At 43.0% G+C, this 219,775-nt stretch overlaps 6 protein-coding genes, 2 long non-coding RNA genes and 1 pseudogene across 19 annotated transcripts; 2 read left to right on the top strand and 7 right to left on the bottom strand.

The window, feature by feature from the left end:
- Positions 1 to 11,915: 11,915 nt before the first annotated feature.
- Positions 11,916 to 15,617, bottom strand: LOC138116470 (uncharacterized). 2 transcript variants are annotated; one of them, XR_011154159.1, is made up of 3 exons: positions 15,406 to 15,617; positions 13,991 to 14,120; positions 11,916 to 13,074 (listed from the first exon to the last, which is right to left on the bottom strand). It is a non-coding gene; the product is annotated as an uncharacterized lncRNA (long non-coding RNA). The 2 variants fall into 2 exon arrangements; XR_011154160.1 differs by having other exon boundaries at positions 13,991 to 14,154.
- A 6,710-nt stretch (positions 15,618 to 22,327) lies between these two features.
- CFAP161 (cilia and flagella associated protein 161) lies at positions 22,328 to 26,688 on the bottom strand. Of its 2 annotated transcripts, XM_069025617.1 has the most exons (7): positions 26,615 to 26,688; positions 26,414 to 26,503; positions 26,020 to 26,255; positions 25,281 to 25,365; positions 24,270 to 24,428; positions 23,535 to 23,608; positions 22,328 to 22,604 (listed from the first exon to the last, which is right to left on the bottom strand). In XM_069025617.1, the coding sequence occupies exons 1-7, from the start codon at positions 26,675 to 26,677 to the stop codon at positions 22,436 to 22,438; spliced, it is 876 nt and encodes a 291-aa protein (XP_068881718.1). In that variant the 5' UTR covers positions 26,678 to 26,688; the 3' UTR covers positions 22,328 to 22,435. The 2 variants fall into 2 exon arrangements, with proteins under 2 accessions (XP_068881718.1, XP_068881719.1); XM_069025618.1 differs by lacking the exon at positions 24,270 to 24,428.
- A 34,056-nt stretch (positions 26,689 to 60,744) lies between these two features.
- LOC138116426 (uncharacterized) lies at positions 60,745 to 69,331 on the top strand. The gene is made up of 3 exons (XR_011154138.1): positions 60,745 to 60,848; positions 66,995 to 67,129; positions 68,526 to 69,331. It is a non-coding gene; the product is annotated as an uncharacterized lncRNA (long non-coding RNA).
- Positions 69,332 to 85,438: 16,107 nt separating this feature from the next.
- TLNRD1 (talin rod domain containing 1) lies at positions 85,439 to 87,573 on the bottom strand. Its single transcript, XM_069025884.1, has one exon. The coding sequence runs from the start codon at positions 87,276 to 87,278 to the stop codon at positions 86,211 to 86,213; it is 1,068 nt and encodes a 355-aa protein (XP_068881985.1). The 5' UTR covers positions 87,279 to 87,573; the 3' UTR covers positions 85,439 to 86,210.
- Positions 87,574 to 97,476: 9,903 nt separating this feature from the next.
- Positions 97,477 to 98,358, bottom strand: LOC138116606 (uncharacterized). The gene has a single exon (XM_069026082.1). The coding sequence runs from the start codon at positions 98,356 to 98,358 to the stop codon at positions 97,477 to 97,479; it is 882 nt and encodes a 293-aa protein (XP_068882183.1).
- On the top strand, positions 98,320 to 106,926 carry MESD (mesoderm development LRP chaperone). The gene is made up of 3 exons (XM_069025885.1): positions 98,320 to 98,560; positions 102,661 to 102,893; positions 103,593 to 106,926. Exons 1-3 carry the CDS (start codon positions 98,357 to 98,359, stop codon positions 103,855 to 103,857), a joined length of 702 nt encoding a protein of 233 aa, XP_068881986.1. The 5' UTR covers positions 98,320 to 98,356; the 3' UTR covers positions 103,858 to 106,926.
- Positions 106,927 to 111,902: 4,976 nt separating this feature from the next.
- On the bottom strand, positions 111,903 to 162,697 carry CEMIP (cell migration inducing hyaluronidase 1). Of its 2 annotated transcripts, none has more exons than XM_069026161.1 (28): positions 162,620 to 162,697; positions 159,701 to 159,853; positions 158,892 to 159,030; positions 157,878 to 158,114; positions 157,319 to 157,498; positions 153,223 to 153,293; positions 152,373 to 152,468; positions 151,622 to 151,743; positions 149,318 to 149,459; positions 148,304 to 148,495; positions 140,331 to 140,506; positions 139,539 to 139,748; positions 134,055 to 134,260; positions 132,125 to 132,194; positions 131,223 to 131,351; positions 130,431 to 130,516; positions 127,602 to 127,733; positions 125,658 to 125,693; positions 125,413 to 125,568; positions 123,133 to 123,313; positions 121,660 to 121,875; positions 120,541 to 120,752; positions 119,901 to 120,086; positions 119,001 to 119,205; positions 118,168 to 118,254; positions 117,691 to 117,848; positions 116,161 to 116,261; positions 111,903 to 115,539 (listed from the first exon to the last, which is right to left on the bottom strand). In XM_069026161.1, exons 1-28 carry the CDS (start codon positions 162,693 to 162,695, stop codon positions 115,412 to 115,414), a joined length of 4,083 nt encoding a protein of 1,360 aa, XP_068882262.1. In that variant the 5' UTR covers positions 162,696 to 162,697; the 3' UTR covers positions 111,903 to 115,411. The 2 variants fall into 2 exon arrangements, with proteins under 2 accessions (XP_068882262.1, XP_068882263.1); XM_069026162.1 differs by having other exon boundaries at positions 159,701 to 159,850; positions 162,620 to 162,695.
- LOC138116653 (cell surface hyaluronidase-like) lies at positions 162,655 to 212,041 on the bottom strand. 9 transcript variants are annotated; one of them, XM_069026163.1, is made up of 13 exons: positions 211,917 to 212,041; positions 210,889 to 211,064; positions 206,578 to 206,647; positions 205,825 to 205,950; positions 204,718 to 204,803; positions 203,115 to 203,150; positions 202,503 to 202,652; positions 201,077 to 201,254; positions 189,354 to 189,561; positions 173,299 to 173,455; positions 172,396 to 172,467; positions 170,270 to 170,331; positions 162,655 to 162,727 (listed from the first exon to the last, which is right to left on the bottom strand). In XM_069026163.1, exons 2-13 carry the CDS (start codon positions 211,035 to 211,037, stop codon positions 162,708 to 162,710), a joined length of 1,314 nt encoding a protein of 437 aa, XP_068882264.1. In that variant the 5' UTR covers positions 211,038 to 211,064; positions 211,917 to 212,041; the 3' UTR covers positions 162,655 to 162,707. The 9 variants fall into 9 exon arrangements, with proteins under 9 accessions (XP_068882264.1, XP_068882265.1, XP_068882269.1 ...); XM_069026164.1 differs by having other exon boundaries at positions 210,855 to 211,064; XM_069026168.1 differs by lacking the exon at positions 210,889 to 211,064.
- Positions 212,042 to 212,524: 483 nt separating this feature from the next.
- LOC138116655 (inactive cell surface hyaluronidase CEMIP2-like) lies at positions 212,525 to 214,869 on the bottom strand (annotated as a pseudogene).
- Between the last annotated feature and the right edge of the window lie 4,906 nt (positions 214,870 to 219,775).

Here is a 219,775-nt window from a genome sequence, read left to right on the forward strand (position 1 = left end):
CTTGGGGCAACAGCAGAGTCTGTGCTAATCCAGTGAGGGTTTTCTGTTGGAGGCTGAGATGGAAAGCATGTTCCTTGTATTTTTCAGCAGATATTTTAATATTAAGCTAGGAGGAGTTTCACAAATTCCGCTCCAGGAGCAAAACATATTAGGTGCCATTTTTGAATGCCAGACCCCTGTATTGTTCACCATGAACACAATCTCTTTAACCTACAAGTTCTTAAATACTTTCCCTTTTATGGGCTAGACTGCAACTTTGTGATCCCACCTGATCAAGGAGTCAGAAAATTGTTGTTTATCACACAGATCATGTCAGTCCCCACCTGTCAACCCTCAGTTGTGCTCAGACAGGCAAAAAACAATCTTGCTGCAGAAAACTGCTTGCTCTCGATAAATTTATGTGATAAGATTCATAGGGAGCTCGTAAAAAACAAACAAACAAAAAAAAAACCTCCATAAAAGAAAAAATTGTATCTGAAACAGTTAATATTAGTTTATTGAAATAATCAGGCTTCTTTAGAGTGTTCTCATAAACTATAAATCTCATGCTTTTCAGGAAAATGTAAGCATAAACCTGGCCCTGTCTGGTCATGGAAACAGTCAACATGAGAGTGCTTAAACACCTGCTGCCCTCTGTGTTCTGTGTCTTAAAGGTCCTGGTTTTATTGCTCTGTCACTAACCTTGCAAAAGAGGGAGAGGAATTATAAAATAGGTTTAAAATATTGCACAGGTAGGGTCTCATGCTTAGTGGTCCTATGACTTCTAGGTAAAACACAGGCTGTAAGGACAAACATCTGTTCCATGAGAATGATTCCCATCCTGGGACAAAAAGGGAAGATGAACTCTCTGCCCTGTACCATGTCTACAGGAGCCCTGGGAAACTCTGTCCTTGACAACACAGTTGTGGGCATTCTGTATTTTAAATGTTCTTCAAGAGAATTTGATGTTATTTTCCTAACATCTAAGTTATATATAAGATATATAAGATATTAGTTCCCCAAAGGGAATCTTCTCTAAAGGACACAGTTTTTACATGACTCACTGGTTAACAAATGATGTGGAACATTACCCAACTCCTTCAGAAGAACCAAGACTTGGTGCTGAGTAGGGACCAACAGTTACGAGGTAGCTTTCCTGGAAAGGAGGAGAAATAGGGAGCTGACTTTGTATTTTGGGGAAGAGTTTGTCCCTGTATTTGAAGAGAAAAGGCAGTGGCCCTGTACATAAAATGGGGTTTTATATGTGGTGCTAGCACTGTAAAAACGAAATATCAACAAGGAAGCAAAGCCACATACTGTTTACCACTTCACTGTCTTTCACTACAACACACACATGTTTTTGTTTAGCAATAGAGAACTCATTCACACAAAATCTCAACAGTCCCTGAGTTCTGATCCAAGCTGATTGAGCTGGAAGCTCCAAAGCATTGGAAAGCTTGCTTTATTTCTTCCCATTGTCACATGCTTTTGCATTTCCTGACTATGGACTGAATAATGTCATCCCTAAGCCACTGGGAGTTTTGCTCATTCCAAGTCTGGACTTCTGCCAGGGCCAGCAGCAGAAACATAAATATCACAAGGAGGGGCTGTTTTTTCATGTTGCTTTACTCTAACCTTTTGCAGTTTTTTCCATCTTCTCTGTACAGTAATTGTTCAGTGCCCAGTGGTGAACAGAAAAGCAGGTTTTTAGAAGCCATAAGGAAAAGGAGAGAGAGAGAGAACTTCTACTGTGCCTGCCTTGTTGCACTAATGGTATGCTTTGATATTGGATACTGTGGTCAATCCTCATTACTTAGCTCAAAGGTAGTGTAGCAGGAAAAAGGCATTGAACACTGATCAGAGGCTGGAATTTTGTATTAAAAGATTGAAACTATGTGGACTTTCCTCTGCAGAAAGGAACTGCATTGATAAAAGTTTGTGAGATAATAGGAAATATAAGGCAAATCAGCGTGGTTTCTTTACTTCCTTCTCATGTGAGGAACAGGAAAAGAATGTGGTAAAAATAAAGAGTGTTAAAACAAATAAAAGGAAATACTTAAAATCTAAAGCATAATGAATCTGTGAAACAAGAAGGCAGCAGATATCATGGGCACTTTGAAGTTAGCTGTTTTGTCTTTGATTTCAGTCAGAGATTTCACCCCAAGAGGGTGCAGCAGCTCCTGCTCCAGAATGAAAGTCAAACAATGCAGTTCACAGATAGAGTGATGCTCCTGCCATGGGATAGTTACCATAAAATGGAGTAACTTGCTGATGTCTGGGGTTAGTGTCTTTTGGCAGTGGGTAAAGGAAAGAGAGGAGCCACTGCATTTAATACTTATGGCAATTCTTCTCTCTTGCATGACTAAAATCAGGATGTGTCTGGAACCATAGCAGATACAGGAGTTGATCCCTCTTTTCTCCAAATTATTTTCCATATACACAGGTTTGGATTCTAGAGGACAAATATGCAGACTATTCAGTACCAAATATTTTGCCTGTTGCTACTGGTGATAACCTTTTCCAAAAAGGAAGATATAAATTTAAACAGGACATTAGTACTGGGCAAAGCAGATCTAAGTAATGATGGAACAGCCTCAGTCCTGATCTCCACCCGACTCCAAATACTGCTTGTGTTAACATGAAAGAAAGCCAATAGTTTGGAGTGTTCAAGTTTTGTCCTGTCCTTACATTGTTCAGCAAACTGATCAATTACTTTTGCCTTAAACACAGTCACAGTTTTCACATTTGCCATATTCCAGACTACAGTTATGGACAATCCATCCCCTCATTGCTGCTAAGGCAGGCTGGAGCAGTCATCTCTGTCTTGGGTTTCATCCATGAGAACATAGCAATATGGCATGCTGAGTCACTCTGAAAGCCCAGCTAATCCAGTATCCTCCAGAAATAACTGATAGCAATTGTTTCAAAGGGATTAACTTGTTAAAAAAAAAAAAAAAAAGATAGAGTTTGCTTTCAGGAAGAGTTCCTGAGTACCTTGTTGGTAGAGTGGACTGGCACTCGGAGGTTTTGTATATTATTCCAAAATTCTTGGACATATCATGTTATAATATGACAGTTTTGTTTTACCAGAAGTTACAGCCCCATCATAGATAAGTATTGCATTGTGTCAAATTAGGTGAATCTCTTTCTAATTCCTTTGTTACTTGGTACCTAACTTTTGCCAGGCAGCACAAAGATTTTTTTTTTTTTTTTGCTTGTACACATGAAATGAATCCTGTGTAACAGAACTGTAATTTATCCATTTCTGGCTCCCATTAAGCTTTTGATTTCAAGAGTATCCACAGGCAATGAGTTTCATGTGTTACATATAAATGTATTTCCTTGTAATTGTTTTAAATTTGTTGCCTCTAAGATTTGTTCGGTTCTTGTACTAGGAAAAATATTCTGATCTTCACATCTCCATGGAATCCTTTTCTCATTGATCTTTGTACTGATGTCATCTTCTATCTTCTATATACTTTTATCTTTTTTACTTCTGCCCCTCCTTCCAGCTTCACGCTGCTTTCATATGCTTGGAACTCCTCCTTTTGCTTCAGATCCTTTTTGAAAAAATTCACTTCCTTTTGTGAACTTTATTACCTGACCATTTCATGATGGTATCCTCCAGCTCTGCAACCCCCTAGACTATTTTCATGTGAATTGCTTTCCTGTGAATTAATAAAAGTTCCTAGACCTTGTCTTGCCAGAAACATTCGTGTTTCATGACTTGCACTCCCACTCTGTGATTACGAACCTTTCTTGTTGCAGTGCCCCAGAGATGAGCAGTAAAATACTGCTTACATACTTCCATGCAAGAGGGTCTAACACTAAGTGTACACCCATAAAAAGCATTTTTACCTCATCTTGGGAACATACCCTGGAACTCCATGAAGAATATGTTACTTTATGCATACAATGCTTTGTTTACAGAAAAAGTAGCCCATGTGATTTACGTCAGTGATTGTGCTGAGAGTGTGTGATTGAAAAAGTGCAGCACTGTGAGTGTAGAGGGTGTTGGCTGTAGCCATGCTGGGGTGCATGAGGCAAGGCAAGACTGGTACCCTTTCAACTGAGTGCTGTGGGCTGTATTGTTATTTTAATATTTTTATGGTGTGTGTATAGACTATGTGTATGACATTATGTTGGCCTTTGAGAAACACTAAATATTTATGTCAGCTGTGAAGTTGCTAAATATCTGGTACTGAAGGAAAGGCCCATTTTTTTAAAAAACCACTGACTAATGCACAGTTTATAACTTAATGCAGCACCAGAGTAGTAAAAGCATTATGTGAGCTCTCCTGTATGGTGTCAGTCAAATTTAAACAAATATTTTTAAAAGTTATGACTTTACCTCTTCTTTCCACATTTCCAGTCACATAATGCTCCTTTTTCATCTGACTCAGTATTCCCTCTAATTTATAGTTCCCTAAACTGTAGGCAGACATAAAGGGCCCTTTAGGTTGAATGAAAGGAGAATTATCAATAGCAAAAACTATGATTTATAAGGGAAAAAAACATAAAGGGCAAAAGAAAACTGAATTTATTCTACCTGCAAAAATGATATGAAAATTTTGTCTATATTTTTCATGAGTTCAGTTAAAAGGTGTATTTAGACCTGCCTTTCTTTTAACCTTTTATTGTGAATCCATGTTGGATTCTGTCATATTTGTTGCTACTACCTTCTTTACTCCTTAAAGAGCCAGATGTGAATGGATGGAAGTACTGAAAAGGTGAATGTACTCAGTCCACCTGAGAAACAGTGGCAGAATTTGCTCTGTATTTCACACTCTGGTCCGGGCATCACTTGCTCCAGCAGCCTGATCTCAGGCTTAACAAAGTCAGGGGCTTGTTATACTTTAGCATTTCACAGATAACATGTGTGGTCCTGTCTGGGTTGCTGGGTTTGTTGGTTTGGGTTGAGTTGTTTGTGGGGTTTTTTTGAAGGGGAGAAGGTATTGCTGAGTGTTTTAGGGTGTTGTTATGGTTTAGTTTGGGCTTTTTCGTTTGTTTCTTTGGTTTTTTTCAGCTAGCATTGTCAGGGATTGGTGATGAATTAAGCAACCTCTTCTCTTGGATATCTGTGTCTGAATAAAATGACTTTACCACATTTGTACCGTTGTCATTTCAGGCACAAGGTTTAAGCAGTAGCTATTTCTGAGTATTTGTCATTCCTGGAGCTTGGCAGAGGCAAAGCTACTTAACACAGGCTGCTTCTTAAGGCTGCATTAGAAAAGTCTTGAGGGCTCTTCACGTTTCTGCTGCTGCACCTTATCTCTAAGGCTGTGACACTCAGAATGAAGCTGAGCAGACAGTTTTCATTTGTGGTGTTGAAGATAACAGTATAAAGTTCCAATGGCAGCTCTCTTGTTCTTTGGCAACGCTGTAGCTTTTAACTCTGACTTTAGTGGCAGTGCACACCACACATGTCACTCCACCAGCATTATTGTTGACAGAAAAATGAGGTTATTTTACAGGTTTCCCATGAGGGAAACAGTATGATCTGTCACATAAAAGGTCCCTGGTGAGGCACAAAACACAATGCTTCTGGTGCTTCATGAGATCTGATGATACCTTGGTCATAGGTGTGATAAAGGGTGCTGGGGTCAGCTGTAGGATCCCAAACAGTCAGGATTTAGTGTCTGTGGGAGATTACTTTTCTTCCACATTTTGAAATCAGCCTACACCTCCAGAGCAGCATCTAATGTTAAGTAGTTTAGAGCTAGTGGCTGAGAGATCTCAGCTGAGGATTCCTGATCTTGGGTTTTGATTTTTCTGCAGAATCAGTTTTCAAGCCCAGAAGAAGTTGTTCTAATTAGCTAGTATAATTAACCTGTCGAACAGAAAATATTAACCTGTAATTCCTGCGCTGATGAAAATAACTGCTACTCCAGCTAAAGCTTATCTTTTAAAATAAGCACCAAATCTGAATGTAAAGACATTATTACACTGATCTTGGAAACTTGCTATACACTCAGATTGTTACACTGCTTAGTTACCATGTCTTTTAAACATCACTGTGTCCTCATTTGCCTTTCTCCCCGTGCTGGCCCAAAAGAGCTTGACTATTGCTTTTATGGCCCAGTAAAAGCCTGTGATCCCTTCCCCTGCACTTTTTATGAATATCAGTAGGAGGACCATGGAGTGAGAGGAGTCATGGAAGAGCAGCTATAAACTGGATTGTGGAACAGACTTTCTGCCTCCAGACATGGGGCTGACTTGTGAACAGTCTCTGGATGCACACAGAAAGCTGGTGTGAAACAGCGTGCTGAGGCTCACACAATGCCATCTACTACAGCAGGCTTGGTGTGCTTGGCCACTGAATGACCCTGACCCCACAGCAGAGATGTGCTCAGGGAAGTCAAATTTTCCAGTGTCCTTTTCTTATGTGTGCTCATTTTTGATCCAGAGAATACCAGATAATGATTTCCATAAGAGCTAATGCTATATCCTTTGTCTCAGTTTGGATTTCCCAAAAGAAGCAGCTCTTCTGGGATTTAACTCCCAAGTAATTGTCCAAAATTGTGTTCAAAGACAAAAATATGACCAGCAATATTACCCAGGATTTTCTTTTTCTGGTTCTTTCCTTTTTATTTCAACACCTTTTAAACTGATTATAAATTTTGTCTTTTTATTCACAGACTGAATCTTTAAAGAGTCAACTCAAACATTTAGGAATACCCAGACCTTTGGGAGTTGCGTATGTTGAGGGGTTTTTTTCTTATTTCTGGCTAAAAGAAAGGACCCTAGATGCATAAAATTGGTATCAGGAAAATGATAAGACTTTGACAATATCAGTTTAGGCTTTGTATTAATCTTGGGCAAAGAAGTAAACTACCCATAACTGAACCTTACCAACCATATCTAATGCACTGTAAAGCAGTGAAAATCTGCCCCAGCTCATTTTTGTCTGAACACTCTAATTGAGTCTGGAGAGCTCCTTCCAGCTCTGATGGCAACTTGCTGGTTTGACCCAAGGTTTGCTTTCCCTCCCTCTGAATCCTTGTCCTCATCAAAGAAAGAGGTTTATGGCTTTGTGGTCACCTTCTTTCTTGGGTGTGTGGGGTGAGAATTTCTCTGATGAAAAGTACTGGAAGATAATTAAATGTTTGTTGCTTGTTTTTTTTTAATGGGACAATGGACAAAATAATTAACAACTGGTCTTAGAACACAACAAGAATTTGCTGGTGTCAAGTAATGCTATCCTACAGCAACCCATCTCCTCTTAAGCAGAATCTATTGCATACAAAGCTTATTCCATATGGTAGGGCATGGAAGCTATCTGACAGGGTGCAGTATGTGCCACGCTGTAATAGAGAGAGCAGAAATGGTGTAACAGCAGGAGGCAAATAAAGCAGCAGATCACACCCCTGGTGTTCTCTGACAGCAAGGAGCTGTAGAAGCGATGAGGAGCCTGTCAGGGCAGTCCTTCAGCACAAACCGAGGCAATTTGACAGCCCCACAGCTTTAAGTCATCCCTGGCACAGGCTGCTACAGAAGGGGAGCAGGGGAGTGTTTTGTCCCCACCTCCACCCTGGGAGCAATCCCCCTGCAGAGGAGCAGCAGGGGCTGCTCCAAAGCCCCTGCAGTGACTGCGTGTCCCAAGGCACTGCCCAGCAGGAGCCGTGTGCCCAGCTCAGGGCACACCAGCTCCACCAAACCAGCCTGCCCTGGCAGTATGGAGAGCACAGCATCAGTATCCGTGTGCTACACCAGCCTGCACCTTCTTCTGTGGGCTCATCCTGTTTGAATCAGTTACTAATGAGGCACATGATAAAGGGCACTATTAAGTGAACACTGCATTAATAATGCTGGCAAGGTTTCAAGTCTACAGATGTTATTTATAATGCATGACTAAACAAATATGTATCCCCTTTGAGACTGAGACTCAGGAGCAATTTACTGATTTCCTGTATAGGCTAGTTCATACAGAGATTTGAGTAAATACTGCTTTTGAATGTCTTGCTTGGATCTATGCTCTGGAACTGTAGTAGGCAATTCTATTAATGTTTAATTTTAAAATAGTTTGAATATGTGTTTTCAGATTATTAGATACTGCCCCTTTCTAGTTCTCATCGAGGAATACATTTTTTCTGTATTGCTTCTTTAAAGAAAAATAAAATATTCAAAGAATGTAGCCTTCAGTTACACAGCACAGTGGAAATGAGTAGAAAGGTTAGAGAAAATTCTGGGAAAAAAATGGGCTTAGCAAAAGCTAAAATAAATCTATTAAAACCCTATATCCTCTCCTTTCCATCAGTTTTTGAAATTAATTAACCTTATTTGTGAAATTTAGTTGCCGGTAAGATACTTTGTAGATTTAAAATGTTTCTGAGGAATGAATCATTTGATCTGTGGTTTTGTTTCTTTTCTGACTCTTATAATATTGCAGGCATCCAGAGGCCTTCAAAACTGAAGAAAGCTGTGAACTCACAAAAGTCTCTGGTCCATCCTGCAGGCTTTTATATACATCAAGAGAAATAGGAGAAATATTTTACAGCAAACTAGAAGTGTCCTAAATTAAGGCACTTCCATGTAGAGCATCTCTGTTTAATTAATAATGCTGATCATTGAACAATAATAGTTTGCTTCAGATTTCTCAGATAATTTAAAAACAAAGCAGTGATAAGGGTGTATAGACAGACAAAAACTTCATTTGTGAAATACCTCTTATCTGCTCATTCTTCTCTTTCAAATTCTGAAATTAAAGCAGTTGAAAATAATACATACTGACATGTAATAAGAGCTGACTGCACGATGCCCAAATAATTTGCTATAAAAATATCACTTACCATTGCCAAGTATCTTCTTATTTAAATCTGCTATTATCATTTCTTCTTGGATTTGAAATACGCAGCAGAGTCCATTCCCAGTGTGCTAAATACTTGAGAAAATAATAAATGCGGTGTAACTCCACAGTGTTTGGATGTTTGACTGTAATTCCTAAGCATTCAAAGTGACTACTCAATGTAACAACTTTTCCTCTGCAGAAAATGCCTCGCTATTTGCCAGCAAATCTTTAGTGCTTTAGATTGGGTATTTCCAACTACCGCCCTACTTGCTAGGCAGATGTGTATAAAAGAGATGTTATTTCACTGAATCAACCACTGAGATCGTAACCCTTTTCCTGTACCACAAACAGAAATATAAAACCTCAGACTTTCCTTTTGGACTTTTACTGACTTGTGTCTGTTGTAAGAAAGCAAAACACAACTAGTCCAAGCACTAATCTATGGAAAATGTGTTAAAACGTTTTAGATCGTCTCATTGCTTCTCATTCCTGCAATTCACTGGTTAACTGGCTCCTTCTGTGTTTATGTAGTTGCATGGTACAAATACAACACCTAAACTTCTCGCCCAAAGTTGAAATGATTCATTTATTACTTTTTACACCACCCCCAGGAAAAAAAAAAAAAGGAAGAAAGAAAACACACAGTGCTCATTTAACCCAAGTGAGTGAAAACGTCTTTCATAAGGTCTGTAAGGGCTTTAAGGAGGTTTTCCTTTGGTGAATAAAGTCTGTGTAGTGGAGGGAAGAGCTTTGTCTGAGGATGGCAGAATTCAGGCTACAGCAAACAGACGAACTAGGATCCTTTTGCTGTCTGAAAATAAGGTAAAAAAGGAGGTGCAAGTGTAATTTATTCATATGAGATCTGTTGAGATGGAGTCATTGTTCTGAGTGGAGGCAGGACGAGAGAGGAGGTATTTTTGTGAGGGTAGTGTCTTGCCCTCTGGAATTATATCAACATTTATTTAGGTCCTTTTGTGAGGTGATTATCTATCTAGATAATACATAGGCTTTCCATCTTCTGGGTGCTTATAAATATTAGTTAACCACATTAATTATAACCACAGTGGGGAAAGCACGAGCAGAACAATAAATGAGGCCCATACTAAGCAGTGAAAAACAGGATTAAATGAAGACATTTCCTCTGCTTCTTTTTCTGTAGTGCAGGGCTGTGTGATAAGGCACCATTCCATAGGATGCACCACCCTGATCTCTGATACTGCCTGTGGGTCCAGTCACTGTTAAACAGAGGGGATTACAACCCTTGTTCTCCCAACAGCTCTGATGGGACAGTTGCTCTGCCTGGATTCATCCTCCCTCCAGATGGACACTAGACTTAATCAGCTTCTAGCCCTAACAGCTTGTTTCAGGACCACAGCTGGAATCAGCATGTCTAGACTAGCACTGATTTATTCTTGGCTCTCAGACCTATGTGCATGCTACTATTCCATATGCTTCCTGTTAGAGAGGTAATAATGCCATTTCACAGCATAACTTCAGTTTTTCTTTCTTCCTCCCCCTTTTATTGTAATTAGACATTATTTTGTTTATGTAGGAAAATGTCCTGCCCCTGCTCTGAAACAGATCAAACTTCCAGAAAAACAAAATAAAGTTCACAAAGGAAACAGTTAAATTTTCTGACTGCCTTCACTGTCAGAGAAAATGCTCAACATACTTGTAAGTTATATAAAACTGCATAAGTTCATATTTTCCTCTCCTGATTTCACAGTCCAGAACAGCAAAAGGACCTTGTGACATCTCTAGGCTCTCAAGAGTTTAGTAATAAAAATAAAAATAATCCTCGGCAGAAAACAACACTCCACACCCTGCTACTGCTGAGCAAATGAGTTTCCCATTTTCCTCACTTATCCTCAGACTAAACAATGTTAAATTTACAATTCTGACATCTATTTATAGCAGGCACTCTACCCTAAGAACCACAGAGGTTGGCGTGTATCATTGTCCTTAATCCCCAGGCCAGCTTTCAACCTGGCATGTCAAGCAATTAGGAGAGAAACCTCCTGCCTTAATTAATATCTAAACAGTTTAAGCACTGAGGCACGATAAAGCCCCAAGGTGGGTGGTGTGGGGGGGGTGGAAGGGGGTGTTCATCTGCTGTAAATTAACCTCTGATGTTAGTTTTCCATGTTTACTCTGAATAGTCATTGATAACGTTAACAGCATCGTGGGCTTCTTGTCGGGGGCCTGCCAAGCCTGGGAAGAAGCTGTAGGTGCTGCAGGGCAGGGAATTCCTGGGGCTCCAACTGTGCTGATAATCCTGACAGCACACACTGAGGGAAGAAAGCTGGGAATGTGCCTGCAGGAGAGGCAAGTGGGCTAAAGAGCCACGTGGGGAGCAGGGGGGTAACTGGTGTGAGACTGTGGAAGCAGCAGAGGGTTGTTTGGGAATGGAAGTGCAGGGGTTGAGGGGAGGGAAGGGATTAAAGGAGGAAAGAATTCAGGTTGGGTGCTGGGCTGGATTGAGCAAGTGGGTAAAGGCTGAACACAAGGTGCTGGGTATAGGCATCAGCTGAGCCTAAGCTGGGTAAGACCCAGCACTGGACTGGGCTCTGCAGACTGGGCTTGGGAGAGCAGGGAGGTTCAGTGAGGAACTGAGCCTTTCCATTTTTCTCTAGAGCAGCACAGAAATTACATTCAGGCCTCGTGCTCAAAAGGAGTTCATCCACAGTCTGATTGTCACTTGTCTCAGTAGACATGACAAAGGGACAGATACCCTCCTGCTAACCCTATTTGCAAACTCAACAGCTGAGGAACAGAGAAGCTGTTTAGAAAAAAACCCTTAATTTGAAGGATGTCATCATTCTGATACCCTTTAAATATCTTTCACTTTGTTTATCGATGCCCCTAAATACCATTTAATTTCTTTTTCCCTGTGATTCCCATTTCTTTTCACATAAAGAAAGCAAGATACCCTGATCTTAAGATGAAGAATACTTTGTCGACGTATTTGGTGATATTGTTGTTCTTTCCAGTATTATTCTTCCATCCATCTTTAATATAGCCTGACATTTTGTTTGCTTTTTTTGACCACTACTGTGCCCTGAGTAGAAGTTTCCATTAAGCTGTCTGCAGTAACGCCTAGATCTTTTTCTTGAGTGATTTTGCAAACCATCAAGTGTATGTGAGTAGTTCAAATTGTTCTTTTTAGTACACATTACCTCACGCTTGCCTACACTAAATTTCAGCTGCCATCTTTTTCCGTCCTTTCTTTTAGGCTTTCGTTTTGTCTAGTTTGCTGTTGGGGTTTTTTTTAAGTCATGGCTTTTCTAAATAATCACATAATTCCCAGTTATGCTGTCTCTGCTACTGTATGCTTGCTTTCCAGATGAGTAACAAAGAGATTAAATTAACCCCAGTTTTGGTGTAGGTCGTAGGATCTCCACTTGTTAATATCCTTCCCAGCTCAAAATAACCATTGACTTGTGTTTTTTTTATTCAGACTTCACAACTTTCTGAGTCATAATATATTTCTTAGCCCTCTGCTATTCTTTACCCTTAGAAACTTGATGACATTTAAAATAAACATCTAGGTTATATTCCCGAAATTATACTTTTATCCATTGTTCTAATGTCTTTATTAAAGAATTTAATAACAATTGACTGTTAAAACTTACTCTACAGGGACAAGTTCAGCCAGAGTAGCTATAGGCAAAGCTGGAATTTACCTAGAGGAGCAGAATGGCAGGACAGAGAGAATCAAAGTCTCCATTCAGCAGAAGAGTCTCTTTCAACCTCTCCAGAGCTGCGTGGAATAATCCTCTCACAGCTGAATTCAGAAAAGCAGCTCTCAGGTGCTCTTAGTATAACTACAGAGCCCAAGCACGTTCTTCTGTGCAACAAATGTCACTTCTCCATCTTCCCCTCCCTGCTTCCTCGGCCCCAGTGGAACAGCTTGTGCTGCTCTCAAAGTGCTCAAGCAAAGAGAAATGAGAACAGGAGTGGGGTTTGAGGATGCAACTCTTTTCTCCAGCCAGGCCACCCACCCTCACTGAGATCTTGGATGCAGCCTTGAAAATGAGTGCATGTGCCAAAAAGCATCAAGGAAGAACGGGATCCTTACTACTGAACAAAGCATTGAATGAGCACTCCATGTCCAATTCTGGCACCCGCTCATTTTAGCACAGCTGGTAACAAGGTGGGAAGAGTTCAGAAAACCATTATAAGAAGTCCAAGGAGTGCGTTTTGCAGTAAGAGACGAAAGAATTTGTTTCATTTTCTTCCAGCAGATTGCTGCAATGTGATGTCTTTGCTGTCTGTGTACATACTGTCATGAGACAGAATTCAGAGCCCTGGAATGTGAAGGCAGATGCATTTGAATCAGAAATGTGGTCACATAAAGTTCATCATGAAGGTAATTAGAACTTCCTGGAATGTTTATTCTGCTCTATGCAATTTGCCACAGCAGGAATATACTGGTTTTGGCAAAGTGGCTGATCTCATCTCAACGTTTAGTACTCTCATGATCAATTTTGGGAGCTACGTTTCTGTTTAGCACATTTTCCAAAAGCCTGCTTGGTCATTCATATTTTGCATTTATGTTCTGGACTGGAAGACTGCAATGTAGTAATTGGCAAGATCAGGTGAAAGGAATTCACCTCAATAATGGTTTGTTTTCACTACCTAAGTGAAGCTATTAATTGTAAGTTACTGTGTGTTGTCCTGATTGTACTCAACAAGCAAATGTTACATAGCTTAATGAAATGTGAGACTCAAACCCAATACACTTTTTGTTCCATAACCAGTGGCTTATCATGCTAGTATATTTTTTGCAGTAACAGGAACTGTATGAGACAAACTGTTTTTAACTGTGGCAAAGGTGAATTCTCTTTGATCTCTAAAATGCTCTTTCAAGGAAACTTTTTAACTTCAGTGAGCAAGGGAGAAATGTATCAACACAAAACTTAACAGACTTTTATTGAAGAATATAACTGTGGCTATATTTGTCTCCTAAATTGTAATGATCATTGTTTATTTCTGTGGGGAAAATAACCTAGGTTCACCTGCAGAAGCTTAATATCATACTGGATTCTCCGCAGGGAGAGGTAGTTCTGCAAGTTTAAATATATTTTGAAGAGCTTTAGTTTGTGTTCTTCTCTCTCTCTGTAAATTTGGTTTCATGGATGTATTTTCTGAACTCTTTAAGAACTCCTTTCATTGCTTATAATTTCAGTTTCAACTTCATTGTCCCACCCTCAGGAAACTTACCATAGCCAAGCATGGTGTTATGTTGAAGCACACAGAATTCCAGGTGACAAATACTCTCTTCATGACAGTTACACAGGAGGATTGTTCTCACTTAATTACACTGCTCATTGGCAAAAATTGCTGACCTACCCTGGCACAATAATAAGTTTTCTTTTGTAGAATACCTTCAAATATATTTGAAAAATTACTGTTGTGCATTTATACCAATTCTGACATCTTTCTTTATAACAACCACCTGATATTATTGCTGAAAACGTAAGATTGTTATAGGTTACATGGGCTGACCAAAAAACCTTCACCACTTTTTGGATTATATGTAATGCTTAACTTCTAAAACCAAACAGCAAATGGTTGTGTCATGTGTCAGGCCAAATGCGTGGTATAAATTGACTTTGCCTCAATTCTATCCGTGATGAATGAACATTCTGTTCTCAGAAATAATTGCTTGGATGAAAAGGTCGCACACATCAACCATAGAGTGCAAATGGTTACTCCCCAAATCCTTGTTAAGCTAATTTCATAGGAAGCAGGAATTTGTGTTGGTGTTTCTGAATGCTGTATGAAGCCCAGTGTTCAGAGGAAACCATTCAGTAGTCCCAAACCGTGGCACTGTTTAAAATCAGTTGGCACTTACTGACAAAATTCCATAACCACCCAGCACGGCACGATCAGTTGATTTATAGTTAGATATTAATTAGCAAGGGACAGATAAAAATGTTGAATTTCAAGTACTTCTGGAAGCACTAAGATTTTCAATAAGCAATGGGAACAATAAGCTATGTTGTATCAAAGGTCATACATGTGATGCCATACAAAAGTCGTGTAATTATTGAGATAGCTGCGTGCACTCATTTTAAACAAACTGTAATTTGTTTCTGAAAAAGGAATGTGGAGAAAAGACATGAGAGCCAGGGAACTTGTGTCTGGATAAACTGATAACTTAATCAAAATTATTAATTTGATTCATTCAACCCGTGGAATTTGGTGCCATTTGAGAGCAAGCATACGCAGGCAAATTTTATGGAAAACTTTGGAGTGCCAACCTATTTAAGAACAATGAAAATATTTGCTTTGTAATGTTTCTTTGTTTTTCTCATTAGCACCTAATAAACATCCACAATCTACTTCTTACTACCTTTATGAAAGAGCTATGCCCAGTAGGGATGCACAGATATAGAGAATGAGGGGAGAGGGCACATGGTACATGCATGAGGGAGTGCAGAGCAGAATACCATTACCTGTGTTAGACAGGGAAATGGAAATGGGTTTGTCTTCCTTTGAAACAGTGACCAGAGACACAAAACTCAAACAGAGGGGATTTTTGGCTTGCCTGGTCTGTTTTTTACCTCTACTACGATCACTGAGTTCCAGTGTTGCCATGAAAACAAAAGACAAAGTTTACTAATGCTCCTTACCTGAGCTACAGCAATTAACCACCTATGTAAGAAATTAGCCCAGCCCCCATCTTTGTAATTATGATCTATTAGACATTCTACTTCACAGTAGGGATGATTTAATTTGTACTGCCGTGCAGCTGTGGGTGGCTGCCTCGTCCCATGATGCTTGTCTCGGTGATTACCATGGCTGACTGCTTTCTTCAAGGGCTTGCCAGGCCAGAGTTAACTGCCCTAAGTCTCTGAGATTTGCAGTTTCATACTCAGCCCTTCCCTTTTATCCTGATTGGCTTCCCCTCCCAAGACAACAAAGCAGGAGGCACTCTTTAGTTGCCTTTCAAGCTGCCTCTTCTGTCTAAGAGCTTGAATGCTGATGATCTCAACTCTGCCTGCTTGGGACTCCCGAAATGCATTCAGCTAATACCACAGCAACCTGCTTAAATTATTAATGCAAGTTAGTTTGACTCAAGAACTAAAAACGTTTTATTGGTCATAAATATTTCTTACAATAGGGTGACTTCTGGCAGAATTCCTGGTTTGATCCAAAGCTGGTGTTTCAATAAGAAAGCCTTAAAAGTAAAGTTCAACTGCCATTTTGGCATCAAATTCACAAAACACAGTAAAATAAATTAGGAATTTATCACAGAACTTATGCCAACAAGGTTAAAAGTTGCTTTTGTTGTAATTATGAATTATTGACCACAAAGTAATCTAGGTCCTCCACTCAATATGCTCTGGAGAGAATTATCACCCTGACTGGCTTAGGAGCAGCTAAGAGCACAGCTCATAAGTTGGGCCATCTTTAAGCAAATTTCTAGTTTCTCTGTACGACTTGTGACTAGAACCCGAGGTCAGCTGGATTTGAGGACATGTGCAGAAAGCAGAAAGGGGAATGAAGACAGATAAGAGAAAAGGGTGCATGGTGGAGCAGTAAGTATAGCTAGAGTGTTATTCTGGATCACCATGTGGTGCTGTGGAGCCATTTATAACCAGACCTGAATATGTCCCTGACCCCTACAGATTACACTGAAAGAACTAATTACTTCAGGTAGTTTAAAAAGAAACCAGTTAATACTCTTACATGAGGAAAGATTGTTCTCCTGCATATGCTGAACTGGATGTGATTTGTGTGTCAGCATTAAAGTTCCCAGTGTGTGTATGTGTATATAGCAGCAATTCATTTATATTTCTCTGTATGTGTTTATTTTCATGGCAGAGTTGAATTCTCTGGTTATTTTTGAGACTATAATACATCTTGGGTGTTCTGGCTATACTGATGCTGCCAAAATTGTCAGCAAAAAGACCGGAAAAGCTGATGAACCTTAAACTTTTCCCCAAACAACTGCTCAGTTGTTTCTTCAGGATGTAGAAGAAGCAGAAAGCCCAAGGAAGAAGAGTGGTAGGAAACCAGGGAGGAAGGACAGAAATTTCTGTCTGACATGGATTTCAAAACACTCTGTGTTTGATCTTTTTGTGACCCTAAAGCAATAATCCACAGTAATCAGCATTTTAGGAGTTTTAAGATGTTTGAATATAAAGCAAAGGTAGTTCAAACTTCAGTGCTTTGTTTATTCACTAGTTTCTTGCTTTCATCTTGCTTAGGGATTTAATATCTTTATAAATCGTACAGATAATGTTTTCAGAAACATCTAAATACGATTTTTGAAAATTATCCTCTTAGACTAAGATCTCCAAAGGTATGTACAGCATAATTCCTGACAGTTTTAACATGAACAAACTGAAGAAGCAGATCTTCAGTTTCTCAGGACTGGTGTCTCTTTCGCGAATGGGACTTGTGCTAAGGGTTGGTTAGGTATTTTTGACTAGTATGCCATATAATTAAAAAACTAAATAGATGTATAAAAATAAATACTACCATGGATAATTCTTACTCCCCTCTGTGGGTTTGTCAGGCCCACAAGGACAGCACTGTGGTTTGTGGGATCTTCTCCTAGCAACTCCTATTAACGTCAGAATTACTTGGCCAGCTGAATCTTCATACCCCACACTAAGAGTTTACTATTTGGCATTGCTTTATGTGTAGATTTCATATGCCCATATCTCTGGCTATTTGCACCAGGTTTACTTCAGTTTCTTGTCATCTTACAAACACTTTTAATAACAGCTTTATGCTATTGCTTACTGAGCTTCTCTGCTGTAGTTCTATGTGCTTGGAAAAAAACGATGAAGATGAAGATATGGTCCCTGCCCCAAGGAGGTTATAATTAAAACAAGACCAGCATTATAGAAACATATATTCTAGCTGGCCTCTAACTGGATGGTCTGTTTAGTTTTGTTTTGACGTATTGTATGAAGCAGCATTTAACAGATGTTGGGAAATGAGCTCTCTGAGCTTCTCATATAAACTTAGAGATTCATGTGTATGAATTAATTTCACCACTGAATTTGGGTATTAATGTCATCAGACATTTTTAAATGTTTGTGCCTATTGTGCTGTACTTTGAATCCTCCTTGCCAGAACATGAAGAAACTTCTCCAGAGAAAGTGCCTCTGTTGTAATAATACTTTCTAGCACCATACTGACTATTCTCTTCTGTTGATTGTACAAGCCCAGCAGTGGGAAAAATAAAAAGAAGAAAAGTGTCAATTGTTTCACTAAATACACTCTACACACAGTGTCAACCAAAAAAAACCCCCCAAAACCCCAAAGTGGAGGGGTTTCCCTATGTCTTTATGCCAAGTCGTCCCTCTTAATGCTTATTTATCATGCAAATCCTGTAGGTGATACCCTTATGGCTGCTGAAACAGCACACATCCAGCAAGGTGACAGATTTTCCCACTTCTCCTCTTTGCCAGGAGACTCAAGTGTGGAGGATTAGATTCCCTTTTACAGCTTCCAGGGCAAAGACAAACCAGCATGAAGGGGGGAGCTGACAAAGCAAGGCTTGCCCCTCTATGTGGGCAAGGAAATAAGGCAGGTCAGGCAGAGAATGGAGGCAAGACCCGGGACAAAGCCTAAAACAGAGCAGAATTAGAAGGGAAGTGTAGCTGATAAAATGACACAGAGATTTCATAATTTCCACTTGTATTTAATGTATTTTGCATTTCACATCTGTATTCTTTTTATTTTGTGGCCTCCTTAGTTTAATTTTCATACATTGAAGTCTTAAGTGTTTCTAAAACAACAGCTATGGTTTTAAAAGATCATTTCACACCCACCCCACTCAAATTACAACATATGTGCAATATTAATTTAGGATGATTTGGCACAGATGTTATCAAAATCACCCTCTTACCTGCCAACTCCACCAAATTTTCCAGTGCTTGGAAATTTTCTTCCCCTGATGTGTGGAATTTTATTGTAATGTTCTCTGTGCCTTTTTTCCCTCAGATGTTTTATCCAGTTACTAATCCTGCATATGGCTTCTTCCTCTATCAACTATCTGAGCTAAAAGAATACTTCATGACAATCACTGAGAGAAAAGCAGCCTCTGAAGATACTGATGTGATTAGGTGTGAGCCCAAGAACTTGTGCTGAGTGCTACAAGAGCACTTTATAACCACAGTAAATCAGTAAGTTTGGGCTAGACAACATGGCAGAGAAGTGATGTGAAATATGAGTTGGGGAAGAATGCAAAAGAGGGAAGTGAAAAGGCGTATTTAAAACTGGATTTTCATTTTCCAGTGTTGCCAAAGTGTGAGTTAACCAGACACCTTTTCTTTTCTGACTCTGAATTTTCTCCCTTACTTCAATATTGTGCTGCTAACACACAACTGCAGAGCAAAACGTGCAGATATGAGCACTCTCTGTGCCTCAGGCCTGTGAAAAGCCATTGTAACACAGCACTAAATTTGAACTAATGCACCCTGTCCCTCAGCAAGGGCTAATAGCTCAGGATTGGCTTCATGCTAACAGCTTTTGAGCTGTCTGGAATGGAGGCAAAGTCAGTTTTATCTTCCCACAATGTACTTTGTGGAGCTATCCATATTGGGTCTAATTTGGAAGAAGCATTGAAAGCTTTCTTAATACGACTGTGCCACACACCAACAAAAAGCAAAGTGCATTGCAAAGGAGGGAAGCATCACTGCCCATATTTCATGATATGCAGTATTAGGACAAGAAAAAGCAACCCAGTGGTCAGGTCTGGAGTATGATTCAGGTCTCCATTGCCTTATCCATGAGAAATATTGTGATTCTAACTGGAAACTGCAGGATTGTTCGTATTCTCCACTAATATTCAATCCTCTAATTCTTTATATTAAATCCTGTGTTTATCAACAAATGGATAAGTTACAAACCCTACAGTGAGCTCTCCACAGCCTGATTTTTTCCTAGTTTAATACCAACAGAATCAAAGCAGAATTATGTCAATCTGTTGTGAAAATGTGCATAATTTTTATTTCTGTAAATTGGAGTAAGCAATAGCAGTGCCCCAATAAAAATATGCATTGGTCATCACACATCAAGTTTCATATCTTTACATAGAAAGTGAAGGAAAATCTCCCAGTTTCCTCTAAATATGCGTTGGTTACAAATTAATTAATGTTCCAATTAATTGAAAGAAGTTGATTGTACCCAATTCACAATGTCCTGCGTTGCTCTGTCTACCTTTGTGCTTAACTTTATTTTCCAAAAACATGATTTAACATTAATGACACATCGTAGCCCAGAATTCAAGTCTGTTTTCGCTTGTTTTCCTTCTGTGGCATTGTATTAGTTTGGATTTGCACGTTTCAGGTTGCTTCACAGATGGAGCAATAATTCTGCTGTTTAGAAAGATGTGCTGCCATCGGGTGGCCCACATTAAGAAGTGCAAAAAAGCAAAACAGCTTTTAAAAGAAAAACTGGGAAACAGGTAAGTATCTGTATTTGTTATCATGAATTAGATGAATTATAAATATCTATTATATATGCACAAATCTGTGGGGTTAACAGTGCTAATGGAATCAGTTATATTGATTCAATCCTGTTCATTTTCAGCTCAAGAAGTCCTTTCCAACAAGCACAAAGGGATGAAAACACACAAGTCTCCAAGCCACTTTTGATCAGCCCCCAATTCCAACATTATCTGCTTTTGTACTCATTTCTGTATCTGTTTATCTCTTTGTTTTTCCTCTAAATCTTTACAAAAGTTGTTTTTGTACAGGCTGCATTGCTCTCCTTCCCCACAAACACACACACAAACACTCCTACCCAAAACATCAGCCAGCCCAGGCACTCTGCCCACACAGCTCTCACTCCTGCAGGAGTTCACACGAAGCTTCGTTTCAGAAATGGGTTTGGTTTAAAGCCTCTTCTTTTTTATTCCTACATTTGACCCAGAGGAAAGAGACTTAGAGTTGAAATAGCTGCATCTAACACCAGCAGAAGTCCACAATGGCCAAGTTAGAAACACTGCAGTGCATTCATGCAGTTTAAGTTTCACTAGTTTAATATCTACAAAATAAGCAGATTCATGTCAATCCATTGTGAAAATGTGCAAATTTTCACCTCTGAATGTTGAAATATTAACAGACCCTCTACAAACACATCACACATCATGTTACACATCCTTACACAGAAAATGAAAGGAAAAGCAGAAGCAAAAGAAAAGGTTCCTAAAGATCATTTCCTGTATAACAGCCCATCTATAATAGATCATTTCCTGTATTACAGCCCATCTATAATAGATCTGTAAATCCTTGCACACAAGGAGTGTGATTCAAAAGCTGTCCTCTGCAGTGCACGCCCTCAAAGCAAACCTGCATGTCACAGCACCATGAGCTGTCTGCTGCTCTGAGATCCTGTGTGCCAAGTGCCAGTTAGGTGATGCTGCAGTCTGCTACTTTATATTGAATAAAGGCAAGAACTTTGTAAGCCTTGCCTGTGGGCTTCAACAGACTATTTGGGAATAGAGCTTAAAGATATGTTTGGACCGATCCCTTCTTTGGTGAAAGTTTAGTGGGTTTGTTTTGGGAAAACTTAGAAAGTTTTAATTGACTTTTATAATCATTGAAGACCTTTGGAATCTTTTATGAATGGAAATCTGTGTAGTATTTTACTCAGGTACTCACTTCCTTTGTGCAGAAAGAGCCTGCTCCTGTGGTACAGTAAGAGATGAAATAAATATACATTTAACTAAATGGATATAATGGAATGTCATACATTAAAAGATTCTCTGTGATGCTTTTTCAGCTTCCATATAAAGAAAGGTAAATCTATGAAGTAATGATATCTGTTTTCTAAGTCTTTGCATTTTATGCTTGGTTGATTTTGTTTTTTAAGAAAATGTGAGTTTCGGCTGAAATTTTTACCCTTCAAAGGCCTTTCTTTGTTTAATTTCATGTGGACTTTCTGTTGTCTAATTAGGTAAGAACATAGACTACAATCTTTTTCTTACTGGGATAAACTTACAGCATCTCATATTTATTTTCTGTTTGGCATTTACTGTCATGAAACTTGTGGGTGCCTAATTTTCTTTGACAATTTTACCTTACTCTCGAACTTGTTAGAAATGACCATGTATTGGAAAATGCTGTGGGTGAGAGGTAAATGGAACAGGGTGATGCATGGAAAAGGCTGTTGTAAGTCTCTAGTGTGTATCACTGTGCTCAAGTTCTTGGTTACTTGATATTTAAGTGTTTAGAATACGTGGACAAACATAAAAAGCTCAATTTATATCCACGAATTAGAAGACAATTTCAAGATAAAAAAATCTCATTTGTGATTTAATAATTGGCAATGTTGTGCTAGATGGAGGGTGGAATAAGCTCAACAACCAGCTTTCATTCAGATGAACTTTAAATGTCAAAATATCCCATGATAAATTTGCATGTGCTTGGTTTTCAGTGTTTTGGAAACTGTCCACTGACCTTTTTAAAAATTGTGACACTGGTTTGCCTTTGGAAGAATTGGTTAAATATACTCCAAGAGCCAGCAATTCAATGAAAATCTATATGCAATTATTGCTAATGGCAGACTTTCATTTCTATTTTTAAAATAAACATCACTCAAACTAAAATCTAAACAGAAAGAAACAAGAATCAGAGTCTCATCAACCTCTACTGGCTGTAGTCTTGTGCTTTTATATTCTCTGTCTTTTCATGAAACTCATTCATTCTTGTACCCTTCTGGGAGAGCTTCGGGTCTCTCAAGCATTGTACCATCTTCAGGACCAGGATTTCCTGTAATTATCTCCCAGTGGTTCTGATCTTCTTCAACTTTGTGGGAGTCCAGATAATTGTGACAAATTACTTCAAATTCTCTTCCAAAATAAGACCTGCAAAGTCAAAAGAGAGGGGATAGGCAGGGAGAATTAATATATGTACCAATTCAGCAAATCTTCATTACTTGTGAATTGTTCAAGATTTTCTCATTTTTCTCTTGGCTTGCTCAGAATCATCACCATGCACTTTCAAATAACAGATCCTTACAAGAAACACAATAACCCACTTTGTTTCCTATGAATAATTTAGGAACTTGAAATCCAAGACAAATGCCACCTTTCTCACCTCAGAGCTAAAAGGAGCCCCAGCAGAAAAAGGCCCTGATACACCAACTCAATATGTACAAGCTGGTTAAGCCCTCATCCTCACTTCTCTCTGACTGAGGAAGACTCTGGCTACTCAACTTTTTTAGCCTCAAACTTTCAGACCTTTCAGCCTCAAAAATCTTATACAAATCTGCAGTCTTGCTAAGAAGTTAATGGGAAACATTGGTATACTCTTAGCAGTGTTTAATCAATATTAATTTAATGCATGTGTATTAACTGGAATTGTTGGATTAACTTCAATTTGTAGAGACATTGATTCAGATGGACATAAGCACACAGAGTTTTAAGCAGTGTGGTTTTATTCAGTTCCCTTGTTCCTTACACTTCGTAATATATCATTTTTTTCCTTCAAAAGTAACATAAACAACTGACATTGCCCAAGATATTCAAAGGGAGAACCACCAAGAAACTAGAGAAAACTAAAAGCATGATATGATAATAGAAAAGGAAAAAAAAAAAATCCAAACAACTAAGACTGAGCCAACTGTCAGCGGCAACACAGTGGCCAAAATGTAACATAAGGGAAAGAAGAATGGCATTCTGCATTCCTCTCCATTTCCTCAGTGTGTTCCTAAAGCACCTCTACTGCTCCTTACAGTAATTCTTGATGTTGGCACATCCCTGTGCACAGCCCTGCCAGCTGTAAGTTATCCTTACCACACACAGAAGGTCCTTGGAATGGCGAGGTTGCGATTGGTATAGCAATGAGTAATAATAATTTTAGTTTCTGTCTGGAAAAAAAAGAACAAGGGAAGACACTTGACAAACGTTTTTAAACAAATATTGTGAATAAAGACTGTCTTTAACAATTAGATAAATTTGACTTTGTTTATTAGTGAGCTGATTTCATGTAAATGAGTCTCAGTTCACGGCTGTAGAGGAACAGTTGTATTTGTGATACTCTGCTGTACACCAGCACTTCAGGAAGTCTAGCAGTTATGTGGTACAGGAAAATGCTGTATTTGCAAAAGGTTAAAAATATTTGGAAAATCATCCACTTATGGAGATGCCTTGAGAATTTTATTAGACATTTAATCTACTGGAGCTGTTATTTAATCACATCTCCAAATATTGGAAATGGAATCTAGTGTCTCAAAAGGCCTGAAAAACAGGTAAGTACTGCACCCTCACATGATAAATGTCAACCTTTTAAAATTTCTGATGAGAAAAACTGAACAAGTCAACCTCAAAATGAACACCAGAAACAAGTATTTGTATAAGCAGATTCCCTAATTAAAGAGATTGTTCCTTCCCTCTCCCCCTTCCTAAACATCAAGGTCAGAACTGGCATAAAGGAAATATGTGAATAAAATGGATAACTTTTTTTTTTCTCAATAATCCACCTGTTTCAATGAAATTTTCATAACATTTCCTACAGTTTTAATTTCTTACAGGAACTGGACATCCCTCATATTCAAGACGCAGCTGTGGATCCAAGGGCTTAGCTTGCCAGAAAGTCAAATAGGAAAGCTCAGCTGTCAAAAAGACTTTCTGAAGGCGAGATTTTTTAGCAAATTCTCGAAATGTTTTGTGGTCACTTGCTAGATAAAACTGTAAATAAAAATATGTATTAATGATGGTGTTAATGTCAAAGAAACAAGATACGTCATTTTAAAACATATTTTTGAACAAAAAACTTTTCTCTTGGCTCCTGACAGAGCAGTCTTCCCAGCTAAAATTATGCAGGCAAAACCCATAGGATAGATTCTATGCTGTTGATAAACTCATTAAGTAGTTATTCTATATGCAGATTAGTGAATACTAACTTAAAATTGAATTTACATTCCAAATATTTTTTATATCACCAGAGTGACTGCTGAGAAGGAAAAATTTTTCAAAGTTGTGTTGATTTATTTTGCATGCATACATACAGGTAATACTTTATTTGCTTTTAATTTGCAGAGGGAAAGAATGTTACCATTTAATAGAAATCTGCTCCCTTGGAATGATAGAATAGCGCCTGACTTTGTATTCCTGCTATAGATTATCTTCATAAGAAAGGAAATCTCATCCTGGAGTTTCACAGAACATTCTGAGTTGGAAGGACCCACAGGAATCAAGTCCAACTCTTAAGTGAATTGTTCAAAGTAAAAAAAACCCTAAAATCTCCTTGATGAATTCTTTAATGATTCACAGTCTAACCGTGATTTCTTTTTCTTTCCTTTTTTAGATCTCCTTTATTCAGTTGTTCTGGCTAACAGCCCCCTTGGTCTGCACACCTGATCTCAGGCAAGTAGCATAAACTTTCTAATTAGGTAATTGATCTATGCATGATTCTGAGCCTGTTGTGTGAAGTTAAGATGTTGAACCACTGTACAGCTTTATCTATCTATACTTAGATAAGGATTCAATGCATGTTATCAGTATATGCTACCACTGCCATTTGCAATTTTATTGCCTTACCATTTTGTCAGAAATCCCTCCTTTTGTCCCAATAAGGAAGTTTTGCCCATATCTAAGTGGTTCGCCCACTGCACTTCCATCAACACTGTTAAAATAGCAAAAAGGAAAAAAGATACATTCAAATAATCAGTTTTACTATTATTTAGGGGTTTTTTGTCCGTTTTGGTCTACAGTTAGATGTTGTTTTGTGAACAATATTTTGTATTGTTTACTTTCTAAAATAGGTTAAATATCTTAACCTAGGGCAGAGGCTTTGACTATTGAGCAGGACTCTGTTCTTCTCTTTCTTCTCCAACAAACAGCAGCAATTAAATATATATTTGAGAGAGAGAATATGCTGGGTTTTTAGGACAACAGAACCATGTCCACTTCATGGAAAGCAAAAGCAATGACACATATTTCTGCTTGCAGGAGAGTGAATATTAATAGTAGTGGTATTTGGACATGTTTTGTCTGCAACTGGAATATGAGCATAATAAAAACAGCTGCAGAATTTACCAAATGATACAGTGAACTGGATTCTGTTATCACACCTAAGCTGATTTAGAGGTCCTTGAAATTAATCAGAGTATTATGCAGCATAGAATCAAGCATAATGCATGACTGAATACTCCTTCTTAAGTAAATTAAATTTACTCAAATTCCTTTGTATATTAGCAAACATCGCTGCCTATTTCCCAAAACAAGGTAGCTAAAGCTAAAATAATAGCTGAAAACAAGTCAGAATAAAGTACCAGACCTTACAATACAGAAAGCATTTCGACCCATAGGGTCCACGCTCTTGACTGCACTAAGTCCATGTGAGATCTGCAGGGGTTCATCTGAGTACAGGGATACTTCATCCATGTCAACAGCCAGAGTCACATCACCAGAGATTTCGGGCTCCCTCTCCTTCGAGGATTCCTTGTCTGGGTTCATAAGCAACACAGTGTCTCCAAAGTGAACAAATCCATCAGAAGATACCGACAGCTCTACCTAAATTAAAATTTACACAGTATTTTACAGCATTAGCTGAACCTCATATCAGAAGTATTTTAGCACATAAATTCTGTAGCATTCTTAGTGCACAATAAGAGCTATGCCATTCCATGGGGGGTCATGGGGGGATGAACACAACCCTCTTTAAAAATTACCTTCTTGAAAACACTCTCTTGAAGTCTGGCCAATCTCTGTCCTAAAAGTTGTCCTTGTTCCCTCTTACGGATAAAATCCCTCAGGCGCTCCTGTTGGCAAAGGAGAGAGGAGCAGACGTGTTAGCCAGCACCCAAAATCTCGCGTCTGAAGTGGATTTAGAGAGCAGGGGGGCAGCCTGGCGAGGCCTGGGGTGGCGGTACCTCCTCCGCCAGTTCCTCCTCCAGCCAGTTCCCCACGCGGACCCCGAGCCTGTAGGAGGCCATGGCCGGGCCGGGCCGCGTCCCGCGTCGCCATGGCGACCGCGCTGCGCCGCGATTGGCCAGCCGGGGCGGAGGGGCGGGGCCGCGATTGGCCAGCCCAGGGCGGGAGGGGCTGCGATTGGCCAGCCCGGGGCGGGAGGGGCTGCGATTGGCCAGCCCGGGGAGGGCGGGGCAAGGGGCGGGGCCTGAGCGGCGCCGGGGACGAGGGGCCGTGAGGGGCCGGGAATCGCGGAGTGCCTGAGGGGGGAAAAGGTGTTTCGCATCATCCCGTCCCACCGTGAATCGAACACTGTCAGGTCCGCGCTCAACCGTGTCCCCCAAGTGCCACATCTGCACATCTTTTAAATGCCTCCGGGGTGGTGACTCCACCACTGCCCTGGGCAGCTTGTTCCAGTGCCTGAGAGCCCTTTTCGGTGTATCGGTTTCCGGTCTGAACTTCAGCGGAGCGGTCTGAACTTCAGCGGAGCAACCTGGGGCTGTTTCCTCTTGTTGTACCACTTAACATTTCGGTCTCTTCTCGCCAGTAGTAAGAACAGCTCAGTCCAGTGCTCCTCCTCGGGCTCTTGCCTTTTACAGTCCATGTTAGACAAAGAGGTGCATCAGCTTAACACAGCGAAGGAGTTCGCTCCCTTATCACTGCACTGCTGGTGAATACTGTGAATCATAGAGTAATTTGCGTGGAAAGGGACCCTTAGAATCATCTCTTTTCAGCCCTCCCCTGCTGTTGACAGGGCCACCTTCACCAGACCTGGTTTCTCAAAGCCCCGTCCGACCTGGCCTTGAACCCTTCCAGGGATGGGGCAGCCACAGCTTCTCTGAGCAACCTGTGCCAGTGTTTTACCACCCTCATTGTAAAAAACTTCTTTGTTATGCTTAGTGCGAGCGAATGCATCAGGTGAATGTTTTGGTTGCAAATGTTTTGGTTTGTTATTATCTTTGTTTGGAATCTACATGGCAAGTTAAGCTAAGTGACTATGCCGTGTGTTTATTTATTTTCCAGGTAGGCTAAGCCAATGATCTTCAGAGATGGTGTAGATCCTTGCACAACACATTTAATCCCGTTACAACTGTCACAGTTTTCTTGTAAGCTTGCTGTTGTATGGTTTCAATGCTGGACAACTTACAAAGATTAAAAGAGAATGGTTTTTTTGCATGGGCAGCTGGGCTACATGTTATCATCAGGCAATTTTGACAGCAATTCACATGAAACTTGGCTCTTGTCTGTTTGTTTTTTAACCCAAATGTTATTACTCAGAAAGTTACCTAGCACATCCCAAACCTTTTAAGGACCAGATGCAATCCATTTTTGTTCAAATAGCACCACTCAGTGTTCAGTTCTGGTAAGTGACATTTTCCTGCACCCCGCTCTGTTGGCAGCAAAGCTGAAACTGTTCAATTAAAATAAGGAAGAAACTTTGTTCATCTTAGCTGAATGCCAAAAGCCAAACACCTTTTTCTTGTTTCAGAATGAAGCCACTTAAATCAATATTCAGTAATGTATCATTGTTATAAAACCATCTATTATACTTAGCCGTGTCATTAAGAGCACGTGCACTGTCTTGCTGTGCATGTAGCTAATATACAGAATTCACAGCAAGCTTCCATCGTTTTGTAGCCTTATGCACTGTGTGTACTTGGTTACATATACATTCTGATGCAGAGAGAAGTATTTGTACTAAAACACAGTTGTGCACAGAAATATCTCCAAGCATCTCTTAGCAGGACTATCCTTGTCACCTGGAAGGATTTAATTTCTCATTACATAGCATTTCCTGAAAACAAACAAGAAGAGCTCCCTATAAACATGTTCGAAAATTGAACATCTTCCCTGCAGGAAAGGTTACAGGCCTATTCAGCTCAGCTCAGTTTCCTTTTGAGCAGATAAAATCTGTGTTTACTCCTAACAGTTGTTTGCTGTATTAAATGGTGTGAAGAAAAGCTGTGCTTGTGGAAGAATTGATCGATGTTTTGTGTGTAAAGTTATGGCAGAATACAAATTGACCAGAATTAAAGGTCTATGTGATTTATTGAAAACAATAGTATTACCCCTTTTGGTTTTTTTAAGTCACTGTTAGGTAAAATTATAGCAATCTGCTTTCAGAGACTCTTCTCCTACTGTCTGGAGTTACAGATCTTTTACCCTTTTTATCTTCTCTTTCTGTTTTTTTTTAATGAAAGGGAACTAGATGGTTGAGAAAACCCCAAAAAGCACATAGAGTTGCCTAAGCCATTAGTTTACATAAAAGGCTGGCCTGGTTGGACTTTTAATTGCCTTAAGCTTGTCAGAAATATGTGAGCTAGAGCATGTTTTAAATACTTTAAATTATACAAGCACTGGAATATAGCAGAAGTACAAATTATCATGTTTGGTCCAATCAGGCTAAAAGGACAAGGTCTGAACGGGTGTGAACATATATTAAGTCCATGAAAGATGAATGCAATCTTATTTAGAGAAAGTGGCAGAGCAAAAAATACTAAAAATAAGTCATCAAATGACACATGTGTTGGATGAGAATGTTTTTAATACCTGCCTTTTCTGCCTTGGGAGCGTGTCTATGAATTTTTTTCCTGTTTTCTTTTCTTTTTCCTTTTGAAAATTGTGGGTATGCCAAGCTTGATTAACAGTACAGACTAAATAATACTGCACAGGAGGAAAATGTTCTCTGGAACAATTTGTCTCCTTTCATCTTATTATTTTACACTAGCATTATTCTGACACATGCTATGAATCAGTTTTCTTCACTGTTATTAGGTTTCTGGCTATTAAAGTGATTCATCTGCTTGGTAATAATACAACTACAGTTTCTTATTCTAACCTAGTCTCCAAACACTCCTCTGTTCACAAAAAAAAGGGAATTAAGTTGTTTATGTGATATGATTTAAGGATTGTTGTTTTGCCACTTGTGGAGATGCCTTCAGTTTTGGCTGTGAATTCAGTGTGGAGTTTTCCTGTAATGCTTGCTGCTGAGAAGCAATAAACCTGTTCATGGTACATTATTTTCTGAACTGTAGCAATCTATTAAACAGATCTTTCAGTCTACCTTTTACAAGAAAGGGGAGCAGGATTCCCGTGGGTCATATTGGCGGTAAGTTTGCTGATAAAGTGATGAGTGGAAAGTTACCCTATATGGAATCTGGTTAAAGACATCCAAAATGGCTATTATTGCTCATTTAGTGTTTTATAACCAAAAGATTCTGTTGGAGAAGGAGGGAAGGGGAAAGAGAATAATTTGCAATGTGTCTAAGACCACCAAATGCTTGCCAATTAGTTTGGATTGAGTTATCCACATCTCCATGGTGTTTTCTACTGGTTTCTAATTTAGACTTGTACAGAGCATTCCCTTTAGAGAAATTGTATAATGAATATTTTCTCTTCAAATTGAGCTGTTCCATCATGACTGACTGTGCCAGCTATTTGAAGATTTTCTCCTCTGCCTGGCTGAATTTCGTTCAGCAGATGAACTTGAAAAACCACTAGAGTTCTGTATCTCTCAGAAAAATATTGTCATTTCAGAATTAGTAATTTATGAAAAGAATATAGAAATTTTAAAGTATGATTCCAAGAAATAACACTGTATTTTTTCAGAGTTCTGTATTAACTCTGAATAAGCTAAAATACTTTCATCAGCAAGAAATAATTCAGCTGAGAACTCTGGTGATTGTTAGTGTGAGCAGACACACAATTAACAAAGGTCTTCTATTCTTATAAGAAGAATATTATATTTATCTCTTCACAGAACTGTGCACTGTGTATGTCTACCCTTAGGCAATTTAAAAATGCTTATTTTCCAAGCTGTGGAGTATTTCTCCAAGGTATCATGACCAGAACACTGAGACTGGCCATGTCATTGGCTAAGGAAATGTCTCAGCTGACTTCTTTTAAGAACTGCTCACCAGGGATCTACTTGAAGAGACTTATGATGTTCACCCACTTGCAAAGTATTGAGTGCATTGCATGTGCTGAACTGCAGAGTTCTGTCATCAGCCACAGGCACTGACACAAAATCATTGTGCCTGAGGCGTGGTCCTGTTTATAATGGGTGGAAATCAGGTCACTGTCTCTCTTGGTTACTGATCTGTTTAAACTTCAGTTTCCATGAATACTCACACTCGAGATTTTGAAATTTGCTTTTTGTTAACAATTTTTGTATGTAAAAAGCAATAGTGTGATTGTCTGTAGAGAAAAAAAAAAATAGCCCTAAACTCCATGACTTAAGCTGACTTTGACTGTGTGGGTTGTTCAGGCATAAAGTCCTGCCAATGTGAACATACTGCTCCTGAAGCTGGAAGGCAGCATTTCTGCATGACCTCTTGTGACCCAGATCATTCTGTTTGTTCCCACTTCGGGGCTATCTATAGACAGTGCTCAGGGTTGGTGTTTGCTTCCCATTTTAGCCTTGCCTGCAGCATGATCCCTCTCCTTTATTGTGAATTGCCCGTTGGATCAATCATTGCCCCGTGATGTCACTTTCCTCCTTTTGGATTTTGCATCCCTGTGAGGATAGTGTTAAGATAGAAACCAGTCTGTTCACTTCATTTCCCATGGTGCAGATATATGCTCCAGTCTTGAAGCAGAGTAATGATGTACACAAGTAACACCAGAGATACATGTCAGTCTATCTTCAAACCTTCCCTATATTTGTTTGTTAGAAGCTGTGTCCCACTGGCCCCCTTCAGAAGCTTGTTTGTGGTAGTTAAGGTTTAGAGATAAGGAAATTAGAGAGATCAGAGTATTTAGGTTTGCATGAATCTGTGTTACATAAAATGAACTGTGGAGAAACAGGAACAGAAACTGATTTATGTATTTATACCACAAAACATGAATCAGTTAAATATTTCTGGCATAGCAAAAAGGAACGTGATGAGAATCTTTTGTCCTAAGGGGGAAAGAACATGTGTACTGTAATTGTTTTTAACATTTTCTGCCACCATTCTGCTATTTAAGGGGTTGAGCTGGCTGACCCTACTCTGGCAGTGTATTTATGTCAGACATCACGGCCTACAGAAAATATTTTATATGTCTGAAGACCCTGGCAACTGTTCTAATTTGAGGCTTGGAACATTTTGGTATTTCTATGTCACAATGGGTTTGTAAATTAGCACTGCTCAGTTGGTGGCTTTTCTTTGAGCTGTGGGACCACAATGCTGCTGCAATGTGATGCTGAGGATGCAACGGATGGAACACCAATAATGTAATAAATAAGAAATTTGCTAAAATGGCCACTGCAGTGTACAATATACAGAGCTTTTCAGTTTGCCAGTCTGAACTGAAAAGCTGGACCATTCATTCCATGGACACCTGTTCTGCAGAGAAACAACTTTCTTGCTGAAGTAACTTTTAAGTATTGGAAAGAGTCCTTTTGTTTGTACTTTTCAGTGGAATGGCCATTTCTTCTCTGAGTTTTAGCTGAAGCCTCCTAGAAACAAACTAACAAATAAAATGGGTTAGTGTAAAAGCAAGGGCTGAGCTCTTTAGAAAGGAGGCAGGGTATCTGATCTGTCTGCAGGAATAGTATTTTTGTGCTGCTCTCCTGGGTCTCTAATGATCACACAGAGCCCTCAGCAGCTTCTACAAGGTGGGTCTGTGCTCCCCTCTTAGTCAGGAGAGCTCCTGGAAGCAGCTCAGAAATGCACTGGTGTCTCATATGCAAAGGGAACTCTTGCTTAAAGTTCAGAATAAAATGTGTTTGAAATGTGTTATTTATGTTCACTGAGGTAATCAAAGAGCAGCTTTCCCTTCTCCCAGCTTCTGACAGCAGAAAGTATTTTCAATAATATCTCAGAACTGATGGGAAGGTAAGGACACATTATGAAGGTCACCAGGCCATAGGCATTGCCATTACTTACACTTTTGAGAATCCATCTTGGAGGGAGGAAGCAGATACACAAAAGAATGTACAGTTGTCCTAATCCATACAATCTGTTCACATCTTACTCGGTCCCTAAGAAAGTTTGTTCCTTTTTGACAAATTTCAAGGTTATTTAGCTTTTTAACCAGGACTTTCACATGGAAAGAGAAACCCCAAATACATTTGAACAATCTTAAGCAGTAGTAGCTATGACAAACAGGAAATTAAAGAAAAAAATTAATGATTAAAAACTAATGAGTTATATTCAATAAGAGAAAAGCTGTTAGATTTTCTTCTTGCTGTGGGGTACACAACTGATGTCAGTGGACTGATATTTGCATAAGATGATTATCAAAGAGGAAATACATTTGCATTTATCTCCATTTTATGTAGTCTTTTGGCATCAAAAACTCTTTTCTCTCTTAAAAATTTAATGTGGTGATAGAGTTCTCTGTGGAGAACAATCACTAAATCCACAAAGAACTTTTTAATCTCTGTTGATCCTGGCAGCAGTCTTTGGCAAAACTTAAAGAAGCAATGGTGTCTTACAGAAGACTTGCTTGATTTCCCATGATGTAACAGGGTATGTAAATGATTCAGTAGAGTCAGATTTGAGATAAAAAAATTCTCAATGGCGATGGTCATACAGGGATGCAAGTTCCAAGGCTTAAGAGTACAAATATGCAATTAGGGTGACAAGGCCTTTTTTTGTCAAAATATTAGTGAAAATGCAAAATAAGAAACATCAGAAAACTGGTTACATTAACAAAGAAATTTCATGTGGAAATCTAGGCTACTTGCATGATATGACTTAGGAAAACAGAGAATAAATTCAGAAAGGAGAAAGGTGAATTAATCTTGGAAGACAAGCTAGATCTGAACACTAGCTGTAAGGAGAGAGAAAAGTTTACCTCTTAATGGCTGCATGGAGGAATAGGTGGCCTTCTCCTGATTCTTTCAGACCTGGAGCATGAAGAAACAATCAGATCTGACCATGGGGTTCTGGTTGATATGGAATGCAATAGTGACATCATGACAGAGAAGGAATCATGAAACCAGAATATCTTTTACACTATCCCAGTTGGAAGGGATCCACTGGGATCGTTGAGTCCAGCTCCTGGCCCTGCACAGGACCACTCCAAAATCACACCATGTGCCCAGGAATGTTGTCCTAGTGCTTCTTGAGCTCTGTCAGGCTTGGTGCTGTGATCTCTTCCCTGGGTAGGCTGTTCCAGAGCCCAGCCACCCTCTGGGTGAAGAACCTTTTCCCTTATATTCAGCCTAAGCCTCCCCTGACTCAGCCTCACGCTGTTCCCTTGGCTCCTGTCACTGTCACCAGAGACAAGAACAGTGTCTGCCCCTCTGCCCCTTGTGAGGGAGTTGTACACAGCTGCATTCTAAAGGAAGCTTCAGAATGAACATATTTTTTTTTCCTCCTCCCATTCTCTTATCTTTCATGGTCCTGCACCTCTCAAATTCCATGTACTTCTGCTATCTTTCAATTTGTTTTCTTCATTCATTTTGGTTTGGTTTTTTTTTCCCAATCTTCTATTTCATATAACCTGTCAGGGCTGCTTGGTCCTTTGGGAATTCACAGGCACTTCAGATGAGGTGCTACTGTTACAGGTATTTTTGCTGATATGAATTCCTGTATCATAGATATTATATGCTATTTTACCCATTATTTTTTGTAACCACCTCTCTCTTTTCCTCTCTTGTGCTTTTTTGTTAAATCCTATGTAAAATGTAGACCACAATAGAATTGAAGGGCAGTGCCTTGATCTGTTATGAAAGTTATATCAAAAATCCTGTTGCTCCTTACATATTTTTTAAAAGTGTATCTTATTTGGGAGTGCCTTTATAACACTATTTCTGTAGCAAGCATCTTCTGTTGTCTGCATCTTCCATATTATGGCATATGAAAGAGACTAAAAGCAGCAATGATTTGTGGAAATTAGATGTGGCCTTTCCCAAATTGCAGGTACATGTCATGGTTGTGTGAAGTTTGGCTAGTTTTATTCATAACAAGATTATATGCTTTCCTACTTTCAGTAAAAGTCTTTCTATTACACAGTCTGCATTGGCCTATAATAATGATTTTTAAATCTGTGTTTCTTCCTCAGAAATGTTTGTGAAGTCTTGCCAAGGGGAAAAAAAAATTGAGAAAGCAAACAAACTGAATAAACATGCATCAGAAAGAAGAAATGGTTGCAACTGAGCATGGCTGATTCTTCTCTCTGTGTACTCCTAGGAAATGCCAAACCAAGTCCTGCAAAACAAATTGTTAGAAATAGTCCTGGCTATTGCAAACTGATAGCCTAAGCTGATCAAAATAATGAGTTTCAGTCTGTAAAATCATGAGGGATGATTCTGTTCCAAACAGGAGGAAGATATGCTGGAAACCAGGCAGTATCTGGTGCTTCTTAATTTTTTTTTTGTATGACATCTTTTGTGCTGTTATGAATCCTGCACGATTCTAGTTAAATTTGGAAATCTGGAGGACAGCTTTGCTGCTTTCATAACTTCTGCTGCTCCTGTAAGAGGTTCATATTTGCATGCCAGTTTAGCATACTTAATTTGCTACTAAGGTTCCTTGTTCTCATTGTTTCATATCCTGGCATGAACTCATTTAATTTATTCCTTTGTTAACCTGTGTCCAGCTGATGAACTGCTAGTCCTTGCAAAGGTTATCAAATGTAACAAAAATTAAACTAGATTTTTTTTCAGGAAGTAGTAAAGGAGATATTTGACTATGATATCCTTCTCACTTTAATGGCAGATAAATGCAACCACAATCTGCTTATAGTGCATAGCTGTGTTTACTTCAAAGAACTGAAATTACAAAATATCATCTTTATGGTCATTTCTGTTGTCCAGAATGCATCTCTACCAAATTCCAGTGAGTGTTCTCTTAGCCTTCACCCAGGAGAGGACGAAGCACCTGTCCTATGAGGAAAGGCTGAGAGAATTGGGACTGTTCAGCCTGGAAAAGAGAAGCCTTTCAGGATCCACTTGCAACCCAAACCATTCTATGCTTCTATGATTTTGATGCTTTCAAACTGAGATTGGGCAGCATAGAGGACCAATTCTGGATTGTCATCTGTGCCTCTCTTAGAGCTGTAAAAACTTCCAGCTTATGCTTCAGCTTTCCTCCCATCTCAGACAAAACCAGGGTGATGGGTACACTGGATAATGCATGATATCCCTAGGAGGCATGAAAATATTCACTTTTGTTGGCAGTTATTACAATGGTTTTTGAGACAGGCCAGTAAAATTTTCATTTTTTGGCCAGGTATAATAAATTAACTTCTTCTATGTTGCCATTTTCAGCACTAGGATTACTTGCAGTTTTGGAAAGAGAAATGAACTTCTGAGAAAAAGAAGATTTTAAGGACAGTTTTCTTTGAGTAGCATTCATAATCACTGAATTATTTGAGACAGGCATTTTAGTGCAGTATGGATAGCTGACATGCAAAGCTGTCCAGATTTTTTTCTGTTCTGACTGGACTGACATTGCTTATATGCTTATACCAGTCACTAGTGCAAAAAGGAAAAAAGGCAATTCAAAGCACTGAAATTAAAAACATCCTTGAGGTATTTTTTGTTGTCCAGGCTCTTATCAGTTGTGTTTCAATGCTTGTTTCTAGAAGAAGCTTGTTGGTAGCAGATGGAATCTTGTAGTGGCCTTACCATTCTTTCCAGCAGCAAGTTATTCTCGTGTATTTCTGTGTTGTCCTAATCCTCAGGCTTTGCCACAGCAGTATCCTGAATGATGCTTTTTGTATATTTTCTAAAAGCAGTACTGAGGTGCAGTTTTTACCTCAGCTGTGAGCAGCACAAGCATTTAGAGTCAGAGCAGGCACTGGAGGCGAGGTTGTGTCGACATGAAGGGTAAAGACAAGAAGTTTGGAGAGGGAGGTTGCAATCTGTAAATGAGATTCAAGGAGGGAATGAAACGTGATGAGTGTCAAGCAAAGCAAATGATGATTCCAGCAACCTTGTGGATACAATGGAGAACAAGGCTGGAACTTCAGGAAGGAAGAGGAGGCAGTGACACAGAAGGATTTTTCTCAATGTGGTCAAGAGCAAATAATACCTTAGTGCTTTTTTGTTTCTAGCAGTAGATATTCCAAAGCACTGTGATCCTTGGAAATTGATTTGTTCTGCTTGTTACACTGATTATGTCTAGAAATTTGCTGAAGACAGGAACAGGAAAATGTTTTTCAGTGGCAGTCAGTCCTGCAGGTAAGTGTTATGGCACCACAATGCAAAATGTGTCATCATGCCTTAGTCTGAAAGGAATTTAGGATGGATGCCTGTTTTCTCAGTGAATAAAATACCATTTCACCCTAATTAGACTCGTTTTTTACTGAGGACAGTGGTTAAAATATTAACTATACCTCTCTCTTCAATATTACTGTAAGCCCTGATGGGGACCTTGCAGTTTGTACCCGTGACTGATCCTGTGGCTGATGTAAAACTGTACATGTGGGAGACATTTAATCTGGGGACAGGACCAAATCTAGTCCAAAGAGAAACCCTAGAAAAGTACATTGTGTAAGCATAAAGGCCTGAGAATAAATTGTTTTGATGTACTAGTCCATTCCTATTGTGCCCAAATTACTAATGCAGACCTGACTTACGTTGATGAACTGGCAATTATTCAAATCTATTTTTATCTTTTATTAGGAGAATTACTCCAAACCTGTGGTTTAATACTTTCTAGTAGAAAAGAAACTACTTTTGTTTTTGCAAACTGGATTTGTTCTTCAGCAGGAAATCTCCAGTAGAAAGATTTCTGAACCCTCACCCAACCATAGATTCAGGGAAGGACATACCAAACCTGCCCTAAAATCCTGAAGTGTTTTGTAACCTTACAGCTGGAAAGATTTACACTGCAAAGACACAGTGGAACTGTGTCATCCTTGAGATTCCCATACACATCACTCATTCCCCTCCTCATCATTTTCCCTCACATTTTATGCTGTAAAGGTGATTCATTTATACAGACAGAAGAGAACAAATACCACTAGGCAGAAATCAATCTGTCTACACAGAAGCTATTTTTAATGCTGTTTAGAACAGCACACACTTTTTCCTGAAATGTGTTCAAAGATCATCATTCATGTGACAGAATTGTGTGTTTGCTCATGTAATTTCTGTTGGATATTTTGGATTTCAGAGAAAACAGGAGCTGCTTGAGAGCAAAGAATTGCTAAAATTATAAACATGCTACCATATGAACTCTTGAAAATGCCCATAAAAACTGACACATCAGTAGTGGATTAACATTAAAAGCTCTGGTATATAGGAGGAAGCAGGGCTTAAATCTGGGGAAAACAATAGGCAGTAAGAGCCTTTGTATCTGGGAAGGATTTCCTTGGTTTATATTTGCTTGTAAACATGGCATGGATTCTGCTGAAACATGTGGGGCAGTTTTAGTGATTTACATGTCTGAGAACTTTCCCTGGTGACAAAAATAGCAGGAATTTTATTTTTAAAACTTAAATAAAATGCTCCCTAATCTGATTGCAGGGGGCACAAAAGGTTCTATTTCTACCCACTGCATTCAGAGCTGTTAAACTGTAATATTCCTAATCAGATGTGTAACAATGCTTCTGGTTTTCAAAGCCAGATGAATCATACAGAGATGCCACACCAACCAGGTCTTATTCTTTCTTACTTCTAATGAAAATTAATTATTATTTTAAACCTTATTCCCAATTTTTCTGGGTGTTTAATCTGTCAGAACAAAACCAGCATCCTGAGCAAAGTTCTGATTCTTAAATCTTAATTCCCTGATTTTCTGCTCCACGTTAATATTTGTAAAAAGAAAACTGACCTGATGTTTTAAATTTTTCAGAATTGCTGTTTTGTTACCAGTGGCACAAGCACTTCTAGCCTTTTAAACCTTTGCTTTGTGCTTCTAAACTAGTTTCAAGAAAGTGATTTACTTACTAAAGATTGAAGATATTTAATAATGCAGGATTTCTTTGAGTTTTTCTAGCTTGGATCCTATCACCTCATTTAGCAAGATGTTATATAATATGAAGAAATAATGCTTTGCAACAAGTGCTTGAAGTGAATTAATAATCTGAATTTCAAGGTCAATGGTACTTTTTGGGCCAAGATGGCTCTTGTTGCTCGGCACTGCTGGTCTCTGCAGGCCAGAAAATGGCTTTAAAAAGACAGCAAGCTAAGAAACCAAAGTATTGCTTAATGACATACATATGGTGACTGAAGACATGGTGCTACTGGGAAATTAATCAATTTCTGTAGTTGTCTCATAATTAGGTTTACAGCCTTTAGGGAAGAGCTATGCTTAGGAAGATAGAGAACAAATGTTTCTAGAAGGAGGTGGGGGGAAGCCAGCCTTGAAACTCTTTCCAAAATATGGACAAATGAAAAATAGTCATTTATATGTCAACTGAATTATTATCTAAATCTAAATGCCAGCCTGGCCTGTCTCTGCAGTCTAAATATTCATTTTACTGTATTTTTTCTTCAAATAAAAACTGGAGGCCATGGAGGCAGCTGCTAGACAGGCATTTTCATGCCACGATTTCCTAGTGAGTGCTAGTTTGTCTAACAGAACCCTAAAGGTCCAAAAAAAGCCTGCTTCCATGTTGTACTTTCACATGGGAGTTTAAAAGCTCAGAAAAAAATCACATCAAATGCCAAATTTATACCCCTAAAGCTGGACATAAAATGATGAGAGAAGTGGTGGATCTATTACACAGATTCCTCTTCACACAGACCAGTTTAAAAGGATTTGTGCAAGCCAAAGAAAGACTGATTAGCTCAGGATGCAGCACAGAGCAGTGTGATTTGCCTTGTTCCAGCAGACCAGGGTCAGCAGCCTTGCAAGCTTGCCAGACAATATTTTCTTTTCCCAAATTAGAAGTCGTGTGTGCCAATAGTAGGTTTCCTGGTTAATTCTAAACTGTAAATTGAGGGAGAGCCAGGTGCCCTGGCCTCATCCAGAGTCAGGATAGAGCTAATCAGGGAGTCCAGAGGATCCCTCTGCTGTGAAACCCAACAGGAGCTGTGAGCCCCTGGTTGCCATACAAGGGGTATTTTGGCCAGTCATTGGTGGCAATAGCCTAGAAGGCAACTCCTCTATTGCAGCATCCTGGTATAAGAAGAAAGTTATGATTGTCAAAAATCTAGCAGATTTAAATAAAATGGAAAAACAAACCATCACTGTGGGGATGTGCAATATCAAGACAGGAAAACATGTGCCATAGTTACAAGTATTTTCTCACTTTGAGACCTTACTTCAATTATGAAAAAAGCAGCAAATTAATTCTGACACTCCTCTACCATCGGATTGAAACATCAATAAAGTTTCTTTTTCAGTTCTTGATAGTCTTCCAGTGCTGATGTGGCAGATGTTCCTCAGCCCAATCACTGTCAGACACTCGTTGGTTTTGTACGTGCATAAAATGATGGCTGACAGCCCTGGGGGTATGGAGTGAGTGTTCCATGTTGCATTGGTGCAGGCTGCTGCTAATATTAGAACAGAATGAAAGCTCACTTCCTGGAGGCAGCAGCAAGCTTTATTTGCAAATTTTTTTCAGTTGCATCAGACATGTGGAATAAATTATCATAAACTGCTTGTGATTAAATGTAAAGTACCAGGAGGATTTGCAATAGTTAATCCCTTTATTTCTGGAGTCTGTGAAGAGCAAATTAAGCTGAAGACTGATACATAACTGGTTTTCATTAAACTAATGCTCTTATATTATAGTATTGTTTGGTTTAATTATGGAACATAATTTCAGAAATTATAAGCTTTAGAAATAAGGCAGTCAGTAATGTGTACTAGTCTATAAATGATGTTATATATAAGTTTATACTGTGATACTTTAAAAGTGACATTAGACGTATTAAAACTTGCTCCAACCTTTCATAATAAACTAGATCTTACCTTGTACCGATATATTACATGGCTATGGCTAAAAGCAGATTTTTCCCCTAAATTCTGCTGAAAGAAAATTCTCTATCTCCATATATTTTGATTTCAACAAACTTTTTGGAGGCAGTTTTGCTTTCCATTTAACTAAAATAGATCAGTTTCTGACATCTGAAAGGATTTACCCCAGCAAATGTGAGTCTCTGTTAAAAAAAAAACAAAAAAACCAAAAAACACCTCAAACGATGAAGTCAAATTTTGTTAGCATGCAATAGGAATTAATCTCTGGTCTGGAAGAGTGTGTGAATAAAAGAGAAAGCAAGCAGGGAACAGTAAATGCCCTCAGTTTCTCATTTGGTTCCTTCTCTCTTTCTCCTCCTTTTCCCTTTACATGTCTACCAAAGGAGCAGCCCCACTGATGTTCGTGGTGTAACTGCAGCCATGTGTGGAGCTCTGGGCGAGAGGTGCTAGGAAGAAGGTGTTCTCCTCCTTCAGTGGCAGAAAAGGAGCTCTGGATTGCAGGTGAGTTCTCTGGGTCCAGAGGGCGGTAAAATCCTGTTGGCTGAGCACGTTCTTTCCCCAGAGTCCCAGCAAAGACGCCGGGTTAAGTGGATTTTCTGCGTGGCTCCAGGTGTTGAGGAAAACCTCTAAGCCTGTGGTTTCATGAGGCAAGGTGAGCTGATCTAGTAGTTTACCACTGCTGAAGGGATAATCTTGTTCCTTTGCTCCCGGCTAACACACTCAGCACTTGGTGTGTTTTCTAGCCCTTGAGAGAGTCCACTTTAACCTGTTCACCCAGCAAGAAAAGGGCAGGATTTTCTTGAGTGAATAAACCCAATTGATTCATGAAAATAGGTGATTAATGCCGTAGTTTGGGCAAGTAGCGAGGGTGGGACCACAGCAAGGAAGGGAGGAATGGCATAAAAGAGAATGGAAACAGAATCTTACCTCTTTTGTTTGTTTGTTTTTCTCAGATTCTTGAGAAACTTCGCCATGAGATACGTCTCTGATTTGAGGAGATAAATAGAAGCATTTATTCAGGTAACTGGAAAATACTTCATTGTTAAAGGCAAAGCAATAGGTAGTGGAAGAGCATGGAGAGATGCTTTGTTTTGGTATATGTGCTTCTTGTTTGCCATATTTGTAGCAAACATTCTTTTTAAATACTTGCTGAGTTAATTAGGCAAGGTCTTTTCTTCAACTAAATGGCATTTTTGTGTGCATCACATGATACCTTTGAAACACTGACTTCTCCACTGAAGGATCAGGAGACTGGAATAGAAAAAGGGGAGACTGTGTGCACACATCCTTCTTGACAAGGGAAAGCACTGGCATTGCAAGGCATCTCTGAATTAGGGTCTGCTTGGTCTGATTTCCTTGTGCATGTCTTCTTTTCCCATCAGGAAATTTGTTTGTTGGAGGAATTTGAGCCTTTCTACATTTGTCCAGGATTTATGGATGTTAGTAGCTCAGGCAGAGACACTGTGCAGTTTGGAGATTCCACATATGTTGATGTTACATTTTCAGGACAGACACAGAGTGCATTTGCAGTAAGTGAGATGGTTTTTTTGGGCAGTATCACAGAAGACTTGTGTAGAGATAATATGAGTATTCTCAATAATTCCAACATGAACCAGAAATGCTGAAGTATTTTATAAAAAGCACATAGTTTTCACTGTCTGTGAAATCTTGCAAAGTATGACAGCCAAACCCTGCTGTAGGGAACTGTGGGACTGTAGCATGCAGGAATAGAAAAGAATGGAAACAAAAGTGTAATATCAGTATGTGCAGTGACCCTGGCCAAAACACAAAACAAGCCACCTTTTGTAAATAGAACTTGCCAGGGGTATATTGAAGCCTGTGAACATCAATTCACAGAATGCAACTTTTCCTGGAGAGTAGGATGTTTTTTTCTAATTTTCTTCAAATTTTGCCCAATTGGATGTCCCCTCTGTTCAGCAGGTGTGCCACATTCTCAAGCACTGACATGCAGTTCAGTGAGCTTAAACCCTGGGGAACAATATTGCTTAAAGTCTTGGCTGCAGGGCTTCTGTTCCAAGGCACTTCAAACATCCTTCCCCCCAGGACCCACCCTGACTTACTGCTGGAGGTGGTACACAATCAGTAGCAGTCTCCTTCAGTCAGATGGGTGTGCTAATAAGCTAAAGACAACAGGCAAAGGAAATACTATTCAGAGGTCTTGAGGTCCCAAGGGCTATGACTCAGATTTGGGACAGGGTGCGAGGAATTGCTTTATTTGGTATCTGTTGCCTTCTCCAGCGCCGTGTCATTGTTAAAAGTGAAAGGCTCCCGTACCCAGCACTTTTCTCCTTGTTTATAAGGGGGAGGTATGTGGATCATACTCCTGTTAAACAAACAGAGTCATACAAGGTTTTCCATGTTCTAGATGTAAGTTGGTGAAGGCTGAGGAATCCAGAGCTAAGAGTGCTGCTGCAGACATAATTAACTCCAGCACCATTACGTGTAATGCAGCTATGCAGCTCCATGTGGGCCATCCAGTGCCTACCCAGTTCCACAGAGCAGGCTCAGGGTACTCGTTCAAGTGCTCTGATTTAGCATGGGACTATATAAATACCTCAAAACATCTGAAAAATTTCTAAGAATGTGGCGTTTACAAGATAAGAAAGTACAAGTGGGTGCCCTATTGGCAACTGTAGCAGCAATTACCAGTGTAATGTGGCATGAGAGGAATAATCATAGTAAAACGATAATTACAATCCTCTGACCTGGCATGGATTTGCATAAGTGCTGTGGCTGTAGTTTCTGAATGCTTGGCAGAGAATTCTGAGCATCCTAAAACCATTCCTTCAATCAAATACCACATGCTTTAAGTTTTAGGTTATTTTAAAAACTACTTTATTTGATTCAGCCTTGGGTTAATTTTATAATGAAGGAGACAAGACCTCCTTAACAAACAACCTGATGCTTTTATACGCTGTGGTTTTGCAGCTAGTGGCTGTTATGTGAGTTAAATCACTTACATGAATGTTCTAATATCCACCATTGAGCTTGTAACTCACAGCAAGTTTTGGTACTAAATAAACTTTATCTTTCCTCTGACTGCAGTCAGGACTGAGGTTTGCTCGTGTCAGCAACCACATGTGTTGCTGTACTGCTGGTAATTGTGAGGAGTTACTGAAAAAACTCAAGGCAAGGACTGTGCATTCAGTTTCTTATACTGCTCTCATGTCCTAATGGTCAAAATGGAATACTGGGAATGCTGCATTTAAACCAAGTCTGACAGGAAGGACTAACTGGGACAAGCACTGATTTGAACTTGACCGTGAATGTTTCTGACATATTCAAGTAGGAAGAGGTAAATATTGAATGTGAGGGACATCCTGATCCTTTTATCTGAGCTCACTATTTAGTAGGGAGTGGGAGAAGTTACTTTCTCGTTTTATGAATGCTTAAGGATCTGAGCATGCTCTGTCAAGCAGGATACAGAGCAGACTGCAGCTCTGTTCTGTGTCTGTTAAGGAAATGAGCCCCACCTCTGCTAAAATGGGCAAAACATCCTTGGTAAACAGAGCATTGGGCAGAGCTTACACAATTAGCAATTACTCCATGAAGCCCAGGCTGGCCACTGCCCAACTTCTACTGAACTTTTATCCTCCTACGACATTTTATTTAGAAACTATTTTTATTTTTAAACAATAATACTCTCTAGCAACACCCATCCTAGAGGACATCAACTGCTCTGACAGTCATCTCAACTCCTGCTTAAGTTGGGAACAGCAGATGCCATCTCTTCTAACAGAAATGGTGAAAAGTCAGTGACCAGAACTTCATGTCCTATACATCTTCATTAATGAAAAGGAAACAAATTACTTCCACAATGCTGTATTGTTACACTCAGTCCTGCACAAAGGCTTCTTCAGAGTCATTGTGACAGCGTGTTCTTCATGACAGAAAGTGAATATGTTGGAAAGCTGTCAGTCAGGGGACCAGCTGAAGCCCTGAAATCATCTCTGCCCTCAGTTTGTGTGCCAAAGAGTATTTTGCTGATTACAGTTTATTCAAGCAAGATTATGCCTTAGTTTCCTTTCAAAAATTTGACAAAAAATTTGAATCTTTAGTCCTCTGCTACTTCCAGTAATGTCTTAGAGTACCTCCTGGAAAGTGTTGGCAAAATCACCATTGCTCTGCGACAATTTTTGAGTTCTAATAGATGGGTACTTGCCCAGAAATACTTGAAACAGTATTAACCACTAATGCTTTCCCAAATCAAGTATCTCCTTCCTTTCCTACCAGCATATTCAGCTCTTCACAGCCCACAGCTTCCCAGCACTATTAACTGGCTGGTTGCACTCTAAGCATAGTTATATTGCAGCCATGCTCTCTTTTTGAAAATAGAATTGAAAGTAGCACATTATGAAGAGGAAGTGATGTAGAGAAAACAGGAGGACAGAATTTACTTTTGTTTCATAATCCAATTACTTTGGATACACTGAATCAATGGGGCTATTCCAGCTCTGAGAATAAGGCCTGCTCATGTGACTACGTGCTTGGAATCCCAAGCTCTGCCAATTCATGCTGGCATAACTAAAGAGATTCCTGCTTCCAGCTCTCTGCCTGTTCTCCTGGATGCTGTCAGGCCAGTGGGAGGGGTGGCAGCTGGGCAGTGTTCCTGCCCTGAGACACCACCGTCGGGGTAGCAGAGCAAGCAGCCATAAAGCTCAGTCTTTACTGAGCAGCAGCTGATGAAGGCTCCAATTCACAGTCCTTCATGGATTTTGACTTCAGCAGCTGAAAAGGTCACTGTCCTGCTGGCTCATAACTCCAGCAGAAATTGTAATCAGAGCCCCCAAACTCATTGCAGAGGGTTAAACCCTGTTCTTCAGAGCTGTCACCAGTATGGATCTGTCAAAATCATTGCTTGCATCCGAGGTCAGTGAAGTCAACTAGCCAATGTGTATTTAGATGCATGTACACACATACTTTTAAATACACTTCTGCCTGTTAATTCCGATCTCCTGGTGAGCATTTGATTCCTCCATGGTTCTAAAATGAAGCTGGTTTTGTCAGCAGTTTGTCAAATCATATACTGTGAGTTTTTCCCACCAAGAGGAGTAGTAGCAGAGCAGCACTGTGGGAAAAGTGATTTATTGCACACATGTTATAAGGGAAGTTGCTCTGAAGAATATTTATATTTATGATTTAAATGAGATCATCTGGGGATTTTTCTCAAGAAAGGAATAAAACAATTTTAAATGGATGCAGCTCTGTGTCGCTGTGAGCAGTGACCATGATTTTTTGTAGGAATATATGAATAAAACCCCAAAACTCTTGCTCTCATTTTGAAAAATAGTGTAAGAGTTATTTTGGGAGTATAGCCTCCAAATTCCTATCCTTTGGGTGTAAAGCAGGCAAATGTCTGGATTTTCAGAATAAAAAACGATGCCAGTAGATAAATGTTTGGAATTATTTTGACTGCAGCCAGCAAATATATCTCATCACTATGGTTGCAAAAACAAACACCCACCAAAGAACTGTATCTGACACAGGGAAAATAATTAAGGGAAATGGAACAATTTGCAGCTTGTATTAAATTCTTTGCATTCCCTCACACAAATCAGTATTTAGAGGGGTGAACTGTGACCTCCATGTGAATATTCTGTTTGAGTTCTTGCCATTCTGACAGTAGCAAATAGGGCAAACAGTACATAAAAATAGAAAGGAACTTGAGATGTATCCTCTTACTCTGAACCATTTTCCATCCCACATTTTTGATGATCGATGCGAATTCGAGAGTATAGTTTTGCTTTTGAGTCCAAATAGAAAATAATTTGATTTTTTTCACCTCTTCTTTGGATGTAGTTAAAGACAATAGAAGTTCCCAGTTCTTACTGTTAGGAGTTCTGCCAGCTCAGTTTCAATGGGACCAATCCATAGTTAAGCAAGCAATGCAGATCTGTACCACTAACAAAAACATTTCTGAAAGATGGTGCACAGCTGTGGGACATGCATCCCATTCTCTGCTAAGAAGGTGCAATGATTAAATAATACACAGAAAACTTCAAAACCCTTGTAAATTCTTCCTTCAAAAAAAAGTGAACGTTCCTTTGCTACACCCCTTCATTTTTTTTTTGAGAATCAGGAAGGCTTAAAGATGTGAATCCCAACCAGTGAAATAGTTAACCCTAATAAATTCTTGATAATATGCTTATTATTTCAGACTATCCCATACAAAGAGAAACACTATCTCACAGATAGTACAAACAAAGCTTGCACTGAAATGCTATCTGCATACTTACAAAGGTACTGTAGAATTAATACAATGATTCACTTCCAAAATCTTTTTGACATCACCTTATTTAAAAGTAAACTTCCATACTTAAATTGCTGTTCATGGATACCCACAAACTTTACAGCAAGCAATTCCAAGCTAGGAAAGGAGGGAGGATGTTCTACCTTACCTCATCTTATGTATTTTGCCTCAGAAAATATACCAAAATGTACTGAAATTAGGAATTTTCAATTAGTTTATGTCATTTGCCTATAAATTTTAGAAAAGTAAGTCATAAATCCGTTCACCTCCCCAGCCCCCACACCCCCCCCCCCCCAGACAGCAGTAGGGTGACATCATATAAAGGGAATGAACACAGTGCTGAAAGTGTCCTGCTGGTTTGTATTAGCCTCCCTGATCAGGCACATCCTGTGTAGCACCAGTTCAGCTTTACCAGTTTGAAAATAGACAGTCTATGTGAACAAAGAGTGAACCAAGAGTTCACTGTGTGGAGAAGCTTCCCTGCACCCAGCAAATAGAGAGCAAAGCTGTTGGGAACTTTTGAAAGGTGAATGCACAGTCATTCCTCTTCAGACACAGTACATTTTCTGTACAAATTTAACACATCCTCCTCCTTCAAAACAGTAACACAGGAATGAGCAGGATGAGAGATAAAAGAGGTTAAAATTATGATAAATAATCTTTCTAAGTGACACCTTTCATCCTGACAAATGTCTACACACTTGCCAAAACAGATGGAGCAACTAAGCTGGAAACTAAGGAAGGGAAAAATAGATCCTTTTGTATGTTTAGAACAATGGGGTACCGTGTTCATACCTGATAGCAGAGACTGCTCACAAAGTTTGGTTTTGTGGGACTTTAATGGGGGTTTTCTGTGGCTACTGCTACACATGTAAACAACAAACTCACCTATACCTTGTTAAGAGTTGGGAAAATTTCATTTTGTGAGGATGGATTTGAAAACCTCTGTGCTGAGAAGGGAGGATGGGGTGGCATTTCTTCCCTCGATATAAATTCAGGCTCTGATACTGTTCATAGCAGCTGTGTGTGTAACTGTGGAGCTCCCACAGGTGAAATGAAAGGCAACTTAAATATTTTTTCCTTCCTGAGTCCAACACCTATACAACCCCTTTTGTCTATCCATTGTGTGTGTGTGTGAAATATATGGATGCTCCGTAGTAGCTAAGTTACTTTTGAATGCTGGACACAGCCAAAAGAAATTTCTGTTGTCCCTTATAGAATCCCTTCTTGAATCCTTTGATAGATTAGCTGTGTGAAAACATAATCTTATCCTTAATTTATAATTCTTTTGTCAAAAACTTGAGTAACACAGTTTTTATGTGTCTATGAGAGATGAAGGCAACAGCAATTTAATAGTAACTCATTAAGTGTGTGTGTGTTACTTATATCTCTACCTTAATCAACTAAAATGGACGTGCTGTTCAGCTGCTGGTGATAATAAAGGCAGTTGTGTCACTGTAGTTAATCAATGGATGCTTTGAAAATTGAGGTCCTAGGGAAGAGTAGGAAGAAAAGGAGAAGCAAAAGGAAGGAAAACACGAAACAACCTTGTGCTTGAACTGGGTATTTGCTGAAAGATCTCAGCCCACTGGTAGGAAGTATATTGAGCAGGTGGGCTGGCAGAAGTGCACAGACAGCTGGTTTTGTCTGGCACACAGGTGTCTATCTTGGCTGCCTGCAGGTCACCTGTGAGAAGCCAGATTTTTTGAGGGGATCACCTTGTTTAAGAAGAAGTGAATCTGGTCCATTCCCATAATGAGCTCAGTGAATGAGGCTGTGAGGATGTTTTCACTTCCTCTCTGCTCGCCTCTTTGACACAGTCCAAAAACCCCATTTACCTTCTCTTGGATTTAGATGGGAGAGAAAACAGGCTTTGCAGATGTGGCATGGTATGGTGGTTTTACCTTTTCTTGTATTGGAAACAGAAGATGTAACAAAAACAGATGTTGCTGATGTTTAATATTGAAACTATTGCTAATGTTATGCGATTGTTGAGAGAATTCTTTTTGGTTTGATTCTGATAGACTAACAAACATTAGCTGAGCTCTGTGTGCTTTTAGTTGAAATAATGTTTTTCAGTAGTTCCCAGATGAGCTAGTACTTGATTGTAAGTATTTTGGGATTTGGTGCTGTGAAAGTTTTGGGGTTTGTCCAAAGTTAAACTGCAGAAATAGCTGTATAACATCAGCAAAGCCAGTTTGCTCTTTTCCAAGTCGTAATAAGCCATAAAGTAAATGTAATGCACTGGTAATAGATGTCAACTGAGAATCCTCATGAACAGTGTCAGATACACATGATTAATATGCTGTCTGCTAGAACAGAGTGTCAAATACAGACCTGTGTAAGTAGGTTAAATAAGTTTGCCCCAAGCATAATATTGCCATCAGTGTACTTTTCCTCTGATGCGAAGTGTGATTGCAGCCTGATTGATCTGGGACTGCTGTTGAAGGCAAAGTTCTGGTGCATTTTTGTTTCGTGACCTGACTGCCCTGTCAAGCAATCATTTGATTCCTCTTGCAGCTTTTATGTTTCCTGTATGGAATCAGATCTGTAAGAGTCTGGGCAACCTCTCTTAAATTCAGACATAAATTTCTGACCGTTGTAAAAGGACAATAGTCGAATGGTGATCTGACTTTGTTATCTTTAATCGAGAAATATGAATATATGCAGAGTAAAATATTTTGTTCTTGCTCCACAATAAAAGCTGCATTTCATTACTTTAACTTATAAACCCTCAAAATGCTATTAAAAAGCACTAATACTGTTCTTTATGAATGCAGGTTGTGCAGTCAACCTCCTGAACAGTGCACTGAAAATGTAATTCCCACCCTCAAGATGCACTTGGTCTGAAGAACTTGCAGCAACATCTGTATTTTGTGCTAAAGAAAGCTGTGTGGAGATTCTGAGCTTGTCAACTGAATTTTTTAACATTCATTTTTGTTAGCACAGGACTGCAGCAGCAGTTATAGTCAGTTAACAAGTAGCTCCTAAAACATGTGTGTCTTTTTGTGTGTGTATGATTAAATAAATAAACTCTTGAATGACCATTCTGTATACACAGAATGAGGTAGTTTTGTTGTCAAGTTTTCAAAAATTAGAATTTAAAATAAAGCTAGTGGCCCACAGAGACAGCCATTCTTAAGTACTCTACGTGCATAATTGGTTTTTTAAGGATTTCTTTTTTAGACAAGAGGAAGGTATCAAATAACTGTAGAAAAAGGAATGTGTCTGTGTTTGAGATGCACAATCCTGTCATGATATTTCCAAGACTCCTTTAATGCAGCATGTTTTCATTAAGTTTCAGAGAGATTAAAAGAAAAAACAAGACAAAATAAAATAAAATCAATGAAAATGCAGGCAGAGCCAAGTAAGAGGGAAATAAAAAATGAATCAAGAGAAGTCTGTGTGTAAAGAAGCAAACTGGGAAAATGAAAATTTTAATGCAGATGAGTATCTGTGCCAGTCTACTTTTCAGAGACTGTTTTTTTCAATGGAAGTTCAGCTGGTAGAAAACCAGGATTATTGAAACTAAGAAAAGGGAGCAATTATTTGAAAGTAATATGGATTTAACTGATGGAGCTCAGTGGATTTCTCCTAAAACCAAAATGCTGATTTTTTTTTAAGTGTTGTGCACATTCCTATTTGTTCTCATGGACTAAAACCTTACATGCAATAGTGTGTCTCAAGAAATGTTGTGGAATCTCTTGACCTATTATGCAACAGTCCCAGTAGCATTAGCTTATTTAGCCAGGATGTATCTGAGGTATTTCAGCACCTGCCTTAGATGCTGTAGCTGTAGCTGTAATTGAAATACAGTGTTTGGGTTGCACTTTAGACATCCACAGTGCTTTATCTTACCTAATCAGTCTGCTAATATGAAATGCTTAGTTACAGCCATATCACTGGTTTTCACAGGTGTGGTTGTGCAAAGCTATTAAGGCATGGCCTGCAAATCCAGGTCAGCCACTGGAATACCATAGGAGACCTGGATGGAGTGGGAAAGGTATTACACAAACAAATTGGGAATTTTGGGGGTAGATGTATTGATTTTTGTTGAGTGGGTGGCTATCAGGAGTGAAATTTAGAAAATGATGCTGTGGGTCTGAACAAATGACCTCCCAAGTGAGCAGTGCTCTTGTTAGGACAGTGACCTGCCCCCAGCCTGAACGGGTATGGGTGCCCAGGGCCAGCAAACCAGGGGCTCAGAAGAATCAAAGGGTAATTGGAATTGGAAAGACAAATTGAAAATGATTGGTACCTTCTTTTCATAGCTGGTGCTGCAGATTGATCCCACTGAAGTTCCTCAGAAGATAGGTATGCTGGAAAATGTACAGTTCTGGGAGAGGGTAAGGAGAACCAGCTTCTCACCACAGTCCAGCACCACGGAAAGTTTGCAAGAGTCCATCACAGCTGGAGCTTGTACTCTCAGCCTGAGGTAACCCATGAAATCTTGCTCCTGAACAGTCATTTTGCTGAGTGCCTCCAAATCAGTTTTTGCAGTCATGCCAGAGAACAAGCTGCCAGTCAATCAGCTTAACTGAAAAGAGAGGGTGCAAGCTTTGCTGTCCTCAGTCCTGTGAGGCTGGTCTGGAAGAGATGGTGTCTGCTCCAGCCTCCCTCCCTGGGGTGCTGCAGCTCCCCACAGATGCCAGCTGATGGCTGAGCAGCACAAGTGACACGTCTGATTGTGTCATTACTGGTGTTTTACTGTAGTGCCTGCTTTATTATGCAAGTCTGTGGTTGCACTGTAATCAAAAATCCATATGGCTTGGGGAATACAGGATAGGATAACAATCATTGGTGTAGGGTCAGCTTGAACCCTTAGGTGTTGAGTTGTCACCAAAAATATTTGTTTTCCCTTTAATATACTACACAGCAGATTGTCTTCTTATTCTAAGTGAAAAACTGATCTTGAATTAGAAGACCCTGCTGTATGTGAAAGAAACTCAAAATACTTAAAAGAGGGGAACATAAGGGCAGTTATATAGAATGTGATATCTGGAACAAGAGCCAAGTTTAAAAAAATTATTAGCTTTATACCAGCCAAAGAAAATAAGTCTCTGTGAGACCTAACCTGCCTACTCCTCTCCTTAGGCTCATATACCAACTCATGGGAGCTCTGCAGTGGAAATGTACATTTAATTCTGATTTGTTTTACTTGGCACTTGTATTCCTCCAACCTTACTGATTTCAGCATTCAATATTTTAATGATACATCTCAATAAAAAATACCTAAGATCTTAGTCAATCTGTCCTGAGAAATAATACAAATATCACTTCCATTTAATGACACGTGGCATTATTCCCAGTGATTGATTCAGAAGAAAAGGGACCAGAGCTGCACATAGTACTATAGGATGTAGGTAAATAATGTGTTTACATGGTGGCAAAAAGATATTTCTTGTTTTGTTCTCTATTCATTCCTGATTATTCTTAGACTTTTCTGTGTGAATTTATTCTAAGAGATGTTGAGTGATTTGGAAAGAAAAAAATTAGGAAAACTGGTCAGTGTTTTGGGTCTGCTTTGAAAACCCTGGAGCACAGTAAGACTTAGATACCCTTACTGTTCTTCAGAAACCACATAGATTTCATTTTGGACTATATCATTTAGAATGGTGGGTCCAGTTTTTAGACAGGCATCTCTACTTCAATTCCTGTGTATTTCCAAGGACTGTGCATTGATACATAAAAATCTTTTAACAAAATGCTCATCACTTTCAACTGGGTGGGTTTCTCCTTTAGAGAAATGCCATCTACATTTCAAAATGTAAAAATAAAAAAATAACATAAAAAAAAATATAATGTAGACTGTAGACTTTATGCTTGCAAAGTCTGTGTACTTAATACTGTCTTACATGTGGCTTATGAAGCTCTTTTAACTCCTTCATTTAATGGGAAGAAAAAAATATACATTTTTTTCTTTTAGCATGTTCATCAAATTACACAAGATGTTTTAGGAATAGAAAAATTATGTACAATTGTAATCAATTCTATAGATTTTCTTCCATAATTGGCTTGTTGTTACTGAGTCCACTTGGTGAAATCATGTCTGCTATCACTTTCTATGTCTTTTTATCTTTTTTCTTGTCCCTGTCCCTGTTTCTCTCAGACAAACCCAATTTTTATCATGTTGTTTGCTCAAATTAGATTATCTTCAATTATATCTTCAGAGCATAAACAATCAAACTAGGTTTACCTAGTTAGTGTATTTAAAAGTACTAGTTTAGAGAGCAGGTAATTTACTGAATTTCACCAGCAAATCACAGATTTGACTAGTCCTTGAACAATCCTTAGCAGGCAAATTTAGGATGGGTTTGAGGTATGTCTACATAAAGCTATGAATATATTTGGATAGCTTTTTCCATAGCTCTTTGAAAGTCTGGCCTCTGCTTTATAAAGTTTGTAATTTTTTCAGTTGTGAAAACAGAAGAAAATGATCTGGTGTTTACCTTGCTCCTTCACTTGCCAAACATCTCAAATTGAAGTAATTTCTGTATTGTAGTGACTCATTCAGTCAGAGAAACTTAATGCATTTTACTCACATGAATGTTTTCACCATCATAATACTTTTGTGAACTAGTTAAGTGTTATAACCCCATTTTACAGCTGAAAAACACAGAGATAAGAGAGATGAGAAACCACACTTTCGAAAGTGACCTCTGAAAAACATAAGTGCAAAAATTCAGGAGCCCCTTTTGAATGCAGGTATCAGTCATTTTGCCAGTGTCTCCTAAGAAATTTAGCAATTTTGGCAACGTGTCTTCTGACTCTTACTTTTTAATTTTTTTTGCATCTTAACGGTATTATTTCAAAATGAAAATAAATGTATACTTTATTCATTCACCATCAGATCTACTAAGAATAAATAGTGCAATACTGACTTCATGGTGCTGGTGAGTGCTATGCTCCAGCTGTTTATTTAGTAGTGGTGCTATTTATAGAAAGCTCCTCCATGTGATGGTGTTGCCAGTAACACAGATGTCCCTTGAATGCACTCTGTTTTAAATAGAGGTGAAAAGCTAAGGAAAATATAAAAGAACCCACCTTTAATATTTCAATTTAACAATAACAAGCAGGGTGTGGCCACCCTGAAACTGCAGCTTGTTGAATGCTTGGGAGAAGGGAAGGGTGGGAAAGCTCTCTGCTCACCAGTTCCACAGTCTCGTTAGTAAAAACACATCTGACACCAGTGATTGTGGCCTGAGAGATACAGTGAGAATGGGTGGTGCTTTCAGTAATTGCTGTGAATAAACAGTCTTTCTAATATGTGGAATATAGCTGTGGAATAAGCAGTTTTATGAGTGTTAATGTACTTATATTTTAGAAGCTGTGAATGAAAACTCAGGAATTCTTGGCTGTAAAAAAAAAAAAAAGTTATTTCTTTGAAATACTTTTTGGCCCCCAAGGACACGGTGAGGCTCTGCACATAAAGCTTATCCTGAAAGTTTCTTCTTCATGCTCAATTTGCTGTCCTTAAGCTGGACACTGTCATATGTTCAGTGTTTAAAATGAGACTTACTGGCTGCAAGTTACAGAAAATGCTGTCGTTCCTATTTGACAGTGGTTTAAGAGTAAGTGAAATTCACAGGAATGTGGGAAGGTCAAAGACAGAAAAAATGCACATTTTACACATGGATAATCCTCCCTGGAATAACATGGACTTCATATTCATTTGGGTTTGGGGGGTTCTTTTGTGTGTGTGTATGGTGTTGTTCGTCAGGGGGAGTGTTGGACTTTTTGTTGTGTGTTTGTGGTTTGGTTTTGTTTGTTTGTTTTTAATTAGAGAGTGGCAATTTGAACTTTCTGTGACCTGAAAATTTAAGGCTTAAATAATACGTATTTACCTGAAATCAGCTTAGTAGAAGCTAAGCTAGCTTCATCCTAGCCCTGGAGAAAAAAATCACATATATTTCCAGCCAGAATAGACTTCCAGTAACCCACAGTCACCCAGAACTTGCTCTCCAACATATGAGGTCACCTGGAACAAGAGCTCGATTTTTTGAATTCTCCTTTTATTGGGATTTATTCATTTAGTTCTGATTCAAGAGGAGTTAGAAATGAAGAAAAAAATATGAGTGCTGTATAGAATCACAGCTAATGTGTTCTGCTTTTCCAGAAGGCTCTACCAAATAACTTCCATTCTGTTTTATCTAGCTATGAAGGAATTTTATTCTGAGAAAAGGGAGTATTTTTCAGAGTGTGTAGCATGGTTGAGTGTCTGCCATAAAATAGACTGTTCATTCCTCCAAAAATGCTACAAGAAGGTTGTAGTGAGTCTAGTATCTAGACAGATTTTGTCTGGGCTCGTTCAGCACATGGAAAAAGTATTTAATCTCATTTCTTCACAAACTGACACCACAAAGCCATTTCATTTATTTTTCCTGACATGTTGTTGTGTTGTTCAATACTGGATGTAGTCTCCCCTGTCTTTGGAACAAGCTGGTAGGATTGAGCAAACCTCTTTCCATTTCACAGTTAGAAGGAGAAAGGAGATCATAAAAGAGAAAGTTAACTAAGGAGCAATGATTGGGCTCCCCGTACAGAAATGTCAAGCACACCTGAAGTAAATGACTCTGGTAAGGCTTGCTAGCCACATACTATACAGCTATTTTTGTTGCTTTATATACCTTGAGGCCTCCTACAGTAAATTCTCACCTACTGAGAGTCTAGTGGGCTGTCAACTTGAACAAATTAGTAATGCAGCTGATGGCACAAAGTAACAGTAACTTCCCATCTGGGTCATCTTCTAATCAAAGCAGGAAAAGATCAAACCCCTTCCAGAGATAAGCAGCACTAAAAAATTTGCAGGGAAACTAAATATCACAACTTTTTGCTCCTGCAACTTCCAGTTGGGTGGGGGAGGAAGGAAGATCTGCAGCCAGCTCAGAGAAGGCTATAGTGTTTCTGGAATGAGTGGGAAGTGCAGGGCTGTAAAACTTACTGCTATCTTACATAGGAGTCAGGCTTTACTTGAGCAAGGGAGATCTATTTCAGAGTTCACTATGGAACTGTGATGATAAAAGAAGAATAAGATGCATTACAAAGATGTTCAAAAGGTGTAAAAAGCTTGATTGACCACTATTCTTTTGTCTCTGTGATTCTCCTCAATCTGGTACCCATGTTAGCACCTACCTATTTTTACACTGGTCCAGTTTGCTTAACAGTTTGCTCAAATCTCTGCATAAGCAGCACCTGAGAAAAGAAGTAGGAATAGATCTAAACGAAAAAGTAAATCATGACGGGAAAATTCAGGAAATGCAATGATGGCAGAGGATCCTGATAAAATGAGAGCAGAAAACCTGCAAGCAGAAGCAAGCCCATCATAAATGTGGGACCACCAGAGCTTCCCCCCTCCTAGAGAGTCTACTTGGAAGGAGTTAGCAAATAATTTATTCTAGGACTGTAATTCTTATTCTTGTCAAGGGCTACTGCAAAGAGATCACAGTTTCCCCAAATTCACGACTGACAAATCAAAGGTCTTTTCGTGTATACCTTATCAGAACTGGGACTGCTGCTTGCTCACAGTGGCTCAGATGAGTGGCAGGGAATTATCAGTCTTCTCTCATGTCTTTTATCATCTTTTATGAACCAAGATGTCTGCAGATGTTTCGATATCTGGGCCTCAAAAGTAAGTTCTACAAAAAAGAGTGCTGGTAAAATATGACCACTTAAGCGGTCCTAGAAAATATAAAGGGCAGAGGAGATGGGTGATCCCTCATAACTGAAATCCTAATTATCATTAATCAACCATGAGTTAACTGTGGTGCAACCATGGGCCTCAGGAGACCTGAGCTTAGTTTCCTGCTTTATGGCAGATCTCGCTCTCTGAAGCTGGACAAGTAATTTAGTCACTGTTGGCCATCTCCAACACGGGTGATCAGCTCCGACCTTTTGCCTCTGTTGCCTCTGCAGACTAAAGGCTCCCAAAATGTGGCAGCCTGTCACTACAGTGCCTAAGCTCTGTACAGCCTGATTAGACATGGGGCCCCTTGCACAGTCATCTGGCAAACACCATAACACAGTTCATAAATAATAATATTTTACAATAGCCCTTTTCTCCAGTTCCCAAGGAGAAGACATAACACATTTTGTTAAAGGAACAACTCTCATCTGGTAATATTAAAAATGTTCTGAACTGCTCTCTAGTCACCCAAGAAGTCAGATGAAGTTGTAAAATCCCTTTCAACAAGTTGGTGTGATTTTAACCTCTCTTCAAGTCTGAGCTTGGAAATTCTTCCTTTGAAGAGAGTTCCTTTGAACAACTAAGGTAAGAAATTAATTTCTCAAAATATTCACGGTCTTTCAGGGTTTCAGGTTTTGTCCTGATATTTATCAATGCCTTTTGGCTTGCCAGAGCCTTTCTGGCTTGAATTCATAATTTAAGAGGGGAGGACAACGTCAGCTATTCCACGTACCTTTAATGTGAGGTGATTTGTTGTATGTGCACTGCAAAATGACAGCAATGGCTGTCTGAACTGTCTGGGCACAGAGAGCTGTTTCTGTCAAATACTTATGGTATGACTGAACACATGCTCAAAGTAAGATCTTTGTTTAGTAAATATTGAATATTCCCTAGTCCTTTATATCCTGTCGTCATTTCCTTTGTACAGCTTGCAGCTGTAGTTTCAAGCCAATGTACAAAAGTAATTGGTTAGGCAGAGCTCATAAGTGTGTTTAACTGTGTAACACAGATATTTTTGATGTTTTTTCCTCTGAACAAAATTCTTGGAGTTCTATATCCAAACTGTATCCTGCATCCAAACTGGCCTACACTGACATCTTCTGTGTATGTCAGTAGATTCATTCGTTATGCATTTAGTGAGTATAAATATACTGTAATGCACATACAAATCTATAAATATATACACATATACATAAATATATATAAAAAAGTAGGGAACCTGGCTGCCATGTGGTCAGTTTGTGGTTTTGGAAAACCACAGGCTCTAGGCTGGAGATAGCTGTTGCATTAGATTAGCTATTTTCTCACAGTTTAAGAAGCATCAGCTCGGAACACTTTGGTCCAGGCAGTAAAACACCCAACAGGAAAGCAGCTCCTCCATGTAGACCCACATGTTTCATCCTCTGAAAAGAGGTGGGTGGAAGGGGATGTTGGCTAGTTCATAGGTGGTCACAGGTTCCTGTGAGCTGGGCAGGAATGGGGAAAGAGGAAAATGGTGTAGTGGTGAAGCCTTGTGAGAAGGAACATACCCCGAGCTGTGTAAGACATGTGGAGGCCAAGGAGGACTGTGCACCCTCGGTCTTCACAGGACTCACTCCACAGTAATGCCTCTGTGTGTGTTGGGTTTCAGAACAAACATGGAAACCACAATATTGCAGGGTGGTTTTGTCAGTTTTGATTTGTGGGCAGAGCACATGGGTTTTGGATCGAAATTTTCATTTTATTTTCTGCCCAATTAATATTGAAATGGATTCATTTTCTTGTGATTTTTTTTTCCTGTTATGTTGTCCCCCTCCTGCACGCTTCCGTTCTCTGCCTTGAGTGTGCCAGTGACTAACACTGACAGAGTTAATTAATTGAATAGTAAACATCTGTGTTAGGGCTGCTGCCTCTCTCAATTCTCACTCTCTTTTTAAGTTCTGCCAGAGGACTTGGGCTGTGTAGGGTTAGACAGAAGAGGAGTTTGGATGTTGTTAACGACTCTAAGTTAGGAAATGTATTGAAGGTATAAGCATCACTCGAGTATGCTGCTGAACAATTCTTACAAGGCAGCAGGATTCAGCTCAGTGGCTTACAGGTGGGAGGCAAACCATTATTTTCATTTGTCTGCCTTGTAGAATTCGTATGTGCTTCAAAGTCAGGGGATGAAACCTGCAAATTCTGAAAATATTTAAATTCATTACTTCCTGGGAGTTGTTCTATAGATGATACCAGAAAAGTCACAGAAAAAAAATAAGTAATAAAAAAAAAAACCAAACAAACTGACCAGCAACTTAGATGAGGTGGAATTCATGCTCAGTTCTCTGGAAAGACTCCCAGCCTATGCACAGCAATCCTGAAAGGGTAGTGTTCAGCAAACAGCATCCTATTTTCCATCCTTACCAACTCCAATTGTTGTGATTCATCCAGAGATGGTTTTTTCCAGTGTTAAGATAATGGAACAGCACAATCTTCCATGAATATGAAAGTCAGAGCCTCTGACTGAAATTGAAATTATTCTTTTGACAGAGTAGCAAAAGAAAGATGATAAGTAACATTATCACACCAAGGGAAGCAATACATTTGCGGTGTCAAGGGTTTCAAACCAATGATTAGCATATCCAGTTTCAAATTAACCTCATTATAAATTGTAACTGTAAAATCTCTTTTGAAAAATTACTTCAAAACTGAACTTTACTCCAGACAAATGGCTGAAATTTGACCTCTTTGTAATAGCTTTATTTTTTCCCCTTTTACTATAATTCATTATTATGTCACCCATAAATACAATAATCTATGTCTTCTGCCAAAATACTTCACAAAATATTATCTGTCTTCCAGGAGGAGTAGGGAGGGGAGTTCTATTTGTTTGGGGTTTTTTTTTAAAGTGAATTAAAAAAAGAAAATAAATGTTATGTAGAATATGTATTTTATGATTCAACAGTCTGAAGCCATGTTAAGAATTAAGAATTGTTATTGGTGCTTCAGTGCCAGTTTGTTTATGTCACAAATTATGTTGCTTCATGAAGGTTCAGACCCTGGATCACAGCCCAGAGCTTCACAGTTGAATCTCCTCATGGGAATTTTAACACAGGATTCCCCCAGGTGCTACAATTGGGTCAGCAGCTCCCCTGGGAGCTCGGGCGTAGACGGGGCTCTGTGGGAGTTGGACAGCTTTAGCACTGCTCACAGACACCATCCAGGGTACAGGAAGGGAATATCTATTTATTTTCTTCAGGCAGAGTACAGAGTAGGAGCAGATCTGTATAATGGCTTTTCTGCTGCACAGTTCCCCAAGGCTATTGCTCAGCTGGAAGCAAGGGTGGGTGAGTCAGCAGTCTGTCTCTGTCCTTAAGGTGTCCTTATCCTGTGCACTATTTAGGCAATAAAACTGTGAGATTTTTCATTCAGATCCATGATATGTGGTGGTGAACATACTGCACTGCTATTTCCAGAATAAAAAGTTGTCAGTGCAGCAAGAAGGGTAGCTCTAGCAGCACAGATTTTGAGGAGTAATTTTTTCTTTCTTTTCTTAAGACTCTGGATTAAGCTCTTTCAGTGTTATCTGGCTCTCTCACCTGTTCCAGCTGCACTAGCAGGGCTGTATTTAGTTTGCAAGGTTCAAGGTTACCTTGAGGTTGGGCTCCGACCATGGTCAAGGAATGTAAACATGTGAAAGGCATGTGAACACGTTTGGGAAATGCCATATGGTGTTATTCCTCCTCCCCATCCTTGCTAGTGAAAGCCCACTGACATTTTTGCAGTGACTTCTCTCGGGAAGAACAGATAAACACCAAGACAAAAGTGCAGCATAGCCAGGCTCAATCTCGGATGAGAGGTTTATCCCTCCTCTGAAAACCTTAATCAGGCCGAGCTTACATGGGACTGGTGTTTGCTGACCTATTGTTTCTGCCTGTCCTTTGTGAATCATGGAAAGAAACATATCCCAGTGCTGTCAGAGATGCATTCAGGCTGCTTTAACCTGTTTATGGTGGCTCTGGGGGTATGTCTGCATTGCACAGTAGAGATACCTGGTTTGGCTACAAACAAGTTTCCTCCAGAGCCCGAAGCAGGACAGCTGTGCCAGTGGGGCTTTGCATAAGGCTAGTTGTCATGTGCTGCTGCCTCAGTGTGGCCACGCTCTGGGCAGTACAGTCCTGCTGCCTTGTGCAGGAGAATGGAGGTAGCTCTCAAACAGTTCTGTCTCATGGGCCACAAAGCTTTGCTGTCTTCATACGTGCCTAGGATTTCTTCTAATTTCAGGCTTTGTAGTTTCTGTAAATGCTTCAGCTTATTGTGGCCTTTCATTTTGACAGGAGACAAACTTACATCCTTCCCACCAGAGAAATCAGCCCTCACTGTTGCTAGCAGTGCTTAACTATGGTTGTGTAATGGAAGAGTTGGGGATCTCCCAATATTTCGGTCTCCAGTAAAAGAGACTGACATCCAACAGTCAGGTATGACACAATGCTCCTGTTCTTGCTCTAGAGATCCTATTCTGAGAGCCCAAAAAGCCCAGCATCGTGCAGGATTGCCCTGGAAGCCCCACTGCTTACAGGGAATGGCTGCTCTCAGTCCTTTTCTCCCCAGCTCCCCTGCTAGACCAGAACCTTCTCCTTTCTGCCCCACCACTTTCCAGACAGCACCTGCTGCCCACCAAACCTGTGTTGTATGGGCTCTGAAGAGGGCAAGAGATACACGTTTCAAATCTAATAGAAGTGCATAATTCACAGGACTACTGCTTTGTGCATCTCCAGGGAATTCAGAGTAGTATTGAAATGCCCAGTTTCCATAGCTAATTGGCCAGTTTAAAGGACTCAGTTCCACAACCAAGTCTCCTGTGCAGCATGTGACTGGCTGGATGGTACCCCACACGTCGATTTTACTTTGAGGAACTGGGCAGCCATCTGCAACTTCTAAAAGTTTAAATTTAGTTTGCTATTATTTGGTTTCTCATCTGAAAATTCCCCTGGTAAAAATATTGTGCTAGCTTTTATCTCCTTTCCTGCTTCCTCAGCTGCCTCCAGCCCATTTTAGCTGTACCTCTTGCCACCCTGGTTCATGTGAGTAAGTCACAGAGGTGACCCAGAATCACCTAAGTCAAGGTTAAAATTTCTATTTGTACCCACATTTTCTAAGGTAAAGCTCATCTACTTCTTTTCCTTCATTCTTATCCCTGCTTCTTTTTTCACACTTTTGGGCACAACTCTATGAAAGCTGGTTTCAGTGTTGATGTAAAACTTTAACAGTTGGCATTTGGTCTCCCTCCCACTCTGCGTTTCTTTATTTCTTTAGCTGTGATCCTACAGCTGTGTGTGGGCTTGTGTTAGAAACTGGATCACTGAAATGGTACAACATTTATCGAGGGAGGGAGGGGGGAAGGGAGGCAGGGAAGGAGGAAGGAAGGACAAGCTTGTTAAATTGACTTCACCAAAGTCTCTTAGAGAATGCAGCTTCCTTCTCTCCTTGCATGGCTTTCTCTCTCCCCTTCTCTATCTTTGCCCACCTGAGCAGTCCCACCTGCCACTTGTAGATCACATTTCTTGCAATCAGCTCCTCACACCCTGTGTGCACAGATGTATAACATCACGTTAACAAAGTCTTCTGCCTTTGTCTTGTGCACTTTTTCACCAATACAGAGAGAAGTGTACTTGTACTACTGGGGCACGTAGCACACAGAAAACAAGCAGCACATCAGGTTAAACCAGTTGTGGTTGTGTGTTGTAAGGACAATGTGCTAATGGGGCTTTTCAGGCAAGTCTGTGAGCCTCTGAGTGCTCATGGGGGATGCTGGGTGGTATAAAGACAGAATTTTCACATGACCAGAATTTCATTACATCATTTGTTAGCATATGGAGTACCACAAGGGAGTTCTACTTTATTTAACATAGTAACAATGAACAGCTGGCTGCATTACAGACCTCTGTGTCAGAGAGGATACAGTCAAAATATATTAGTCTAGTTTAAAACATTCAAATTACTTTTTTGTAGGCTGGCCAGTATGCCCCGTGAGTGAGCAAAAACAAGGAAAAGACAACTCAATAGTGGAAATAAAATGTCAAACATAATGAGAGCCTGAGCGCTAAGCAGAAGAAATGTTGCCATGAAAGGTGTTAGAGGGATTTAACCTATTTAAGGGACATGGATTTTAAAAGTATCTAGTTTCCAGGACTGCTCTGTTGTCTACCAGGACTTTTAAGCCCACAGTTATATATGATACAGTGTTGATATCACTATTCTGATAAAATTATGATTTTACTTGCCTGAAAATTCCAGTGTTAAAAATGTCAGCTATTTGCTCCTTTTGTAGCTCTGTGAGTTTAGCAGGGACATTTGATCATTCCCAGCTACTGGCATTGCCTCGTCTATCAGAGTTGTTCTGCAGCACCTCTGCTCCCTGCCCCTCCAGCCATATCAGACAGCATCATTGCTGCTGCAGTGAGGGCACTAGACATCTCTGACAATTTTGATACGTATTATACAGAGAAGTCTGGAACTTTCTGCACCCTAGCACTGTGTGATGTGTCCCAAAAGCTGGCATGTGCAGTTGCAGCCCCTGTAATGGCTAACAGACTGTGAGCTTCTTCGTTCTCTCTGCAGCCTCTACCAAGTTTCCTACTTTTTCCAAGTCTCAACTAGAGAATTAGGATTAAGCATAATTTTCTCACGTGTTTTGACAGATGGACAGGGTTCTGTGATCTATTCCATAGCAAAACAGAAATATCCTGCACAAACTCCCATTCTTGTAGGATTTTTAGTGTTTACTCGAGTATGTACAGTATAATACAAGTTAATAATTGGAAGACAGGGACTTAGATGTCACTTCTGGACAGTTTGTGGTATTACCCACAGACCTTTTCAAAGTGCTTTGCAAATGTAGTTTTATAAGCTGAAAAGGACATTGTGCTCCCACAGTCGCTATAAAAGATCTTGTAATAGTATTAAAACGTGGGATTGACAGGAAGCTCTCTCTCATGATTGACCTGATTTTTTGTTTTTTTAAGTATGCATGGTTATACCTTGGCATTGTATTTTTCTAATAGCCCATAGAATAACACTGCCATTAGCTTTTCTTGCCATTAGGCACAGTTAGACATAGTCAGCATGTCCAGTCTCACAGGAGCTGGTGTCTTTGAGCATTGGTGTTTGCACTCCTTTTTCCCCAGCTCACCTGCCATTCTGCTTTGGAGGCAGATGGCCAGAACAAAGAAAGGGTTTCCAGATTTGGCCTTACAAACTGCTGAATGAACAACCACTTGAGGTTTTGTTACACATTTAAATGTAACTTAGTCATACTTAAATGCCCAGATGAAAGGGGATTCAAAATTGGGAAGGGAAAGAAAGAAGAGAAAAATGCAGCAATAGTCTTGAGGTATCACCTTCAAAGGACGTTCTCAACAAGATGTTTAAGGTTGAACAACTGGAAAAAGGACTGAATGATGCCTTACAGATTTTTTTTCCCCTTCAGAAACACTTTTCTGATCTGTGGAAGACGCTGAGACACAAATGCTTTCCTCAGCTCCAAATCAAGTGAAACAAAATTCATCTTTATAGCTCCTCTGAAGCAAATACAAAGAGACTGACATTGTCTCACATCTTACAGTCACTGATGGGGAAAGTGAGGACTGAAGGTGGTCAGGGTGGGTGAAATCTGCCTAGTGCATTGACTTTCAGCTGCTTGGGCCCATAACTGACAAATGCACTTTTGGAAATGGACTGGAAAACACAGAATGCAAAGGTTCTGCCACTCTGCAGCAAGAAAATGGCATTCCGGCCTTTCAAGCAAGAGATGTTGAAACACAAAGCTGCTGCTCTTAAACACAGCTCCTTGTGCAGAGGTGTTAAATCAGTTTATTTACCCAACACAAACATGACTAGAATCTGTGAGAAGGAAGGTGCCTGCCTCCTGCAGCATCCCAGCTGAGGAGACAAGCAGTTGGAATGCTGGTTAAAGGAGGGGTGAAAACAGTGACGACTCAGCTCAGGCTTTTGATGGGAACAAGTGAGTTAGACTAAGAGATGTAGCATTTCATGTTGGCTTGAACATTTCAAATTACAGAGAGGACACAAATGTAATAAAAATTGTCTTGTCTTCAGAATAATGGAGAGATTTATAATGGCTTTTGTGTGACAGCAAATGCTGTAATTAAGACGGCACTATAAAAACAAGTGTGACAAGCTATTTTTAAGGTTCTCAAACTCTTTGATAAATTCTCCTTTCAAGCTTTCTTGCTTCCCCTAACAGTGGAAAAAAAATCATATCGTGTAAAAAAATCATAATCATAAGTCCTTATGAAGCTTGCTTAAAAAGAAAAAGTAGAAAATAAAATACAGATTCTGATTCCAGTTTGCATAATTTTACAAAAATAAGTTTAGAAGCACCACAGTAGGGCTCAATGGGAAAAAGCAGCTCCTATAAAGAATTTTCTATGCCAACATTTTTAGATAAAGAATAGTTTAACACAGTTGTTGCCTAAAATTATGCATTCTAAATACTTCAGCACTGAAGAGCTAACATGTATTGCTTGATAGTCCCCTTTCTGCAATTTAGCACTGCCATTATAATAAGGCTTTGATGTATCACTTTGAAAAGTCAGTCACTCTTCACTAATTGCTCAGTGCATGTTTTGCTATATAGGGATGAAACGAAGCATGTGCAGCAATTGATGATTCAGTCCATCCATCTGCAGTATTTCTGTGAATGCTGTGCCACAATGGGCATTTCGGCCTGGGACGTTCTGGTGCTCAGCAAGAGCTGATCCCAGGTGGGCTCTCCTACCTGCTGGGAGGATACTCAGTAGTTGGAGTTGTAGTGCTAAATAGCCTGCAACTAAAACATTTCATAAACCAGACTGTATTTAGCCTCTGTGTTTTCATTATTGCTATTTTCCAGACACCAAATGTTGAGTTTATTTTTTGAAGGAGACTCCAAAAGTACAAACTAGAGCATAAATTTTTATTATTTGTAAACGTTACATGTTTTATTGCTGAAGAGCAGTATCAAAACTTTACACAGGACATTGAATTCAGTGCTGGTAGGGGAAAATGATCCATCCTCCCTATGTAGAAAGGATTACGTCATGAAGGGATGGAAACAAAGAGTTCTGAGGGACTGGGACAGGCAAATTTCCCTCCATTCACAGGAAATGGGTGAAGCCTTGCTTGAAATTATTATTCAGACGTTTTGTGCTGTGAAGGAAATGTCTCCTGATAGCACAAGCTATTGGTTTCCTGTTGTGAACTAACAGTTTTGGCATTACCAAGAATGGACAGGAAGGGCAAATGATTGGGGTTCATTGGAAGAACTAATTTTAATGAAAAGACCAGACCAAGTAAGTGGGAAGAAATTTGGCCGGAAAAAAACCCTGAAATTAAAATGGGGGTGGGGGAAGGGAGAAGAAAAGTGCTCAGATGCTGATTGCTACAGTGGAAATAAATCTTTGTGGAAATAAATAATAATAAAAAAAAATGACCCCCATGAAATGTTCACAGGGTTAGCAGGGGGAACACTGTTGTTGGGCAGGAAGTATCACAGGGGCAGAAAGCCCTTTGTGTCCTACCTAATTAAGAGCCTGATTCAACAAATATATATCCGGCTTCTACACTGAGGAAAGCAATTTTTGGAAGTTTTCACAGATGTGGAATTGCTGGGGGGTTTTTTTTACAACTAGGACCTTACAACAGAGGCACTTTCAAGTGCTTTTTTTCAGGCAGGGTGTAAAATTAGCAGTGCCAGCAGGTCCCTGCACTGCCCGAGCACTGGGCCAGCCGAGTGTGCACCTTCCAGGCAAAGGGAAAGGCTCGCAGGACATGCTCCTGCCCCGGGCCTCCTTCCCAGCCTGCTGCCAGAGCAGAGAGGAGGAGGCTTCCCTTGTCTCTCCTGAGGTCTTTGGGGATCTGTGGCACCTTCACAGGCTTGCTGGTGCCGTGCCAGGACTGCCCTCCCACGTGCACCATTGTCTGTCACTCTGGCTCTTCTCTCGAGGGGACAGCGCGGAACTGGTCACAGCTCCAGAGGCCACGGAGCCTTCCTCTGGCACATCCCAGGGGCTGGAGGGTGGCAGGGCATGGCAGGGAGCTGAGCTCTGTCCTGTCACTCACAGGGTTTCACTGTTAGCAGCAAAAAGTAAATCTAAAAATCTCTGCAGTGTGGCAGACTGTTCTTTTGAAGATGGCCGCCTAAGTTTCACTTCAAGCATTCGAAGTGCTTAAAGGCTATTTCTAAACATCAATGAAATCTTCTTGGGCATCTGTGTTATGTACTTTTGGAGCAAGCATTTTCACCCTTGCAAAGATTATTTTGATTGTATGGAAATTCAGGTTGTAGAAAATGGCTGCCTGGTTCAGAAAAAACATGAAAAGAGTCCCTTTAGTTTTTGCTGATTCTTAAAATGCCACCCCTAAAGAGTCTTTTATGATGCCAAACCCACAAGAGTTTGGAAAAATGTGCCTGAATTTGTTTTTGGATTTAATTTATAGAGAATTTTTAAACCCACATACAACATTTCTGCTTTCTACTCTTAGAAAAATACAAACTTCAGTCACACTGGAACCATGCTTTTTTTTTTAACATCTCCTTTTAAATATTTTTGTTTCCATTTAGGACTGCCAGCATTACCATGGAAACCCCCAAAAATAAAGACTTTCCCAGCCTTGTGAGAGTACACCTGCAAGAGCAAGAGTTACCTATCAAAAGTGACTTCTTCACTACGGGTGTCACCTGAGGACATTTTGTGTGGTCAGTATGACTTTTTCTCTCAAACTATACTGAAATTATATTCTTAGCATTGATATGATTTGGTATCTTGCCATGGACCAGTAACAAATGTCTGTTGCTATCCAATAGGGCTCTCTTTAATATACTATCTCATCTTCAAGAGAAAAACCAGCTCTTGACAAACTTTGGAAGCCCTGAAATAACAAGATGAAATAAGCACTCATCTCAGTGAGACAAACACGTAAAAGGAAGATCTAATAAGCTGTTTTAATATAAATCATTCCACTGGCTTCAGAAGGACTTGGACCAGAGTTATAAAGAGAATTGCAAGAATTCATCTGCTGCTTCCTAGTAGAGAGGTGGAGCATATTTACTAGTGAGCAGTTGGCTACTATCAAAATGGATCTGTTTAGACTTTCCAACATTGCTAATTTTATTTTTTTGTTGTTGTTACAGAATTTAACAGTTTGATCTGAAATTTTACAATTGCAACTAGTTCTGTGCAGTTTCAAATTAACAACAAAAAATTCTTAGTTAACTACAATGGCTTAGCATGTATTTTTTCCAAGCAGAAGGCAGCTATGGTGGTAGGACTGAATTCAGATAATCTGGCAGTATCTATGAATAATATTTCAAGTCAATGTTCTTGTAATAACAAGCCCTCAAACCAACAAGATATTTTCATTCTTTTGGTGCCTACTCTCTGTTCTTAACTATATGAATTGTACATTCTGCTTGCCAAATTGTTAAAATTCCCAGTATATGAAGGCTTTTGATTTGTGTACCTTTTTGCAGTGTAGTGGCAATTTGACAAGTCTGCATCTGTAATGAGCACCAGTGGGAAAACAGAGATTTTTTTGTTTGTTTTTCTGTATTAAGGACTTTCCATCATTCCAAAACCAATGAAAAACTGAACTTTAAATAATGCTAGAAATACACATTTGTGGTATTACCAATAGCACAGGAAAATCACCTATGTATTTTTTGTTGTTATTTAAGTGTACTGGAAAACCTAACTTAAATGCATTCAGGTGTCACCAAGATTTGCTTTTCAGTGCTGCTTTAATGAGCAAAGTCCTTGGCAGTCCTGTTTTTTAGCATAGGCAAACCTCAGAAATGCTAACTGTAACATCTCCATGGTATATCTAATACCAAATGATCCTGTTCAAATCAATAGACACCTTGGGAAATTAGATGCTCTTCCACGTGAACAGGAACATCAGACCTCAGCTCTCTGGGAATATGGAAGTACTAAAGAACAAATTCAGCCCTCAAACCAAGTGTTTGCAGTACAGAGCTGAGTCCAAAGAGGGAGAGATTCATTCAAGGATAACATGTAGCTGTATGTGAAAAATTAGTGTCATGACTGTTGCACCATCTCCAACTATAATCTCACCAGAATATTATATTTTTGCAGGACTGGAGCTTCCTGTTGTACAAACGACAAATCTTCCCAAAGAAGTTTGTAAGAACAAAGGTGTAAGAAGAAATCTTTCCAAAAGTACATGGGTACTAACAACAAGGTACAAGAGTATTGAAGTAATTTTTGCTGAATTTACCCATTTTAGGTACTGCACTATCAAAGTTCTGGATGTTTGCAGTCAATAAGGTTTCTGTGTCACAAAAGAAATGTTTCCCCAACAAACCCTGATTCAAATGTTGTACATTTCCACTGCTTCAAGTTTTGCTCTAGGCTAAGTAGATGATTATTTAGTGTTGCTACAAGCTGTCATATTACTTGTGCTGCTCCCAAAGAGGTGGCTGTGTTTCAGCATTAGGCAGGGAGTGTTCCTGTGTGTGCATTTGTGCCCAAAAGGACCATCTCAAAAGCTTTGTTGCCTATGTTCATTGATACCCTTTAAGGTTGATTGTTGTTGCAGATGGCAGCAGAAGTTGAATTTCCCTGTGAAGGTGGGTAGGAGTGGCAATCAGATGAAACTGGGAAAGGATTATAAGTGTTTTAAATTCGTATGCAGCAGAAAGTGTGGAAACTGTGGATAGATTAAATGTGTGAGGGGTTACCATGCAGGGTTAATTTTTCAGGAATGAAGTGGAGAAATGAAAATGAAATTATTTGTAGTGGAATTTGTAAACTACCATAGAATTGAGGTCAGTCATTGTAAAATTATTCCTCTTCCTCTGGCTGGATGCTCTGTGCAAGCTGCTATTCCCCCTCCTACAGTGTTAAAATCACTTCTTTTCATTTGTGCATGCTTTCTGGAACTGATGAGATTAAAACAACATAATACCACTTCAGCTCAATAGGGAATGATTGCAACTGAAAAGCATTTATTTATTTGATGTGAATCATTCTGTAGCATATTTCAGTTCCATACTGGAGAGGAGTTTTTTTGTCTCTTCAACATTTACATAAATGGGAGAAGTGAGATGTCCCTGCCCCTGGCACCTTTACTTTGCTAACACAGATGACACACACCTCACTTCATAGTGCTGATATATTGCAAGAGGACACCTAGTATAGTTTCAACTATTCTAGTGCTCATTGTTACCACATCAAGTCTTTGCAGTTGTTTATGAGGATGCTGGTCAGTGCAAAAAAGAAAACATAATGTAATATTAGTATCATAGAAAAGGTTACAAGCAAAGAAAAGTGAGTGGGTTTTGTTGTAATGTCACTGTCTGTTGGCTCTACCTCGCTAGTAGTTTTTAAAATGAGCTAGACATTAAGTAGTCACAGCTTTGTCTAAAAATAAAGTAGATGCTTTATGGGGAAAGTTTTCTCCTAATTAAGAGGACAGGTGAATTGTGGGAATAACTTAATATTATGGTAACCATAATATTTGATTTGTAACTGTATCAAAGAACACTGCCCCTTTAATGACAGCTTTCTTACACTAATGCACACTTTGCTTTTATTTTTTTTTCAACTTAGTTAACAGTTCAGATCAGATCCTTTTATTCCAATTTACATACATGCCAATCATTTCAGGATGGAACTAACAATTGTATTGTAGCAAGAGCGAAACAGAATTTGTAGAAAAAGAACATACACCAAAAATTCTTTTTTTAGGCCAATTAATATAATTGGAAAGAACAGGCAGGCTTTTGGGCTCAAAGTCCTTTCTCTGGGTCTGAAAAGGAGTTGCAGAATCTGAGACAGAGATGAGATTAGGCCCAATTCCTCTTAGTTTAATCTAATTATGTTAGTTAGGCCACTTGAGAGACAAGGGTACTTAGCAAGCGTAGAGCAAAACTCCCTTCCATTGTCACAGCAATCGCACTCCGCTGGGAAAAGCTGTGCTGCAAGGAGAGCTGCACAAGCCTGTACCTCAGTCTCCAGAGACCTCTTGGGGTCCCTAACTGCTGGCATGCACCCAGCCATGCTGGCAGCACACACAGCACTCAGGCCCAGGCACTGCAATTCAGGATCTGGAGTGTCCCCATACAAGGCAAGTCAGCATCACAGCCCGAGGTTTGCATTCCGGGCTCCCCTGGACCTGCGGCTTCCTCGACTGTGTGACTGCTGAGGAGCCCGAGTCCTCCTCAGAGACTGGGGGCAGCTCAGTGCCCATGATTCTGGGAGCCCCTGAGCTAGTGGGTGGACAAGATTCCAACCAGGCAAATGGATGGATTACCAATATTCCTTGGATTCCTTGGCCATCTGGATGTACTGCTACCACCAGGCTCGTTTCTCAGCTTGATGAATCTAATGATTTTGGCAATGGTTGTGGCTGCTCCCAGTCATTCTTTTAACAATTTCCATTACCCTGGCCAGTTATTTTCAGGGTCTTGGCCTTTTCCTTCAGAGCTATGTGTTTTTACGTTTCAAGATCTCTAAATAGGAACTTGTACAAGTATGTCCCTTTGTGTCTGCTCCTCATCTTGGAGCAGTTTACATACAGCAAATGCCTTTTGAATGGGCTTGTGACAAAGTGATTCAGGCCCTGCTGCTCTAAATGACCTGTCCACAGACAGTGAGAAAAAGGAGACAAACATCAGCTCTCCATTTTGCTGGACAGGGCATGCACACTAAACATACAGTCAGGTAGAAAGTGATGTGGGTTCCAGAATGGTGTCAGTAGCAGACCCCAGCTGTTCCCTCTGATATGACACACATAGGGACTCCTCAGACAGGGCTGGTTTCAGCTCCATTTTACTCTACAGTTTTGTCTATCTTTAGGTTTTTTCAGCCCCAACAGGCATCTTCTTGTGTATTTTAAGCTGAAAGAAAAGTCAGCAAGCAAAAACTGAGTCTACACAGGCACCCAGGAACAAAGCTGTCATTATAGGATATGCAACTGCTTTTTCTGAAGCATTGCTAAGTCTTATTCTCTCAGATCTGTACACACTGTCCAGTTCATGTCTTAGACTACTGGGGGAAGAAAAAGTTCCCAAACGTGCTTGAAATACTAAACTAGTCCCAGGAGGAAAAACCTAAACAAACATTATCCCCCTCACTGAACACACCCCATCCTTCCCTAACCTAGGCAACCACTGACACTCTTATCACTTTCTGCCAGCAGCTCTGACTGTTCTGTTCTTCACAAGGAAGGCTTACACTGCTTGTACAGTTTTTTGTCACCCCTGTACGTTGGTTGCCTGAGTTACTGAGCCAGCTGTTCTTCTGATTCCTAGAAGGGCTTTCACAGAGAGCAATTCTATATAAAAATGCTGCTGCCCTGAGACTAGGTGGTGACTAGTGGTGACTGGTCATTAGGTCAGCCCCGGTGACTTGTGGTGACTGGCACCATTCGTTGCACAAGGGGCCAAACAGCAGACAGAGATTTTGGCAGAATGGCTTCTGAGTGACAAGTTTCCTATTATCAGTCTTTACCAGTGTATGTACATACCACAGTAAAATAGACCAGGCATCTCTAATTACCACTGCTAACTCACAAAAGTAGGGTTGGCTAGTCTTAGCCTCTTGACAGAAGAAGTTATAATAAGAATTGGAAGCTGCACTTGGTGAAAATTATCAGTTACCACCAGAAATAAAGACATTTCAGATGCCATTTCCCTGAATATATGGTTAATAGTTTCAAATCTTAGAAAGCATGTGCCAGCTCCTCCCCATCATACAGCTGCACCGACTCCACAGTCTTTGGATTCAGTTCAAATCTTGTTTTCAGTTTGACAAGAACTTCTGCCAGCACTGTAGTTAAGCAACAAGAATAATTCCAGTAATAAGACAGACAAATAAAAATACCTTAGCAAGCAGGTAAGGATCTAAAGCCTTGGGAAAGGCTGGGTAAGTTTGCAGCACAAATAGAACCATAGCAAATTAAGCAGGTTTGCTTAAATTGTACCTGAGATGGGCACTCCTAGAAACAGGTCTTGAGCCACAACCTAACTTCTCCTTTCCAGATGGCCCTTGCAGACAGCCTGAATCAAGACTGTCTAAAAGTGCCATGTGCTCACTTCAGGCCACATCAGCCCTTATCAGAAAGGCCAGGAACATCTTGTCTGGCTGGCCTCAAACTTATGGTCTCATCACAAGGACAGATGGGATGTGGGGAGGTGACAGGGACAGGTAATGCTCAGAGCTTGCAGCACTGCAGGATAAGGGTCAGATGCTGGGAGTGAACTCGAGTTTTTCTCCAAGTGTACTGGTTAGTTCAGCCATCCCAGATGTGATCCTGGGACCTGATCAGGAGTTTAATTCAAAGCAGTAAATTTCTGCTTTAGGCTGTACTCAACTCATGGAGCCTCTTTATCCACTGGATCAAGGAAAGCCCCAAAAATTACACATTAGGTATGCACAGTTTCATAGCAAATGAAAATACACACTTTAAATGTCATATGAATGCAGTGGATTGCATTGACAGCATGCTGGCAGCCTCCTTAAATACTAGCATTTTCTTCTCTTCAATGCATATGTAATTTATAACAGCTAATATCAGGAAGCTCTTGGTGCTCCAAGGCTGAAATATTTGTATGTTATACCTGTATACTGTACAACCCCCAAACACTAATAGTGAAACAAAATAGGAAAATTCGCTCACCAGAGGGAAGACTCCTCTAGGCTTTAAGGATACGTAACTTCCAATTAAAGCCTTACAAAGAGGTGATATGTGCAGTGTGACTAAGGCTCAAGACTACCCCAATGTATGTCTGTCTGATGAGGTGCCTATGGCACTGCTGTAGCATTACAAACATGTACCAGTAAATCCACCTCTGAGTGCAGTTCATCTCTCTTGGGAATGAAGTTCATCTTTCACAATCAAACATGGTGTTCTAAAAGAAGGAGAAAGAAAAAAACATTCATCATGCTTGTGCCAGGCAGAGTTCAACTTGAAAGAAACCGGATGAAATGTGTATCATTCATCTAAGGAACAAATTCACACTACAGATTTGTCTGAGAGACAAGTGAATGCGATCCAGAAAAGCTATCCATTTCAGAATGGGAGGCTTGAATGCAGTCCAACCAGAAAATGCATGCTGAGTAGCATCCATTTATTCAGAGTAGTAATGGCTTCTTCTAAGAGCCCGTTGCCTTGATCATTGTGTTAAACATAGTATATATAACCAACACAAATTCCCATCTTTGCAAATGCAGGCTATCTGCCAGTTCCACAAAGGGATTTTTTTTCTAAATAGCTACTGCATAAGGGCTGTTGCCTGCAGAGCAGGTTTTGTGTGCTCAGCCTACTGCGATCATCAGGTCTGAGTGCACAGTAAATGGAATTCACAAGCCTTTCCAAGTCACCTCCTGCGTAAAGCCCTGAACAGACAGTCCCAGAAGTGAAGTAAGGAACAACTTCCCTCTCCGCCCCTTTGGGCAGCTCACAGACATGCTTTTAGCAATACCTAAAACAAGAAAAACACCTACAGCCACTTCAGTGGGACTGACAGAAACAGAACGGAAATGACAAACTGATTAAGTGGAGAGCCAGCTTCACATGCAGAGAAACTTCCAACTTTCGTTCCTAATGACTTTTTAAAAAGTGCTTCACTTTTCCTTGTGTTCCCTTTGAAAAAAATAAAAAATCTTGGCCCATGAGCTCTCAGTGCCTACACAGATGAAAGCCGTGAGAGGCCTTAAATGACTTCAGCAGGAAACTACTGGGAAGGGGAGGGGTCTGTTTTCTGACAGTCCCATTACACATTTCTAGGAAAAATCTTTCCAAGTTCTGTGGACGAAACCGAAACAGAATTACAGCACTGCCTCTCTTTTGGAGACAATCAAAACAACACTTTTCCTGCTCCCATGCTGGAGTGCTCCAAAGTAATTCCCTTCTTTTTTAATCTCCCCTTCTCTCTTTCTCAGGATCTTGGGGTCAGGAATAGCACTTCAGACTGAAGAAATTGTTAGAATCAATGCATGCAAAGTCTGCTCCAACAGGATCCATGTTGGTTTCAGGTAAACTTGAGGAATACTTTGTTCTGCAGTTGCATTCATAAATCCTTCTGCCATTTCCCAAACCCCTCACAAACTGTTTAGTGAGCTCAGGAGTTTTCTACTCTGCAGTGATGACAAAGCACTCGACTACTGCAAAACCACAGCAGGGAAGCTGAGCAGTAACAGACGTCAGCCAACGTCACCCCCAGATCACTGGGGTGGAAGGTCATCCTCAAACAGTATTTCCATTTTTCCCCTCTTGGTAAGTTGCTCTGGGAAAAATCCTCTGTTTTAGTGTAATGTAGTTACAAACTAGAAAGTCACCACCACTTACACAAAGCTGCAATTTCTGGCCGTGTTGGGAATTTTAACTGATGTCTCCACCCAAGCAGCGTGTGGAACCAATGTAATGGCTAATACAATTCAGAGCTTAAAATGGAGTGATGTTGCAGCTCCAGCTGTTTTTTTTAAGTCAGTACAAGGGATCTTTGGAAGCATTAGAGAGGAAATAGAGAGAGAGGTGAATTATGGCTCCTAGTCTGATGATGGGCACTATGGAATACGTGAGCAACAGTGTAAAAAGCAAGACAAAAGTAAAGCATCACTGGACAGTATGGCATAGTGCCATGCTCTGGACCAAAACAGCCACAAAAAAGTGATGACTGTTGGGACATACCTCATAGGAAACAGGTGCACTGTTTTTTATCTGTGCTTTTAGAAAAGGCACAGTCCTCAAAGGTGAAGATGCACGACAGCCTGGGATAGACAATACAGCTTTTGTTCTGATGAAGAAGAAAGGTTCACTGTGAGCAGACTTGGCCCAACTGCCCTTAGCAGCTACTGTGACTCGATGTGCTCTACAAATCCCTCAGTTATCAGCAAGCTACAGCTCCCTATTTATCAGCTCATCCAAGCTAACTCTGCAAGGGCTTTTTAATTCCCTGAGAACTGAGCTGTACTGTTTGACCAAACAAGTTTCCACCTCTTTTCCCAGTCCTAACATGCAGAGACCCAAAACCACTGGCAGGGCACAATGATCTCAAGCATTTACCTTTTACCAAATGTAATTCCATGGAGGTCCCAACTTATAAGCAGAAGATCTCAACTAGCTGCTGGTTCTGATGCAGATTTGTAGGAATTTAATAATTACTTAGTATTTAATGAGTATTTAGTAGTCATTTGGTAGATCTGCCATCTATCTGGAGATGTTAGAGACAAAGAATTTATCCAGTGAAGATAATCATGGTATCAACTCTGTCCCCACTGAAGACAGAAGCTGATTTGCTACCAACATCAATGCTTCATATTTGCACAGGCTACTGTGCTGGGTATTTAAAAAATAATTAAATAAATAGATAAGCAATGGAACTATTTGACAAGAACTAATGAGGGGTGAGATAATCATAAAACACTTCTGGGGCTTTCATCTCTAAAAACAAATTTAAAAGGTTGCTTATAAATAATAAAAAATTCTGTGTTTCTTTGAAAAGTCAAAATACCCAAACCTCAGCTAATGCAGTTCTTAACTAACATTACATCAACCTCTCTCAGAACATGTTAAAGCTGTACATCCCAGTTTCATATCTGCACGCAGGATTCACTCTGCAAACTAGACCTAATAGGAACATTTTTGCTAAGCACATTCTAAAAGGCTATAATTCCCCCCCAAAAAATGGTCTGAGGGAGAGAATTCTTTACTTTCTGGAGTGGTAAAATTAAACAGTTTGAAAATAGTTTGCTTCAGGCTCACAAGAGTCCTCAAACACTACTACAAATACAGCAGCATTTAAAATTACTAGGTTGAAATTATCATCAATCTGACTTCAGCACACTGCTAGCTTTTTCCCTTAGAAATAAATTTACTGTCATTTCACTCTGTCACTAACCAGGATTATTTGATTCTGAGGACAAATTCATATAGTTGATATCACTGAAGCACATAAACAAGCTGAGCACTTTTCTAAAATAAAACTGTAGGACGTCAATGCAAATCAACTGTAAAAATGTATTTTAGAACTATGTAAGAAGTAGAATAACTTAGTTACAGAGCATCTTAATGAGTAAAAGAAAGGCTGTTTTGCAGCCCACTCTTAAAAACTAAAGCAGTTTCCTTTTTCCCCATTGCTAAAAAAACCCTGCTATTTTTTGCCCTAAACCCCCCAACATTTAACCTGTTATTTTTTGATAAAATAGACTTTGAAAAGAGCAACACATGAAGGAAGGCTTTTGTGAATCATGTAGGTTATAAATTTTTTTGGCAGCTGAAATTCTTTAATTTTTGGAATTAATAGCCTTGAGGAAGAGGGGCTAGTTCAGAGTTATTGAAAGAGGAGTGCCCATCATACAGCATTTTCCTACAGCTGTACCGTGAACATTCTTTATGCTCTATTCTCTTGACAGGAGTGATTTTCCTTGGACATCAGCAACTCATGGGAACTCCAGATCACTTCAGTAAAATGCAGTCTAACAAGGAAGAACCTGCAACATCTCAGAGATCACAGCCTTAAAAGGATCCAAACCCAGTCAGCAACTGCATCTTCCGTAAGTGAAACCCGTCCGTCTTCTAAAATCATCTCATAGGGAAGGACATGTCCAGTAACTGAATGTAACAGCAACCCAGGTAAAACTATGGCTAAGGCAATACTTTTGGGAAAAGCTTTAAAGAAGTACTTTGACTCTTTTTTTATCATGTTTCTATCAGCTAGATTTACTAGATTTTAGAAGTCTGTTTTACTCAAGCTTCTTTCCGATCACCACTGTACATTTGCAAAGCGTATTTATCATCCAGGGAAAGTCTTCTACAGACCACCATCATTTTCAAAGGAAAAGGGAAAAATACAGCAAAGGCTTCAAAGATGTGAGTGAATTATTTCACTCACAAGTGCAGCATGGACTCTCTCTTCTGTAATGACACAGTACAGAAAACAAGACGTAATTAATGCAATTCCTTTGCCAAATGAGTGGGATCCTATAAAGAAGTGGCACATAATTCTGACTTGAGCTTTCTTGCTTTACACAAAACCAAACCTAATACAGAGCAATATAATGTACTAACACAGTCCTTCACCACGTTTTTCTTTTTCCCCTAACAGGAGTGTCTGTAAAGTGCTGGGCCTGTAATCAAAGGACACTCAGTGTCCAAAGTAGCACTACTGACACAGCCAGACATTTCTGTGTACTATGGTACAGTCATCAAAGTGAACCAAAGAAGAACATTTGGTCTTTTGTTGTCTTACATACCAAGACAGAAGAGCATGGATCTTCCTCTGTTCTACCCAGTGAACAGATGTGGGTTTAATCACATACAAAAGAAAATGCTCACAAGTTTCAGACTGTGACTTTGATATTTAGGAGTAAAATTACTTTTTCAAAGAAAGTGATTTTCATCTAGTTATCTTGAAACTGTCCATAAAAGGAAGATAGGTAGGGAATTGGATAAATACATCAAATAGGGTTTCCTCTGGAGTTATTTTCTTCGGTTGGAGAGAAAACTAAGGTAATTTTCATAAACAAAAAACTTGTTGCAAAATAAAAAAAGAAGCCTCAGGATCCAATATAGGAAAGTTACAGGAGATTCTTCAATAAATAGATATTACAGAGCAGTGTAAATTCAGATGCCTCCTCTGTCTTGCTGAACTCAAAGCTGCAGATGAACTCAATACACAAGGTTAGCAAACAGCAGTTAAGTAAAATAGAGGCAGAAAATGCCACACAAAAGCCCTAAAGGACACCTTAAGGGCTGTAACTTTAAGCTGGCCACTAACCTGCATCTCCCAGTACCCAGCTCCCCCGCCACCCCCTCAACTCAAATCACCTCATAAATACCTAAGTCAGATTACCCTTCCTTCTGAGGAGCATTAGAGCTCTGACAATGTGTGTGTGAAACGCAGATCCAGGGGATGTGGATCACAGGCAACTCTTCAGGACATGTTTTGAGAGGACGTACATGGCATGGAGGTGGCTGGAATTTGCATCCAGAAAGAACAGGAATGTTTGCAATGCCACCTGGCCTGTGCTCAGCAGGATCTATCTTCACGTACCCGGCCTCTGCAGGGATAGTGTGTACAAAGGGATCTCTTTTCTACATCTGGGTGTTGCACCAGGAGCACAGGATGGAGAGACAGAGATGAAATCTGTGATTCCAATGTGAAAGGAAGATGCACAATGCTGGCATCTGGCAACCATAAAAGACACATGAGGCAGAGCTGGGCCTCTGGCCTCTTGCCAGCCAGGGCGCCTGCAAGGATAACAAGAGCTTGTAACCCATACAGAAGAGTCAGGATGGCAGGAACACAATTATGGCCCATGCTGGTACTTCAGCTGCAAATTCCCTACCTTCCTAGAGTTTCAGTAAGAGTCTACCCAACATCCTAAATTAATTTTAAAACCACAGGCATTCAAAGCTCATCACAAATGACCAGGCCCACAAAAGATCTAGATGTACACCTCCCACTGAAAATCAGTGGGAGCTAAAATATACTCCTACAGTTCTGACCAAATATTTTCCTTCTTCCCCTCCCCTTAAAAACTCCAAGTTGAGCCCTCCCTTTGAGCCTCTCTTGCTCATAGCTTTTTTCAGTCCTGTATTTCACTCTAACTTCTCGAGAGCATCACAGCCCACAGTGCCCAGCCAGCAGCAGCTATCTCTGGAGTTCCAGAGATAGTGCTGGTGTCTCTGGAGCTTGCAGTGCTCACTTCAACAACTGCTCCTCAGCCTACTCACGTTACCAGCTCCATTTACAGGCTGTTGGGACAAACTCCTCTAATGCCAGTTGCAATAAAAGACAAGATTACAGATCCTGAATGAATCCATGTCTAAACTCAGTATTAAGGAAATTCCTTGCAGACAGTTTCCTCTTACAGTCTTTCTTGCAATGCCTATCTGAGTTTCTAAAAAGTGAGTTTTTAATTATGAGCAGAGAAACAATAGCTCGGTTCAGCATGAAAAAGAATACACCCACTATTTTTCCATGGCCTGTAATTTAAAAATAGGTCAACTCATTAGCTTTAAAGCTTTCAAAAATACTAAAACTGAAATATAGAGCTCAATTTCTTTTTGTTTTTTAAGCTAGACCCAGAGACTGAGGAGTTTTAGACCAATGACTACTTTAAGATGATGAAAGAGGATAAAGTTTTTGAACTATGAATCTAATATAGCCAGAACAGATTGATTCCATAGTAAATTTTTAAACAGAAAGTAAATTTTTAAACATTGACTAAATTTGAAGCATTTAAATAAGACCAGAGCATTAACTGCATACCAATTCAGAAGTGCTGCAGGGCCTGTAATTTGTCACACTGCACATATAGATCGAGCTGACTTTTCTCACTCCTTTCCATCGTGTGCATGTTCAGAATGCAAACAGGGGCCAAAGTACACCTGAACAGCCAACTGAGAGACTTCCTATATGTAATGTGAACCAGACAGAATCAATACCTACTGAAAAAAAATTGACTAGAAAAGAGCAATTTCTTTCTCTGTACCTAAAAGCATAACCCTGGGGGCCAAGATTGCTCTCTTGACATTTTGTAAGTTGACAACAACAGAGTTATGATTAGTGGGACATTGACTCCCAGTGCTTCCCAAGCACCTTCTGCATGACCTGGGGGAACACCTTGTGTGCATGCAGTATGAAACAGAGGTCCCTCAGTTCATCAGCACCCATGCCCAACAGGATTCGGGGCTGTGTTCTCCATCCCCAGACTAAAGCTCAGGTTCCTGCTGCCCACACAAAACTGGTGAAAAACTGCTGGTTTAAGATCTTGGTAGGTAAGTCAAGCCCTACTAAAATCTGACTACTCTGAGCGATCTCATACTTGCAGTATCACTTCACCTCAAAATAATTTGATTTTAAAACTGAATTTAAGCAAGTTGTTAGTAATCACTTTTCAAGTATTTATTTATTTTGTTGAGGGAGGGAGGAGAGGAAAAATCAAGCTTTCCAAGTATTTAACATAAAACCCAGAAGAGCTCCATCTGGCAACCAGCAGGATTTCTAAATAATCTAAATAGTATCTACATAAGAACCAGGCTGTCTATGAAGTGAGACAACTTCAACTTTTACAGCCACAAGAAGTCTTTATTAACATAAAAGGAAATTATAAAAAATTAAGTTAGAACAGGAACAAGAGCCTGGCAAGCTGACAAAAGACCCCAGGAATCTCTGCATTAATCCTGAAATGCTGCTTTTGACTTTGTTGGAATATAGCATCATACTCTGCATGCTTTTAAAAAAACAAAATAAAAAACCCTCTTAGGTTCAAAAGACTCCAGTACAATAAAACCAGCTCTAGGAAAATATTCAGATTAATGAAAATCAATATATAATTCCTTACTTTGCCACAGAAAAAACAACCCTTAACATTTAAGCATAGCTTGGAAAACATTAGTATTTAATTACAGTCATGGACAAGGCCCTTCACGTTCATAAATGTCTGTCTTCATTAAGAAGATGGTTCTGAGTACTGCTGTTAATTATGTTAAATAAATATACTTTTAAACTAGTCTTACATATAAAAAATATGATAATTCTAATTCCCAGGTGAATAAACACCTCAGAGCACACAGTATTTAATTTTCTGAGTTATTCATATGAAGGATCTGGCCTTGCACTTCACACCTAGCCCATCTACTTTTTGGATCATTTGTGAGTGATCCAAACCTGGTGGTGGTTTGGTGTCATATGGGAAATATTTAACTGGTCTTCAATGCCCCTGTCAAGTTGCCATTGGGATTTTCTGTCAGTTTCTTGGCAAAAAATCAAAGAGTGGAACAGTGGGCCCAAAAAAAACCATGTTCTGGTGATCCTGTGAGGATAGGGCAGCCTTGAAGCCCTGCGTTTTCCGCTATCCCTGGGCTACAGGAAGAGAATTTCTATCTTTATCATTGCCCATCTGGCACCTTTCACAGGCAGCAAGAACAAAGAAGTAAAATGTACTGGCCCCTACCATCTGCTCCTGCTTGTGAAGTCTGAAAAGAGCCCGATAGGGAAGAAAGCAAAGAAAGATAAAACCCAACCCCTTTGTTTCCCACCAAACTGTTCTGGCAGGTACACGTTGTGCCTGTGCTTCTTACAAATCTTAGGGCCACCCTAGAGACCTCTGGTTCCCTACAGCAACACAGCTGCTGAGCACAGAGCATCCCAAATGCTTGCAGCCCCACGTCCTCACTCACAGCCTTCTAACAGCCCAAAAGAAAGGTTGTGTTGTCTGAGATTTGCTGTATTGGATCAGCCACTGTTTTATCTAGAATAGGAAAATTCCTGTGGGTTTAATAAGAGGTATTACCCTACAGATTTTCCCTGGTCCCACCTCCTTTCCCATCAGCCACATCCCCTCTTGCTGCAAGGCTGCATACACCATGTGTTGGCTCGACCCCTTCTGTCTCTGACAGAAGTTTGGCCAAAAAGAGCAGATTTTCTGCTACTTTGATCATTTCCTGTGGTAAAAAGTGAAGGGAATTATCTGACCCAGGGTCTTTTTTTTTTCTTTCTTAGTTTTGAAAAATAACATGGCTTTACATTTGCAAGTTCCCTTAAATAGTGTACTTGCTTTCCAATAGCATTTTGCTGCTGGTTTACTGGTTGCCTTACAGAACTTACTTTTTTTAGAATCAGAAAACACATTGCTCTGATCTCAAACTCGAATTCAGCTGCTGTATTACATCAATAATGACCTTCCCTACGCTGAAGCAGCAACCACAAGATAGTATCAAATTTACAGACAATACAAAGGTGGCAACTTCTTTGTTAAAAAATTACTACATTGAAAAAACAAGCTTACTTCTCTTGTGGTGGGGATAGCATTGGTTTTGGCTACAACTGTGCATTGCATAATGTCTTTAGAAATAAGTTAACTATTTTATTAAATGCACTATTAGAGTAGTCTATGACGTATGTGATACAAGCACCCTAAAACGGTTGGTTTTTGGTTTTTTTCCATCAAAATCATCAAGATTCCAGATCAGAAAACATCTCATGCTTGTGTAAGCCCACGTTGAAATAGTGACAGTACCTGCTGACTCAACTGGTGTGGAAGCATTTGGGAACAGGGGCCTAGGCACAGTGCCAAGTGATAATCAGTGACCTCAAGGGGCCCTGCAAGTGCACCCTGAAAACTCATCCATTTTGTATTTTTTCTGTCCCAGAGGGTACAAAGTAAACAAACAACATGAATCTACCTACTAAACTAATGTCTTGTATCAGCATTAATATTCTATAGGAATAAACTCCAAATAAATTATCACAATATACCTTAAACCTTTATAAACGTGGCACTACAGCATTTAAAATAGATATATATTCACACTTAGTCGTGGGACTCCACTCTTCTCAGCTCAGAAAAATGCTACGATGTGCAAGTTGTGCTTGTTGGCATCAAAACCCTTTTTTTTTTAACTTTGCTGTGCTAATTAGATGAGTAGCACAGATTTTGACAGATAGAGTGTTGAGCTGAGGCCAGGGAGCAGTGTGTGCCTCCCTTTGTGCGAGCTGTACTCTCAAAAGAAATGATTGAACATTTTGAACTGTTAAAATTACTATTCTTTTAAAATGTTACAGGAAGTTACTTTGGTGAATTTACTATTTGTGTATATGTGTTTTTTTTAATCAGCCTGTTAAAAAATCATGGCCTGGCTACGTGTCCTAATTTATTTATAAAACTCAATCCTTCCAAAACTCACACAGCTCAAAAGCAAAGGGAGACCTAGAGCAGTCCGTTTTCTTTCAGTATTAAAAGAAGATACATACTTATTTATATAGGTATGCATGTACCTCACTTAAAAATATAATAAGAAAGGGGAGGAAGAATCTACAGTAACCTTGTTAAAACAAAAATTGCACTAAACCACTTCAAACAAGATCTTGCCACAACAAAAAATCAGCATTATCGTTGTTAATAATACAGTGCCTTTCATATGCAGAGGTACTAAGGAGGCTGTACTGTGATCCATATAACCTCAATGATGTATAAATGAATCAAAAAGGATCTAATTAGTTCAGCAGCACCAAAAATTATTAAGTAGAAACATCAAAAGAGCCAGTGGGACATTACTTTCTTTTCGTCAGAGCTGCCCTTCAGAATTCTCTGGTTTGTACCTGGAAGGAGGAGGCTCCACCAATGTAGGTCACAGTAACTGAACAGACCTGGAGCTAAAGGATGCTCCCTGTACCTGTGCCCTGCCCTGCAGCTCCCCAGCACCATCCCTGCACGTCCCACACGGAGCCCTGCCCCATCCAGGATCTCTGCAGAGGAAGGGTGGAGCGGGTTCCTCACCTCCTGTCTGCGGAGATAGCACATCCTGAACGCGCTCCGCCTGCTGCTGCCCCTTTTCCTCCTTCCCACAGAGCCCCTGCAGAAAAGGAGGAAGGGTCGCCTGGGAGGTGCCTCAGCTCCCATGGAGACAGCCTCGATGGAGGGAGATACAAGGGACAGCTGAGCAGACACTGGAACCAGCACAGAGCCACAGGACCTCCCTGGAGATGGCCTTGGCCTCCTACGAGTCCCTCCGGACTCCTACAGCTGCTCCTGCCATACCATTCCCATTTCCAGATGGGAAAACGTTTGTGTGTGCACACGTGAGAGCTTCTGAGGAAATACCTGTGGAGGCATCTCAGTCAAAGCTGGAACACTGTGTGCATATAGTTATTTATTATAAATCGGCGAGAGGACTTCTATACTTCACCACATAGCTGTGTGCACCCATGCCCCTGCAGCACACACAGCGTGGTGAGAAAATCACACCCTGCAGCAGCGTAGCCTGGGCTGATTGTGGCAAAGAAAAGCCTTGTTCATACAATTCACTGAAGTCAGAAAAGCTCCATTTAAATATGAACAAAACCTAACACACAGGTCCACTGTACTTAAGTCAAGGAATTACTTTTCTCTAACCTTGGAGACACGGATATAGCTTGTATCTCCTCCAACAGATGTATTTGTCCACTACTCAGTAACGTTTCACTTCACTTAAGTAAAAGCATCATATGCAAGAGAAACAATAATGATATAAAACAAAGACCTCTCACTATGCCAGGTCCATTCCATACCCAAAGCCCAAGGTTTCCTTCTTCAAAGAAATAAATAGGACAGTATTTGTTAAGGTTTAAGCCACGGTAACATTTTTAAGGTGCTTCCTCCAACAGCTTTCAACATTGTTCAATCTGCAGACTATAAAAAGAGCCCACAATTATGCAATGGAGCAGGACAGACAAACAAAACCTCCCTGCCAGAAGACCTGCTCTTCTATTTACCTTTAACAGAACATATAGAAAGCAACAGATCTCACAGAGCCACAAAGACCAGGGTGACAACATTCAGCATTGCAACTATGGGAACTACTGCAGCGTGCACTAAGCTCTGCTCACAGCTCCCAAGGAATTCAACTGGAGGTCAGCTGTGCCTCAGAGGTTAGCCATCTTCTCCTGTAACCTACAACATCAAACTCAAACGGCTTTGGTAGAAATCTCTGAGGAGCTCCAACACAAACCTCTGAGGAATTAAGGCACCCACTCCGGCAAACCTTCACAATCCCAAGCAGACGTATGGAACACGCCCAGCTAACCAGCAGAGTTAAGTTTTTCATGAAATAATACTGAAACTCATAGATTTTTAACACACAGATGGCCCACAACATCTGCAAGAATTGAAATACAAAACCTTCTCAAAAGGTAACACCGAATGCTGATGACAAACAAAGCCAGGCTGTGCCCTGCTGCAGCCACCACCAGTGCTCTGGAGAGCAGTCCCAGTGCAGAGCAATCCCAATGCCAAGCAATCCCAGTGCACAGCACTCCCAGTGTATCCTGGCCCAGCTGTCCACAGATACAACTGGAGTAGCTCTGTCAGAGGCTCCTGGGGAGGAGGGGTAGTACTGTGAAAGGGACAGTATGTATGAAAGAACTGAAGACTTTATGCTGCTGTCTAGAACTTACAGTTACATTTGTACCACCCATTCCCTGGGGGAAATGACATACAATACAAACAGGCCTAGTTGTTCAATTATTCAAGTATTAAGAGATTCACAGAAAGGCATCTGAGAAACATAACATTTTAATAGATGAAATAAATACTCCAGTACATGCAAGATAAAAACTGACATTGGAAAAAAATTAAAAATCACTTTTGTTATAGTGTAATTTTGTTTGTTTGTTTAAACACTCACAGTAGCTTTTCCCCCAGTTTGGAAATCAACACATGGAAAACATAATCACAACCTCCAGTCCTTCCACTCCTACACACCAAATGCACTTCTAACCTAACACTTGATGCAAAATAAAAAAAGTCATACAAAACAAAAACAAACAAAATAGTAGCTACATCCATCATCTATGTGTTGTTGGGTTTTTTCATTTTTTTAAATGAGTAAGAACTGAGGTAACCTTTTTCCTGCACAACCGAACAGCAAAATTTAGAAGGGAAATTTCGGAAGACAAGACAAGACAAACTTTAAAAACCGCACCCAGCGCGATTAAAGCTCTTTTTTTTTTTTTCTCCTTTTTCTAAGATACCCCCACCTCCCCAAATATAAAAAACTTTGAAACAGTTTTACCATTTGTGTGAAGACCTTGTTGAATAAAGGAAAATTTATCTGCGGATACTTGCTTAACTTTAAAGTAAAATATAAAGAAGCCCAAACTGGCTACCTTTATTAGTACATATAGTTTGAATATGTTCTGCTTCTTCACCACATGAAATCAGAGGATTGGGCTCATCCAAGCAAATTCTTTGGTATACAAAAAAAGGGCGAGGAGGTGGGATATTATTTTCCTTTAGCAATGACTGGGATCTAAACAGAAGATGTGGGGGTTAATTCACAGAATTAGAGTTCACTGGCGGTAAAGTCCTGGGTGAAGATCTTTCTCTTAGTGCCTGAGATAGCAGGTTGCAACCATCGGAGACGGCGCAAGCTGAGTTCCTCAACCTTTCCCTGTAATCACTCATTTTGGTGCTACTTTCGGGGTGTTGGGCTATATCCCTGAGGCATTGGGTCAGGAGCACACAAGCAGATACCACACTCATGGCTCCTCCTAGGATGGCAGTTTGCACAGCTTTGCCCTCTGGATTAATGGTGGCAGCTTTACCCAAAAACTGGGGCTCAGTGGCAAAGCCCACCAGAGCATAGACAGACTGCACCAAAGGTCCACTGAACAAGACGCACCGATTCCTGGTCAGCTCGCTGGGTGAGGTCTTCACCTCCTTGACACAGGCCAAGAGGGCAGAGGCGCTGGTGCTCATACATTTGACACTGAGTTTGAACTGCTCCTTAGCAAATTTATCCTTGGATTTCTCACTGGCCAGCACGCAGGCGTCTGTCAGGAATTTCAAGTTCTTGGACATGTTCTGAGAAACCTCCAGCAGGAGCTGAGGGCTCATATCTGCCAAAGGGGTGGTCTTCAAGACCCCGCAGCCGTGCTCCACCTCATGCCTACATCGGGTCACCTTGTAGCGATCCACCAAGCCAGGCATAGCAGGCTGGGCCCCCGGAGTCTCCACTGCAGCCAGGTAGGCAGCGTGGGCAGAGCACTCGGTCAGGGAGACCACCAGCTCCCCCATCTCCATCAGGCTTTCCCCCACCTCTCCGAAGCGTCCCATGTTGAGCTGGCTCTGGACGTCATGGGTCAAGATGGAGAGTCCTTTGGTCCTGGCAATGATCGTGTCCCTGCACTTCTCAAAGGACTCACCGAAGACAGACAGACTCTCGGTGTTCACCGGCCTGGTCTCGCTCGACAGCAGAAGCAGATCGGCCACCAGTTGCATCTTGATCTTGCAGTGGTCGCAGATAGAGATGAGCTTCTTCCTCTGCAGGGAGCTGCTGCTGGGGATGCCGCCGCCGGAGACCTCGCTGCTGGACTTGCCGGAGCCACCGCTAGCCATAGCGCCGGGGGGGCACTCGCATGCCGCTCGCTACCCCGCTGCCGCTGCCGCCGCCTCCGCCCGAGCAGTCCCGACTGAGCCCGGCAGGATCGCTCTGCCTTTTCCGCAACATCATTCCATTAATCGCCGGGAGGCAAGAAAAGGCTCTGGGCGCCGGGGCTGCCGCCGCTGCGGGGACCGAGCTCGGCCGGGGCGCCCGCCCCGCTCCGGCGCCAGCCTCCGCTCCTACGGCGCTCCCGCGGCGGGGCGGCGCTCGCCGGGCGCCCCCGGGCACCGGTCTGGCATCCTTTAGCTAAAAATATGTAATTTTTTTTTTTTTTTCCCTTCCTTTCCTTTTCGCACGCTGGCTCCCTTCTCTTCCACCGCCTCGTCCGGCTTGCCGGCTGCGGGATCCTGCGCGAAGTTCCCTTTACCAGACGCAATACCTCAGGGACGCGCCGCCGCCGCGCGGAGTTGGGGCAGGGGCGCAGCCCTCCAAGTTGCTACCGCGCCCCCGGCGCCTCCGGTCGGGGAGCGCCCGCCGGGCGCAGCTCGCAGGGGCCGGAGGGGCGGCGGCTGCGCACCATGTGCCGCCCCCGGCGCCCGCCGCGGCCCCGGCTCGCAGGAAGCGCCGCGGAGGGTGTGGCCCGCCCGCCCCGCACGGCCCCGCCGCGCACCCGGGAGGGGAGAGGGGCACGGCGGGGAGCCGGGACGCGGGGGACCGCGGGGGGAAGGAAAAAAAAAAAAAAAAAAAAGAAGAAAGAGAGGAGGGGGGGGAAAAAAAAAAAAAAGCTCCACCGGATCCGGGTGCTGGGGCGGGCGGGCGGATCCGTTCCCCTTCCTTTGCCGCTGCCTCACTCCTTCCTGCCGCGATCATTCACGCGGCCGCTGCGCGCTCTCTCGCCGCCGCCGCGGTCCATCCCCTGCGCCCCGGGCCCTCCTCGCCGGCTCCCGCGGTGGCCGCCGCCGCACCAACTTAGGCTCTTCCCGCAAACAAGGGTGGTGGCCGCGGGCTGCAGCCGCGGATGCTGCGACCCGCCCGGCCTTGCGCTCCTCCTGCCATCTTCCCTGGCTGAGCCGCCAACTCCCAGGGGGAAAAAAAAAAAAAAAAAGAAAAAAAAGAAAAATAAAAAGAGGGGGAAAAAAGAGGGGGAGGAAATCTTCGTTTAAATTCCCTTTCTCAGGCTTTCAGACAAACTACTGGGAAGAGGCGGCTGCGACGGCGCTGCCAGCCAGACGCTGCACGGCTCTGGGGGAGCTCCCCCGCCCCGCTGCCTTTGCTGTAACCTCACTTGAGCCTATCGAAATCTTTTGTGCGGTGTCACCGCCCTTCGTTTAAATCCTGCCCTCCCCCCGCCGCCGCTCCGCGCCCGCTGCCGCTCGCTCCTCCCAGGCGGAGGGGGCAGCAGCGCCGGCACCGCCCGCCCGCCGCCGCTGCCCTGTCCCTGCCGCGCGGGGCTCCGGAGGGGCTCCGGGGATGAATAAACAACGGGGGGTGCCGGAGACAGAGGCCGGTAGCAGGAAGGTGAGGGGCAGCCGGAGAGCGGCCGCCGGGAGAGCACGGCCCGGGTGCGCGGCGGCGCATCGAGCAGTCGGATACCGGAGAGCGAGGAGCCGTGCCCGCCCCAGCGCCGGGGCAGAGGCGGCCCGGGTGCCGCTCCCCGCCCGGCCCCTGCCCCGGGCAGCCCGCCAGGTGAGTGCGGCGTTCCGCTCGGAGCTCCCGGCCTGCAGGGCAGCGCCCGTGTCGGGCTGTCCCGGTCCGGGCGGCAGAACCCGTTCCTGTGCCGGCCGGCACCGGGGGACAGAGCCCGAGCCAGCGCGGCTCGGAGCGCGGGGCCCGCCGCTCCTCATCCCTCGGGGCTCCGGCTGCCCCGGGTCCGCTCACAGGGGTGCTGTGAGCACGGGATGGGGGATTGCTGCAGCTTTATTTACACAGAAATAGTGCCCTCAGCTCCGGCCCTGACCCAGATTTTACACCAATGAAGACGAATTTGGTCTGTTGCTCTCCCGTTTCTGTCGCTCCTTTTGAACACTGGTTACTGTTAGACTTTAGCAGGGAAAATGTAAACCTACTGACACTGCTGTGTACTGAAAGCTCTACGAAGACTTTCGCTGATCTCCTTCCATTCTGCAGCACACCAAGAACTTTCTGAGACGATCCTTGTCAAAAGCAAGATGTTACGCTCAGTAAACCTGAGGCACAGTCCTGTTGCACAGTATCTGCATTAATAATTCTGATTAATCAAAGTCCATGTTGAAACCACATCTTACATTTCTTATATATTTTGCTGTAGCTTAAGCTGCACCTAAATAATAACAACATTCTTTTGCTCCTTTCAATCAGAATTCTCTTTTTAAGTTAGCCTCCTAATTCTAGGCACTTACAATGCATTTGGCAGGTTACAGAACTCCAGAAGTACATTTGTCCCAATTCACAGTTAACATCCTGCTACAGTCCTACTACTGCAGGGGTATAAGTGACCTTGAAATAAATGGAAATTGGACCAGACTCCTCACTTGAAGTTGCAGGTCAGATCCAATGATGTCCTGGCACAAATAGAGCCCACCTAATGGATTTCATACATTTAAAGAGCTTCAGACAAGTTTATTTGCACATATTCTTAGCCATTAGCTTGAAGAACCTTTGGCCTTCTACTTGTAGAGCAGCATGTGAGCAGGATGAACACAGATATGAAAGTGGGGGGTTAATAGGATGTATGTGTTTGGGGGGTAGGGGAATCCCCTGCCATAAAGCCAGGCCTGAGGAAAGGTGCAGATACTGGTCTATGGGTGTGTCGAAAATAGGGCAGTTCTCCACCCAACCCTCCTCACAAAAACAGTGTGAGGGAAGTTCTGTTTACTTGAGTCAGATTATAGCAGTTTCAAGGAAGGTCATGATTTGGGCCTAAACAATTTTGGCTTACTGCCAGCAACTTGTTTTCAAAAGTATAAATAGGAATGACTTCAGAAATATAAAAATAAAAATCAATGGGCAGAAGAGGCCAGCTGAACTGTATTTCAGAGTATTTCCAGATTTGTCCTTAAATGAGGTGAGATGGTATGCCACAGAAGGAACTTCTCTCATAAATATTAACCTAGTTTATCTTTAATGAGGATTGACTGCATTTAATTAGGGTTTGAAAGATTTCATTTTAGAAAACGTAGGTCTCATCTCTGGCTGGAAGAGGTGTTATGTGGCCTAATAATCTTTTCCATTTTTAGATGCTGCCGCCTGCCATGATGCTCTGTGTGATTTGCACCATTCCCCAAGGACAAAGCAGAGAGATCCTTGGTTTGGACAGGTCCTGCAGTGTCCTCCACCAGCCTTCCTCCACAGAGACCCAGCTGGGCCTTACCCGTGGCAGTTCCTACAAGCTGACAGGGCCACCAAAGCTCTTAGTAACTGCTACAATATAAAGCAAATATTTTTCTAGCTCTTTTAATCCATCCACAAGACTGATCCAGTGCTTATCTGCCTCAGTCTTAGCAAGGGGGAAAACTATTAATTTTTGTCCTGTAGTAAGTGTTGCATGGGGACAGTGTCCAAGGAAGTCTTGCCAAATGCCATTCTCCTCCCATAGTAGCCCTGGGTGTTCAGCTTTTCTGTATATTAAATGTCTGGGGCTGAGTGACCTGGCTTTTGCTTTTTGAAAAAATAATGTAGAAAATACCACCTTCATTAGTCATTTTTAGCATGGAAGTGGCATTTCCTGGAGCAGCTCCCTGTTAGATCCTTCCTACAGACTGCAGGGTTGCTGCCTAAGTACGCCTGGCCTGGCTGGATTCCCTCATAGTTTGTGTTCTCCATGAACATACAGTCTCGTTCTAAAAAGCAGCCTTGGAAATGGATTCTCTTGGGCTGGTACCCTGAGCAGAGCTGAGGGTCAGCAAGGTACGTGCTTTAAAGTGCCAGTACATGCATCGCTGGGATTTAGGAGGAAACTTGGACCCAGTGATGTTTGAGGTGCATATCTCCTTCATAAGTCTTCTGCACATCTCTTTCAAGGAGAATGTGTTCATACCCATTTATTTCATGGCTGCTAAGTGCAGAGGTGATCCACAGGACTTGGGCAGCTCACTGAATTGGTATAAAGACTTGGAAGATGTAAAAATCAGGTGGCCATGCTTGGCTTTAAAAAGATTTCACTGACAGAGTCTGAATGAAATAACTCTCCGGGGTTCAAACCAGCAGGCATTGTCAGATACAAGGGATTAAAAGGCTTCTTAATGTGGCTTAGTAGTGTACAGAAGATTGGCTTACTTGTATGAGCTCTTCTTTTGTCACATTGATCTTTATTTTGCATTGTGCTTAGTACAACAGAAACTGGAGGCTGAAGTCGTCTTTTCTGAATCATCTGACAGGACTTGGCCCTTTTATTGCTTAGTAAAATATTTTTTTGTGAAGGAGGAATTGATTTTTGCCAGTGTAGCCACTGTTGAGTAATAGCTGAAGAATACCAAGTTGTAATAATTTCATGAGCACTGTATGGGGCCAGGTTGGTGAGAGGAAGTTACTATACAGTGGGTTGTACTTCTTTATATTACTTTCCTGTATAGATGTATCGATCTAACCTAATAGGGAGCTAGCTGATGAAGGAATAAAAGGCAATTCAGTGGTTCCCCTGTGTCAGCTCTATGTGACTAAACCCATGAGGTGGTAATTACAGGAATGATAGCTCCAGTTCTGAGGGATGCAGCTGGTTTGTCAGGCTGCAAAGTAAAAATCATAGGAGGATAAAGTTGGCAAGGACTCATGGAAGAAATACTTTAACACCAAGGCAGCCTTTGTAGAAGAGGCTGGATGAAGCTGGGCCTTCCTCTCTGCAGCAGTGTAAGTCACACAGAAGGAAGGGCAAGTGTGTTGACCGGCTTATTGTTCTTAAGATCTGTTTTGTCTTAAATGTTTTGGTGCTGAGTAAGTGTTTTGTGGTCAGTGCTTACAGCCATTACTTCACGAGAGACTAAAACCGTGAGGTCTGGATCTGTCTTGGGTCTGCAGAGGTAGCCATGGTTGATGCACTGGGGGTGCAACCTGAGAACTGGTCTGATTGCAGCCAAAAACACAGATCTGGAGGAATGGTTAACTGGGCACTTGAGACAGCGAAGTGCAAACACAGTCACAAGTTTTGTTTCTTCTTTCGTCTCTAAATAAATAGCTTTTAGAATAGTGCGTGGGCTTTCACATACATGTTTAATTAACCTTGGTGTTCTGACATGGTGGTTTGTGTTTGTTCTTTTTTTAATATGGCATAGTCAAAACCACAGTATCAAAGGTAAGAACAAATTTATTACATAGACACCATTAATGTAAATACCCCAGTTGTGGGATACTGGCCAGCTCCTGTTTCTCAACTGAAAGATAATACAGCAAAAGAGGTTTTTTCTTTTATTGTCCTTTTATTCACCATTTATTGCACTGTTTTCACCACTTGCTGTATATAATCGATTGGTTGTCCCCTGCTGTTACCATGGATATTTAATACATCGACATGGAAAGGAGACACATTTTCATGAAAGGGAAAATGCAGCTACAAAACTCCTCTTGCACTGAATGGATAGCTGTGCCATATTTTACATGAACACAGCCGATAATGGCTTTTTGTTTCTTGTTCTTGCCTGCCAGCTACACACACAGATACCCCTCCTGCACCTCGTGTCCCTTCTCCCTCCCTGGAGCAGGTGAGAAAGGCCAGAGGCAGGTTTGTAGCTCAGTTGCCTTGAAACTCAGAAACACGTAAGGGAAGGATGGCAAACGCTGTTGGTTAGTGTGGTCCAGCACAAACAGGAATCCAAGACCCTCCCTTAGACTCTTACGTCTGGGTTTTCTTGAGATCAAAGGGGAACATGGTATTTTGAACAAAATGTGCAAGGGCCCACCCTTCCTGAATTGCACTTTTGGTGGTATGTTTTGTCCTGCAGCTGTAATGCTCTACAGGAGGGTTTGGGTTTTCCCCCTCCCTGCCTTCTTTTAATATGTATCATGAGAGAAATTTAATGGATGTTTTCACAGGAGTCTCTGATCCTACACTGCTCTCATTGTGCCTGTGTGTTCTGTGAGCAGGGCTGCTGATCATTAACAGTTTAAGCCTAGCACCTCTAATTCATCAGAAGTTCATGTAATGTATTACTTACATTAGATGTAGGTGCCAAAACTGACCTGTAAACCTAAAATGAAATTGGGACTACAAAATTAACTTCATTTAGATTGTGAAAATTAGACTATAAATGGAATTCCTGTGGGAACTGTGTAAATCTTCTTTGACATTGATTTAATGTAATTCTTTTCTTAATAGGCTAACTTTAAATTGTGTAACCAGTACATAGTCTTAACCAGCACAGATTTGTAGCAAATCTTGCAGTAAGATGAGTACTAACAGGAACATTCTGTGGTGTTTCTGGATTTAGAGATCACACTGTATAGCTTCAATGCAGATGACTAGACAGTCAGGCATCATACCCCCTCCCAAACCCAGAGCAGATAGGTGATGACACAAAGCTGTCATGTCATCTCCATCCCATCAATAAATTTTAATTTATAAAATGCACATGCACAGGATAACACAAATTCAGGGTGAAGATTTATTTTATGTTCAAAACTGAAGTCGGAATCTGAATTTCAAGGTTAGTACCTGAATCAGAATTTCATGTCCGAATCACAATAGTTAATCTCTAATCTGGGAAAAATTTGAATTAAAGACTTAATTTTTCAAATTGGATCCAGGAATTCAAGGTCTGACTAGCTCTGGAACAGAAATTTGCATTCTCTTAATCGATGGCAAGTAAGTGTGCTTGTTTTATGCATGAAATTAAATTGAGGACTGAAATTATTCTGAATCATTCAAATGTTCATGCTCTAGATGACATCATATTCTGCTTGCTACGCTGCTTTTTTTCTTGGGATTTAGACATGTTCTTGTTGTTTTTAAAGATAACATGTTCAGGTCTGATTCTTCAAGTTTTACTCTGCCTGTGAGTAAATTCAGAGGGTTGGATTAACACAGCACTCTCTGTGCATGAGAGCTCGGGCATTAGCTTCTCTCTGCAGGGGAACATTTGAGGTGCTTGAGATAATTTGACCTATGAAAACAATAATTTTGAATGTTTTTCTGCAAATAACTCATAATATCCTGACATTCTGTAAAATGTGTGACAGTGCTTTTAAACAGGGAAGAATATGCTGGATGCTGGGACATCTCAAAACTTGCTTGATTTTTCTGGGTCTCTTACTCAGCAAGTCTTCTGTACTGTTTAAAACAATATTGTCCTGGTCCTGCTCTAAGCCAGTAGGTGCAAAAGCAGTTCCAGTGCCTGTCAGGTTGTGTAAGAGTCAGATCTCAATCATTTTTGATACCCAAAATTACCACTGCAAGGCTGCCTTGCACCACACTTGATTCATCTGGGCCTCTATTAAACATCCTTTTGTGTCAGTAGAGTTCTTGAAATGAATTGATTCTTCCAGACACAGTGAGTGCTGAGAGCAGGTAGCCCTTGCATGTTCATTGCCCCTTCTGCACGCTTAGGGCTGATCTTCTGTCTTAATTGTCCATATGTCCTTCCAAGAAGGCAGGCACTGCCTTAATGAAGTCAAGTTCTTTGTTCTTTCTAAGGTTTCATTCCAAGAAATGTCAAGGAACAAGATTTAAGACTCTACTGTACTGTATTTGCAAAGAAAAGTAAAATGTGACAAATAGGAATCCACTTCAAAATAGAAAATTGCATACAAAACTCCACCACCAGCAAAGACCTGAGAGAGCTTTCGGCAGTTAAAAATTCACATTCTTTTCCCAACTCATAAGAAAGATGAAAGACCGGTATGGGAAATGCATTTTACACAAATATAGCTCCAAAAATGGGGGAAAAAAAAAAAAAAAGAGAATCTTAAAGTTCATTTACAGAAATTCAGAACATCCTGAATCCTCTCATGGCTTTCTGATAAGGTATAACTTTATAATTAAAGGTACTACTAATAAAACTTGAGTGTTGCAGAAGCAAAAATGACAGTCACAGCTTGAGACCTTCCCTGGCATGACTAGATGGGACTTTAGCTACAAGGTAAAGCATTTAAGACCTTACTCTTGCAATCTACAATGAAAGTAGCCATCTATTATCAGATACATTCTGTACTGCAATCGTAATAGTGTTAGCTGCTACGACTATAGAAACGATGAGGAAATGTGACAACGCTTAAGCTATAAAAAGCATATTGGCATGATTCAATAGATGCTCTGATCACAACACAACGTGCTCCAATAAAAAGAAAATGCAATTTGATGTGCCTCTGTCAGTGGTATGTGCTGCCTTGCGTTTGTTTCTTGCATGGGAAAGAGGAACAGCAGAGAACAGGGGCTGAACAGGTGTTTGTCCTACAGCTGACCCCGCAAGCAGCAGACTTGAACAAGTCTTCCCAGACAACAGAATTTTGCCTGAACAGAGGCTGTTGCAAAGTCAGACCCAAGCATGAAAACTACCTCCTTTTCAAAGTTTTAATTGGCGCGAAAAAGAAATGTATAGTGTTGTTTGGTGCAGTGCTGGGTATACTGAACAACTTGCTCACCTACCAAAGGGAATCGGGTTACTTTTGAGATCTGTATTTGAACATAGTATCAGATATTAAAGAAAGTAAGTTGACTTGGTTTGTTCTAGCACAAAAAAACAGAACTGAAGAAAATATTTCTTAGTGGAAATTCAGTGAAAATATTTTATGCTGCACGTCCAGCATTCCAAGATAGAATCTTTATTTTTTTTTTCCAGTGAATGTATGCACAATCCAGTAATAACAAAAGTTAGCAGAAACCTATTTTAGTAAAACCTCATTAATCATGGCAATCTGATATAGTATACCTGATATTCATTATATTTAATGAGAAATCACCAAGCAAATGTGCTCATTAGTGACTCTGGTATTGGACAGCTCTGTGAGAGGTACTTGTCTAAACCCTGTTTCAGTTATGTACATTTAACAAGCTCCACGAATAGCTCTGGGCTGCTTCCTGTTCCTCAGGCACTGGCAGCGTGTCTGAACTGTTATAAAACGCATGGAGGCTGGTTGTTTATGGGGGTGCTGAAATCTTGGATCCCACATCCTCCTCTGCTGTTTCTCACGGTATGTGTGCTTGGCAAGGTGCTGCTTCATGTGCCGTGTCTCCCTGGTGTTCACCAGCTACGTGGCCCTGCAGTGTCTGATCACTTCAAGAGTTAGTCCAGGCTTTGGAGAGCCTCCCCAAACCCAAACCCACGCCCCTGCCTCATGTCTGCTTTTGTTTTGTGTTTGCACACCTTGCCCATAAAGGCATTGGGCTCCTGGTTCGTTGCACAGTCGGAACTGGACCAGCTGGGGCTGGAACTAAATGGTCTTTAAAGTCCCTTCCAACCCAAACTGTTCTATGGTTACAGGATTCTGTGATACAGTGACAGAATTGGAGTTGGAGAATTCTCTCAACAGCATTAGTTCCTCTGCTCTGAACCTGGTCTTCCTTTCAATGCTGGAATGAAAAAGCAGCCTGTTCAGTAATCAGCCTGACTGCAATTAATATCTACCAGCAGCAGTAACAGTGATGCTTCCTTGAATTCCCAAGTTTAAACTTATTGGAATCCAAGGTGAAAGGTAGAAGGGAAGATTGTGCTATTTGTAATTAAAACGCTACCATGAGGAAAAAATGAAGACTGGAGTGAGATAAGGCTGTGCAGACATCCATGCATGTAATTTGGTTTAGATAATGGAAAAACAGCCCGTACAAAGAAAAACCCATTTCTCTCATTTTTTTTTGTGGTGGTCAGATGTTCTGGAGTTGTGTTTTAGTAACAAACAGCAATAATTTTAATAGTTTTCTTTTAGAAACCTAATGTTGCTGAGACAGTAGTCAAAATCAGAAGACTCATGGAATGGGCCCAGTTCCCATCACACGGATTAGCAAACCCGGATACTTTTCATCCTGCCTTTAAAAAAAAAAAACAACAAGAAGCAACCACATAGTTTAGATCCCAGGCCATCCCTGCGCCATCATTTATTTACTCATTTTTACCTCTCCGTGCCCAGCGTTCACGCCCTGCCCGGGCCCTACAGGACCGCACCGGGGCTGCACCGCCTGGAGCGGGGCTTCGTGCGGGGACAGCGGCACCCGGGCAGCCGGCAAAGCCCGTCAGCGGGGCCGCGCCCAGCCCGCCCCGTCCCGCTGCCCTTCCAGCTCCGCCTCCCGATCCGCCCCGTCCCGCTGCCCTTCTAGCTCCGCCTCCTGACCGCCCCGTCCCGCTGCCCTCCCAGCTCCGCCTCCTGACCGCCCCGTCCCTCCGCCCTTCCAGCTCCGCCTCCTGACCGCCCCGTCCCGCTGCCCTTCCAGCTCCGCCTCCTGACCGCCCCGTCCCGCTGCCCTTCCAGCTCCGCCTCCCGATCCGCCCCGTCCCGCTGCCCTTCCAGCTCCGCCTCCTGACCGCCCCGTCCCTCCGCCCTTCCAGCTCCGCCTCCTGACCGCCCCGTCCCTCCGCCCTTCCAGCTCCTCCTCCCGATCCGCCCCGTCCCGCTGCCCTTCCAGCTCCGCCTCCTGACCGCCCCGTCCCGCTGCCCTCCCAGCTCCTCCTCCCGATCCGCCCCGTCCCGCTGCCCTCCCAGCTCCGCCTCCTGACCGCCCCGTCCCTCCGCCCTTCCAGCTCCGCCTCCTGACCGCCCCGTCCCTCCGCCCTTCCAGCTCCTCCTCCCGATCCGCCCCGTCCCGCTGCCCTCCCAGCTCCTCCTCCCGATCCGCCCCGTCCCGCTGCCCTTCCAGCTCCGCCTCCCGATCCGCCCCGTCCCGCTGCCCTTCCAGCTCCGCCTCCCGATCCGCCTCGTCCCTCTGCCCTTCCAGCCCCGTCCCTCTGCCCTTCCAGCTCCTCCTCCCGATCCGCCCCGTCCCTCCGTCCTTCCAGCCCCGTCCCTCCGCCCTCCCAGCTCCGCCTCCCGACCGCCCCGTCCCTCCGCCCTCCCAGCTCCTCCTCCCGATCCGCCCCGTCCCTCCGCCCTCCCAGCCCCGTCCCTCCGCCCTTCCAGCCCCGTCCCTCCGCCCTTCCAGCCCCGTCCCTCCGCCCTCCCAGCTCCGCCTCCCGGGCCGGCGGCGCTGCTCCCGCCCATGAGGCGGCCGGGGCCGCCTTCCCGTGAGCGGCAGAAGATGGCGGCGGCCGCGGGCTGGGCGCTGCTGGCCCTGGCGCTGTGTCTGAGCGTGACGGCCGCGGCCGGCGGCACCGAGGGGAAGCGGCGGGACGGGCCGCCCAAGAAGAAGGACATTCGGGACTACAACGACGCGGACATGGCCCGGCTGCTGGAGCAGTGGGAGGTGCAGGAGGGGTCGGGGCCGCGGGGTTCGCCCGCACCACGCGGAGGGAACGCCGCGGCTGCCGAGGGCGGCAGGGCCAGGCCGGGCTGGGGCAGCTCCGCGGGGCAGCGGCCGCTCTGCCCGGTCCCGGGAAGGCGAGGATCCCCGGGCCTGGCCGGGACCGGACGAGAGGGATCCCCGAGCCCGGTGGAGGGTGGCCGGTGCCGGGTTTCTTCCTCTGAGGCTCTGTGTCCGTGTGTGTGGGTTTCAAAGTCGGCGTGAGCGGCCCTCAGCCTGCCCTGCCTGGCTGCCCTGTCCCGCCTTCGCAGCACCGAGCCGGGCGCTCGGTGCCTGCCAGCAGCCTCGTCTGGCTGAAAAGTCTTTTTTTCGAAGTATTGAGAGAGAAACATTTTGTGACCGAGGGGTGGATACCTAGGAGGAATGTTTATTTCACATTTACCAAGTAGATACGTTGTTGTTTTGGTTTGGTGTTTCTTTCCTATCTTCCCTAATAGTAACAACTTCTAGTTCCAGCTCTCTCTCGTCGCCTTCATCCTTATCAGCCCGCTGCCTTAACTTTCCTTGGCGGTTTCCCATCACTCTCTTCTCCATGTGGGTGTCATGCCACTGTTAGGTTCTTTTCACTAAGTTGTGTTCCATCATCTTCTGATAAATGCCAGAGCATTCCTCACTGTCATTTACTCTTTCCCGTGAGGTTTTTCCCTGGAATATTTTGCAAAAAACCCTGAAGGAAACAACAAAGAGAAAGCTTCTGTTTCATATAACACCAGTTGCAGCAGTAAGTCAAGGTGGAGAAGTGTGTTTTATATTTGAGTTATAGATAAAGTAATGAGAAACATGGATGCCTGCCTTGGTCCTGTTTGGCAGATTATGGACTTGTTCATCCTATGGATTGTTAGCGCATATATCCCTTTAGGAAGAGACATTCTTAGAAAATAGAGTTAAAATTTTAAATAAGAATTAGTAAAAAGTTCAAAGTTCACTTTTCTGTTAGTGGTGTCAGTCAAGGACCCAGTAGGCCCAGCTGCTAAAAAGTCAAGGCTTCGTATTGCCCAGCTTAAACCAAATGTGGCCTTGTAGGAAAAAAAAATCTTGGAAGGTGAGCATTTCTTTTTAATGAGACGGCTGAAAGAAAGACTCAAGTTAATGCTATTGTAGCTCTTGGCTGTATATTCTGCCCCAGCCCTGGTGGGTGGGTCAGGAGGCTGTTTAGGGTTTTTCCTTTTCAGCTGGAGCAGGTCCGTGATCCAGGTCAGGTCGCGGTGTGCTGCACAAATGCAGTTGTGTGCAGATGTGGCAGAGCAGCTGGGGAGTCACTGCTCGGGCTGGTGGTGTCCCTGAGGAGAGGCACACAGCAGAACAGGGACTGAGGAAGGGCTCAGCAATCAGGGGTAGTTTGGTCTCTGGGATGGTCAGCTGCAGGGCATTTTGCCTGGTGGGAGTCAGGACACATATAGGGAATATGAAAGGCTTGAGGGGGTGGTGGCTGGAGAGTGGAGGAGAAAGGGCGTGAGTGTACTTGATGGAGTGGGATGAGAAACAAAGGGGCCACTGTGAATTTGGGTAAGAGCAGAAATTACGCTCGGGAATGAGGAGCACAGGGCATAGATCTGTACAGAATCAAATGTCATTGCTTTCAAGTGATTTCAATTGCCCAGTATTTTTTATTTCCATGGCAATTAGTCTAAAACCATTGGAGGATGGTGGCTTTGACATGCTTGGGTTCAGCCACAAGCCTGGCAAGGCTAAGTCTGTGGCTCCAGCCAGGATCTCGTGCTGCCCCTTGCACCATGTGCATGACTGCCTGGTGATCCGGGAGAGTGATCTGGTGGAAAACAAGGATGGGCAATGGGGAAAAGAGGCAGAGGTACTTCAGTTGCACAGCTAGAGCTTGGAGGAAGCCACCAAAGGATTTTCCTCATGGAAAGGGGCTCTCCAGAAGCTTTGAGTCCTGGGGAGCTTGGACACAGAACTGAGATTCTGGGCTGGAGGTCTCTTTGTCAGGTGCTTTAAATAGTTCATTACTGTTACAAGCTCAGGGTTTCCCAGGCTTGCATTGAACAGGCAAAGGAATTAAGTGGCATATGTTACTAATGTTTTTAAAAATCAAAATGTGGGAAATTTATTAGAAATTTCTGAGAAAGGGAGCTGAAGGGAGGAGCAAGGGAAGGAATATGTAGTTTTTCCTGTGTCTGTGTAATGCTTTCCCTCTGGACCCTCATGTTACTGTTTAAGTGAGTGAGTCTGCTTGACTTTTCAAAGCAAAAACTTCCACTTTTCCTTCTGCTTTTTACCTTTTAGATAGCTTTAAACACTGCTGCATGATAGTTTGTACATGATCAAGAAAAGAAATGCCCTGTAGGGGAGCTCTTGGCATCTTCTGGTAAAACTCCCGTTCAGAATGTAAGAATACAACTTCAGGAGCATTTCGTTAAATAGTTAAGGGAAAAATAGGTAATACATGTTAGTAGCTTGTGTTGTCACTAAATCCAAAGTTAGTTTTTATATTTCATACAGAGTATTTGGAAATTTTTATTTTTGCCTTTTCTCTTTCAAAACTCTGAAATAAACTGGCTCTGCTCTAGTCAATCCAGATTAAATTCAGGTTCAATTTGCTTTTAATTCTGGAGAACGTTTTTCATTCAGTCGCATAAGATTTTGTATTTTCACTGTGCTTTACCAATTTGAGCATTCTCCAGCTTCCTCTAAGTAATGTTCCCACTTGGTGAGGGCAGGGACTTTCCTTGGGCTCTCCTTTCCTCCCAGTTCACTCATTTCAAAAATTTCAAGGCGTCTGAATTACTTGAAAGCATGTTTCAGACTTGCAAAATTGAAACAAGGGCATAATCAGTAAGGAAAGAAAGGATGAAATCTAAGGCTCTGACAGCTTTTGTTCTGTGGTCTCTGAACTTTAAACTCTTGTCAGAAAGACAACAAACTGCAGGAATGAGATGGGGAAAGAACACGGGTCACCTGTATGAAACCATAGCCTTTGAGGGGCATGGGATGCTCCGTGGGTGTTGTAGGAGGATGCTGTTGGGTTTGTGTGTAAGCAAGCATGTGCAGAGATGTGAGGGTAATGCACTCTGAGATCTGGAAATCGAGCTCTGCTCCTGATCTTTGAGGCCTCTGAAGGAGACTGTGTACTGCTACAGTTCATGTTCTTAGTGGAGTGATGCCTTTTGAAGTCACGACAGCACCTCAAATTTCTGCCTTAATTCCTGCTCATTCAGTAGTGCTTGGGTGGATGCCAGTATAAGACTTCTGGGGTTTTTTTGTTCTGTTTCTTACACTGTTTCAGAAATCAGGTTCTGGCTTAATGTAAGTTGTCACCATATTCACCTCACGCTTGTGAGCTGTTTTAAGGGGCAGCAGTTTGAATTGTGCCTTTCCAAATATTTAAATGGCTGTCAGCCTCAGCAGAGGCATCAAGAGGGTTTTTTTTTCTTTTTTGTAGGAGTGATTTTCTCTGGGTGATTATGTTGTCAGACTGAGCTGCATCTGTGCATTAGAAAAGTCATGAAACCTTTAATCAAAGTCTTTCTGTGGCATAAGCATTGAAAATCCGAATTCTTGTGGGTTACATTGTTTAAAGACACAAAGTAAGGAAACTTAAATTCTCAAGCAATCACATGATTCCCAGAAGTGAGTTTTGACCTCTGAAAGCAAGATCAGATGAATGTTTTTTTCATATATGTGTGTATGAGGCTTTTTATTGCAACTTTCCCATTTCATCTCGCATGCATAATAAATTTCTGTGAAACTGTGAAGAAAGTAAAAGTATTATTTTATGAGTTTCCTAGGTGGAATTGTATTGAATTAGCCTTAAGGCTGAAATACTTCTCAGTATGTGATAAAATGAGATTCCACCTGTCAGTATGAAAATGTGCATCATTTTGAGGGGAGGGTTATAAATTGAAAGAGCACTCTTAGTGAAGTATCTTGAAATAACAGTCACTATTTCTTTTGGTTTCACAATCTCCATCATTCAGCTAAAAATATTTTATCAAAGCACAGTTATTCTCTAAACAAGGAAAAATTTAAAATAAAAAATTTGTGAAACAGCTGAGTTTAAAGCTTTCTTGTCCTTTTCAAAACAGAAAGATGATGACATTGAAGAGGGAGATCTCCCTGAACACAAGAGGCCTCCAGCACCAATAGATTTCTCAAAAATAGATCCAGGCAAACCTGAAAGCATCCTGAAACTGACAAAGAAGGGGAAGACTTTGATGATGTTTGTCACAGTGTCAGGAAATCCCACAGAAAAGGAGACAGAGGAAATCACCAGCTTGTGGCAGGGCAGTCTCTTCAACGCAAACTACGACGTGCAAAGGTGAGCTCTTGTGCTCCAGGATAAAGTTCTTGCCTTTGCAGAACCCTTTCTTCCTGAAAACCTTTTCAACTGTTCATCCTCTGCTGTTCCCCACCTCCATCATCCATTACTGTTTCTGTGTCAGTTGTGACAAAACTTGTGGTGTGGTGCAGAAACCTCTTCAGTGTTTATGCACCATGTATGTATGTATAGCCCAGATTCTTTTTATCTCACTGTGGTTCAGCTGTTTATCAGTTCTAGCTGCACTAGTGTGCCTTTATATGCTTGATGGAAAACATCACACTCTGAAGACTTCTCACCACAAAAGGCTTTTTGTTCCCCTGCTAAAAAATGTGACTCTTTCTCTCAGAGAGAGAGCATAATTTTGAAACAGAGGAATGTTGCACTCTTGTATTGAGGCTGAGAAGGGTTGCAGTAAATGTATAAAGCAAATTTAATGCTCGTTAGTGGATTTTATGTAGTCCCAAATTAGTTCTAAATTTGTTTCCTTGTTCTTACTTCATTGGTTATTTATTTATATACTTCATACATTTTATTCTTAAATGTCCTAGAAGATTGTTCTCTTGTGCCCATTCCCAGGCAACAAGACCAGCTTCTTGCTCTTAAACATATGCCTCAGTCATGGAGGCTCTCTGAGCAAATGCTGGAGTGTTTGAAAAGCACAGAGTTAACTGAAAAAAATATGGATTTTTCCTCTAGGTTTATTGTTGGCTCCAATCGGGCCATCTTCATGCTGCGGGATGGTGGCTACGCCTGGGAGATCAAAGACTTCCTGATAAATCAGGAAAGGTGTGCAGATGTTACTCTGGAAGGTCAGGTTTATCCTGGCAAAGGAGCAGACGGAAATGAGAAAGTGAAAAACAAAACAAAACCTGAAAAATCAAAGAAGAAAAAAGACGCAGAGAAGAAATCTAACGGCGTCAAAGAGGACAACCGAGCGACCAACCAGCGAGAGGAGCTATGACAGCCCCGGCACCCAGACTGAATCCTGCTCTGCTGCTCCTCGAAGGGAATCTCCTGATGGGTCCTGGGCTTTCTGGGGGTGGGGAGGAAGGAAACAGAGACTACTGAGGTTTAAATTTGTGTTGAACTTCACCAGTTTACTCATTGCTGTTGGCCATTTGTTTAGTTACAGGAAAGGTAGCGCTTCATGCCAGCAATTGACTGCTTTAGTTTGCAATTTTTTCATGCTTTTGTTGTTGTTTAAAACTAGCATACAAATCTGTGTGTCTAACTTCACAAACTTAAGTGGAAAAGAAGAATTATGGTCTCAATACACTGATGTTCATCTGTAGTAGCTGTGTCCATCTTGGGTGTGCAAATCATGGGTTCACAGCTGCTGTCAGAGAACCAAGTGCAGTGTGAAAAGATTCTCTTGGAAGATGGTTTGATAGACACAGTTGACACAAAACTGCCCAAAGTTGCAAAGAATAGTGGCCAGAGATGCCTGAAATTACAGGGTTTAGGACACGTTTGGTTAGACTGCCTGTTGCTTTAAAATGAACTCAACCCGTTGTGTCCCAGTAAATCTGTGGAAGTGCTTAGGAGTGTGATGGAAGCTAGGTAGGAACTCTGCTAATGCACTCCAGATCTGTATGGGAAGGACACTCTGTGTCCTTCAGAAGTGAATGGAATTATAGCACCTGCATGAGCAGTGTCAGGGTGAAAAGAGAGGATGAGTCCAGGGCATTCAGGTTGCTCCTGCTGCTAAAGGACCGTGCCTATGGAAGCAGATGTTCTGTGTGTCCCAGGCTGTGATGTCCCAGTTACCCAGGCAGTGAGCTGGAAGAAATAGCTTTAACTCTGAAGTTAATTTGGTTTACTGATTTAATGGTTTGTTTAAGTATTTGAAAAAGTAGCAGTTACAGCACAGAGTTAAACTTTGAGTTAGACATATCACTGATGCTTAATAACCAGATTTTGGTGGGGTTTTTTTTCTTGGTACAGATTCCTGACTGACGTGGTTGATTGTAAATGATCACTTGATCCAAATACTCTGAAGTTGGATGCATGGGAGCCAATACTTTGTATAATTGGGGAGGTTTTATTATTATTCAGATTGTATTTAGTCAAATGCTTTGCTTAGAATTGTTTCCCTTCTGCCTTACTACCAGTTAGGGACTAAAGGCACCAAGTAGTGTGGTCCACATCATTTTGCAGAGGATGAGCACAGTATCAACTGTCTTCATTCAATACTAGTAAGGTGTTACTTTTTCTTTAAGGTGCTAAAATCCAAGTGTTTTGGATAAAAGTTCCTAATTGAACCATAATGGTTGATCTTGTGGAATACTTCAGTATCAAAAATATGAAACTGTGACTGAGTCCTTGTTCTGAAATAAAAGATGTCACTAAACGTACTGTTTTGCAGAGTAGTAAAACCTTTTAAATAGATCTGCATTTGGTTATGTATTCAAGAGGCAGACTAACTCATCTTTGGTTTCTGTATTTAAGGACTAAATTTTGTTCATGAAGGTTCCAGTTGATTCATTTTGTTTAATTTTAATCATATTTGTATGAATTTAGGATTAAAGAAACCTTTGCAGCTGCACTTCATTAAACAGGCCTGTACCTGTTTGAGTGGAAAATTAAAATTTGTTTCTTCAGGATTAACTATTACTTTTTATACTCTGGTACTAATCCAGATGTGCAGTGGAGTTGAGAAGAGTCTCAGTAGATATTTGGATAGTTGAGATGTGCAGTCCAGTTCTTGTCCATAACTAATTGATCATTTGGTCACATATTCTGGGTTTGCACCACCCTTTGTAAACAATATTGCTTCTCATCTCAAGGGAAGAACAGAGGTCAGATGACACTACAAAAATGAAATATTAATGAGTTTTTGCTTTCTGAAGTTATGGTATAGAGATCACAATTCAGATTTTGATGAGAAACACGTGGAAGTGCAGTTTTGTACTTCTCCTAATGTTATTATTTCTTTTTTGATCAAATTGGGTTTGAGACTGTTGGAGAAACAATTATTGCATTATAGCTATAGCCCAGCTTTTGAGTATAGATACTTCAGTCATTCATAAATCTACATTTCCAGTAGGTTGGGTCTTTCCCCTTTGTAGTTAAAAGGAGTTTTGTTGAAATTCACCAGCCAATTGACCAGGTTTTTATTTGTTTGGTTGTTTCTGAGTCAGTTGCCCATGTCAGGTGTACGTATGGTTTGTGCCATGTCAAATTTCAAAGTGTTTGGGGTTTTTGTTTGTTTCTTTTTAGGTTTTTAATCTGTGTAATGACTTGGCAGTTGTTTTTTGACATAAACCAAAAAATGCTGCTTTCACGTAGGTTTCTTTTATTGTCTTTCATTTCTCTTCTCCCTTTTTCATGCTTTACACTCAACAAATAGTGAAATATACCAGTCAGTGTAATGTGGCAGTCTGGCAGGAGCTGCTTCACCCCAGCCAGTCTTTCTCTGCTGTCACAGTTCATTATTCAAGAATAACCTGAATTGCCTTTTAAAACTGGTAAAATCTTTGAGACAGTTGCACTTGTCCTGGGACAGTGCTACATAACCAAATGGCTGGTGATGATTTAAGAAGCCCAAACCCTATCACACACATAAATATGTGTATATATCAAAGTAAGTATCCTCAGAAAGTTACCTAAGGTCACTAATGTTCTATGAGCACCTCGGATGATGGATTCTCCATTGGAGACTTATCAGTAACAGTTTTTGGCTCCACATACAGGACATTCAGATACCTCCTTTAAATCTAATTTCAGCAAGTAGGGTGGTAATTATAGCTCTTACTATTTCCTTTTTTTTTCCAGTTCTATACAGAGGTACGTGGAAAATCATCTGTTTTCATGACAGCAAAACATCTGCTGCCTTTCTCCTCTCAGCGTAGTGGTTTCTCTGTTCTAGTGCTGTAACTAACTTTTCTGAGCTACTGTTAAATTTTTAACCCAGCTGTCCTACTCAGAAAAAAACAGTTTGTCAGTGATACTACACAGGATGTGGTTGCACTTTGTGAAAAATTTCCAATGGACAATCAACTTTTTATGTAATAAAATATTGGAAAAAGTATTCTGGCTTTTGTTGATTTGGGGTTTTCCTGTAAACTGTTGTGACACAAACTACAACAGGATTTCTGATCTTAACTTAGAGTGGTGAAAGCATTTCTCTGAACAATCAGGTCAGCCTTGACTTCCAAGAGAATCTACTTTCTTGTCACTGTTCCTGAACTCTTGCAATTTTGTCCCAAAAATGAAATCATAAATTAAAGCACCATTTTGTAAAGATAAGGAACAACCTATTTTTATCTGATATTTGGCCACTGTTCTCGATGGGTTTATGGTAAGGCTTAGAAATTATTTCCATTCTTTTATCTGTGGCTCATTTCCTTTTTTGTTCAAGGAGTAACACTGCTTTTTCCAGAGGTTTTTACTTTTAATTGCATCAGATATTTATAGAAATTCAAAGAACCTGTGCCTGAATAGAGAGGATGCCTCTGTTTTTGAAATGCCTTATTCATTGGTACTGTCATGTTTTTCTTTATTAAGATTGCAATGCTGCTAGGTCCATTGATACCCTTCTATTTGATAATTCTTATTCTGGGTTAAAATGACCTATTTGTGAACATCCCCATTTTCTGCTTATATCACTACTGAATGTCACTGTTTTGTGTTTATGCTGTACCCTTTTAACAGGACAAACCCCACTGAATTCAGGTAGTATCAAATTGCCAGGAAGACTAGAACTGCTTGGATCCAAGAAGGAAAATCACTCCACTAGGATTTTTGGACTATGGTATTTTTTCTCCTGTAGTAGTCAGGTGGCGGAAGGGTTTGGCCACACCGTGGCTCTGGAGCAGAAGAGCTCTGTGCAGAGCAGTTTTTGATTAGCATTTAAAAAGCTGCTGTAACACACAACAATCAGGCATTGCACAGTGCCAGACCTTAGCCAAGGGCAGCTGGGAAATGCTTTGTTCCTTCCCCGTGTGCTGCTACTTAACAGAGCAGTGTTGATGCTGGCTGAGTTGTCAGTGGCATTACATCAATTGTTTCTGTGATAGGAAAACCAGATCTGCTAACCATCATTTAAATTAACTAATAATTTAAATGTTTTTTAAAAATTGGTGTTATATATTTTTTTTATTATTATTATTTTATACACATTGGTATTTTGGGAGGGGAAAATGGAACAGTTAAAGGACCTTCAGCCTCTTTCCCATCTTGTTGGCAAAGGCTTCAAATTCTCAGAAACAGAACATTTCTTTCTCACTCCAGAATTGCTGTGTCTCTGTTGCAGTGGGACAGAAGACACCCTTGTTTTTTTTACAGAAGAGAGACTGGAATGCTCTAATTCATGAAGTTTATAACCAAAGCTTTTTTTTTTTCCCTTAGGTAATTTATTGATACCTCCAAAAAAACCTGTGGGCCCATCTTTACTGCTTGTAACATCTGCTGCTTTTAAAGGTAATTAAATGTTGTGTCTAAAACAGAGGCTGGACTTCTGTTTTGGCACCCTGCCCACTAATTCTGTGGGAAGCACTGACCAGAGCATTGAGTACTCATTAAATCATTAATATTTAAATCGGTTTGGCTGCCTTAATTGGTGTCAGAGTTACATGTCATCAGGGCTCTCTGTGCATTGGAAGGAGGTGAACAGCAAGGCCCTGGATTTGCTTGGAAGGTGCAAGGATTGAACAGCACCATCAAGTGACCTGGATCTTGCTGTAACTTTATATAAAGTTTTCTCTGTAGTGAGGAAGACTGAATTATACAGGAATAATTGTAGTGCAAAGGTGTATTGGAAACAAGATCATGGGTGAGCACTTGCTGAGTCAATAAAGAAATAAGCAAAAAGGTTTAATAGGTGTATTTATGTGACCATTGCTGTTGTTTCTGAGATTCATGCCTGCAGGCCTGGGGTTTATTTTTAACTTGTCCTTAGTGCAACTCCATTTCATTCAACTTCTTTTTGCAAAAAAATTAGAAACGAGTCAGTTTTTATCCCCTCAGCTAAAATATTTCAGAAGTGTCCAAAATAGTGCATATTTGAAATTACACAAGACTTTTATATGAGTATTTTATTATTCATCCTGCCAGTTGTATCCACAGCCATACCCTGTGCCTTGCCAGCCCTTGATAGTCAGCTGCTGTCTTTCAGGTGCTGTATAGCATGTTAATCACTGTGTGGACTTTAGATAATTGCACTTATAACAGGATGGAGTTGCCAGGAGCTTAGTGGATGCACAGATATGCAAATGCTTTGGCATTTAAGACAGCAGTTGAGCACAAGATTTTGAAAAAACAACTTTTCTTGCCTTTAATGTGGGTACCAGGTAGTTTGTTGCGAACTAATGAGCTGTGTAACCTAATGAGGGAAAGACCACTTTCCATTTTAACACCACTCTTCCCAACCTCTGTTCCCACATAACATCACCATTAGAGCCATATTGCTCAGTTCTCAGATAACCCAACTAAGGCCTGAAATGTGTTTCAGCCAGGTTGTTATTTCTGTCAGTAGTGATGAGCCAGGACAGGCTTGCTTTCTGGGATGAGAAAATCAGCTTTGGATTTGTAATCAGAGTAGACCATGTTCAAGAGATGTAGCTGTACCACCTGAATACTGGAGCTGGTCTACAGGAAAGCCGAAATAAAAGTCAAATGAGCTGCATTATTTTCCTTAAGGGTTGCTATCAACTGTCAGGCCCTTTGCTTTCAGGTGAGGTATCTGTGCTTTAAGAATCATCATCCTGTACTACTCATCCTACACTAACACAGTAGGAGAGGAGATGGGGTTATGGTGCTGCTGGTAATTTCACTGTGATCTCACATTACACCCTCTGACAAAGGAAGAGAGACACTTATGTGTAGGGGACTTCCTCCCGAGCAATTTCCTCTCGAGTCCTGTCACTATTCCCTTATCACAGGCCTCTTACCATGTCCTGACAGTGCCGAGACACCCCAGCTGAGGCTTACACTCAGAAATCACAAACCGATCTGTTTGCAGTGTGCTGGAGCTCTCCCTGGTGCTCTGTTTTTAAGGTTGTACAGCGAGTGTACGTGCTGGGTTCTGTCCCATGGAGAGGGGTCACCAGAGGGAGGAGTTTCCGAAGGTGCTTCGTGAGGAAGCCATGCAAGAAGAAGGAAGGGTGTGGCTGCAGCGGTGGTTTGTGCACATCCCTCCCCATCCTTCGGTCCGAAGGCGGCGTGGCAGAAGAGCCCCTGACACAGCTGCTGGCATCGCCCTTCCAGCGCCATCCGGCCCTTGCAGGGGGAGAGAGCCGGGACACCTCCCGGCGGGTCAGCTGCTGGCGGCGGTGATGGACCGGCTGCTCTGCCAGTCGGCGAGGGCGGCACAAAAAGCAGTCCGGGGACACGGACACGCAGCGTTTCCTGCGGTCCAGAGGCCTGGCGGGAGGCCAAGCTCCGTGAAGCAGCGGCGGGAGCATCCCTGCACCTCGTAGGTGGGAGCAGGAGCTGTCTCAGCTCCGTTTGGCGCTCGGTGCCCGGGAGAGGCTCAGCAGGAATGACCCTGCCGGGAGCGGAGCCCAGGCGCGGCCACGGGAGGGCGCGCGCGGACCGGGAACGGCCTGGTCCAGCTTGATAATTATAATATAATATAATATAATATAATATAATATAATATAATATAATATAATATAATATAATATAATATAATATAATATAATATAATATAATATAATATAATATAATATAATATAATATAATATAATATAATATATATATAACACATATAACATGTAACATGTCATGTAATATGTTATATGTAACATGTAACATATAACATAAACATATATATTATATATAATATATGTGATATATATGATATGTATATATAATATAATTATTATATTACATTACATTACATTACATTATATTATATTATTATATATAAAACATATAACATATAACATGTATATGTATATATAATATATCATATAATATGTAATATGTATAATATTATATGATCTATGATATAGTATATATTATATATAATATAATATAATATAATATATATTATATATACTATATTACATATATGATTTACATATATTATGTATTATATATTATATATTATTACATATTATATATTATATATTATATGTTATATATATAACACATATAACATGTAACATGTAATATGTAACATATAACATATAACATATATATGTTATATTATAATATATATGATATATATCATATGTATATATAATATAATTATTATATTATATTATATTATATTATATTATAATTATATTATAATTATATTATATTATATTATATTATATTATATTATATTATATTATAATATATTACGATGATATTATTATATTATATTTACTTTATTGTATTATAACCTTTTTGTTATATTTATTATATCATAAATATAAAATAAATCATAATATATTATAATGTAGCATTTCTGGACATGGCTTTATTGGTGGACTTGGGAGTGCTTGGTTATGACTGTTGGACTCAATGACCTTAGAGGTCTTTTCCAAGCAAAACGATTCCATTCTCTTCTGGTCTATAACACCCTTTTAAAAAATTTATATTATCATTATAATATAAAACATAAATATTAAACTATATTTTATTAAACATATTAGAATATGTTATATTTTTATGCTTTTCAATCTTAGGTGCCAGATCCACTCCCCCTCTCTAGTCCCAGATACACAGACACACGTGCTCACTCACACACACAGAGCAGCAGTGGCACAGCAGCGATGCCTGCCTGCACGCTGGCAGGAGCTGAGGTGTGGGGGACCCCTCTTCACATCCCCTTTGAGCCCCTCAAGCAGGCAGGGTGCATTCCAGTTTCCTGGCCTGTCATCCACTAGTGTCCCACCTGCCCCAAGCACAGGCCTTTCCCATAGCTGTAATATCCCCATTCCCATCTCCTTCCCTTCGCTCTCTCAGATCCTGCAGCTGTGACCAGGCAGTGAAATGTGCTGTGGCCAACAAACTCACCCAGGGGCTGCCTGGCCCCTTGGGTTTTGTCTTTTGAAATAAGCAGGGAGACAAAAATAAAATAAGAAATTTGCACTGAATATTTATTTTGATAAACATTGTGTACTCCAAACAACTACGTGTTATTTCAGTTGTAAGCCACAATCTTTTGGAAACAACGTCCCAAGAGCTCTTGTCATCATAAACCCGACAGTCAATGCACCACCATGGTCTGTGGACATAGAGAGCTTTCAAGTGCAAAGCAGATTATCAGAAAAGACACATTGCCGACCTCCTTAACAACCTGGACAATGCTCAACTCCAGTAAAAATGCTTCATATGTCTGCAATTTAGTTGTCTTAGTGCTATTGTAATAAATTAATAGAAAATATATCTTTTTTCATTGGAAAGTCTATAAGAAAATGTACAAACATCTAACTCCGAAAAAGGACCAGCTGTTTCGGCGACAGGTAAAACAAGCATTTGAACAGAGGCAATAAAACCCAAACATCCAAACAAACAAAGAGACAAACAAACAAAATGCAATCAAAAAACCCCCACTCCACCAATGGCAACTGTGTAGGCAAACATGGGAACATCTGCAGTAACAGGACCTTACAGAGAGGCTCACTGCAGCTTGTGCAGGGACTCTACAGGGTGGGCAGAGGACAAGCACTCAGGGAATTCACCAACCACAGTGGGCACGTGCAGGTTCTAGAGCAAAGATTAAACAGGAATCCTGTGGCACAAAGCTCGTGCTGCCTGGCGATGGCACCAGGCTCCGTTCTCTCTCCAGAGCACACACTGATGACTCCAGGCCGTGCAGGTTGGCAGGAGCCCTGGGCATTTCCCCGGCACACGGCCACGGTGCTCTGCTCTCCCTCGGGCTGACAGACTGCAGTGAGTCCCTGCTCCATATTCACAGTGGGAGACCCTCCCCAGCTCCAAAACAGGCCCCATGTGACAAGCTCAGCATGACAGGACAAGCTGCTTAGAAGTTTTCGTCTCTTAATAAGGTGAGATTTTTTTAGGAAAGGAAAAGGAAAAGGGTTTTCCTAGAGCCAAGTCTTATGATTTCACCCTGAGAAGTCCCAAAACAGTAAAATCAGAAGCTGCACTTCAGCACGGAGGCGGCATGCTGCTAGAAGCTGAACAAAGCAGTCTAGGGAATAGACCTACCTGGTGGGTTGTTCCCGGGAATTTTCACACTTACAGGGAGCAGGAGAGGGGAAATGGCCATGGCCAGTGGAGTACTGCAGAGCGCAAGCCTGGCACTGAGGCTTGTACAAAGCCAAATCCCACTCCAGGCACATTCCAAGCCCAGCTTTCCTGCCCACCACCTGCTAAGTGCTCATGAAGGAAATATTCCTGCTTTGGCAGCAAGTGTGTTCCACCAACATTGCTGCAATGGCATCAACAGCACTGGCTCAGGGCAGGGAAAAGGTTCAGACAACCCAAACTGACAGACCCAAGGGAATTCCTGTCACACTCTTCCCCTGATTTCATGGATCTGGCCCTGTTTTGGCTATCATGGGACATCAGATAAACGTTTTGGATGATCATGGTTGAACCACCAGTGAGACTGACTCTTTCTTGGAATAATTTGTGAAATCCCCAAACTATCATAAGAATTTGGGGGGAAAACCCCCCCCCTTACTTGCCTTTTACAAAGGTTGCCCATTCACTCTGTAAGTGGCACAAATGCCTAAGGAGCATTCATTAACAGACTCTTGTTGGGAAGCTGGGAGGGAAAGCTTGGCTCTTCTCTTTTTTTTTAATACAATACACATGACATTCAGTGAATTCAAAACGATTATGTAGTAAGCCTGAAAAGAACATTTCCAGTTTCAAAACCCAGGAGAGGCTTGAGGGGAATGTAACCTACAGTACTATCTCATTTTTGCTCATGCTTACTTTGACTTTCAGAGCAACTGATCTAAACCAGTATCTGCCCAGCCTTTGGAATAACACACAGAATCCTTACTTTTGAGCCTACCTTGCCACTTCAAGGTAGCATTTTTGATACTGTGGGGAAAAAAAACTTAATTACCTAAACAAAGTAGCCATCAGCAATTAGAATAATTTATGTGGCAATGAGGACAGGCAGAGATAAAGTGGGGAAACAAACCCGAGTCCTACTGGCAAGACTGACATTCCTGGAAAAGCTTGTCATGATGTCTTTTACACTTCCCCCTGCCCCTAGATTTCTTAGAACAGCCACAGCCTCCAGAAACGCCTTTGTGGTATTTCTGGGCAACAGATAGAAATATCTCCGAATGCTAGAAATGCTTTCAGTGCTTTACAAGATAATGTTTAATTTCCCAGCTCCAAGAGATGCCCCTGTAAAGTCCTGTTTCACTCTGATCTGCCTTCATTACCCAGGTACTGGTTTGCAGCAGGGGGAAAGGAGATACAAGACATCCAACGAGTGCATTGGGATTCCCACTTTAGTTCTTCAGCCACCTGGAAAGACTTCATCCATGTCTCATGTAACTCTTACAGGAGGACTAAGACATAATGTCTTAAGCTTGAGGACAGGATCAGAAAGCAACACATAGCAGAGCAGTCTGATCCTGTTCCCTCTGGTGTCCTGGGAAAGGTGAGGACAGCTCACACTCTTGGATGCTGAACAAGGTAAGTCCCAGGATTCCTACTTAAAAATTGGAAGCCTTGAATTGGGATGGCTTTAACTGACAACCATAAACTGATCCCGAGCGTTGCTATACAGAGGGAAAGGCTGTGGGGGAAAGGCTGAGAAAATGCATGTGCTAATTGACATTGCTCTCCTTCTAGCCTGCAGCTGCTTGTTGAAGGAAAAATTTCCTATTTGCACAACCACATTAAAAATCCTTGATCCATATGAAAAACACAGTTTTCTGATGAAGCAGAAATAGGTGGTTTCATCAGTCTCTGCTGGCATGTTTTGTCCACTCCTTCTGTCATCTCTTCCCCAACTATGTGCCATGGGTTTGCATGTACAACATACACCCCAAAGAGCTTGATCAAACCTCACAGAAGCTTTAGGAGAAATGCTTACTGTCCAGTTACGCTTCCCAGCATCCAGGTAATCACTGAAACACACTCTTTCTACCCCAGATTGTCAACCAGTCTTTGAACTGGCATCCCATGTCTATGTGAGCAGCTAGTTACACTATGGAAAAGAAAAAGTCTTCAGACAACTTAGAGGCTGGTAAAAGCAATAATCCTCGATGGTCTTCAGACCAAGAACTCCCCTTTAAGAGGCAGCACTAAAGTCAGTCTGTCCCAGGGGTGCTGATAAAACCAGCACCTGGTGAAACAGCTCAGACCTTGCTCAGCACTGCGAGAGTCGGCCTCGGTGCCCGAGCCAGCCTGAGCTGGCGAGCACAGAACACACGCTGGTCACAGAGGAAGGCTTTTCTGTCACATGTGGCCACGCTAGCTACTTACAGTGAGATTTCTTTTTGAACAGCAACAACAACAACAAAATGCTACACTGGCGGCGCAGGCGGGCGAGGCCCACGCAGAGCGGTCAGTAGTCCGTCCGTCCGTCCGTCCGTCCGTCCCACAGGGCAGTGCTGGCGGCCAGGAAGCACAGCAGGGTGTCCTCACAACTTCATTTTCTTCACCACAGGAATTGGCAGCGCTTGGTAGATCTTAGCCGACTCCTCGTTAGTGACCAGCTTCACCCAGACGGGGCGGAAGCTGCCTTTGAAGCCGACAAAAGCCATTTTCTCTGCAAATCGGAGCAAATGCATTCAGAGTGTGCCAGGACTGCAGCAGAAACCCCCCTGTGTGTGTGGCTACAGCCCATGGCTGGAGGGGTGCGGGTGCACAAGAGCCAGTACAGCACACACACCCCCAGATGGAACCACGCCAAAAGCTCAGGGAGCTGAGGGCAGCGATGTGCACGTGGAGCTGCATTCTAATGCAATGTGTGATGCTCTGAAATCAGTATGTTTTGTGCCATCCAGTCAGAATGTTTCAAGAGAAAACCAGCTGAAAACAAGTTCAGACAAGTAAAATATCCTGGTTTAGGGCATTTAGTGGGGGAAAAGGCTCAATATTCCTATTATTAAAAGGTGTTTCTAGTTAAAATTAATCTGGAAAATCAACCCCCCTGAATTATTTACTTCTAAGAACAACTGCCAGAGTTCTTTTTCTATTTACAGTTTCAAACTGAGGTTGTTACCCAGAGCTCCAGTGGACACAACCTTCCTGAATAAATAAATTACTGGTCCCAGGATGTTTGAGCACATGCTGATAGAAACAAGCAAGGCAAAGTTTAGAAGCAGAAAAAAGGCCCCTTTACTGGAATCATGGGAGGTTAGAACTGAGTTTTTTAAAAAGTGGTTACCTTTTAACCTAAAACCCTCTCCTGCTCCAAGTTTCTCCAGTATTTTAGTCCATGGTCCTCTTGAAATGAATCTTCCTTTAGATGTCACCAGCACTATGGAGCTGAAGGAAACAGAGATGAGTAAATGGATGGAGTCAGAACACATTCCTCATTTGTTTGTCCTGAGCACTGGTAACTCCTGCCTGTCTGTTCAGACACCCATGAACTACAGCAGCTTCAGCTTTAATAGCTTTCAATGCTTTCCAACAGTTTGGTCATAGATTATTTTTCCAGTCATGCAAAACACATTAGAAAGCAGACAGAAGCCACACTTTTTATTTTTAAACATGGTTTTCTAGGATGATTTAAATGTTTCCAACCTGCAGTTCCATCCTGCTTTGCTCAGAAAGACCCATCCTCTCCCTGGGATGCCCTTAGCAACTCTCAAATGATTTCTTGTTCTTTCATTAGCAGGTTAATCCTGAAGTAATTCACTTCTCTGAGACTTCTGTTGGCCTGATGCTTTTCCTTTCAGTGTGCTTCTCTTTAAAAAGTGTATTAGTATTGTACACTATTCCTGACCAGGACTGGATGTAGCCTGGATTGAGATTGGGATTTTTGTAAAGCAGGATGATGGTCTCTCTGAAAAGACTTCTCATTTTTTGGATGAAAGAAAAGTGAGCAATTACCATGCTTCTCTGAAGTAACTACTGTAGTGTGATTTTTGGAACGTCTAGAATTATTTAAGACAATAGAAACACATCTGACTGCACCTGCATGTCTCTAGAGCAAATGCCAGAACAATATTGATCTGCCCAGAGCTATTTCCAGATGATTCATCAACAAAGCACTCATATTTGCATTAAATGTTACATATCAGATTTCAAATCCAAACAGATTTAATAACAATTAAATGTATTCACTGCCCACGAGCACTCCACAGGCTAATGTGGGAACAACCCCTTTGGTTCTTGGGTTTCTGATGTGGTTCCAATTCTCCTTCCAGCAGAAGAAGCCATTGTCCTCCAGGATGCAGGAACATTTTTTGGCTACTTACCACCCATTTCCAAAACTCTGCATTCCTGGCTGCCCATACTTAAAATATAAAAGAATCCAGCCTTTAGGTCTGTGCAGGGGAATGTGCAAAGGGGAATGTATTTTATTAGTGGAATTATCTGCAGTTTGAGAGGACATACAGGCAGTAAAAATGTGCAAGCTGTGCACATCTGTATGGATCTGTGCTTTGTGAATTTAAGTCTGCAGTTTGTCTATAACCCACAACATAAATGTAGCTCTGCAGTTTATTAATCACATGCAGCTCTGCAAATTATCGGGGGCTCAATCAGTCTCTAAATCAAAGAGCTTGCATCCTGCTGCTGCCTGCATGTCCTGCTCACATTTGGGCTATTTTGAACTGATGAATACATCAAAATACACAAAAATACATTTTTGGGTTTCTGGCCTATGTTGAGTGATAAAATCCAGGAAGAAGATGAGTGTTATGCAGCATTTTGTACATTGCACCTGAGTGACAACAGATTATTTACTCACTGATCTTTGATGTTGTTGACATAATTTTCTATCTGTGCTGGGATTCCTTGTAGAATGGAGTTTTTGAATGTTACTCGATCAACAACTTTTCCATGGTGTCCATCAATCACAACCAGCTGGATACCCTCATCAGTGAGGAAAAACCTGACACCATCAACCTGTGCAGGGGCAAAAATATTCTTGATCTCTCACAGTAACACAATTGCAAACAACCACCTGGAAGAAGCACTGATAGTCCTGGGTCATGGGACTGCTCTTTCCATCAAAGGGCAGAGCTCCAGGTCTCTGAGGTCCAGCAGTCCTGCCTAACAGGAGAAGTTACAGACTCTTCTTTTTTTTTTCTTTTCCCCCAAAATACAAAGCAGAAATGACCTGAATTTGACTCTCCATGGTAACTTTGTAAAGAAGCTTTCTATGAAGATGAAGCAAGTGTCTTAAAATTGCACCCTATTAAGGTTGTTGAGAGGATTTGCTCACCTCAATGTATGCAAAGTCATCCTTCAGGTGGAAGTACTGTTTCTTATAAGTTTCTATTTTCACTTCTATTAGGTGGTCCTTGGTCTTCTGCTTGCAAAACGAAAAAAACAGATTTTCTAGTGAGAATGTCCATTACCTGAATGCTGCATTTTCAATGAAAACATTTCAAACCTTGAAATTCAATCAACAAGGAAGCAACCTAATAAGCACTGACTTGCCAAATTAAATTGCTGATGAAACTGGGCACAATGGTAACCTCTCTGCTCATCCTGTCACCAGTTAAATTGTTTCACCAAATGGCAGTGATTCTTACTTTGCAGAACTGACACATAGCTCTCCAAGGCTTTGCTGTGCATTCCTGTTTCAAGGGTGGTGAGTGAAAAAACCCAAATCACAGATTTGCTGCTTCCCCCCCCAAACCAGACTGGCTACAGGAGACTGTGCTGTGCATTATACAAATGAGAAAAGTTCAACTCAGCTATGCAGTCCCCTGTCTGTCACTGCTGTTCTTGCAGCCTGGAGGAGCTGGAGGCTCCAGAGTCACATTCCCTGGACCAACTTGTCTTCCAGATCAGTTTTCACCCTGTGCTTTCAAGCACAGCACATCACATCAGAGCCCCAGAAGACCAAGTATCCAGCTTCAACCCAAGCCTCGTGTGGCTCTCTGCACATTGCAAGAATATGTTTCATATTATTTCACATGCCTGAACCATTTCAGAACATCAGGCACAGCATATACTGACCCTGGCCCAAAGTTTTTCTATGTCTGTGGGCACAATATGTGCCAGATTTACAGGAGCAATGATTCTGTCATAAGAAATCAGCTGCTTTACCAGTTGTGCACTCGAGAGCTTCTTTGGCATTGGCACTTCCACTATTGGTGTCTCAATGTACTTGGGATAGGCCGTGGCTTCACAGTCGCTGACACCAGCTGTCTTTGGGATCACAGCTTTGATTCTTATTCGTTCACAGCCCTTTACAGAGCAGAAAGCAAATTTCTCCTTCTCATTTTGAGCTTTGAGCTTCAGGAACAGCAGCCTGCAGGCAGGAGAAAAAAAACAAACAGCATGCTTCAAACCTTTTGTGCAAAAGAATGCTGACCCCCAGTTTTGGTGGACTCCCTCTTAAGCTTTGCAGTAATTTTCATTGCAGCCCTTGGCAAAATGTTTTACAGTGCCCAACATCCCACATGCAAATAAAAGGGAACACTCATCTCAGAAATGCTCCAGGGAGCTCAGGGAAAGTAAAACAGAGAAATCAGATAGCACCTGAACACCCTGGGAGCTCTATTCTATAGTGATACGTATATGTAGAAATACATGCATTGTGTTTTAGGTCTTTCTTTCTTTCCCATTATTTTAATCCTTTAAAGTAACAGGCTTTACACTTAGTTCCTGTGCATCCCCCTCATGGTGTTTATAAATAGTTGCTGCTCAAAACAACGAGGGCTGTGCATGTCTTCAGTTAAGTTTCGTGGTCTGCACTTTGCTTTTGTCTTTCTTTTTTTCTTTTCTAATTTGTATTCACTTGGCAAAGCATTTCCCAGAGTAATTGGCAGTGCAGCAGAGGCTGTGAATGACTGGCAGCCATGGGAGTCCCAGGAAAATTAAACACTGGTCACATTCCCAGAAAACCTTTCTGGTTTTGTTGCGATCCCTTCATTAGCCAAGTGGCTCACAATTCCAGCAGCATTCCCAAAGCACTGTCCAAATCAGCAAGGCCTGCTAGCTTACCCAGTGTCCTCATCCCAGTAGTAGTATCCTTTGGTGGGATATCTGTGCTCCAGTTTCTCCATTTGGGAGGTTCTGTAGAAAGTTCCAGTTTTGTATGTTTTCTTCAAGAGACGGTTGTGGATGTCTGAGAGAATGGAAAATGTCGTCCCTTTAGGATAGCAAAACCCTACTTGGATCCAGTCATTCCTAAAAATAGCAAAGACCTGCATTGTAACAAGCTATAACATAACTATTATTTTCCCGGGCATGCTAGAAGCCAAACTAAATAATTCACAATAAGTTTTTTTCCTGTCCAGTTAAAATTTTCATGGTTTAGAATGGATCCACATAAATTAGACATAACAACCATGGGTTAGTTAAGCAATGCAGGGGCAGATCTGCTCCTGACTTCTACACCTGTGACTCCCATGTCACCAGGAATGAATCAGCTCTGAACTTCGAAAAATGAACTGTGTTATCTTACAGGGCTTCCCAGGGGAGGAAACAGGAATCTGAGATGTCTCCTGAAAAGATGGTGAACTCAATGGACTTCCTGTAACAAGAATGTTCATTCTGGAAGAGCTCATGAGGTGATGACCTCACCCATTAAAAATGTGCAGTTACATTACTGGGCTGGAATGCTGGAACTCAGATCACTCACTTGTTGAAGTTGATGAGCCATATGGCCAGCTCTTCAGGGGCTGTCTTGTCCCAGTGGATGGTGTAGCCTTTCCTCAGAGTTATAACTGGCTGATACTGCTGGTAATGAGTGCTTTTGCTCAAAGCCCCTTCCAAGTAGAGTGGGTGATTGTGGTAGTCATTTTTTATTATTTTCATTTTCAGGTTGGCTGGCTTGTAGGCTTGGATGTATATCTAGATGGAAAAAAAAAAAGAAACAATCACCAAGGGTTTGATGAACTACACTGAAAGGTTCAGATACTCAATAGATGTGAGCTGGTGCAAGCCCTGTGTGCTGGGCAGGGACCTGTGTGCTGTGAACTTATGTTCAATTCCTTAGGCTTCTGTTTCAACAAAGCAAACTGTTTTCAGAAAAAAAAAAAAGGCTCATTTCCTCATCCACTGAGTTCAAGTGCATGTGCCAGAGGCTGCAGCAGGGCAGCAGATATTCCACAGCATCCTGCAGCCCTCAGCAGCAGGACAGTATCTACCTCAGACATCTGACTTGTGCTGAACAAGGACCCTTCTGTCTGGATTTCAGAAGGCTGAAACCCAGCTCAGTGGTTAGAAATTGGCTGTAGTGGCACTACACAGAAAAAACCCCAACTGTTGCAACACCCAAGACAAAACCAGGCACTCTCAGCAGAGGAAAGTGAGGGCTCTCATGGCAGTGGCACTCAGTGCTCCTGTGGTGGGAAGAATGGTTTGGTGGTCACACACGGGATGAAAGACCAGGAAAGCTGAAGTTTAATTTCGACTGATCAGCACATTTCCCATAACACTGTGGGCAACACTTCCCTCCATAAATCAGGGAAAAATAACTAGCTGACAGCCTGTGGATTTATGAATATTAATCTGTGAATGCCCATGGAGCTCTCAGGAGGCTTCAGGCAGAAGCTGTTGGAGCTGTCAGCAGCCAAGGCCAAAGTTTCTGAAAATATACCACAGTATTTCTCATGTTCAAAGCCACCTGTGCAGACATGCTGATAAATAAACACTGAGCACCCTAAAGAAAGTCCATTTCTAAAGGTCCAGCTTTAAAGTGCCAAGAAATTTAAAATAAGCCAAAGTGATAATGATACTGCAAGGTAAGCAGCCTTACCTGAGCAAAGTGCCCACTGCAGATGGAACCTCTCCAGTCAGGCACATCAATGCAGTCAGGGTGCTTGATCAACCAGTTATCTTCTTTGATCAGGTATGACCCTGGATATTCTGACACAGAACCATCTACATCATGAAAAACTGATGTTTTGTCACCATCCATGTCCAGATCATTGAACCAGGGGCCAGGTTCTCCAAAGAAGACTCTTGAGGTAATCTAAACAAAGCAGTGAAACACATTTACATCTCCAGAAAGGAATTAATCACTTAGAGTACAAGCAAAGGATGCCTTTGGCCACTACAGTGGCTCAAATCACCATTTTCTGACTTAAAAGGTGTGTTTGACTTGTCAGGCAGAGCAGACACACATTTCCCTGCTGACCATGGGGGAAAGGCTAAAACAACCAGAATTTCAGCCTCGGCAGTGGGAAGGTTTGTTTTAAAATTCTGGAGGAGGGTTCAAGAGACGGGACGATTTCACGAGAGCCACTTCACTCATTGTTGGCTAACACAGTTCTAAGGTTCCAAAGCCACATGAAGTCACACCAGTGTGGGGAATAGTCAGCGACCTCCTCTGGGAAACGGCTGCTCAGGCAACTTCTGACTGATATTTTTATCCAGCATAAATAAACATCATGTCACCAGCCTGCCTCGTGCAATGTGAGAGTGACCAACCAACACTTTTAGGGGAATTTTGCCTTTCCCATCATGTTTGGCACCTAGTCAGCACTTTTCCTGACGTGTGAGCAAGTCTGCTAGTTTTTTTGCAAATTAGGCAACACAAATAATTTCAGCCCAACCACTTTATTTATTTATTTGTTTGCAATGTTTGGCAGTTGCATTCAACAGCTGCTAAAGGTGAACCTCAGCAAAGCAGTTAGCACGTATTTGTGCAGGCAAATACAAAAATAACTCAAAAGAACAGGCCCTAGGACGGGTTCAGACCAGCACCCAGAGGTTCATACTGTAATTCAAAATTTAGCAAAGCCTTTTTGGCTGGACTCTGCTCTCATTTATGTCTGCAGAGCTGGAGTCTGGAATTACCCTGGTGTGCAGGGCTGCAGAATTACCCTGTATCAGCTCAGTTTCACTGGCTGTTCCCCAAAATCAGTATTTTCTGCTTCTAGGTCAGTCAGGCCTTTCAGAACAGACTTCCTTCTGCTGTTGCTTTTATATTATACCACTGTTGAAAATAAAGGGGGGCTGATTCCTCAGTTTCTGAGTTGTACAGAAAAGGAAATTATTCACTCCATTGTCACTACTTTCGGTTGGTTTTTTTTTAACTGACACCTGCATCTCTTTTGCTGCAAACCTGACAGAGAATTGCATTTTCTTGTTATTGCACCCATCCAATTCCCTTGTTCTTGTTGTTAAACTTCTGGCAAAGACAAACGCCAAGACCTTACGTTTTTCCCCTTTTTGCCCACAACCCCATTTCCAAGGCTGAAAGGGCTTTCTGGGAAGGGTGACTCACGGGGACATCTTCGAAGTGGATGCCGGTGACGTTGTTGTTGGGGCAGCTCTGCCAGGCGTTGTTGAGGCGGAAGGCCAGGGCGCTCGTGTGCCGCCCGTCCAGCGCCGCGAACTTGCGGAACGTGCAGTTCTGGACGTTGATGGGTCCGTCGTAGAACTGAATCCCCCGGATGGGAAAATCCCTAAAATACATTTGGAGGAAACAGAGAGACTTGGTCATGACACGTTAGCATCAGCAGGAGATGTGTTCTAGACACGCACAGTCCCACAGTGCTTGTGTCCCGGGTTGAGGTGTATTCTATTCCCATCCTCATGAGCAGTGGAAATCAGGTGGGGCAGTGTTTCCTTGCCTCCTCCCCCCAGACTATCTTTCTGTTAATGGCCCATCATTGTCCTGCCCCATGACTCAGAGATAACTCCCTCCGGACTATCTTCTGTCAATGACTCCCAGATAACTCCCTCTGGACTATCTTCTGTTAACGAGCCTAATCAACACCTGGCCTCATGACTCATTACCCCATTGTGAGATGCTCCACCCAGAGGGAGGAACCAGGCATCCCATCGTGGATATAATCTGGGACTCTGAACACCAGAGACATCCCTTCTCCACTGGATTTCCAGAGGACAGGAGCTACACAGCCACCACTGGACTTTCTGAGGAAGAGCAGACCCCTTCTACCACAGGATCACCCCTTCAGAGGATTGCAGTCACCATTCCACCAGACTGCTACCACCACCCTGCCTAACAGGGACTCAGGTTGTATCTTGACTCTGTCAGTGTTTTCTTTTACTTTCTTTTCCTTTCCTTTAATTTCCATTAAATTGTTATTCTGACTTGGTGCCTCCCACTGGCTTGTTTTCAAACTAGCACAGCTTGTTTCTCAGCTGCTTTCATTTCTCGCAGCCCATAGGATGCCTCTGAAGTTCCTGCTTTGGAAGACAAGGGATTTCCCTCCTTTTCAGCTCTGTGAAGTCCTCTTATCCTTGCAAGTTCAGCTCAAGTTCTCTTGTGTTGAACAGATCATCTTTATTTAGTCTGTGCTCCTCCAGGGAAGGAACTTACAGCAATGCCAAAGCACTGACCTAAAGATGAATAAATTCGTGTTTGCCATCAGAAATGAGTTCTGCAGCAGTGAAACCCGAAACTCAGCAGAGCTGTGCAGACTCCTTGGGCTGAGTAATTGCTGGGCTAAAAGAAGGCCCACCACATCTTTCAAAGGGATTTGGAGAGAAGCATTGCAAATCAACTGCAATAAAAAAAGTGGTTTTGAAAACAAGGAAAGGTCCTACAATCTATAAAGCTAAGAAGAGTTGAAGGGGCAGATTAATTAATCTTTATCAGCCTTTTCTGATAGCATCTACAAGGTAAAGACGAGACCATTTTCACACCAATTAAATGATCAAGATGCTTAAGCTCTTTAAGAGGCTAATATAAGACATTTCAAATTTCACTTATGATAAATAAATTTGATCCCTTCCTCATATGATCCCTTAGAGAATTCCTGCCTGCTCCAGTGCATTTGTTCTGTCTGAGTTTCTGCATACAACATCCAAGATGAGATATGTCTATATATATGTGTGTTTGTGTAAAGGATGTTAGGAGAGTCATAGCAGATTGGGTTTTCATGATTGCTATAGTTTATAATAAGCCCCCAGCATCACTGCTGACAGCAAAATTGAGGCCTGCAATGTGGCAGAAAAGCATCAGCTGAGCTGTTTGCTCACTGCGGGGCTACTGTTAGGATAACTGTGTTTTTAGGAAGCTTAAGCATTGCACTTCCAAACCAATCTGTAGGACTAAGGTCTAGGAAGAGGCCACACATGAAGTTCACTGGCCATTTCAAAACTACTTAACAAAGGCATCAAAGTCCTTTGCAGGAGCAACTGTAACAGCAGCACTGAGCACATCCATGACCACAGTCCAAGCCTAGGAAAGGGCTTCTAGGAGCCTTCCTGGCAGCTATGGAGATTGTTACATAGCTCAGCACTGCTGATCACACATACAGAGGTGCCCTGCTAGCACAGAGTCCTCTTGCTGTCCTCTCAAATCCTCTTACAAAGGGGAGGGGGAAGGAAAAAGGAGCTTGATCTGTCTTGGCAGCCTGCAAGGATGTACCTGCCAGCAGCAGCTGCACAGAGGACTCTGGGAGTGGGAGACATGAAATGAAATCCTTTCTGTGAATGGTTATTAAACTGAGCAGCGCTGAGGAAACCACACTGGGCTGGAGTTTGTGCTGGGAGCAGGAACAGTGAGTGCTTTGATGTGCTGAGCTCAACTTACGGGCCGATGGGCAGGGTCCTTCCCCGGTGATCCAGACCTCCAGGCCCCCAGATCTCGTTGTCGATTGTCTCGGTGCCCAGGTTTCCACTCTCGCCAACAAACAGGCTGTTCTTGATTTCTTGCTTCGAGCCATCATCGTGAGGGAAGGTCCCACCACTAAGAAGAAAGGGCTGGAGGTGAAAGGGCTGCTCACACCCAGCCCCACCACTGTGCCCAGGCTGCCACACAGCCTGTGCCACACTCACCTCGCCAAGGTCAGGCCAATGCCGTTGTCAGCAAACCTGCAACGAGAAGAGAGATGCTTCAGAAGAGATTCGGGTTTGCTTTGGTTTATCATGTCAAACTACAACAAGCAAGCCAGTGGAGGACAGCAGGGATTAATTACTATACAGTGCTCAGAGGGAACTTGGGTTATTCCAGACTTGCTCCCTGTCCAGTTTTAGAAGATCTCTTTCGGCCCCTCTTGCAGTGTTTGCAGATCACATGAAGCAGCAGACATGCACCTGATTGCTCCAGCTGGGGTTAAGATGGTGATTATTAGCCACAGTTTACTATGATAAACTTTATCAGTGGCCTGATACAGCTTTATCCCTTTGTCTATGATCACACACTTTTCCCTGTTAGACAAAAAAAAATCATGCTTATTTCCCACTCCAACTAGCTTTTATTATTTAATGGTGCTTTGCCTTACACACTGTGCTTCCCTTTCTTCATGTTTCAAAAGCTGCTTCCATAAAAGAGCTTTGCAAGGAGATAAAAAGAGAGAAGCTTGGCTCCTCTTTCATCAACAGGAATACAGCGATCAGAGCTTCCTCATTAAAAATAAAAGCAAAAATTAGAACATCATTCTATTTTGTTGAAATTTCAAGATAAGATAAACCAAAGTTGTTGTTCCATGACTCCTGCTTAGAGAAAGGCTACAGAGAATTGATAGTTTGAGTCAGTCTTGATGGTGTCTTCACACCAGAGTCACTTCCCACGTCTGTCACTGATGCTGGCAGTGGTTTGGGAGCAGATCCCCTCACTGTGCTGCTGTCTGTAGGTGGCAGCCCTTCCCATCCTATCGCCTCCTTTCTTCCCTTCAGACTACATTAACGCTGGCCTTGTTAATGGGATACATAAGTCTTTTTGTGGCAATAGAAATGGAAATGACTCTGGCTATAAAGACAATTACAGTTTGATGGCTGCTTCCTCCAATTCACACACACTCGGAGATTTGCTGCTGGAAACTCATAAAGCACTCGGTGTTTTAGCACCCTCCACACGCTGCCTTTGCTCCATCAGCAATGCAGATGCCCCAGTGACCTGAGTGGGATCTGTGAGGACAACACTTGCTGGTCACAGAGCGGGCTGGATACTTGTGAGGCATAAGAAACACAAAATGTATTGCCCAATAAGATATTTCTGACTGTCCTGCTACAGACCCATTCTCACCAGGTCCCTATTGCCAGCTTATCCCACTGGTTGCTTTAAGAGGTTTGGGTCACATGAAGGTAAGGCAGCTCTGGGTGGGGATTGGACACCAGATATCAGCGTGGCAGCCGTTCCCACCAGGATTATCACAATATACCTCGTAAAGGGCCTTTTTCCTTTTTCTCCTCCTCGCTGGGATTGATATCACAAGCCTGGCTCAGAAACAGAAACTGCAGCAGATCATCTGTTTTCAAGTGCAAAACAAATATCTGCTCTGGCCAGCACAGGAAATGGCCTTCAAAGAGCACAACACACACTTGCCCAGACTCTCTCCCTTGCTGCTGTGATGCATAGTTTTATGTCTGCTTCATCAGTACCTGCTTATTCAGCATAACACTGAACCACATAAAACTGATCTGTGACCAGGCTGAGCCAGGAAAGGTGGTGCATTTCGCTGTTTTCTTTGTAAAGCATCTCATTTTTCATGTAAGAAAAAAATCAGGTTTTATTTTTAGTTTTTTGCATCTGTGTGTGGGTATTGTGACCATTTCTGAATGCTGGTCAGCATCACACAGAGAAACAATCTGAGGGATCCTCAGCTCAGACAAAGCAGGCTTTGTTTGTGTAAAATAATGCCTGCGCTGGCTTAACATTTCACCTTTATTCCAATCTTGGCCATGTGAAAGGTGCAAAGCGATATAAATAGTCTGAACCACAGCTATGCTTGCCATAAACACCAGGCTGAACTCTGAGAGTTGAAATAAGGCAAAACTCACTGGCAGTTGTCCAGCCACACATCTCCACCTCGCAGCCAGGCCCCGTGATCCTGATTCTTGTAGGCAATAAAGCGCTCGATTATTGCAGGTTCCCTGGGCTTCAAAGGATCAGCGTCCTTGTGTGGGCTGTACCTGCAAGCAGGAGGAGAGAGGAAAGGTTGGCAAGGGAAAGTGGCCTTGCTCGCTGCATGGCCCTGCTAAACATCTGGTTTATGGTAACTCAGGAACAGCTTTGGGACCACAGTCCATCCACGTAGCGTGTCTACTCAAGCTGTGATGGCCAGACCCAGCTGCCAAGGGAAGGAAGGTCCAGGCAAAGCAGTTGTAAAGACCTGCTCCAAGTTTCCTTTCACCTTTCCGGTATTGTATTGCTGATATATTGCTGAAAGCATGGAAAGTTTATTATTGCTCCCAAAAGTTTGAGATTTTTTTTTTTATCCCTTACTGCTATCCTTTAGCATATTCCTGTTATTTAGATAAATATCCTTTTGTTTTCCCTCTTGAGCATTCTTATCTCCTAACTCTGGCTATACTGTGGCCATGAGTACCACTGCCAAATTTTTCTTGCTGTGGAAAGAAATTAAAAAATCTTGGAGAGGGGCTGAGAGTATGTCCTTCACTACTCCCACTACACAGGACACACGTACAAGATTTATTAACCCTGAAGTTCTCAGTGTGATGAAATATTGGCCTGATGTAGCAAGAAAAGCTGAAGTGGAAACTGCAGCGATGTGTGCCCTCAGCTGCTCCCTGACAGCCACTGCTTGGGCCACAGGATCTGAGCAGGGTGATGCTGAGCTTGGCTGTCATTTACCCCATCCCAAGGCACCACTCTCCTTTCTGCTGTTGGAGGAGCATCCTCCATCACACTACACAGCTTAGAAAACCTGACAGATGAGTATCCCACTCTGTGCCAGCAACGGATGGTCCAGAGATTAAAATTCATTCCTCACCAATGGATAGCGAGGCCAAGCTGTCAAATTGCTAACAGATATTCAATAGCACTTTGCTTTGCTTAATAAGCCATCATATCAATCTAAAACTGAGCATCGGGCTGATAGGGTTCCAGTAAATGAATATTGCTTTGGCAGTTTCATCACTGTGAATTTACGTTCAGAGAGAGATTTAGTATCAGCTCTTGTGAATTCCCCAGGCATTGTTAAGTACAGATATCTTGAGATGGATTCCAATTTCATTCACATTCATGATAACTGGAGGAACACTACAGGGTCCAGAATTTGACTTGGACATTTTATGCTGTAACTGAAGGCAGAATAATCTCTCCAACTCTGTCACTATCTAGCCCAGCTCACAGTTTGCCCCAGCCAGCCCAACTTTAGTCATTTATTCAGCGGCTCAGTCTTGACAGGTGAAAAGTGGAAAATGGAATAAATAACCTGAGCTGCAGCCTATGCTGGTGGGTAATCCCTGAGCACAACCATGACTTCATTATGAATTGTTTGGCTTCCAGGGGCCATTCCTGCCCTTGTATGGCAAGGGAGAAATTGCCTTTTGTAACCACTAACTGCGCCTGCGGCAGCAGGCAGCTCCCCAAGGCACGTGTGCATGGAAAAGCAGCATCAGGCTCCCAAGAGCAGGCTGCTCTTATTTTTTTAGCAGCTACTTTTACCATTGAATTAATCGATTAAATTAAGTGAACATTAAAATAATGTAAATAACATTCACTTTTGAACATCTTTTAGCACCAGCTGCTAGCCAGGGCACCGGGGTGGTGTGGATAACTGATATCTGAGCTCCTGGCTGGGCTCCCCTGGGGAGGAAGACTGATCTCACCCCTGTCATGCTTGCCCAGTGCATGACTACAGTAGTCTGGGTAACCCACACACCAGAGATGGGAAGGAGAAAAGGATAAAGTTGTCATTCTCCCCTGCTGAGCAGAGGCTTTCAGCAGGTTTCTCTTCCTTACATGGTTTCTTCTGTCAAGAAATGCATTCGTGGGGGAATGTAGGTTAGGGTGCAACTGGAGGCAATTGGTCTGTCAGGAAAGAAAACGATGAAATTTGAGAATATTTAAGTCCTTTTACATGTCTGGGGGTTGGTAACTAAGTTAAGAGCCAGACTCAGCCTCTAATGAGATACAAGGGTGCAAGTGCAGTCCTTTCATCAGCCTCCTCCGGGGCCAGCTCTGGGGAAAGAGTGGGAATTCTCAGAAGCCACCAGACCACCAGCCACCAGCAGTAGGTCTGCTGATATGATACAGTCTAGAGAGAGGTTTCCAGTATTTCTAAATTACACCACACAGGGGCTGTGCACAGCAGCAGAAAGGAAGGATTGCTCTGCATGTTTAATTGTGAATATTATTGCAGTGTCAGACCTGGAACTAGACTGAAATCCGAAATCAAAGCGTGAACCTATGACATAAGCCCTTCCTGTTCAAGTGGGTTCTAAAAGAATGAACAAAAGCAATAGCATTCCCAAGAAATACTGATTTCTTATTCCTGAGAAACTCTTGCAGCAGGTTCTGCCCAGAGGGACTGCTGACCAGGCAGTGAATTTTCTTGCTTATCTAAAAAATTCAAAAGTCAATGGAACACCCTAGAGCAGATGTAACATCCACACCAGCTCAGCTCAGAGCTAAAGAACAAGCATGACTCCAGAGGGGTGTGGGTGTTGAGGGTCCCTTATAAAGGAGAATGGAGAGCTGAAGTTAGAAATGGCAAAATGTATCTAAGTGAAGACCTTTCCTCAAAAAGAGCCACCCCAAAGGCATTGCAATGATTCTTGTGAGCTTCCTTGGGGCAATTTCATAGCTTTCAGTCAGTGTTTTAGAGAAGTCTTTTCCAAACCAAACCATGCAAAACACTTTACCTCCCAGAAATCAGCGTCAGGATAGGTCTTTTGTCCTTGGCAGAGGCTGGGGTGGTTTTAACGCCATTATCAATGATCATTCCAGCCTAAAGGGAAACAAATGCAATTATCTCAGTATATTTATAAATTTTACAGCTCTTTCCATCTCCAGACTCTACCTCCAATGGTTCTAAGCCAAAGTCACTCACATGATGCTAAGAACAGCTTCTGTTAATAGCCTCTGAAACAGAGGGCTGCCAGGACTATCCAGACCTGCATATACCCCCCAAAATTGTGGCACATTTCAAAAGCTGCACTTTTCTCATAATTGCATGTATTGCCATACACATAAACCCTCTGCTGCAGTCTAAAGCCCTCAGCAACACACAGCCCCACACCATGGCACGCCAAGGGAGTAAACACGCAGAGAAGGCGATTAGACACAGCGGCCGTATTTATCCCTCTAGAAGCTGTTCAGTTAATTGCCAGCATTGGCAGTGGAGGTGTATAATTAGACAATCTGCCAACAGATGCTCCTGGAGGCAGTATTTTGGGAGCTCAGAGGCAGGGAAGCTGCCTGAGCAGAGGGGAGAGCCGCTCTGGATGCCCAAGAGGCAAAGCGGAGCCGGTGCTGGCGGGCTCCGAGCGCTCCCACGCCAGCCCGCGAGCTGCCTTATCTGCAGCCACAAACAAGCGTGCAGGAGCTCTGAGTGAAATGAAAGCACAGGCACTGACAGCTTGCAGGCCCCGGGAGCTGGAGCGAGGGGAGGGTGTTTGTTCCCAGGGCAGCGTTCCCGTTGCGCGCAGACTCACGCGGTAGTTGGAATGCGCGCGGTTGTTGGAGAACCTCCCCATCGGCATGTGCTCCGAGTAGCCGGGGGAATACATGCCCGCCGAGGGGCCTGTGGGCACGTGGTGCAGGACAAACCAAAAGCCTGTTTCCTGAGAGAGAGAAGGGACATCTGAGACTTTGCTGGTCTGCACTAGGCCCAGGAGAGCTCAGCAAAGCCACAAGGCGTAAGCCAGAAGATTTCAGGGGAAATCACAGCCTTTGACCCATGTAACGCTCTGCAGCAAAGTTTAATGCACATGAACACTGACATTCACCCTTCTGATCTTCAGGGTGCCTTAAGTTAAGTTTTGGCATCCGTATTGAAGCATAAGTGAGACTTTTGAAACTTAAAAGTCAAATAATTTTTATTTAGTTACCTAAAGATTTATCAAGGAGCCCTAATCTAGGTACTCGAGATTTGGAAGCTTTGGAAAGACCACATCTCTCTGGTTTAGGCTTGGTTATCTTGTTTTTATGTCTTCTCAGGACAATAAGGGCTCCTGATGTGACCAAAAATGCCTGTGGAATTAGCATTAGGGCTGCCTGAAATTTCAGAGCACCATTATTATACTGCAATCAACAATATCATTGCCAAAGGCTTCTCTGTGTCTCCATAGTCACATTTATTTAATTTATTCAGGCTGCACGCTGTGAAATTTTGTTAAATCCAGCTCTAGAAACGGCAAGTGACAAGAAGTGTGGAGTGAAAGGGAAAACATTATTTTTATTGGTGGCACCAGCCACATTAATGCCTGTCTCAATCAAGAAGCTTCAAAAATATCTGTGTCACAAAAGCAGGTTTTATCCCAGTGAGAGCCTCCCTCAGCCTTGCAGGGCTGTCACTGGCCTGAGCTGTTACCAAATAAGAAACTTGTGCACTCACTTCAGATCCAGCAGCTGCACAGTTTATAAGGTTGTTGTGTGGGTTGGCTATCCAGAAGGTGGATACGGCACTGCAGGTCAGGAAAACAAAGAATAATGTGAAAATGACACTTTTGAGCACACACCAGAGTCACCCATCAACTGCCCCAGCACAGGCAGGGCAGATACCTCCCCAGATAAGGGGTCCTGCCTAGGGGCAAAAGGAATGTGGTTTTTCTTTCTTTTCTCATACCTTGTGTCCTCTGTGGTTTGACAGAGAATATGGCCTTATCTTTTAAAACACCAAGTATTAAATGAGGAATTTCGACTGCAATTCCAAGCCTGCTATGAAGCTGTCAGATGTCAGTCATGTTTTATGATAAGGTAAATATGTTGTTGCACAATTCACAGAAAAGAACTTTGCTCCCACATAAGCCCTCAGGTTCATTAGAGACTTGTTTAATCAAGGGACCCAATGAATTGCCTCTTAAGGGCTTTCCAAGTGTACCCCAGTGCCTTTCCCAGGAGCTGCTGTGATTCATTAACTTAATTTGCTCCCACCCTCCTGCACATTTCTTTTAGGACAAAAGCATTTCATTTGTTTCATGCACATAAAAGACTCTTAATTGAAAGATTCCCATCAAGGAGGACAGATCAATCCATCACTGTCCATCCTGTGACATTCAGCATTCATTAACCAACAGGCAAGGGAAGCAAGCAGTACTCAGTCAGCAGACTGGCCCCTAAATTTGCTGGGTGAGATTTGCCCTTCTGCAGCATATGAACCTATGGGACCCTTATTTTAATCTTGCCATGAGGGACTTCACAGGGGCTTTAGGCCAATGGATTTTGCTGATGCATTTCTGTTTTCCTGACTTTATCATGAAAACATAGCAAAATTTTTCTATCTTGGGTGTGGGACTGGCCCAGAAATAAACAAATTTGGATTATTTATAGACCACCTCCTGCTGTGTAGGCAAGGGCAAGGACAGTGTATCTCCACAGTGACCTGTCTTCCAGCCTGATCCCATTCCTCAGAGCCACATGGATTGGGCAGGTTATGGTGTCATTTGGCACAATCCTGTTGTTTTCATTCCTAGCAGCAACTCCCTGCCTGTCTCTCTGTGATGGAGCCACAGCTAGTGCTCATTCCCTGTCCCTGCACTGGCACTAGTGTTGGTGTACCCGTGCACTTCCAGGCTGGATGAGCCCAGTGCAAAACAAGCTGTTTTTCTGATCAGACCTTGAATTCTTTTATAAAGGAAGACAGGGCAGATCAGAGTACCAAAACACCTTTCCATCAGAAAACACTCGTTCATGTAACAGTCTTCAAAATGACACACAAAACATGTTCCTATGACTATTGAATTATCAGTGGAAAATGAGCACAATGGCTGATTAACCCTTATTTTAAGAATGGGGACATTAGGTGTATTTTATAAACACACACAGATGTGAAAAACAGCCTTGCATGAATCCCTCTCTTTCCCTTGCCAAACTAAAGAGTTAAAAATACCTTAGTTTGAACAAAACTGCAGTTTATTCTGAGGACAAAATGGATTATACTGAAATCTTTTGAAAATCAGCTGCCAGCTGAAATGAGCACGAATTAAGAACACAGCCCATTCTCAACTCAGCGACTTTTTGCTGAGCCACTGGGTTCAAGACTGCACGAGGCACAAGGCAGGGCTGCACACTTTGAAAGAAAGGTTTTCAATATTTTAGGTGGGAACCATCTCAGTGGACTTTATGCAAAAAATTTAAAGTACACCCTAGGTCCTTAGGCATTTGAACAGCACAGGGATAAAGACCCCAAGGAAACTGCTCCCCCCAGCTTTGGGGCAAACAGCCCAGACCCCTACAGACAACTACATAATCACATACACAGAATGGTGTCTGTTATGGCCAAGTCCTGCAAGGAGAAGGAAGAGAAAAGGAAGGCTCCCACTCACCTGCAGTCCTGCCTGGGCTTAGGGATGTACCCCGGGTAAGCTCCCTCTGTGATCAGCTTGCACATCCTGCTGTCACGGTCCGAGGGGAGCAGAGTGCTGGGTTTGACCAGCAGCCCAAGGCAGTGGTCAAACGTGTTGCGCTCTTCTGGTCCATCCTCCGTGAAAAAGCAATGGCCCAGAGCATCATACCCCACCACGTCCTTCACCTGCATGCACACAACAAAGCTCAGTGCTCAGGTTTTGTGCTTCAGCCACTGCATAATCAGAACAAGCTTTGCAGCGATGGCACATAGGAGCCTCAGTACCCTTTTGAACTCAGGGTCTATAACCAAAGCCAAAGCAAGATCCCTCTCAGCCCTTAAGAGCTTATAGTCTAAGCAATAACTCTAACACTTAATTAGAATTTGTCATCACCTAGGAAATGCTCATTCCATTCTTTTGTTTGCCTGTGAAATCAGAGACTGTCTTAGCATGAGGCTGGAAAAAACACAGGGTGGGGGATGAAGAGAGGAATTAGATGTTCAGATCACATCTGGGCTCATTCATCTTCATGTGGAGTTACATGAGCAGCTACATAAAATGCAACTCAAAAATGCAGCTGAGATGAAAAAATATTTTTCCAGGCTATCAGAGAGGCAGAAAGTTGTTTTCCAGACAGGCTGGCTTGTTTTAGGTTTGACCTGATCTTTTTTTTCAAGTTGTTGACAGAAGCTTTACGTGACCCTGAGACAAATCAGCTGGTGCTAATCAATGCTGCTCTGGTTTTGGTTTGGATGTTGTTAACATCGGGACACTGCTGGTTGGACACAACCACACCCCTCACACCACTGGAAGATCTGAGAGCAGGAATGTGAGTTTGAAGCCTAAAAATAGGGCTGGGTGGGAAGCAACAGCCCTTGGACACACAGCAAGTGTGTCCAGAAAGTCAGTTGTCAGTGGATGTATCTGGGATATGGAAAATTATTTCAGGCGTCCATTGAAGGTCTGGATCTCCTGGGCTCTTTCCTTGCTGTTCCCATCAGCCATCATCCATCAATCACCTTGGGCTCAGAAACATCCCTAGCGAAGGTTAACCTGCCACTGATGTGTTCCTCTAAATGCTTCTGATGAAACAGGAATGGTCTGGGCACAAAGGACTCTACTGACCTGGACAGAAGACCTGCTCATCTCATGTCACTGAGACACCTGGGCATTCAAGTGCTTGAAGCATCTTTGTCACCTCAATGCCTCATTCCCAAGGCAAGGAGCACCAATTTCAAATAAAATCCCAGGATTAGTGTTGAAATGATTACAAATATGTTTTCACATGAGAAAACACACGTTGCTTGCCAAATCTATTGCCAGCTTACAACCGCACAGGCTTCTATTACGTAGCATCCGTGCTCCAGTGCAAACACTCAAATCTCTGAGCACAAGTCATCACAGTAAATTAAACACTGCTAAAATGACCTGCAAAATGCATTCCTTTAAGCTACCTCACTGAAATTTACTGCTGACTTCCCTGGTCTAATAAAATGATAGATTTTGCAGGTTTAGGCTTCTTTATTTACCGTAAAACATGCGTACTAAATTGTCCCCCCTTGCAAGCATGAACTATCCCAGCCTTGTTCTGCTAAAGGTTTACAGGACAGAACATTTCAGGAGAGCGAGCAACTTTCAGAAGAAGGTTTCCAACAGGTAGAGGAAGTCTTTTAACCACAGAGATGTCCGAATTCCACAGAAACTGCTGCCAAATCCTATTAGCTTTCTCTCACAAGACAGTAATACCAAAAAGACACACAAGCAATGGTGTTGGGACATTTAGATGATGGAAGCAGTTTCCCTAGAGAAATGTTAGCCACTCTGGCCATTTCTCTTTCCAGCCAGCACAGCCCTGCTCCAGGACAGGCACATGGAAACCTGCAGTGACCAGACTCAGCTGGGGAAAAGCAGGGGAGTGCCATCCCAGGGGATCACATCTCCCAGAACAGTGAGAGAGGACAGCAGCAGGGTGAGAGAGGCCTGTGCTCTGGCAGAGAGGCTCAGAGCCAGCAAACACCCCTTGTTCTCCTAACTCATCCTTGAAAGCCCACAGAACAGCCGGGAGGCATCAGCCAGGAATCTGGTCCCTAAGGCATTTATCACCCTCTCTTTGATTAATTATTTCCCCATAAGCCATCTGTCAGTCACCTCTGAACTTGTCTCCTGTGTGTGTTTTCATGCACAAGCCCACTACTGAAATGCTTGGATAGCAAACGAGATGCTTGTTCCAAAATCACTTTTCTAATGTATTTAATTTTTTCTTTGATTAAAACCTTGCTAATAGTCCATAATCTTACATTAACCACGAGTAATTTAGAGCCAGATAATGCCCTTCCTGGCAAAACAACTGCTGTGAAGTATAGCTGGATTAATAAAAGCAGATAGCACTGAAGCTGTTAGACAGCACAACCTCTTATTCCATGAAGTGCAGGTCTCCCCTGGATCCTGCCAGACTATTTACTGACCCCCATTTAATTTCCTTCCCCAGTGGCTGTTTCTATTTTAGCTTGCACACTGGGATCCAAAGGAAAGAGTGAGAATCAGAGCAAAGTTTAATCCCTGGGATTGCAGTGGTGTGACTAGGTGGTTTTTTGGCCAATATAGTACAGAAAACATTGGGTAACTATTGCACTTTAAAACAATATTTGCGGTGAGAAACTAATTTCTACAGATTACTTTCAGCTAATATGAATTTACAGACAAGAGCAGAATAACCCACCAATGAGGTGAGCTAATGTTGAGACAGCTACCTCTAACAGACTCTGCAGACCCACAGAAAAATACCTGTCATCAGAAACAACTGGATACTCTTGTCTCCTAGACTTTTCACCATCTATGATTATCCCTGAAGTGATATGAGAAAAGTGACAGCAAAGCAAGCAGGAGAGCCTGTATGTGAATTACCAGCCTGCTTTAATGGCAGTAAAAAACAACTGATGCCCCTCTCCCATTTATTAAAACATTTGCACAGGTACTCTACAACACTGGTGCAAGAAGCAACTCTGAAATCAACAGCTTAATGTTAAGGACATCCTTAAGTGCTGTGCAATTTTGAGGTTTAATAGTCCAGCTAGAATTTTTATGGCTATTCTCAGAGTTGGTTTGTGCACACCATTAAGGCAAATTTCCCTCAGCTAAGTACACTTTGGATCCACGTGATATCAGAGGGAATGAATGTTACCTGGGGAAAGACAGAGCTCACCTCTGTTTGCACAAATGGTGTTCTTGCATGTAGGAACAGGTGATGCTGCCCAAGTAAAAAGATAATAGGCAGCTGGGAAATGTATGTAATAACTACTGGAGTCATCAGAGACCCATGTGGGTGTCTGTGAATGTATCCGGCAGAGAAGGAAGACAAAAGGAAGGAAATTAGGGTCAGAAAGCAGATGAGGAGATTGTGGTGGGATCACCTGCTGAATCAAGGCATGGAGCTGCTGACTGCAGATGTGTATCAGAGCCATGAAACAACACCTAAGTGATGCAATGTTTGGAGCATGTTTGCTGTGATGCAACTGAACAAACTTGATCAGATTTCTTTAAGTCACTGGGGCTTTGTTTTCAGCCATCAGCAATAATGATGAGGTTAAAAAAAAAACAACAAGTATAAATAGAAATTCATATTCACACATTTTGATAAACTAAAATCAACAGGGATTATATTGGCTAACTAATGTCCTAAATTACAAGATTTCTCTTGAGTGCTTCGTCATGGAGGCAAAGTAAGGTCATTTAGGGAATTGTGGCTGTTCAATAACAGCAGCAGAATCAAGTTGCTTTCATCAGCTACATCAGCCTGTCTAAATTTCACCATGCCATCTTGGCTGGAAAATCCTGAACACAAGGATTCCTGTGCCATGGATCCCCCATGGCACAGCTGTTGCCCAGAGAAAGCACGAGAGACAAAACTATTTCCAAGTGGTCTGCATGAACCCATCCATCCGACTGATAAGAAAAAATGCCAGGCTCTGGGTTATTTGGTTTGGCAACAGGGAATGAAGATCTCACATCAGATCCAGAAGCAGCTGCAGCTCATCAGCAGCTGTGCAGCCTCTGTGCAGCCAGAGGATGTGCTCACAGTGCCACTGGTGACAGCCCATCACAGTGTGACAAATGAAACCTGCAATGCTGCCCTGCCACCCTGCACATTAATTGTGTTAGTACCCCTGTACTGGCAGCTGCAGATTGGGCAGACACCACATGACCCTGAGGGATTTATATAATTTGTACAGTAGAATGTCTCTTTAACTCAGAAGCCATGTTCACTTGGTAGGTTTTCAAGGTCTTGTCATAAACTTAGAAGGACAGAGGTCAAACCCAAAACCTCGGATTCATAAATAGCAGATAAAAGCTGCTCTGCTTCTGGAACTGCAATTTTAGTGCCTTTTGTTCAACTTCTGTGCATTTTAATTATGCCTGGGACTCTCCCTTCCAACACTGGCACTTCTGGAGGTATGAACTCCTAATGCACAGTGACCATCCAGGTTACAACTGCCAATGATATGTTTCCACTTAAAACTCTTATATATAGTAGCAGGGCTCTTGACAGTACAAATTCTCCTCTTCAGAGCTTGGATACACTTTTTTCCTTTTGGAATACACTGCCACTTCACTGAATGAGTGAGAGAGAGTCCTTTGCCTAGAGAAATCCCACACCTTTGAGATTGCCTTCTTGAAGATCAGCCAGTCCCCCTGGACTCTTCTGCCCTCCAGGAACTGCCTCCCAAGGGACTCTGTCAACCAGGCTCCCAAACAGGCCAAAGTCTGCCCTCTGGAAGCCTAGGGCAGCTGTTCTGCTGACCCCACTCCTTACTTCTCCAAGAATAGAAAACTGCTGTAATTTTGTGATCACTATGCCCAAGACAGCCTCTAACCATCACATCACCCACAAGTCCTCCTCTGTTCACAAACAACAGGTCCAGAATCCCTACCCCAAAAACAAAGGCATCCCTAGATCTGGGAAGATTCTGAACATGTTCTTGACATCTCTGGTGTGCTGTAACTTGTCTGGTAATCATCAGTCATTCTAGAGATTTATCCTAAAGGATTTCTTGTTATGGAGAGCAGCTCTAGCAAATCACAGCTCTGTGAGTGCTTAATGTTATGACTGGCACTGCAAACCCAAACTTTCATTACAGGAAAGATGAGGCACACTTAAAGCTTCTGATTACCCTCTTTAAATAGCAAGCTCTGTGTCTATAGAAAGATCCAACCACTCATTAGAGATGGGCTGGTCTGCAGACACTGCAGTACCCAGGCAAATGCTCTGTCTGCTCCGAGTCACACACAGCCCCCAGTGCCACCCTGGCAGGTTGAGATACTCCTTGTACATGCAGGGTGGGAAGAGTCAGGCATTGGTTTTAACAATAAAACACATAATTCTGCAATAATTAAGCTGTATTCATGCTATGAGGAAGATTTTTTGCTGCTGCCTTTATCTCTAAGGCAGGCACTGGGACTTCTTACCAGTAAACCATTGGATCCATGGACAGTGACGCAGCGGGAGAAGGTGTTGTGGATGGAGGTATCCTTCACATACGTTGGAGGGTTGTAGCCTCCTTTCTCATCCACATCTCCAGCCATATGGAAATGAATTGGGTAATGCCCCATTGTCTGCTGGCCCATGTATTTCAGTTCTAGACCTTCAATGTGGGTGGCCTTAAAATCAAGACCAATCTGGAGAACAAAAGAACATCAGTGAAGAAACACAAAAGTCTGTTGAGGGCAAGGAGAGGGAATGCAGGCAGAGGAAGGGTTGCACTGTATCTGCTGGAAGGATTTACTGTGTGGAGGGGAGTGTGTGGCTGCGGGGTGAGGGAGAGAGGGGCATGGTGGCTGAGGAGACCAAAGTCACTCTTTGATTTCTCCACTCCTGCCACAGATACATTTAACTTAATTTTAGAAGGAGAGCAATTTATATTTATTGTTTTCCACGAGTTTCAGCCATCTGGGTTCAAATCAAATTTCCTGGGCGAAGCACCACCAAAATCTAGGGAAAACTGGGATTGGGGTGTGGAGACTGTGTCTCAGGTGTGTTGATCACCAGCCTTATTGGCTGAGCAATGCCTGCAGGGGCATGACAAGCACTTCAAAGCCGAAGGACAGGCAGCAGCAGGGGCATGGGTCTGCTGTTCTGTGGGGAGAGGTTGTTTGCTCAACGGCTGATGAGGAATTTTTCCCTCCCTGTGTCTTGGCTTCCTCAGCATGTGAAGGTGTAGCTGGAAGAAGGAAGGGGCAAGCAAAGGGCTTTGGCCTTACCTTGATGTGTCCCCCAAAGGTGTCGAAATCAAAGAAGGAGCACAGCTTGCTGCTGTACTCGTAGCACTGCTGCTCCATCTCGCCCATGACCACGATGTTGCGGCTCAGCAGCCCCACTTCCGCCCGCATGTCGATGCCGTCGACCACCTCGCCCATGTGCAGGTATTTGGCTTTCCCTAAAGGAACAAGATCCACTTTCAGGATTACCCTGCCAGTGCTGCTGGTCTCCCGTGGGCTTCCTGTGGTGGGGTTGGCGTGGTAATGAAAGGAGAAACCAAGTCAGCACAAACTGTTGGCTGACACCTCAGAGGAGGGAAGGCTGGAGCACAGGTGATACCCAAGGTCTTGGTGAGATATTTGCAACAAAGGAAGTGGGATTTTTGGTCTTAGGCTGCTTCATTTAACCAGGGAGTTAAACCAACAGTCTGTTAGACAAAACATATTTCCTACCTTGGAAAGGAACTGCGTACTTTGGATTACAAATGGCTGTGTATGAACATCTGATGCAAAAAAAAAACCCTGATGATGCAGCTACTGAAAAGCCTAATCACCAAGGTTAGCACAGCATTTCCTGTAGTAAAACACTGGGAGCTACCCAGACCCTACAGCACTACCCCCAGGTGAACAGCAGTCAGGTCCTGCTAACACCGTGGCTGTTGATGTGAGCAAGGAGCAGAGTGGGCAGAAAGCCTCGCAGGAATTGTGGCTTGGGACAATCACAGCCCCTCACCAAGTGGGCTGTAAAACCTCCCACTCCCTGTCCTCCCAAACCTCTTCCTTTTAGATCTACCCTCACATCTCCAATTTGCTCCCAAGGCTTCCTCCTGCCCTGGTGCAGTTGGATCAATGGGATCTTCCACCTATCCCATGCCACACCTCCCTTTGCCAAGCCAAGTTAACTCACAACATCTTCCACACACACCCTCCTCCATGGAGGGGTTAAAAGCACAGAAAACTTTCCCTGGCCTGACCAGAAAAGGGGGAAATCCAGGCAGTGGGGATCTCTAGAAAGCAAACCATCTCTTTGTTGTAATTTCATTCAAACATATTCCTATTACCTCCTTCCTTCCGCAGGTTTTTGCAGAGAAAAGTCAGTAGGGAAAAGGTTCATCTTACTGACTCCATTCTGTATTATTCCAGTAAAAATAAGTAATAAACTCTTTAAGTAAACACTGAACTTTAAGGAATGCTACACTTGCATGTATTTAATTTCCATGGAATCATTCAAATCCTTAATTAGAAACAAATGGCAAGCCTGAAGCCTGGCTATTGCTGCAAAGCACTTCATGCTTAAGCAGAGGTGCCAAGTCAAGGGGAGGATTTTGAACACTGAAACAGTATTATTTTTCACCAAAACATGATGCTTTGAGTGTACAAAAAAGGTAAGCAAACACCATTCACTCCCCCTTCTGAAGGTAGAAGCAGTGCAGTTTGGGGGTAACACTGGGATTTGGGAAGGGTGAGTGCTCCTCCTTGCTCTGAGACTGATGTGTTGTGGGACGGGGTTCACGCCACAGCATGTGCCTTCTACCTTGGCACCTCTGCCTTCAAAATAATCTGATCTTGTGAAAAACACTCTCTGTTAACTAGAGGAGTGGTGATTGCCAAAGAGCTGCATGCTTATCTCAGAAATGAGGGGCTGCAAGGGACCCTAGATTTTCACCTCACCCACTTTTGCTATTGTCTCCCTAGAAAGTCCTGGGCTTATCCATGCCCATGTTGTTGCCCTGCAGCCAGTGAGCCTCATCAGGTGTGTGGCCAAAACCAGACCCAATCCATCCAAAAAACAGCAGCTTTGCTTCCCTTATTCATATGCATGAAAAAAGCCACTGCAGTGGCATGGCTCCACATGAGGATACTCCGTGCTGGAGCCTTGAGTGAGTCTGTAAAGGAGCACAGCTTCTCCTTATGGAACTGTTTTTAAGCTGTTATTTTTCAGTTTTCCCCAGAGCTGACCTCTCCTTGATTTACTGAAATGCAGGAAGAATTTCAGATAATCACAAGAACATCCTATTTGAAGCCACATCTCCAGGATTTGTGGCACTGAAATTAGATAGGCAGTTTTGTTATTCCTGTGCTGAGCTCTAGAATAATAAATGTCATGCTTGCATGTATTTAATTTAATTTAACACCAGTCCAGACATGCAAAACAGGCTAAACACTGACAGGAATGTTAAATATGGACTAACCAGTTTCTAAATATAACTTCTTGGGTGCATGTTTTTCACTCTATGCTTTTGCTGATTTGACATGTCTGGAGATAAAAGGAGAGACGGAAAGCAATCCCCTTCCAAAGTAAAAGCGGATTTTGAATAATAGCTCCTTTAATAGAGTTTTGAAAAACAAGCCACTTCTCAAGGCAGACAGAAATTCAAGCTCCCTGCAAGCAACGAGGCTGAAAGAAGCTTGTGGGAGACAGAGCCTGGCCCGGGAGCCCTCGTGTGCTGTAAATGACTGCTGGACACCAGCACTCCAACACCAGCACTTCCCATGGGACCAGGAGCACTGAGAGGGGCATTTACAGACACGTGGCACTGCCAGGGAGATGCCTGGGGCATGTTTGGTGGTGGGCATGAAGAAAACCCACAAGAGTCTGCTCTGTGGCAAGTTCAGGGAGTTCACACAAGGACGGGAGGGTCTCACTCTGCAAGTTTCAAGTTTGGCTGCTGCTCACTGCTGGCACACAGAGACTTCCCAGAGAGCAGCCAGGATATCTGAGACCCTGAGCTCTGACCATGGGCAAACCCCAGCCAGGGGTTTGCAAATGGGCACTGAAGTGGTTTGATACTAAAAAGGCTGTGCTTTGAAAGTGGGAGGAATTTGCTGCTGCTTCAGCATCAAAGCCGGTGGCTGTGATTTCCCAACCACTAACAAGCCCTGGGGCCACTGATTCACCTTCTCCTCCTTTGGGTTTGGGTTTGCTGCATCCCTCATGGATAGAGAGGACCCTGCCAGTAAGCCAGGCTTGTGCCATGTTATAATCTAAACCAAGCACAGCCTCCCAGTGATGTGGACCACGTCTCCCCACAACAGACCCGTGTGATGGACTGGGAAAAGCTCCTGGGCTTTGCTGCTGTGTGTGTCACACCAGTGCCTCCAGTTAGCACAGAGTAAATTCACAGGGAAAACTTCCTTAATGTGTGGGCTTGCCTGGTGGAAGCCTCGATTCAGCAAAATATGAGCATATTTCCTTGCTTATTACTCTAGACAGTGAGTATTGAAGTCACCTGTTGTGGGTAAGAACAAGGTAATTATTAAAAGGAAATATACATTAAAATAAACATAGATGATCCACTAGTCAAGGGCATGCTTATGTCAACAAAGCAATTCAAAGCAGAGTTTCTCCAAATGGTACAAAGCTCCAGGAAAATCTGCCACTTGTGAACCCAGCCATAAAACCTGGGTCTTGGGCCTTATCAAACCTGGGAAGGGTGGGATTTTAAAACTATTTCAGCTGCTGCAGATGTGCTCAGCTCTGGTGACTTAAACAGGTCTCTTGGAAAACCCTCCCAGGTACACTCATGCATTCCTAAATCCCTTGGCTCTAAATGGCCCAAACTCCTAAATCTCCCTTTGAGAAGTGAAACAGGCACTGGAAGGTCTGGGTTTGGTGAAGATAAAGTGAAGTTGAGATTCTCCTGAAATATTTTTTTTCTCTAAAGAGTCTTTTCTTCTCCTTTGGGCTCTCTAGGGATAAGACAGTGTCTCATGGTCTTTTGATGTTTCCTAATCAAGTTTTTAAGTGAAATGCTAAACACAATTTGTCTGCTCAGCCCACATGACCCAGTGACAGGGAATCCTTCAGGGCATCTTCTTTAAAGTCAGTGCAACTCATCGCAGATGCCAGCCCAGATCTGACAGATTTATCATTTTTGCCAAGCACTTGTCATCACTGGTGGTAATGCCCCTATCACTTACATTTAATAACAAACAAATGTTCACACTGGCATCTTTCAAGTCCTCATTATTCTGAATTATCTTGATGGGCTTTGCTGTTGCATCCCTAAGCCACAGGCCTGTAACACAGCGTGGGCTGGGTGAGCTGGCCAGCTCCTTGAGTCACACAGTACAACCTGATGTCTTAATCAACAAATAATCCACTTTTACATGGAAAATTAAGTTTCTGGCAAATAGACATACAGCAATCAGGCACAAACTCTACCCTTACAAACTTCTGTGTAAACCTGAGTATGATTCTGTCAGCTCAGCTTCCAGGCAATGCCCAAAGGTAGAAGGAGCTCTGAAAGATTGCTAGAAAGGGCCATTTCACAAGTTCTCCTGCCCTGCCCTCAAGCACCAGGGTTACCTTAAAAAAAGAACTTTTGGCAAGTTCCAGCCAAAATGATGCCAGCTTCTAAACAGAACACCCTAAACCTCTAAAAATATCTTAATTTTGATAGTGGAGTAAATTCTCCCATCCTTACAGCACCACATGAATGCTGGCACAGGCTGTGAATTCGTGGGACAACTACATATTTATACTTTTAATTCAAAGTTCTCTGCATGAACAAGGTCCCAGTAAACTCCTTATCTCTCTAATATTCGCAACCCAATAAGCAGGATTTAAGAGATGTGTGCTTGTAATCATAGATTCACCAGTATGTGGGATAATTGGAGCAATTATGCCAGGCACGAATAGTTTTTTTCATCCTTTATCAAGAGCATATAGGAGCACAAAGAGCATTTCATCATTTCTGTTCCACGGTGAAACTTATCAGCATCAGTAGAAACTTCATACAGAGCAACCAAGATGCAGATAAGACTTGTTTCCCAGGGGAACTAGACAAAACACTTGATCTTTCCTACTATCCAGTTCTATCATAACAACACAACCCTTCCTTCCTTCCTTCCTCCCTCCCTTTGCCCTGCACTGTCATCCCTCCTCAAACCTTGTGAAGTTGGAAGATCAAACGGTTTTAATCTGTTCCCACAGTGAAAATAATCTAGGCACAGAAATGACAAGCGAGAAAAAGAGCTAAACAAAGAAAGCAAGTGGGGGGAAAAGTTCCATTTAAGTGAGTGACCATTTGACTGGAGCAGGACCTGCAGATCTGGGTCCTCATGCAAACCACACTTACCCATGGGAGCCACAGTTTTTACATTAGTGCAGTAAAGGAGTGCAAAAGATCAGAGCCTGTGTCCTCCCTCACTTTCTACCCTGAGATTTGCAGATGTCCATTCCATAGTTAAATAACTAAATCCTCCTAAAACCTGATGGCAATTGAGTATTAACTTCATTAAGTTCTTTTGAAAAGCCCTAATCAACCCATTTCAAGCAAGCAAAGAAAGTATGAGTTTCAGCAGGAAGTATCAAATATAAATAGGACATGAGCTAACTAATGAGTTTGACTTATTTGGCACAATATGCTAAACCATGTCTATTAAAATACTATTAAACTATGAGAGCATAAATTATATTAAACCTTGGTATGCCAAGTTGCTGCCACGCCAAACTGGCTGTCCACAAAGCAGAGGTTTTCTGCCTTTTTTATAACAAAGAGACTCTTAAGTAGTTCAGATCTGACATTTAGGTTTCTTTTTAAAAATAAATAGAAAGGAAAAAAAATAAAGATTAAAAGGGAAATAAATCATCACGGGTAGGAATGGTTTTATCATTTGTCTTTCAAAGGGCAAACTTTTGGAGTTCTCAGCTGCTAAACTAAACCTCTTAGGAAAATTAAGCCTTTTCACTTATTACAAATGACATCCCTCTGAGACCCTGTATATAAATGTATGTGTGGAAGGCTTCTCTCAGAAGGAGCAAAGCAATCTCACCTATCTCCATAGCAAAAGGCAGGCAGACATTTATGATGAATGTTCTTCTGCACCCAATTACAAGCCTGGCCCAGGCACACAAGGCCAGGCTGTGCCAGGGCTGCTCACCTGTGCTAAGACCAGGGGCGATTAATGATCCTTATTCTGGCTAATTACATGTCATGGCACAGGGCAGTGGATGGAGTTACACCATGGCCAGGCACAGAGCAGCTCAGGGACCTCCTGGCTCCTAAAGACCAGGGACATCTCAGCCTTGCCCAGGTTTCATTTCATCTAGACTGAACTTAGATTCAGGCAGATTATTTTATTTTCTAGTGCAAATGTGTTTTTGTTACAAGAAAGTTGGATGTGATTTTTATAACTGGACTAAATTCTGCCTTGATTTATATAATCAGTGAAATCCCATTGACGTCAATAGAGTTGCCTGGATATAAGAAAGGAGAGACTTTGGCCCTGGTGTTCATGTCATTTGTGGTAATAAAAGGAATGTCCTAATTCTCCTAAACAGCAATCGGAGACCAGGAGCACAATTACTTTAACAAGTGTTTCCACTGCTTCTTTACTTGAAATTCACATGAATTTTTTTATTGCTTTTAACCCATTATTTGTTTCCTTAAACTAACCTAGCTGTCATTGTTGCAGAAGATGAACATAACTACATGAATTCCACAGATCCATTTGATTATGGGAAGCCCAAATTCCTACTCTTTTTTTACTGGCAATCTTCCAAGACCATCTTCAGGATGTGACTTGTATCACACCAGTCTGAGTCCAACAGCTCAAAAGTTGCTCAAGAAAAATATTCAGCTTGGAAATGTGTCTTCTTTGAAAGCACTAGACATCTGAAGTCATAAGACTGATACGTTCAAACTGTGAATAACATTTTTTTTGGCCTGATGCACACCTCCAACAATGAATGGCTGCAGCTCTGTGGGGAGGCAGCTGCCAAAGGAAGTATATTGGTACCTTCCAGAAAAAGTTGCATCAGAGATAATGTTGAAGTGGCTCATTTCAGAGAACCGAGAGAACTCCCTGGTGCATTGGAGGTTCCAAGTGCCCTCATGGTTTCTCAGAAAGAACTTACTGTAAATACAGACAAAACCTCTGCCTAGAGCAACAGCCAGGGTGGAAGCAAAGATAATGTCACATGCATGATTTACCACCAGGCAGATGCTGCCACTGAAACAGAGCCTCAGCTTTTACGGACTTCTACACTGTAAAACAATGTTTGCTTTTGTAAATTACAGAAACAAAAAAATCCTCATCTATTCAGATAAGGGGCAGTTCATGTGCTATTTCCACGCTCTGCTTATCAGTGTGCCAAAACAAGGTTCTAGAAGGGAAAGACGACTTCACAGACTCAAGGGAAGATTAAATCTCCCACTCTGGATTTCAGTTTTATGCTCATGCTGGTAATAGTCTGTGCTTCATCACCGTTATGCTACTTAATTGGACTCAGTGTCCAGGGGCCACTCTACAATCATTGGACTACAAAATCTATTAATCAAAAGCAATTTGTTTTGCATTTGAGCTGGTCACCCACAAGAGAAAAATGCTGGGGCTCTGCAAAGGCTCTCATTCCCCCTTCTCAAACTCACCCTGGCAACACCCTGCCACTCCATCTCCCCAGTGCAGAGGCTCAGGACAACTCACTGGCCACCAGAAATGTTTGGTTAATACATCACCTCTAAGCAATGCCCTCTGGAGACACAGTAAACGGGAAACAGTAGCTTCAGTAGTACAAAACAGTATTTCTAAAATGTAAGATTACAGTTCTTGTTAACTAAAACTGAGGAAAGCAGCCAGCTGGACATTACTTCATAGCCTTACAGTCTCTCACAGTCTGCTCCTGCCCCAGCTCCCTCTTCACATCAGCTGTGCTCATCTGCTTTCTAGGTAGTGGTTTTGAACATTTCAAATGCATAACCTGCATCTGTTCCTGTTAAGTAAATACACCCACTCAATAGCATGCTTGGGGACAAAAATGGAGCCAGGTATGAAAAGGGAAGGCAGGAAGGAACCAAAATCAAGCTAGATTGTTTTCAAACACAAAAGTTATGTATCCCAAAAGCATCTAACAACCAGCCATCAAATTCAGGAGTCTTTCAACATTTTTCAATTATTTTTGGAATCACCTCAGTGCAAATTGACAGAATTTGTGAACTGCAACGCTGGAGTGATAAGATGTAGCACCTCACCTGCTACCTTGACCTGGGTGGGTCTGCAGGTTCTGCATGGCAGCACTTGGAACTCCTCTGCCTGGTACATGGAGTAGTCAGTGCTCGCCACCACCAGCCTGTCTCCAGGCTTCCACGAGCTCACATCATCCACCAGATTCAGGATCGTGCTGTTCACATTGGTGTCAATGGTTACTGTGAGCTTTGGTTTCACTGAAAAGCCAAAATGCAAGGGTGGAGAATTCAGTCAATCTTATCAGAAAAAGCTTGCTCCTTCTTTTTTCTTCCCCCCACCCCCGCCTTGGAGAGCCAACAAAAATTACGATTTTCTCATGCTAAAAAGAAAAAAAGTTAACTCTTCCCAACATGTTTTTTACTGGCTTTGGCTTGGCAAGCAAGAAAACAGGAAAGTATTTTCCTTTAGCTGCAAGCAGGTGGATTTTCCACTAGCCCCAGGATAAATTTAAACGTAGCTCTTAGTGGCTCATTCTCACCACACCCACTTAGCAGCAGCCCTTGTGGACGCTGGATGCTGTTGTTTACAGCAGCCAAGTGGTCTTTAATGTAATGACTGTTTTTTCCAGCAAAACAACAGTCTTCCACCCTTCTTTTCCTGCCAGCACCAAAAATCTTAATAACCTGTCTAATGAGCAGGTTAGGGGCAGAGGTGTTGGAATTAATAACTGCAAAATGAAGTATTAGTTTCAAACCCCGTTGCCTTCACACGTTCTGATTGACTAATCCTATGTCATTCCAAAATGTTTTTGCAGAAGACAAGGAATTTACAGGAAAGAACTTGCCAAATATTTCCCACAGCCTTACTGGGTATTTGAAAAACCACCCTGCTTCTTCTGCTAGTGCTCAGGAATGTTTCCTGAGATCAATCTGCAGCCATTCTATCTGAGTTTGCATCCATAGCCCAGCCAAAGCTTTAGCTTGGAGAAATTACTGAAGTTGTTCTGACACCAAGAAAGAGCCAGTCATGGGAGGATTTCTGCTGCTCTCTGTTCTGGCTTTCAAAGGTGGGGCACATACCAGATTTGCCACACAGGAACCTCACTCTGTAGTTGTGGCAGCCCTCGCCTGTCTGGTCCTTGCCGTGGCACAGAAATTGGTAATCGTGGCCGCTCTTGTAGAAAACCTCAGTGGTTAAATTCACTCCATCCAGCGTCATTGCCTGGAATGAGGGTGGAAATACAACACAGGTGTTGCTGTGAGGTGAAGGGCTTTCACCAAAACGTCTGTGCCATCAGAAGAGGCCTTTGCTTTGTTTTGGGTGATGGCCCAACCTCTGCATGATGAACCCCCGTGACTGTGCTCTCCAGCCGGCATTCCCAGCTGGTGCTCACACGCAGCTACTGCTTAGGTGCAAGCCTTTCTCCTGTGTCTCTACTGTGGGCTCTTTTGGGAGGAGTTTGTGAGCTTCACAGACATCTGCCTTGGTGCCCTAGATTTTCTCTTGCCACTGATCTGAGGGCAGATGGAAACACTGAACACGGATGCTTGCACCCAGATGAACTCATGGCTTCTGCACTGTACTCATTCCATTGCTTGTGGCTAGGCTCTGTCTGAACCTTGCAGAACGAAGGAGGTGGGGGTTTTATTTCTCCATTACATGGATAAGTCTCTCAAAAAAAACCCCGAGGCTGCTGCAACACTGCTGCCTGTTCCAAAAGAAACAAGAAATGGCCTTTTCTCACAGGCAAGTACCAGCCTGTAGAGCTGCCTTGAGAAAAAAAGGCTGTATCATGCCAAGAAGCAGTGAGATGTAACCTCTCTGGTGTTCCTGCTGGGGCAACATCTCAGGGTCATGTCAAATTTCACATTCTGTCTCTATAGCTTGCATTTCTCTTGACCCTTTCACAAAAATGTGGTGCATGGCATTGGGCAATCCAAATACTGTGTGCATTTTGGCAAGGCACCAGGAGAAAAACCATCTTTCATTGAGGAGTCTGATCCTGATTCACTCGTGCAGGCTTCCCTTATTAATGCATCCATCCCGCTGCCATGTGTGGGATTAGCACCATCAGCTGGAGGAATGTGCCCCTGGCTGTGCTGTGCTTCTGTTATTATCATCATATCTTCAATTTTCTCCCATGTACCAGAGCTGGGGCAGGCCAGCTGCTATAAATCAGTGTAGCTTTATGAAAGCAGTGAGCAGTACCAGATTACACTACCTCAGGATTTGCCCTAAGATCTGCAGGATAAACTGAAAAATGTCTTGCTTTTAATATACATGGGAAAAAACCCAAAAGTAACTTATTTTGCAGAAGAGGAAAAAAAAGCCTTGTTTCTAGGACAGAAGAATATCTTCTTTCTCTTTTAACATGCATTCTAGAAGGGGATGTATCATAACAAACATCTGACCCCTGTTTTGAACACAGTTGTCACTTCTAATACACATATATGGAAGCAGAAATGAATGTGGATTTGGTAAGACCTGGCAGAAGATATTAGGGCAGTTTTTTCCTTTCTGTTCAAGAGAGATTTTTTATAACATCTAGCCTTGGAAACTTTCACTCATACTGTCGGCATTCCCGTTTACTTCAATAGCCACATTCTTGTGAATAAGAACAACTCCACTGGCTCAGAGCATGCAGGAACCTTAGGCTCAGCCTCACACAGATGTGGAAGATTTTATAGTCTTTTTCTAGGCAATGCTTCTGCTATAGTATTTTTCCCAGGTAGACATATAAAGTATATGGTGAACGGATACAAAAAAAATACCCTTGTTTCTTGCTGGGGACTTTTTGTCCTGAAAGAGGTTTTTGCAGTGAAAAGGCATCTGACTGCTCCTCAGCATGCTGGCCTGATGGCATAAATGTAATGCTTAGCTCCAAATAGAATTCAAGAATTCAGAATTCTTACACAGAGATTAAACAATTGACTCCAAGAAATGGCTGAAAGCTCACCAATATTTTTGACAACCTGCTACAGCTGGTAGTTGTGCTATCTCATTACATTTTGTGATTAATTTTTTAGGTAGGGTCCATTCCAGGACCATTTAAAACCTTTGAAATTTTCATGTGCTTGCTCCTTTTAATCTTCCAGCAGGGAACCACATATTTCATGATAGCATCTGTGCTGTCCAATGACCCCATCTGTACACTTTTTCATGCCAGGAGCCAGAATTTACTGAAAGGAGCTCAATTCTATCAAATTTGTCTCAGAACAACACGAAGCTGTACACAAGATCTTGTTGGTTATGTATTAGAGTGGTAAAATAATTGGTGTATTTTATTTAGAAACAAAAATTACTGACAAGCACAATTATTTGGGGGATTCAGTGTCAGTCCAAAGAAGACTTGCCCTTCTAAGGTGAGTGGTAAACCTGCCTACCTGGATGTCAATGGGCTGCCTGCAGATTTTATCAGGATGAGCAGCTTTGAAGTCAGACAGCTTCTCCATGTCCTTAGATCTCGCTTTGTCAGGCTTCTCAAACCACTCTGTCCATTCTACATCTGGAGACAAGTGCAAACAAGAATAGTCATTTGAAAGTCAAGCTTAATGAGTGCAGCAAAAATGCATGAAGCATAATATGATCTCAGATATCATTCACAAGTTCCTTCACTGATGATCTGATTCCTGCCTCTTCCTGCCAGTCTGTCAGCCACTTTTAATGATGCTGTGAAGAGCAACCAGCCAAGGGAGAGCAGAGTTATTAAAAGCTACATAATTGGCATGTGCACTGTAAGCATTATTAATAGACAGGGATTTTGGATCTGTGGCTGCCTTCGCTGCCTTCTCTGATCTTCAGATCAAGTTGCACCAGTTACTGTGCGTTGTCTGAAACATGGACATGATGACTGTGCAGGGAAAAGAAGTAAGAGGTTGTGTGTGATCTCTGAGACCGCAGGAGATGGAATTTCATAGCCAGGGCAGAAAAGGGAAAAGGATCCCAGTTATTCAGAGGGTCCTGGAGACAACTGGGGCAAGAATCTGTGGACGTTCATTAATAGGGTTAGTGACGACATAATTAGCAGCTAGCAAGTCCACTCTTCCCAAATGGAAAAGGACTGCAGTAAAAAGGATGATTCACCCTATTTGTCAGCTGTCTACCACCAAGTGCCATAGCCCACAGACCTCTTACCTTGAACCCACTCGCTCGTTGAAGAGACGTTAAAATGTTCTCCATTCTCAGCTTTGAATAGTTTGAATACTTTGGCCACAGCTGACCCTTTGTGACCTGTTAAAAAAACCCAAACTTTGGTAAAGTCATTGAAATCAATTGGCAAAATCATTGAATGCAATTGATAAGAGTAAGAACTGGAAATGTAATGGTCTGTGAGCTTATTTGCATATTTTGACTGTATTATTCAAAATTAGCCCAGCACAACTTCCACAAAAATTTACTGATCTTGCAATGAGGCTTCAGGCACTTTTGTAACTGCATGGACAATCAGGAAGAAAAATCTTCAAAGATCAGAGAGGATAAAGCCCACAATTTTTTTGTCATATATTGCTATTTTTATTTAATGTTTTAGCAAGTCGTGTTGTTCATGTCATGGGAAGACGGAGACTCTGAAGTGTTCAGCTTGCAAGAAAATGGTTTCACAGGAGGATTTGAGGCTACTAATTCAGGATACACTGATTAAATTTTCAGCTGGTGTGAACTGGGTCTGTTCCACAGATTTGTGTCTCAAGAGAGGCAGTGTCTGAGCTCAGTGAAGTTACACGGATTTACGCTGGTGCAGGATCTCACCTTTTATCTGAGGGTTTGGATAACCTAAGCTATCCCCCACTCAGCTACTTCAGAGGCATTAGGGGGAAGAAGCAATACATAGAGAGAGCAATTCAGTCAAATGTGTCAAACCATAAATTGCTCATAGCTTCGATGCAATGCAGTGGGAAGTAAAAACTCCAGTGGCCAAATTAATCTCAGCTATAAGTCCAGTACCTTTCAGAGATCAAGTCAAGACAGCATTTTGTGCATTAAATACCTTGATATTCAATGTGGTCCTCAACAGAAGAGGAAGGATTTCCTTTAATGGTAATAAAACTCCATGGATGCCTGAAAAATGAAAATGAGAGATGATCACGTTATGTCAAGTATGAGAGGCATATTTCTTACAGCCCAATGTTCTTAAATTTCTCAGAGTCACCACATTCAAAACAGTCTGATTAGTGTCACAGGCAGCTTAGTTAAAATTAAAATTATCTTAACACTCTTTATTTCTTCAGTAAATAAATCAGAAGAGAAGGAAGTTTGAAGACAAATCCCCACTTAAAACATGCCTGTAACAAGTGTATTTCTTTTTAAAATGAGTGTTTAAAGAAACTTGTGTATGACAAACCCAGGAGACACTGGCAACTCCTTGGGGAGCCTGAAAATAAATCTTGTGTATGTACATGTGTACACTGAAGAATATGAAAAGAAACCACTTCTGCTTAAATAAATTTCGCTCCTACTGAAACCTTGTGTATGACAATAGTCTTTGGAATGACCCATGAGAATTTCTAATAGACTGGCTAGGAAATGACAATAAAAATGCTTAGATAGTCTCTTCATATCTAGTTTCCTTCTTTTGAACATTGAACAAGGGTAAAGGTTTATGGCTCTGAATTATCTATTCAAAACTGATCCCATGTCAGAAGCCAGTTCATTACCATCTGATGGTTATTGATCAAGTAGGTTCAATAGCTATCAGCCACGCTGGAGAATGACCACATGGATGAGAAATCAGTGGAGACAGGGACTCAAGTACCTCCCAGCCTTGGAGGTGAACCCAATTAGTAGAGATCAGGGGGGATTTTTACCTTCAAAGTAGAAGTAGTTCAGCCATATCTGCCCTTAATGACCAAGAGAATAAAAAATATGCTTTCAGGGTGGTAGGGAGGCTGTCCTGAATTAGCAAACACTCACAGAGTTTAGGTCATGTCTCTATAGTTATAAATATCTGGTCATTTCAATTGCACCAAGACTATTGCAGGTCACCTTACATTAATGTAAACAAAGCTCCAAACCACTCTGGGACTCCAGAAGGAAACACATACAGACATTGACAGCCACTAAAACACACCCAAATCACGGCTGCTGTGGGCTGGGGTTGGCTGGGATTTGCTGCTCTGGGGGCAGCAGGGCAGGCTCTGGGTGAGCACTGGTGCAGCCCACACTGTGCCATGGCCCCACCAGACACTGCTGCTCAAGGGGACAGTCCCAGCAGTGTGTCCTCAGCACTGGCCAGGCACAGGGGAAGCTGCCAACACCACTGCCTCAGGAGCCTGCCAGCGAGCCAGATGCTCCTGCTGGAAAATTTGCCTGCGTGCCAATTGCCAAAGGCACTGATGGGCTGTGATCTCCATCCAGGGAGAGAGGGGGGATGGGAGCAGGAAGGACACTTTATCACTCAGCAGTCTAGATAGATTTATTATTATTATTATTATTGTTATTATTATTATTATTATTATTGTTGTTATTATTATTATTCTTTTGGTAAACCAATTCGAAACAAATGACAAAGAATTATGGCACCTCAAAAATAATTAAAAACTGATTTAAAGAATAAGGATTTATTCACTTCTGCAACTCAATGCTTGGCCCCATTTCATGTGTTAAAATACTTGTTTCTCCCAGCTGTTTTACCACTAAAAATAGTTTTAAAGTAGTTGAACCCTGACACATAAGGACACATGCTATCTGTTTGGGCTATATGAAATTATGTGACCAGTAAGTCCAGAGCCAAACTGGAGATATTTGTGTGGAATTCCAAAGAGAACAACTATGTCATCAAGTGCAAAAAGGCTTTCTCTTCATTTATTAGTAAAAGGGAGAAAAAGAAACGGCTCACACTGAAAGAGTAAACACACTTTTCAAAAGGAAAACAATAGAGGAGGAATGCAAGATTTTCCTTTCATTCCTGATGTTCTGGACTCAGCAAATAGGCAATTAAAAGAAATTCCAGGAGCACAGAAACATTGCTGAATAAATCAGCACTGCTCATCGGCGCTGCTACAGCAAGGGGGAGTTGCACAACTTTACAATCTGGCTGAATATGGAGCACCTGGAGGTGGACAGGAGTTTGTCCATATAACCCCTGCCAGCACCCCAGCCAGAAACCAACACAATCTACGACTGAATAGCCTGACTCAAGTGGCACCTCACACAATGTGAAATAGAAATTTCCTAAGCCTGGAGCTTACACTCTTATCCTCTCAGGGATGCCCATGGCCAGCCCCAGCCATCATCAGGAGCTGAGAAGGTTTGACAGCCAGGATTCAGCAGGACCAGCCAGAAAACCCCAGTGCTGGGCTGTGAGTGGTGACAGGCGTGTTAGAAAGAAAAATCCATCTGCTCTCCTCAGCCAGAGCCTGCCTTGGCCACAGAGGGTAAAATGTGTGTAATTTTCTCATTCTGAACATTTTTTTCTAAGATACTTCAAAGAAATTTCAAAAAGCACCTGTCAAGTGCATACATCCTTTCTCATAGTTATAGCTGTGTCTGAAATGTAAACCCCTAGGTCTAAATCTTGTTAACCCGAAGTTCAATTTGCTTAAGAGGAAAAGCTTGGAAACACCTAAAGCTGCCTGTGCTCCACTGTGCTCAAACTGCCTTTCTAAGTCTGGTCCCAGCTGCCATCCAGACAAGGTGGTTTTTTGAGAGCTGATGAACTCAAACTCTGAAAACACTCCGAAAAGTACGTTATTTTAAATAATGCACCAGATATTTTTCCACACACCAATATGCTGGTGGAAGACAGTGTTGGCCAATTACTACCTCATTATTTATCCACGTCTCTGTAGTTCATGGAATTCAATTTTGGGGTATTTCAGATAACAGCATGGCAAGGATTAGCTTTTGACTGCAAACAATAGCAACTCTGAAAGTCACACTTCCATGGATTAATTTCTGTGGTATTTTCATTATAAACATTGATGGCAAAGTGATGAGAAGCTTGCATTAAAACACCACAGGAGCCTAAAAAATTCAAGTGCCATTTACTTTTATAAACATATGCAAAACCCATCAATTCCTTCTTGTTGCACAACTGGGGAAAAAAAGTATAATGTTCAAAAATCATGTTCTGTTTCCCTAATGCCATCATTTGAAAAAAAAAAAAAAAACAAACAACAAAAACCCTCAGCAGGCCACTGGGCTGTAATATGAGTTCTAGATTTGAGAGCAAGAATTGCACTGATGGAGATACCCTGGTTTTGGAGACCATTCCTTCCCCCCTGGTGATTCTTTGCAATGTGTTGTCTGGTGCACAGGAGTCCCTGTAACATTTGACACAGCCTCTTCATCAGCTACCCCAGATCTTGCTCCATCTGTGTGTGCCCAGCTGACACATGTCTCTTTCCACTGACTGCTGTATTGAATCACTTCTCCCTGTAAGGCAGATTGTGTGTGTGTGTGTGTTCTGCAGACACCCTCTTAGTGCCTCATGAAAAAAAGCCTACAAAATAAGAAAAAAAAAGCCTACATAAATTCAGATAAACACAAAAAATATAATGGCTACAGTTGGGTAAATAGCAAGTGTTCTCAACAGTGTGTGTGCCAACACAGACACTGTTTTGGCCACAGAAGTATTTACAGTCCACACCATAAATCCATGTTTGCTAAATTTCTGTGCTGCACAAGTCCCCAGACCTGTACTGGACAGGCTGAGGAATGTGCTGTATGTGTGTCTGTATGGATGCAGCCAGGGCTACACAGCAATTATTGTACCCTCCTTAATGCTCAGCCCATCTAATCCTCTTTGTGTGTATAAATATGCTTCTTAAATCTTTGGGGGATGGCTTGAAAATAAGTTGGAATAAGCAACCTGTGGGAACAATATATTGGAAAAATATCTTTTTTTTAATGTGAATCATATGCTATTCCTCAATCTGCTAATAAAAATACCCAATATAGACTCTGAGTGCATCTGAAACTATCTAATTAACTGCTAAAACTCCACATTGAGAAGTTTCCCTCTTTTTTTTATTTTTTTTCCCATGTGAAAGAACTTTGTGACTTTGAAAGAGTGGAACTATTTGGACATCTCAGGAACATAATAAAGCCTCTGTGCTGGGAGAACTGGCAGGACTGGCACATACCTAAACCCAAGGTGGAGGAAATGCTTGCTGCCCAGTCTGGTCATTGCTTTCCTGGCCAAGTCATCCAAGTTTCTGGATCCTTCATCGTTCACTGCAACTGACAGGATCATGCCATTTGCAACTCTGCCCAAATACTGAGCCAGGCGGATACTTTCCTCTTTTGCTCTGTAGGTATCAAACCTGAAATGATAAAATCACCCATAAACATTTACTGCAGTGATCACCACAACTTTATGAACTGAAAAGCAAGTACTATAAAGAAAGTACTCTTTTGTGCTGTTCACAGTAATATCACCCTGTTGCAAAAGCACTTCTCTAGCAAGGTGTGTTAGGGTGTTGTGTCAAGCCAAATTGATGAAACTCTAGCTGACAGACTGCAAGGTAGTAACGCTGCTCACTCCGTGGTGTTGGAGATTGCTGGTCTAGGAAGAATTGTACAGACATGCAGTAACACCCATTTGAACAAGATGCTAAAAGGTGTGGGTTTGAGCTTGCTGAGATGCTGTCCCCAACCTGTTCCCAAAGATCCTCACCTCTAGACACTCAAAAGGTCACTCACCGATCTGAATGGACAACTGCCCCCGTCTTTGGGTCAATAACATGGACAATGACACCTCGGTGGCCCCAGCTCCTTTCAAAGTAATATCCACCTTCTTCCATGCCACCAGGATGAAGAGTCTTGTTTAAGAAAGTCCAGGACAGCTTTTTCTTTCCGTGGATCTCCAGAGTGCCACCTTTACTCACTCCAAGATACTTCTGTCCAAAGTAAGGGTTTGGCTGGCTGCCGTCATCCGCTCTAAAGCAGGAAGGGAGGAAAGGGACCAGGTTTGGGTTTGTATCTGAGTCAAGGAGCCTCTCTCCTTGTGCTGCTGTGACCTGAGAAGTCTCATGATTCGCAGTGCAATTCTTTCAGGTACTCCAAGAATCAGGAGCTTCCCGCGTTGTACAGAGAATAAGTTATTTTAAGGAATAGTAGCAGCTACTGAAGACCAAGAGCAATCTGGAACACAGCTTATACATGCTACATTCATTATATCCAGGCCAGAGGAGGCCTGGAGCCCAGACTGAATGCCACATCTGCATTTTTGAATCCTGGAGACAGGCAAGACCCTAAACCAGAGCTAAGAGGTCTAGCAGTTGCTAAATACGAATTTAGCATCCTTGAAATTTTAAGAGATCCTGTACCCATCTGCAAGACATAAATGTATTATCCTTTGGCTCACCACTTCCATACAGAAAGAAAGGATGTTTAGAGAGGAGAACTTTCAGACAAAAAGCTCCTCAGGTTTTAAGCCTATTCTGGAAAATCAGCTTGAGCGGTGGGAAGGCGCATGCTGATTCTCTGGCATGCCCAAACATCCCAGTGTTCATATCCCAGTAGGAGAGAAAAAACCCCAACCCTGCATCAATTTCTGTGGGCCATTTAAATTGTTTAAAAAGTTACTGAACTTTCCACAGAGCGCTGATGGTAAGTATACCTGAGAACATGTAATTTTAAGGAACATTTTCATCCCCTGACGTGGAAGAGAGATGCCAGAAGGTTCTGAGGGAGTATTTCATCGTGCATACGTACCGCCCATATAGGATGATAACCACATTGGCTTGGTAAGGGCACAGCTCGCTGCCAATGTGTAACTCTCCATCATTTTCAATGAGTATATGTCTAGTACGCAGAACGATGGGCTGCACACCGTCTTTAATGACCAGTTTTCCTAAGCAGAGAAGGTTAAGACATTTGCTTTATCACACAGCAGCTCATCAGAGGTTGTGGTGTCATTGTGCTAAACCCAATGCTGGGCTCTCATCTCAGTTTTTGAAAAATTCTTTTCATACACCCCCCAAACAGCTTTCAATACAAATCCTGAAAACATTGGTTTTTATTCAGTACAGTTCTCGAAAAATGCAATTAAGATTTGCATGGAAGAGGACCCATTCAAAACTGAGACAGAAATTCAGAGTTAAGATGAATAAAAGCTATTCATGCCAGCAACGCTATGGCCCTGTCACTGGAGACAAAGGGGCACAGAAGCATCTGCCCTGTCCTGAAGCCCAGGTAACATAACTACTGCAGTATGATGCTATCAGGCCAGTGGTTTAGTAAAAAAATATTTTTGAAGCAAATGGCAGAAGTAGAACCGATGATTACACTGAGCTACTTGTGTAAATTCTCCAGACAGGACAGCAAATGGACTGGTTACAATGGTCAAAGAACCTCAGCACCTCAGCTGCCACCCAGCCCCCAACTGAGGTAAAGCTGTGTTTGCCCAGTAGCCACCCACTTCTCAGCAAGAAGCAGGAAGCTCTCCCAGCATGACCCACAGTGATTTAAACAGTCCCAGTGGAGAGCAGATGCCACCCAGCCTTGCCAGCAGCACATTTTACCTCCATCAGTGATGTGGATGGAGTGGACAGTGGCAGAAGAAGAGAGAAGCAGCTTCCTGCCACTGCGGATTTCAACGCGGTTTTCTTTGTTGTGACCTGGGTTCCAGATTTCTAGCTCGGGATCTCTGTCAGGACACGTGACAGCTGCTTCTGCTGGGTAGAGATGGAGAGTGAGGACAATCAGTGTTTGTTTGGTGTGAGACAGAAAGCTCTGCACCTGGGCACCTTTACAGTGTCATTCAGCATCCCCCCTCTTGGCTGACTCCCTGGAACACAGCAATACCTCAGTGCAGCAGAGTACACGTGGGTCACAACCAAAAGAAAACAAACAGCAGCTTAAGCTGTTTGGTTTTCTGTTTTCTGGAAGCATGGAAAAACCCAATGCAAAGGGGATTGCAGTTTCTAGAAAACTACAGAGAAGGGACTTTAACTGAGCCCTTCCTGCAGTGGTGTTCAGCTCTGTCCTTACCATCGAGACACAAAGCCCAGGGAAGGTGTGGATAAAAGGTTAAAACAACTACTACCATTAAAAATGTCCCCAAAATACCCGCTTTGTTTAATATAAAGATGTTAAAATACGTTTGCATTATATATTTTCACTGGAGATAGAAAGAAAAAGAGAAAGTGTGTCTGGTTTTTTGAGCTTTTCCAGGCAGAAGCAATAAGGATTAATTCACTTTGGGATCACACATCTCCAGTCTCCACACACAAATTTGATGGTGGGCTGCCATGACGTGTTAGTCTGAACAGCTCTCATACCACATCCAAGAGCCTCATGTTGCAACTATTTATTTAAGATAAAATATTTTCCTGATACAACCTCAGTTGATATCTGAGCCTCATGTTGTACTCTAATCAACAAAACTCTGAGTGAGAGTCTCATGTGTGATGCATATTTTCTGAGGGTAGAACCCTTTCTAATCCTAGGAAGCTGAGGTCAGTGGAAGTTTGACCAATGAGCGCTTTGCCTTCAGAAAGGGCTGGGAGTTCTCACCAACTTTCCAGTTTTTATCCCTTAAAACAAAAACATCATGGAGAAAACTACAGAATCCACAAATCAGTGGCAATGAGCATGGGATAAACACCTTGATCTCAGCAAGGTCTCTGGACCTTGGTGTAGTAAACTTGGGTGGGTTTTGCCCCACAGATACTAATGCCTCCAGGAAATGGAAAGGACAATGATGTGAATCCATGCAAGGAAACATTTCCTGGTGCTGGTGCAGTTGACAGGCAGTTGTTTTGTGCTGCCACTGTGGAACTTGAAGGATATCTGTAATTCCACAGCAACAGAAACAAAATCTGTCCATCTGCATTCAGTTTCCTCTCACGTTCCTCCACCAGCTTCACGTCTTAAGAAAACAATAGAATTGGACCAGCCATGGCCTTAAAGTCTCCAGACTTTAAGAGCCCAAATAAATAGCAGTTTTCAAGGTGAGCAAGGGATGTTCCATGTGGACTGCACGGACCTTGTCTCTCTGCAAGCTTTTCCCATATACATGAAGTAAATCAGAGAGGGCCAATAATCTACCAGCCAGCAAGTCAGATACAGATAAACATCCAAGACCTGATTTTGATACCTTTGTGCCAGCTGGAATTGTACTAGTAATGTCAGAGGCACTTTCTCCAATTTACAGTAATTGAGAAAAATAAGGAGGTGTTTCTGGGTTCCTACCAGAAGACACACAGTATTAATAAAAGCCAGAAAAGATAAATATTTCAGACAGGGAGTGGGGCTTGCATTGCAAATAGATGTTCAAATATAACTGCAATACACACTGCCAACAATTTAAAAAAAAAAAAGAAGAGCTGTTATTTCCCTGAGAATAAGGATAATAGAAAAATTTGATCATGATTAAAAGTGATATAAAACCAAAAGAATCAATTCAAATGTAAAGGCATAATTTAGCAACCAGATGAGTTGGGCAGGATAAAAATCCTGCTCATTTTTCCATTTACTTGAATATGCTAGTATGCAAGGAGCTTCCTGCAGTCTTGAAAGATGACTTGTGCCCCCAAATTCATTATTTTGAAACAGAGAGGCAGGCAGTGAAGCCTAAGGGGAAATCAAGAGGAATTTACACTGGTATTTGGGATGACAAACATCAAAAACCAACAAACCAAAAACAGAGAACCCAAATTCCCAATTTCATTACCCAATTTGTATTGGGAGCTTTGCACAACACCAGCATCTGCTGTGCCAATCACACCATCAGGCTGAGCATCTTCTGCCAGCTGGTCCAGTTACCTTGACAGCTTGATTGTTACTTTCATTGTCATCTTTTAAATAAAAGTGCAAATTCTACCCAGCACAAGGAATTAACTGAATGTTTGCTTCTTGACCAAAGGGGCCTGAGCATGGCAATGAGAGGTTGCTTCATGCAGCTGCAGTGTTTGGGGCAGGACATATGGTGTCTTTGTTTCAAACACATACAAACCTCCAAATTGGCTGTATATAGAATTTGTAAATCAAGCTCCCCTTTCCCCCTTCCCAAAACTGCTTAGTAAGAGAGCTGCTTGGAAGAGACAAAACCCAAGGGACAGGGCTGTCCCAGCCCAGAGCTTTTTGCTCTCCACATCTGGGCTTGAGGAATGCAGGAAAATGCTCGCCTTCACCTCCCTCAGCCACAGCTATTAGGACCTGAGGTTTCTTTTGCTATTTCTTTGTGGCAGTCTGTTGGGTTTGTGTTTGGTTTAAGAACATGTGGCAGAGTCTGAGGGATTGCTGAGGGTACTTTCACCTGCTCAGAAATTGCAGTCTTTGCCACTCCAGCTGCCCCTGACTGGGAATATTGGCACACCAGAAAACTGCTTTTCTCCTGTTTTTTCACTCTGTCCTTGACTCTTTTTATACAAGAGTGAAAAGCTGGTCAATTTAAACCTATTAAAAATAGCATTACAAACCATGGCAAGAAAACTTACCTGTGCTTACTGAAGAGACTACAAACAGAAAAAAACCCAAACTTCCAGCCAGGTACTTGGAGGTAGGTAGAGCCATTCTTCAGGATTTTCAATTCTCTGTATGGATAGCTGTGAAAAAAGAGTATCAAGAAAATGTCACTATTTGTTTTTTTTTTCCAGCTCATTCACGGCACCAAAAAAAAAAAAAAAAGAGGTTAAATCCTGCTTTATGCCAGACCACATCCACTCCCATTCAGCTGGATGGCTGAAAACACCTTTGCACTGATTCAGGACCAGCCTGAACAGAGCGAGGAGCCATGGGCAGCTCCTCACCCTTTGTTTGGTTTAGGATAAATCCACTCGGGAATCCAAATAGACACTCAGCAAGCAGCCACCAGCTGTAACCAAAAACGCCTTAGGAATGTGGCATAAACACATCCAGTGTCAGGGCTCTCTAGGGCTGCATATTCACATGTGCTAGAAAGTAATGAAACACAACAGAGAAGGCGTTTGCAGAGTGACAAATTTTCACGGAGTAACCTCTCGGTGGCACCTCTCTCCCCCCGAAATACCCACGCGTTTTTGGCAATGGTGTTTTGTGTAACCCCCAGATAAGCCATGCTCACACTTCCAACCTGAAGCATGCAGTTTCTTAGATTTCAGATCTAAGAAAATATTGTCTATTTAGTGTGCCAGCTCAGAATTTTCTCGCAAAGCCAAAAGCTGCTTTTGAAACCAGTCTACCTAATGGTGTTTTTGTTTCTTCCGTAGCCAACCCCCAGCAAAAACAAACAAGCAGTGTCATGAAAGTCAAAGTTAGAATTAATGTGATTCTCTCTGGTCTCCAGTGATTGATTCTGCAGCTCTGCCCCGGGCTCATGGCAATTTATTGACATGTGTATTCACAGGGAGGCAAGGACACCCACTTCTGTATTCATAAGGCACTGTTTAAAATTCACATGTAGTCCTTGGTGTCTTTAGGTTTTATCATATAAGCCAGTGTCTGAGGAATATCAAAGACATTTATTTGTAGCTGTCATGTCACATCCCACTGATGAAACAGGATAAATGTATGGATCACACATCTTAGTTCAACACAAAAAGCATTGAAAAAGAATTCCAAGGTGCCCCAATTTCTCTAGGGCAAAAACACACATTATTTTTCATGTCACTTGTTAATATAAGCTAAAAAAATAAAAAGAAAAATAGAATGAAAGGAGCCAGGATTTAGTCTGGAGCACATTTTGCAGTGTATATATGCAAAACACATCTGTACTGTTCATAAAGGTGATACAGCTCGAAGTAAAATGATAGGTTCCAAACACATGTAATCCAATGATTGCATTTAAAATAGCATTAGGACCAGATTTTACAGGAAATATTTTGTCAGGGAAATGTTTGTTTGCTTTGGTACAGTGTATTTGACAGCCCTGAGCTCTGGAAACAGCATAGACTCAGGGCTTGGTAGAGTCTATCAGGTGCTGAAATGCTGTTACAGAGCAGTGGGAGAGAGGAATGCACTTAGCAACGCTATAACTTTGAATGATATACATTATCAGAGAGCAGTGCCGTCGCCATGGAATTTGTGCCAGAACCAGGCTGCATGTGTCTGACATTTTAACAGCACTAACCATCAACTTTGGATAAGCCAGAGCTCTTTTAAAGAAACATTATTAGAGGTACCCCCGAAGTACAGCAGTCACCATTAAAATGCCAAGATTTATTAGTGATTATTACGCAGCCTGATCTGCAGACCCAGTCATTAGGCTCTGCTTTAACGATCGAGGAAGAACTAAACAAGAGGTAGTACCACAGGATGGTCATTGCAGATAAATCTTAGAGCGTGGGCACAATCGTGTGTTAGTGCTGCATAAAGCCAGATTCCAACTGGTGAGGTTTTGGTCAGGAAATACATTCAGATTATATAAGAGTCCACAAGAATAAAGAGAAGGGAATTGTTTCTTGGCAGTGATGGCATGCATTTTCTCTCCTATTACTGAGTAGGTAGCAAAGAAATGTCTTTGTTCTGGCCCATTAACAGCTCAGAGGATCATCTGTTCTGTCCAGCTCATGACCTTACCTCTGACACAAACCTGACAGCAAAGTGGTAGGAAACTACATCAAGAAATTTCTCAGCCTTTGCTTTCTTTAGAGCCAAGAACTGCACAGTACTTACCATCAGGTGGTGCAAAATGGCTTCTGGTTTTATATCCCCGCTTACTCACCAGGGATGGCTTCCCTGATTGCATCCATCTTCATCAGCAGAGATCAAAACAAGTAATCAGACACTGGGAAGACATGTCATTTTCAGAGGCATCAGCTGTGTGCCAGGGCTCCGATGTTTTCGCAGTGTCTGATCTGCCACAGTCCAAAGAATATCCTGCTTATTTTGTGACTGAGGTAGGGTGTTTGATTCGGCTCGCACCGAGCCCGAGTTCATTGCAGTGTTAGTATTAACTGGCACTTGGGTTGGAAAGGCTGGGAGCCAAGAGGGCCAAGAGGATCCGACTCCTCTGATTCAGCTCTGACTAACACAGGTCTGGAAAAATGCTGCTTGGAGGATAATCTCAGGAATTTTCCTTCAAAACCTCTCAATTAAGCATCTTTCCCAAGTACTGGGTGTAAGCAGTGGCATGTCTGATTTTACCATTCAATACAAGAGGAGGAAGAGACAATGACTCTCCTCGTCCCTGTGTGCTGCTGGAGTGGGCTCAGGAGCAGTTATCTCCTGCAAGGCAGCGCTTCCTCGGCTCAGCGCTGGGAGCCGCGTGGGGATACGGCCGCACGCTGCATCCTTGAACGGGAGCCACGTGGCTGACTCCAGCTCTGATGTAACCACCAGTGTCAACAAATCTCCCTTGCAGATTCAGGCACTCAGAGAGCACAAGGGCCATGCAAGCGGCGGCCTAAGCCTATCATCTCCAGCCTTCCTCAAATACCATCTGGGACTTCTCTCTTGGGCGAGAAAAGCTTTTCTATCTAGCCATTAAAAGCTGCCTGGCAATGGCAAGTGGGACTCGTATCCTTGGATCTGGCAAGGCAGACTCTCTGAAATGATTCCCAGCTGCTGAACCTTTCCAAAAAGTGAACAATAGCAGCAGACAATGCTAAAAGTAGATGCAGGAAACCATTAGTCCTCAGCTGGCTGCTACCGCAGGTGTCAGCGGCGATGCTGTACTAGAAAGCAGACTGCAGAGAGGAATCCCTGACCACTGCCCTTCCCACGGCTTTAATCCTGGAGGCAACGCACTGCAGACAATTCTGAGAACAAAATGGTGAAGAAATGCTCTGAGGAAGCTGGATTGTCACTGGCATCGTGGTGGGGTCACACAGACACCCTGAATCTGAAAGGTCAGAGAGGAGCTTTCCGGGGAGGCACTACCAGAAAAACACACCTTGACTCACCCCCTTGCACAACTCTGGGCCAACCACCCAAACCTGGCAACAAATTTTTTAAAAGTTACTCCCAATACCGAGCATTTAAAAGTGCTTTTTAAGACTGGCTTGACTCTCTTTGGAGGATGTACCTTCAGCATCTGCTGGAGACAGCTCCTTTCAGCATGTCAAGCAGGGCATAATGGGATCATTCACAATCCATTAAAAAGGAGGCAAGGACTGGAAAAAAGCAGCAACTACCTGATCTCTCCTGAAAAAGATGTCAAACAGGGGCAAGAAACCATGTGGCTTCTGCTGCTGCTACTGCCCAGTGAAAGAGAGCACCAACCTGCATGGGGGCAAAGTGGGGATCCAGCAGCATCCCCAGAGAACAGGGAAAGCTCACAGGGAAGAGGCGCCTTTTAGCCTGATGGGGAGTGAACTCTCAGCAGACACTAAATTGCCGGGTGCTTGGGATGACCTGTGAGCAGAATGTCTGTTCCCAGAGGCCCACCTCTGCCGAGGGGATGCTCTCAGAGACTCCAGTGGGTCAGTGCCAGGGCCGTGGTACACCAAGCCCAGACCCTCCCACAGCCACCGCTGATGCTGGGGTTGCAGCAGTTTGGTAGCAAGCTCTGAAGCCTTGCTGCATGTTTCCTCATGCATATGCAGGAAGGCCAACATCGATTTGGAAGCTGATCCTGAGAGAGGGAGGAGCTGTTAAATTAACGCCTCTGCTCCCTTCTTGCTGACATTGCATGGCAGCCGGTCCCCTCACCCTGCTCATGGAATTCGGTATTTTAGCCCCGGCTGGGAAGATGGATTTGAGGTGCACATTTGCTTTTCTGACCTGAGAACATGCCAGCCTTTGCTACAGTGACATTCCTGTGCAGAGGGGGTTTTCACACACCCAGCCACAGGCACAGCTAAAGCCTTCAGAAAATAAACACACGAATTTCTGGGGATTGCTAATGGAAATGCTGTTCAGTCCCAGCTCATGGCAGCAGCGTAGCTGCCTCTGCTCCACATCTTTTTCTTGTGCTTGCCACCCACACATCAGCTGCTCATTTTTACTAGCAAGAAGAGGAGGATTAAACTCAGGAACAGACTTTAATTCTCAATGAATCAATACTGGATTCAAAAGCAACACTCTGACTGTTTTCCCAGTCAGCCTTGGTTTCTTATAAATTTATCTAATAACTTTCCCAACAAGAAGGTTATGCTCACATATTCTGTATAAACATCACTACAAGTTCCTTGGTTTCTGATGTCCATAAAAATAGATTCTGAATGAGGACCAGGAGTTAGAGGAAATTTTTACAAAGAATAAATTAAAGAAAATGAAGGTGTTTTCTAATTTGTTGTAATGTTGGCAAACTATTTTGAGACACAAATAAAAGGGGGGGGTGGGGGAAAGAGCTTTTTTAAAGCTGTGCTCTTTTCAGAATTTACTTTTTCTTTTTTTTTTTTTCTTTTTGTAGAGGCTTACAGACCTTGAAGAGGAAAGGAAGCAATTTTTGGCTCCGTTAAAACAAAATCATTTGCAATTCCCATCACTCCACCCATCCGAGGCTGACTGACTCCCAGTTTCACATGCTTTCGAAGTGCTCAGCATTTCACTGGATTAAACCCTCCTCCACAGCATGAAGTAGTGGGAAGCTGAGCCCCATTTGCTGAGCCTCAGGGTGCACTGACTCTGCTGTGCCTGCTGCCAGCCCAGCTCGTGCTTCCAGGGAATGCTAGAGCCACTGCAGAAATGCTCTGGGGATGACCAGAGTGGCTGTACACCCTGAATGCATGAGATGTGCTGGACACACCGGGATTAGCTGCAAGTCCACGAGGACACACACAGTCCCTGTGGACTCCAGCATGCAGGTGGATATCCTCAGGAAATCCCCAGGAGGAATGGGAATAGGGCAGCTTCCTTCAAACACAGCGTCCACGCAGCACTTACCCCACAGCTTCACACACACAGGCTCCTGGTGCATGCCAAGTTAGCAGCAGCCTTTGAAAACATCCCCTTGAATGTCCCAGCAGTCCCTGGAGGAACTGTACCTTCTGCAGAGCGTCCCTGGTTTGAGGGCTCTTTTCCCTCCCAAGGTAAGGAAAGTTCTGTGGCTGAAGAGGAACACAGCATCCTGAATCCTCTTCAAACCACTGCTTTTAACTACCCAAATAACTGCATCAGGATGTAAATATTTTTATTTTTCCTTTTGTGGTACTTCACTGTTTGCATCTGGCTCGCCACAACTCCACACCTTCCTCTCCAGGACATTTGCCATTTGCTCTCCTTCTGGGGCAGGAGGAGGAATAGAGATTTTTTCAGAGGTTTAGGCACATTCCTCTCCTTCCTTCACCAGGCTCTTCCTTTGCCAATTGTTTAGTCTCAGCCTGGGATTAGAGCTCTGCAAAGCTTTATTGTGGCCCAGGGTCTGGACATGTCACAGATTGTCTGAAAGAAGCTAAAAGCTTGCTCTGTAAGTACTTGTTCCAATGTTGAGCTTATGCTCACGAGCCAAAAACATCTTGCTTTTTTCCCCCTGTACAGCATCAGAAATCATAACAATTAGATATCAATAGGAGTTCATAAAGACTTCAGGGATCTCCCTAGAGGGTCAGTTCCAGCTGCTCAGGCTGTTGTACCAATTCTCATCCCCATGAAGTCCCGTGCATCACAATTTCCCTTACCTTTACTGAGCAGCATCAGTGATTTCTTCACACCTTCTGGCAAGCCAGAACCTCTTCCCCAGCCAAACCCAACTCACACCTCTCCTACCTGGTATGGGGATGGAGCCACGGCCTCCTTCTCTGCCTGTAAACCTTCCAGGTGTCCTCTCACCCCACATCCAAGGACCATGGGCAGAATGCATCTGATGGAGGAAGTGTCCCATCCAAGGCGTTCAGTCCCCACTCAGAGGCACAATGTCAGCTGGCTGGCGCGTGGATGCCAGAGCAACTCACTCACCAGGGAGCAAAAGTCTGGCCAACAAAACACTAACCTTTCCCTGTAGCAACTTGTTTGGCCATTTCTAAGAATTCCAAAGAAACGACAGGACATTAGTTACAAAACCTTCACCCACCTGTTTGAACAGCCCATGTTGTTCAAGGACAGGGATTGTCTGAAATCATCTGTCCTTTCACTGTAGCCACCAAGTAATATCATGTCAAACCAAAGTGACTTTTTCATCAGTTCAGGGTCACTTTGTGCTTAACTGCAGTCAGTGAGGTCACCAGTTGTTTCTCACTTTGCATACAAAGCTCTATTTTTGTCTTTACTTCAAACAGCTGGAGCATAAGCATAAAGCAAAGAGAATTAGCCACTGATACTGACAATATTTCAGTCCTCAAAGGGAGCTGAAAGTCAATATGAGCATTGAAAGGAACACAAAACTTCACCCTAAGCAGCACATACTTTAGCCTGGGTTTTATTCCTGTATGTCTTTAATTAAATGTTCACATCAGTTAGACAAACACCATTTGACTAGTCATTAGCTTCAGACAGAAACACATTTATAACTCCTTGTTGTGCCCTGTGCTCAGTTCAGTTACAAGACACGGTCACAAGATCACTGCACACTGACAGATGTTGCTGAGTTCACCTAAGATGCCACAGCAGATGGACACTTTTTTAAAAAAAAACAGACATTAAGGGATAAAAAACAAGACTGAAGGGAGAATTCCCTACCTCTGCTTAAGTTCATGTTTCCCTGGAATTGCTAAATTTCCACGCCAAATTTCATTTGCAGTCCCATGGTTACCAGAGAACAGCTCTTGCCTTTAAAACTTACCTTTCAATGCCAAATCACAGATATGTTGAAACATTTCCCCTGGGGAAGGGCAGCCCACAGGCTGCTCCTGTTCTGCTCTGTAAGGCACTGGTTGAAAAATAAAGCTCTGCCACAGAGGATAAGATGAGAATATATTTATTGGTTATAAAACATACAAGTGAACACCATCAGTTTGGTACAATCTCATAAGAACAGCAGGTTTGGTGGTGGTGGTGCTGGGCTCTGCCTGGCTGGCACTCCCCAGCAGTGCTAACCCCGGGGTGCCCCAGCCTTTGCAGGGATGTGCTCCAAGCAGGTCTGAGAAAATGCAAATTTTAGTGACTCAACAGCATGAGCTGGATATTGATATTCTTTCAGCTTCAAGAGAAGCAGCTTTCTGATAACTAGCATGATTAATGACTTTAATCCAGGATGGTTTGGCTTGTCCTTTACAGCCAAGCATGGCAAAACTCCCTGAAAAACAGACACAAGGAGAGAAGTGACCCTCTGGGTGTGGCAGTTCACTTACCAGCAGCACAGCACGGGCTCCCTCTGCACATCATGGACATTTCTGAGCTCTTCTTTTCTTCCCTGAATTAAAATAACAGAACATATAGGAGAGAGAAAGGGTGATGGAAGTGGGAATGAGCCTTGCTGAAGCCATAAACTTGCTGCATCACGGACCTGCTGGTATTTCAACAAGCTAAGCCAGGTACCCAGATGTCAGTTAGCAGGAACATTGTTTTACTCTTTATTTTTAAATAAGGCTGGTACTTTTTCATATTTGACTACCTGAAAATGGTTAGACACTTTGAATCCTTCTTTTATTACTTTACATGTGTTTCTTCCTGTTATGCCTAAACTATCCCCCATGTCAACTCTGCTCTGGTCCTCTGCTGTCCCAAAGTACAAAGGCATTATATATTCTTCCATTTTAATAATAATGGCTTGTGTTTATATTATGCTTTTCATTGCAAAGACTCCCAAGGCTATTTGCAGCTGGTTGGATCGAGACTATTCCTGTAAACACTTCTAATTTAAATAAGGTTTTACAAAACCAGGAAACAAGACCCTAAATCCTGATCCCGCTGGGGTCAAGAGGATTGGGGTTTTTTTTTGCATTATCCCTGGCAGAAGCAGCGTGTGCTTGGGAGAAATGCTCCAGCCTGCCCTGAAACGCAGCCCCCCCAGCACGGAGCAGTCCTGGAGCTGTGAAGTCAAATAATCCAAATACCTGAACCAGCAGGAGGAAGCTCATGGAGCAGAACATAATTACCCAGACTGGAAATCAGGGCAGACACACGGGTGAGCACCCTTGCCCTTAGGAAAAGCAAAAGAGGGGCAGCTTGTGATCAGCCAGCAGCAGCTTAGTGCCATTGCCAGTCTCCAGCATCCCACCAAAGTGGCAGGGTGAGGACAGGACCCTCAGCCAGCGTGTCCCTAGGAGAGTGCTGGCCCTGCCTGCTGCTTTTTGTGCCCCTGGAGCAGTCAGGGCAGGAGGCTGAACCAAGCTCCCAAAACAGCCAAGAGGATGGGTCAGGTGTTTCAGGGAACAAAGTTTGGCAAAACAAACGAAAAAAAAAAAAAGAAAAAGATTCCTTTTTAATCAAAAAATTCCTTTCAAAAGTATTCCGGGCTTTGATGAAAGAATGAAACAATGAAGTTTCAGGACAAAAACAGAAAAGAAACCTTAAACTTTTGCTTTTCAAAGGATGAAAGAAGAAGCAGCTTCTGAGGAATCAAACACGCACAGAAATGGAATCACTGCCTCTGCTGTAAAGACTGTGTTGTCCTCCCCTGGAATGGTCACAGCAATGAGCTTTGAAACTTCAACCAGAAATTGACATGAAATTCAGAAAAGCAGTAGGGAAAAAGTCCCCAATGCCCTGAAACCTGCTCCCCCTCTTTCCCCCCAAAAATAAGAAGCTGAAAATACAGCCAATTTTCCATCTGATCTCTGCTTGAGGGCCTGAAATCTGATGTTTTCTTGATTTCCTTATCACTCACATTACTCATCCAAACCTGGACTCAATAGCCCCTAGGTTTCCAGTAGGAAACATGGATACAGCATGGATTTTCTGGACCAGTGATACCAAGGGATTTCTTGCAGCAATACCAGGTAAAATTGTAATAAGGACTCTCCCAAACTGTTGATTTCACTGTCCTTCTATCCAAAAAAAAATAAACAGTTCCTATTTCAGTGCAGACTGTTTTCCTTTTCATCAGCTTTTCAGGCTATGATTGTTTTTCTTCACAAAGCAGTGGAACTTTAGAGATGGAATCTTTATCAAATGATTCTCTTTTTTTTCTTTTTTTTTTTTTTTTTTTTTTTTTAGAAAAACAAGCTCCCTCTAGGATGAAAAGTTTGCAGCATGCAACTTCTCACTGGAAAACTGGGGTCAAAATCCTGAAATAACTCTACTATTTCTCAGCATCCCTAAGCCAAGAGGTTTTCACACTGGCACTTGCAGCAGGAAATATATTGATAAGCAGTGTATAAGTGTATGTGGATTTTTGCTTTGGAGACACACCAGTAATTCTGCTGCATTTTCCAACCTAATAAAAAGCCAAAGAAACATGAAAAGCCATAAAAAGCCAAAGAAACATGATAGAATAAATATATTTACCTCCCTTGTGGAAGATAATAGGCTTTACCTGGCAAAAACAGACATTTCAGAGCTGCCCATCAAGTCTGTGATATTTCTAGAGCACACAAGAACAAGTGATCTGAAAAGAAGAACAGTAATTACTGCATGATTGCAAAATGCTTCATTAAGAATCTTCAAAACCTTTAAGTTCCAATTCAGAAAAGTATGCATGACCTTGCCTGAGTTTAAGAACGTGTTTAAATCCCCTAGTAATAATTCAGGAGTGTCCAAATCTTTGTCGTGAGCTGCTCAGAAACATCTTGGACTGAAAGTCTGTTTTCTGGTTACTTGACCTGCTTCTACCAGCAGCCAAGAATATATCTATCCATCTCTGGTGTTCCATGTTTATATGGCAACACATAAAACCACAAAGAACGTGGGACAGACACAAACAGAGATGGTCCAGACCATTGCCAGGACCCACACAAGGTAGGAGAGCCAGCAGGCAGGCAGGACGAGTCATTGGCTCACCCAAGAAAAGTCCCACTGGAAAATCTGGCACACCTATGGTTTTCATCTGTCACAAGGGGCAAAAACAATCGGTAACAAACAGAAATGGACTTGTTTCCATTTTGGAAAACTGAATCACTGGCTGCCAGGAAGTGGCTGGACACTGGCACGGGTGCATAGGATTGCAAGTGTCCTTATCTACTCCATGCTGGGAAACCACTGGTTTGTTTAGAAGAAATTGTTAGTTTTCTAGAAAACCTGTTTCTGTCTGCCCTAATCTGTACAACCCTGGGGGAGAGATGCTGCTTCTCTTGTCTGGCTGATGCTTGGGATTTGTACATGTTTAATCTGTGTCAGATTTCTTCAGAGCACAGGATTGGTTATGAAATTAATTAATTTACTTTCTTTGTCTATCAGCCGCAGGTTACTACACAAAGTGGAGTCTCAGCAGTTTTCTTACCTCTCCTTTATGGGTGTTTGAACACACTCAGTTTTTGCATGGGCAGTGTTTTCACTGCTAACTGTGCCAAAGTTCTGCCTACCCACGACTGCTCCTGAACATGCATCCAGCACCACAAAGAATATCCCAGTGCTGGTGAATAGGAAAACACTTTTATCTGCAACAAAAAAACCAGACATAGGTTATATGGAGGCAGGCTGAGGAGCCTTAGACAATGATCCTGCTCCTCCAGAAGGGAGTTACAAGCAAGGGAAACATCTACATTTTTAAAATAGCTATAATTTTAAGTGTATTCTTAGTACAGATGAAGTGACATCATTGATTGTTGGTCAGTGGAAGGAGGAAACAAAACCCCTTCTCAAAGGGGTGCAAAACCATGAGCAATGAGGTCATCAGCATCTTCTGTGAATTAGTAAGACACATTTAGGAAGCCAAGAATCCTGAGAGCAAAATGCTTAGTTCAGCCTTAATACAGTTTCCTTTCATGTGGGGAAATGACCGTCACTGGGCAAAGCAGATTTGACCATGGAGCAAGGGAGAGGTGCTGAGACAGCACACGGGGGGGTAGAAGTGACATGTGCACTTTTTTTGTTTTCCCTGCAAACCTAAACGTCCAAACCAACTATTCCTTCTCAGAAGGCCTCTCCCAGTGCCTCAAAGAAGTTGTAGCAGAAGTGCCTCCTGCTCTTCTCCTTTCCTACAGCGAGAAGTCTTTCCCCAGGTTACACATCTCAAGATGTGCCACAGTATTTACTTCCAGAAAGCCAAAAGCTCTCTGAGGAACCTGGCACTGATGTACTCTCCCAGCATCCTGGGGGACAGCCCATCCTGAGAGAACAGAACCTGCACCAAGGAGAGCAATGGCATAGCAAGGTCAGGCTGTCAGAACACTGAACCCAGGATACACAAGACTGCAATATATGTCGTTTTCCAAAGCCTACACACACCAGGAAGTTCACATCCCATCAGTCTGAGACATGTATGTCTCCAGGGAATATAAGACCAGACTGGATGTGGGAGCCAAGTGTTAAAAAGTGGCTTCTGCAAGATGTCAGAAGATGCTGAATGCAATATGGGGTCAAGGGTAAGGGAAACATGAATGTCCAGGCCATGGGTGGGTAAAGGGGGGGGAGGAGATGCAAAGACAGACAAAATCTTTTGCCTGTCCTGGCTGTCTCACACTCCTAAATGTGGGAAGTGTGTGAAAGTCTGGATGAAAGCACAGCAGAGAGCAACCACCCCTGCAAACAGACCTACATGTGAGCCACTGCCCAAGAGGCAGCTCTGACGTGTGTCCTGTCCTGTTGTGTCCCATACACAGGCTGCACACCCCTCGAGGAGCCAGCACACAGCCCTATGGGACCTGGGGCAGGACACACCACTGCCAGCTCCCTCAGCCCTTGGGGAAGCTTGGATCAGAAATTTAAAACATCTCTGACTTCGGCAATTCGTTCAGCAAAACAAGAACAAAACATGTCCTTCTTCATTTTCCAAAGTTTCTGCGCCTTTTAATATTTGGGGTAAGAATCCTCCTTTAGGCCTTAACCTTTATCATTTGCCTAGCCCAGCCTTTTCCACAGCTAGGAGTACATGTTGAAATTAAAACTGCCTTAGAAAAACAACACTTTGCTTTAAAGCTTTAGAAAAGACAAAGAAGCTTTGAGGATACTCCACCTGTCCCACGAGTGCTGCCCACTCAGGTGGCTGTGCTTCACCACGGGGAGGGTGCTGCCTCCACTAACACCTGCTTGCTAATGGCTTTGAATAAATTTTTGGCGATGCAGCCAGTGTCCTAGCAAGAAATCTTGGCTGCTCCTATTCCTTAAGGATGCTGTACCAGCTTTGCTTGGCATTTGTTGGCATTAATTATAATTCAGTAGCACGCAGGCATGTAAGCCTGGGCAGCGTCCTTGCAAGATGATTTCAGTCACCCTTCTCTGTCTAGACAGACACATAAGGCATGCCCAGGGACAATCTGACAGTTCCAAACCTCTTCAGTAGTGAAATATAGTTATTTTTATCTTTTAGTGCAATGTCAGCAGAGAAAATCAGAAAAACAAACTTGTTTTTTTCCCCCACATCCTTTGTAAACAATGGCTTCTGGTTTGCTTTTTCCTCCTCTTCCTCTACATTAGAGTGATGGTGTTAATTCTTCTTCTGAGGTGATAAAAGGCCTTTTTTTTCCACTAAGAGCTCAAATCCTCATCTGAATAGAATACAAACTCCCAGTGACTTTAATTGAGTTAATTCTAAGGGAGAACAATGCACTTGCCCTCTTCCAAGGGAACCTCCCATTTCTTTCTGCCAAGGCTCAGCAAGATTCTGCAGTAACTTTCCTTGGAGATAAAGTTTCCCCTGTTTAACCACTACTTCAAATGCAGTAAAACACAAAATACCTTAATGAACACAGATATCAAATGGTTTTGTATGGCTGCCCTACCAAGAGACGGGATCCAGATCCTTATGTACTCGACTGAGGCTGTGCTGGTGACAGCAACCTGCAATTACACCAGAGACAACCTTAAAAATTCACTTGTTAACCGGTTTTCATCAGCAAAATGACACTGAGTATCATGCTCAATACATACAAGATCCCAAAAGTAAGAATCCTTTGCTCCATTTGTGATGCTGATTCACATTTAGGTGTTCATTGTTATGACAGTATTTATAAAAGCATCATTGCAATGCAGCTTGAAGGACCCTCTGATAAACCCTCTGGCTCAGAGTAAGTTGAATATGGATTTCATATATTTTGCCTGGCTATAAAATCAAGTGCAGATCTGTACGAGCCTGAAACAGCTCTGCAGGATTTGGAGTGGGGTGAATTTACAGTAAATGAGGGGAAAAGCTGGCTCTAGCTTTTCAGTTATTCCTGTTAACCAGAATTACTTCCCGCTTTGAAACACAGCAGCAATGTCGTACTTTGGAATTCAAAGCTAATCCAAAATAAGTCCTCCCAAGAGCCCTTTTGTTCTGGTTTAAAAGAAAGAAATGGAGGGGAGATGTGCCATGAACGTGCACCCCCATGTTTCTAGCTGAGCATCATCTTTGAGGCAATATTTGAAGCACATCACAAAAGGCTGCAGAAAATCAGAGCAAAACCCTTCCATCTACACAGATTACGTGATGCTGGGCAGATTCACCTGAGGGAATTCCCTGCACCTCCTCCTTACATGGCTGCATGTACAATGTGTAGCACAAGAGGCTGTTTCACCCATCAGGGTCGGTACCTGTGGAGCCCCACACGCTCGGCAGTGGGACACGGGGTGCTGGGACATGGGGTGCTGCACCATGGATGTGGGGTGCTGGGCAGCCACTGGCCTCTCTGGGAAGGGGTTGGGACCAAAACACCCCGCCAGAGAAGGAACAGCAGCTGTGCTTAGGCTGTTGTGCAGAGGAACCCAGGTTTGCTTGGAGTTACCAGCACCAGCTCTCTTTGTTGCAGAGCTCAGCCCAAAGCATGCATGACAGAAGCTCCAAGGCAGCCAGGTCTTCTGGCCTTTAGTGTTCATTTTTATTTCTAACTGTTCCAAGTATGTTTTCAATCCTGTCCATGCTGCAATTCAGGCTAAGGAAATTATATAAACAGCTCAGTTCAGCTCCAGGATCAAAAAGATGCATGAGTTTTACAGGGGTTCTTCATTCTATTTCTTTTAAAACTAAATATTTGTTTCTACTTGTCTGGAAGAAAGAATGAGTAAGCTTGGTTCCTTTCCAAGGATCCAGCATGTGGGGTTAAAAAAAGAAGGGGCAACATCCCACTCATTATGAAATAGCCTAAAAAACAACAACAGGAAAAGAAAAAAGCTAATCCAAAAACTTCTGTACTCTGAAAGGCTAAAAAAATAACTGCTGAACTAAACAGAGAACCAGAATGCTGATACTGCCAGAATTCAGTTAGGTTAGAGCCCAGTCTGTATGTGCCAGGTCCAGATGGCTGCTGGCAGCTCATGGGTCTTCCCCCCCAGACCCACACGTGTGACCATTTTTCCTGTTATTTAGTAGTAAACAACCTGTTTACAGAATTTGGGCAATCTTTTTTTTATTATCCCTTCTTTTTAAAAAAGGAAGATTAATTACTAAATTGATGTTTCACAATTCCTGTGATGAGAGAGACCTGGCCATCTTCAAGGAGCCTGGTTAGCAGGGAAGGCATTCCGGGATTCGATTGCTCATGTGTTATGGTCGAATGAATAAATATATCCCATCTTATTTTCAAATCTGGCATTTGTGGATTGATTCCTGAAGTAGCTGCTTAGTCAGGTGAAGCATCATGGGACTCATGGTTAAACCACAAAACACTTTTTTCCTGCCTAACTATTTTAGCTGACTGAGAAACGTGGTTTCGTAACATGTTTTTTTTAACCAAAGGTGTCCTAAAGTCTCACAAAGACAGTGCAAGAGTTTTTGGACAGTCTTCATGGCTTCAGAATAAAAGATGTGCTTTGGTGCTCTCCTTTTTTCACACAATCTGATTTTTAGAATGTGATTATTTTAGAAATCTCTTCTCATGGGAATATGAAGAGGTTGAAGCTTCACAAACTGTCTCAGTGTTGGTCACGAGAGGGTTCTTTTTCATGGCCCCTTGGGGTACAATGGGTTTAAACAAATATTTACACCGTGCCCACACCTGCAGCAACCTGAGCAGCAGGGATGCACAAGGAACTCAGTCCAGCCAAGAAATCAGCCCTTTTCTGAGCAGCACTGCAAATCCCTGCTCGGATACAGACACAGACCTACCCCAGGTACTCCAGCCTGGAAACCCATTTTGACCTGAAATCAGTGAAGAGAGCATGCAAGGTAGACAGACCTGGATTTTAACTATGAGAAAGAGAAAGGAGGTGCTGGGGTAAGAGAAAGACCCCAGGGCTTGCTGCCCACCCAGGGCACAGCAGGGCTCACCCTGAAGCTCTGTTGAGGTGGAAGAGATGCTCAGGTTCCACAGAGAGCACGGGCCCAGGAGGGAACAGTGAGGTTGTGCTGGACACTGTGCACTGTCCCTGTCCCTCACTGGGATATCTGCCACCACCTGGAAAAAGGCTTCCCTGGGATAGCAGAGGTGACAGGCAGCCAGTCTCCTCTGTCAGCAAAAAGGGCAGGCAGGGCCAAAGGGAAAAAATGCACTTAAGGGCTTGAGTATGAGAGAGATGGTCTGCAGCCAAGAGTACAGTCTTCAGAGGAAAGCAAAGAAATGCCCTTTGAGGTTCTCTTTCTGCTTTAAAAAAACACAACAAATCCTCAAAGCCAAAGAAAAACAGATTTTTTTTTTCTTTGTCTGGAAACAACGGCTGCTTATTACAAAGGTCTGATCCAGGGACCCCGGCTGACCTCCGAGGACTTTGAGTCAGGTGCCAGGATGGCTTCAAACCAGGGATTTTCTCTTCCTTGTGCCATAAGGCTGAGGTACAACCAGTCACATACCCACTCGTGTCTCCTGAGGCAACCAGTTCATGCAGAGCTGCTGCAGGAGAGGGAACCAGCATCCAGCAGACATTTCACCGGGGGCACTGATTCAGGAATTAGAAAGTAATCTCCGATTTGAACCAGAGCCACAGCCTAAAGAGACCTGCTTCCTCCACTTTACTGCAAGGTTTATTATGATGGTTTCCATTAAAACTCCCTCTCCCTGGCTGTTTCTTCAATGTCAGTTTAGAATAACCAAGGATAAAGTTAAATCATCTTTTAACTCCTGTTTACCCAAATTTCGGCGTACACATTTACAAAAAAAAAAGGTCCCTATGGCTTTCCTTCATCCTGTGATTCTCATTGCCAGCCTCTTTCAGAGAAAAAAAAAAGCTCCAAACTAAAAACCTTTGGTACAAGCCTTAGAGCCAAAGCTGCAGTTATAATACAGTTCTTATACTGATGGAAAGGATCTCCCACAAAAGACCCCAGCATCCATTCCTGTCTGTGAGATGCACTTGTGCTATGCAGAGCAGAAAACCACAAGAAGTTTACACTTGAAAAGAAAAACTGAACACCAAGATAATTAGCTTTTTGGGGTTTTTCTCCTTCCTCCCCTCTTAAGTGGCTCAGTGTGTAACACCAAGATGCCTGAACCAGTACTATGGTTTGCTTTCCTTGTGTCACCAAAACCAGCCAGGATTTAAATGTATTCTTTGAAATACATCTGGATTCCTGGTTAAAATGGAAAATATAAATTTGGCTTACAGAAAGAAAGCATCACCTTCATCATCTGTCTCTCTTCATTCTAAAAAGCTCAGGAAGTCCAAGTTTCTCCAAAGGATTCCCTGAGGTGACCCACCACCCATGCCTGCTTGCAGAGTGGTAAATGAGGGGAAACCACTTCATTTTGGTGAAATCAGGGGATCTGCATGCCTGGACCTTTGCTTTACACATGGAGAGCAATAAAGCAAAGCTATTTCAGCTTTGTTCTGGTTTTTTCATTAAAACAAAACAAAGCTATCTACAGGATGGAAGAGGGGACAGGCTGTTCTAAAATAATAAATCAAAGCCACACAAAGACCCATCAGCTTAAGCCAGATACTGCCCTCTAGATTTTAACCAACTCCAGCTGTGTCATAACACAGGACAGCTCAAAAACGGATGTATTTTCAGATGATCTGGCCTCTGACTAGAGGAAATGAAAGAAGTGCACCAGAGCCATATTCATGGAATATTTTAAGGATGGAGTCCCAAGACATTTGGCTGTTTCATAAGGGTGATTTGCATTGCGTGAGCAGATTTCATCCCCTGAAGTCACCATCACAAAAAGAGCTTGTCACTCCCCCAGATGCTGGGAACCAGCTTTGGTGCTGGACTATGCTGACTGCCACCTCCCTGAGGAATGAGAAAGGCATTAGAAAAGGAAACTAGAGGGTGAAAGAATAAAAAAAAAAAAAAAAAAAAAAAAAAAAAACATGAAAAAACCCCAGCTGTGACCATCTTAAGTTGCCAGGTCATTTGGGAATAGGAGTGCTGCAGTCTGGTGTGCACGTGAGCAGGCTGAGTGAAGTAATGAAATAAATTACACCAGAACTGAAAAGATCAAATGAAAAGCACCTCCTCTGGAGTTTGTAGAGGAAGAGATGGAAATAAGTACTTTCTCACAACAAAGGGCTTGGAAAGAGTTGTGACAAAGGAGGGCATTAGAAATTATCCTCTACGTAAATATTGGAAAGATTAAGGGAGTTGTTTTCTCTTTTAATTAGTGGTATTTAACAGCTTCCTGTTTAGTTCTGTGTTTCAGTTCTGTTTCTTCAGCTTGTACAAAACCCACTGTAAACCCTCCAAAATACCTGTCTGTGTGGCTGAGCTGGGCTCCAGCACCTCCAGGAAAAGCAGAGGAAGAGACGTCAGCACGGCTGCAGGAGGGTTCCTGTGACCCTGCCTTGCAGCTGGGCAGAGGATGGGGGTTAGATGCCATTGCCAAAACTGAGGGAGAGGTGCAGCCTGGGGCAACAAGCAGTAATTAGGCATGGGATGTCTGGGACATGGAGTTCAAAGTAAAACAGATGTGTGTGCATCTTCCTCAGCCACTGCACTGGCCACCGAGGACCTCCTGGCTGGTCCCGAGTGCAGGAAGCCTTCCTCTCTTTCAGGGTGGTGAATAAACCATGGGTCCTGCTTCATTTCTCTGCTTAAACCTCTCAATTCTGTATTAATTAGCAGCTGCTACTCTGGGGTGAATATTTGCAGGCAGAAAAAGAAAAATTGGAACCAGCCTAAGCATCCTGTAGGTGATTCCTACTTTTGCCACTCTCAGTACTGGCTCATCAGGAGCACCACAGGTGCCTGGAGGCTTGTGGACACACACAGGACTGACAAGAAATGAAAACACTGAATTCATGGTAGATCCCAAATTACAAATTCAAAGTAAGTTCAGAGCCCTACATGAAGGCTGGGGCAACATATGTAGCTTTAGATGCTCTTGTGCTTAAAGACCAGCACGAACAAAGGAGACAAACTCACTTAAAACTCAAGGAGTGGAAGTCAGACTTGATAAATAAAAAGCCAGTGGAGAAATACACATTTTTTTTGTCTTCTACTTTCATTCTTAGGAGTTTCTTGCAAGAGAAATTAATGAAATGAAAATATTTTTAGGTAGAAAGTCTAACTTTCCAGTTTAAATAACAGTATGTGTGTAGAAAACTAACTTGAGCTGTTTAAGGTATTTGCACCCCAAAACTAAGTAACTGCATTCACAACCTTTTCTTGTGAAAAAGTCAATTTCATTTTATACATAAGGAACATTCTTCTTACTTTTTTTCATTCTTGTTCTTAATCAGGCCAACATTTTATGTTTTTACCAAAAAAATTTGGTCTTTGAAGGAGAAAAGCTAACTATATGCTAGCAAAAAGTCAGTGTTTAGTGGGTCCTAACAGTTTTAAACATTATTTTGAAATTTTTGTGAATCTGCTGACACCAGAATGCATAAAACCTGACACTTCTGCCCCTCTGGTACTGTCATTCAACAATCCCCACTGTGCACTTGATGCATTTTTACCATTGTGCTTAGCCTGCTTGTTTTCTTTGGGAAATGGATGGATGAAACAAACCCAAGAAGTCTTTTGGGGTTTTTTTTCACTAGGATATTGGCATTTGCTGTTCTGGCTCTTTCAGGTGAAGCAAAAACATCAGACAAAGTGTTAAAAAATTGTTCTTCTGTTTTGGCAATGAGCAGGCTTCCCGGGATAAGCAGAAGCATAAAAAGGACAGGGGAAAGGCAAGAAAGCAGGCAAGAGGTTTCCTGTTCTCAGACATGTGGTAGATAGAGATCTGCACGTACACACATCCATACCTCTTTTACAACCCTCAGAACACCCCCTCCAGTTCAACTCTGAACTCTCAGAAGCAAAGACACTCAGAGATATGTGATCAAGCAGGCAAAGGAGGGGAGTCTTCTGTGAGTGGTGGGATGCAAAGCGAGTCACGTAACTTGGAGATGAGATTTGGCTGGAATAAACACAGAAAAAGTGCATGTCTAGGGCTCTGACTGCCTGGGAGAGGATGAATAACACTTGTTCTGAATTGTGAGCAATACACAATATTGGTTACATCAGGTGGAGTATGAGTCCTGGGCAAATGGGTATCACCTAGTGCTGGGTTTTCTGGTTGTCCTGGATGTCAATCCTGGCTGTATTTTAGTAAAAGGAACCTCTAAGCTGATGAATGTTTTTCTAGAAAACAGCCCTACCATGTTTATTGACATGGTGTGTCACATAGCTGATGAACATGGAAGTGCACAGTCCAAATCCTGACTTCACTGACGAAAATCTGGGGTAAACTAACGAGGGAATGCCATAGAGCACAACTAAAAATTACATATTTTTTCCTTGGGCTTGAACAAACAAGAGAGTTCCATCCAGTGAGTCAGTCTCCCCCAACTGTTATTACTCCTATTTAAAAACAACCCCTCTGACATTTTGTTCAACATCTACGTGAGCTGAACTTTCAAAGGGAGTGAGAGAACTGGGAATTTAAAACTTTCCTGCTCGTAATATGGGAACCAAGCAGAAATCCCCACGTGCTGCTTTGGTAAGTTTGTCTCTCACAGACTGAATTTTATACTTCAAAGGACAAAAAGAAGCATAGCCCCCATTTAGCCTCCAACCCATCCCAAGAATAAATCGCAGGAGGTCAGTGCTTCTTGCTCTCAGTGAGGATACAGCTGGTTTTTCTCTCAAAAAATTTCTCCCAACCTCCCAACAACTTGCCCAGCACTTGGCTGAATCTCCTCTGGCACAAAACCTGCTTTCAGGACAGCTCACCTCATTTTCTGCCAGCATCACTGGTGGGGAAAGAGGAATGAGAAATACCCACACATCTCACTGGTACTGAGAAGATCAGAGAAGGGGCTGCAAAGGATCTGGCCGTGTCTCTGCCACTTTCTCCCAGTTCCAGCTGTTTTCCTTGAGCCCTCATTCCCTACCAGCTCCCTGCAGCTGTCACTCACTCCTCTTTTGTTAGGTTTTGGCTTTTTTAAAGGTTTCCTGCCGTCAGCTCAGGTCCAGCAAACACAACCAACCCCCACCCAATGACAAACAGGGCTACTGGGTGAACATCCAGCTGATTTTTTCCAGGGCCTTGCTATTGAGGATAGGCTCTTCTGGAGGACTGCTTGTTTCAGGGATTGTAACAAGTGAGGTGTGTGTTTAGCTAACTAGAGTCAGCTGTATTGGGATTTAAAGGCCTTTCCTAAATAGTGCTGTTTAGGAAATGCCATTAAAAATCCAAAAGCATAGGCCATATTTTAATATAAATTAAAATTTTTATCCACATCTCCTTAGGCAAAAAGAATGATTCTTGGTTTTGTGAAGCTCAACAAATTACAGGAGGGATCCTGCCCTGAGGTACAGATCTGCTGATCTTCATGAAACCACAGTCTGACTCAGACAGCATTTGGCTTGCAGACAAATGTATTCAAGCAAAAGTAAGAACTTCCTGCATTTAAACACACTACATCATCTTATCATCTCTTTTCCCACCCTACATGTTTTCATGGGGGAGTTACATGCCAATTCAATTGCCATCTTTTTAATGTCTTCCTAAATTCTCTATCACAGACTTACTGTGTATTTTGTATTTTCCTGCTGCTGTGCCTTGGATGCACATCAGGTCAGGAGATGCTCCCTCGAGACCACCAGTCCCTGGGCCAGGAGAAGGAAAAAAGCAGGGAAAACCCCTCAGGTTTCATATGCCAGGCTGCAAAGTGACAAGCAGCTTGGTTTGCCACGGCCATCTGGGTGTGATGCTCAGATTGTTCTAATTCCTGCTGTAATGTGATCATCTCAGGAAGGATGTGTCTCCTCAGAGCCATCTTGTTAATCCCAGCTGCAGAGGACAGAGAGCAGCAAGGGAGCAGGTGAGGAGGCAAAGACTTCAGGGCTTTAGGATCACTCAGACACAGCAATGCCAGCACTGGCTTCACCCAACTGTACTGAGTGGGGCAATCTGCAACCTGGTGTTCTGGCAAATGTTTCAGCTTCCTTCCAATTAGAAAAAATATATCTATATCTCTTGTGGTTTTCCTCCATGAGTTGATCTGTGGGTGATTTAAGGGATTTAAATAGACAGAAGGGAATTCAAATATATCTGCTGACTTCTGTGTTGTGTGGATGATTAACTCTGAATCACAGATGTTATCAGGAGGGGCAGGCTATGAAACCCAAGTAGCATTTTATTATTATTGGAAATAGTGGTGATGTTCTTTGTATTGCATCCAGTTCTAGGAGATGGAGGGGTCAGGACTCATGCACATATAACAAGAAGAAAGCATTCACAGCCCTAAACTGTGAGCTCCACTACGCCTTCCTGAGCATTTATCAATCTGGGAAGCAAGAGGAAAAGCTCACTTGGAACTAATCTGAAAAAAGAAACAATTTAGGAAATATCTCTAAACTGGGCAAGACTGCAACAAGCACATTCTAGCCTTGTCTTGTTATCTTTGTTTTTCTCCAGACCTTATCACTGCCAAGGAATTTAATCGCAAAAATGACAAGTAGCTGAAAGTATGAATCAGACTGGCATTGAATAATAAGCCATAGGAAAAAATCTACCTACACAACCTTGGCAAATACAAATATGAGGAGTCCCCCAGAGTCTCAGTGCAGACTTGGGCTGTGTAAGTTTCCCTGCACTGAAATCTCCACATCTGGATAGGTTGCAGCCTCCTGGAGGCTTTGTGTCACCCAAGGTCAAAAGGGTCTGGGATTTTTAAAGTTTAGACATAAGCTCATGTTGGGCTCTTGAATTTTCAGATAATTGAGATTATTCACTGGTGAACATGATAACAAGCCCCAGCACAGGTCTTCAGCCCATGAAATAGAGGAGTTGAGCAGTGAACTTGTGCCCATCCCTGCACAAACACCACAGCAGGGGAAAGGCTGAACCCATGCCTGAGCACTCACACGGGCACCTGCCCTTTTGTTTGCTGTTGACAAGAAATTTGGCCCTCTCCCCCTAATTTTTTTTTATAGGACTCTCATAAGGATCCATCTCCTTCATCAAGGCACCAAAGAACACCAATATGATGAGCCTCACTGTACCCCTCCAGGCACATTTCCCTGAATTCTGCTTGTCAAACCACGGCAGAGAGCCCTCACAAGGGGAAACCCTTCCCTCTGAGCCTTAGCAGACACATATAGAGGTATTTCCCTGTTCTCATTAAAAGCAAGGAATGCTTAATCTAACTGCCACTGCTTTCAGGCTGCTTCAACAACATGACTTATTACACTATACTTCAGATACGTGCTTTGAGGAGATAGAATTCTTATCTTTAGATGTGCTGATAGCATAAAGAAGCCTGGCTGACTTACTGAACAGCCCTATGCCTTTGATAATAGTATTTGCCTTTGCTGCTTTTGTGATTAGAAAATTTGCACAGGCACAAGGCCTGGGTCATTAAATTGAAGGATTAAATTTCTGACTCTGATTACTCTATGAAGTGCCAATCTTTGTACTGCAAAAGAAAGCGCTTACTCGCAACCAAATAATGTTTTCAATCCTCTCCTCCAGGCTTACCAGCCTCTCTTCCATCTTGTAACAAGCCTGATGTTCTCTGTAGACCTTTTGTGCTTCAGGACAATAATTTTGAGGAGAGCCCTTTACCAAGTCTTACAGATAATTCTCAAACTTCTATGAAGCAGAAAAAAAAAATACCAACACACACCCCTCCCCCCCCCAAAAAAACAACCCCAAAAACCCCACAGCCACTCCAACGAAGAGACAAAACCCATGGAGAAGGGGTCTGAGGCTTCATAAAGGTTTTGCACACACTTTTTCTGCCCTGAAAGAAACCCTCAGCAGATCTGGACTGACTCTGGAGCACACTTCATTCCTATAGCCATTAAAATTCCAGCCTGTGCTCTCCTGTTCACTTGCCAAAACATTCAGAAGTTACTTGCCCTGCACTACCCCTTTCCAGAAGCATCAATACCTGTCCTCCTGCTCATCCTCGCAGGGAAACTCCCAGGCATTAGACAGACAACTCTTACCTATAGCTTAATCGGGCATTTCTGCTGAGGCTGCAGTGTTCCCCAGCAGGCTGAAAACACAACCTGCGGGTCTCCACCACGCCTTTATGTTTGCCCATCAGTCAGTGGGAGACACAGATCCCCTGACAAATGCAAGGCAGCCCATCTCTCCCAGGGAGCGACGCTGGCGGGTGTGGGACAGCCCGTCTGCAGCACATGGCAGCATGTGGAGACAACAGGAATTCTGCTTGGTTCAGCCACGTAGTTTGATGGAAACAAAGAAACTGAAGGATTACTCTAAACGTGGTTTGAATCAGTGGGAGGAAGGCACAAGTACTGCAGCAAGAAAGAAAGAGCACAACAGAAAGATAAAGATCTGCTGGGTGCCTGTGCTGTAACTGGTGTCCTCCTCCACTGAGCACATCCACCCGAGCGGTGCCTCTGAACTCACTGGACAAGATTCCCAGCTCACAGCGCTGCCAATTTCAGCTGAGTCATGTGAATTCATCCCCACCAGCTCCTGCCCACCCCAGGAATCTGGGCGTTCCAGCCTTCTAACAGATGTCTGGACTGGCACAGGTTCTACTGGGTCTTTCTACGGTGCCTCAGAGGCAGGGAAAGCGTTAATCATGCAAGTATTGAACATTAATGCTATGCCTGACTTCCACAGAAATCCAAATCCTGGTACATATCTCCCTGTCAAATTCTTTATGTCCCCTCTGACCTTCCTTTAGCCAGCACGGAGCAGATGACCCTGGAAGCGTGAGGGCAGCCTGCAAAGGCAGCATCCCGGATATAGCCATCCATCAGCTTGCAAGCACAGGACTGAAAACACTTTAACTGTTCATTCAGGCTATTTCTGAAATTATTAATCCTAGAAGATCACTATTAAAGTTCATCCAAACATGATTTGGTTTGCATCACATGTTTGGCACGGATATGACTATATTAAGAGATCATTTTTTTGGAGATTATACAGTATTTTGAAATTTAAAAGAACAAATAAAACATAAAGCCACTTGAGACAGGTAAAAGTCTGGTTTTCTGTCTCTGATTACTCTGGGCTCCACAATCTGAGATTTCTTTTATTCCAGAAATCATTGGAATACAATGCTTAGTAGAGGTCATACATGAAATTGCTTAGGCAGGCGCTTACTTTCCTTCAAACTCCTAAAACCTCTTTTTGTCCTCAGTTCCTTCACCCTTCCATAGGAATCTCATTTCTCCATGTTTTTCCATGCAGTCTGGGGATTTCACTATTGCATCAGCCCTAAGTCTCACCCTAGTGAGCATCCAGCATACTTGAGGTGTAGACGGAGCAGCCACAAAATTCATTCCAAATTATTTCTTAGCAAGATGCTCTAAACAAAATGAAGTAAAATTGTGGTTTTCCTTTGTTGCATTATATTTCTTGCTTATGATTCTTCAAAACAGATACCTTGCCAACTGTTTCTGGATCAGAAAACTCTACAAACCTTTGCCCAGTTCAAATAGCTGGTTTCATAAAAGACAAAGGGAAACACAACCACATTGTGGTTTTCAATAGTAAAATGTAGTTAAATTGATGCTTGAACGAGAGTTAAACTTCAGGCTGAGCTTTACCACAGTCCTGGTGCTGCCTTCAAATTTATATCCATGCTTGAAGATTGTGGGCCAAAGCTTTGGCAAGTGTGAATTGGCCATCAGTGACTTGGCAGAAGATTTAGCTCTGCAACTGCAAGGAGAGAGCTCACCATTTTAAAACAGATAATAATTGCAAAGCTCACATTGTCCATGAGCAACTAGTAGGTGTTCCTCTTCCTTAAAGTACACAAAGATATACTAATACAGAAAATAGCGATTTAATTCTGGTAACTCCCCTGTGACAGGAGTGTCCAAACAAGTGATGATGTAGCAACTCAGTCAGGGCCCTACAACTACTGCATCTTTAAATCAAGAGGCCAGGTGTGTGTCACTCCCTGGAATGGGCACATATAAAGAGGAAACACTGCCTTTCTCAGGTGCATTCCCATGGGCCTTCATAATGGGAACAAAGGACAGTACTTTTAGACTTTTTCAGCTCCAAAGTTCAGGGGAACTAAAGACAGCTCAACCATCTTACCCCAAACTCACAGCAGGGACATTCTGCTGCAGGAGCAGCGGATGGGTGTGGGATTTGGTGGTTAATACTGGAGGGACTTGGGAGCCCTCCAGGTTTACCAGCAGAGCATGCTGCTTCTTGTCCCAGTGCCTTTGCCTTCTTTCATGCCAACTATCTCAAACCTGCTTTGGAAACCTGAGCCTCTGTTGTGCGTAGTCAGGTCAGGTTTCACTTGCAAACCTCTGTTCTTTCACCACAGTGTGTTTTTAACAACAGCTGAGGACTCAGACAAACTGCAGAAGCCAAGGTGAGGGCCAGGCTTTCTTGGGGTGCTCATCCTCTGCAGCATCTCTGTGCAAGCCATGGCAATGCCCACCCATGCTAAGGTGACTGGGCTTCAGTTTTCTCCTAACAGTGGAACCAGCACAAAGCACAAGTAATTCCACTAAAATAAGAACAGCACTAAAGACCATAAATGAAATAATGCAAAATTAAGAAGATTGCAAGGGAAAAAAGCAGCATCTAAAATGGATATACCCTGTCTTTATACAATGCTAAGAAAACATGTGAAATAAATAGAGCACAGCCTGCAATTTGGCTGTGCTGAGACCTACCATTTTAAAGCTTTAGTTAGAAAGAAGCAATGATTCCAGTTTGGATTACAGAAGATGCAAAGTTTTGTGCACATTCTGATGTATTTCTGCACTTTATATATATGGGAGATAAATTATGTGTGCAGCAACTAGTACAAATAAATGAACCAGAGCCAGAGCTCTTCTGGAGGGATTTCAGGGACAGCAGGCCAGGACTTACTTGGATTCTATTTCAAAACTTCCTGGAAAGAGAAGCCTCTCTGCACATCAAAAAAGCTGGAATAGAGTGAAAGCAGAAGCATCTCTTTGCATTAGTTAGTGTCAACCTTTAAAACCTTGCTTCCACACTCCCAGAAATTGCTGAGACCTTTGAAAGGTCACTGATGAATATTTTGGGAAAATGAAAGAGCTCCAGACCTTGGGGAAAAAAAAAAAAAAAGCAGTACCTGTTGATGTTGATGTGGTCCAGCATGACATCCTCAGGTGCTCTGCCATCTCACTGGATGAGATAATCCTGCTCGAGCAGGAGGACAGGCTGGTGCTGCTGGAACACAGCTCCCTGTTCACGCCTTGCAGCTGCACGGGATGGGAAGGGAATGCTGCTCTGGCAGTGCACAAGGTCAGGTTCTCGGGGCATCTGGCCTGGATATAAAGCTGAGGGTGAAAGGAAAATGACAAACATATCCATTAAAGCAGCCAGGGCAGCCGTAACATGTGCATTTGATCATCGTTGCCTGAAAAGGATTTTTGCCAATGAAGAGTTCAGAACATTTGGAAAGTCACTGAAACATTTCCAGTTCAAATAAAAAGGTAAACCAGAAATAGCATCTGCAGCCATCCATGGAGACACCATGAAGTGAGATATGAGTTGTACAGTGCCGTAAAAATGTTCACTGTTCAAAGTCTTTAGGGAGAAGGGTAATCAAGGAAGCATCACAAAGTAACTCTTTTTTTATGAATTCAAATAACTCTGCTTTAAAAACAGGCTTATTCCATTGAAAATACAGAAAACTGAAGTTATTTCAGTGGGCTTTGGATTAGGTCCAGTTATCTAATAGAATCCACATCTTTGCTCTCAGGTAGCAGACTAGGCTGAAATTCTGGGGGCTGAAACTCGATGTCCTGACTATATGACCTTATAGACTAAATACCAAGGTCCAAGGCTTCAGCAAAGCTCTTCATGCAGGGACTGAGAGATGCCTCTGACCTGTAGTTCAACTCTACAGACCAGCTACAAAACCACACTCCAGCTGAGTGCGTTTTCTGCCCTGCCATCACTCAAGCAAAGCCAAATTCATGTGGCAAACATTAGTTTTAAGGCATGACGCTCTGCTGCTTTCCAACATGTGAAATTCCAGTGCAAAAGGAGAATGCACAGCTAGTCATACAATTCCATCTCTGCACGCAGGGCTGTTGCAGGCAGCCTGTCATGTTCACTGAAGGGTTTCAGATGCACAAAGGACAGATGAGGACATCTATAATCCTGCTGCCCTCATTCTCCCACAGTGTAGAATAACACTCTTTGCATCGAGAACTTAAAACATCCAACATAAAAATCCATGGTAGCTCAGAAATGTCTAAGCTTCTACATGAGCATCCATCCATCAAAATTATTTTTAAACTCAATTTGTGTCTTTGAGGTAGATCTAAATGGAAGCAGTAGTTTCTTATCAGATTTTAATTTCTTAAGGATACAAGTGTGGCCAAGACAAGCAGAGAGGCTGAGACTCCATCTATCAGGACATCTGCCTGCTAATGCAGGGCTCTCACATCTCCAGATCTGCTTATCTTCCTCTCATCTACACAAACAGAAAGCTCTGCAAAACCAGACTGTCTCTCATTGGTTTGTATGTGGGCTTATTTTAGTTAGGGATTCTAGCAAGTTCAGCCCCTAGTTCCAGTTTCATGCTCAGAAGGATCCCACAGTTGTGCCTGCTCCTGGGGTTGAGTCTGAGCTCCTAAGGATCTCCAGGAGATAGGCCATCTTTTCCTAACCCTCCCCTCACCCCTGGACCCAGCAGCCTCAATGCTGAATGCTTAAGTTAAACGTTTGGGTCTCGTGCCAAAGGAACAGTCTAAAAGTGGTTGTGAATGTCTCTCAGACATTTAGTCCACTCCTCCTTTCACACCATTGCACTTCAATGATGAGAAGCTATTCTGAATGGTGTCTGCAGGTACTAGAAGATTAAAGTGGATCCTAGAATGACATTAACATAAATTTTTCCTGATGGCTGGTACTACTGATCAAGTAATTCACTCCAAACAATCTCTGAGCAGCAGCCTGTTTGCTCATTCTTGATGGATCAAGGAAGAATAAATTATTTGTACAGTCTGATTAAAAAGCCTTTTATATCTATGAAACCAAGAAGAAAAACTTATTTTGCATTCACATTCAAACCATGATTGGAAAGCCAATAACACACAGTTCAATAAACCTCATTTCAATCTCACTTGGCCCCATCAGCATGGGGTAATGCTGAGGTCAGAGCAGGGGATCAGTCAGGTACATTCAGAGCTGAAATCCCATCAGTGTATTAATTGTTCTCAATCCAAACAGCATTTTCTAACAAAAACCAGTTGGAATGAACACTTATACTGCACTTACTACAAAATGAAATGCACCAATGAAAAGCCAAGGAAGGAAGGAGATGCTGTCAATGAGTCCCAAAGCTTCCTGTATTACAGACTACCAAGAACAAAAGATTCCTATGTACCTTAAGCTACTTGTGTAAAGACTAGAAAACCAAAGCATACAGTGAGAGAGCTATGCATGGCCAATACTGCTTGCTACTCTTATGAGTCCAAGGAAGTGCTGGGAGAATTTACAGAATGCTTCAATAAGATGATGAGGAAAGGAGATTTATTGCTAGAATTTTCCTCCAGGTGTGTAGGGACCAAGCCACAAGTCTGACATTAAGGATAATGATCACAGCTGTTTGGAGAAGGAAATGGTGATAACTAGAACAAGGGAAAATGCCACATGTGCATTATAGAAACGTTGGTAAAAATACTTGTAAATTACTTGTGAAGTGACATTTGGTCTCCTGCAATGACAAACAATGGCCACTGAGTGAATGCTCTCCAGAACTGCAGGACACCAAGAGTGTGATTTTCAGTCCCATGGAAATACAATAATGTATCTGACAGATCTTTAAACATGTTTCTTACTAAAGGAGGTTACAGCCCTGACCAAAAAAAAACAGGTCCTATATGAAGAGACTGTTTTGCCCATGTGGAGCATCACTAGGTCAACAGGAATGAAAAATCCATCTTCCTTAGAACCACTGTCTTAATTTTTGGTTACTTCTATCAAAATCTTTTAAAGAAAATGGGTCACAAAGAGATTTTAAAATAAGAGAAGTGGTGACAGCTTAATGTGGTTGGAGAAGAAAAGCTGGTTAAAACATTATAAATGTGAGCCTTCTAATTGCTTGGGTGGTTTAATGGACATAGTTGTCATTTTAGCTGCTTGACACTTCACGCTGAAGAGATGTGTCAGATTTCCCCATGCTTACATGGCAATTTTCCCAAGTAGATTGTGAAACTGAGAAGATAAGTTCTTTACAATTCAGGGGGATCTGCTATTCAACTGGAGAGTGAGTATGAAGATAAGGAACATGCCAAGTATTGGAAATGACAATCTTGATTTCTGAGAAAAGGTCTTCTTGCTTTCTTGTTTCGTTCCTGCTGCTTTTGTCCTGCAGTGCTGTCAGCTGTCAAGTTGGGGCAGAAAACCTTTAAAATGAGAAGATCAAAACATACCTTCTCCCTTTCTGGTTGAGTGACTGTTCAAAAAATGTCAATGACTTAGGGAAAACATTTTCTTGATGAAATTTCCAAGACTTTAAAATTCTTGCAGAAAAAAAAAAATAGGTAGCCTTCTTTCTCTAGGCCATGCTGGGATGTCACTAGCATCAGGAAAGCTACAGTGATTTTCAACTGGTGTACATCAGAGATCCAAACTGAACCTCTTTATCCAAATACAGACACCATGAACTGAAAAACATCTCGCAGGCTTTTCCTTCTTCCCAGTCTGTGAGGTGCTGGTAATCCTCAAGCACCACAGACATCCTGGGACTGTATGGTTTTCCTGTGGCCAGAAAAGCACTGCTCACTCCCCCCTGCATCTCTTGCTTGCTTTACACTTAAGAGCATCACTACCAACACCAGCCACGAGTCCACAGAACCCCCTGAAGAGGTGAAACCCAGAGATGCAGGACCAGCACAATTGCAAACATTCCCTGCAAGAACAGAGTTAACAAAAATTTACTAATTTCTGTTTCAGCCAACGGTGGTGAGGTAGTGAATAAGTGAACTGGTGTAAAATCAACAGCATTTCCTAGAGTATTTTAGAATTGCAAGGCATCAATTTTTTTAGTTCAAAACCAACACTAGTTTGGCTATGTGGCAGTCTCTTATGACTGTCTAACACCTTTTTAAGCTTATTAAAGAAAACAGCACACACTGCCAAAACTCTGCTTATTTTAATAAAGACTAATACCAAAAAAGAGAAGTTTCACAGCCTCCCCTGATGAGTTGCTGTGAAGTCTGCAGGCAAGCAGTAAATGCACAGCTTCAACTGCCCAGTGGAAACCAAGGCACTTGTCTTAAAATTCATATAAAAATCAGAAAAGGTTTAGGAATCCCATTTACATTTTACCAAGTATTGCAGGTGTCAGGGAGTCTCCAGTTCAGTGCCACTGGAAATCTCACATGCCTACATGGAGAGAACTATGAAGCCTCTCCCTACGTATTTATTCCTTTATTGGCCTTTGCAACAGATGCAAGTCAGGCTGATGGGACACCAAGGACCTCGGTGCCCTGATGATGAAGTCTGAGTGACTCAGAGACTGCCAGAAGATGTGGTGCTGACAGCTCTTGTGATTTCCCTGTGCCTTTCCCTCTATTTGGTGTTCCTCCTCAAAGCCTTGCTTTATTTACATTACAACATGAGAGTTTCAGCTGTCATTAAAGAGCAAGGGGTTGGTCCTGTTTGGGCAACAATCCTACAAGAGTCCAGAATCGAAAAGGGAGGGCTAAAAGACCTGCTAGTTATTGCCTAGAGAATTTCATCATTTTAAGGTGGTCCCAGAACCACAAGGCATTATTTAGTGCTCCCTGCTGAAGGAAGCCCTTGGACACCACAGGGGGAACGAGACATGGTGCTCCTAGGAGACACTGAGGAGGAAGGGCCATGAACCAACCACAGAGGGTGGGAATGTCAGCCTGAGCTGCCAGATTAAAACCCTCTCAGGAAAGCCCATCCCCAGGATTTTTGGATCTAGAAACACTGCCAGAGGAATTGCTTTTCCCCAGGCGTTTCCTTTCTTGGGCAAATTGCATCCAGGAGAAGAGGAGCATGAAATGGGAATGAAAGAAACCAAGCAGAAAGGAATTAACTATACTCTAGGCACTTAGCTCAGAAAGGATTTGCCTGCAATGTTAGCTGAAGGACTTGGATCTCAGTTTTCCATGCCAAGTAGCCCATCCCTAGACTGACTATCTTGGGCTCCACTCAGCAGTAACATAGGAGTCACTATTTCCTTCAGCTGAAAGGATATTTTCACCTGCTTGCACTAGGGAAGAATAAAAGTTCTTGTCTACCAGAGCTACATGAAAAGGAACAGAAAAACAGATTTTGTAATAAAGTTGTTAAGATCAAAGCAAACCACCCTTCTCCATAATCGGATTCACTCTTTTGGGCTTTTGATCTGAAGTATGACACTCAGAATTTAGCAGACAAACAAGTTACCAGCACCCAGGGTGCTGAGAATCAGAGTGAGGCTGAAATTCTCTAACAGTTATCCTCTTCAATTTAATCAAACCCTGCTGCACGAGACCAATTTCTTCTGCCCTGCACATACATATATTTCCCTCCTCAAAACCCATAAAGTGAAGCATTTAATATGACCTTTACTCATCCTGCTGGATGCTGATTAGTTGAAAAATGCTGGTAAGTAATGGATCCCAGAGAAGTAAATGTTTATGCTTGCCTAAACCTAGCCAAGGAAATTTTCTATGGTGGAAAAACTGTCTCACCACGTAGAGTGCCATAACCAGGAGGATATTAATAGGAATAAAAATATAAATGCCTACTTGTTTGCAACGCTGAATTTAACTGTTAGGTTGCCAGAGCAGGGATGATCATTTCTCTAGACACACAGAGCCAAACTAAGTGCCAAGGACAAAACCCTGTGTCAAAGGGACTGTTTCGTAGGAGCCCAATCCTGTTTCTGCCCAGCCAAAATACACCAGGGTTTTTAATTCTAGTGTTTAGATACTTAAATAGCAACTCCTGCTCTCTGCTGTGCAACTAAAGCAAATGCATCCATTTTTTTTTTTTAGCTTAAGGAGACATGCATACTCTGTGTTTGACTGTGACATTCACTGCTGGGAAGGTTTAATGCCATCCCTCAGCCAGTGATTTCTACGTGGGGAACAAGAATCAGATGTGAGTTTGCATCTCAACCACCCATTTCACCATCCTGAACACAAGTAGGATGTACCAGAATGCAGCACCTTCCATTGCTGAAACACGATTCACCAGAGCAATCCACCAGAGCCCCGTGACAGAGTGGACAAACGCCCGGAACAAGGAAACACCAAACTTTCCCCCAACTGAATTTCCCCTTGGGGCAAAATTTTACCAAATTAATTATTCACCCTTTGTGTGAGTAGTGCTGAGCAGCTTCACTGCACCCCCCTCTCACCGACGATCTGGGCTGGGCTGCCCCGTTACCTGTGCGAGTTTCCCGGGACACATCACCCCATCCCAGCCGGAGCCAGCGGGGCAGCCGGGATGCCACAGCAGGGCGTTGTCTGCTCTGCCCCTGAGGTGTCTGGACACCCTGACACTGAGCCATCCACACCATGGGAGATGGACATTTTGTCACCGTCATTGTCGTTGTTTCCAAACCACTGGCCCAGCCTGCCAAAAAAAACTTTCAGTCCAAGCTAGAGGAGAAAATAAGGTGAAAAATCAGTGCTCAGCTCTACATAAGGACTTGGCTTTGCAGCATTTTGACAGTGATACAGATGGAACTAGGAAGCTCTATTGTCTGAGCAAAGAGTTTTGTTTTGGCTCTTCTATTTAGAAAAAAATGCCAGCCATGTTGGTTCTCCCTCTCATTTCTTAATCCCAGGAGATATTTTCACAAAAAATTAGACTTTTGGTTCTTTGAAGTGCACCCACACCACCATGTGTTGCAAGAAATCACACAGCAATAAATTGAATGGTGGCAAAAGAAGAGGATGACTGAAAGTGTAGGAAAGTACTGGATGATTATGAAATTTACTGAGGAATGTTAAAAAAAAGAAAAAAAAAAAAGAAAGACTGGATATTTGGGTCATTTTCTCATATCTTTTCAATGCCCATTTTAAATGGTTCAGTGCCATTTTTTTCTAATTGTTCCTGCTACACCCCCATAAAACTTATAGAAGTTTACAATTCTCAGAATTGGCTCTCATGCACATTCTAATATATCCCATGAAGAATTTTTTTTCTTTTTTAAGAAAGAGAAATAACAGGAAGAAGCATTATCCTCACAGTGCACAGCTCTGCTCTCAAGATTTTTCAGTAGCTAAGTAAAAATATCTGTCCTGATATGAGAATCCAGCAAAACAAGGAAACTGCAGATGTTCAGCAAAAAAAAGCATGGAATATTTTAATCTCTGCAGATGAAATTATTACAGGGTGTGAAGATGAAGTTCCGAAGTAATCAAGAAAATAATTACTCCAGGTCAAGCCCTCTGAATGAATCCAGCAGCAACGTGCATGAAAGCAGACAGCATAAATAACAACTGAATTGTGCTGACCCAAAAGACTGTAATTTGTTCCATTTAGCCCAACTAATTTTAATTGGGCTGTGCACATGAGTAAGAATTAGGGTCAGCAGGATTAGGCTGCAAGTTTACTAAGGGCTTTAAAAGCTTTATTTTAACAATAATAAACAGAAGGGCTTAGGAGAATAGAAGGGTTATTGTGATTCTGAGTTAGATAGGAAGTCCATTGCCTTAAAAAAGAAAAAACCACCAAACCCTGCAGCAACCACTACTTGCAGAATAAAAGTCTTTATTCTTTTAAAATGAAATTAAAGCCTAGAACCATTTTTCTGCCACCTTCTTGTCTAAGTATGAATCTCATAAACAAATACTTGAAGAAGTTTCCTTTAAAGGAGGCTCAAACATCTGGAAATTTAAGGTGAATTTTTGAGCTTTTTTAAACCTTTTCTTGCTGCACCACACAAAGTTTTCCCCCAAAAGCCTACTTGGACTTGGCCTAGGAGGATCCTAAAAATTGGGGGTTTTTTCCCTAGTTTTAATTGATAAAAGAGGAGGTATTTAAAAATGTAAATACTGTGCTGCAGCTAAAAACTGCATTAGAAATACTGTGTGATGGCACTTCTGGAGCTGCATATGAAAACAGGCACTTTGCTGGGGAGGAGAACAAAGTCAGCTGCACTTCAAACCAAATGAAGGCACAGCCAGTACATCTTACATTTGATCAACACCCTCAGTGTTCCATCCAGCAGCAGACAGCTTTGGTGCTAATTTTATTCTTATCTCCAGCATTCTCCTCTAAAAAGTCTGAAAGTCAGAATTAAAGTGGCAATGTTAATGAGCAGTGTCTCTTCTTGTGTAAGCCTCAAGGTTACCTTACTTTGGTACACTGTGGGGTAGGAGTGCAATTACAAAACAACAAAGAAGTTTGCAATTACAGCCACGGCAGTGTGTATTTTTTTTCTAAGTGAACACACAGGAACAAAGACTCGGCTCCTCAGGTTTGTTCACGTGGAGCTAGGAATGAGCTAGAAGAGGGTGCAGAGACAGGTCATGTCTGGATACCATACTGCTATTCAGACACCTAATTTTCACTAAGTGTGGACTACCTCCAAGTGCTATGGTATAAAGGTTACTTGAGTTACCTGTCTGAAGCCTGACAGCATTCTGTACGTAACCCCTTAAGAATGTGGAAGTTCAACCTGTCCAAAGGCAGCACACCTAACACACCTGCAGGGAACCCTGACGACTGCACTTTCTATTGTAAAAGAGAATAAGGTACTGGAAATCATTGTAATAACTTGTAACTTTTTGTAAAATTCAAGTTCTGGGCACAAACTGGCAAAAAAAGACATCTCACTGTGTCACTGATACCATTTTAAGAAAACCATTTTCATCCAGAGGGAATCTTTCTCTGTTTCACCACCCAAGGTCTCTGTCCCTGTGGCTTTTCCTCTGCTGGAGTGATGCAAACCCTCACCCTGCCAAGTTCCCTTTGGTCAGGAGTCTCTTTAAGGTTGGGACTGGTTTTTTTCTGCTCTCTATTTCAGGAAATAACAGACTTCAACTCAGTGTCTGCTTTTCTTTTTCCCATCATGAACTGTGTGTAAATGTGTGCTTTGATGCAGAAACCCAGCACTAAAACAACACAGCCTAAACATAGCAAAGTCAACATCAGGAAGTGCCCATCTCTTAGCTAGGCTGGACTGCAATCCCATGGGAGCTGCTAGTCCATAGCCAGGAGTCAGTACTGGTCTGTGAGCTCTTCTGGGGATCACAAACCCACCCAACACAGACCACTGGGATTTCTTTGGCAGAAGCAATTCCTGAGGTGCCCTAGAGCTGGAACAGGTAGGAGTGGAATAGGCTGGAATCCACCCTAAACTCCTGTCTGCAGGGACAAAAGAACCAGAGGGACTTTTAGTGGACACAGAGACACAGTGGATGTGAGCCAGCACAGTTTGGGAGGCTTCTGCACCTGCTGCAGGTGGCCTTGCCCATGCTCCTCACCTCACTCTGTCCCTCAGAGGGACAGAGGGGTGAATGGGTGGCTGTTTTATGACTAAAAAAAAATATGTCAGGTCTCAAGAAGCGATGCACCAGTGTGTAGACATGGCTTGGCTCTGGGCTGGGGCATCTTCTTTGAGGTCTCCAAGTCCTCCTGGCTGACAGAACTACAGGAGACCACAACCATCAGTCATCCCTCAGCTGGGTTACAGCTTTGAAATTACTTTTAAGAAGGACTCTTTTCAAAACAAACAAACCAGCCCAGCAGTACTATTGCAATGGATAAATGCATAGATAACACGTGAGATTCAGCTTTGTCAGTGGATAGACAAGTAGAATCTTTTGTATGGAGTGCAATGTTTAGGTCTTCTGTTCTGCTTCACTGTTTTTTTTTATGCTGGAATTAAACAAGACCTGACTGGCTTTGTAATTTTGTTGCCTAACCAATCTGCTGATTAGTCTGATTAATTACACAATTATCCTTCAGCATGACTAATAGTTTTGTCATCATTGTACAACTTGCAGTAATGTTTAATTTCTTCTTAAAGAACAACACTAAAATGATTGTACTTTAGGGAATTAGTACTTAGCCATCGTTTAAAAACTAATAAAATGAAGCCTGGAGATGGAAAATTAATTAAAATGGTTGACAGGCTCTATCTTAACTAGGCAAAGATAAATTATCACATATAGCAATGAGCAAAACCAATAACAAAAAATAAACTGTCTGTGGTCCTACAAGTCTGAAATCAGATGTAGCACATCTGGGTTCAACCCAGATAAAATAGAATCAAAGTGAAAATTGCTGGGATGCAGGTGCTTACAAATATACGTGGTTTTTAAGCTGGCAAAATACCAGCTTCAGAAGTTGATATTTTCTTGGAAATATACAAATAATAAATAATTATTGGGATTGTGTCATTAGGGTTTGTTTGGGTTTGGGGATTTTTTTGTAATAGGCTTAACACTCCAGTGGCATAATTTGCTTTGCAGAATTATTTAGGAAATATTCTGACCATTTTTACTTTGAAAACCTTAGCTCTTAAAGGTGTTGCAGTACTAAACTGCCTCTCAAACAGAAAATGGTGCAGATTTAACAGGCTCATTGGCCCCAAATGTTGGGAGTGTATTAAAGAGCTGCATTTTCAGCATATATAATATATATATTTTTTCAGCATATATAATATGTATAATCATCCTTTTGCTAATGTGCACAGATATCACCTGTCTGAAACCATTCTGGAGGACAGTCCTACAGCCATTACCTGAGGAAATTTTCCACTCTTCCACTCCACTGATGAAACTTTCTTTTCTCTAAGCTCCCCTCCCCAGTTCCAGGTTGATTTTCTTGTTAATGCTCCCCATGACGATCTTACAGCCATTTCCTCAAGGGAACACATGAAGAAGGTACAGAAAATTACCCCTTATTCTTGTTCCAGAGATCCATAACATCTAAGGTAACTAAGATCTCCTCACCAAAATGCACAGAGACCATCTTTTCCTCAGAGGAGCAGTCAAGTGACTGCAATCAACGTCATCCTTTCATGAAACACCTCCTGGTTGTTGGTCTAAAGTGTACCAGAGGGGACAGATAAACTCTCTGCTTGCCAGAGGGAGTGACATTGGTCAATCTCAGAGCAATGGAAATTTTCCTCAAGATAAAACCAAACCTCAAGCCAAAGTTACTACAGTTCATGGACATCCTAACAACTACAGACCTTGTTTGAAAAAAGCTAAGGAGAGGTCATGATTGCTGGGAGAGAGCCAGGTGGAATCCATCATTTTCCAAGCCAAGTGTCCAGAGTCATGATCCCTGCAGGAACCCAGGACAAGGACTGGAATTGCTCAGCATCCTACAGCTTCTGCCAAGGCAGAGATACAGAGGCCCATTCTGTTGTCACAGCTCAAGGGAAGTCCCTGTTGTGCTCAACAGGAATTTCACAGCTGATCTCAGAAACGGGGTCATGGCTTTGCTTCTCAGTGCATTTGCTATTTCTGTAGGATTGTTTTGCAGCTTGCTGGCTCCTGATGTCCTGTGTGTGACCCTCTCAGCCTCTGAGGCCAGGTCCTCACCAGGTCCTCAGCAGCTGGCAATGCTGCACCACCTAAAGTTGTGTTCTGGGTCTTCTGGTTACAAGGTGAAACTTTTCTCCAATGTGGATTTTCTTTGTGTATGTCTGCCCAGGCATAAGATATCATCCCATTTGATATAAAAACCCTTCTTTACTAAGAAGAAAAGTGTTTCAAAATGAATTGATGGCATGCACCAATGTAATACACACCACTGCTTGGAAATCCTGCTCTAGGATAGATCTCTCATCACTGCTAAAAACTTCAAAACCTTTCACATCTAACAGCAAACATTTCTGCTTCTCTCACTTACACTTTTCTCCATCAGGATCTGTAACACATTGTTCTGGGGGCTGGTCTGCCAGGAGTTTTTCATGAAGAACCCAGTGGCACTTGAGTATCTGTCAACAGTCAGGGTGAACTTCTTGGAAGTGCACCTTCCCATCCCAACAGGCCTATCATAAATCTGCAATCCATGGATAGGGAACGTCCTAGGAGATTTAAACACAAACACAGTCCTGTGTAAAAAGCTTGGGCAAACTCCATGTCTTCTGACAGCATAGAAAGACATTAACAAGTAGCAAAACCACCTTTTCTTTCCCAAAACTGGGATCTGACAACTCATCATATGTGAAGGATGAAATTCTGCTGAACATCCTCTGCAGGATGAGGCTCAAAAGCCAAAAAAAATTCGCATAATCTTGCCTAAAGCTTGTAAGCTGGGGTAAAGCAGCTCAAGGCCCTTCTCTTCAGCCATGCAGGAATTCATTTCCACAAGACCCAAAGGGCTGTGTGGGGCAGCACTGCCATCAGGTTCCTTGTTCCAGGGCAGATGGGTTTCTCAGGAAAACATCAGCATGACTGAAAAAATGATAGCAGGCAGACTTCCTGGAGGCAAGTGTCTCCTCAGAAACAAGTACCAAAAGGACAGGTATCAGCTTTGTCATACTCCTCCCCAAGTGTACATGGATTAACAACATGATTAGAGCTTGCCTGAACTGCAAAGGAGTTTTGTTGCAGTTTCAATTTAAATAACACCAATAATAACTGAGGATAGCTCTGATTATTCTTCCTGTCCTACAGAAATCCCATTCCTGTTGTCACTTTTGGTTGAGTCATGTATAGCCAGGGCTGCATGCATGACATGTCTAATTACTACTGCTTATTACTTAATTTTAAGCACCTCATAGAAGGCTTAGGAATTGGTAAGCATCACCAAAAACATACATTGAAGTAGAATTTAGGCTTAGGGAGGCACAATTTACTGTGAGGATGTGGGTAGGCACTGTGGTTGCTTGAGAGGAGGCTGTGCTGCTGAAAACTGAAAATAACACAGCTATCAAAAAAGAAAAAAGATGCTATAATGAAAAATATATTTTCAATATTTTCAAACTGGCCGTGTTTGCCCAGCTATGCCCACAGGAGGGAGGGTGGGAGCTGCACCCTCACCCTGATGCTGTGCCACTGAAGCACTACACAAGAGACATTCGGCAGATGTCGGATTCTCTAATCCATTCTCCACTGACTAATACACTAAGGAGAAAACTAAATCAAACACATTCAGTCAAGAATGCTCTCAAGCTGTTGGCCTGAAGAGTGAGTTTATTTGGATGCTTATTATTTCTGGCCTGAACAATAATTTAAGCACCTGGTATAAATTACTCATTGGTAGCCACATTAATTCCTGGGGCTTTTCTTCTACCTTAACGCCAAGAAGAAATGGCAGAAGAATAACTCACTTGTTTCTGGGCAGTGTTCTGTATTCTCCATTTGCCTCTTTTCCCCAGTAGCTGTTTTGGCCTCCCTGGGAGCCAAAGTTGCTGCTTTCTCCACCAAAAATGGAGCCTGTAACCTCCGGGCTGGAGCCGTCTGTCGGGAAAGTCTCATCACTGCAAGCAAAGAAACTCCACGTGAATATGCAGCACAGCACACCAATTAATGAACACTTTTAATTACACCACAGACACAGTAGAATCTGTGTCCTTAATTTTGAAAAAGGTGCATGCGCTGCTATAACAGCCTGCTCTAAATTATGTCTAGAAATCAGCAAGTTTGTGCCAAGGTAGCTTTGAGCTGGAGCATCAGGACCTCCCATCCAGGACCTCCCGTTCAGCAGGAAATATTCAGCAATTACAATGTATTCCCCAGGCGTGCTGAGGCAAAGAGAATGAAAGGCTAAATTGCCCCTTGTATTTACGGCTGCCCAGGGAAGACTTGGTGTGGTCCAGGAGGGGAAATGTGAGCTTTTCTCCTGTCTTACACTAATTGCCAGGGGAGTGTCTCAGTTTCCATTCTTGAGCATGTTGCACTGGGGTTAAAAAATGGGAAGAAGATCAATTTTAAGAAATTACCTTGCCAGAGTGAGTCCAATCCCATTGTCTGAAAACCTGGAACAGAGGAAACACAATGGTGTAAATGATGAGGAATGGCTGCAGTGAATTTGGCCTACAGTCCTATTTATATCTGCTGTGGGGGGAATGATAAAACAGTAACCTACCCTGACCTGTGGAAAATAATGTCACCACCCCTGGCCCAGGCCCCATGGTCATTATTTTTAAGAGCAAAAGGACCATCAATCATGGCAGGAACTCGTGGCTTTTCAGGATCAGCATCTTAATGTGGGGGAAACCTGAAGAAAGAATCTTAGTTAATGCAGCACAAGAGACACAGGAATCAACTTCAGACAGAGGCAGTAATGCCCAGCAGATCTTGTTTGGCTTCCAATTATTGGCAGGGTGGGTCTAAAGAGGTGATATGTCCTGAATCAGAGTCAGGCTGTTAGCCTGATTTCACTTTTGAGCTTTGGTGTAAAAACAGAAAATAAGAAACATTCATAAGGACAAAATTCTGGCCCAGGTGCAAGGAGCAGGTGATTTCTCACTAGACACCAATGGGCCCACAGCTACTCCTTAATTTGATTCAGTGTGATTTAGAGGCATAGAAAACCTTTTTCCCAAGTCACTCGGACCCCCTTGTAGCTGCCCTTACAGGGCCCATTGAGAGTCCGTGTTGATGCTAGAAAATCAATTAGACACTTTCAAGAATCTCATTCAGCAAAGGTAACAGAGTAATTGGAGCTGCTCTCCTTGCATGTACAGACCAAACCCCCATACATGTCTGTGTCTGCTGAAAGAGAAGCTGCTGAACTGGGTGCATCTCAATTACTCACAGGCTAATTCTTGCCACAGTGGCTGCTAATGGTAGATTTGTGCTGTGCTTGGAAAAAAAATCACCTTTGCTTTTTCTGAGTCTACCCTCACCCCCTACTTCTTCCAGCTGAGGTACCAAGGCTCATGTCTCCTTGGTGCCCGAGGGGTCACCCTGGCAGGGAAGTGTCACAAGGGACACCAGTCATCCTTTCCTTTCAGCCTTACAGGAACATCATATTGACAGGGTATGATGGAGGAGGGAAAAAGCCAAGGCTTGACCAGGAGCAGCAGCTGATTTCTCTCAACCTCCTCACACACACCCACAGGACTGCAGTGAGTGAGAAAATGGCCTTAATTATCTGCTTCCACTCTGTGAAAGGAAGCTCAGACATTTCAAAGCAGCTGGCAAAAACCTTTGAGGCTACTTAGTTTCCTCATTAATCCTAGACCAGTCTCAGCTGCCTCTCACATCACCTTTCAGATATAAGTTCTTCTAAGCAATGAGTAATAAATGTTGGGGTTTACAAACCCGCTAATGGCACTAATGGGATCTGGATCCACTTCCACATGCTTCACTGCTTAGTTCTCACAGCCCCAAGTGCATGGTGCCCTTCTTGGTCAGCAATAACACAAACAATCCAGTGCATAGCTATGGAATAGTTGCCTCTGCTCATCAGAGAAAGCTCCTGTGTTTTTTTTCAGATGCTCCAGCCATAATGAGGCATTAATGATCTGCTAAATGCAATGCAGAAGCCAAGACGAGGTACAACTATCCAAAACACCGAGCCATGCAGCATGTGCTTACCGGGCATTACCAACAGCGAGATGCTCCCTGGGACCTTCAGCCTTGGCTCTCGTTGTCTTTACTCCTTTTCCAATAAACAAACCAGCCTGGAAATGCACACACCTCCAATCACTTTAACAGATCGCTCCAAAGGGACCAAAGACCCCGTTTTTGATCAATGAATGTGGGCAGCCCGTGCGTGCAGGCACAGGAGCGCCGGCAGCCGGGGCTCTTTCTTCCCTTTCGGTGTCACTTGGCACCTCTCAGCGTGACATTAGCACAGGACGTGGCACGCTCAGCTCAGGACACAGCCTGCCCTGCCATATGTTATGCATCAGCATCTTGGGCTCTCTTCTGACCCAAAGCCAGGCTCTGAACTCCCACTCTCTCTCTCTCTCTCTTCCCCTCGCAGAAAGCAGTAAGGGACCCTGCCAAGCTCTTGATAACTTTTTGGAAAAAGAGTGTTGTTAAGAATTAAGGCTTTAAATAACGAGTGACGAGTCCCCCGACAGTCAGAGGAGAACATGAGCTGCTGTAACCAACTTACAGGCTTTGGGCTGGAGCAGCAGCTGCCATGGACCAAGATGTAAAATATACAAAGCACAGAGAACAGAACCAATTTCAATCTAGAATATTGTGAAATTAGTTAAATTTTTTTTATATATCTTACAGGTTATGTTTTCATGTCAACAGTATATTTGGGGGAAAGTGTTTTTCTTGGAACTACCCTTGAATTTTTGGTCTCATTTTGCAGAGGTGATGAGCAGGCCTTGGCACAAATGACTTTTCCTCATCCCCCTATATCCTGGCAACACTGTGGCCAACAGCAGTGCTGAGTGTCCTGCCTGTGTCTCTTTAAATCTCACTTAGAAGCAGGTGTACCTATGGCCTGGGCACATTCCCTGTAACACAGCCACCCAGCTGAAGTGCCTGGAATGGGACCTTCATTCTGCCCAGCTCACTCTCTAATATTTAGAACAAACATTGCCCCCAAAAGTTGGTTGTGTCTTGATACAGTGTTAAAAAGACCTTTATCAAAACGTGAGACACCCACAACCGTCACAGAGCAGCACACACAGTCAGTGCCACACTATTGTATTGACAGGAACATAAAAACCATCCAAATACCTTGAAATTGGAGTGGACTCTGTTGTAAAACACTCCCAAGGGGGAATGTTCAGCTTGTCCCTCTGGATATCTTCCATCAGACTCTCCAGCAGCGACCCGGTGGAAGAGGTCCCATATCCCGACATCCTAAAAGACAAAGGGAGGTCTGAGAAATAGGGCCCTGCAATTACTGGTACAGGTTACCTTGGGGGTTTAGCTTTTCACACTGTGCTGGCCAGATTTCCAGCCTGAGCCTGTCCAAGGTGTGGGTCCTGGGGGACACACAGCAGCCCATAACTCCCACACCTCCCAGCTTATCCTTTGGCATGCACAGTAGTAGGTCCCCAGGGCACACACACAAGTGTTTTAAAAATGCATTTATTGTGGGTGGAGTTCGGGTGGTTTATCAGAAAACAGCCAGGTCTATATAGGCATATAAAACACAAACATGTTTTGGGTAAACATAAGAGATAATAATAAGGAGAGAACATGTACTCATATATAGAAATATAAAATTTTATTGGGCATTTAACTATTAACTACTAATAAAAATCAACATTTTCTAAGAGATATCACATTCCATTTCCAGGCACAATCATGAGAGAAATCAGTGAAGTGTAGGCAAATACTTGTTCTTAACAGAGAAGAGGGTTGCAGAAAAACATATCCAAATTTTATGTCTTACTAAAAACTTAATGCTGCTGACTCAATAGATAAGTGTAGAATATTTGGGAAGTGGAGGCAAAGCATAGCTCTGCCATTAAGTGGTTTTACCTGAGCACCAGCTGCTGCATTCTCTATTAAGTTGTTGTTTGGATTTGCAATCCAGAACGTGCTGACAGCCCTGAAAAACCAAAATCGAAATGATCCTAAGCAGTTACCAAACAGGAAGGGATACATTTTCATAGCACTGCCCTGGACTTGAGCCACAACTCTCCTATTGACTTTAAAACTCCATACAACCTTTTAATGACACTCTTTAAGGAAAATAAACCATCTCGTAATGTCAGACATGGTCATTTATGGAGCCACATGCTGAACCTATTGTAAATTATATGGGAACGTTAACACAAAATCCTTGCTCTGTTCAATGCAGCTGAAGGAAATCCAAGGGTTGTTGGGTTTTTTTTAAGTTAAGCAGCTTTGGAAAATGCCTGAAGAGTGAAACTTCTGGTCTGTTTTTTCAAACTTCAGGGGCAATGGCAGGAGTTAGGGGATTCTCTATGAATTTATGAAGCTTCTACATGAAAAAACAGAACAAATATCCGTGCAAGCTGCAAATGGCCCATTAAGCAGAAGATTAAGGAGACATAATTTTGATGTTTGTCCCAGTAAGGAGTTTTTCTTCAGAGGGAAGATCAGTAGTGGTACACACAGAAGCCAGGTGTAGCTATGAAAACGGTGTCATCTGTTGTCTACTTCATTGGATAACGTCTTTTGCAGGTAGGCAGTAAAGACCACGTATAAAAGCACTGCTAACCTTCTATCTATGGTGCCTCCATCAGTCCTGGAGCTGACTTGAACTACAGGCAGTGTGCATAACTGTGGACTGACCTTAAAATTACTCTGAGGAAGATTATATGTGTAATTAAGGGAAAATTGCAAAATACTGGATTTAAAAGTACCCTCCGCTCTCAGAGAGAATATTTGATTCAGTGTCATGAAGTAAATATCTGCATAAAGATAAGTGTGTCTTGCATGATGAACCAAGAAGTCAGCATGGTTAGCACAGAAATTTGTATGACTGCAACATTTCCAAAATTAAATAAGATATTCTTTAAAATGCACCATGCAAAGTAATTTATATTAATGAGATTTCCATTCCTTCTCCTCCATTCTCAGAAGGTGCAGAGCCACTTCTTTTCTGTAATGATCATCTTGGGTAGAGATGATATTTTACTCTTTCAGTGTATTTAATATTAATTGACATGCTCAGGGATATTGCATTAAACCCTAATTTGACCAAAAGGACTTAGCACAAGCCTCCTTTGATGTACAGTCTTATGAAGACAAATTCAGAAATCCTTCTTTTAAATGTAAATACTAAATCAGGCTAGTTAAAATACCAGCTATTTGTTACTAAATCTTACAGAAACCTTAACTTTGTACTCAAATGATCCCTGTCAGCATTTATATTCCCTCTTCAGGCACACAAAATTCCTGTTGACGTCAGTTATGTCTGTGCAAGACTGCAAGATTAACTAATATTAACCTACTTGGTTATTTTTGTATACAGAGGGATACTTGAAATAAATCCATTTCATGGAATCATATCCTGTAATTTCCCCTTGATGGGCTGCAACTGTACATAACATCTGGGCTCACAAACAGTATAGTCCCCATAGGTATAGCTCTGCTGGATTTCATTGTTTTCCTGGCAGTCACCCCTCAAATTGTCATCTGCTGCTCTTGTTTCTGCCTCAATGAGGTGTCCAAAAGAGACTTAAGAATGAGGCACAACACAACCAGGTACCCAGTTTCCACTGGCAGAGTGCTGGAAATCCACTGGGACCCTGCACATGGGGTCAGCACCATGGAGTGAGCCACAGGGAGGGTAACAGAGAACTGGCACTGAGTGTGTCCCTCCCGGCCAGCTGAGTCTTGGAAATCCAGATAGGAAATGGATTTAGACAAAAAATGCAAGTGTCCCTGCCAGCCTGCTAAGATCAGTAGGCCTGGCTACTTCCACCCTCCCAAAGGATGGGCAGAAGCTGTGCTAAGGAGGCTGTGGAAGACTAGTTTTGGGGAGAGAAATACAACAACAAACTGCTCATTGTTTTAAATGGCATTTCGATTGTAGAGTTTCATTCTTCTGCATTTAGCTGCAGTTTGGCTAATCTGTGCTTCAGACTGGCTGCATGAAAGGCCAGACTTGTATCCAAAAGCAGATTATTGCTTTAATTAATAAAATTAGTCCCAGCTTCAGACTTGCATGGCAGCCCTGAAAAGTTACGTACACGAAACTGTAGTGATCACTCTCATGACCAGGACTAATGTGGTTTAAAGATCACTTACATTTGCATGGAAAGATAAGGGCCCATGCCATCAGAACCAAACCCCAATAAATGATCAATTCCAGCATATCACTGATGGAAAACCCAAGCCTGGAAAGGCACCCACCCACAGCACTGTCACAGTGGCATTTTACTGTATGTGCCAGCAGGAAACACTGTCCCCAACACAGGCTGCAGCCTCGCTGCTGTGGCCAACACCAGATGATTAAGATGCCTCTAAACACTGAATTATATATAGTTCAGCAACACAATATATGTGACCTTTATGCACTGCACCATCAGACACGAAAGACTCCAGCAGTCTGCACACGCCTGACATGTGCCCAGCACAGAGCACATCCCAGCCTGCTTCCAGCCCCTGTGAGGAACCCAAGCTGCTGCTGGCTTGCAAAGCAGCACAAGCCTGGCACAGAGCAACAGATGGAGAAGGGGAATGCAGACAGCTCCGCATGACCTGCACACAGAGGAGCACAAACCGCTCTGGCAATGTACATCTAAAATTACATCATCTAAAACCTCAGGATGGGAGGGAGGAAACCTCCTCTCTGGGCTACTCCACTTCAAGGGCTGGGATTTCATAATCTGATGCTGGAGCAGGTACCTGTCTGTGTTATTTAACTGCCTTGCTCTGATACACATGCTGTTCTCTGGCACTGCAAATTGTTTTAAATTCTTTTAAAGCAAAGCTTTTATTACATTTATATCATCTGACTATATATCAGAGCCACATGGTTTTGTCAAAGAATCAAACATTTAATCTTTACTATAAAATCTACTCACCTATTCATGTGCTCAAAGCCCTCAGAGTCACACAACCAGGGCTGGATGTCACTTGGTTTCTTGGTTGAACTACTGAACCCCACACATCCAGATAAAGCCCTGAGTACCTCCCTTCTGATAATGAGCAACACCATACACCATTCTTCTAAGGACCATTATTAGCATAAGGCTTAATTTTTCATCCCAAACACGTTACTTCAATTCCAGAAGTTTAATACCCACAGGGAAAGAAAGAAAGTTAAACTACATCCACAAATACTGGACAAGCCTCCTGTCAACCTAAGGAGCTCTGTACACAAAAAAAGGCTCTACAGACAGAGGAAATCATGAATATGAGAAAGCAATCAATAATTGTGACTGATCTGAACAATATAAATCAACTTTAGGACACATGAAGAGTGCTCCAGGTCCTGTATTGCACTTTCATGAATACATTCTTTCAGGGGACCCTTTCACACACAAAGCACATCTATGTCGTGTCTTACACAGCTTTATGTCCAGGATTGAGAAAATACAGTCACGAAAAACACAGGAGGTCAGGGAGTGTCTGCCTGAGCACACATCCAGTGAATGAGGAAATGCTCACAGTCACCAAAATGCCACTCAGGGTCCTGCAGGGCAGACAGCAACCTGTTGGGACTGGATCAGGAATCTCTCTTTTCCAGCTGGGACACGTATGGCTTTTGTTGTGACCTTTTTTTTTTCTTTTAAGTTCCTCTTCACAATGCCCTTGTGAGGATCTAGGTCAAAGCCAAGTTCCTGAGGACTTTCCTGGAACTGAAGCGACCATTTGGGTCTGTCCTGCTCATATTTCATTCCCTTTGTCACGTGAACATTTTGGGATATATTTCACATTGCCCAGACTTGAACAAGCTCTGTCTTTTTTATCTCCATTGCAAATTAAAGGTCCATTGCTTCAGTCAGCTCCATTTAAACTCCATTTCTTTAATTTTAAATGAAAGTTCCCATTATCACAAACTGTCCAGAATTACCGTGGAAAAGATTTCACTGCATCTGATCACACTATATCTGATCTGATAATATTAATTAGGCTGTGCTGAGAACCTGACATTTATTTCAAAGAGCATTACCAGAGGACCAGTCTTAACTCCAACAAAGGAGAAGTCAGGACATTTATTGTGAAAAAGGTGCCTTATTTCAATATCCTGATTTCTCTTTGCATCACAAATGGCTCTGGCTCTTTAGCCCTGGCTAAGCAAAGAAATGAACTTGTTACTAATAAAATATGTCTCCTACCAGAAGGCCACGAGTTCCATGTATGGCAACACACCTAGAGAGGCAGTGGTGGATAGCCAGGTTATCGAGGTACATTGGGCATTCATATCCTCCTCTCTCATCCACATCCTCAGCCAGGTGAAAATGCACAGGGTAACTGCCCAGGATTTGTTGCCCCATGTTTTTTAACTCCACTCCTGACATGTGAACAGAGCTAAAATTCCTTAGGGTCTGTTGAGACAAATGTAGATCCAGGTAAGGCGTTACAACAGAAACACACACAAAAAGAAAAACAGGTTTGGTTTTTTTTTTTTTCTCTCCCATTAGGCAGTATTTTTGCAGAGTGAAACGCAGTCTGGTCCCAGGAGGAAGTGTGAGCTCCCTGTTTCCACCCACAGCAGCTCAGGACCTGCAGAGCCGTGTGCCAGCAGCTGCACACCTACAGGACGGGGCTGCCAAGGAGCAGCTGCCAAACAGCATGTGCGGTGTTTAGCAAAACCAGCGACAGACACGGCGCTCCTGCCAACTGCAGAAAGGGGGAGCATTTGCCACCGGGCTCTATTTCCTGGCAGCTTCTACTGTTCAAGTGATTTTAGCCCAGACCTGCACAGCTCCCCAGTTTCCACTGCCTGGTACAGGAGCAACTTTACACAAAGCCCCTGCACCAGCAAGGCTGCACCTCCACCCTGAACACGTGAGACAGCCAAGAGGAGGCAAAGCACAACAGGGTGAGACCCAGCACTTCTCAGGGACAGGGAGGGAGCAGGTTTGCTCTGCAGGAGCCACAATTTCTTCAGTGACATCTCAGGAACGGGCTCTACTCACAGCAGTGCTGCTAGAGAATCCCCTCAAAGGGTTTCCCCTAGAAGGGCATGTTTTTGCAGACTTGCTGAAGAAAATGGCACAGTCTCGTTGCAAGGCTAGTTTTGCAAGACAGGCTAACAAACTTCCCCCTTTTTTATAGGCAAATATACCTTTTCCCACGCACACAATGGTAATTTGATGTTTTATATTGCTTGTTTAAAAAGCAGGAAGGGAACTATCTGAAACCACCTACAAGCAAATGTATTAAAAATTACTCACTTTAATGTGTCCTCCGAATGTATCAAAAGAGGAAAACTAGCATCGATTTTGTCCATAACTGGCATCTTCCATTTCTCCTTGAATAAGTATATTTCTGGTCAGAAGACCAACCTCTGCCCTCATATCAGCACCATCTATGACTTCTCCAATGTGAAGAAAAAGTAGGCTGCCTGTGGGAACCAGAAACCTTTTTATTCAGGGTGAACACAGCATCTTTATTATTGAATTGTTCTGAGCAAGTGCACACCTTTTGTTTAAGCAATCACCAGGTCTGGAGACATGCCCAGTATCTGATCCCAGAGAAGAACACCACTTGCCCTGGCTGCTACAAAGGGCTTTTGCCTCTGGTCAAACTTTCAAGACCCAAAATAATATTAGGGCCTTCATCTCTCATATGCACCCTTGTGTTTATGGGACAAAAACTACTTAAACAGACAAGACAATGTAAATATTTACCACAAATGAGTACCCTGATAAAAATATTTCATACCATCAATTTTCACTTGATTGTTTTTACATTCAGGGCAAGGAAGGAGATTAAACTCTTCAGCCTGATGCATGGAATTACCTGTACTGGCAATGATGAAATGAGGATATGATCACCAGGTAACCAACTTGTAACCAACTTGTTATCTCATCCACCAGATGAAGAATTACTCCTTTGGACACCTCCACTTTAAATCCATTATGAGGCACCCCTGAAAAATGAAGCAATCAATTATTTTTACAGTGGCACGTGGCAGAATCATGCAATTAGATGAAGAGCATACTGATTTAATTTTGATCTAGATAACCCTGTGCACGATAGAAGTGCTCTAGCCATTAAATACGTCAGTGCCATCTCTTTGTAGAAAGCTAAAACGTTACTTTGAGAGAGTACTGCTGTTAGGTTGGTCAACATCCACGTGAGCCAAAGACTGTGCTATGATTATCACCGCGCTGTTCAGATTCGCAGTAACTTGGGCAGGAGGGAGCGCACAGCGTGGCACAACTCCGCACCCTCTGGCACGGGTGGCCCGGTGCATATTCCCCCCCGGGTGACCACCGCATCCTTCCCGCATCCCACCGGGTACCCACAGCATCCCCCCGGGGTACCCACAGCATCCCCCCCGGTACCCGCAGCATCCCCCCCGGGTACCCGCAGCATCCCCCCGTGTACCCACAGCATCCCCCCCGGTACCCGCAGCATCCCCCCCGGGTACCCGCAGCATCCCCCCGTGTACCCACAGCATCCCCCCCGGTACCCGCAGCATCCCCCCGTGTACCCACAGCATCCCCCCCGGGTACCCACAGCATCCCCCCCCGGTACCCACAGCATCCCCCCCCGGTACCCGCAGCATCCCCCCGGGTACCCACAGCATCCCCCCCCGGTACCCACAGCATCCCCCCCCGGTACCCGCAGCCCCCCGCCCGCGGGCGCGGCCGAGCCCCGCTCCGCCCCTCGGTCGGGACGAGCCCCCGGCGGCGCGGAGCTGTCCATGGTGGCTCCGCTCCCGCCCCCGCCTCACCTGTAGCGCAGCCGGACGATGAAGCTGCAGCCCAGGCGGTCCCGCAGCAGCAGCAGCCGCGTCTCCGGCGTGAGGCTGCGGGCGGCCGAGTCCCCCAGGGGCACTGCCGGGGGGCTACCGGGCCAGGAAGGCGCTGAGCCGCCGGCCCCCGCCCGGCCGCAGGTGGCTGTCGAAGCGGCCCCGCCAGCAGCCCCGCCGTGCCGCCGCCCGGGACGCGCAGGTTGGGCCCGCGGCTGCCCCAGCCGGGATGCAGCGTCCTGTCCAGGAGGGTCCGGGAGCGGCGCCGCCGGCCGGGCAGCTCCAGGATGCCGCCGCGACCTACGCCCACGAACTTCTGCCCGAAGCCTTCCACGGCCGCCCCCTCGGCGGCCCGCCCGTACAGCGAGATGGTGGCCCGCGAGCCGAAGGGGCAGCGCTCCGAGCCGATGTGCAGCTCCCCGCCGTCGTGGATGAGGATGTAGCGGGCCCGCAGGGTGATGGGCGGCCCGTGGGGGCGGTCGGCGAACACCAGCTGCCCTGCGTGGCGAGGGGAGCGGAGGGGCTGGGGGCGCGCACCGCCGGGCCGGGAGGTGCCGGCGGGCACGGCCGGGACATCCCCCGCAGCACCGGGCTCCGGGGCGGGCGGCGGCCCCGCTTACCTCCGTCGCGGGTGACGAGGGAGTGTAAGGCGGCGGAGCTCCCGAGGCGTAGGGCGGCCCCACGGCCCGGCAAGGCGGGTGTCGGAGCCGGGTCGGCACGGGGCGAGGTGCGGGGGGACATCCGGGAGGGGCCCTGCAAGAGACGGGCGGCGGCAGCGGCGGCGGGGCCGGCGGGACGAGGGGGCGCGGAGGGAGCGGTACCGACCTGATGCTGCCGCCGATCGCTGCTCCACGACGCGGCCCGCGGCGGCACCGCGACCGGGACCGTCTCCAGGTCCGGGTCCGGAGCGAAGGGCAGGAGGAGCCGCGGCTCCCCGGGGCTCCCCGCGGTCGGCGCGTCCCGGGCGGTCCCGCAGCCGCTACCTGCAGCCCGCGGCCGCCCCCGCCCGCAACACGTGCGCCGCGACTTTGCACGGAGCCGGCAAAAGGCGCGTTTTGCTCCTGACGTGTTTTGGTCTCGTTGAGTTTTTTTAGTTTTTGTCTTTCTCTCCCTTCACTTAACGGCGCAAGGGCGAAAGCAGAACCGCGCTGCCCGCTCCGCACAGCCCCGGAGGCGGCGAGCACCGCAGCGGCAGCGCGGACAGGGGGAGCCGGCGCGGCGCGAACCCAGCGGCGGCTCGACGAGCGGCACCGGCGGGTTCCAAACTTCGCTGCAGACACTTACCTGTCCCGACAGCGCCGACCGTGGACTCTGCCCGCAGCCTCTCGGAGCTGCCGGCCCGGGCTGCCGGGCACCCGGCGGGGCGGGCAGGGCAGGGGCAGGCAGGGCAGGGCAGGGGCAGGGGCAGACAGGCGCAGGCAGCTCCCGCTCCGCCGCTCCGGCTGCCTCCCCTCCGCCTCCCTTTTTATATCCATCTCCCAACCGCTGGCGGTGCCCGCACTGTTTACAGCGGCTGAGCCGCTGGCTCCTCCCAGCCGGGGACGTTCCCTCCAGCCTGGACGTATATCTACGACCGGCGCCCTGATGCCCCGCTGCCCGCACGGAAAGATCTTCCCCGGCTCGGAACCTCCGCGGGCAGCGGGCTCCTTGCCGGGCTCCGTGCAGAGCCTGCTGAGCACCTGGCGGGGCTCAACAGCCCCATGCAAAGCATGCGGCTGGGTGCCAGCTGCCTCCTCAAGGGTGGGGGGCTGAGGCGCCCCAGCCCCCAGCTCCTGATGTCCTAAACCGGGACATGCCTTGGCCCTTCTTGGGAGGCAGCTGACCCCTCCGGCACCTTCCCGTGGCGGTGTTTCACCCTGTACTGTCCTGTACTGGCAGATCTATGGACGACACTGTAACCCAGCAGCTGCAAAAGCTCCCCTGACAGAGGGTGAGCAGAGAGGTATTTGCCACTTCACCCCACATCATCTGCCAAATCAACCCGTACTCAGAGTCTGCAGTGAGAAGAAAAGGCTTAGAAGCTGCTCTGACAAGACACAGACAAAAGCCCCGTTTGCTGGGACTGCCTTCCCGGCTTGGAAGGTCCCAGTCTCAGGGGACATGGCACTGCCTGTCACACCATCACACCTGGCACAGACCATCACACACTGGTTTGTTTTCCATGAACCCTAAAATCACACTTTTTCATAGACTCCGAAGTACAGCACAACTGAGCTTCCGGGAGACGCATAAATACAGGTACCTGATTTACTGCAGCCACAGCCTCTCTCTCCCAGGGTCATAATCCCTCATCTCCGTCCCAGAGCCCAACATCCAGAGAGGACAAGCCAGAAGTGGGTAGGCAGTGGTGCCAGGCACTGCTCCTGCCCAGGGCCAAAGCCAAAGAGGTGTAGAGCCACAGGTGCTGTCAGTCCCCGAGACATTTGTGTGCCATCGTCTGGTCAAACTGTTCCAATCTGTCACCTCTGAAATTTATTCTGGTGCAGGATTTCTTCTGACAGAGGGCACAAAGACGCTATAGTCATGTTAATAAGGAGCAAGTGCTGTCAGACAAAATATGGGAACAGACTGGAAGCAGAGGGGGTGGGTGAGGGGCACAGCCATGCCCCATACTCCAGGCTGCAGCTCTGGTGAGGGAGCAACACTCACTTGTGCTAAACAAAACCCATCCACTCTCTTACACCCGGTCCTGGGACCCAGAGAATTGCTGAGTCTGAAGACAAGCATCCAGCCCAGAGAAACAAATCCAGATAACATTCCCTCATTTCAATACTCCATAAACACAGAGAAACGTTAGAGCTGCCACCTTTGCTACCAGCTGTTCATCTGTCATTTAGTGCTGGCACTTCTATTCCTGTCTCAAATAGCTTTTGTCTTTTTTCCTTCCAAAAAAGCAGCATTAGTCAGCGTTGTGCCTCCTCCTTATCTGAATATGACACATATGAATGCAGGTCATGGGAACGCAGAGCAGTTAGCAGAAGTATAAGAGGCTCATTTTTTTGAGAAAAAATTTTTGAGAAAAAATTTGTCTACTGGTGGAAGTTTCAGGCAAGACAAGACAAATAAGAGTATTTTGTCCTAAAACACACTAAATTCTCTGAACTCAATGTTTGTAGAAGTGCAAAATTCGAAGAGGACCTGAGCCTTTCTTTTATATCTGCCAGGGCCCTAGAAATCTCATATATTGTTATTTAAAATATTTACTTCATGCAAAAGCTTTTGCAAACTTACAGTCTAAATAGCATCAGTAGTTAATAGTCAAGGTAAATGTAAAGCACTTTGGTAAGTGCTAAGCTTTGTGCAGGCCTTACAGAACAATCAACAAAGCCAAAGCCACTGCTGCTTACCTGGGACTTCTCCTGAAAAAGCAACCAAAATCTTGAAGGTGTGAGTACTGTTTAAATAAATTAAAGGCATTTTCTTTCATAGCCAGAAATACACTGGGTTTTTGGTTTTGTTTTTTTGAAAGAACTACTCTCAGGTGGAAGATTTCAGTGCCATTTCAACCCATATTAAGTTTTCACTGGTCTGAGGAAGAAGATTTCGGACTAAAAGAGACTGAACATACCACCCTGTTTTCTAAAGATTGCTGTCTCTTTTTAAAGTAAACAGAGAAGCCCCCATTGCTATCTGTAGAGTGGTGCTAGGGAGCTAAACTCTTTCACTCTGCAGATTTCATTTTTCCAAGCTGATTTCTGTTTTGCAGCAGCACCGGGATGAAGTTTACACCACAGCACTCTGTTACAGGATGCATCCACAGCGTGAGAACACTCCCGAACAACCTCACACCTGCAAATGAGAAATCATGACTAATGCTCACTGCCTCCAACGTACGCCTGGTGTAACTCTTCCTCACAAAAATAACCAACCCAAGCCCTCCTCCGGCTGCTGTCGTGGGTTATAAACCGCAGTTTGCCTTTCTAACAAAAAAAAAAAGGGTCATTTTCTGTAATGGGCTGTTAGGAACGAGACAACCTCGACCATCCCGAGTCTTGGCACGTTGCAATGACTGTGATGCTTTGCCTACAAACACAGCGGTAGCGTCCAACACCAAATATCGATGGCTGAGATTTTCATGGTCAGGCGAGGGCAGAGAACCAAGTTAATCTGAATGCGGGAATTTGACTCGCAGGGCACAGACGTCCCTGTCCAGGGACTCAGCTCTCGCACACGGGTGCAGGGAGGTTCCTCCTCTGTAAGTGATTTTTTTCCCGGGCACACTCCCTCGCTGGGCGGTTTCCTGTTTCCTCCGGGAAAGGAAGGACGAACGGAGGCAGCATCCCCTGAGCAACACCCCGTTCCCACGGAGTACTGGAGGCGCCGCAGGAAAACTCCTGCACTGGGGGGCCCGGCGGGCTCGCCGCAGGGTCAGAGGCGGCTCAAACCCCAAATCTGAGTGCCCGGAGCCCCCGAGGGCACGGACCCGGGGGGAAGGAGGGGGCGCGACCTGCCCTGCAGAGCCGCGGGCGGCCGGGAGGCGGCGCCCTTGCACAGCCGCTGCCCCGCGGCCGGACAGAGCCCGCGCGGCCGGAGCGACCCCGGGCATCCTCCTGAGATCCCGGGCATCCTCCTGCCATCCCGGGCATCCTCCTGCCATCCCGGGCATCCTCCTGAGATCCCGGGCATCCTCCTGCCATCCCGGGCATCCTCCTGAGATCCCGGGCATCCTCCTGCCATCCCGGGCATCCTCCTGAGACCCCGGGCATCCTCCTGAGACCCTGGGCATCCTCCTGCCATCCCGGGCATCCTCCTGCCATCCCGGGCATCCTCCTGAGACCCCGGGCATCCTCCTGCCATCCCGGGCATCCTCCTGCCATCCCGGGCATCCTCCTGAGATCCCGGGCATCCTCCTGCCATCCCGGGCATCCTCCTGAGATCCCGGGCATCCCCCTGAGACCCCGGGCATCCTCCTGAGACCCCGGGCATCCTCCTGCCATCCCGGGCATCCTCCTGCCATCCCGGGCATCCTTCGCTGATCCTACCCATCCTCCTGCCATCCTGGGCATCCTCCTGCGATCCTGGGCATCCTTCACTGATCCTACCCATCCTCCTGCCATCCTGGGCATCCTCCTGTCATCCCGGGCATCCTCCTGCCATTCCGGGCATCCTCCTGAGACCCCGGGCATCCTCCTGCCATCCCGGGCATCCTCCTGAGATCCCGGGCATCCTTCACTGATCCTACCCATCCTCCTGCCATCCTGGGCATCCTCCTGCGATCCTGGGCATCCTTCTGAGATCCCGGGCATCCTCCTGCCATCCCGGGCATCCTCCTGCCATCCCGGGCATCCTCCTGAGATCCTGGGCATCCTCCTGCGATCCCGGGCATCCTTCACTGATCCTACCCATCCTCCTGCCATCCCGAGCATCCTCCTGAGATCCCGGGCATCCTCCTGAGACCCCGGGCATCCTCCTGCCATCCCGGGCATCCTCCTTAGATCCCGGGCATCTTCCAGCGATCCTGGGCATCCACCTGCAATCCTGGGCATCCTTCACTGATCCTACCCATCCTCCTGTGATCCTGGGCATCCTCCTGCCATCCTGGGCATCCTCCTGCCATCCCGGGCATCCTTCACTGATCCTACCCATCCTCCAGCGATCCTGGCCATCCTCCTGCGATCCTGGGCATCTTTCACTGATCCTGCCCATCCTCCAGAGATCCTGGGCATCCTCCAGCAATCCTTCCCATCCTTCACTGATCCTGCCCATCCTCCAGCGATCCTGGACGTCTTTCACTGATCCTGCCCATCCTTCACTGATCCTGCCCATCCTTCAGCGACCCTGCCCATCCTCCTGCAATCCTGGGCATCTTTCACTGATCCTGCCCATCCTTCACTGATCCTGCCCATCCTTCAGCGACCCTGCCCATCCTCTTCCCATTCTTCACTGATCCTGCCCATCCTCCAGTCAGTCCTGGCCATTCTCCAGTGCTCCTGCCACAGGATGAGCACCCCAATCCCGGCTGTCTCTCAGCCGTAGCACTGAGTGCAGCTCCTGGCACAGTGCAGGACCACCCTGTACCAGGCTGCACTCAGCGATGCCCACCCCTCACCTGGCCCCGCCGTGCCCATCAGCCAGCACCAGAAAGCATTTGAGATACCAAACCCACATCTCCTCCTTGTGTACCTACCACTTTGTTCCTCTTTGGGCTTTAATGGTGTTTTTCTTGGTTTAATCATTCACTTCTGGAGCAGAGAGAAGGCCTTGGACTGCTGGGCTTGAGACAGCACACCCATATTCCCGAGGAGCTGGAGCACCTGGTATAGCAAGAATGGCTTCACCTTGTGCTGGACCACCTTGAGGGCACTGATGTGAATTTTGGGCAGGTTGGCTTCT

The sequence above is a fragment of the Aphelocoma coerulescens genome, chromosome 10 (assembly GCF_041296385.1).
Source record: "Aphelocoma coerulescens isolate FSJ_1873_10779 chromosome 10, UR_Acoe_1.0, whole genome shotgun sequence".
In the NCBI taxonomy this organism is placed as follows: Eukaryota; Metazoa; Chordata; class Aves; order Passeriformes; family Corvidae; genus Aphelocoma; species Aphelocoma coerulescens.

Bases quoted from the DNA above. Each gene is read 5' to 3' on its own strand.
- CFAP161 (XM_069025617.1), bottom strand. From the start codon at position 26,677: ATGGCCTCCTACAGGCTCGGGGTCCGCGTGGGGAACTGGCTGGAGGAG. The intron at 26,504-26,614 runs GTACCGCCACCC...CTTTGCCAACAG, and splicing joins AGGAGGAACTGGCGGAGGAG to GAGCGCCTGAGGGATTTTAT. The intron at 25,366-26,019 runs GTCTGGTACTTT...CTATTTTAACAG, and splicing joins AATGCTTTCTGTATTGTAAG to TGTTGATGGAAGTGCAGTGG.
- TLNRD1 (XM_069025884.1), bottom strand. From the start codon at position 87,278: ATGGCTAGCGGTGGCTCCGGCAAGTCCAGCAGCGAGGTCTCCGGCGGC.
- MESD (XM_069025885.1), top strand. From the start codon at position 98,357: ATGAGGCGGCCGGGGCCGCCTTCCCGTGAGCGGCAGAAGATGGCGGCG. The intron at 98,561-102,660 runs GTGCAGGAGGGG...TTTTCAAAACAG, and splicing joins GGCTGCTGGAGCAGTGGGAG to AAAGATGATGACATTGAAGA. The intron at 102,894-103,592 runs GTGAGCTCTTGT...TTTTTCCTCTAG, and splicing joins GCAAACTACGACGTGCAAAG to GTTTATTGTTGGCTCCAATC.
- LOC138116606 (XM_069026082.1), bottom strand. From the start codon at position 98,358: ATGGGCGGGAGCAGCGCCGCCGGCCCGGGAGGCGGAGCTGGGAGGGCG.
- CEMIP (XM_069026161.1), bottom strand. From the start codon at position 162,695: ATGGCTCTACCTACCTCCAAGTACCTGGCTGGAAGTTTGGGTTTTTTT. The intron at 120,753-121,659 runs GTAAGGCTGCTT...TTTTCCATCTAG, and splicing joins GCAGTGGGCACTTTGCTCAG to ATATACATCCAAGCCTACAA. The intron at 116,262-117,690 runs GTGAGTAAATAA...TGTTTCCTTCAG, and splicing joins GTCAACAACATCAAAGATCA to CTCCATAGTGCTGGTGACAT.
- LOC138116653 (XM_069026163.1), bottom strand. From the start codon at position 211,037: ATGTCAGGAGTGGAGTTAAAAAACATGGGGCAACAAATCCTGGGCAGT. The intron at 173,456-189,353 runs GTACTGCTTTTT...TTTTTGTTGCAG, and splicing joins GACCACATCAACATCAACAG to ATAAAAGTGTTTTCCTATTC. The intron at 170,332-172,395 runs GTAAAGCCTATT...ATTTTAATTCAG, and splicing joins GAAATGTCTGTTTTTGCCAG to GGAAGAAAAGAAGAGCTCAG.